Source organism: Hyla sarda, chromosome 4 (assembly GCF_029499605.1).
Source record: "Hyla sarda isolate aHylSar1 chromosome 4, aHylSar1.hap1, whole genome shotgun sequence".
Lineage (NCBI taxonomy): Eukaryota > Metazoa > Chordata > Amphibia > Anura > Hylidae > Hyla > Hyla sarda.
The window spans coordinates 152,391,104-152,679,461 of NC_079192.1; the positions used below are offsets into that span (position 1 = coordinate 152,391,104).

Sequence of the window (288,358 nt, forward strand, 5' to 3'; positions counted from 1 at the left end):
AACAAAACCATATCACATTATATTATTATCTATACACACACACACACTATTTTGTCCTTTTTTGAGAGCAGTAAAATATTTTCAGTCACATACAATGGTTAATATACTCTTTCCTGAATGTAAGTTTTTCCTTGGAGACTAGAAACCATTTTGGTATTTTTCCTCTTTGACACCAGATATGGAATCTCCATGTTTTAAAAGCAGTGTAGGTCATAGATTTTCCATAAATATTGTGTGAAACTTTTGTCAAAACTTTAGATTGCAGCAAGCATCAGTCTCGAGACCTGCTGCAAACACAAGTTATAAGCTGGTGAAGTGTGACAGCCCTCTTAAAAGGGGTACTCCAGCCATAGACATGTTATCCCCTATCCAAAAGGCTAGGGGATAAGATGTCAGATCGTGGGGGGCTAGCCGCTGGGACCCCCTGCGATCTCCGTGCAGCACCGACATTTTCTGCCAGGCTGCTGCTACAGTCTCAAAAACCTCCGTGTTTGGAGGAGTGACTGGAGACGTGACATGCCACCACCCCCTTGTAATCTCTCGCCCCTCCCATAGACATGAATTGAGGGGGCATGGTGTGAAGTCACGTCTCCAGTCCCAGAAACACAGAGGTTTCTAAGACTGGAGTAGCAGCCTGGCACAGAATTTGGGTGCTGCATGGAGATCATGAGGGGGGGGGGGTCCCCAGCGGCTGCCCCCCCTGCCATCTTATCCCCTATCCATTGGATAGGGGATAGGATCTCTATAGCTAGAATACCCCTTAAACTGCCCAGCTATCCAATTCAATTCCGATTCAGCTGGGGAGTAAAGCATACAACATGCCGCACACGTCATCAGCTGATAACTTGCAATTGCAGCAGCAAACTATAGTAACTCTTTAATTTTATATTGGCTAGTAAAAATTCAATATACGAATACAATCAACTGGTGGAAAAAAAAAAGAAATTTTAATGAAAAAAAATATAGAAAATATTAAATTCCTTTACATTTCAAACAGTAGTATATACATGAGACCTAAAACATGCAAGTAGATTTTTTTTTAGCTTAAGCCACACACAATACTTTGTGTTTTTTTATTAACTTAAAAAACATCAAGCCATATTGTGACTTCCATATACACATTAGTTCATGTTTTACCTCCATACATTAAGACTAGCCTTCTATAAATATCAGACTCTGTGGCACTGGTCCACAGAATTATGCTTTCTAAAGACAGTAGGAAGGAAAAATAATAAAAATTAAAATAAAAAAAAACAGCTAAAATGATGGAAGTTTTTAGGGCTACTAAGGTATTGCAACATGGGTGACGGGAAAAGTAGCCAATTTCTAGGGAGAACATTTTAATACAAAATTTAAGTGATTACAATAAAGTCACTATGCACTTTTCTGTAGTACAGAATTGAGTGAAATCAACAACCACCGCCACCACCACCCATCGGAACAACCAAAGCACTTTGAGTTGGGTGTATATAGTATCCACTTATAGAGCACAATCACCTATGTACATTATCATAGGGAAGATTCCGCCATTACAAGTCTGCTACAACTAAGTGGATTGGCAATATGGAATTAAAGTAAAGCACTATTCCCAAAAATGTTTTATTGTGTGTGATTATGGAAAGACATGGATATACTTTTTGCCAGGAAAAAGGCATAGTTTACGGGACCAATCTTGTTTACAAGGATCTAGCATACATATAGTAATAGAGGTTTCTGGACTATGACATTTGGCCTTTGTCTAGATAAACTTCATTTTAGAGACAATACTAGAGATCATAGCAACCACAACGCATGCTATTACATTGCTGGATAGAAAATATTCACAGTAATGTGAAGCAGGTTACAACATGAGAAAGTCAGAAACAGAGAATACATATATTGACACATACATGCAGTATGTGAGCAGACAATAGTTACCATATAATAAGCAATGGCAAGTTTAACCCTGTTCTAATGAAAAATTTAAATATATACAAAGGTAGGTATCTAGCCCACCAACCTATAAAACAGTGTCAATGAAAGGGAAGGCATTAAAACAGTATACAGTATCATTTCATATGTATTGCAGTTTTAGGAACTCTTACAAGACTATAAAATGGACATACTTAAAAGGCAGAGCTCTTCCACATTTTACTAGTCATTTCATGTAAACATTTAAAAATGTCCAAAAGAAAAAAAAAAATGAAACATCTGCTTGAATTATCTAGTGTCCATTTTATTGAGCAATAAAGCCAGTAATGGAAGCTTTAATATATCATTTAGAATGTTGAGGCTGAACTTCCTGTTCTTTATTACTATGAAAGCTGGATCTACTAGAAGAAGAAAAAAAAAACCCTTTCCCTCCCACTCCTTGTCATCTTAAGGGCCATCATCAGTAATAAAACCTTATAATTAAAATCCAATTTAAAAACATTAGTTAGATTACAAGAAATTAAAGTCTTGTTATAAATAGGATGTTATCTAGCCCAAGTTCAATTATAAGAGGACATTTTTTTCTTGAAGAGTGAAATCTAGAATATTTACAAAAAAGAAAAAAGAAAAAGAAACGTCTAAGTTTTCTCTATACAAGCAAGTGGCTTGTAAGAGTCGGAAGAGCTTGAAACTTCAGTACCTCAAAAGACAAAGTCTCCTACTAAGCATTAAATGTGGGCAAATCTCATTATAATCTACTGTATGTATAATAAAGAGCAGTACAATCCACAATCTTATATGTAAAAGTGTTATGGAGACCTAAGATTAATAATTCTTTCCAGGTTCCTGTGTTGGTAGTTACAGAAATTGCTTAAATAGGTTATTGATCAATGCATTCTTTTCCTGAGTAGTGGTCTGAATACATTTTAGAGAGGTGGCAGCAGACCAAATGTCCAACAAAAAAAGCTCAGTCCAAGTACATCTTAACAATTCACTTATAATGACCAAAATGCAGATTGAGAATTGCCAACACTTAAATGCTTTCAAGCAATGGTCATATGCAGATTTCAATGTTGCTCAGTCTCAAGCCTTAGGAATTCTTCTGTGGGATCTTTATGGTCACAGTTTTTGCTTCTGTGTATTCCCGCAGACCATACTCTCCCCTGCAGGTAAAAATAATAAAATACAATTCACATTTCAGAGATAATCCTGTTTGGTTCTACAATTGTACTTGGACATTTTTTATTATTTATTTAATTTAATTTATTTAAAAAAAAAAAACAAAAAAAAAAACCACCTTTGTTTCAGGGCACTTTACATTTGATAAGGTTTAAAGGGGTTATCCAGGAATCTGAGCCAGTTTCTTTCAAAAACCACTCCCCATCTGTCTCCAGGTTGGGTGTGGTTCTGCAGCTCAGTTCCACTGAAGTAAATGGAGCCAAGTTGTAATACCACACCCAACCTGGAGACAGACATGGAGTGGTTTTTAAAAGAAATGATTTCTTTCAATTCCTGGATAACCCATTTAAAATACATAATACAAAAGCAGGAACAGGACACAGATTCAACTGCAGACCGATAGTAAGGCAAGGGCCTTGCCATTTTTACAAGGGTTGCTCTAGGCAGGGATGTTTTTTGACAAGTTGCTATGGCTGCAAGAAAAAGTACTATACTACCAGGCCCAACTCCCTACCACTGCCGCCCCCCCCCCCCCTCCCTCCCTAGTCCCCACTGTGGTAATCTTCCTGTTGACTGTGACCTTTTAGTGTGGTTAAGAACTACCCTATCCAATCACTGTGCTAAGCAGGTAGTTCCTGCCTGCATGAAACATCACAGTAACAGTAAAAGGAATGTATATAATTTTTTTATTTTGTTATTTTATTCATTACTTTCACTGCCACTGTAAACCTTTAAATGACTGACTCAAGTTGTCAGAGTACCATATCTACAAATGGTACAAAAAGGAGAGACAATTCATTTACCAACACAGAAAAGTGAAGGATTCAAAATCACTCTACAGCCTTATGAGCAGGTTAAAAAAAAAATCTGAAAATAATAAAATTAACTTTAATTGTTAATTTAATGAATTATGCTCCTTCACAGCTGCCTACCCTTTGTTTTAGTCCTGAGCTATGAACATGCCAAAAGCTGTATGTGCAAACTATACACACACACACACACACACATCAGTACAAAGAGTCCATAAAATTGTACAGTTAATACTTTTCTATTAGCAGACATATAAAGAATCAAAAATACTACTTACATTTCTCTTCCATTTCCAGACATTTTATATCCTCCAAATGGACTTTGGGCATTTAAGGCATTGTAGCAGTTTATCCTGTAAAATTAGCATCAAAAGGACAAGCGATTAGGTAAACTACTACTTTTCTGTATTAACCTCTTAATGACTGCTGAAACGCCTTTTTTTGTGCTTGGTGGTCTTTGAATAAAGAGTGGGCTAGAGGGGAGTGACGGCAAAAAGAAGTTAAAAGGAGGAGTACTGTGGTGAAGTAAAATGTATCCCCTATCCAAAAGCATAGAAGAGAAGTGTCAGATGTCAGGGGTCCAGATCTGGTATCTCTGTCTCTCCCATAGAGATATGGAGGGGGCATGTCAGCTGCTGCTTCATGCGAGGGTCAACACGCTCCCATTTTGGGGAGAGTCAGGGTGGCGTGCAGAAGATCACAGGGGTCCCAGTGGTCAGACCTCCCTGCGATCTGACACTTATACCCCATCTTTTATATAGGGCATGTTTTACTGCACCATAGTACTCCTTTAAAGTTTCTAAAAATAATGTAACATTTCGGATCCAGATTTGGGTTTTTTATTCATCCCGCCAAAAAGTATTGATGGGGAAAGGGGTTAACTTAGACACATGAATAGGAGAAAAAGGCCCCTTGCCTCAGTGATTTAGTATAAATTCTAAATCCCTCATAGCTCCAGATTCCTGATTCTTTGGATTAGCAATTCTCAATTTAGCATTCTGGTGAAGCTCATTGCACCAATTTAATAGTAAAATTCTCTAAACAGCTCCTTGGGCTAGAAACTGGAGAAATTGTACAACTTCTAATTACCGAAAACTGATGTAATATGTCTTTTAATTAGGATTCTTCGCCAATAAATATTTCCATGAACGAGCTAATTTTGACTCTGCACTAACAAAAAAATAAAAAAAAAAGCCTAAAGGCAAAAAATACCAGCTTTGCTTACTTAGCAAATAACTAAATAGAGGGACTGAAAAAAATGCAAGTTAATGAATGTTTAATTAAAGGAGGCTACAGAATACTTTGAGTAACCTAATTATTGAAGTGCCATAGTTTGTAATACCTTGTATAATACGTTTTTAAAATCAGCAAAGCTCTGGGTCAGGTGGGACAAGTAGGACTGTGCAAAATTTAAGGGAGTAAAGTGGTATCACAGCAGAAAGTTAAAGTATATGTACTCATTGTAAGTGTCTAGAGCCTTTATAAAAGTTTAAAGGTATGTTCTTACCATACAGTCCCAGCCTGCATCGCTGATGACACTGTAAGGGCCTTGTTGATATCATTTGTAAATACAGCTGCAACTAGGCCAAAGTCAGAGTTGTTGGCTCGCTCTATAACGTCTTCCATGGTTTTAAACTTTAGTATTTGTTGTACTGGTCCAAATATCTACAAAGAGAAATTCTGTGTTAAAAACAAGTCATTGAATGATGGAGAAAAAAAACACCATAAAATTATAATGATATATGTGTGTACAACACACACACACACACACACACACACACGTTATAGCCCTATAAAAAAAAATGTATGAAAGGAGATTGATAAAAACCTGTGCAGAGGAAAAGTTGACCATAGCAACCAGATAGCTTCTTTTATATTTAATAGGCCTTATTAAAGATTAAAACAGCAATCTGGTCACTATGGGCAACTAGTCCCCTTTTCTTGATTTTGAAAAATCTTCCCCCATGAACTCCACTCCACATGACTTCTGGAGGGTCCCTGTGGGTTTTGACAATAAGACACTCATATCAAGTCCCTTAGGTCCTTTTAGTTGCAAGGTAGGGTTCTCCATGATTTGGACTTGCTTTTTTATTGCACATCACACAGATGCTTACTTAGAGTTCATGGTGTTTGCTTGGCCTCCACATTCCCCAAATCTGTAAAGTACCTTATAATATTCCTGAACATTTTTTTGCAGTTGAGCAGGGTACACATTCTGCTTAAAGAGGTCGATGTGTTTTGCCATGAAGTGTTAAATTTTGCTGGCAGCAATGTTTAAGGCAGGTGGTACATGTTAAAGTAAGACCCCATAAATGCCAGGACCAAAGCTTTCCTAGCAGAACATTACACTCTATGCCAATTTGCTTTCTTCCTATAATACATCCTTGTACAGTAACAGTTTTTAGTAGTGGACAGAAGTCAAAATGGGCACATAAATTGTTAATGTTGTTTCAAATAACTTCCCTTGATACTATAGCCTGTATGCTTTCTAACATATTTGTAAGTCACCTTATTTCCAAAAAGGGATTTCTTACTCCTAAAATAACAGGCAGTGGACATTCCCTTGCAATCTGCTGTCCACTACCTGTCAAGCTCAGTCCCTTTCTCGAAACAGGGACACCAAGACAGAATACAGGAATGTGCGGTGAAACTTAGCTGGTGCTATGCACAAAGAAGTGGGAGAGAGACTACCTGCAATCTGAGTCTGTCTGCCTTCTCCAGAGGACCCAGACTCTACCTGAAAGGTAAATTAAGGCTTCTATCTCCTCTTTCATCACTCAAAGTTCTGGAAGATTTTTCCTTGTATAACCACTATATGTACACAATGCAGCTTCCTGAATGTAATCCCTCCTCGACTTAGTCTTCAGGCTTGTTATCACCATTAGTAGCAGTAGTGCTTAGTGTAACCACTTACTTGCTGTGCTGCCGTTTATTTCCATTCTACTGACAGAGTTCAATGTAAATTCAGAGCAACAGTTCTACCCTTCTCCCGCCACGTCATTTATAGTAGTGTACTGTTACTCATCCACCAGTACACTGCTAGCTTGTGCACTGTACTCCTCTCTACTATACTATGACATTGTGCTGATGTAAGGGCTGTGATTGGCCAGATAAAGGAAAGTACGTGCCCGTGTGGGTACTGCAGGCAAACAGCCTAGCTCTGGTTGTGCTCACTGAAATATGCACCATACAGGAGACTTTCTGGGGATCAATAACAGTAGTAAGAACATTATATCACCTTGTCATCACTCTGTAGGTTTAGGTTATGCAGGTTTTTATAAGTCTTTTGAAATGTGTACCACTGTCACCTTATAAGGCTGGTAATACAAAAAAGGGAAGCTTTGCAGTTAACTGGATTTTGTTAACTGAAAATTAATTATGACAAGTGCAAGGCTACAAAACACTGGCACAACTTTATGCATTAGTAACTAACCAAGAGACCACTGTGCAAAGATTGTACCTCCTCTTTTGCAATCCTCATTTCATCTGTCACATTAGAAAAGACTGTAGGCTCTATGAAGAATCCTTTCCTTCCTAGAGGTTTGCCACCACATTCCAGTTTAGCGCCTTCAGCAATACCAATCTGAATCATATCCAGGATTTTATTATATTGTTTCTTGTCAGTCTGTTACAAGGAAAAAAAAAAAAAAAGAAATTATATATTAAGTAATAAAAATTAGAGCTTACTAGCCCTAACCTATGCATAACACATACCCATACTGCTCCTATAAAAAAATAAAATAAAACACACACACGCACACCACCCAAAACACTTTTATAGGGTTCATTATACCTGTGGGCCTTGTTCTGTAGTTGGATCAAAAGGACTCCCAACTATTCGCCTCTTTGCTCGTTCAACACTCCTCCGAACAAATTCATCATAAATAGAGTCTTCCACAAATGTTCGTGAGCCTGCAGTACAACATTGCCCTTGATTGAAGAAGACTCCTTGGTGTGCCTGTTCCACAGCATAGTCCACTGCAAGAAATGTTAAGGTCATAGATTTAAAAAAAAAATAAAAAAAATTATTGTAAAAAAAATGTTTATAAAAAATTGCGAATATAAAATGACTATATTGAAATAAAGAGATCAATGAGATCAATTGTACTCAATGTAAAGATAACTATTGAGAACTGACTTACAATCTGTATCTGCAAATATAATGTTGGGACTTTTCCCGCCTAATTCAAGGGTCACTCTTTTAAGGTTGCTTTTCCCAGAAGCTTCTTGAATCAGCTTTCCAACCTATGAGAAACAGTGTTAAGTTATGAAACGGAGATACTAAATGAATAAAAAATATATTATATCATATAGACAAGCTAGTATTTACTGTAGAACCTTTTCCTTACAACTGTAGACCCAGAGACATTACTGTCTGTCAATCAACCCTAAAGTTTTCTATGTACTTTGTACAATGATATTCTTCGTATACATTTAGGTTGCTAATATTTTATGTATAGAGTATTAACATGTATACCTCCAACTTCCACTTTAAATTTTCAGTTTTTTTAGAAGTTATTTCTTTATAAAAAAGGATGAGGAAAAGGCTTTGAATTTCAGCAATATGGAAGATTGGCTAAGGAAAAGCAGGGTTTAGGTTACTTTGAGTAAATATACCTTAATCCACAGCATATATCATTGGCAGCCATTTTTCCCTGCTTTACATCAAACTGTAGAAGTGAATATGCAGTATATGAAATTTCACCGGGCACATAAACCTTTACATCCAGCCCAGAGCAAAGATTAATGAGTAATTGTACAAAGAACTGAATTGAAGCCATTTTCCAAGCCCAATAACATGACAATTAAATTGTTTAGAAAAATCTATGATATCCTGGGTTTTATTTTCATCTTTTTCTTTACCCATCTTAATAAAGAATAGATTTATGGCAACTGGCGAAAATTTATGGAAGTTATTACCAAACAATATAAACCAAGGTAAAATGTGGAAGTATGGTATATTAAATCTATGTATATAATGAAGTTTTGGAGGGTCTGAACACATCAATGTAAAACAAGTCAGGAAGAAAAGCCTCATGAAGGTTTAAAGGTAAGTTTAGGCAATCTGCAGCTCTTCAATTTTTAGATCCCACAAAGCTGGACAGCCAAACCTTGTTTATGTCTGGCTTAAGATATACAAGTCGGGCCAGATTTAATGGTTTAATGGCACTACTTGTGCATGTGTTTTGCAATGCAAGAAATATTAGAATCTGCAACAATAAATCCACTGTAAGTAGCAATAATGTTTAGAATAAAGGCTACAGCTAATGTCCTAGCCCCCCTTTAGATCCATATCCTGCTTCTGGCTCATTTGTTTAAAAAAAAAAAAAAAAAAAAAAAACACATTGCAAATGCAAGTTAAAGACTCATTATTTAGGCGGAGGCTGGATGCTCTGTATATACACCATACATGACATTAATCTCACTTAAGAAATAAAAGGGAATCCTGCTGAGTAAATTAGAGTCAGTGGTAATACAGCTGTTTGCTACAAACATTTGTTTGGCATTAAGCCCTTGCAATAGTCCTGTAGTGCGCTTTGATGGCTTCACTTGTATCTTTTCAGCTATGATGAGATCATAGTTTGTATAACGAAAACGCAGAGCCAAGCATAACAGAACATAAAACATGGTTTAATAAATAGTGGCCACAAAAAATAAATAAAAAAAAAAAACACCATCTCTCATGTCTAATTGGCAATTTCTCTTAAGAAAATAAAAAACAAAAAACACACACACCACAAAACCAGTTTTCCTTTAGGTTCTTATTATAGCTGACTATTATACCCGATAAGAGATGTCGTTTACCTAAATGCATAGTTAGCTAAACCCGTGTACACCATTATAATTACATTAAATAGCTAAGACCTAATAGTCATCCCCCATATAGCAGGTGTCAAGTCCTGGGAAAAAAGTGTGGGAACTCACCCAAGATTTCCACACAAATACTGGTCCTGCAGGACTCCTGCTAATGGGAATGGGGTTCCTGCTGTGAAAAAGTGCAGGGACTCCGTTCCCATGAGTTCCTGCAGGACTTGAGCCCTGCCATATAGGTTATTAATGAAGAATTGTAGAAGTGAAAATTGGATCCAACTAGGCTGATATAAAGGAAAGATGAGGACATTGGTATTTCATCCCAATACACATTTAACTAGTAGTCTACAGAAGCCTCCTCATTGCACAAAAATAAAACTAAGCAGCCACGTCTCATGGATAGTAGGTTTGAATAGCTGACCTTGACCACACTCTATAATGCTACCCTTTAGCATTATAAAAGAATTGTGACTTCACAGAATAAGTAAAAGGTAATCTGCCCAAGATCATCATCTCTGCGGGACTCGTTACAACAAAATATAGAGCTGGTTTCATACTGTGTTAGCAATGTCCGCCTGACCTATTTGGGGTGGGGGAGTAGGGTCACCCCAACACATACTGCACATATGCCCATGTCAGATGCCACTGATGAATTTTCTTTTATCCATTTCAAGTATATGCTGGGTTCATTGCATGTGAATGGGCAAAGCTTTCAGCAGCAATCACAACTATAAAGACTTTGCAATAGATGGAGCCGATGCAGCAGAGGTAGGAGAATCCAGTGTTTGTACCATATAAAAATGTATTCAAAACATGGTAATAAAAATCTTTACCAGTGGAATAGAGCCATGGCCACAAAGCTAAAATTATGCTTTTTGAACTTTTTGTAGGCCATATAGTTAGCTATACTGGAACAGCTACCAACATGTAAGCCAGCCTATGTACTAATAACCAAATACTGATAACAAATGACATGAAAGTCTAAAAAGTTATTTTTGTTTATGATTGGTGAATTCCTGTCTCTTAATGACTTTAGCAACCTAAACAAAAAATGCATGTCTTAAACAAAAAAATAATAAAATCTTCTAATAAAAGTGTGAAATCAAAATCAGCCTTTGAGATGGTCTCAATCTTAGTTAATATTCTAGAATATTTACAACAACAACAACAACCACCAGAATCCATTTGCACTTTGCTACTTAGACTTGTCATTATTTTACGCAGCAATAGGAATCAAGTCTCCAAAAGCCAGGTACCGAAAGGAATGGCCAGTATTAGAATTTACAAGCTGTGGTTTTAACATGACAGTCTCTCAGTATGGGAATAAAACTGTCACACTGGGGAGGGGTATGCTTTTCTTTTCATTAATTGAAAGTAAAGCTCTGTGTTTACAAATTGTTTTTACAGTAGGTGTATTTAAGATGTGATAATGTTGACCACTGTTGCCGGAAATCTGGAATATGGAACAGTTTATGTCAGTTTCGTATTTTATAAAAAGATACATGTGTTATTACTTAGCATCTTAAGATACCCCCTTCTCATATTTTTGTTGCTTGCCACTTTCTATTAGAAAGCTTGTTTCAGTGTTGGTTAAAAAGTCTAATTTTAAAAGTATGACATCTTTTGATCTTCAAACCCAGATTTTTTTTTTTACTCTCCCAGAAATGAAAACATTTCTTGTTAAATTTTAATCAATATTCAGAAATATGCTGGAGCAAAACATGAAGCTAGGCCCCACTGCACATCTGTAACATGCCCACAAGTCACCACCTACTACGTGCAATTCATAATAAGGGTGTCTTATGTGCAGAGGGAATAATGGGCACCCCTTACTTGTAACACCCTAATAAATACACATTTGTACATAGAATTTGGGTCACTGAAATTAAGTCATGACCAATGCAATGGAAAATTCTTGGCTTTAAAGCAGAACATTATTTTGGCTACTACATAATAGGAGCAATGGCTAACACATTACACCAATACTTATTCATTGTGAGGGACAGTTTTCTACATGTTTAAAGTAAGCTTTAAACTAAGGGGATCACAAACTTGTTGAGTTTGCGTGTTGGAATTAAAATACATGGAACATAAGCTGCCCTTGTGCAGTGGATTGAAAGACGACGCTGTAAGCTCATGTGACACACATTTCATACTAAAATAATCAGCAAGTAGGATACCCCCCCACCCCCACCCCCCATGCAGGAGACATGACAGACTACTTGGACTTCATGTAAATTACTAATCCATGAAGATTCTCTATTCAGGGAAATCACAGAAAATATACATACCTCTGTAGAGCCAGTGAATGCTACTTTATCTATGCCAGGGTGTGAAGTTATTGCTGCGCCTGCAGTTGGACCATATCCTGGCAAAATATTAACAACTCCTGGTGGAAACCCAGCCTAGTAAAATAAAAATGAAGGGAAAAAATGGTGTGTGAATATAGTCTGCATAAAGTTAATTTTAAAGTTGTTAAATTTAAGTATCTGCAAAAAGCATAATACTCCTAGTGGCTGGCTTTACCTCCTTGATGAGGGCTCCCATGTAGAGTGCAGTGAGTGGCGTCTGTTCAGCTGGCTTTATTACCACAGTGTTCCCACAGCACAAAGCTGGGGCTACCTTCCATGCGAACATCAAGAGGGGAAAGTTCCACTGCAGGAGACAACAGAAAACCCGTCAAGTCTCTGAAAATTCTCCTCTTGCCACCTGTTCATCACATATATACACAGTATGCCAACCTGTCACTTACATCTGCTATAGTAACCTTGTCACAGAAAAGGCTGAGCAGCATCTGGTCATGGTTAAATGTAATCTTAAATTTTAGCCTAAAGATGGATCCATCCCTCCACTTATCAACTTTGAGCATAAAGCGTTGAGATTTCTAGGCTTTCCTCAAACTGTATGGCATTGCTGATGGCTTAACCAATGCATTAAATGACAAATTACTTACAAAATACTCCTAGAAATTATCAGCAGTAGATGAGAAAGGGGCATTTATTTTACGTAGGACTGTAAGGGTCAACTTGGGTATTGAAGGAGTTATGAATTGTCCAAACCTAGTAGTTGATTGACGAAACCTATACCCTCAAGGGGGGGGGGGTCTGTCACAGCACACTACTTTGGATGTTGTACTATACCCACTTTATTATTGAGAGTACTCACTGGTGGATTTGTTACCTGGAGGTCTAGGTTTAGGTCTGTATTTGAGGTATTTAAAAAGGAACCCTACAAAGAGAAAAACACAGACTCCTGTGTTGACAGTTACTGACAGCCGATTAATCTGGACTGGTAATGCCTGGCAACTGGCATGCCAGGAACCACATCATCATAAGTCGGTGATGCCAATAGAAGCAATGACATTGCTGCTGCTTCTGTCCACTATTCAGTGTTCATTGACGGCTATGCAGACAGCAAAAGAGAAGACAGAAGTGGCTACAGGCCTCTCACCACAGCCAAGCCAGATCACCCTGCTTTGTACTGACGAGGGGCAAACACCCCGAAACAGCTGTCTGCAGATGGGTCCTCTTTCCTTCTGGAGAGAGTTCTGGCTTGGCATAAATCCCAATCAGTTCTGAGACTTCTTAAATGGAGGCTGAGCTGTTTTGCAGGACACAATATCAGGGTCCCTAGCTGTCTCTATATGTATGGTGTATGATTATATAGACAGGTTAATGTTTGAGAGCAAACCTTATATCCAGCATAAATTTGTCGCAGGGGTCAAAAAACTTTTTGGGCTAATACAAATACAATGTTATTTGTAAAAGGCAATTTTTATTCTACATGTAATTTTTCTAGCTTTCTATAGACTGGTTTTCGATTTTTGTTTTTTAAACTAGTCAAAACAAGACCCTACACTAAGCTAAACAGATTGATCTGATAAAATTTAGCTGCATTTTTCATTTTAAGTATTTCTTATCTCACAAAAATATACAAAATGCCCACTTTTCACCAAACACTCATTGCACAAATGTTTATAAATCAGATATTAAAAACAATACTTGGAAAAGGAAAATAAAATATATTCTTCAAATGGATGCTGCCCTCATTCTGACTTTCTGGCCAAGGTTTCACAGAACTTTTAAAATGCCAGATATTCAGTAAAAGCATTAGGCACAGACCAAGAACTCTGCCAAGTACTACTGCTGATTTAAAGAGGAACTCCAGTGGAAAACAAATGTTTTCAAATCAACTGGTGCCAGAAAGTTAAAACAGATTTGTAAATTACTTCTATTAAAAAATCTGAAGCCTTCCAGTACTTAGCTTCTGTATACTACAGAGAAATTTGTTAAGTTTAAGTCTGACAATAGTGTTCTCTGCTGACACCTCTGTCCATGTCAACTGTTTAGATTAGAAGCAAATCCCCATTGAAAACCTCTCCTGCTTTGGACAGTTCCTGACATGGCCAGAGGTGTGTGCAGAGAGCACTGTGGTCAGGCAGAAAAGAACGTCACACATTTCTCTTTAGTATATCATCTGTAGTTTACGCAGCTGATAAGTACTGGAAGGGTTGAGATTTAAAATAGAAGTCATTTACAAATCTGTTTAACTTTCTGGAGCTAGTTGATTTGAAAACTTTTTTTTTCCCACCGGAGTTTCCCTTTAAAGGGAAATAAGTAACTTGTGTTAAAGAATGTGGAAAATTTGTTGTGGAAACCAACTGATGGAATGAGGCTAAATAGATAAACCCCAAAGCGGGGGGAGAAAAATGTACCTTTTAGGTAAAAAGGGGGTGATGGTTGGATATTGTGTTAGGCAGGTAAACTTTAAAAAAAAAATTTTTTTTTTTGCTTTTGTTTTTTTGTGATCTTACTTCCAATATTGTACGTGAACCTTTGTAGGCATTTTTGCAGTATTGTTTTGTCTGCCATCATGTTTTTTAGGGCTTAGACCATATTCTGGGTTTAATCATTTACCAGTCATGATTTATGTATGTCTGTCCCACTGCATTTCTATAAACATATAAGGGTGTCTTCCCTATTATTACTTTTCTCATCTTATTCTGCATTTTTATATAGGTTTTTATTTAAATGTAATAAAATTTGATTCCCATTTTTGCATAAGCTTTTGTTGTAGGAACTTATATTTAGGGGTTTCTAACCATGTAGTGTTCTTCATGGTGGAACTCTGTAGTCCTACCAATCATATGTCCACCACTCTCTTGGTCTTGCTGACATACATTCATTAGGTTACAAGTAGATGGCAAAAGTTAGGATGGCGAGAGAGGTCTATACAGGGTTGTGTGAATTTTCAGACAATGAAGCACCATAATGGAGAAAAACATTCAGCTTCTATACCATCTATCGGAAAACATGATTGTTACATTGTTGAGAACCTCAGCATTAACCGGATTTTATAGAGACTAGGGGGGGGGGGGGGGGGAATTGCTTTGGACACAAGGATAATTTAAAAGTGCATGGTCACAATCTTTTGAGCTGTACCAGTATGCACCCAAAGCTATACAAGTTGTAAGATTCTATCCTAAGAACACTGAATGGTCTGTAGAAGGTAAGGAAATTCTTTGACTACTGTTCTGTATCGCAATGTTATTAGTCACAGATGGATAAGATTTGAAGAAGGAAAACTTGCATAATGAAGTTTAGAAAAGTTGGTTCTGACCACCTCTACAGATAAATAAGGACCCTTAACTCTCCATACACTGTGACATCAAAACAAATGTGATGTGTGGAAGATAGCATTTACAGGAAACTACCACATTAAGGAAAAATGTTTCCTATAAAAGCCAGTGTGCATGTTCTCTTTGATATTAAAGCCATACAGTATGCCTGCCACAAGAATTTTCCATGGGTGTGTTATAAGGGAGAATGTATTGGATTTAAGTGTTCCACAAGTTTCAGGCCATAGTAATCCACATGCACTAGAATATGAATGTTTCTGATCATATTTGTTAAGGTAATTGTGTCCAATCTCTCATTTTATAAAACATTATATATATTTGTGTGGGTAATAAACATCCACCCCTATTGCCACTGGTCCTTTACCGCAGTACTTTTTACTAAATATTTCCAAAATAAAAATATTAAGATATCTTGGCATTCTATGCCACACACACACACACTTTAGACTTACACTAACTCTTTAAAATTTACTCTATGGTGAAAATATTTTATTTTCATATTTTTTCTAGAACTAAGAGAAGCCTAGTGCTTGGGAACGTTTTACCAACTTACGCAGTAAAATCCCCATTAACCTGTATAAATAAGCAGCTGTAAAAAGACTGATGAAAACAGAATCTGTTTTTTTTTTTTTCCTCCTCCAAAATTAAAAGAAACACACAGCTGTGACTCATGGTGAGTGCAAGTACAGCAGCCAAACCAAAATAAAACCTGCCAATACTCACTGGAGTGATCTGTCCGCACACTCCGATAGGTTCGTGCCTTGTAAATGTAAAGTAATCTCCATCTAGGACAGATAATAGACAGTAAATTGCAGCACCACAACTAGAAGAGGCATATGTCAGATATGTGAATACTTTATTTAGGAGTACATAGGATTAGTTGAAGAATGAGGACTTAACAGTAAATTGCATTCAACAATCCCAAACCAGCCATAATAGTATGAGGAACTGGGAGGTTTAAAAAAAAAAAAAAAAAAAAAAAAAAAAAAAGGGCAACCTTTTATCAGTATCAAACTTGCCAAATTCTGGGCACCATGAACCAAGGACAAGTTCCTTTATTACTATGATGTAGGATTCACTTTGCAGCATTTCAGAGAAATCTTAGTTCTAACACCAGCCAGGAACAGGGATGCAAGTCACCAGGGTTGCCCCAAGCAGCTTCTCCCTGTCCGCCAACTTAGATTGATAGCTATATTAGTCAAGGCTGGCAGGGCAGGGCAATACTACCTGTGGCCACCACAATGACTCAGATCTCAGTTCCAGCTGGTATTTTCACTATGATTCAACTAAGTCATACAGCACTGAAATGAAAGGGAGCCTGTCCAAGTTTATGCTGTCTGAACCAATAGTCCTCAGGGAGGTCCTTGGTGGTTTTTTGTCTACCCCAACAGCCTTGGTCGATACATCTGTCTTAACCAAAAAGTGAGTGATCACGCAGCCAGGGAACACTCCGATAACTCATAGTTTAGGCAGCATGATAGGAGCAACAGGGTCCCTTTAAGCTATTAAACATGATGCAATGCAAATATAAACAAATTTGACATGTTTTCTTATAGAAGCCTATGTATATGTTAAGCACATCACTCGCAAGGGACTCTGAGGGCCCATTATTTTAGAATGTCAATCTGGCATTTCATCCTCAGTCCATTTTATATTAAATCAATTGTATGAAAGTTGAGAAGTGTAAAAAGGTCACAGACCTTCTAACTAGGCTTGTTGTAAATATGGAAGTATGTTGACTTATTTCTTTGCAGACTAAAAATTACTTTCAACATTTACTGTATGTATGCAACATGAACTCGGTTGATAGGCTATATTACTGAAACAGACAAGAACCATCAATAAGAGAGCCTACCTGCCGGTATGGTCATGCCATGTATTTTGTCTGCCCAGCCAGCATAGTATCGGAATGTTTTAATCACACCTTGGAGATCCACATAAAAAGACTGTAAAAAGGGCTTGCCGCTATTTAGGGATTCAAGTGTCTGAAAAGTAAATGAAAAGGTCAAAATGTCTATTATAAAAGTAGGATATAAGCCAGCAATTATAAAGCTGAAATACAGTACATTAAACTTATATGTAAAGCAATAAAAGTTAGAAAAATAACACTTACTGGAAACCAAATATACAAAATGAGGTCCTTAAATTAATGAGCAAGCATTAAAAGCCAACACCTTGTTTTACATGATGTTATTCCAAAACTGTTGTTAGTCTAGTGGTTACCAACTGTTCTAAAATTATTTGCTTTGTAATACAGTGCTACAGTAGCAGGTGGTATAGTAGGAAAACATAACTTGGCACAAGTATCTAAATACCTCATATATTCAAAATATATAAAATACCACCCTTATAGTCTGGCAAAAAAGCCATAACCATCACTCATCTTACAGTGCAAGTACCAGTGGCCATAACCTTTATATACACAGTGTTTGCAGCTAACACTTCACACAAGTGTTGCTTTAAGCCTAGTTCAACATACAAACTAGTCGAAACTTTTTTGGGATATGGAAACTGATTTTGTTAATGGTTCTAGAAAAAAAAATGAAAAAATAGTTTTAACTCATCACTGGCTTTTAAAAAAATTTTTTTTATTTTTTTGTTTTTTAATTATCTATTAAGCTCTGTCCAAGTTATTCAGACACAACCTTTTCCCACTCATGCAAGATATGCTTCACATTCATAACAAGGAAAAACATCTGTTCATCATTATGGGCACCAAACCCATCTGTAGAATATGGTGAACAAAAGACACATCCGGCAACACAACATGCTTATTCTTAAATAGAGCTTGTGCTAATATTGCCTACAGTATAATGTATCTTACCAGGGGCAGAATAAAAAAAAAAAATTCCATAAAATTGAAGCAAACACTATATCAGAATATACAATGCATAGCATAAATTGAATAGATACATTCAGTAAACACAATATTTATAGGAGCAATATACATGTATAGCATAGCATATATAATGTTATGTCATTTACTTACGGCAAGGATAGCTCTTTCTCTTTCAACCAAATCAGCCAGTTTATCTAGGAGTCTGCCCCTTTCGGATGCATCCATTCTTCTCCATACAGAACCCCAGGAAAAGGCTAAGCGTGCAGCTCTTACTGCTTTGTCCACATCAGCCTTTGAAGAGAACAGAAGAATAATAGTGGAGACTTCCACCAACTGAATTGCATTTGTGTAAAAAAAATAATACAAAATAAAAGTTATTTACTTAGCTACCCGATACCCTGCTTCTGCCATTATTCTGACAAGGGTCCCCTTACTCCATACTTCCTCTGATATGACAAGCCTGCAGGAAGTGTCTGCTCAGACAAACATTGGCACGTCATTTCTGTGATAAGTACCTGGCTAAGCAGGGGCCGCCACCATCGGAATGGCAGCTGCAGGTGATCGGGTAAGAGATTTATTTTTATTTATTTATTTTATTTATTACACACACACACACACACACACACACTTGTTTTTAAGAACCCTGGGTCCTTATAAAAAAAATATATATATATATATATATATATATATATATATATATTTTATAAGGTTATAAGTTAGTATAAGTTTCTATTCAGCTTATGACATGAAGACAATTTATCATGTATTAAAGTGGTTACCTTCTCAGCTTCTTGAACTTCACATATCTCCTCTCCAGTAGCTGGATTATAGACCGGAAACACCTTTCCACTCTCAGAACTCTGCCACTCGTTGTTTATAAAGATCTAAAATTAGAAATATATAATATATATCAGAGAAAGTGAACAGAAGGATTAGGACATGACCATGTGCAGTTAGAACAACCTGTCATCATGTGTAATACCTTAGTTACATAAGTAAAATTGCAGACATAAAAAACCAAGAAAGGGGGGGGGGGGTGCGGGGGTTGGAAAAAAAAAAAAAAAACACATACACACACACACCCACTCTTAAATGTTAGTTATGTAGAAATCATTTCTTTGTAGCATCAGACATTTTTGCTTGGTGCCAGCACGTTTCAACCTTGGGTATATACATGCGTACTGCCTGTGACAATTAAGTGAATTTGGCACACATTGGGTAATTCTGCACCACAATTAAGATTAATTTTGCCATCAAAACATTTTTATGACTGTGGATGGAGCCATCTGTCACAATTCAGGATACTAGTGTTGTACTTTGCCTTTCCTCTCAAAAGCACAAAAAAAAAAAAAAAAAAAGTTTGTAACATTACTTTCTTATTATTAACGCAAGTTGATCACTTTTAAATTGGCTGTAAAACTCCAACCATTTACTCCTGTGTGTGTAAAGTACCTTCAACTAAAATCCTGGAACCGATTCAAGCCTTGAAAAGCACCAGCTGTTGAATTTACAAGCAAAAATCTTACACCTAAATAACTCACTTTTGAAAGTCTTAAGTGTTCTGTGTCAGGTAGTACCAGCCTGCACACATCCATACCACCAAGCCCACATTCTTTTGCAATAAATGTGCATTCACTTGGGGCTTTTATATACATACGTAGAACTCTTCCAGCCATACGGAGTCTGATGGTTGTCGATTAAATGTATATACCTAGTGCATTTAATCTGACTTTCATTATGGCCACTTCATAAAAATGCCATGTAGTGGACAAGTGATGACACATTGCAAGAAAACACAAGGAATCCCTGCAAAGCTTAAATTAGTTTCCCCACCACCACACTTTATAATTTATGGAGAGTGGTCTAAGGGCAGTGTGTAAATCAGATAAACTATGACATGAAATCATCCTATTTGGAGAGTATATTTAGCCATCACTGAGGGCTGCATGACAAAGAAATGAAAACCCTTAGTGAAGCTGGGCTTGTTTCCATGTAAATCACCGCACAGAACCCTGAGAGGCCATTGTTCAAATTCAATAGCAAAAGCCATCCACTATGGCCATTCCCTGAATTCAGCGTTAATTAAGGCCGACTTTTTACCATAAATCAGCGCAGTGTTTTTACAGCTTAATTCCGCATTAAGTACACATATTTAAAGAAAAATAAAAGTAATTGATTAACCACGGCAGGTCTTCTGGAGGTGTAGCGGGTGTTTTCTTAGAGAACCCTTCATAAGATAGCAACTTGGAAGAAAAATTTAAAAAGAAGCAATTAAAGACTTCCCCCCCACCCCATGCATCTGTAATAATTTTAAAATCAGTGAACACCTCACATAAAACTTTCGGTGTAGGCCACATACACCATTCATTTAAAACACATATCAACAGGTGGTGGCAATGTAAGATCCAATTTCCTTTTTTTTTTTTAAAAAGCAGTTGTAAAATGATGTGCCATAGGAACAATGATGATTTATGGTCTTCAATTGATATAGTTGTGTGATGTTGTTATGATTTATAGTCAAACTCCCCAGGTGCATGTTACTACCAATTTCCAGATCTTAAAACTAAACTTCAAATTTTTTTAAAATTTTTTCAGCAATTCCCCCGATTTCCTTAACAGATGCAACTTTATTAAATTAATTTTTTTAAATGGTTAACAGCAATGGTGGAATAAGGATTTCAAGGAACTCGCAAACAAGAGTGGAAATGAGGTTTGCAATATAATAAAGGCATTCTGATGAATATTACATAGTTTATTGCCACTTCACGATTTTTTCCTACAAAGTTCAACAAGAAGGAAAACAGAAAAATGCATGAGTTTTCCAAGGTGTCATCCATTGGCCCTAAAGAGGTTTCCCAGGCAAGATTTATTAATGGCCTATTCTAAGGATAGCTCAACCCTATCAGATCAGTGGGGTGCAGACTACTTGTGCCCCCACTGTTTAGATGTTCAGCACCGCTATACACAGTGAAAGGGCACAAAAGTAGATGGCGCCATGTATTGTGTAGTGGTTGTTCTCAGGAACTGCAGCCTTATTCACAACAGTGGAGCTGTAGGTACCAAGCTTGGCCACTACGTGTATGGAGCAAATAGCCGATTGGCAGTCGTGCCGGTTGTTGGCGCCTCACTGATCTGCTCATAAAGACTTAGGAAACCTCATTATTACAATTTGCCACATATTTTATGCACCTGATTTTGCTACCACTGACTTAAATGGGTAGGAAAATATGCATCAAAATACGGCACAAGTGAACCTACCCTTAGGGTAGGTTCACACTGAGGAATTGGGGCGGAAATCACACTGAAGATTTCCACCCCAAAATACAGTTTTTTTTCCGCTCAGAAATAGCAGCGATTCCGCGTGGAAATGCAGGTTTCATGCGGAGGAGGACACGAGGAGGAGTATCAAGAGTGGGAGGAGTTCCAGTGGCCATTTCCACAGACTGAGAAAAAGCAACATTTTCACCAAAAATTAGTGGAAATGCCCCTGAAAATCAGAGAGAGATTATTCACAGACTCTGAATACAGTCACAGAATCAGAAATGAGAATCTCAAAATGGCTGCTGAATAAAAAGTGGGTGGAGAGTGGGCGTAATATATGTATTTTTTTTTATTCATAAATCCTTTTTTTGCCCATGCGGAAATTCCGCGTGGAAATGCTTCAGACTGAAAAAAAAAAAAAACAACAACATTGATCTCTATGGGAGAACGACGCTGATTCCGCCTGAAAGAAAGAACATGTTCTTTCTTCAAGCGGAACACACTTCCTCGTCAGAATTCTGCTTGAGGAAATTCCTCAGTGTGAACTGAGGGGCAGAAATTCTACACAACTCTATGGGGATTTCACTGCTGAATGATTTGGAGAGGAAAAAGCGAGCAGAATTACTCGTGGAAATTCCTCTCCAATTCCTCAGTGTGAACATACCCTTATGGTGTATTTACACTTACAGTATCCTACACATATTTGATGTGTAGGATTTGAAGCTGTGTTCAGTCTTTTAGTTTACATTGAAATCTGCTACAGCTACTATGTGCAGGCTAGTGTGTGTAAATACAACATTAATATTTAAAAATAATGAATATAAAAATCTATTTGGTTCATTAAAGCAGAGTCAGACCAATAACCTATTTCTAAGTTTTAGAATGTCACAAGAAATTTTTAATAAAAATTCTAAAATCTTTCTTGGGATGACATTTTTGCTAATAAATCACATCTGTTTGCCCCTTAGCAACATCATGTTTTGTTCTATGAATTAAACTGTATACAGTTTGAGTGGCATATATAATCCATTGGTGTGCACAGACATAGTAGGCACCTGTGCATGTACCTTGATTGTGAAGCAGAAAGGGTAGTATGCTTCCTAATATGCATGTTTCCTGTTATGGGAGATGCCAGGAATCTTTGGGAAATAATTACACTGTGCAGGAATGCAAATAAATTGATTTGTTGAGACAAAAATCAGTAAAGGGGCTTGAGGGTGGTTGGGGGATAACTTTAATATGGCTAAATCTGAGCATATCACTTTAAAAAGCAGTTAATAGTTTTATTCTTCATAGTCAGTCAAAATAACTGAACATACCTGGTCCTAAAACTTTACTATAGAGAAGAATCATGTGGACTGCTATGCTTAGCCAACATTTCAATGAAATGTTACTACATCCCTTGAAAATATAAAAAAGGTACATAGAGTTTCCTCTCCTTGCAGGGACGAGAGACCTCTTTAGAGTCCATTCACATGTACAGTATCTGCTGAATATTTCCGGTTGCTGATTTTGACTTCAATGGGTAGCAAAATCAAAATTTGCAGCAGATCCTATACATGTCAATGTATGCTTAGTGGACACTTCTCGGAGACTACTTAGATGTTTATGTCTTATGGTAATAAAAGTTACATGTATATTGCATTGCCCCATGTTAAATAACCCATTTTATTAACTATTTGGGGATTGCGTGCTGCAGTACTTGCCGTCACCATTTGTTATCCAGATGAAGTGGCTGACCACTGGAAGATATCAAATGGGAAGAAACTCCTGCGGAAGACATCAGGCCTGCAGAGAAACAGCACTATAGTAAATTTGTATTAACACATGTGGCCCATCATCATGAGGCAAACCTTAAGGGGTTGTCTAGAAAGGCCGAAAAAAGTGAAAGGGTAAAAGGACAATGGGGAACATTTATCCAAACCTGTGCATTGGAAACATTGATCAGTTGCCCAAAGCAACTAGATGGCTTTTATCTTTCAGAGGCCTTATAGATGCAATCTGATTGGTCGCTATGGGCAACTGGTCAACTTTTCCTCTGCACAAGCCTTGATACATCTTCTCCAATAAGCAGACTTATTGTGTGGGCTGACTTTAGGTTAGGGCTAGTGGGGTCTTCGTCATAGAGGAAAGTAGCTTTCAAGGCTTGGTGAGGGCTGTTGCACAGCATGCTGCCAGGAATATTAGGGTCCAATTCAGTGGGTGTCAGGTTAGAAAATGCCAAGGGTGAGTTGTTTACAACTAGATTAAGCCAGTAGCACTCAGGTAAGAGCTAGCAGCATGTTGGATCCTTAAAGTCTGTGTATGCCTGGTGGTTTAAACCATGCAAGCTTGGTTCAAGAGGAATTGGTGTAGGGAGGGTAAAAGTGCAAGTAACTAGTTTTATGGTAGATGCATGTTGTGTAGTAACCCCTTTTCTATTGAATACGTCTGAACTTGTGCCTAGGTCAGTGGACTGTTACAAATCAAACTGAATCGTAACTTCATAGGAACTCAAAACACAGTCAACTTCTGTTCTAGAAATTTCGACCTCATTCAAATCATAGCATCAGCTAGTGTGATATTTCCATTGGGCTAAATACCATCTGTATAAAAACTAAAATAGCCAAGCTCAAGAGAAAAAAAAAAAAAAAAAATCTTATTCTCTCTGCCTGTATTTGGATCTTTATTTAAATAAGGGAAATACTTGGAGCAGAGCCCTAAAGAGTACCTATCATCAACTAAACTTTCTCTAATCCCCCCTCCTCATTTGTCCCTGACTCTAACTATCTCTATCCCTCTGATTATTTCTAGTTAAAACCCCCTGCAAGTACCTTTTTTCCCCTCTATCTTCGGTAGCTCAGTTTGGAGCTGTGTACGAGGGGAGGAAGTGGGTGCGGCCCGGCAGGCGCAATGTCATCTGATGCCTGCCAGGGCTGGCTTCTGCTCTTCTTCCTGCATGCTGCGCTTCCTCTCGGGAGCGTACATACAGGCGGAGTACAGGGCAGGGACGGCAGCCTCTGACTGTCTCCTTCTCTCTGTTTGGCTATAGACGTGCCATACAGAGAGGAGGAACGTTGCAGGACAGAGCTGCCATGTCCTGCAGGGATCATGCACAGAACTCGCTCCAGAAAGGCGGGGAGCTGTGCAGAGTATGCGATTTCGGACTCAACAGCCAGGCCGGCATGAGTCAGAAATCACTGAAAAAGCTGGAGGACAGGGGCTCCTAGGGAGAAACCCTAGTGGCCAAACTTTCAAAATGAAAATACACATGAAAATTATTATTATTTTTTTTTTAAATAGAATCCAATTACAAAAATTAATCTAATCTATTAATGTAATCCGCACACAAAAAAAATATTCCATTAGTCCAGTGCAAAAAGAGCAACGTTTCTGCGACCTCATGTCACCATTTTCAAGCTCACTTGAAAGTGGCGACGTGAGGTCGCAGAAACAATGCTCTATTTTTTTACTGGACGAATTGAATAAATTCTCACTTTTTATTTATTTATTTTTTTATATATACACACACCATTTTTTGTGTGCTGCTGTTATATTGAAGAGTTGAGCCATTATCAAAGGCTCCCATACACCCTGCACCTACTCCTTGGATATCTTTAATTTGGTTGGGCTGCTCTCCTGGAATACTATAATAAAATATATATTATACACACACACATATACAAAATATATATTATACACACACACACACACGCTATAAAAAATTAAAAAAACTTTTAAAGAGAGGTAAAAGTATATAATCAAAGAGGATGATATTGGGGGAAATTTATCAAAACCAGTGCAAAGGAAAAGTTGCCCATAGCAACCAATCAGATCGCTTCTTTCTTTTTGCAGAGGCCTTGTTAAAAATGAAAGAAGCAATCTGATAGGTTGCTATGGGCAACTTTTCCTCTGGACAGGTTTTGATAAATCTCCCCCATTGTGTCCTAGAATGAATAAACCTATAAGCTTTACTTGCTTATGTATTCTTGGGTTGCATTGAAAATTTTGAAGTCAACATAACCCTTCATGTAGAGGAGAAAAGGATTAAATCATAAAGTTTTTCAGCAACAAAAACACTGGCATATTGTAACCAAGTGTAATAGTCATATCTGGCTAATTGTATCAAATGTGTTAGGAAAGATTTCTTGAATGAATTAAGCAGACATGGTTCTGAAACTTTGAAGACATTGGGTGCAATTTGCAGTCGGCAAGACAGGGGAGGTCAGTACTGTTTGTTTTCATAGCCACAGGGGGGGCAAACATTTAACTAAACAAGTATAATATACGAATGTTTAAGTATGCTTCACTTGGAAATTGATTGATTAATGAAAAACTTTTAAACATACATTTCAAGAGGTTACAAAAGAATGAGGCTTAAGCAAAGGTTCATTAAAATGGGCATAGTCCTCTCAAAGTATAGAATACTGGTTAAAATGTCTAATGAAGTCACCAAGAATGTACAGCACACAGACAAAAGAGAAAAAAAAAAAAGAAAAAAAAAAAGTACACAAAATAAAAGCACATCATTTTTAGTCCAATTACTAGCCCCCAGTATGGCACAGACATCATTCCCCTTCTGATTTATAGTCCACAGCATGGCTCCCCACCTCCTTACTAGTCCACAGCATGGCTAACCTTTTGAATCCTGGTCCTAGCATGGATACACTTATATCCTTGGTCCCCAGTATGGCTCTCCCTCTCATTCCTAGTCCACAGCATGGCTTTCTGTCTCATTCCTGACCTAATGCATGGCTTTCCTTTTTATTCCCAATCTTATTCCTTGTCACTAGGATAGTATCTCTTCCCAGTCTTATGCATAGCTAGCCATCTTACCCCCTGCCTCAGGAATAGCTATCCCATTTTTTTCCCCCAAACATAGCTCCCCATCTAATACCTGTCCCCAACAATGGCTCTCATCTCTTTTCTGCTACCTGGCAGGACTCCTCTCCCCAGTGAAGTTTTGGCAGCGCATCCAGGATGGCACCTCAATGTGAGATGTGGAAAGAAGGTTTACTGTGTCTGTCAATGTAGTGTCCAGAGCATGGAGGCGCTACCAGGAGACAGGCCAGTACATGAGGAAACATGGAGGAGGCTGTAGGAGGGCAACAACCCAGCAGCAGGACCGCTACCTCGACCTTTGACCAAGGATGAACAGGAGGAGCACTGCCAGAGCCCTGCAAAATTTCCTCCAGCAGGCCACAAATGTGCATTTGTCCACTCAAACGGTGAGAAACAGACTCCAAGATTGTGCTCTTCACAGATAAAAGCAGGTTCATACTGAGCACGTGACAGTCTGGAGAAGCAGTGGAGAACGTACTGCTGCCTGTAACATCCTCCAGCATGACCAGTTTGGTGGTGGGTCAGTAACGGTGTGGGGTGGCATTTCTTTCGGGGGGGCGCACAGTCCTCCATGTGCTTGCCAGAGGTAGCCTGACTACCATTAGATACCGAGATGAGATCCTCAGATCCCTTGTGAGACCATATGCTGGTGCGGTTGGCCCTGGGTTGCTCCTAATTCAAGACAATGTTAGAACTCACATGACTGGAGTGTGTCAGCAGTTCCTGCAAGAGGAAGGCATTGATGCAATGGACTGGCCCGCCAGTTCCCCAGACCTGAATCTGATTGAGCACATCTGGGATATCATGTCTCGCTCCATACACCAACGCCACATTGCACCACAGCTTGTCCAGAAGTTGACGGATGCTGTAGTCCAGGTCTGGGAGGACATCCCTCAGGAGACCATTCGCTACCTCATCAGGAGCATGCCCAGACATTGTAGGGAGGTCATACGGGCACGTGGAGGCCACACACACTACTGAGCCTCATTTTGACTTGTTTTAAAAAAGGACAATATCAAAGTTGGATCAGCCTGTAGTGTGGTTTTCCACTTTGATTTTGAGTGTGACTCCTTATTCAGCTCTCCATGGGTTGATAAATTTGATTTCCATTGATAATTTTTGTGTGATTTTGTTGTCAGCACATTCAACTATGTAAAGACAAAAGTATTTCATACAATTTTATTCATTCAGATCTAGGATGTGTTATCTTAGTGTTCCCTTTATTTTTTTTTTTATTTTTTTAGCAATATATGTCTTTAGTAGGATAAGGGGATTGTTTGCTTCTAGAGTGGCATCTTCCACAGACTAATGGGAAGAAAATCACAGTTTAAAAAATAAATAAATAAATAAAAAATGTAAATGGAAGGGAACCTTCTTAAAAGGGGTGGACTTCCTAGGAGGTTTTGCTGTACATTAGCTTTCTGAATAAAACTATTGCTGCATAAAACTGGAAACCATTAAACATATAAAATAAAAATAAGAACATAATTTGTGCAGAATGCCTTAATTACTTTCATTTTCACTTTTATCATCAAATTCTTTATACTTCTGGCTAAGATTTACTGTAGCTACAGGAACATTCTAAAGTGTATGAGTATTTCTTCCCAATAATAATTGGAGTTATTGGATTAAACATGACTGAACCTTTTCCTAGTGAAATAAGCCGAGAAGCCTTTTACCCTAGGAAGCGGGTCACTGCCCACTACCTCTTGACAAAGCCACGGGAAAATGGTAAAACATGTTGAGGGCAGAGTGGAAGTTTCAAATCAGTGCTTACCCTACTAGGCTACAACTGCGGACTGCAGCACAGGAATATACAAAATTTAATATACGTCGGTGTTTCACTCAAATTTTAGGGCGACATGTCACTTGCCACTCACGGTGGCTGCAAGTCTCTTTTTTAACATGAATTATTAAATGTTAAGTTTTATTTGGAAATTTCCTCTACCAGGAGCTGGACCCATCTTTCATATTTTTTCCTATAAAATTTAAATATAGGAGCGGTCAAGCCATATAAAACACCAAGTCAGTTATTCGGATAAGTGGCAAAGCACTGGGTTTTTAACATTTTCATTTTTTGTTTAGATTTAATAAAGATTATTAGGGATACACAAGTATAGTTTATGGTAAATTTAGGGTACTTTTGGATCAACAAGCTAGGTGGTCGATAGGCATAAAATTGAGAATTAACCCTCCATAGACTGGTCTCAAAATCAGAAAGTTAAATGTGACACAGACTTTTCAATTGTATGACTGAATTAGTGAATTCCATAAAACGCTGAAAGCACACTAGTTTTGAGTACACATTGAAGGGTCTACTAAATGGCAAACAGGTGAAATTAAAGATTTTTTAGGATATATTTTTTTTTCTTTTAATGAGGTGTCTTTTTAAAACTTAGATTTTTGGGGGGTTGCAGTTACCACTCTTAATGTCCTACTCTAGCACCCCCCCCCCCACAGTTTTAAAAATCGACAACTTTTTTTTTTGGGGGGGGGGGGGGGTTGTCTTCTATTGAGGTCTGAAGGCTTGGTTCACACTTAAAAAAAACAAAGCAAAAAAAAAATATTCCATTGTAGATTCTCTGTCAGTTCCACTTCTTGTTTTGGTTAAAATTACTAACCAAAATACTGTGTGTTAAAGAATTATGACAGGTATGCAGCAAATGTCTTCTGCAACATGTCTGTCATGTACACCATCAAGACGCATAGCAATAAAAAAAAAAAAAAATGATATATGTATTTTTTTTTATATAGAGGGGTACAATATCTCTAACACTTAATCATATGCAATATTATTTTATGGGTTTGTTGTTCTTAGTGGAAGTATCTAAATTGAGTACAGATTAATTTACATTAAACTAAACTGCACAAATAACCATCTTAATTGAAAACATTCCTAGGCTCTGGCTACCTACCAAGTTTACATGAGCTGACAAATGGATGAGAATCTTTGTCTAAACTAGACAATTATTTTCTGCTATGTACTGAATTTGCGGCACTTTCCTGACACAGCTATATCCTTAAGGCGCTCTTAGAGTTAGTTCACACACAGAAAATGTATTACAGAAAGTTCTGCGACAGTTTCATTCATCAGAATATAAGATAATCCCTGCACATGCAAGAAGCAACCCAGTTCAGATGCATGGGATTCGGTGGCAGAAATTTTAGCAATGTGTGAACTGAATTCAACATGAAATAAAAACATAAAATCAACCGATATTCATTATTATATATTGTGTGTTAATTGCCAGAAAAAAAAAAAATATATATTATATATATATATCTCTCGCTATCTACCTATCTTAAGATCTGCTCAGGATTAATCCCCCCCCCCCCTCCCGCCCCCATGTTTCCCTTATACAACTAGGATCGAAGGAAGTGCAGATAAAATCCTTGTGTAAGACCCAAGCTGGTCCCCCTGCTGTTTATGTGACAGAATTATGTTCAGTATTGCCAACACAAAGACGTATAATTACTGAAGAGTTAAAACCACCATTGTAGCATTAATCTGGGCCATTTTTCACCCAGATGGTAGAAATGCCTATCAGCATGTAGGGGCATGAATGGCCATAATAGTTACAGCTACCCCTTGCAGTGACATAACATTCTTTTTAAGAGTGCAACAATAAATATCCATTGAGGAAGGTTAATTTAATACAATCCTGAGCAGTTGTCATATACTATATATGTCGCCAATTTGATCTATTAACCAAAGTGTAAATTCACCAAAAATGCCAGCTAAAGTCAGATGCCACTATTTGGAAAGCATTGCTTCTGTAGTCCCCAAAAAACATTCTTTCTATCTTATAGCAAGCAAACGCGACAGTTAAGCAAATACATTTAAATATATATATATATATTTTTTTTTTTTTTGTCTTCTATGGAGGAAACCTTACTCCCTTGTAAAACGACAAGTAGTCAATTTTACCAATTCTAGAAATGTTAAATAATCCCACACCAAGAATATAGTAAAAACAACGCCTTATATTGTCTAACAGGTTTGTTTATATTTGTAAAAATAACTGAATCCTAAGATTAAATTTTGAAACCAAAAACATAAAAAATGTTTATTAAAAGTGTGACCTTTTGGTTGGACAGTTTTTGCTCCCCCCCTTTTTACGGCATTTTTTTTAGCTACAGTCAGGAATGAATGCCAAAGGAATAGGAAAAAGTATAGAAAAGGGACTTCTACATCTTTTTGGATCCAATTCCCTCTTTGGCTCAAAAAGCTACATCTAAACCAACAACTTCTGCTGTTTTTGTGTTTGTAGCCTTATTGATCATCATTTCATGGTTCTGTTACCATACATATTATATTTTGATTGTCAGGGATGTTAACACTCACTTTACCACTTACATATACTTGCCATTGAGATCACAAAAAAATTAGCCCACCCAATTTAGCTACCCTCTCTGTGGAGACAAAATAATTCACCTGCTGTATTGATAATAAGGAAATCTTATAGTAATAGATCTGATACATCTAAATACACTTTTGACTATAGTACAATAGCGTTTTACATTAGTACTTGAAAGCCAAAACCAGGGACTGGGTCTTACACAAGACAGAGGTGCAAAACATTCTATAATGTTCCACTACTGATTTTAACTTTAAATACTGAGGCACAATATGGTGCAACCATTGTAAAAAGGGGGATGTTAACTGAAAGTAAATATTATTGAGCACACTACAATGCTTCTGTGACTGCTAGGCTTTTCTTCAATTGTTGTGCATTTTAGGCATTTTGCATAGTATTTTTTAAAACCTTATGTTAAAAATTGCCTGAACAAAAAAACTACGTGTTAAAGAAGCCTTAGGCTTGGTTCACCCATTGTATTTTGGTCAATATTTTTCAGCACACACAATGAGCGGGTTCAAAAACACAGAAGGTAAAACATCTTTCTATTACAGATTTCTCTGTGTGTCAGTTCCACTCCTGTGTGTGGCTAAAAAGTACTGACCAAAATACTGTGTGTGAACACAGTCTTAGGCTACGTTTAAACGATATTTCGGTCAGCATTTATAACCAAAGCCAGGATTGGAACAAACAGAAAAATGTGCATATGTTTCCAGTCTAGTTTTTCTCTGTCTCTGTATTACTCCTGGTTTTGGTTAAAAAATAAAAATACCATGTGTGAAAATAGCCTTAGAAGGTTATCTATGATGAGCAGGGGGGTTTGGTTAAATATATGTCTTTATTGTTTCATTCTTCTTGAGTACATAAAAAGGGAAAGCCTGATATACCAGGATCATACGCTGGCCCTAGGAGCTTACAATCTATAGAATTATTTTTAGAAAAGATTCTACAGAACAATATAGAGAACGGCACTATACCATAGTGATCAGAACAATCTATAATCCTCTTTTCTGTACGTGGATTTTTGTTTTTAATTGTAGAAAGCCTTCAAACCACCTTACACAGTTAAGGAGATAGCATAATACGAATAACACATACACGTTACGCATTCAAGTCATAGTGGAAACTATTACCTTTACATTATTATATAAAATTCATTACATAATCTGGTTCCTATTTTAATAGAAATTATAAATACTATTTGTTGCAAAACATGGATACATTTATCCAGGAAAGCAAATGAAACAATCATGAAGTGAAAAGTGGCACACTCATTTTGGAAGTTATCTATTTTAAAAGGAGGACTATACCAGGTCACCCTCTCAAACCCTTTGAAAGTTGTTCTACTTTAAACTTGGTGGTAGGTTTTATCCACTTCATGATTCAAATTAAACATTTTCAATGTTAACCACATCATATCTATGGCATCAAAGAAAATGATAACTCAGCATATAGTAAAAGCTTCCATAATTGTTGTATGTTCAACAATTGAAAACATAAAAGCATATTGTACATCTAGATAGGGGGCTGCTAGCTACATATGTTTGTGATTGATGGAACTGGTTTCCTTATCTTACACATTATACTAAGAAAATATATCTCCTACATGTGATGTAATGCAGTACTTTGCAACCAGTGGCTTTCTGTGTCTGTTGTGAAACTACAAGTCCCACCATGCCATGGCATTCTGGTACTTGTGCTTCTCAGACAGTTATATAACTATAAGTCCTAGCACACGCTATATAAGAGTTACTGTTGCAGCTTGCTGGGATTTTTAGTTTCAAAACAGCCAAAAAGACTACTGAAGTATGGATTTGGATGTAAATCAAGACAAAAATGCCTAATGCAAGGGATTATTTGCAAAGAAAAGACACATACTTGGAGATCTTTCAAGGATAGAAAGTTATACAATAACAATAAAATTATACTCTTCTGCCAGAACACAAATACACTTACTTTTCAAGTCCCCATCTTTCAAAAGGGACAGTGTCTATTTTTGACCCAATTTATTATTTAAGCCTAAAAAAGGTATCCACTTTTTTGAATGGAGAAATAGATACAATATCTATACACATACTTCTAGGAACTAGTAGTGTTCCTTTGGGATTTGTTAGTCTTTACCTTTTTTTTTATTTTTTAAACTTTTTTGGTGTTTACATTAAAAATAGCTAAAAGGGCCTGGGCATATAGGAAAAAGTAAATCATATACTTCTAGAAGTCTCTTTTTGGCTAGCCAAATTATTGTGAACTATTTACAGGTTAAACAATCGAATCACTACAGAAAAAAGAAACAGAACAACAAAACACTAACAGTGTTGTAAAACAAGTTGCTGCCAAATGGATAAAACAAACAGGATAGTTATCTATAACCAGAGTGGGATAAAAGCGTGTGCACCCTAAAATATAGATGCTGGAATATGCTAGAGAAATATAAGAGAATAGACTGCAGACAAGCGTTCTGAAAAGAAGAAAATCGATTATATTCAGGGTAACTACCTGGAATAAATAGCAAGGTCATAAAGATGGATTATACATTACACAACATGATGGCAAAACTTCTGTTACTAGAAATAGTGAACTTCCCAGTATATGAATAACAAATGTCATTAAAGGAATAAAGGATCATGTTACAGGTTACTTTCTAGGATTGCTCAGTAAAGTTGTGGTGACCCAGCTGCATAGTGGAATGCAGTCAGTAAGAAGGGATAGCAAGGCTCAGAGCCTATCTGTACTATAGCAGCTGTGCCTGTGTGTAGTGGAGGAGATCCAGACACTTTTCACAAGTCACCCAGCAAAAGGTTGCCATACCTTAGTGTGCTTGACCTCCAGGTTTGTGGTGGGTGAAGGCAGAAGATGTAAAGAGGCCATCAGAGCTGCAGGGTCTGTCTTCACTTCTCCAGGCATCTCTATTTTACTGGAAGTCATAGCTGGATGCTGGTAAATGAGGCTTTTGGTTAACCCCCTCTTCCTCTCTGGATCTTTTCAAGTGACCTAATATTTGTTTGTGGTGGAGAAAAGATGAGTGTTCTGGATATTTGCTCCTTTCCTCTGTATATAGGCAGGTGTCAAGCTGGGTCTTTTCTTATTGGACATAGGGGGAGAAGCAGGGGGGCTGGTTCATCCTATGATGATATAATTACAAATGTCTATTTACATAAGCCACTCAACACAAGCCTATTGAGTCACATCAGCAGTCAATAGGACTTCCCTTCTGTGTTAACACATTCAATGCTACAGAGTGTGATGTGGGCTCCCCCAACACCTCAACATCTCTGGCCAGCCTGAGAAGCATTGACTTGCACACACTCTATCCAGGGCTGGTAGTTTGGAGAGTCCTTGCAGGGGATTAACTTGCAGTAATTACAAAATAATTAGCACCTCAGTGTTGTCTTTAATTCATCTGGAAAAGCCAAAAGGGTTTAGGAGCTTTCACAGGTGCCTGTTTGATGCAGTTTTTTTAATGCCGAAAATAGGAGTGGATTAAAAAAAAAAGTCTCTTTCTTATATAATTCCATTTTCTTTACTCCTTGCAAAAAATGTGTGTATATATATATATATATATAAATAATGCATCAAAACTGCAGGTGTGAACGTATCCTTAAATAATCAGAGAAAAGTGCAGTAGCCCATGTGCTCAACAAACAGACCAGCATCTCAGAACCTAATTAGATACAAGCTGCTAACCAGGACCACTGCTGACTGCCCAGCTACATGGGTCAGAGCATGTCACTCCATGTGGGATTATAATCCCTGCTGATGAATTTTTAAGAGCTTTGAAGATTTGGCTTTACTAAACATCATTTAGAGGAACACTTTACTACTAGCTCAGTGCGTTCACTTCCTTTCTATGTGTTGGAGAACTACAATACCCAGCATGGCGTTTCAGCATATTTATCTACTGCTGACAAAACCATAAAACATTTCTTGAAGAAGCTATAGAAGTAAAATGTATCTAACATGCAGTAGTATCAAGATAAGCAAAGAAAAATACTGACTATATAGCAGTTTGCTATATAAATAATGGCAGACACGTTTGTTTCATAATAAATAACAAGGTATTTGACTGATATCAAGTACTGCAACAACAGTTAAAATGACCCTATTCACACAAGGAACAGTTTATCACCCCCTGCTTTATAATCCTAGATCGTACCTATGGCGCTTATCTAAATGTGAGTGTACTACGAATAGTTAATAAAATGAAGATTCTGCAGCAGAGTCCGGGTGATGATCAATTCATGGTCTAATAAAGAGTGCTTTCACCTATAGCAGGCATGGCACAATTCTTCATTAGGGTGGACTCATGCTGCGTTTTTGTCTCCTTTTAATATATACGTTAGGAAACATTTTTATATATTAACAGATGCTGCTGCATACTAGACAGGAAAATCAATTTCCCATAAAAAAAAAAAAAAAAAAGTATTATAACGTGATATTTTTTTTTTTATGTACACAGTAGTGTAGTTGACTATGTTTTTACATACAGGAAAATTAAACTTACTTTAACGGAGACAAAAATGCACCCTTATTTATGTTTTCCCCTTTTTTTTTTTTTACCTATCAGTCAGGAAGCGCAGCCATCTGAGGTCTGGGAGGTTGGGATTTCATGTGCATCAAGCGTTATCTAATTGGATTATTCTTATTATCTAGTGTGATAAAGGTAAGTAAACTGCAAGGTGTGTTTTGTGCTAATGATAGCTGGATGCAGATGTGGAGCAGGAATTGTAATCTAAGGGCATGGTCACATGGTGACATTTCCAGGAAATAGTGTTGCAGCAGAATTCCATTGCTTTCTATGGAATACTGCTGCACTGTGCACATGGTGGAATATCTGCGGCAGAAAAATCTGCAGTGAAAATCTCCATTCTGGCCTCTGTCGAATCCACTCAGAAATGCGTTGCCATCCGAACAGTTTCCGAGCTGTCCTAGTGCTGACAAAACATTCAAATTTGTGGATTTTCTGTCTGTGTTTTCTAGCCAGACATACCCTAGGGCTATGTTCACACAATGGAATTTCCGTGCATTGTTCGGCAGTGGAATTTTGCATAGACATTCTGAAGCAATGGCATTGTGCACACGGTGGAATTTCCGCAGCAGAAACATTGCGCTTACAGAGCCTGCAGAAAGAATACACATGTCTATGAGATGGCGCATTTCCGAGCGGTCCTAGTGCTGGCATGTTCTGCCGACGCTCCACTGTCAGGGAATATTCGCATGGAAATTTCCACTGTCTGAACATAGCCTAAATAATGCAGGAGCACTACTGCATCTACTGCAGTGTTTTCCAACCAGGTTGCCTCCAGCTGTTTTAAAACTACAACTTGCAGCATGCCCAGATAGTCTTTGGCTAGGAGTTGTAGCTTTGCAACAGCTGGAGGCACCCGGGTTGGGGAACCCTGTTCTATTGTAATGTATGGGGCATACTTATATCATTTTCTGCGACTGATTTAGGCTGAATTCACACACACACCATTTTTCTAACAATATTTTTTTTAACTATTTTTTCAGTGGTATTTATCAATATATTTTTCTTCATGCACAGAGGGAAATCTGGAAGGAATTTCCTTGCAGAATCCATGCTGCCCGGAGTTGTTTCTTATTCCATGCATATTTTTACTGCGAAAATAGAGACATCAAAGTAACATTGACCCATGGCTGTGCTTCCCAACCAGAGTGCCTCCAGCTGTTTCAAAACTACAACTCCCAACATGCCCGGACAGCCGTTGGCTGGAGGCACCCTGGTTGGGAAATACAGACTTATAGGGGGATATTTATCAAAGTTGTCTATGTCCCGCATCAATATAGACCAAACTACAGAGGGTTAGTCTGGTCTATTGTGCACCTAATTTATCAAATGGCGCACAGCTCTTGATAAATTCTGTGCACAGACTGCATGATCTATACTTTAGTCTATATTTAAACCTGCTCCAACATGGTCTGACATTTCGGCGTACTTTCAGCCTATGCGACTTGTCGCTGAAAAGTCGCTTTTGATAAATTCAGCACCAATGCATTTTCCAATGCATTTCCATCTAAAATAGACTTGCATGCATCATGTTCTAAAAATCCTCTAGAGCAAAAGTCGCAGAAAAGTCGCACAGATTTAGACTGCGACTTTCTGTGCGACAAATTTAGACAAGAAAAACCAGTCTAAATCCTTTGATAAATCTCCCCCATAGGCTTTTGCAGGTGGATTCTGCCTAAAGAATGAACATGTGCATTGTTTGGGTGGGATTAAAGGGGTATTCCAGGATTTTTTTTTTATTTGACTATGCTACGGGGCTGTAAAGTTAGTGTAGTTCATAATATAGTAGTGTCTGTACCTGTGTGTGATGGTTTTCTCACAATTCTTCTGTGATTTTCACTCCAATATTTATTTTTACCAGCATAAAAAATGGCTGTTGTCTCAGATTTTTCCCAGGTTGCAATGCGGCCAAGACCTGACTCACTAGTCAGCTGATGACAGGGAGCCTGTCTGCTTCAATGGGTGGAGGGATCGTTTGGTGGGAAAGAAATGAATCTGCAGCTAATGCAACAGCTGTAGGCACCCTGATTGAAAACCACAGGTCTTTTGAATGGATGCAGCTCATTTATGTTTCAATGGGTGGGGTGGCTGATGTGTGGGAGGGAGGAAAATGGAATTATGGGATTTGTAGTCAAAAGAAGAAAACTCAAACAGGAAATACCAGTTCACAAAAAGTTAGCCACAGTGTTATGGTAATCTCATGACATAGCCATTTAGCCCCAAGACAAGTGCATATCCTTCCTAAGCATGTCCATTACTGTCTGGCAGGTACATGCTAAAATCATCTTATGGTGGATAATCCCTTTAAATTCCTTGCAATGTGTGAAGTAAGTAGCAGCCTCCCATTGAGACCAATGGAAATCTGCTAAAGGCGGAATCCGCTCGCAATGTCAGTAGTGAGCATCGGCCCTTAGGCTCATTTGGCATTACACCTTGCACACTACCTTCTAGCCCCCATTAATCATATCTCTTGGCATCTTGCCGAAAACAGGATGCTGACATATACTGTTAATGGGAGCAGCGCACCCCATTCACTTCTGCTGCCAAATGGAGTCACCCCCTAGTCACTCTGTTCAGGACATATGCACTTTTTTAAGGAAACTCATGACAGGAGCTGTTGTGCTTTTGAAATAGTGCACATGTCCCGAAAGGAGTGTCTATGTGACTCCTTTCGGCCATAGAATTGAATGGGGTCTGCTGTGCCCGCTAACCGTATACGTCAGAATCCTGTTTTCGATTAATAGGGCCAAAACATAGTATGTTCCTACCCTAAACTGTAGCACTCAATGTATGCCCTTATGCCATTAGATTTCCCATTTACCTCCATAAGAAAAGACTGCATGTAGAGACTGCAGAGGAAAAGGTGCTGAGTTGCCCATAGCACCCAATCAGGTTGCTTCTTTCATTTTGCAGAGGCCTTTTAAAAAATGAAAGAAGCGATCTGATTGGTTGCTATGGGCAACTTTTCCTCTGCACAGGTTTTTATAAATCTCCCCTTATCAAACTATAAAGAGTGCGAACTGAGTCTTAGTAAAACTACAGAACTACAATTAGCTCAAATAAGAGAGAGATTTATTTTTATGGTAAAATTATAGGCAAATAAGAAGTGGTTTTCCCACTAATGAATCCTATCACGGCTTGAAATGTTCTGGCACACATTGAAAAACTTTCCTTATAAATGTATCTCAATGTAAACCTCAAATGTGGAATGAATTATAAGTCAAACTTATTTTTTTTGCTGATCCCAAAATCCTTAATATCCATTATATGCATAGCAGTACATGATTGGTATTGGAGTGTTTATAGGAATGTTTTATTACACACTGCTACATGCTTCAGCATAGTCTTACAGCAGCACACTGCTCCAGCTCAGCGCTGCCTCCTTGTGGTTTACAGACAAACAGCCAAGCATGTCAACAAAATGAACCTTCCCAGCCATTGGAGGGTTAACATGTATTGCTGGCTTGTTGCACAAAAATTGAACAAATTAAATAAATAAAATAAATTCTGTTATTTTGTTTAATGCTGATAATTTTTGACGATTATTGTGCCACGGCATAGTGTAAATACTATGTATAGAATAGAAGTGGTCAACAATAAGTCAAATGACCTAAGTCTAACATTAACAGAACATATATAAGTGTCTGTAGCTACAACCCATAGTTGACATGTTTTTTAGATTTTTTTTAACAATCATTCTGTGACAAGAAATGGACCCTATAATTAAATGAACTGTACATACATATATGATGTTATACACACACACGCACACACACACACACACACACACACACACACACACGTATATACCGTATTTATCGGGGTATACCACGCACCGGCCTATAACACGCACCCTCATTTTACCAAGGATATTTGGGTAAGAAAAGTTTTTTACCCAAATATCCATGGTAAAATGAGGGTGCGTGTGTGCACGTGTATACCCCGATACACCCCCAGGAAAGGCAGGGGGAGAGAGGCCGTCGCTGCCCGCTTCTCTTCCCCTGCCTTTCCTGGGGTCTAGAGCCCTGCTGCCGGCCCTTCTCTCCCCCTGGCTATCTGACAGCCAGGGGGAGAGAAGGGGCAGCGGCACCCATTGCCGGCGCCGCTGCCTCCCCCCATCCCCGATTGCATAATTACCTGTTGCCGGGGTCGGGTCCGCGCTGCTTCAGGCCTCGGGCGTGCGTCCCCTGCGTCATTGCTATGCGCTGCGCGGCGCATGACGTCAGTACGCCGCGCCGTGCAGTGCATAGCAACGACGCAGGGGACACACGCCGGAGGCCTGAAGCAGCGCGGACCCAACCCCGGCAACAGGTAATTATGCAACCGGGGATGGGGGGAGGCAACGGGGCAGCGGTGCCGGCAAAGGGTGCCGCTGCCCCTTCTCTCCCCCTGGCTGTCGGCGCCGCTTCTCTCCCCCTGGCTATCGGCGCCGGCAATGGGGCGCCATCACCGATGGTCAGGGGGACAGAACGGGCAGCGGCGCCGATAGCCAGGGGGAGAGAAGGGCCGGCAGCAGGGCTCTAGACCCCAGGAAAGGCAGGGGGAGAGAAGCGGGCAGCGACGGCCTCTCTCCCCCTGCCTTTCCTGGGGGTGTATCGGCGTATAACACGCACATAGACTTTAGGCTAAAAATTTTAGCCTAAAAAGTGCGTGTTGTACGCCGATAAATACGGTATTTAACATGCATGTTTATCAAAGCCAAGCACACATGTTGCTGGATGAATCAGTTGACTAAAGGTGGTCATACATCTCACTGATGGGTGAATAAAACTATTTTTTGGATTACAATCCCTGGAGTGCCGCTTCTTCCGTATTTTCTTCAATTATCTGGGATCTTGAGTCGGACCCCTGGAGCTTGTGCACCCACTCTGGACTAAAAGTCCTCCACTGTGCCTTACCTTACTTTCCTTTGCTCTTTTGGTGGTCATACATAGTGTTACCCAGCCAAGGTCCCTCCAGCTTTTTCAAAACTCCCAGTATGCTTGGACAGTCTTTGGCTGTCAATAAAAATATATTTTGTCCAGAAACAATCCTTGAATGCTCCAAGAAATTGTCATTGATCATGTATGGCCAATGGTAAGGCCATGTTTACACGGCAGAATTTCTGTGCCAGATTCAGCATTGAATTCAACAGGATTGTGCTGTGCACATGGTGGAATTTCCGCAGTTCGCAGACTTTCCACATGGAGATTCTCTGTACGGACAGTCGGTCGTGTAAACAAAGCTTGATAGCTAATATGGATCAAAATGTGTATGGATATGTCTGCAAAATGGTTGTTCATCTTTTGTTGAATGGATCCTCAACTGTAAGGCTATTGTATAGGAACTGTCTTCACCAGAGCTCACCACAAGGCAGGGTGGGCTTGCTTCGGCAGGCGACACCCAGGTCGCTACCCCCGACACGGCTCGACCACACAGGTAACTGGGCAAGATGAGGTACCAAAGGAGGAGGCTGTAGCGTAGTCAACGTAGCAGAAGGTCAAGGCAGGCGGCAAAGGTTCGTAGTAAAAAAAACATAGCAGGAAGGTCTGGATACACTGGTATGGCAAAACAGGCAATAGGGAACGTTTTCTCACAGGAAATAGGCACTGAAGATCTGGCACCTGGGTGTGAGAGGTGCAACAACTTATAATGTGCTGTCAGGTGCTTTAACTTATAATGGGCTTATTAGCCCTTTAAATTTCAAAGCTCCGGTGCGCGCGCGCCTCCTAAGGGATGGGGACGCGTGTGTCGAGCTGAGAGAGTGAGCGATGCAGGAGCAGGACGAGGTGAGTGACGGGCCGGGATCCGCATGTGGGTGCATCCCGGAAATGGGGACACTGCGCTCACGTAATGTCCGCCTGGAAAATATGAATGGACATTCTGCATATATGACGGATGGACGCTAGGCACTGCTCGGAATTGCGATGTCTCATAGATGGCAATGTATTTCCGAATGGAATTCGCAGAAAGAATATTTTCTGTGGATGCCAGAATCGGAATTTCCGTGGTAGAAAAGTCTGCCACAGAAATTCCGCTGTGTGCAAAGTGCAGCAGAATGTCATTAAAATTAATGGGATTTCCAAGGAATTCTGCTCGAAAATTCCGCCCGGAAATTCCGCCATGTGAACATATCCAAAGTCTACATTTTTTGAGTCATTTTTTTTTTGAGCTATAAAAAATGTCCACTGTCTAATTATTAAACTAAATGGAAAATCGATGTGTGTGATTCCCATTTAGTAAAATTTTGCAGATGTTAAATTAAGTGCAAGGGAAATACAACTTAGTGATCAAAGAAAAAGTGGGGAAGAGGGCAGGGGGTGGTTCTTTTAGAAAAGTCTGCCATTGACATCAAGGACTTGTCCTGATCCTGGTAATGCCATAAATGGTCAGCTAGGCAATGATATAGGTAGAAAATCTAGAGTAGAGTATACTGTATTATGTCAACATCAGGTTTAAAGGGGTACTCCACTGGAAAACATTTTTTTTTATTATTAACTGGTGCCAGAGAGTTAAACAGATTTGTAAATTACTTCTATTTAGAAATCTTAATCCTTCCAGTACTTATCAGCTGCTGTGTTCTCCACAGGATGTTGTTTTCTTTTTAAATTTCCTTTCTGTCTGACCACGGTGCTCTCTGCTGACACCTCTGTCCATTTTAGCAACTATCCTGAGCAGGATAGGGTTGCTATGGGGATTTGTTAAACTTTCTGCCACCAGTTGATTTAAAAAAATTTTTTCCAGTGGAATACCGCTTTAAAGGAAAATGGTCCTCCTGTTCACCAACACTAAAGCCAAAACACTGGGTTATAGTGTTGGTGAGCGGGAGACCGATGAGAGGTCACTGACTAAAATATGTACCTCATTGTTGCTGATCACTAGAGCGTTCAGTCGGCGCATGCAATCACGTGACCAGCGATTCCATATTACTAGGATGTGGAGTAACAGACAATGGCCCTCATTGAGTGAAAATCTCCATATTTACTAATCTGTCGCCCGACAATTTTATTTTTTGGTACACGGATTTGGAAATGTGTCCCACGGGTTTCCTAAAAGTGTCGCATGTTCTCGGAGAGTGCACAGCGCATGTTTATATGCCCCTCACAGCGCAATCATATGCCCCGCACAGCGCAAGCTATATATTCCCCACACAGCGCAAGTTATATATGCCCCGCACAGCTCAAGTTATATATGCCCCGCACAGCGCATGTATATACACATGCCTCTGAAGCGCTATCAATGACTAATGCAGTGGTCTCCAACTTGCAGACCTCCAGCTGTTGCAAAACTACAACTCCCAGCATGCACGGAGCATTCTGGGAGTTGTAGTTTTGCAACATCTGGAGGTCCGCAAGTTGGAGACCACTGGCTAATACTTATCAATGATAGCGCCTCAGAGGCATGTGTATAGAAGCGAAGTGGGGAGCAGACATATAGCGTTATCTGGTCCCCACTTCGCTACAATACACAATCCTCAGCCATCACCGGAGCTGCCCCACCGCCTCCCCCATCTCCGGTGTTATAATTACCTGTTGCCGGGGTCCAAGGTCCGCAATGCTCCTGCCTTCGGCGCTGTTGCTGTGCGCTGTCACTGTGCGCACTGATGGTGACGTCAACCCCTGTACTACTACCCCCAACATGGAACAGACCCTGTTCCATGATGAGGGTAGGATTCACTCGGTTTTCAGTAATTTCCCGACAGCTCAGAGTTGTCGGGTTTTGGTGAAGAAAAATTCACAGGTTTTCCTGTGAGTTTTTCCTCATACTCCGAGTGTTTTTTGTTTTTTGTCAGGAACACGCCCCTTATTGTGACAACCACGCCCATTTTGACGGGTTTAAAAACACTCGGAGTGATGATATCTTTTGTCGGGTTGTGCGGCCAAATTTGTGTCGCATGGGCTACGCGACACAAATTTGGTCGCACAACCCGACAAAAACTGTCGGTTTCACGTTAGTAAATGAGGGCCAATGAGTTTTCAAATTGAGCTGATGGGCTGCCTCCAGCACGCAATTCAGAGAAGGTGGAAGCAGATCTTTGGTAGAACACATCTCCGGACTGAAGGTATGTATTTTAGTCAGTGACCCATCATGGGTCCCCTGATCATCAACACTATACCCCAGTGTATTCGGTTTAGTGTGGGTGAACAAGATGACCGTTTTCCTTTTAATAACAATGTATCTCAATATTATGTTTCCTGGTATAATGCTATCTGTATGTCCCCACTGCATGTAACGGCTGTAAATTTGTTCTACTAAAGCACTTTTTACAAAAGCACTTAGAGCTATACCATGTGAAAATGCACACAGTTTTTGTGGAAATAAACCATTGTGCAAACATTTGTCTAATATAGACTACTCTCCACTAAAAATAAATTCCCCTATCAGATTCTAACAAAAACGATTGTTTAATCAGAATATTTCCTGCAGGACTTAAGGTTCTTCATCCTAATGTGAAGACTCTTTCTGGGGTGTTATTCCTCATATTGACATAATGGGCATAAAGATTATTACTTTGTCCCCATGTGACTATGTATCTAGAAGTAATTTCAAATTGCACAGTTTGCTGCAACTCATAGTTCATAACATAGTAACATAGTAACAGAGTCCATCAAGTTCAACCTATAACCCTAGCGAGTCCCTACTGAGTTGATCCAGAGGAAGGCAAAAAAAACCTCATACTAGAGGTAAAAATTCCTTCCCGACTCTAAATATGGCATCAGAATAAATCCCTGGATCAACCTTCTGTCCCTATAAATCTAGAATCCATAACCTGTAATGTTATTACTCTCCAAAAATGCATCCAGACACCTTTTGAACTCTATTACTGAGTTCACCATGACCACCTCCTCCGGGAGAGAATTCCAGAACCCCCGTCTGTGCTGGTGAAGAAACCTTCTTTCCTCTAAACGTAGAGGATGCCTCCTTGTTATAGATACAGTCCTGGGTACAAATAGATCATGGGAGAGATCTCTGTACAGTCCCCTGATATATTTATACATAGTGATGAGGTCTCGTCTAAGCCTTCTTTTTTCTAAACTAAATAACCCTAATTCTGATAATCTTTCTGGGTACTGTAGTCCTCCCATTCCCCGTATCACTCTGGTTGCCCGTCTTTGAACCCTCTCCAGCTCCACTATATCTTTCTTGTACACTGGTGCCCAGTACTGTACACAGTATTCTATGTGTGGTCTGACTAGTGATTTGTACAGCGGTAGAATTATTTCCTTGTCTTGGGCATCTATGCCCCTATTGATGCACCCCATTATTTTATTTGCCTTGGCAGCAGCTGCCCGACACTGGTCACTACAGCTAAATTTACTGTTAACTAAGACTCCCAAGTCCTTTTCCACGTCAGTGGTCCCAAGTGTGCTCCCATTTAATACATAATCCCAGCCCGGATTTTTCCTCCCCATGTGCATTACCTTACATTTATCAGTGTTGAACCTCATCTGCCACTTCCCAGCCCAAACCTCCAACCTATCCAGAACCATTTGTAACAGTGCACTGTCCTCTATAGTGTTTACCGCTTTACAGAGTTTAGTATCATCTGCAAAGATTTCTACTTTACTATTCAACCTCTCTACAAGGTCATCAATATAAAATCTCAAATAGTTCTATGGTGGGAAGCTTGGGGGTCATCCAAGTAGGATGAGTGCATGAATTTTTACCACAGAAACAATCTTTCACCTGGTCAGCTATTATCCTGTGTTTCCATAGCAGCTGAAGTGGGACCACAGTTTGGACATCACTGCGAGGATCTTCACATGGCAGAATTTACGCTTGTGGAATTCTTCCTAAAATTAAAGCCTTCTTCCTTTCACTGATGTACCCTTTTAAAGCCCATAGACTTCTATGGAATTCCGCACTCCCATTCCCACTTCTGAATTTTGAATTGAAATTCAGAAGTGTGAATAGGAATGTGGAATCCCATAGAAGTCTATGGGCTTTAAAAGGGTACTTCAGTGAAAACTATTTTTTTTTCTAATCAACTGGTGCCTGAAAGTTAAAAAGATTTGTAAATTACTTCTATTTAAAAATATTAATCCTTCCAGTAATTTTCAGCTGCTATATGTTCCACAGGAAGTTCTTTTCTTATTGAATTTCCTTTCTGTCTGACCACAGTGCTCTCTGCTGACACCTCTGTCCATGTCAGGAACTGTCCAGGGCAGGATAGGTTTGCTGTCGGGATTTGCTCGTACTCTGGACAGTTCCTGACATGGACAGAGGTGTCAGCAGAGAGCACTGTGGTCAGACAGAAAAGAAATTAAAAAAGAAAAGAACTTCCTCTGTAGTATACAGCAGCTGATAAGTACTAGGATTACAATTTTTAAATAGAGGTAATTTACAAATCTGTTTAACTTTCTGGCACCATTTGATTTAAACAAAATGTTTTTTCCCACCGGAGTGCCCCTTTAATTTGAAGCTGAATTCCACAAGCGGAAATTCTGCCATGTGAATAGACCCTTTACGATGATGATACATCACTCCTTCATTTGTAATAATGATGTAATGGGGAAGACAATGGGTAATGAAATGCCAAGATTACATCTAATGAAACACTAGGACACTAACAGTCTTATCTTTAATAGATAACAAAAAAAAAGGGGAGGGGGTTCTACTGCGTGTACCAAATAGAAATCCAACAAAACAAAAAGAAGTACACCATATAGCGCACACCCAATCAAGTGCAAGAATCTGTATTAGAAAAAATACAAAAACACATACAACATGTCTACCCAATAGAAACCCCCGAGGGGCCTCCCCCTGTTGTGGGTGGGCATGTTTGTGCATTTTTAAATGTTTTTATGGGGTTTTGTCTGATTAGACATGTATGTGTTTTTGTATTTTTTTCTAATATAGATTCTTGCGCTTGATTGGGTGTGCGCTATATGGTGTACTTCTTTTTGTTTTTGTAAGATTACATCTAATGACTTCTTTGTAGATGCCATTTTTTTCACATTTCACAAATGTCCATTAGTACCAAAGCAAGTTTGTTGAAAATCCAATAAAAACCAAAGCAAGTTGTAACTCGAAGGACCTGTTCACATCACATTTGACTATTCTGTTGAAATGTCCGTTTTGCGTATTTATTAGTTGCAAACAGCTCCATTCACAGATTCATAGATTTTCAATGGGGCATCCATCATGGTTAAAAGTGTCCGTTTGACAAGATTCCGTCAGGATCCCTTTTTTTTATTTTTATTATTTAGCAGGATAGCCAAGTGTCTACTCTTGGGGAGGCTTCCTGCTGTGGCTGAAAATAAGTGTCTTATAACTCAAGTCTAGTGAATGACACAGCAGGACACTGTTCTATAGAAAGTAATATATATGTATAGGAAAACTTAGGGAATCAGCCCAAGCAATATAATATGATATAATTCCCCCCCTCAATATAACCTTGCTATGTGACTGTTTGACATTAGGTGTATTGGTTTTCCTACCCTATGGAGCTTTTTCCATGTTCTAGTCACATAGATCATTTGAGCCCAGCAAAGAATGTTTGCGCTGATCATGTTTTCTATCTATGGTAACAAAGGAATTGTTTTTGCCTAAATTTATTTGACATTCTGAAAAAAATTCCTGGTCTGTGAATGTTTTTGTATCTTTCTTTGGACCAGGCAAGCAACAATTTGGTATGTGACACACTGCAGGGGTTCCCTTCCATTGGAAATAAGCATGACATTGTGAGTGCCGTTTCATGTGTATTTCAATCCAAGAACTAAATGGTTCACATATGTTATTATTTTTTTAATTTTTTATTGCTATTTGGAATTGTATGAGGATTGATACTGATACTACATATTGGCCCTTATTTACTAAGAGTGGAGTGTAGGTTTCTTTGTGGGTTTTAATTCCCTACAATTTATTTTCCACGGTATTTACAAAGGTTTCCCTACATTTTCCACTTTGCTTTTTTTTACACATACTCTGATCTGTCTGGTTTTCCTCAGCTCAAATCCACCACATTTTCAGTTGAAACCTTAGTAAATATGTTGGGTTTTTGTGAAAATGTCGGTAATATGCCCCTTTTTGGAGAACCGCCCCTTTTCCTGACAGCCACGCCCCTTTTCGGTTTTCTTAGCAAAATGGAGAGTTAGTCGGGTTTTTTTCAATTCTGGTGCAAATTCTGGCGCAAAATCTGGCACAGACAGAATTTCTGGCGCAATGGGACAGAATCTGGCGCATAACCCGACAAAACATGTTGGGTTTGTGTCACGATCACACCCTATCGGTCCAGCCAAGACGCTAGAGAGAGTGTGATGGTGCAAGGGTGAAAGCCGCCAGACCTCTGGGTATCCACTACTAGTCCCAGCAAGTCACCAAATTAACCCTGAGATAAACGTGTTTCCACCAGAGCTGCCTTCAGAAAGGTGAGCTCATATATTTGGAGATCAAAGACCAGAGCTGATTAATTAAACATTTAATCTGATAAAAGGTATCACAGTGCTATGCATAAAAAAATACAGAAACAAATGACATACAGGTATAAAAATATATAAAAGAGTTTTGCAAAGCAAGTTCAGAAAACAAAAGATGAAGTTCTTACAGCGTGAGGATATAGCAGTCCTTCAGTGAGTTCCGGCTGTTCTTAGCATGGTCTTGTCAGCTTGTTGCACAGCCTTTAACACCAAACTTTTAGTCTAGCATTGTTTAAATATCATATCTGTTCTCTTGGTAGGGAGACTCCATTCCCCCACTCCCCTCTGATCCTACCAGGGGGTCTTCTCTCTTCCTGACCCCTTATCTCTTTGATTATATGATGAGACCAGAGTGCATGACTTCAAAGGAGATACAAACAAACAGCCAGACCCCCAATAAAATACAATAAACAAAACACATTCATCTGAATGACCCCTCACCCATGTCTTAGTTTATACACAGATATCATTTATAATACACATATAGGATTTTAATAATCAGGCCTTGGGCCTGACACCTCTCCCTTAAGATGGGGACAGAGAGATCTTGCCTTGCCAGGCGGATAGATCTGTCTCCATTAACTGTCTATTTCTCCCTGACGCAATAATCCATCTGCATTTTGATGCAGGCTTCCTTTCCTGTGTTGGACAGTGAAATTATATTGCTGGAGGATAAGACTCCAGCGAAGCAGTTTGCCAATGTTACCTGACACTCTGTCCAACCAATGTAGAGGGTTGTGATTAGTTATGACAGTAAAATCCCTGCCATGCAGGTATGGCTGTAATTTTTGCAAAGCCCAGACCACAGCTAGACATTCCTTCTCTATGACCGCATAGGCCACTTCTCTAGGCAATAGCTTCCTACTAAGGTAGAGTATGGGGTGTTCTTCTCCATTGGAGTTTACTTGGCTAAGGACAGCCCCCAGACCAAAATTGGAAGCATCTGTTTGTACCACAAACCTCCTACTGAAATCTGGGGCCTGGAGGACCGGAGAGTTGGACAATGCAGTCTTGAGGGCAATGAAGGACTTATCACAATCCTCAGTCCAGGTAATTTGCTTGGACACCTTCTTTTTTGTCAAGTCTGTGGGAGGTTTTGCTATCTTACTATAGTCTGGGACAAATCTACGATAATACCCTGCATTCCCAAATAGGACATGACCTGTTTTTTGGTCTTAGGAATTGGCCAAGCCATAATAGACTCCACCTTACAGGGCTCCGGGCGTAGGGACCCTCCTCCTACTCTATGCCCCAGATACTGCACTTCTGTCATGCCCACTTGACACTTTTCGTGTTTTATGGTAAGCCCTGCCTCAGCTATTTGCTTCACCACCTTGCCCAGGTGACTCAGGTGCTCCTCCCAGGTGTTACTGAATATGGCAATATCATCTAAGTATGCCATGGCGTATTCAATGTGACCCTCTAGCAGCTGATCAACCATTCGTTGGAAAGTGGCTGGGGCATTTTTCATCCCAAAAGGCATGACACAGCACTAAAACAACCTAAAGGGAGTGATAAAGGCTGAACGCTCCTGGGCCTCTGGGGTCATAGGGATCTGCCAGTACCCTCGGCTTAAATTCATGATAATCACATATTGGGAACCTGCTAGCTGATCAAGTAGTTCATCTATACTGGGCATAGGGTAAGCATCAAAGGTAGTCACAGCATTTAACCTTCTGTAATCCACACAGAACCTAGTAGATTTGTCTTTTTTAGGCACCAGAACTACTGGGGAGGCACAAGGGCTTTTTGACTTCTTAATTACCCCTAACTTCAACATGTCATCAATCTCCTTGTGTATATGGGACTTTACCTTTGGGGATACCCGGTAGGCTACCTGTCTTAGCGGTGGCTGGTCCGCCGTATCAACATGATGGGTGGCTAGAGTAGTTCGCCCTGGCTTCCCAATAAAGGTGGCACTGAAGTGGCCTAGTACCTGACTTAGCTACCTCTTTCTTTCCTCTGAGAGCTATGGATTGATCTCCACATCCTGAAGGGATCCCTGGCTCTTAGCTTCCTCCACTAGGTCCAGTAGGGGATCACTACCCAGCCCTTCCTCTGGTGCACTGCATACACTGAGTACCACCTCCTCAGGGTCGTAGTATGCCTTTAGCATTTTAATGTGGTACTGTCCCTGCCTCTGACCTTTCTCATCAAGAGAAACTACATATGTGGTGGGTTCTAGGCGCTGCAGATTGGGGAAGGGACCCTCCCAGGTGGCCTGCAACTTATTCTGCCTCATGGGGTTCAGAACCATTACCTTCTGTCCCACTTCATAGACCCAGTCCCTTGCATTGCGATCATACCAGTACTTCTGCCTGGACTGTGCTGCTGTGAGGTTGTCATGTACCAGCCCAGTCAATGCCTGCATCCTGTCCCCGAATTTCAGAACATACTCCACCACAGAAGTCTCAGGGGCATGTAGCCCCCCTTCCTATTCCCCTCTTACTAAATCTAGGGGTCCCCGCACTTTGCGATCATACAATAATTCAAAGGGAGAGAAACCTGTAGACTCTTGGGGTATCTCCCTGTAAGCGAATAACAGATGGGGTAAATACTTCTCCCTGTCCCTGCCCTCTGATTCTACAAAGGTTTTCAGCATTTGTTTAAAGGTCCCATTGAACCTCTCACAAAGACCATTTGTTTGGGGGTGGTATGGGCTTGCTACCAAGTGCTGTACATTCACCTTCTTACAGAGACTTTGCATGAGATTAGACATGAACTGTGTGCCCTGATCAGTGAGCATTTCTCTGGGGAACCCTACCCTGCAGAAAATACTGATCAGAGCATCTGCCACCTTATCTGCTCGGACGGAGGATAAGGCAACAGCCTCAGGGTACCTGGTTGCATAATCTACAACAGTAAGAATAAATTGTTTCCCTGTGCTGCTGGGTATAGCCAGAGGCCCCACAATATCCACTGCCACTCGTTCAAAAGGTACAGATATGACTGGTAGGGGCACTAGGGGAACACGAGTTACATCCCCAGACTTACCCACCCTTTGGCAGACATGACAGGATCTACAGTAATTTGCAACAGCAGTACCCATACCTGGCCAATAGAAATTGTGTGCCAACCTGGACTTTGTCTTGGCCACTCCCAAATGTCCTGCCAGGGGGGTCTCATGGGCTAACCTCAGCAGCTCTTTCCTCTACTGCCTAGGAACCACTAACTGCCTTTCTCTCTCCTGGGCCCCTAGCATGCCTTTGGAAAGGGACTCCCAGTACAAGATATTGTTTTCCCAATATACTCGATGCCCATGTGTGTCAACACCTGTATGTTCAGCACGTTGTCTCAGCCCTTCAAGGGAAGGGTCACTGCGCAGAGCTTCCCGGAAATGCTCATTTCTCTCCCCCCATCTCGTGGTATTATGGAGCACATTTCCCCCAGGTGAACTAGCATATTCACCTTCCTCTGCTATGGCTTGCATGTCACACAGCTTGCCCTTTGCATCACCATCCTCCCTTCTTTTTAAAGCTGCAGCCCTGGCATGCTGCTGACATGTTACCACTGCCACCATTGGTATGCCTCCCTGGGGTTTACCTTCCTCTCTCTCAGTTCCAGACATAACAATACAGGCATCATACACAGGGCTATCACTCCTTCCCTCCTCCTCCTTAGGCTCACAGGATTGGGACATATCACTCACTGCTGGTCCCTCATCCTTACATGTCACCAGCGGCACACCAACCCCTCCTAGCCCTTCTCCACTAGGTTTTGGCATTGGCAATTCATTGTCACCACATTTTACAATACACCCCATTTCACTTTGGAAAACATTACTGGTTCAGTCACAGGTAAACATTTATCAATTCCCTGCACTCCCTCCCAGTTACCACAGTTCACAGTGTCTCCCAAAGTCTCGCACAGTACCTCAGAATGAACAGGGCTCTCTCCTAGCCAATCCGGTGTGCAGGTTGTGTCCTCCGGAGCATAATGACAGAGCATCCGACCCAAATCATTCCCCAGCAGAACATTAACAGGGATGTCCTCAGAGACCCCCACCTCCCGCAAACCTTTGCCTGTACCCCAATCCAGGTACACACGGGCCATGGCCACAGCAGGCCGCACATCTCCAATTCCTTTTAAGGCCATCGTTCTTCCAGGGATGATGTCCTCTGTATCCACCACTTCAGGCCGCACCAAGGTAAACAAGGCTCCAGAATCTCGTAACCCCACTGTCACCCGGTCACCCACAGTTACACTCTGTAGGTTATCCCCTCTTTTCTCCACCGCTCCAGACACCAGAAGAATGGCTGTGTGACCTCCAGCTGCCGGTGGAGAATTCATTTTGTTGGGGCAAGTGGCACTCAGGTGCCCAATATTGTTGCATCTGTAACATCGGCGGGTGTCCCCCTGACCCAATGTGGCTCCTGTTGCTTTTGGGGATGATGGCAAGAATTTCCTGGCTGGCCTGGTGGTGCTTTGTGGTTGTGTGGCTCCCCTCCAGGTACTTGCTCCAGCTTGTGCAGATCCACGCTTTGCTGCTGGCGCCAGGTTGTTGGCAAAGTCATCTCCTAGTTCTGCTGCTTCCATGGCTGTCTTGGGCTTGCGGTCCAAAATCCACTCTCTCGCTTCAAAGCTCTGTGTTTGGAGAAACTGATCCAGGACCATCAAGTCTTCCAGAGCCTCATAGGTAGTGACTTGTAGGCCCCCAGTCCATTGCCTGAATGCAGTGCTTAGCTGACCTGCATGTTCAGTGCAACTTTCTGTGGCGCTTTGTTGCAAAGTCCTAAATCTTTTCCGATAAGCCTCTGGAGTCAGATTAAAACTTTTTAGCAGGGCAGATTTTATTGCCTCATAGTCCTGGTCACTTTCAGAGGGAAGCGAAGCAAACACATCCAGAGCTTTCCCTCGCAGCCGTGGGGTTAGATATCGTCCCCACTGTTCCTTAGGTAGATGGAACTGCCGGCAAATCTTTTCAAATCCCCTCAGGAACACATCCAGATCACCATCTTTCTCCAACATGGGGAAATGTTCCAAGTGGGGTTTGTGGTCTCCTTGATCCTGCACATCACTGCGTGCAGATAAAGCATCCCCTCTCAGCCTCAGAACCTTCAGTTCATGCCTTCGCTGGGCCTCTCTTTCTGCGGCTCGTGCCTGGGCCTCTCTTTCTGCGGCTCGTGCCTGGGCCTCTCTCTCTGCGGCTCGTGCCTGGGCCTATCTCTCTGCAGCTCGTATCTGTGCCTCTCTCTCTGCAGTTTGGTACTGGAGAAGCAGTTGGAGTTTCATATTGGCATCCACATTCCCAAGGTGTTGTAAGGCAGTCCGCATATAAGAGTCCAAGGCCTCATGTGGAGTACTGTCCTGATGGGGAATAATGTTATATTCCCCAGGAGATATCAGTCCTTGGATGGCAGTTCCAGCTGTAGGACTTTGCCTCATGTCACTCAACTCTTCTGCACGGGCATCATACTCCACAAGATCAGCAATAAATTGATCCTTGTTCTTTCCTGCAGTAGGGATGTCCTTTTCTTGGCACATTAGCTCCAGTGCAGGCTTGGACTGCTTGCAATATGCCTCCATATTTCTGAGATGAGACAGAGGATGTAAAACAGGAGATGGGGAGGACAGAACTGTCTTGCACTCTTTTCGTATTTCTTTTTTGGAATTTACACACAAGAACATGTATGCAATTTCTTTTTTAGTGCTAAGATTTCCTTACAGGTAAAATCCAGCAAGCACTAAAAATCTCTAAATATATCCCGATGCTGCCACCAGTTGTCACGATCACACCCTATCGGTCCAGCCAAGATGCTAGAGAGAGTGTAATGGTGCAAGGGTTAAAGCCGCCAGACCTCTGGGTATCCAGTACTAGTCCCAGCAAGTCACCAAATTAACCCTGAGATAAACGTATTTCCACCAGAGCTGCCTTCAGAAAGGTGAGCTCATATACTTAGAGATCAAAGACCAGAGCTGATTAATTAAACATTTAATCTGATAAAAGGTATCACAGTGCTATGCATAAAAAATACAGAAACAAATGACATACAGGTAAAAAAATATATAAAAGAGTTTTGCAAGGCAAGTTCAGAAAACAAAAGATGAAGTTCTTACAGCATGATGATATAGCAGTCCTTCAGTGAGAGTGAGTTCCAGCTGTTCTTAGCATGGTCTTCTCAGCTTGTTGCACAGCCTTTAACACCCAACTTTTAGTTTAGCATTGTTTAAATATCATATCTGCTCTCTTGGGAGGGAGACTCCATTCCCCCACTCCCCTCTGATCCCACCAGGGGGTCTTCTCTCTTCCTGACCCCTTATCTCTTTGATTATATGATGAGACCAGAGTGCATGACTTCAAAGGAGATACAAACAAACAGCCAGACCCCAATAAAATGCAATACACAAAACACAGTCTGAATGACCCCTCACCCATGTCTTAGTTTATACACAGATATAATTTATAGTGTTGAGCGGCATAGGCCATATTCGAATTCGCGAATATTCGCGAATATATGGACGAATATTCGTCATATATTCGCGAATATTCGCATATTCGTTATATTATCGTTTTATTTTCGTATATGCGAAAGATTTGCGTATGCGAAAATTAACATATGTGAATAATAGCATATACAAAATTAGCATATGCGAAAATTCGCATATGCGAAAAGTAGCATATGCTAATTTTCGCATATGCGAATTTTCGCACGCCAGTCTCACACAGTAGTATTACAGCCTTCTTTACACCACACAAGCTGGAAGCAGAGAGGGGTGATCACTGTGATGTGTACTGTGAAGAAAAAAAAAAAAAAAAAAAAAGAATATTCGTAATTACGAATATATAGCGCTATATTTGCGAAATTCACGAATTCGCGAATATGCGATATTCGCGAATAATATTCGAATTGCGAATATTCGCGAGCAACACTAATAATTTATAATACACATATAGGATTTTAATAATCAGGCCTTGGGCCTGACAGTTTGCAATAGTAAATGAGGGCCATTGTGTCATTAATTTCTACTGTATACTGGTCAGTAATGAATATAGTGTACAGCTGTAGAATGGATAAAAGTACACATATTCTTGGCCAGCCATGCATGCACTTCCTATCTGTTGATGCTTTGTGGCCAAAGTAAATCATCAGGCGTCCACTGTGTATATACACATCTGCACCAGGATTGTATTTTGTCCTGTATGAAGGGGAATGGGATAAAAGAACAAGGTAGACAGCCTTCTCGTTAACTAAAGCTATACAGGGCCACTGTGTATTGCTATTACAATTCTTACCCATGGAGCTAGAGCATGTTGGGAGCTATAGTTTTTCAACAGCTGGAGGTCTACAGTTTGGAGACCACTGCTCTACAAGAAGATTGCTCCATGACTGAGCATTGCTAATGGCAGTACACAGTGGCTCTGTATATAGCTTTATATAGTGGACAAGTTGTCTACCTTGTTCATTTATCCTACTATATTTGAAAGCTGGTTATCAGCACCTTTTTTCAATGTATTTTATTTTTTCTCTAACTCCCCTTTCATGCAGATGCCCCTTTACTCGAAAAACTGCAAATAATTGCTCATCTGCAACTAGCTCAGAAATTGTGCAATTATTTGTAGTTTTTACCAGATGGCAAAATAATTGCAAATGATTAATATTTTCTGTATATGTATGTGTGTGTGTGTTTGTCCATATATGTAATATATATTTTATATAATGTACAAGTCACATGCAGATTACAGGTGTCGCTATTAGAATCACTGCTGCAGAGCGCCTGGATGTGACAGCAGGTTCGGGAGACCATATGGCATCACAATTGAAGAGATTAAAGAGATTTTTTTATTTAATTTAATAAAAAAATTTTTATCCTTTTTTGATGACCCATTGGAGGGCAAGTCTGGTGCCAGCAGCTGTGGTTATTCCAGCTCCAAGTAGTGGCAGTGATAAGATTTATCAGTAGAAGAAAAATACAAATCTGGAAAAAATGTTTTGAAACCAACTGGTGGCAACACATTAAAGGGGTATTCCAGGCCAAAACTTTTTTTTTATATATCAACTGACTTTGGAAAGTTAAACAGATTTGTAAATTGCTTCTATTAAAAATCTTAATCCTTCCAATAGTTATTAGCTTCTGAAGTTGAGTTGTTGTTTTCTGTCTAACTGCTCTCTGATGACTCACGTCCCGAGAGCTGTGCAGTTCCTATGGGGATATTCTCCCATCATGCACAGCTCCCGGGACGTGACATCTTCATTGAGCAGTTAGAAAACTTCAGAAGCTAATAACTATTGGAAGGATTAAGATTTTTTAATAGAAGTAATTTACAAATCTGTTTAACTTTCCGGAGCCAGTTGATATATATATATATATATATATATATATATATATATATATATATATATATATATATATAAAAAGGTTTTGCCTGGAATACCCCTTTAATCTCAGAGTTCCCCTCACTCAGGTTTATGGAACGGACTGTTGCAGAAATTTCTACAACTTAAACTGCCCCCCTTTTAAATCCACCCTTGATGACCTTGTCACATATGATACTACCTCTTTTTTATAGCACTTTTATCACAGATTTTAGTGTTTTTTGAAGTTTGTATTTTTTGCACTTGCACGTTCTGTAATCAGGGCTGTAGCTCCGATGAGGCCAGTGAACGATTGCCTCAGGTGCGCTGTTGCAAGGGGGCGCAAGGGGAGTCCAGCACACATTACACTAAGGCATTGATTCCCAACCAGGGTGCCAGGACACTCTGGTGGGAAATATGGCACTAACATTTTTTTATTTTTCTGCCCATGCCTGCATACCTGTGAGTCACAGTTGTTCAGGCCAGGCAGAAGGGAAGTCTGTGTGCAGTGCTGGGACGGGGGATGCTGCAGTTCCAATCCTTGTGTATCCTCCCTCTCCTGTGGAGCAGCTCTGGACTCTGGATTCTCCCTGGTCCCTCAGCAGAATGATGTGGATGGAGGGAAGGAGCAGGGACTGCGCTGACAGAGGCCTACTCAGCTTCAGGTAGTGCACCCCCACCCTTCTTTCACTCCTCCACACCTCTGTCACCCCTCGTAACCTCTCTGTAACCCCTGAACACCCCTCTGTTATCCCGTACACCCCTCTGTCACCCCTCTACACCCCTCTGTCCCCCCTGTATGCCACCCTGTCACCCATGTACACCCCTCCCTCTCCTGTGGAGCAGCTCTGGACTCTGGATTCACCCAGTCAGAGGCTATATGCCCAGCAGAGGTGAGTGTTATGAGTGTTAGGCTCAGAATGTGTGTTAGGGTCCCATCCGAAATGAGGCCACCTCCGCGTGGTGGATGGGGGGACATGTATTGATCAAAAAGTGTGCTCCAAAACCTTTTTTTTTTTTGTATACTCTGTATTTGCCACAGCAGTGTGCACCCGTGTATTAGGTCGTTGTGCTGGCTATTTTTCTTTTTGTTTTTTTGTGCAACTTAGGGGGAATGGCACCCTCTGTAGCCATGCACCCCTCCCCTTTTTCACAGGAGGCATTTTAAATTGATAATGGATCCAGCATGTCACCCTGTCAGAGACTATGTGCCCAGCAGAGGTGAGTGTTATGAGTGTTAGGCTAGTTTCAGACTACGGAATCTCCAGGCAGAAAATTTCCGCCAGGAGATTCCGAGTGCGGCCAGCGCCGGCTGAATCAGTCGGCGCTAGGACCTCACGGACACTGCAGTCTCCAATAGACTGCAATGTGTTCCGTGCGGATTTCCGCCTGAAGAAAGAGCACTGCCTTTCTTCAGGTGGAAATTTCTAAGTGGATTTTCTAAGCGGATTTTCCGATTCACAAATTCCGAAGTGTGAATTTGTGAACGGAAACCCATTCACTACACTAGACATTTTAGCAAGCGAAATTTCTGATGGAAATTTTACGACTGAATTTCTCGGAAATTCCGTAGTCTGAACCTAGCCTTAGGCTCAGAATGTGTGTTAGGTCCCATCCGAAATGAGGTCTTCTCCATGTGGTAATGGGGGGGACATGTTTTGATCAAAAAGTGCGCTAAGAGCTTCCATTTTTTGACCAAGAGTGCTGCTGCAACCTTCTTTTTTTGTATACTATGTATTTGCCACAGCAGCGTGTACCCATGTATTAGGTAGTAGTGCTGGCTATTTTTGTTTTTGCTTTTTCTTGTACACCCCTCTACACCCTGTCTCCCATGTACACTTCTCTGTCACTTTGTGGGGTAAGGCTGGAGGCATTGTGTGTTGGTGAGGCAGGAGGCATTGAGTGTGCGTGTGTGTGTGTGTGTGTGGGGGGGGGGGGCTGAAGGAATTTGAGTGAGGCAGTAAACATTGGGGGAGATTTATCAAAACATGTGCAAAGGAAAAGTTGCCCAGTTGCCCGTAGCAACAAATCGGATTTCTTATTTCATTTTTCAAAGGCCTTGTTAAAAATGGAAGAAGTAAACTGGAGTCATTTGTAGGGAAAAGGGGAGGATAATTCTGGAAAAATGCAGAGCTTAATACTAATATGTTTGTATTGCAGGTTCTGAGTTTTGGCTGTGCCAGATGGGGGAAAAAAGAATGACTTTGATCAGTTAATATGTCATTTGTGAGTCTCTGCATAAAACCATACTGTAATCTACATAAGAAACAATTTTCTGTTCTCGCCTCAGGAGCAAAAAGAGCTAGCTACAGCTCTGTCTGTAATTCACATCATATAACAATGTTTAGCACTTATCTGATCGCTGTTATAAGAGCCTTGTAGTTTGCAGACTTTGTTTAAAGATGTTTTATAATTTAGGAAAAGTGACTTGGAAATTTCATAATCATAATTTAACATTCTAATAGGCTATAGATAAATAAACACTTATTTACATAAATAAAAAGCTACAAAGCTGTCTAATTGGAGTGTGAACGTGGGAGATTTGTAGGATAGCTTGGCTATGAAGAGTGCTGTAGAAGTGACACTAATGTGAAGAAATTCTTACAAAAAACATCATAGGTGTCCATAGCCATTAAATCATTTAATTAAAGTGCTGATTTGACTCTAAGTAAGGTTTGTGTTTATAATGTGAAAGTGTCCAAAACATTTCATCAGGCTTCAGTTTTCAGCTTTTGTAGTTTGCAGACTTTGCTTAACCCCTTAACGAAAATGTACTTAAATGTACGTTATGGTGACGTGGCACCATGACGTACATTTATGCGCCGATATGATCGTGAGCACCACCAGAGCGGTGCTCGCGTCATGCCCGGCAGGTCCCGGCTGCTATCAGCAGCCAGGGACCCACCGGTAATGGCGGACAACCGCGATCGTGCGGATGTCCACCATTAACCCCTCCGATGCCGTGATCAATACAGATCACGGCATCTGCGGCAGTGCGGTACTTTGGATGATTGGATCACCCGCAGCACTACCACGGCGATCCAATCATCCAGCATGGCGGCCGGAGGTCCCCTCACCTTACTCCGGCCGTCTCCCGGGGTCTTCTGCTCTGATCTGAGATCAAGCAGACCAGAGCAGAAGATCACCGATAATACTGAGCAGTGCTGTGTCCTATACATAGCACTGCTCAGTATGAGCAATCAGCTGATTGCAATGAATAGTCCCTTATGGGGACATAAAAAGTGTAAAAAAAATGTTAAAAAATGTAAAATAAAAAAAGTAAAAAAATTTGAAAAATCCCCTCCCAATAAAAAAGTAAAACGTCAGTTTTTCCCATTTTACCCCCAAAAAAGCGTTAAAAAAAAAAATCGATACACATATTTGGTATCGCCGCGTGCATAAAAGTCTGAACTACTAAAATATATTGTTAATTATCCCATACGGTGAATGGAGTAAATGTAAAAAAATGTAAAAAAAAGTCAAAAATGGCTGCTTTTTTGTCACATTTTATTAAAAAAAAAATGTATAAAAAATGTATAAAAAGTTAAACTGAAGCAAAAGTCATACTGATAAAAACTACAGATCATGGCGCAAAAAATGAGCACTCATATCGCCACATATACGGAAAAATTAGAAAGTTATAGGTGGTCAAAATAGGGCAATTTCAAACATACTAATTTTGTTAAAATGGTTTGAGATTTCTTTTAAGCGGTACAATTATAGAAAAGAATATAATCATGGGTATCATTTTAATCGTATTGACCCACAGAATAAATTAAACATGTCATTTTTACCGGAAAGTGTAAAACAAAACCTTCCAAAATTTGCTAAATTGCGGTTTTCTTTTCAATTTTCCCACATAAATAATATTTGTTTGGTTGCGCCGTATATTTTATGATAAAATAAGTGATGTAATTACATGTAATTGGTCACGCAATAAACAAGCCCTCATATGGGTCTGTGGATGGAAATATAAGCGAGTTATGATTTTTAGAAGGCGAGGAGGAAAAAACGAAAATGCAAAAATAAAATTGGTCTGGTCCTTAACCCCTTAAGGAACGGGGTTTTTTCCGTTTTTGCATTTTCGTTTTTTGCTCCTTGCCTTTAAAAAATCATAACTCTTTCAATTGTGCACCTACAAATCCATATGATGGCTCATTTTTTGCACCACCAATTTTACTTTGTAATGACGTCAGTCATTGTGCCCAAAAATCTACCGTGAAACGGAAAAAAAATCATTGTGAGACAAAATTGAAAAAAAAACACCATTTTGTAAATTTTGGGGGCTTCCGTTTCTACGTAGTACATTTTTCGGTAAAAATGACACCTTATCTTTATTCTGTAGGTCCATACGATTAAAATGATACCCTACTTATATAGGTTTGATTTTGTCGCACTTCTGGAAAAAATCATAACTTCATGCAGGAAAATTAATACGTTTAAAATTGTCATTTTTGACCCCTATAACTTTTTTATTTTTCCGTGTATGGGGCGGTATGAGGGCTCATTTTTTGCGCTGTGATCTGAAGTTTTTAACGGTACCATTTTTGCATTGATAGGACTTATTGATTTTATTCATTTTTTCATGATATAAAAAGTGACCAAAAATGCACTATTTTGGACTTGGGAATTTTTTTGCGCACGCCATTGTCAGTGCGGTTTAATTAATGATATATTTTTATAATTCGGACATTTCCGCACGCGGCGATACCATATATGTTTATTTTTATTTACACTGTGTTTTTTTTATGGGAAAAGGGGGGTGATTCAGACTTTTAATAAGGAAGGGGTTAAATGATATTTATTCACTTTTTTTTTCACTTTTTTTTTGCAGTGTTATAGCTCCCATAGGGACCTATAACACTGCACACACTGATCTTTCACATTGATCACTGGTTTCTCATAAGAAACCAGTGATCGATGATTCTGCCGCTTGACTGCTCATGCCTGGATCTCAGGCACTGAGCAGTCATTCGGCGATCGGACAGCGAGCAGGCAGGTAGGGACCCTCCGGCTGTCCTGTAAGCTGTTCGGGATGCCGCGATTTCGCCGCAGCTATCCCGAACAGCCCACTGAGCTAACCGGCATGGTTTCAGTTTCACTTTAGAAGCTGCGTTCAACTTTGAACGCTGCGTCTAAAAGGTTAATAGCGCGCGGCACAGCGATCAGTGCCGCGCGCTATTAGCCACGGGCCCGACCCGCTATGATGTTATAGATTGGGAGCGGACACATGACGTTCCAGTACGTCATGTGTCCTTAAGGGGTTAAGGGGTTAAAGGGGTACTCCGGTGAAAAACTTTTTTTTTTTTTAAATCAACTGATGCCAGAAAATTAAACAGATTTGTAAATTACTTCTTTTAAAAAAATCTTAATCTTTCCTGTACTTATTAGCTGCTGAATACTACAGCGGAAATTATCTTCTTTTTGAAACACAGAGCTGTCTGCTGACATCATGAGCACAGTGCACTCTGCTGACATCTCTGTCCATTTTGGGAACTGTCCAGAACAGCATATGTTTACTATGGGGATTTCCTTTTACTCTGGACAGTTCCTAAAATGGACAGAGAGGTCAGCAGAGAGCACTGTGCTCAGGATGTCAGCAGACAGCTCTGTGTTTCAAACAGAAAAGAATTTCCACTGTAGTATTCAGCAGCTAATAAGTACAGGAAGGATTAAGATTTTTTAATAGAAGTAATTTACAAATCTGTAAAATTTTCTGGCACCAGTTGATTTAAAAAAAAAAGTTTTTCACCGGAGTACCCCTTTCACCTTAAAGGGGTACTCCACCCCTAAACATTTTATCCCCTATCCAAAGGATAGGGGATAATGTCAGATCGCCGCAATCCCGCTGCTGGCGACCCCCGGGATCGCCGCTGCGGCACTGTGCTATCATTACTGCACAGAGCGAGTTCACTCTGTGCGTAATGATGGGCGATACAGGGGACAGAGTAATGTGACTTCATGGCTCCGCCCCTCGTGACATCACGGCCTGTCCCCTTAATGCAAGTCTATGACCGGGGGCGTGACGACCGCCATGCCCCCTCCAATAGACTTGTATTGGAAGGGGCGGGCCGTGACATCACGAGGGGCGGAGCCATGATGTAACGATGCTCCGGCCCCTGTATTACCTGTCATTACGTGCAGAGCTAACTCGAAATGTGCAGTAATGATAGCGTGGTGCCGCAGTGGCGATCCTGGGGGTCGCCAGCAGCAGGACCGCGGCGATCTGACATCTTATCCCATATCCTTTGGATAGGGTTAAGATGTCTAGGGGCGGAGTACCCCTTTAAGGACTCAGCGTTTTTCCGTTTTTGCATTTTCATTTTTTCCTCATCACCTTCAATTTTGCACATAAAATTCCATATTATGGCTTATTTTTTGCGCCACCAATTCTACTTTGCAGTGACATTAGTCATTTTACCCAAAAATCCATGGCAAAACGGAAAAAAAATGAATTGTGCGACAAAATTGAAGAAAAAATGGCATTTTGTAACTTTTGGGGGCTTCCGTTTCTACGCAGTGCATTTTTCTGTAAAAATAACACCTTATCTTTATTCTGTAGGTCCATATGGTTAAAATGATACCCTACTTATATAGGTTGGATATTGTCGTACTTCGGAAAAAAATCATAACTAAATGCAGGAAAATTTCTATGTAAAAAATTCTTCTAACCCCTGTAACTTTTTTATTTTTCCGCATACGGGCCGGTATGAGAGCTCATTTTTTGCACTGTGTTCTGAAGTTTTTATTGGTATCATTTTTGTATTGATCTGACTTTTTGATAGCTTTTTATTCATTTTTTCATGATATAAAAAGTGATCAAAAATATGCTATTTTGCACTTTGGAATTTTTTGCGCGTACGTTATTGACCGTGCAATTTCATTAACGATATTCTGACATTTCCGCATGTGGCGATACCACATATGTTTATTTTTTTTATTTTTTTTATGGGAAAAGGGGGCTGATTCAAAGTTTTATTAGGGAAGGGGTTAAATGACCTTTGTTAACTTTTTTTTTTTAACTTTTTTTTTGCAGTGCTATAGCTCCCATGGGGACCTATCACACTGCACACACTGATCTCTTATGCTGATCCCTGCAAAGCCATAGCTTTGCATGGATCAGTGAGATAGGGGCTCGATTGCTCAAGCCTGTAGCTCAGGCTTGGAGCAATCAAACCCCAATCAGACGCTGCGGAGTCAGGTAAGGAGACCTCCGCCTGCATCCCAGCTGATCGGAACATCGCGATTTTATCGCGATGTCCCAATCAGCCCGACTGAGCTGCCGGGAAGCATTTACTTTCACTTTCAGAAGCGGCTGTCAACTTTGACCGCCGCATCTGAAGGGTTAATAGCGCGTGGCACAACGATCGGTGCCGCGCGCTGTTAGCCCAGGGTCCCGGCTATGACTAGCAGCCGTGACCGACCCGGCGTGACCCCGTTTTAAACCCCGGGACCGGGCTCAGGGTGTACAGGTACGCCCTGAGTCCTTAAGGATCGGGGATGCAGGGTATATGCATACGCCCTGCGTCCCCAAGAGGTTAAAGACATTTTATAATTTATGAAAAGTGACTTTTTATAATTTATGAAAAGTAAATTTTTAAATAATATTTAATATAATTTAAATAAATAATTGCTATACATAAAAGCCAGGTAAGAAGTCCAGAATGGAAGGGAACTCCATTCTCATGGCATGAAGGACATTTCCAAAAGAATCTGCATGTCATACTGAATAACAGTATTATTTCATTAACCCATCACACTCCCTATGTATGTTACAGCATGGCAAAGTGTTCTACACCCCTATTAAGGCTCTCTGTAGCCCGAATTTTTCCGGAAAATTTGGTGAATCGGCCAAATCAAATTTTTTAAAAATTCACTCATCTCTAAGTACAATAATAGAAATTGTATGTAACCATGGGGATCATTTTAATCATATTGACCCAGAGAATAAAGAAAACATGTAATTTTTACTGTAAAGTGTACAGTGTGAAAATGACACCCCCCCCCCCAAATATGTATCATTATGATTTTCGTTAAAATTTCCTTACACAAAAAAGAATTTTTAGGGTAAAATGAGTGAGTGATGTCATTACAAAAGAAAGAAGCCCTCATATGGGTCTGTCAGGGCCGCCATCAGGGCATGAATGCTGGGCCTGCAGTCAGGGGCCCGAACAAACCCAAAGATTAGGGGGCCTGGCTGCACTATTTGATGTTTTTTTTTTTTCTTTAATGTTCCTTAAGGGGCCTGGCCACTGCACTTCCTGCAGTAGTCTGTGGTAAAAAGAAGGGGCCCTTTGCAAGACAGCAGGGCCCTTTTTTTTTATTACACTACAATCCCCCCCCCACACTCTCACTTGGTATCTCCCCCTCTACCCTGACTTCTCAGACTGTTACCGACTGAGGAGGAGGGAGGGAGGGAGGGGTGAAGAGAGAGCACAGTGCAGTTGTGAGCAGGGGAAAGGCTCCACAGCATGATGATTGTAAGCAGGGGAGGGCCCAGGAAAGATGGTGACTGAGTGGAGGCCTCAAAATGTAAGTTTCCCTGCATGTATATATGTATGTGTGAATGTTTGTGTGTTTAGATAATGTGCCTATTTGTGTGTGTGTGTTAGTACTGTGGATGAATATATATATATATATATATATATATATATATATATATATATAAAGGGCATGTGTGTGTATATCTGTATAAACTGTGTATTTATGTCAGGTGTGATGCATGTGTGTTGTGTGTATATGATGGAAGAATGTACAGTATATAGTGTACAGTATGTGTGCTGTGTGTGTATATAATGCATGTACAGTATGTAATGTGTACGGTATGTGTGTGTGTGTGTGTATATAACACACGCATGTACAGTATGTATTGTGTACAGTATGTGTTGTGTATGTATATAATGCATGTACAGTATATGTGTATGTGTATATGTATATACATGTGTATGTGTATTTGATCTATATTTAAAGTGAAACTGTCCCCAAGTTTTACCTCATAAGCTCACACAATTCTTCCTACAATGTGTGTGGTATAGCAGACTGTTCATACAATCCACAGAAAAATAAAACACCACATATTCGCTTGCCATATGCTAATTACTCAAGTAATCATTTGGGTAGATTCAAAACTAGTCACCGCTATTTGCTGTGATCACGCTTCCACAGACATGACTGACAGGCTAGGAGCTTTCTACACTGCATAACTGTCTGCAGGCACTGTAATAGACTCCAAAACAGTGTGAAGAAGAGGAGCGCCACTAAACTTTTAGGTTTTTGTTCCAGCGTACATGATATCCATTCTGGCCAAAAGGGTGAAATGCTGTTGTGCTTGGATGATCCCTCGCTCCTGTTAGGTGTTCTGCATTGATCATTTTTTTCACACTGCATTTAGGGTTTTACATTACATTACTTATCCTGTACTGATCCTGAGTTATATCCTGTAGATCTTTTATTAAAAAATATAAAACATTACAAAAAGAACGAACATCACCATAACAATAATACAAACAACATACACCTGTATAATATATACAAAAATGAGTCCATATTAGTCCAAAAATGTCCAACCAAGTATCTTCTGGTCCAGCCTCATTCTCACCAAACACACCGCTATAATAACAACAACTACTAAACACTCTACAATAATAATAATACTTACAGTAATAATAATAACAACAATAATAACTAAAAACTGGTCCGGTTGCATTTCCCCACCCAAAATAATAAATATAATAAATATGTGTCAAACCACCAACAAACACCGCAAACAGAAAAACAGAATATACAAAGTTTTTTTTTTTTTTTTTTTTTTTTTTTTTGGCCCTGAGCTGGTCCCGCATCCCATGCCCCCAGTACATGATAACAGACGTCCATGAACCAGTCCAGGATTTTTTTTTAATTTTTTTTAATAAAAAGGTCCCACACAGAAACCCCCCTCCCCCATCTACCCACCACCCAACCTAACACTAAACCCCAACACAACACAACCCCTAGAAAAAAAACAATATATATATACATATATACACATATACATAAATGTACAAACAAAACAAATATATACAAAATAATACAAACTATACAAACCAAACAACAAACCACATTAAGGCTTTTCAATCACACAAACCCCTAAAGCTCAAGTTCAGTGCCTGCAAGCCCTATATCACCATATATCTACAGCACAAAACAAAAAGACTAATGTGCCAGCATCAGCCCACCACCAGGGGGAGACAACAGGCTAAGGCACTTTAAAGGCAGAGCCCCTCCACAGACGAGAGGCCCTGCCAGCACCCAGCCTCTCGTACTCCAGAGAACACACCTTCACCAGGTCACCAAGAATGTTCCTAACCACCTCACCCACAGGGAGGATTTTACGCTGCGTCGACACTAAACACCGTGCGTTCCACGTGTAATACCTGACCACTGAGCTGACTAGGAATAAAGTGCACTGGTCCCAGCCTCCAAGGTTTCTGAATGCCCCATAGGCCCATTCCGCATAGGAGAGACTGGCCAGCCGAGGCCAACCAATGGAAGCACCCACCCTGTTGTAAACCTCTGTGTTAAAGGGACAATGAAGCAGAAAATGCTCCATGCTTTCCAGCATGCCTCCACACTCTTCGCGGGGACATCCCCGGTCATCAGAGCTCCTGCACTTCAGATTGTCCCTCACACACAGTTTCCCATGGAAGCAGCGCCAAGTCAAGTCCCAAAACTTCAAGGGGATCCTGATAGAATTCAAAAGCTCTAAACCCACCTCCAGATCCCGACTTGGGCAGTCCTTGAGCGTTAATGGCCTCTGGAAATGAGAAGACAGGACCCTCTTGTCAAGGAATTTCCTCGACAGAGTCCTAATCTCCCACATCCCCAGACCCCACCGACGAATAACCTTCAGAGCCGGGGTAGCGTAAGCCGGGAGATGCCCGTGTGGTGTGCGAAGATCCTTCACTTGCCCTCCTGTCTCCCATTCCTGGAAGAAAGGCCGAAACCATCCCCTACAGGAGGATACCCACGGAGGAGCCCTCTCTGACCAGAGGTTTGCTATATTGGTCTTAAGAAAGGTATTCACTAGGAACACCACAGGGTTGACCATACACAACCCCCCTAGTCTCCTCGTACGGTAAGTAACCTCCCTCTTCACTAGGTTCAGTCTATTCCCCCATAACATTTGGAAGAACACACTGTAGACCCGGGTCCAAAGAGGTTCTGGCAACATGCATACACTGCCCAGATATATCAGCAAAGGGAGCAGGAAAGTTTTCATCAGGTTAACCCTTTCCCGGAGGGTCAAAGACCAACCCTTCCACTGATCCACCTTCTGAGCGGCGATCTTAAGCCTGCTGTCCCAGTTTTGTTTGGGGTAATCCCCTTGACCAAATTCGATGCCGAGGACTTTTGCGGATTCCTGGGGCTCTGGAAGGGCGTCCGGGAGATTAAAATCAGGATCTCCCCCTCCCAGCCAGAGACTCTCACACTTATCCTGATTGATCTTGGACCCGGATACCTCCGAGTAGCGGTCCACCTCTGACACCACCCATCTGCCCTCCTCTTGTGAGGAGACAAACACGGTGATATCATCAGCGTACGCTACCACCCTCAGAGCCGAATCCGGCACCGCCAGGTCCATTCTCACCCCCGCCAACGGTCCATAACCAATCCTTCTAAGGAAAGGATCGATTGCAAACACGTACAGCAAAGGGCTCAAAGGACAACCCTGACGGACACCAGACCCAACCTCAAAAGAGCGGCCAATCCAACCATTCACAAGCGGGAAACTCTCTGCCCCTACATACAAGGTCTTAAGCCAATCAACAAACCCCCCCCCCCCCCCCCCCCCCCCGGGCAGGCCATATCTCAGAAGAACAGACCAGAGGTACTTATGGTTAACCCGATCAAACACTTTTGCCAGATCCAAGGACAGCAAGTACCCCTTCCAGTGGCCAGCCCTACCCTGCTCCACAGCCTCCCGGACACTGAGCACAGCACTAAATGTACTGCGGCCTGGAACAGAGCAATGCTGAGCCCCCGAAAGGAGCCGGGGTGCAAACTCCACCACCCGGTTAAACAGCACTTTTGTCAGAATCTTGCTGTCCGCATTGAGAAGTGCTATGGGACGCCAATTCTCAATGTGGGACGGGTCTTTACCCTTTGACAGGATGATCAGCGCTGACCTCCTCATTGACTTTGGCAGAGTGCCCGAGGATAGACACTTATTAAAAACCGCAGTCAAGAGGGGAACCAAAGTGTCCTTAAAGGTCTTATAGAACTCAGATGTTAAGCCATCCTGACCGGGTGACTTCTTGAGGGCAAGCCAATCAATAGCCATCCAGACTTCCTCTTCCCGGATCATCTCTGTCAAAACGTCAAGAGAGGGGTCTACTCCTGGTTCAGGGACGGTTTCAGCCAAGAAAGCTGATACCTTATCTCGATCTAGATCCTTCCTTCCCAAGAGGTGCGAGTAGAAGGATCTGACGACCTCCAGAATCCCTGATCTGGACCTTTTCAAGCATCCTGTACTATCAATCAGTCCTGAGACTATTTTACTATTCACTGACATCTTGCAGTTTCTGTAAGGGTCAGGCGAGCGGTACTTCCCGTAATCCCTCTCAAAAACCAAAGATGCGTGTCTGTCGTACTGGCACTTCATCAACAAGGACTTCACTCTGGAGATATCGTCACGACTACCTCCAGTCGAGACAAGGTGCTCAAGTTTCTTCCTCAGGCCCTGGTACAAACGGTACCTGTTTAGGCTTCTGAGGCCCGAGAGCTGGCGGAAGAATCTCGCAACCCTTTCCTTGAAGATCTCCCACCACTCTGACTTACTGCTACAAAGGCCCAGCAATGGTACCTGGCTCTGAAGAAAATCCTCAAAGGACTGTCTTATCTCCGCTTCTTCCAAGAGAGACGAATTTAGCTTCCAATAGCCTCTGCCCATCCGGGCGGTCTCTGTGACATTCAGAAAACAAAATTGAACAGTGATCGGAGAACTCCACCTCAACAACAGACACTGCTGAAGAGACGGCCTCCTCCTTTAAATAAAACCTATCTATCCTAGACCTACAACTACCCCTATGATAGGTGAATCACGCGTGGCCTGGGGTGTGCCGGATGTGGACATCCACCAGGCGAGCCTCACTTGCTATGCTATTAAGGGCGACGCTATCATAAGTCAGCTTGTCTCTGGCACCTCCCCTGTCTTGGGGCCTCGTGACAGCATTAAAGTCCCCTCCAAAGACCACCTGCCGACTTGTAAAAAGATAGGGCTTGATCCTCAAAAAGAGACACTTCCGGTCCCACTTAGACTGTGGGCCGTAGATGTTAATAAGGCGAAGTTCTTGTCCCTTCATGAGGACATCTTAGATCAGGCACCTCCCCATTTCTAACTCGATAACCCGTCGGCATTCTACCGCTGCGGTAAAAAGGACCGCCACTCCGCTATATGGCTCGGCCCCAAGAGACCAGTAGGAGGGCCCATTCCTCCACTCTCTTTTAGCTTTGTAGATAGATGACATATCTGTTAGCCTGGTCTCTTGCAAAAATAAAATATCAGCATTAATATGGGCAAAAAAAATTATTGGCCGCAAATCAAGCCGTATCTGACTTTATGCTGGCAACATTAATGGATGCCAGAGTCAACGGAGAGGGTGCTGCCATCAAGGGTGATTGAGTTAGACAGCTTTCTTTTTCCCACCATCCACCCCACCACCCTCCTCATCAGATGATGGTTTACCCCTTTTAAGTGAAATAGATGTGTCCATTTTCCCTTTATATACATTTTCCTCGTCCCCTGACTCTGGGCCAGTCTCCCCCCCTGAAGACATAGATTCCCCAGGGAGAGAGGACTCAGCATCTCCTGTGAGCCCCACCGCAACATCCGGAACCTCACCCCCAGCCCCCCCCCTCCTCCGAAGAGGAAATGTCGTGGAGGGCTCGGAACCGGTTGGAGAGACCAATCAGAGGGAGATCAGTTGTACCTTCCTTTGGCATCTGGCGGGTGGGAGAAGATCTTACATCTCTCCTTTTCTTATTCTTCCGAGTACCCCGCTTTGTTTCTGCCCATCCCCCACTGTCCTCATCCGCGCTCCCACCATGGGAGGACAGTGAGGAGACGGCATCCCCCTCTTTGTGGATCTTCCCAATCTCCTCATCCAGTTCACTATCCCCCAGGGCCTCAGCAGTAAGACTGGCCGCAGGGACAGGATCAGGAGTCACCCCAGTTGGTTGATGCTCCTGTGAGTCCTGAATCTCCCTGTCCCTTTGACGCTTCTCGAGACGCCTCAGTTGGGCAGGCGTCTTCTGCTTACTTTTCTTCCCTGGCCCCTGCACCCCTTCATCCCCGACAGCCATCCCCCCAGCAGAATCCACCTCATGGCTTACTCCCACCGGGACAACAACCGCGTTGACAAAGGAACGAGGGCAGCGACTGAATGGGTGACCTAAGTCACCACACAGGTGACACCTAATCTCTGCACAAGATGTAGCGAGATGGCCTATTTCCCCACACAGAGTGCACTTCTGCACAGTGCAATTGGCACTAAAATGTGTGGGGTCACCACATCTGTGACAGAGCTTCGGCTGACCCTGGTAGAAGATCTGGATACGATCCCTTCCGAGGAAGGTCGCAGATGGTATATGGGTAACGGTGTTTCCTGAATGCCTAAGCTTGACCATAAACGTCCAGGCCCCGGACCAGATGCCATATTCATCCCTGTTCTTTTTTGGGACCTCCACCACCTCACCATACCAACCTAGCCACGTCATGATGTCAATACAAGAAAGTGATTCATTACGGGTTAAAACGGTCACTTTCTTGACATTATTTTGGCGAGTCTCGCCAGCCGGGCTCATTCTTTACCAACTCATAATTTGACCAGAAGAGCTCAAGCCCCTCTGGCCGAACAAAGCTGATATCGAACTCAGGGGTACCATAAGGATGTATTAAGGCATAGATGTCAGCTGTCTTAAAGCCCAACTTCAGCAGAAGCTCAACAACTTTAGATCTTGGAGGACATGTATCACTGCCTCTCCACCTCAGCCAGACCACATTCCTTCGGAGACCACCTGACCCGGCTGTTGGGAGGGACCACACAGTATCCCCCCCTCTTTCCTCTCGGAAGGCTGAAAGACCATGTCTTTCTATCCAAAAGGATAGATCAACCTCCCTACCCTCTACATTGATTGATCTCTCCCCTCTCCTTAAGGCCCCCAGAAGACGCTGCTGCAAAATGCTCTCCCCAGAGCCAGAGGACGAGGAAGCTGCCCCCCTTCCCCCAGCGGTGACATTCGCGTAGCTGCGGACGGGTGCTGCCACCGCTGGGGGTGCAACTGGACCAGGCCCTACATTCCCACCACTAATCTGTGCCCCTTCACCACCCTCCTCCATACCCAAACCATTGACCCCTATTTTATGCCCCCCATACCTCCACCTGTGCTACAGCCCAAACCACCATTCAAAGCCCCAGACAGATTTTTAGTAACAGATGAATTATTCCCCTCATTCACACCCTCAGTCACTCCAATATTAACCTCCACATCCATACTGTCTGGACCGGTGCGTTCTGGCGCAGATTTTGTACTGTCAGCATCACTGGGTACCAGGGCTGGAGCCATCACCACAGGACAGGTCACCGGTCCCTTATACAAGGACAAGGAAGCCTGCCTAGCCTGTTTATTAGCGGCCCCAGCCCTGTTTTTACCGGTACCCTCCACCTCATCCATACTCATCAGCGGCGCCAATGCAAAACAAAAGTTTTTTTCTACTTTTGGGAGAATCTATTTTTCCCTTAGCCACCACGACTACCTCCGGCACTGAGTCACCCCTCTCTCCCACAGGGGAGCGAACTACAGCACCGGAGTCTGCCTCTCTGCCCACCGCTGGGCCGCCCTCACTGTACGGCCTTGCGGCCGATGCCTTCTCTGCTCCATCCCTGCTACTGCAAACAGGCATGGAGCTCTGCGCCCTTTAGTATCTGTACTCTCCCCGCTCCTTTGCACCGAGTCCACTACAGAACACGGGCTGGGCTGGGTAACGGGGCTTGCACAATGAGCTGACCCTGCGGCCGACTCAGGGTTTACAGGGAGGGGGGTGTAGATGTAACTCACCACTTCTTGCTGCTTTGGCTTGGTCTTCTTCTTCTTACCCCCAGGTGCCTCATTTGGGAGCTCATCTCCAAACACCAGATTCTGAGGACACACTGGGGATTCCAGCATGCGGATCTGGGCCATTAGCGCCCCTCCCTGGTAGCTGCTGTCACTGTCCTTCCCTGAGTCGGCAGGTGATACTGCTGGTTGCTGTGCAGGGGGCTCACTGTACAGGGCCTGCTGCTGTTGCCGCAGGCCACCAGGTGGATCTGGCTGTTGTTCTTCCTCCATCTCCTCCGCATCATCCACCTGGCTCTCTGGTTGCAGCCCCATCAACCTTTTATTTTCCCTTTCCTCCATTACCTTGAATCTTTCTCCATTTTCCAATTTTTCTTTAAATGGCCCACTCTTCGCCAGTAATTCTGCTCTCCTCTCCTCCAAAGCTTGTATTTCAGCCATAAGTCTCTTTATCTGCCCCTGGATCTCTGTCTTTTTCTTTTTTGGAGTTACCTTAGCCCTGGCACGGGCACAGCGCAGTTCCTCTCGGAGCCTCCTGATGGCCTTACAGGCGTCTTCATACTCACGGAGGTGACTTTTTACCCGGGAGGTATAGGTGGAAATAGACTCCTGGGTCCTCAGCACTCCCCAGCCTTCCTCACTGAGGTCGGCTTCACCTCCGTGCCTTCTTCCTGATGAACCCAGCTTTCCGCTGGAAGCACCCAGCTTTCCCGAGGTGGATCCAGCCTTGGAGCTTCTCACCTCTGTGGGGGGAGTTGGAGCAGCATTGCTGCGACTCCTGGTGGAACGCCTCACCCCCAAATCCTCCGATGTTCCGGCCGCTTGCTGGCTTCTACTGCTCCCCTGCGGCCTATTCCGAGGAGCAGAAGCCTGGGCCTCGCCTCCCTCACTCATGCCTGGAAACCCACTCCCTCCCTGGGGAGGAGGAAGCAGGCCCCAGGTGGAACTCAGGAGACACAGCAGACACACACAGCACAGCTGAAGCACGACCACACCCGCAACTAATTGGTCAGCACTCCAGAGCTGTACTCACTACTCTGCTGGTGAGGTCACTGTGTACATACATTACATTACTTATCCTGTACTGATCCTGAGTTATATCCTGTATTATACTTCAGAGTTTTACTCACTATTCTACTGGTGGAGTCACTATGTACATACATTACATTATTTATCCTGTATTGTACTCCAGAGCGGTTTTCACTATTCTGCTGGTGGGGTCACTGTACATACATTACTTATCCTGTACTGATCCTGTGTTATATCCTGTATTGTTCTCCAGAGCTGTACTTACTGTTCTGCTGGTGAGGTCACTGTACGTACATTACTCATCCTGCACTGATCTTGTGTTATATCCTGTATTAAACTCCAGAACTATACTCACTATTCTGCTGGTGGAGTCACTGTGTACATACATTACATTATTTATCTTGTACTGATCCTGAGTTATATCCTGTATTGTACTCCAGAGCTGTACTCACTATTCTGCTTGTGAGGTCACTGTGTACATACATTACATTACTTATCCTGTATTGTACTCCAGAGCTGTACTCACTATTCTGCTGGTGCGTTCCCCTGCAAACGTGACATCACTGAAGCCTGAAGAGCTGTGCCTTGCTATGCCCCACACGCACTTCCTGAGTTTGGTCTCCTGCCAGGCCGAGAGGAGACCAAACTAACTGTTTGACTTGCGTAGGGATTTTTTTAATCGCATTAAAAACATTTGAAGGTTGAGCATTTTAACAGCAAGTAAGTGGCAAAGTGTCTTATAATAACATAAAGAACAATATATTAAAAGTTTAGTTTGGTGACAGGTATTCTTTAAGGTCAAAATGGGCTGTGTCCTTAAGGGGTTAAACAAAACCCCCGACCCTCACAAATGGGGGTGGGTAAGGGTTAAATGACCTATCCTATGTTTGTTGTTGACATATTAGTAATGTGCACCAAGTTTCATGTTAATATCTTTAGCCGTTTGGAAGTGATGCCGGAACATACACGCATACATACATACACATATTGTCCCTCATTTGCTATTGCAAACCCGACATGTTTTGTCGGGTTGTGCGCCAGATTCTGTCTGCCCCAGAATTTGTGCCAGAATTTGCGCCAGAATAAAAAAAAACCTGACTAACTCTCCATTTTGTTAAGAAAACCAGAAAAGGGGTGTGGCAGTCAGGAAAAAGGGGCATGGTCACCAAAAAGGGGCGTGTTCCCGACATTTTCACAAAAACCCAACATATTTACTAAGGTTTCCACATAAAATGTGGTGGATTTTAGCTGAGGAAACCCCCACAGATCAGAGTATGTGGAGAAAAAGCTAAATGTAGGGAAAGTGTGTGGAAATCTTGTGAAGACTTAAAAAAACGTTTGACCTCTGTCATTGCCAACAAAGGGTATATAACAAAGTAATTAAGGGGTTCTCCGCTGCCCTGCATTTCGGAGCTCCACTCGTAGCGTCCGAGCGTCCGGAAGTTTATTACTCCGAACACTGTGTGTGGGCTTCCGTGTTCGAGGGCGCCCCCTCGTGACATCACGCCCGCCCCCTCAACGAAAGTCTATGGGAAGGGAGAGTGACAGCGGTCGCGCCCTCTTCCCATAGACTTTTGCCCGCCCACAGCGTTCGGAGTAATAAACTTCCAGACGCTGCGAGCGGAGCTCCGGGAGGCAGGGCAGTGGAGAACCCCTTTAAGATGTACTTTTGTTATTGACCAAACACTTATTTTCCACCATAATTTGCAAATAAATTCTTTAAAAATCAGACAATGTGATTTTATAGATTTTTTTTCTCATTATGTCTCTCATAGTTGAGGTATACCTATGATGACAATTACAGGCCTCTCTCATCTTTTTAAGTGGCAGAACTTGCACAATTGGTGGCTGACTAAATATTTTTTGCACCACTGTATATGTAAAATGAGTCCCGTATCGTGTGCTTCCCCACCACTGGTTTTTAATATTTATTTTGTGTGTATGTTTTTAAGGTTATTTTTTTTTATTTTTTTTTTGGGGGGGGGGGTGATTTCTAAGCATTATTAAATATATTTCTCATTACATTTTGTATTTTTTATCACAATTGGAGGGTATCGAACGAGTATATATCAGTTTTGTACCCTTCCATTTAGTGTATCTATATATATATATATATATATATATATATATATATATATATATATACAGTGGGGATCAAAAGTTTGGGCACCCCAGGTAAAAATGTGTATTAATGTGCATAAAGAAGCCAAGGAAAGATGGAAAAATCTCCAAAAGGCATCAAATTACAGATTAGACATCCTTATAATATGTCAACAAAAGTTAGATTTTATTTCCGTCATTTACACTTTCAAAATAACAGAAAACAAAAAAATGCCCTCTGCAAAAATTTGGGCACCCTGCGGAATTTATAGCATGCACTGCCCCCTTTGCAAAGCTGAGACCTGCCAGTGTCATGGATTGTTCTCAAACATCATCTGGGAAGACTAGGTGATGTCAGTCTCAAATGTTTTAAATGCCCAGACTCATCTGACCTTTCCCCAACAATCAGCACCATGGGTTCTTCTAAGCAGTTGTCCAGAAATCTGAAACTGAAAATACTTGACGCTCACAAAGCTGGAGAAGGCTGTAAGAAGATAGCAAAACGTTTTCAGATGTCAATATCCTCTGTTCGGAATGAAATTAAGAAATGGCAGTCATCAGGAACAGTGGAAGTCAAAGGGGTACTCCGGTGAAAACCTTTTTTCTTTTAAATCAACTGGCTCCGGAAAGTTAAACAGATTTGTAAATTACTTCTATTAAAAAATCTTAATCCTTCCTGTAATTATTAGCTGCTGAATACTACAGAGGAAATTCTTTTCTTTTTGGAATGCTCTCTGATGACATCACGAGCACAGTGCTCTCTGCTGACGATATAATAATAATAATAATAAGTCTTTATTTATTTATTGTTGTCCTTAGTGGGATTTGAACCCAAGGCCCCAGAGCTGCAAGGCAGCAGTGCTAACCACTAAGCCACCATGCTGCCCTTAGCTTACATCTGCTATGCACAGTTGCTAAAATGGACAGAGATGTCAGCAGAGAGCACTGTGCTCTTGATGTCATCAGTGTTCAAAAAGGAAAAGTCTTCCTCTGTAGCATTCAGCAGCTAATAAGTACTGGAAGGATTAAGATTTTTTAATAGAAGTAATTTACAAATATGTTTAACTTTCTGGCACCAGTTGATTTAAAAGAAAAAACGTTTTCACCGGAGTATCCCTTTAACCCCTTAAGGACCCAGCCATTTTACACCTCAGGACCCGGCCATTTTTTGCACATCTGACCACTGTCACTTTAAACATTAATAACTCTGGAATGCTTTTAGTTATCATTCTGATTCCGAGATTGTTTCTTTCGTGACATATTCTACTTTAACATAGTGGTAACATTTTGTGGTATCTTGCATCCTTTCTTGGTGAAAAACCCCCAAATTTGATGAAAAATTTTGCATTTTTCTAACTTTGAAGCTCTCTGCTTGTAAGGAAAATGAATATTCCAAATAAATTTTTTTATTCACATATACAATATGTCTCCTTTATGATTGCATCATAAAATTTACGTGTTTTCACTTTTGGAAGACAGCAGAGGGCTTCAAGGTTCAGCAGCAATTTTCCAATTTTTCACAAAATTTCCAAACTCACAATTTTTCAGGGACCAGTTCAGGTTTGAAGTGGATTTGAAGGGTCTTCATATTAGAAATACCCCACAAATGACCCAATTATAAAAACTGTACCCCCAAAGTATTCAAAATGACATTCAGTCAGCGTTTTAACCCTTTAGGTGCTTCACAGGAATAACAGCAAAGTGAAGGAGAAAATTCACAATCTCCATTTTTTACACTCGCATGTTCTTGTAGACCCAATTTTTGAATTTTTACAAGGGGAAAAGGAGAAAATGTATACTTCAATTTGTAGCCCAATTTCTCTCGAGTAAGCACATACCTCATATGTCTATTTAAAGTGTTCGGCGGGCGCAGTAGAGGGCTCAGAAGCGAAGGAGCGACAAGGGGATTTTGGAGAGTACGTTTTTTTGAAATGGTTATTGGGGGGCATGTTGCATTTAGGAAGCCCCTATGGTGCCAGAACAGCAAAAATCCCCCACATGGCATACCATTTTGGAAACTAGACCCCTTGAGGTACGTAACAAGGAATAAAGTGAGCCTTAATACCCCACAGGGGTTTCATGACTTTTGCACATGTAAAAAAAAAAAAAAAATTTCACTAAAATGTGTGTTTCCCCCCAAATTTAGCATTTTTGCAAGGGTTAATAGTAGAAAATATCCCCCAAAATTTGTAACCCCATCTCTTCTGAGTATGAAGGTACCCCATAAGTTGACCTGAGGTGTACTATGGGTGAACTACAATGCTCAGAAGAGAAGGAGTCATATTTGGCTTTTTGAGAGCAAATTTTGCTCGAGGGCATGTCGCATTTAGGAAGCCCCTATGGTGCCAGGACAGCAGAAAAAAAAACACATGGCATACCATTTTGGAAACTAGACCCCTTGTGGAACGTAACAAGAAATAAAGTGAGCCTTAATACCCCATAGGGGTTTCACGACTTTTGCATACATAAAAAAAAAAATCACTAAAAGGTGTGTTTCCCCCCCAAATTTCACATTTTTGCAAGGGTTAATAGCAGAAAATACCCCGCAAAATTTGTAACCACATCTCTTCTGAGTATGGAGGTACCCCATAAGTTGACCTGAAGTGCACTACGGGCGAACTACAATGCTCAGAAGAGAAGGAGTGATATTTGGCTTTTTGAGAGCAAATTTTGCTCGGGGGGCATGTCGCATTTAGGAAGCCCATATGGTGCCAGGACAGCAAACTAACCCCCACATGGCATACCATTTTGGAAACAAGACCCCTTGAGGAATGTAACAAGGCGTAAATTGAGCATTTACCCCCCACTGGTGTCTGTCATATCTTTGGAACAGTGGGCTGTACAACATTTTTAATTTGCACAGCCCACTGTTCCAAAGATCTGTCGGAAACCTGTGGGGTGTAAATTCTCACTGCACCCCTCATTACATTCCGTGAGGGGTGTAGTTTCCGAAATGGGGTCACATGTGGGGTTTTGTTTTTTTTGCGTTTGTCAAAACCGCTGTAACAATCAGCCACCCCTGTGCAAATCACCTCAAATGTACATGGCGCACTCTCCCTTCTGGGCCTTGTTGTGAGCCCCCAGAGCACTTTGCGCCCACATATGTGGTATCTCCGTACTCGGGAGAAATTGCATTACAAATTTTGGGGGGCTTTTTTCCCCTTTACCTCTTGTCAAAATTAAAAGTATAGGCGCTCACCAGCATGTTAGTGTAAAAAGTTAATTTTTTTACACTAACATGATGGTGTAGACCCCAACTTCACCTTTTCATAAGGGGTGAAAGGAGAAAAAGACCCCTAAGATTTGTTAGTCAATTTCTCCCGAGTACGGCGATACCCCATATGTGACCCTATACTGTTGCCTTGAAATACGACAGGGCTCCGAATTGAGAGCGCCATGTGCATTTGAGGCCTGAATTAGGGATTTGCATAGGGGGGGACATAGGGGTATTCTACGCCAGTGATTCCCAAACAGGGTGCCTCCAGCTTTTGGAAAGAGTGGCGTACCAGACGTTTTTCATTTTTATTGGGGAGGGAGGGGGGCTGTGTAGGGGTATGTGTATATGTAGTGTTTTTTACTTTTTATTTTATTTTGTGTTAGTGTAGTGTAGTGTTTTTAGGGTACAGTCACATGGGCAGGGGATTACAGCGAGTTTCCCGCTGCGAGTTTGAGCTGCCGCGCAAAATTTGCTGCATTGCAAACTTGCAGCCCGATACTCACTGTAAGCCCCTGCCCATGTGAATGTACCCTGTACATTCACAGGGGGGGGGGGGGGCCTCCAGCTGTTGCAAAACTACAACTCCCAGCATGCACAGTCTCAGTGCATGCTGGTAGTTATAGTTTTGCAACAGCTGGAGGCACACGGGTTGGGAAACACTGAGTAAGGAACAATGTTTCCCAACCAGTGTGCCTCCAGCTGTTGCAAAACCACAACTCCCAAACATTCTCAGGCATGCTGGGAGTAGTAGTTCGGCAACATCTTTAGAGCCAGATGTTGCCGAACTACAACTCCCAGCATGCTTGGAGTTGTAGTTTTGCAACATCTGGAGGACTACAGTTTGCAGACCACTAATACAGTGGTTCCCAATCTGTGCCCTTCCAGATGTTGCAAAACTACAACTCCCAGTATGCCAAAACTGTCCAGGCATGCTGGGAGTTGTAGTTCTGAAACATCTGAAGGGCCAGATGTTACAGAACTACAACTCCCAGCATGCCTGGACAGTAAGGGCATGCTGAGGATGTGTAGTTTTGCAACATCTGGAAGGGCACAGTGGTCCAAAAACTGTGGACCTCCAGAAGTTGCAAAACTGCAACTCCCAGCATGCCCAGACGCCAAGGGCTGTCTGGGAATGCTGGGAGTTGTAGTTTACAGGGTCCCAATACAGCAATGCATGTCGCTTTACGGCGACGTGCATTGCTGTAAAGGGCCCGACCGCGGCTGAAGATCTACTCACCTGTCGCTGCCGCCATCTTCATCGTCTGGATCCGGGTCTTCAGGGACGAGGTAAGTACCGGGGCCGGTCCCCAGCACTCCCCCGTCCCCCACCGCGTCCTCCGGTCTTCCTCCCATCCTCTCCGGACTTCAAGGGGCCGGGCAGGACGGGAGGAAGTAACCGCCCCCCCCCTCCTGCGATTGGTCGGTTAACTAACCGACGGATCGCAGGGAATAGGAGGAGGTGGCAGGCTTGCCACCTCGCGCCTATTCTTTAGCATGGTCCTGGCTGTCTGTGACAGCCGGGATCATGCGAAATTACCGGGTGGTCGGGTCCCAGAGACCCTATCAGCCCGGTATCGATTTGCGGCGATCGCCGACATGGGGGGCCTACATGGCCCCCCTCGGCGTTTGCCCTGGATGCCTGCTGAAGCATTTCAGCAGGCATCCGATTCCGATCTCTGCCCGGCGAGCGGCAGAGACCGGAAAACGCCAGGACGTACGGGGACGTCCTGGGTCCTTAAAGCCCAGGGTGCGGGGACGTCCCCGTACGTCCTGGGTCCTTAAGAGGTTAAAGCAAGATCTGGAAGACCAAGAAAAATATCAGACAGAATAGCTCACAGGATTGTGAGAAAAACTATTCAAAACCCACGTTTGACTGCACAATCCCTCCAGAAAGATCTGGCAGACACTGGAGTTGTGGTACACTATTCCACTATAAAGAAATACTTGGACAAATATGGTCTTCATGGAAGAGTCATCAGATGAAAACCTCTTCTACGTCCTCACCACAAAAATCAGCGTTTGAACTTTGCAAATGAACATATAGAAAAGCCTGATGCCTGAGGTTAAAATTGATCTTTTTGGCCGGAATGAGCAAAGGTACGTTTGGAGAAGAAGGGGAACAGAATTTAATGAAAAGAACCTCTGTCCAACTGTTAAGCATGGGGGTGGATCAATGATGCTCTGGGGTTGTTTTGCAACCAGTGGCACAGGGAACATCTCACGAGTAGAAGGAAAAATGGATTCAATAAAATTTCAGCAAATTTTGGATGCCAACTTGATGCCATCTGTGAAAAAGCTGAAGTTAAAGAGAGGATGGCTTCTACAAATGGATAATGATCCTAAACACACCTCGAAATCCATGGGGGATTACATCAAGAGGCGTAAACTGAAGGTTTTGCCATGGCCTTCACAATCTCCTGACCTCAACATAATTGAAAGTCTATGCATAGACCTTAAAAGAGCAGTGTGTGACAGACAGCCCAGAAATCTCAAAGAACTGGAAGACTTTTGTAAGGAAGAATGGGCAAAGATACCTCAAACAAGAATTGAAAGACTCTTGGCTGGCTACAAAAAGCATTTACAAGCTGTGATACTTGCCAAAGGGGGCAGTACAAGATATTAACTCTGCAGGACCCCAAACTTTTGCAGATGCCATTTTTTTGTTTTCTGTTATTTTGAAAGTGTAAATGATGGAAATAAAATCTAACTTTTGTTGACATATTATAAGAATGTCTAATCTGTAATTTGATGCCTTTTGGATATTTTTCCATCTTTCCTTGGCTTTTTTTATGCACATTAATACAAATATTTACCTGGGGTGCCCAAACGTTTATATATGTATCTATACACATACACACATATATGGATACACTAAATGGAAGGGTACAAAACTAGTATATACTCGTACGATACCCTCCAATTGTGATAAAAAAATACAAAATGTAATGTGAAATATATTTTAAGAATGCCTAGAACCCCCCCCCCCAAAAAAAATAAAAAAATAAAAAAAATAAAGTAACCATAAAAACATACACATAAAATAAATATTAAAAACAGTGGTGTGGAAGCACACAATATGGGGCTAATTTTACATATGCAGTAGGGTAAAAAAGTATTTAGTCAGCCACCAATTGTGCAAGTTCTGCCACTTAAAAAGATGAGAGAGGCCTGTAATTTTTGATCATAGGTATACCTCAACTATGAGAGACATAATAATAAGAAAAAAATCCATAAAATCACTGTCTGATTTTTAAAGAATTTATTTGCTAATTATGGTGGAAAATAAGTATTTGGTCAATAACAAAAGTTCATCTTAACCTCTTCAGGACATAGGGCGTATGGATACGCCCTGAAACCCGAGTCCTTAAGGACCGAGGGCGTATCCATACGCCCGTGGGAATTCCGGCCACCACCGCTAGCCGGTTGGGGACCGGAGCCGGATGCCTGCTGAAATCGTTCAGCAGGCATCCCGGCATATCGCCCAGGGGGGTCATTATGCCCCCCCATGTCGGCGATCGCCGCAGATCGCTGGACAATTCAGTCCAGCGATCTGCGGCGATTCCGGGTCAATCGGGTCTCCGGTGACCCGGTGACCCGGAATTACTGGCTGTTCGGGGCCGTCTCTGACGGCCCCGAACAGCCAGAGCCTGCAGGGGTGAGGTGGCACTGGTGCCACCTCACGATCGCCCTGATTCGTCGGCCGGATTACCGGCCGACCAATCAGGGCGCCTGCTGCGGGTGTCACTCCCGCACCCGCTCCGCCCCTCTTCCGGAGGACGTGAGCGGGTGCGGGAAGACGACCCCCGGTGCTGGGGACCCCGATCCCCGGCGCCCCTGTTGGGATCGGGGCCCCAGGAGCAGCTGCGGCGGCGGGACTGACCTGCAGCGTCTGGATCGTTGGAGGTGAGTGACAGCCTCCTGCTGTTGCTTAGCAACAGCTCCCAGCATGCAAAAAGGGCATGCTGGGAGCTGTAGTTATGCAACAGCAGGAGGCAGACCACCACAACTCCCAGCATTCCCTTATGGGCATGCTGGGACTTATGGTTTTGCAACAGCTGGAGGCACATTCTTTCTATGGAAAAGTGTACCTTCAGCTGTTGTATAACTACAACTCCCAGCTTGCACAAACAGCTAAAGTGCATGCTGGGAGTTGTAGGGGTGCATCTGCTGGTTGCATAACTACAACTCTCAGCATGCCCGTTGGCTGTCGGTGACTGCTGAGAGTTGTAGTTTTGCAACAGCTGAAGGCACACTGGTTGTGAAACTCAGAGTTTTTTTTTACCTAACTCAGTGTTTCACGACCGGTGTGCCTCCAGCTGTTGCAAACTACAACTCTCAGCAGTCACCGTACACCATGCACCGTACATGCTGGGAGTTGTAGTTTTGCAACAGCTGGAGGCACACTGGTTGTGAAACACTGAGTTAGGTCACAAACTCCGTGATACATAACCAGTGTGCCTACAGTTGTTGCAAAACTGCAACTCTCAGCAGTCACCGACAGCCAACGGGCATGCTGGGAGTTGTAGTTATGCAACAGCTGGATGTCCCCCCCCCCAATGTGAACGTACAGGGTACACTCACATGGGCGGAGGCTTACAGTAAGTATCCGGCTGCAAATTTGAGCTGCCGCAAACTTTCTGCTGCAGCTCAAATTGCCAGCGAGAAACTACTGTGAACCCCCGCCCGTGTGTCTGTACCCTAAAAACACTACACTACACTAACACAAAAAATAAAATAAAAAGTAAAAAACACTACATATACACATACCCCTACACAGCCCCCCTCCCCTCCCCAATAAAAATGAAAAACGTCTGGTACACCACTGTTTCCAGAACGGAGCCTCCAGCTGTTGCAAAACAACTCCCAGTATTGTCGGACAGCCGTTGACTGTCCAGGCATGCTGGGAGTTTTGCAACAGCTGGAGGCACCCTGTTTGGGAATCACTGGCGTAGAATACCCCTATGTCCACCCCTATGCAATCCCTAATTTAGGCCTCAAATGCGCATGGCGCTCTCACTTTGGAGCCCTGTCGTATTTCAAGGCAACAGTTTAGGGTCACATATGGGGTATCGCCGTACTCGGGAGAAATTGTGTTACAATTTTTGGGGGGTATTTTCTGCTTTTACCCTTTTTAAAAATGTAAAATTTTTGGGAAAACAAGCATTTTAGGTAAAAAAAAATTAATTTTTTTTACATATGCAAAAGTCGTGAAACACCTGTGGGGTATAAAGGTTCACTTAACCCCTTGTTACGTTCCCCGAGGGGTCTAGTTTCCAAAATGGTATGCCATGTGGTTTTTTTTTTGCTATCCTGGCACCATAGGGGCTTCCTAAATACGGCATGCCCCCAGAGAAAAATTTGCGTTCAAAAAGCCAAATGTGACTCCTTCTCTTCTGAGACCTGTAGTGCGCCAGCAGAGCACTTTTCACCCCCATATGGGGTGTTTTCTGAATCGGGAGAAATTGGGCTTCAAATTTTTAGGGGTATTTTCTGCTATTACCCTTTTTAAAAATAAATTTTTGGGGGGAAAACAAGCATTTTAGGCAAAATTTTTTATTTATTTTTTACATTTGCAAAAGTCGTGAAACACCTGTGGGGTATTAAGGTTCACTTTATCCCATGTTACATTCCCCGAGGGGTCTAGTTTCCAAAATGGTATGCCATGTGGGGTTTTTTTTGCTGTTCTGGCACCATAAGGGCTTCCTAAAGGTAACATGCCCCCCAAAAACCATTTCAGAAAAACGTACTCTCCAAAATCCCCTTGTCGCTCCTTCCCTTCTGAGCCCTCTACTGCGCCCGCCGAACACTTTACATAGACATATGAGGTATGTGCTTACTCGAGAGAAATTGGGCTACAAATACAAGTAAAAATTTTGTCCTTTTACCCCTTGTAAAAATTCAAAAATTGGGTCTACAAGAACATGCGAGTGTAAAAAATGAAGATTGTGAATTTTCTCCTTCACTTTGCTGCTATTCGTGTGAAACACCTAAAGGGTTAAAACGCTGACTGAATGTCATTTTGAATACTTTGGGGGGTGTAGTTTTTATAATGGGGTCATTTATGGGGTATTTCTAATATGAAGACCCTTAAAATCCACTTCAAACCTGAACTGGTCCCTGAAAAATACTGAGTTTGAAAATTTTGTGAAAAATCGGAAAATTGCTGCTGACCGTTGAAGCCCTCTGGTGTCTTCCAAAAGTAAAAACTCATCAATTTTATGATGCAAATATAAAGTAGACATATTGTATATGTGAACCAAAAAAAAATGTATTCGTAATATCCATTTTCCTTACAAGCAGAAAGCTTCAAAGTTAGAAAAATGCTAAATTTTCAAATTTTTCATCAAATTTACGGATTTTTCACCAAAAAAGGATGCAAGTATCGATAAAAATTTACCACTATGTTAACGTAGAATATGTCACGAAAAAACAATCTCGGAATCAGAATGATAACTAAAAGCATTCCAGAGTTATTAATGTTTAAAGTGACAGTGGTCAGATGTGCAAAAAACGCTCCGGTCCTTAAGGCCAAAATGGGCTCCGTCCTGAAGGGGTTAAAGGACATCTGCAGTGCTGGGCAAAAAAAACTTTTTTACCTTATTTAATAGGTCTTTGAAAGACCTTTCCAACGATGTCTCCCCCATCAAAATTGGCCCAGTCTTTCTCCCGTTATCAGCACACGAATTACGGAGGAGAAGTGAAAATAAAACTACATCTCCCATCATGCCTTGTGCTTACTTCCTGTAAGCTCCTGCCCTCCCCCTGTTCTATCCCCCCGAGCAAATTATTATATTGTAACGCCCACATCTCCCTTCCCTATGCATACACCCTCCCCTTCTGCTCATCTCCCCCTCCCCATGCTGCTCCTGTCCAGTGATGAAGCAGCTGCCTCCGTGCTCTCTGTAGTGTGGGCACTGGAGAGTGGAGAGTGAAAGTAAAAATGGTAAAAAAAAAAACATAATTGTTTGTCTATAAAACTGTCCTGATATTGGTCCCTCCATCTTTTTCACAACTACAACTCCAAGCATGCCCAGTTATTTTATATGCTGTTCGGGCATGCTGGGAATTCCAGTGGTGCCTCCAGCTGTTGCAAAACTACAAATCCCAGCATGCCCTGTCAGCTTTCTGCTGTATGTGCATGCTTGGAGTTGCAGAGGTGACTCCAGCTGTTGTAAGACTATACATCCAAGCATGCCGTGACAGCTTTCTGCTGTTTGAGTGTATAAAGGAGTTGTAGTTCACCAACACCTCTACTGTATCAGGAGACTCCTGGGGGTTGTAGTTCACCAACACCTCTATTGTACCTCTGTAGTCTCCTGGGGGTTGTAGTTCACCAACACCTCTATTGTATCAGGAGTCTCCTGGGAGTTGTAGTTCACCAACACCTCTATTGTATCTCTGTAGTCTCCTGGGAGTTGTAGTTCACCAACACCTCTATTGTATCTCTGTAGTCTCCTGGGAGTTGTAGTTCACCAACACCTATATTGTATCTCTGTAGTCTCCTGGGGGTTGTAGTTCACCAACACCTATATTGTATCTCTGTAGTCTCCTGGGAGTTGTAGTTCACCAACACCTATATTGTATCTCTGTAGTCTCCTGGGAGTTGTAGTTCACCAACACCTATATTGTATCTCTGTAGTCTCCTGGGAGTTGTAGTTCACCAACACCTCTATTGTATCTCAGTAGTCTCCTGGGAGTTGTAGTTCATCAACACCTCTATTGTATCTCTGTAGTCTCCTGGGAGTTGTAGTTCAACAACACCTCTATTGTATCTCTGTAATCTCCTGGGAGTTGTAGTTCATACACCAGTGTTTCCCAACCAGGGTGCCTCCAGATGTTACAAAACTACTACTCCCAGCATTCCCTGGTTGGGAAACACTGGCATACACACACATAACAGGGACTACAACTCCCAGCATGTGTCATTCAGTAGTCCCCCCCCTCACACACAGAATCATCTCCAGTATGATATTTATTCCCTGTAGTCTATACACCACCATCCCCTGCAGTGTAATATGTCTCCTTCACACACACGTCCCCCCCTCCCTGCTCTGTGGTTTGCTCTGTGTTTCCCCCATGAAAACTTGAATCCTCCCGGTGATAAGTGAGGTCCTATGTAGACAGAGCAGGGGAGGGGGGAGGAGCTGTGGACGTCCTCATTCTCCCCCTGCTTGAATCTTACAGATAGGGGCGTTTTTGAGGATGAGCCTATGGCTGCCTCAGAAAGCACCCGCTCATGCATATGCATAAGCAGGGAGGAGCTGACAGAGGCTAGGGGGGGAGCACAAACACTGCTGGGAGGAAGAGATCTCCGTCCCCAAGATGGCGGCTGCAATGTAATGAATAGGGGACGGACGCAGGACTACTGGGCTATGCTGGCAACTCTAATATCTCAGAAACGGCTGCATATAGGTAAATAGGACTAATTGACTGAATTGTATAACTTTTGTTTGGGGAACATTTGGGCAGGGATTTTTGACCACTACAGTTGTCCTTTAATACTTTGTTATATACCCTTTGTTGGCAATGACAGAGGTCAAACGTTTTCTGTAAGTCTTCACAAGGTTTTCACACACTGTTGCTGGTATTTTGGCCCATTCCTCCATGCAGATCTCCTCTAGAGCAGTGATGTTTTGTGGCTGTCGCTGGGCAACACGGACTTTCAACTCTCTCCAAAGGTTTTCTATGGGGTTGAGATCTGGAGACTGGCTAGGCCACTTCAGGACCTTGAAATGCTTCTTACGAAGCAACTCCTTCATTGCCCAAGTGGTGTGTTTGGGATCATTGTCATGCTGAAAAACCTAGCCATGTTTCATCTTCAATGTCCTTGCTGATGGAAGGAGGTTTTCACTCATGGCCCCATTCATTGTTTCCATTACACGGATCAGTCATCCTGGTCCCTTATCAGAAAAACAGCCCCAAAGCATGATGTTTCCACCCCAATGCTTCACAGTAGGTATGGTGTTCTTTTAATGCAAATCAGCATTTTTTCTCCTCCAAACACGACGAGTGGAGTTTTTACCAAAAAGTTCTACTTTGGTTTGATCTAAACATATTCTCCCAATACTCTTCTGGATCATCCAAATGCCCTCTAGCAAACTTCAGACTGGCCCAGACATGTACCGGCTGAAACAGGGGGACACGTCTGGCACTGCATGATTTGAGTCCATGGCGGCATATGATGGTAGCCTTTGTTACTTTGGTCCCAGCTCTCTGCAGATCATTCACTAGGTCCCCCTGTGTGGTTCTGGGATTTTTGATCACCGTTCTTGTGATCAGTTTGACACCACGGGGTGAGATCTTGCGTGGTGCCCCAGATTGAGGGAGATTATCAGTGGTCTTGTATGTCTTCCAATTTCTAAGAATTGCTCCCACAGTTGATTTCTTCACACCAAGCTGCTTGTCTATTGCAGATTCAGTTTTCCTAGCCTTGTGTAGGTCTACAATTTTGTTTCTGGTGTCCTTCGACAGCCATAGTGGAGTTTGGAGTGTGACTGTTTGAGGTTGTGGACAGGTGTCTTTTATACTGATCAGTTCAAACATGTGCCATTGATACAGGTAATGAGTGGAGGACAGAGGATACTCTTAAAGAAGCTGTTACTTGTCAGAACCTATAGGGTTAAAAGGTTCTGACAGGTTCTTTGTTTTTTTGCTACTGGCTTACGCCCGGCTGTCTGACTGGTCAGCTGACCTGGATTGGAGCACCTGTTCTGGCTCCATATAAGCTGGCAGTCTACTCCCAGTCAGTGCTTGCTATAGACAGTTAGCAGTCATCTGTATTTGTTATATCGGCATTTTGAACCTTTGGCTCCTCTCTCTGACTATTCTTTTTTGTCAATTACGTTTTTATTGGTTTAAAACGAGAATACAAACAAGCCTTCGCAGAGGCCAAACAGGAAAACAGAGGTAGTCATGTATTATGAACAGTGCATGTACTCATGATGAAATAATCTTTGCACAAGGCTGAAGATTAAAGGGGACAGAGTAGGGGGGGGGGGAGGTGGTTGAAGAAGGGGCTGCAGTGTCAGAGACTTGCTCATAACCCTTGGTAGACATATCATTAGACATTGTAGGTGTACATTCAGTGTGCAATAAGAGTCCCCACGAACAATGTCATATGGAAACATAGTGGCATCTAGGGCAAAGGGAGAAATACATGTAAAAATACAGATATAAAGAGGTGGGAAGCTTCAGGCACGAGCACTACTTTCATTGTTTTTCAACCATGGTCCCCAAACACGCAGAAAGTTATCATGGGATCTGTCAGCTCTGCTGGACATTACATCAAATCTGCAGAGTTGATGAACTTTGGTTGTACACTCTGCAATAGTTGGGGGGTGGGGGCTAAGCCGTTTTAGTGGAATCAATGATTTAGCCCCCGCTATAAAGTAGGCAAGCAGGGTGGTAATTCTGGGAAGGTCTCCCAAGGAGGACCAATGCAGGGTCAAGGGTAATCTGTTCGGGGAGAAAGGAACTAATGGACAATTCCAGCTCTGTCCAAATACCTGCAATGATAGGACAATTCCACCAGATGTGCGTGAAGGTCCCATTTGAGTCCCCCAACACCAACAGAAGCTAGAGCGGGACAGACCATGGGCATGTAAAAACTCAGGCATCCTGTACCATCTAGACAACAATTTGAAATGGGAATCCCTTAAGAGTATGCATCTTGAGTAGCCCTGAGAGTGAGACAGAATGTTATCAACCTCAGAGTCAGTAAGCTTAATATTTAACTTTCTTTCCCAAGAGGTGATGTAACGAGGTCGGGAAGAGTGTGCAGACGCGGAGCACCATTTTTTAGCGAAAGATAACTTTTATGGAATCCCCGAGAAGGGTTAGCTAAAAGGGCTTTGAAGTCTGTCAGGACTCTCAAGGTGCCCACCTTGTCCAGAAACAGTGAACAACATTGTTGCAAGTGCCGGATGTGTAAAAAAGGACAACCGAATAGTGGGGAAAAGGGAGTGTAGCTGGTCGACCGTCGGGATTCCTTCGCCCTGGAACAACTGACTAACTGGGATAGTGGAGAGCTTAGTCCACATGGGGGCATACGTTGGTGAGACACGATCCATGATCTCGGGAATCAGGGCAGACGGTAGTAAGGGAGAAACAGAAGGAGACAGTAGTGGAGATAAAGATGACCAGACATGGAAAATGTTAGAGAACAATTGAGTGGAGTCCAGGTGGGAGAAATGCCTCGTCCTTGGTAGCCAAAGATGTTGTAGAAAATGAGGACCAAACGGCCACAGAGACCATGCTAGTTCTGAAGTGGAGTTTCCAGAAGCAGGCTCAGAAGCGGAGGACGAGCAAGCAAACCACCTTCGGAGCTGGATTGCTTTATAGATGTGCTGGATATCAGGCAGGCCTAAGCCACCCATATTCACTGGTCTGGCAAGCAATGTATGTGCCATTCTAGGTCTTTTGTGGCGCCACAAGTACTGAGAGAATAGCCATTTTGTGGAAGAAAAGAAGAATGGGGAAGGGCAATCGGAAGCATCTGAAGTTTGTACACTATTTTAGGGACTACATACGTCTGTAAGACATTATGTCTCCCAATCCATGAGATGAGTGGGTTGTCATAGTCTTTAAGGAGAAGTTGAATTTCATTAAATTAGGTCTGGAAATTGGCTGTTTAAAGTGCTGGGATAAAGCTCGTAATATTGACACCCAGGTATTTTATGGATGACTTTGCCCATGGAAATGGAGATAGGAGAGAGAGTTTGGGGATACGGTCTATAGAAAGGGTGATATTAGGTAATTCTGATTTGGATATGTTTACTTTGAAGTTGGAAAGAAGGCTAAACTCCTCAAACAACGACACCAGGCAGGGCAGACCCGACTCAGGATTGGTAAGCAAAAAGAGCAAATCGTCCGCAAATGCTAAGACTATCAGTTCTCCAGAAGGGGCTTGAATCCCACTTACAGAAGAGTGCTGTCTCACCCTCTGAAGTAGTGTTTCCATCACAGAGACAAAAAGGGTTATAGAGAGAGGGCAGCCCTGCCTGGTGCTGTTAGTGATATGGAATGATGGGGAAATGGAGTCATTGATCAGTAAGGAGGCGTAGGGGCGGGAATATAGGGAGAAGATAGCAGTAATGAACTGGGTCGGGAAACCAAATTTTCTGAGAACTGCCCACGTGAATGACCATTTGACTCTATTAAAGGCCTTCTCGGCATCAATGCCGAGAAGAACCAATGGAGAGTGGGTTTGGTGAGCTCTATGAAAAGAAGCTAGAAGTCTAAAGGTGTTGGCTTTACCTTCCCTATCCGGAACAAATCCTGATTGTTCTGTAGCGATTAAATGAGGGAGAAACTTCTTGATCCTATTGGAAAGAAGCTTGGCCCAGATCTTCAGGTCTAGATTCAGTAACAATATGGGTCTGTAGCTACCACATGCAGACTGGTCTTTCCCTTCTTTAGCGATGAGTGGGATGTGATCCTCAAGCAACTGTGGGGGGAGCGGAGTTCCCTGCATTAGTGAGGAGCAGGAGTTTTTGAGATGTGGGAGGAGAGTCTCTGAGAATGTCTTGTAGTAAATCAACGGGAGTCCGTCAGGGCCCGGGCTTCTCCCGGGCAGGAAGGATGACACCACCTCTCAAACCTCATTAGGAGAAACAGGAGGGAGCAGTTATTGTCCCATGGAAGGAGCCAAGGAAGGTAAGTCAAGGCCATCCAGGAAGCTGTCCTGTAAGGCATCCAGAGGGGTGCCGCCTCCCACCTCAGTGTCAGGTTGAAGGTTATAAAGATTAGAATAAAAACGCTGAAATTGTTGGGCTATGTCAGTGGTGGACGTTTATTTGGTGCCACCCTCATCACAGATCTCATGTATGTGTTGTTTCGCTCTAGCTTTTTTAAGAAGTGACGACATGAGCCTTCCCCCCTTATCTCCATGTGCGTATATCCTGTGCTTGTAATGTAAATAGGCCTTGGAGGATTTGACATGTAGGTGGGTGAGCAGTTGTTCCCAGAAAGATTTAAGTTCTGTCAGGGTCTCAAGTAATCTCGAGCGTTTGTGGGATCTCTCTAGGATGGATATTTCAGTCAATAGGTTGTCTATAATTTTTCTGGAATCTCTCTTCAGCTTCGTGCCCCATGAAATGAAAAGCCCCCTAATGTAGGCCTTGTGAGCCTCCCAAACCATGGGAGGTGAGGGGCCAGAGTCCTTATTAGTAGAGAAGTACAATTCTAGGTGGTGCGTTAAGTCTGCAAGAGCTAGTGGGTTCTCAAAGATCTTTTCATTCAGTCTCCAGGAGAAAAAGGAGGAGTAGCCGGGTAAGAGAGAGAGAGTGAGAGATATAGGTGCATGATCCGAGACCGTGATCGTGTCAATATCTGTGGAACGCAGAACTGGTAGCAGGGATGAATGGATCAGTAAGTAGTCCAGCCTTTGGTATGTACTCTCTGACTATTCTCTCTGGTATTAGCGATTTTATACTGTGGCATCTCCTGGCTTCAGACGTGGATAGTTGACATTGGACTTATTGTGTTTATCCTTTCTTTGTTAGTCTGTCTGTTATCCTACTGTCCCTGGACCCAAGTCTGTGTCATTGTAGTTTATTATTTTGACAAATACGCCCTTCACGTATATAGTAAGGGACTGTCTTCGTGGTTGTGGACCTTTTATTTAGGACAGGTATGCAAGTAGGCAGGGACAGGGGGGAGTGGGCTAGAATAGTGTGCACTCCTTCCCTGTCCATTCCTGACATTACTGGTCTGTGAGAGCCAGAAATCTTGTTTGTTTGTAGGTGACCAAATACTTATTTTCCACCATAATTTGCAAAGAAATTCTTTAAAAGTCAGACAATGTGATTTTATGGATTTTTTTTCTCACTACGTCTCTCAAAGTTGAGATATTCCTATTAAGAAAATTACAGGCCTCTCATCTTTTTAAGTGGGAGAACTTGCACAATTGGTGGCTGACTAAATACTTTTTTGCCTCACTATATGTATATAGTCCTAGCCGTAAATGTTGGCACCTCTGACATTTTTCAAGAAAATTAAGTATTTCTCACAGCAGAGGATTGCAGTAACACATGTTTATTCCCTTTGTGTGTATTGGAACTAAACCAAAAAAGGCAGGGAAAAAAGCAAATTGGACATAATGTCACATCAAACCAAAATTGGCACCCTTAACATAATATTTGGTTGCACACCCTTTTGGAAAAAATAACTGAAATCAGTCGCTTCCTATAACCATCAATAAGTTTACACCTCTCAGCCAGAATGTTGGACCACTCTTCCTTTGCAAACTGCTCCAGGTCTCTTATTGGAAGGGTGCCTTTTCCCAACAGCAATTTTAAGATCTCTCCACAGGTGATCAATGGGATTTAGATCTGGACTCATTGCTGGCCACTTCAGAACTCTCCAGCACTTTGTTGCCATCCATTTCATGGTGCTTTTTGACGTATGTTTGGGGTCATTGTCCTGCTGGAAGACCCAATGTTTCGGATGCAAACCCAGCTTTCTGACACTGGGCTGTACAGTGCGACCCAAAATCCATTGGTAATCCTCAGATTTCATGATGCCTCGCACACATTCAAGGCACCTGGTGCCAGAGGCAACAAAACAACCTCAAAACCTCTTTGAACCTCCACCATACTTCACTGTAGGTACTGTATTATTTTCTTTGTAGGCCTCATTCTGTTTTCGATAAACAGTAGAGTAATGTGCTTTACCAGAAAGCTCTATCTTGGTCTCAGCTGTCCAAAAGACGTTTTCCCAGAAGGATTTTGGCTTACTCAAGTTAATTTTGGCAAAATGTAGTCTTGCTTTTTTATGTCTGTGTCAGCAGTGGGGTCCTCCCGGCTCTCTTGCCATAGCGTTTCATTTCATTTAAATGTTGACAGATAGTTCACGCTGACACTGATGCTCCCTGAGCCTGTAGGACAGCTTGAACATCTTTGGAACTTGTTTGGGGCTGCTTATCCACCATCCGGACTATCCTGCGTTGACACCATTCATACATTTTTCTCTTCCGTACACTCCCAGGGAGATCAGCTACAGTGCCATGGGTTGCAAATTTCTTGATAATGTTGCGCACTGTGGACAAAGGCAGATGGAGATGGACTTGTAACCTTGAGATTCTTGATATTTTTCCACAATTTTGGTTCTCAAGTCCTCACAGTTCTCTGCTCCTTCTGTTGTCCATGCTTAGTGTGGCACACACAGACACACAATGCAAAGACTAAGTGAACGTCTCTCCTTTTTATCTGCTTTCAGGTGTGATTTTTGTATTGCCCACATCTGTTACTTTCCCCAGGTGAGTTTAATGGAGCATCACATGCTCGAAACAATTTTATTTTTCCACAATCTTGAAAGGGTGCCAATAATTTTGTCCAGACCATTTTTGGAGTTTGGTGTGACATTATGTCCAATTTTCTTTTTTCCCTTCATTTTTTGGTTTAGTTCCAATACACACAAAGGGAATAAACATGTGTTACTGCAATCCTTTTCTGTGAGAAATACTTCATTTTCTAGAAAAATTTCTGGGGTGCCAACATTTACGTCCATGACTTTATATGCAAACAGTATAAGAAGTAATTCATTAATATTATTGCACTGGGCCTATAAATAAATAATTACTGCTATAGATATTTACCAATAAATATAACAATGGAGTACAATATAATACCAGTGAATAACCATTGACTGCTCCATGCATAGTGCAAACAACTGATGTGGCCATATAATGACAATGATCAGAAAAATATTTTTATACATAATGCCAACAATTCATATGGTCATATCACATGGATATTATACATTCAGCAATGCGGGCTTAATGTAAGGCTAAGTCGTCTCATGTCCCACCACCTCATCCTCCAACATGTTTTTCTCTGCTGGGAGCGGTGAGGAGGGGTAACAGGGTGGCTATAAATACCCAGGTAATAGATGTGTTATACATTTTTCATACAATATGAATAGTAGTCAAGAGAAGCAGTGAAATCCAGCTCACCCCTGCACAGGCGTCTGGACTGGACTTGGACTCGGACTCATCCACATAACATAGAAAAGAAGGAGAATGTCCAACTGGTGAATAAGGAAATTCTTTATTCAGTTGCCATAGGAAACATCACAAGGACTCAAGTAACGTGACGTGTTTCGGCCTGTTTCCTAAGGCAACCGAATAAAGAAGTTCCTTATTCACGAGTTGGTGCTGGACATTCTTCTTTTCAATATGAATAGTAAGGCCACCAATGACCATTTTTTCTCTGTAAGACCTACACATGCATGGTAATAAAAATATTATGCATGCTCCTCAATATTGAAAGACGGCATTATTGTAGGGTATAATATCCAAAGTCAACATTAGTGTAAAAACTGAACAATGTAAACCTGAAAAAAACAGATGGATGAGAAGATCTACATGACCTGTATTCAAAACATGTCTCACCCAAATCCACCCCCAAGCTAAAAAACTAAATTTAAAGGAGTACTCCGCCCCTAGACTTCTTTTCCCCTATCCTAAGGATAGGGGATAAGATGTCTGATCATGGGGTCCCGCCAATGGGGACCCCCGCGATCTCGGCTGAGGCCCCCCAGAAATCCTGTGCATGGAGCGAACTTCGCTCCATGTCAGATGACTGGCGATGCGGAGGCTTGTGACGTCACGGTCATTCCCCGCTCGTGATGTCATGGCCATGCCTCTTCAATGTGTCTGTGGGAGAGGGCGTGACTGCCATCACGCACCCTCCCATAGACTTGAATTGAGGGGGCATGGCCGTGACATCACAAGTCTATGGCGCTGCACCCAATGCTATAAACAAATGAACGGGTGAAGCAGGGAGATCGCAGGGGTCCTTTGGATAGGGGATAAGATGTGTAGGGGCTGAGTACCCCATTAAGAATAGTGAACCACACATGCATGTTTATGCAAGTTTCCTGATTCTGAAGGCATAGGTGACCACGCAGTCATTAGATTGCTAAAGAGAAATGGAGTCCTAGGTTTGGGCACATACTTCCTGTTTTTGAGCCCTTTATAGTAATCCCATGCTGTAAGGATATTTGGCCCATGCATGGGTCCTAAATGTCATTTGCGATATAAATCTAACATTGCCATTCTTATGTAAGTTGACTATACCAGGGTGAAGGGATGAAATCTTTGCAAGGTCTTGGGTGGGTCTGTCAGCTACCAGTAAATACACAGTCTAGACTCAAGTTTGCTTTGCAACTACAGTGTCTTGTCTCACTTAGAGGCAACTGGCTTGGCAGTTACAATATACCCCCAGTTCATAAGCTTGTAGTGAGACAGATTATTAAGTGGCTGGTGGTTGCGGCCCTGCTTATTACACTTTTCAGTCTGCTCCCATAGCTGACACTTAGCACCCAAGAGTATCCAGGTATGGTTTACTGATGCTGCTGGGCCTGGGCCTAAACATTTTTATGGTAGCACTAGCTACCATAAATCTTCAATTTAAACTTCAAAATTCATCTTTTAATCTTAGGGTAGTTAAGTGTTAAATTAACTATCCTATATTTTAAGTGGACATATAAGTAACATGTGACCAAGCTTTATTGAAAAATCTCCAGCCGTTTGGAAGTTATACGGTAATATATATTTCCCATAGACTTGTATTGGACTTTAAACAAAAACCCCGCCCCTGTCAAATGGGGGGTGAGTAATGGTTAAATCACGTATCCTATGTTTGTTGTTGACATATATGTAACATGTGTGCCAAGTTTCATGTTAATATCTTTAGCCGTTTGGAAGTTTTTGTGGAACATACACACATACATACATACACACACACACACACATACGTTTAGTTTTATATTTATAGATTCATCGTGAACAAATTCGTACCAAAACATTTTTTTTCTGAAAAATTCGGCGAATCGTCCGAATCAAATTATTTAAAAATTTGCTCATCTCTAGTTCTAACCACACACATGCTTTTTGTCAGCAATGTCTAATAAATCTTTTCTGCAGCAGAATATGAATGAAAAAAAGGGGTGGGGGATGGGAGACAGACGAATTGTGCTACTATGTGCCGTTACCAGGGCCGTTTGAAGGAATTTGGGGGCCCCAAGCAAAATGGACATGGAGGTCCCCCCCTCTTGATGTTCACGCACGTCACGCTCTACGGCCGGCGTCAGGACGTAGCAACGCCGGCCCTTGAATTCTGGGAGCGTGACGTGAGCGAACGTCGATATGAGGCCCCGACATTAGGTGCAGCACAGTTCCCCCCCACGTTAGTTACAGCACAGTTCCCCCCCACGTTAGTTACAGCACGGTTCCCCCCCCCCCCACGTTAGGTGCAGCACAGTTCCCCCATGTTAGGTGCGGCAGAGTTCCCCCCAGGTTAGGTGCGGCAGAGTTCTCCCCAGGTTAGGTGCAGCAGAGTTCTCCCCACATTAGGTGCAGCAGAGGTCTCCCCACTTTAGGTGCAACAGAGTTCCCCCCCCCCCACATTAGGTGCAGCAGAGTCCCCCCCCACATTAGGTGCAGCAGAGTCCCCCCCCCCCCACACATTAGGTGCAGCAGAGTTCCCCCCCCCCACATTAGGTGCAGCAGAGTTCCCCCCCCACATTAGGTGCAGCAGAGTTCCCCCCCCCACATTAGGTGCAGCAGAGTTTCCCCCCACATTAGGTGCAGCAGAGTTCCCCCCACATTAGGTGCAGCAGAGTTCCCCCCACATTAGGTGCAGCAGAGTTCCCCCCACATTAGGTGCAGCAGAGTTCCCCCCACATTAGGTGCAGCAGAGTTCTCCCCACATTAGGTAGGTAGTGTCCCCCCCCCATTAGATGCAGCAGAGTTCTTCCCACATTAGGTAGGCAGAGTTCTCCCCACATTAGGTAGGCAGTGTTCCCCCCACATTAGGTGCAGCAGAGTTCCCCCCACATTAGGCTAGCAGTGTTCCCCCACATTAGGCTGGCAGTGTTCCCCCACATTAGGCTGGCAGTGTTCCCCCACATTAGGCTGGCAGTGTTCCTCCAAATTAGGCAGGCAGTGTTCCCCCACATTAAGTAGGCAGTGTTATGGCTGGAGGCTGTATGCCTGTGTACTTCCCCACTTCAGTACTCCGACCACCACTCCTCCAGTACGGCCATAGCATTAGTTCCCAGGAGTGGGGTAGCAGTGGTCGGAACACCGAAGATGACGTCCCGCTGGTCACTTACCATGCTGGCCAGCGCACGTCTTCGTCCTCCTCGATACTCTGGTCTTCTGCGCCTTCGTTGCTATGGGCACACGGGACGCCAGTGACGTCCCGGTGTGATCTCTCTCCCGGTGGCCCCTGCGTTTTTAAACTTAACGTGGGGCCACAGAAAATTTACGGGGGCATCCCTGTGTCCCAAAAACATCTTTAGGGACACAGGGATGTCCTTAATAGTGATGGGGGGAATTGCCCCGTCGCTACAGGACGAGCAAGCACTGGCTCTGCTCGGGGCCACCCAGCCATCTCGGGGCCCCAAGCAATTGCTTGGTTTACCTGTCCTGTAGGGATGGGCCTGGCTGTTACTCCAGCAATGTATAGTCGAGAGCAGTTAATATGGTTATGCCAACCTTTTGATGTTGTACTGAGAGAGCACAACATCTAGTGGAGCATGTAGCCCAACCCAGTGGGCAAATAGCAGGTGGTCAGGAGAAGCTTGGTAGGATTCCACAAAAGTAGGTATGAAAATGTACTCCTAGTGGCGCTCGCCCATAGTGGTAAGGTTCTCAGTGAAGAACTGCATCAATGGAGATGGACCGATGCGAACAATTAAAACAATTAAAAAAAAGAATTAATTTGATAAAAGCCCTAGGACTACGTGTTTCAAGGGGTAGGACTCCCTCTTCCTCAAATCCAAGATTGGACCTGAGGAAGAGGGGGTCTTACCCCTTGAAACGCGTAGTCCTGGCGCTTTTATTGACTAAATCTTTTTTTATTTATTATTTTAATTGTCCGCATCGGTCCTTCTCCATTGATGCAGTTCTCCCCTAAGAACCTTACCACTACTGGCGAGCGCCACTAGGAGTACATTTTCATACCTACTTTCGTGGGATCTTTCCAAAATTTTCTGCAGCAGAGCCATCTGGTGTCCACAGCAAAACAATGCAACACAGCTCAGTATAACATACCTTGCATAAGTTACTATGAAATCAGTGCAAGCAGTGCTGCACACAAGTTGACAAGTCCTCATCATTTATCTTGCAAAGCATACATGGTTGTACACCAAAATGTAACATGTACGTACCCTTACAAAATTCATTAAGATACTAATTAATCCTTCAATTAGGGTTCCATGGGGAGGCAATACTATCCATTACAGATCAGAAACATAAGAACATATAGAGTATTACATTTCTTCTGTTTAAATCCACATATATAGGTGTAATCTTGGAATATTTTATATTAGTTCTAGCTGCTTTATCTTACTCCAATAGTATCAATTTCCCAGGTTGTGGCTCTTAAGTTGTAGCAAAACTACAACTCCCAGCATGCACATACATCTGAAGACCATGCTAGCAGTTGTAGTGCTGCAGCAGCTGGAAAAACGCAGGCTGGAGATCACTGAGTTAAAGTAGTATGCCTACAGGGCAGTAAACACTTTGGAGCTTTTCTGGTATAGCACAAATTATGTACGTGTTGCAGCTATGATGATGATCATATCAGCATTTACTGCAAATTATAGACATATGCCTGTAGTCTTATATTGTATCAGAATGATGTGTGATATGCTGTCACCTTCTCGGTAACTAAGGAAAGATTATATTTTTATAAAAATAATGATAAGTTATCATGGCCATTAAGATAATTGATTTCTGTCTTTAACAACTTCTTATAATTCTGTATTGTTTAAACTTTCCATTGAGAAAATAGTGACCAGTAAAAATAACTGCACAAATGAATTATCTCCAATTACTGCTATTCTTGTATTTGCTGCCCCCTGGTGGAAAGTAAAATTATAATTTACCTGTGACTTGTTCTGTATTTCAAAGGTGTCTTCGTTGTCTAAGATACGCAAATGTATAAGATATCTTGTGCTTAAATTCTTTTCACTGTTCAAGAAAAAACATTCTTATTTACATACAGAGTAAAGTAGCACAGACATTTCTCCAATGGCCCTTTTACTTGCCATCACAATGGCCCTCTATAAATTTCCATTGGCAATGCCTTGTGTGACCCCATGTGGTCAAATGCAGGGTATACAGGGAGTATACATACATAGTATTGCTGCTTAAGGGGGCAAAAATGGTATTCAACTGCAAAAAAAAAATAATAATTTACAGATGATATAAGGTTTAGTGTCCTATGAATTTAAAAGGGTAATACATATATATAAATATATATATATATATATATATATATATATATATATATATATATATATATATATAATCTACATCTACAAACGCTAGCTGAGAAATTTAAACAAAAAGGTTACAAACCAAGGACCATCCATAAGAAAATCCACTCTGCTCTTCAAACACCACGTGAACACCTGCTGCAATACAGAGAGAAACAAACCTCATCACGCGTACCACTGGTAACCACATACAATCCCACCCTTGAGGAAATACGCAAAATCATCAAGGACCTGCAGCCAATACTAGCAGAAGATGAGGTGTTAAAGCAAATCTTTCCTGAACCACCCATCTTGGCCTTCAGACTACCACCCAACTTAAAACAAAAGCTGGTCAATAGGAAACTACCCACAGAAACATCAGATACAGACAATGGGACCAAACCCTGCACCAAACCGCGCTGTAAACTCTGTCAACACATCTGCACAAATTCTGAGGCCTCCAACAACAATAAGACATATAACATTAAGGGACAATACTCCTGCACCACTGAGAATGTAGTCTACATGATACAATGCACCAAGTGTGACCTGGGATGTTACATTCGTGAGACCAGTCAGCCACTCAATAAAAGGATGAACCTCCACAGATCGTCCATCAACAACCATAGAGAAAAGGACTATTGCACCCCAGTTGGACACCACTTCTCTCAAACAGGTCACTCCCTACAGGACCTCAAAATCAAGATCCTGAAAGGAAACTTCAAGAACACCCAGGAAAGAAAGACATTTGAAGCTAAAATGATAGTTTTTAACGACTCCAAGAATAGAGGACTTAATGTGGATTTAAGCTTCTTGTCCCATTATCAAAATTTCCTATAACCTTTGCTAAACTGTCTTCCCTCTCCCTGCTCTATCACCATTACACCCCTGCTCTCCCTCCCCTGTCTAAGTCTTATCTTCAGTCTATGGTTCTGTAGTAAAATTGTCCTTTCTCCTCTGTCCAGCGTAACCACCATTCTCACCTCTGCTCTCCAGCCCCCCCCCATCCTTATCTGTAGTCTATCGTCCTATAGCTATACAATTCATGACCCAACTTAATGTCCATTCTCCACATATGTTGTTTTAACCCCTGCATATTTTGTGAGATAGAACGTGTGTTTTCCCCTTGTGAGCTCAGGAATGCTTATGACTTGATAAAGGGAGGAATCCCGAAAGCTTGTCTCTACAAAATCTTGTTAGTCCAATAAAAAAGGTATTACAAGATACTACAACTACAGATGATTTTGCATTTTGCATCACTGGACTAATACGGCTACTCCTAACTACTCTATATATAAAATCTTGCAGCATCAAGTGTGTTTCCACCATGTCTGATACATTTTCCAGTAGAAACGTTGTAATTCCATCCATATGAGCTCTTTTTCTTCTGTTATGTTTTTTGTTTTGTTTGTATTTGTTAGTGCTGTGCATCCATTCACATGAATGAGATGATTTCCATCTAACGGGACAATAGTTTTGTGAATCAATAAAAAAAAATTTGTATTCACAAGTGCTATTTCCCTTTTTTAACAACAAGCAACTATTTGGCCTATTACCCACCTGGTTTGGGTGTTTGTGTTTACATTTTCCTTTTTTTGAAGCAAAATTCTGTTTTGTAGCATTTGCGCCATTCTCCTCACAAGAAAAGCCACCAGAACAGCACACACGAATCCCCAGCCTTCATCTCTGTAACATATAGTTCCCTATCATCAGATGCTGAATAGTTCATGGAGATGGCCCACTTTTTCCTTTTCAGCCTCATGTTAAATCATTTTATCATAGGCATTTTAGCACACAATGGGGTTTTAGCATTTGGGCCAGTTTGGTTTCATTACCCTTATTTCTTACATTATGCACATAATGCTTTATTCTGTAAATCAGATTTTCTTTATTGCCTTTTCTTGTAAGCACCTGTCTACTACATGTACTACATACAGACACTACATGTCTGGTGGCTAAATTTGTTAGTGAAGTAGCTCCCTTTTGTTATTGTGAAGGTTTTAATTTATTGATATGTGTTATTTTTTTCTGCAGGATGTTTGAGTTTTTATTACCTGTATCTTGGGCCGGATGTGCTATAGTTTTTCAATGAATCCGTGACTGTTGTCCGCACTGGAAGCCATGTTCGCTTCATGTTGTGGACAACGCGTAGCTGTTTTTTTTTCTTTTCTTTGCCCACCTCAGAGAGTGGGTGTTCTTTCACACGCCCTCCTTTTGACTATGTATGTTGTTTGTTCACCTGGGCTGCCTTGATTGGTGTTCCGTTTTGCTGGGCCGGTTAACCTAAAATGTATGCCCCCATGCATATTAAAGGGGTACTCCGCCCCTAGACATCTTATCCCCTATCCAAAGGATAGGGGATAAGATGTCATATCGCTGGGGTCCTGCTGCTGGGGACCCCGGGGATCGCTGCTGCAGCACCGCGTTATCATTACTGCACAGAGCGAGATCGCTCTGCACGTAATGACGGGCAATACAGGGGCCGGAGCCTCGTTATGTCATGGCCCCGCCCCTCGTGATGTCACGGGCCGCCCCCGTTAATACAAGTCTACGGGAAGGGGGCGTGGCGGTCGTCACGCCCCCTGCCATAGACTTGCATTAAGGGGACGGGTCGTGATGTCATGAGGGGCGGAGCCATGACGTCCCGCTGCTCCGGCCCCTGTATCGCCCGTCATTACGCACAGAGCGAACTCGCTCTGTGCAGTAATGATAGCGGGGTGCTGCAGCGGCAATCCCGGGGGTCCCCAGCAGCGGGACTGCGGCGATCTAACATCTTATCCTCTATCCTTTGGATAGGGGATAAGATGCCAGGGGCGGAGTACCCCTTTAATAATAAATTACTGGCCCCAGTGTGCAAAATAAGTTTACCCCCCCCCCCCCCCAGTGTCTTTATGCCCCCATTTACTCCCCCCTCCATCCATATCTGGAGCAGGGAAGCAACGGGGACATGTCGGGAACCGGCGGCGGTAGCGAATGAAGCCGACATTTCCTGCATGTAGGCTCCATTCATACCTGACGGAGATGAGCAGCGGAGAATAGAAAGGTCCCAACGGCGCGCTCTGATTGATAGGAGCACGGCAATAGTGGGGACATGGGCGGCGGCAAATGAATGGAGGACATGTCGGCTTCATTAGCTGCCGCCACCGCTGGTTTCCGACATGTCCCCACTGCTGCCCTGCTCCAAAAAGATGAGGAGCATCAGGCAGCGGGGGATAAGGATAATTATATGGATACGGTGTGCTCTGGTCCTGGCAGTGAGCTATCACATATAAGGCCGGGGGGGGGGGGGGGGGGGGAATAAACTTATTTTGCACACTCGGGCCAGTGATTTATTATAAATATGCAGGGGGGGGGGGGGCATACATTTTGGGTTAATACAGCAGTAGTTTAAAAAACACCGCCAGAAGCCCTGAATGGTTCCTTGGTGCCGGCCAGCCATCCGCTCCCCTGCTTTATAACTGCTGATGGTGTCGGGTCTCAGAAGTGAGACCTGGTATGATCAATCCCGTATGCCCTGTACTACTACCTCCACCATGGAACAGACTCTGTTCCATGATGGGGGTAGTAGTACAAACACTAATCTAGCCTCCCAGCCCCCTCCCACAGCCAGGGAACTACTACTCTCATCATGGAAAGGAGTCTGTTCCAGCTCCGGGAGTCTGCAGACAGCTGATACTAATGGATGAAAAATTGATGTGTGCGTGCATGTGTGTGTGTTTGTGTACGTCACGTGCAACAGACACTCCTGATTGGCCAATACCCCATAAACATAAGCAAACACTGACAGAGCAACATAGCAACCAAACACCTAACCACATGAGAGACAGAATGCTAAACAGATAAGCGGGAACTAGGCGTCACCAAAAATCAAAGGGTAAGTACTGGGTCGGACAAACAGTAACCTGGGCGGAACCCAAACGAAAGCAAAGTACATGACCCAAACGAAAAAAAAAAACAGGGCATGTGGCCTGCTGGGATTTATAGTTTGGAGCCCAGCAACAAAAAAGAAACAGGAAAAGCTAAAAAACATCAACTTGCAGACAAAAAAAAACCGACCAGAGAACCGAAAAATAGCAATTCGCATACATTTGCATAAAAACAAAAAAACGAATATTTGTCATTACAAATATATATCACAATATTCTAAATAGTTGCAAAATCGCGAAGTGCAAATATTCACGGTAAAATTCGCATTTTGAATGTTCGTGCTCAACACTATATGTAAGCATGTAAACTGCACAGTCCAGGAGACAAATGGTGTTCTGGATCTGTAGAGCAGCACTGCCCTCTTCTGGACAATGCTGGATCTATGTAAATGCTAGTGTTTTATAAAATATGGGACAATGATAGTGATATGTTTGTACACAGTGCACCAAATATTGTATTATACACCAGCAATAACATTACAAACACCTAATATTCTGTAGGTCCCACTTGTGATACCAAACTAGCTATGAGCCAATGAGATATGATGGCATAGTGACAGCAGACTTTTAGATGTTCCTATAGGCATACTCTCCTGCCCATATGACATTGGACAAGTAGAGATGCTGCTGCATGCTGGCTAGCACAGTTGTGGAGGAAAACATACAATGCCCAGCAAATGGCCATGTACAACACTTTTGAGCATTATGTGGTTCCCTTAAAAACTGAAACATACAAATGGAGAACAGAACGTGGCCGCACATCCACAACTTGTACCATTATTTAATTGCTTCTCACCATAATTTCAAAAACCAACAGGTTGTTACTTAACTTTTTCATCAAAATTTGCAAGCCCACTCGCCATGTGAAGGCCACCTGATTATAGTGGGTCCCTGAACTAAAACTTGTGTAGCACCGGGCAGCGACTGCCGCCGTTGTGACACCAAGCCCACAGGGGGAATGACCCAGTGGCCAGGCTGCCCAACTAGGCCCTTGGCTCTGGGCCACCCCACCCCACCCCACAGACAAAGCACCACAGCAACAATGGTTGCCACAGAGCACCACACCAGTGTAACTGCCTACCATGTGCTCCCTGCCAGAGGGCTAGAAAATGCTAGAAGAAAACCCTTATGCAGTCTCCTGCTCATTAAAAACGCCTGGGCCAAATGGGTGAGGTGAAGTATTAGCCATGAAGGAGGTGACAGACTACAAATGTGACTCACAAATAGAAAACAGAAACATGGCTGCACACCACACCCACAACTTGTACAAAAAAAAATTGCTTCTCAGCCTAATTAAAAAATTAACAAGTTTTTAGTGTACCTTTTGAGCAAAATGTGCACGCTCACTCGCCACATTCAGGGCCGGTGTTAAGTGGGGAAAACTGGGCAATTGCCCAGGACCCCCATCCCCCAGGGGGCCCCCTGCAGGCTGCTACAGTGTTTGCGGCTCGGGAAATGTGTGGAAGTACAGCCAGCACCATTAAGAAGTGAGCATCGATGCTTCTTTAAAGCTCTCAGCAGAGGCCATTCATGTAGTGATGGCAGGGAGAGACCGATCTCCTTTAACCCCCCCACCAGCTCCTCCTATACCTCCTGCTACTGGTAGATTGGCACAGTGTATCTGCCCGTCGGCTAATGGGTGAGGTAGCCTGCAGGCTCCAGGAACCACAAAATCCTACCATCAACACTTAGCTGCTAGGGCAGTGATTCCCAACCGGGGTGCTGTGGCGTGGGACTTTGCCATTGTGGTAGCCCTTGGGGGGTGTATGGTGGTGGTGGTATGGTATTGGTATATTAGGGGTTAATATTAACCCTGTCACTCGTGACGCCAGGGTGGGGGCTGGAATTACTGAGGTATAGCTTCGACCTATCGCCGCCCTTCCCAGAAACGACAGGCGTATGCAAGTAATGACTGAAGGTCCACACTGGAGTTAAACTTGAACTGAAGTAAACTTTACTCTTGAACTTGCGGTACATTCAGAATACAGTAACAGTCTCTGCAATACACTTCTATAGACTTCAATGACTGACAGTTGCTGCGGACCTTGCGTCTTTTGCAGGTTAATAGAATCAAGGTAATTGGTGCGTGGATCTGTCCGGATTTAGGGGTAGATTAGGTCCGGTGGTCCCGCAGAGTGTTAGGAGATTGATACACTCTATATTTGCTAAGGATCGGCCGTTGCTGCGAGGCTTGGGCCTAACTCACGGTTTTTAGCAGCGCATGTTCTATAGAGAGATGTTGCTCGCTTGGCAACCCAGGAACAAAGAGAACTAAAATGGCTGCCGCGTCCCTTATATGGACAGGGGGCGGAGCCTAATTTGATAGGTCCAAGGTCAGCTGTCACTCACCGTCACACAGGCTTCTGGGTGATCATCTGACTTCCTATACAGGTCCTATACACATAATAAAACCAAAACGAGGCTAGAAATACCAAAGTGAGGCCTGGAACGCATCCAGAGTAAGGCTTGGAACGCATCACATGACCCGAAGGCCCTGCGACGCCATGGAAACAAGTAATTAACCATTTATGTACATATACTATCCTATTTATATTAACCTATGCATAAATTAGAGATTTATTCACTAGAATAGAGGCGACTAGGGGTAGCCTGGCTAAGAGGGATCCCTAAGTCCTAGGGACTCTGGCTATGGGGACCCATAAATAAACAAGTACCGTATAGAATGCGGTACTGGGAAAACACACGATCAAAATTATTATTTATTTTTTATTTTAAATTTACTGCCCCGGCCTGCCGCACCTGTGACTCACGGCACTGCAGGGGGGAATTGAAGTATGTGTGCGCTTTGCTGAGAGCGTCCCTCTGCAGCCCAGTGAGTGAGTGCCCCGGCGGTGTAGGGACCCGTGCCCCCTGGTAGTGCTCTGCCGGATTCCCATGCCGGTGAAATGACCCGTGCCCCGCGTCCCCCTCCTTTCAGCAGTGCAGTGAATGTGTGCCCTGAGGAATGTGGAGGCTGCGTCGGATTCCAGAAAAATGGCTTGCTTAACGTACTTTACTCTTTCCCCCCCTCTGTTACCCCTTCTTAACCCTGTCCACCCCCTCCTGTCACCCATGTGCACCCCCCGTCACCCATGTCCAACACTCGCCCGTCACCCATGTCCACCCTCCCCTCACCCATGTCACCCATGTCCACTCCTGTCATCCTTGGCCACCCCTCTGTCACCCCTGTCCATTACCCTGTAACACATATTCATCCCCCCTCGTCCACCCCACTGACCCCCCCCCAGTCTACACCTGTCACCCATGTCCACCCCCTATTCACCCCTTTTTCACTCCTGTCCACCCCTCTTTTAACCGCTTGTCAACCCTCCTGTCATCCATGTCCACCCCTCTAACCCCGTCTCCCATTACACCTTGGCCACCCCCCTATCCACCCCTCTGTCATCCCTGTGTCACCCATGTTCACCCCCCATTGTCCACCCCTCTGACCACATCCTTGACACCCATGTTCACCCCTCTGTCCCTTTGTCACCCCTGTCCACCCCTGTTACTACCTTGTCACTCCTGTCCACCTCTGTCACCCTTGACGCCCCCCTGTCACCCATGGACACTCTTCTACACCCCTGTCACCCATTTACACCCCTCTGTCACCCATGTACACCCCTCTGCCACCCATGTACACTCCTGTACACCCCTATCTTCCATGTACACCCCTCTGTCTCCCATGTACACTCCTCTGTCTCCCATGTACACGCCTGTCTCCCATGTACACCCCTGTCACCCATGTACACTCCTCTACACCCCTCTGTCACCCATGTACACCCTTCTGTCACCCATGTACACCCCTCTACACCCCTCTGTCACCCATGTACACCCCTCTGTCACCCATGTACACCCCTCTACACCCCTCTGTCACTCATGTATACCACTCTGTCTCCCATGTACACTCCTCCACAACCCTCTGTCTCCCATGTACACCTCTGTCACCCATGTACATGCCTCTACACCCCTCTGTCTCCCAAGTACACTTCTGTTTCTCCCATGTACACCCCTGTCACCCATGTACACTCCTCTACACTCCTCTGTCTCCCATGTACACTCTTCTATACCCATCTGTCACCCATGTACACTCCTCTACACCCCCTTTCACCCATGTACACTTCTCTACACCCCTCTGCCACCCATGTACACTCCTCTACACCCCCTTTCACCCATGTACACTTCTCTACACCCCTCTGCCACCCATGTACACTCCTCTACACCCCCTGTCACCCATGCACACTTCTCTACACCCCTCTGCCACCCATGTACACTCCTCTACACCCATGTATACCCCTCTACACTCCTGTCACCCATGTACACTCCTGTCCCCCATGTACACTCCTGTCCACCCATGTATACCCCTCTACACTCCTGTCACCCATGTACACTCCTGTCACCCATGTACACTCCTGTCCCCCAACACCCCTTTGTCAACAATGTACACCCCTCTATCACCCCCTTTGCCCCCTGTTACCCATTTACATTCTTCTACTCTTCTACACTCCTCTGCCACCGATGTACACTCTTCTACACCCCTCTGCCACCCATGTACACTCCTCTACACCCCTCTGCCACCCATGTACACTCTTCTACACCCCTCTGCCACCCATGTACACTCCTCTACACCCCTCTGCCACCCATGTACACTCCTCTGCACTCTTAAGCCACCCATGTACACTCTTCTACACCCCTCTGCCACCCATGTACACTCCTCTACACCCTTCTGTCACCCATGTACACTCTTCTACACCCCTCTGTCACCCATGTACACTCCTCTATTCCCCTCTGTCACCCATGTACACCCCTCAACACTCCTGTCACCCATGTACACTCTTGTCCACCCCCAGCACCCCTTAGTCAACAATGTACACCCCTCTATCACCCCCTTTGCCCCGTTACCCATTTACATTCTTCTACTCTTCTATACCCCTCTGCCACCATTGTACACTCTTCTACACCCCTCTGCCACCCATGTACACTCTTCTACACCCCTCTGTTACCCATGTACACTCTTCCACACCACTCTGCCACCCATGTACACTCTTCTGCACTCCTAAGCCACCCATGTACACTCTTCTACACCCCTCTGTCACCCATGTAAAAAATAAGTGCGGAGCCTAATAGGATTGTTTGCAGGTTTAACGGTGAAGAATTGTGGCTGGAAGAAATTGTCATGATGGCCCGGACCAGATGGAGAAGAAAAGGGAACAACGCTGATTAGTGAAGACGTAATTTGTGAGTTGATGTCTAAAAGTGTCTGCAACGCTTTTCCCTTTTTTTTTCTTTTCTTTTGGTCGTCAGCTTCGGTCATGGTGCCCCGTAAATTTTTTTTTTACGGAGGGGTGCCCTGAGCTGAAAAAGGTTGGGAAACACTGTGCTAGGGAATTGTAGCTTTGCAACAGCTGGAGGCACCCAGGTTGGAAAACACTGATCTAGTGTGTGAACATGTATGATGTGAACTATTTCTCTTACATGCATTTATAGTGTGTTGTGTGTGTACAGCATGTATATAAACATGATATATATATATATATATATATATATATATATGTTTGTGTGTGTGTGTGTATTTGTGATTATACATGTGTGTGTGTATAACCGTTATATGTATGACCGTTAATGTAATCAGAAAAAAAAGAGACTTTATGGGACGTTTTCAATTGGTAGCAATGGCAGTGTGTAAGGGGCCTTAGTGTGAGGATGGTGGGAGTGAGAAAACTGGCAGGATGATGGAAGTCAGGAAGGTGGGAGGATCAGAGGTCACAGCAGCACACACGCAGTAGCCAGTAATACAGAGCGAGAAGGCAGAGGCAAAAAATGTATATTGTAGAGCCGGTTTGGAAAAGTCCAGAGACCTGAGGGGAGGAGCGGATGCAAATTTGTCTGGGGTGCATGGAACTCCATTACATCACCCTCACCAACTTAGGATCAGGCGCAATGGTGGTTGTACCCTCTGTCACAAAGAGCAATGGCTGCTTGTAGTGGTGATGGGTAGCAGGCATGCCGTGTCATACCACGCACTGGTTCAGAACCTCAATTTTACAATGCCATTTTGTAAATGTTGGGGGCATCTGTTTCTACGCAGTGCACCTTTCGGTAAAAACGACACACTATCTCTATTTTTTAGGTCCATACGGTTACAACAATACCCAATTTATATAGTTTTTTTTTTACTACTATAGTTTTTGTACAAAAATTAGTATGCTTAAAATTATACTATTCTGATCCCTATAACTCTTATTTTTCTGTATATGAGGATGTATGAGGGTCCTTTTTGTGCTGTGATTTGTAGTTTTTATCGGTACCATTTTTGTTTTGATGGGACTTTTTAATTGCTTTTTAGATGTTTTTTATGGTATTTGAAGTGACCAAAAATTAGCAAATCTGGTTAGTGCACTATTCCGACTTTTGAGGCCCCACTTTTACTTTTGCCCAGGGCCACGCTAAACCTAAAACTGGCCCTGGCCATATCAAGGCCACCTGATGAGAGAGGATCCTTAAACTAACAATGACATAGTGCCAGGCAGACACTGCCACACCAAGCCCACAGGGGGAGTGACCCAGTGGCTAGACAGCCACACTGTTCCCTGCACCAAGTCCCTGGCTCTGGGCCCCACCACCCTACAGACACAGCACCACAGAAACAATGGCCACCGCAGAGCACCACACCAGTCTAAACACCTACCATGTGCTCCCTGCCAGATGGCTGGGAGAATGCTAGGAGGAAACCCTTATGCAGTCTCCTGCTACCTAAAAATGCCTGGGCTGAAAGAGTGGAGTACAGTGCTGGCCATGGAAAAATAAAATAAATGCAGGGACAGAAAGCAAATATAACCCAAAAAAAGAAGAAACAGAACATAGCAGCACATCCACAACTTGTACTATGATCTACTTGCTTCTCAGCATAAGTTTAAAAACTAACAGGTTGTTACTGTAACCTTTTGATCAAAAGGTGCAAGGCCACATCAAGGCCACCTGATAACAGTGGGTCCCTAAACTAACAGTGGCATAGCACCGGTTGGAAACCACTGCCGCCGTGACACCAAGCCCAAAGGGGGAATTACCTTAAAAATTATGCTTTACAGAATGCAGTTGCACCTCTCTATCCCTGGTGTTAGATGGGACACGAGAAGAGGTTGTGCCTCAATGATTTGGAATTGTTTTTTCACTTAGACCCCACAGATGCCAGATCAGATTGAGATTTGGGGAATTTGCAGCACCTTGAACTATTTGTTATGTTCCTAAAACCATTCCTGACAATTTGTGGAAGGGAACATTGGGGGAGATTTATCAAAACCAGGCCAGATGAAAAGTTGCGGAGATGTCCATAGCAACCAATCAGATCGCTCCTTTCATTTTTCAGAGGCCTTTTCAAAAATGAAGCTATCTGATTGGTTGCTATGGGCAACTCTAGAAAGGTTTTGATAAATCTCCCCCCATTGTCCTGATGAAAGAGGCCACTGCCATTAACCTGTTAAGGACTCAGGGCGTATCTGTACGCCCTGAGTCCGCTCCCACTCTATAATGCGGGGCCATGGCGTGGCCCCGCGTCATAGCGGGTTGGGCATGGCCTTTAACAATGGCCGGGACCAGTGGCTAATAGCGCACGGCATTGATGGTGCTGCTGCACGCTATTAACCCTTTAGACGCGGCGTTCAAAGTTGAACACTCCGTCTAAAATGAAAGTGAAACCATGCCGGTTAGCTCAGGGAGCTGTTCGGGATAGCCGCGGTGAAATCACGGCATCCCAAACAGCTTACAGGACAGCTGGAGGGTCCCTACCTGCCTCCTCGCTGTCCAATTGCCGAATGACTGCTCAGTGCCTGAGATCCAGGCATGAGCAGTCAAGCGGCAGAATCATCGATCACTGGTTTCTTATGAGAAACCAGTGATCAATGTGAAAGATCAGTGTGTGCAGTGTTATAGGTCCCTATGGGAGCTATAACACTGCAAAAAAAAAGTGAAAAAAAAAGTGAATAAAGATAATTTAACCATGCCGGTTAGCTCAGGGAGCTGTTCGGTATAGCCGTGGTGAAATTGCGGCATCCCGAACAGCTTACAGGACAGCTGGAGGGTCCCTACCTGCCTCCTCGCTGTCCGATCTCCGAATGATTGCTCAGTGCCTGAGATCCAGGCATGAGCAGTAAAGCGGCAGAATCATCGATCATTGGTTTCTTATGAGAAACCAGTGATCAATGTAATAGATCAGTGTGTGCAGTGTTATAGGTCCCTATGGGAGCTATAACACTGCAAAAAAAAAGTAAAAAAAAAAAAAGTGAATAAAGATCATTTAACCCCTCCCCTATTAAAAGTTTGAATCACCCCCCTTTTCGCATAAAAAAAAAACTGTGTAAATAAAAATAAAAATAAACATATGTGGTATCGCCGCGTGTGGAAATGTCCGAATTATAAAAATATATAATTAATTAATGGCGTGCACGCAAACAAATTCCAAAGTCCAAAATAGTGCATTTTTGGTCTCTTTTTATATCATGAAAAAATTTATAAAAAGCGATCAATAAGTCCTATCAATGCAAAAATAGTACCGCTAAATACTTCAGATCACGGCGCAAAAAATGAGCCCTCATACCGCCCCATACACGGAAAAATAAAAAGTTATAGGGGTCAGAAGATGACAATTTTAAACGTATAAATTTTCCTGCATGTAGTTTAGATTTTTTCCAGAAGTACGACAAAATCAAACCTACATAAGTAGGATATCATTTTAACCATATGGACCTACAGAATAAAAGAAGGTGTCATTTTTACCGAAAAATGTACTGTGCAGAAACGGAAGCCCCCAAAATTACAAAATGGTGTTTTTTTTTTTCAATTTTGTCTCAATTTGATTCTTTTTTCCGTTTTGCCGTAGATTTTTGGGTAAAATGACTGACGTCATTACAAAGTAGAATTGTTGTCTCAAAAAATAAGCCATCATATGGATTTTTAGGTGAAAGATTGAAAGAGTTATGATTTTTTAAAGGTAAGGAGGAAAAAACGAAAATACAAAAACTGAAAAACCCTGGGTCCTTAAGGGGTTAAAGAATACTGTTGCCATGGAGGGGTATACTTTGTCTGCAACAATGTTTAGGTAGATGGTACGTGTAAAAGTAACATAAACATGAAATGAAAGACCCAGGGTTTCCCAAAAGAACATTGCCCAGAGCATGGCACTGCATCTCTAAGCTTGCATTCTTCTCCTAGTACATCCTATTCCCACATGCACTTTTGTTGGTTGCTATGGAACCTGCTCCACTGTTCCTCTGAACAAGGTTTCATGAATCTTACATTTTTCAATCAAAGCCTGTATTAACTTCTTCTTGTGCTACAGGAGTTCTTCTATGAGTTTGGACCTGCTAGTTTGTAAAAAATTAAGACCTTACACAAATACAGTATGCATTTATTTTAAATAAAAAAAGTGTTTCTACTGGTCCAAACTAGTAAAAATAAAAACAAAAATAAAAATTTGGTATTGCTGTATGACTACTTTACTATAAGGCGAATTGCGTATATTTAAAATGCTAAATAATTAAGCCTAAATGACATTTGCTACAATGAAAACATGAAGAAACTGGGCAATATCAATGACTTGGTACCTAAGGGATTCATTGTTTGTATTTAAATATAATAGAAAGCAACTTTATGCCTATCTTTCTTTTTGGATATGCAGTTGAAGATGCTGCACCCTTTAATATTTACAATGGAGATGTTAGTTTGATCTATTATGGCTTATTTTTCTTATCAGTCACATGCTTTCCGACCTTTTCTTAAATATTCATGTGCTAAAGGAGCAGCCACTATTAGAGGAGATTTATTTTGAGGCGCTGTGCTTCTAGAGTCCCATCCATCACCTCTGTGTGCTATGAACTGGTCTTCCAGTTTACATATTGTATCATTGCCCTTTACAACAAGAGAAATACATCTCTGATCTAATTAACCCAACCTGCTCCCCCAATTATCACTTTCATTATTTCCTAATGGATATGAAACAGATGTGATCATTTTTCATGCTATATGGAAACTAAAGGAAAAACAATATCTAGAAGAAATTTTATATTTATTAAAAATATACTGTATACTACTAAAGAGTTTAAAAAAATAAAATAAATAAATAAATAAATAAACTCCCTTTCTTGAGATGATAGGATGTATATTGTACATGCACTCAAAGACAGGACAAACCTGTGTTTGTTGGGGGGCTCACAGGCCTTTTTAAGGGCAGTCCTGTTACCTCCCATTCCTGATGGCCAGGACACGTATTAGGTACACCTTGATAAAGTTGGGTGTAGAGGGGCTATCCAAACTTTAAAAATAAGGGTGATAAAATAACATAAAACTATTTACTTAAAGGGTACTCTGCCCCTAGACATCTTATCCCCTATCCAAAGGATAGAGCATAAGATGTGTGATTGCTGGGGTCCCCCTGCGATCTCGGCTGTGGCACCCCAGACATCCGGTGCACGGAGCAAACTTTGCTCCGTGCCAAATGACTGGCGATGCGGGGGTGAGGTTCGTGACGTCACGGCCATGCTCCCTCAATGCAAGTCTAAGTCCCATCCCATAGACTTGCATTAAGGGGTTGTGGCCGTGATGTCACGAGCCTCCGGCGCAGCACCCGACGCTCTAAACGAATGCCGGGTGCAGCAGGGAGATTGCGGGGGGCCCCAGCAGAGGGATCCCCTCCACCCAATCAGACATCTTATGCCCTATCCTTTGGTTAGGGCATAAGATGTCTAGGGGCGGAGTACCCCTTTAACTGTCCTGCAGTTGATCCTTCAGTGATCCAGCACCAAACCTGCATGGATGCTCATTCTCTGCTTACAAGCGGCCAACAAGTGACTGCTGCAGCCATTCAGTGGCCTCAGTGGTCATGTGTTGCGCTACTGGCATTATGACTTGCAACGCTCAGCGGTGATACTACAACTGTAACATGACTGCTGAGGCCACTAGCTGTGGGATTCACTTGTCAGTTGAAGTTAACAGAGATTAAGGTGCAGACCGGGGATTGCTGCGGGGGATTTGACAGGTGACTAAAGGTCTTTATGTTATCTTATGACATTTTTGGGCCGCATTGGTCTGCTGAAATAGATACTCTTGAAAAGGGTGAGTAGAATTAGTCAATGGCACATGCTGGTTGCCCAGTGAAGCCACGTTGTTGGCAAAGGCTCTTTGATTGTGGAAACTGTATCTATTGGTTATATTGTTTAAAAGACTTCATTTGTAGAAGAATCTGTTGCTTTTAATAAAGAAAAGTGGGGAACTACAAGTTGCAGCTGTGGTGTCCCGGTACCATATTGCATACCGTACCTTGTATGGTGGTCCCCAAAGTCAGAGTTACTACGTTCAGGTGGGGTCCCCCAGGTGGGACAGCCCCTAGGCGCGTCCTCCTTCTCTAATTTCATAATGTTTATGTGTATATATTTAATAATGTGTATATTTAATATAATGCATATTAATGTGCTTATCTTGTTAGCATCGCAGGACCTTCGGTCATGTGACTGTGTTAATTCCTCTATGGTATGTTGGAGGACCTTTACCCATAACCCTTTGTAAGGATGATTGACAGAAGTATTGGACCAATTAGCTCTAGTCCAGCCCCTGCCCATAAAAGGGAGCTGTAGACAATTATCGCTCTCTTGGATTGCTGCTCTCGTGGATGCCGGACTAGCATGACGGATCTGCAAAACTTTCAAAGACAAGCTAGGCCAGAAAACCTGCCGGCCTCAGTCTAAACTAAACCTTGAGTTCTAAACTAAATCCCCGCTAAAGCTAGCGTGACTACTGGACCGAAACTAAAACCCCTAAATCCAGTGGAACAGCGCATATCAGTCTACAGACTCTCAAACGCTTAAGGTACCAACCACTGTCAATTTCTAAGAGACTTTGCCTGTAAAGAGACTGTTCCGGTTATGAAGCTTGCATAAAATCTTCAGTAAAGTTCCAACTATTTTCAGCAAACTCTCCGGTTGTGGACATTCAATTATTCTATACCTCCCTATCACTCTTGGGAAGGGTGGCGGTAGGACAAGCATTACAGAGGACCCCTCACCCTAGCATCACAAATGGAAAGGGTTAACCAGACACCCTTTAGTCACCTCACAGCTACACCCCCTATACCCTACACTCCCAGGCTATAACACAGCCATTTACTGGCACCCTTCCTTGAAGTACTGTGACTGTTTCTAGAGTCACCCTGCCCCTTCGTTATTGTTGTCCGGGCTCCCAGAGGTCTCTGGCTGCAAGAGTGACTGAGCGGAACTCGGTCTAGCTTCAGGGGCGGGCATGAGTGAGACTGGGATTTTGATAGACTTTATGACATTACTATTCCCACAGTTTGTGCCCCTCAGTTAATTTTCTCCAGTGACATAAAGATCCTTATTGGATATCTTATTAAGATATCTTTTATTTGCTGTTTTCATGACACATTCTGCACAAGGCACTATATAGGAAGAGCTTATTACCTTTATTGGATTATTTACCAGACTTCGTGTTATCTGTATTGTCTCTAGTTCCTCCCTCCTGTGATGTTCCTTCCTATAAATGGAGACACTTGTTCCTCAATAAAGAGAGATTTGACTTTTATACCTGAAGACTGATGTTGCCTGGTTCTTTGAGTACAAGGATATGATAATCTCTAGTTCTGCCTAGGGATATTGTCTGTGGTATGCTGGGGCTTGTCGTCTGGAAGGAGAAGTTGCTCTTGGCGGAGGGGGACACAGAGATGTCTCTGGTCAGTCCGTCACATGTACCATCTGCACTCCTTCTTTGCTACCAGTAAGGATATGTTCACACGGCAGAATATCCAGGCAGAATTCTCTTTTAATATTCCGCTTGATTTCAATGGGATTCTGCTGCACTGTTCACATGGCAGAATTTTCACACCAGATGTTTCTTGCACGTAAATTCAGATTCCATCATCGGCAGAAAGAATAGTCATATCTATTCTTTCTGCAGAGTACACAAGCAAATGCATTGCCGTCTATGAAACGGTGCATTTCCAAGCGGTCCAAACGTCTTCCGGTTAGTCAATTGTGCAGAATCTCCACACTTGTTTTTCGTGTGGACATTCTGCCAATTTTTTGCCCCCCATGTGAACACAGCCTAAGTTTCTGAAGCCAGAAGAGCTAACCAGTTGTATGCTACTCACTGCCTAGGTTATGACCCAAATTGAGGCCTGATCCATTCCAAATGTCAGTACTCTTTAATTTAAAGACCAGCTCTAAAATGCAATGTACAAAAAAAAACAGGCTGGTGGCATTATATGATCCAGGCACACTATGATCGGAACACACAGCTAGGTCAGGTAGGTGGGGTCAGGGATAGGAGTGACCACCCTCCTGTTTATGAACAGAAAGCTATGTGATGTTGAGAGTTATTGTTGAAGTGTGTTCTATATCCAGCTGTAGTATGTATAAATGTTGCACTATAAAAGGGTGTGCATGTGTGTGTTAGGTTTCAGAATGTTCAAGTACCCTTATCCTCTAGTCTAGAATGATCAGTAAGGCTGGGTTCACTATGCATTATGAGGGAGATTTATCAAAACCTGTGCAAAGGAAAAGTTGCCCAGTTGCCCATAGCAACCAATCCAATTTCTTCTTTCAATTTGCAGAGGCCTTCCTAAATATGAATAAGGAAACAAAAAACAGAGATACATGCCCCTAGTGTAGTATGTTAAATATGGTATAGGAGGTGGAAAGTGAAATTACACTTACCAAGTAGGGTTGCGCTCAGAGCACAACACTTCAGAAGACATCTAAAATTAATCCAGGACTGGCAGCCGTAGCTTATCCGGTGAAGGATCCACTAGAACAATGGGAAAACACTTTGATAGCAGTAGAAAAATTTTGCTTACTTATATTAAAGTATTACACTGCTTACATGTCTTAAAATACACTTTATTAGCACTACAGCAATGAGTTTCTGGTCCAGACTGGACCCTTCGTCAGGCTAGGTGCATACATGAGAAAGAAAGCGCTGACAATAAATATCCTGAGTACGTCATGGTGAAGGTCACGTTAATTAGGGTATTCACAGTGTATGGAATTAAATACACACATACAAAATTTACATCAATTTAAGATAATTATTACATTCTCCCATAGCCTTTTTAGTTTAACCCTAGAGATGAGCGAATTTACAGTAAATTCGATTCGTCACGAACTTCTCGGCTCGGCAGTTGATGACTTTTCCTGCATAAATGAGTTCAGCGTTCAGGCGCTCCGGTGGGCTGGAAAAGGTGGATACAGTCCTAGGAGACTCTTTCCTAGGACTGTATCCACCTTTTCCAGCCCACCGGAGCACCGGATTTTTTGCAGGATTTATGCAGGAAAAGTCAGCAACCGCCGAACCGAGAAGTTCGTGAGGAATCAAATTTACTGTAAGTTCGCTCATCTCTATTAACCACTTAAGGACTCAGGGTTTTTCCATTTTTGCATTTTAATTTTTTCCTCATCGCCTTCTAAAAATCATAACGCTTTACATTTTGCACATAAAATTCCATATGATGGCTTATTTTTTGTGCCACCAATTCTAATTTGCAGTGACATTAGTCATTTTACCAAAAAATCCACGACGAAACAGAAAAAAAATCATTGTGCGACAAAATTGAAGAAAAAATTTCATTTTGTAACTTATGGGGGCTTCCGTTTCTACGCAGTGCATTTTGGGGTAAAATTAACACCTGTAGGTCCATACGGTCCATATTCTGTAGGTCCATACGGTTAAAATTATACCCTACTTTATATAGGTTTGATTTTGTCGTACTTCTGAAAATAATCATAACTACATGCAGGAAAATTTATACGTTAAAAATTCTCATCTTCTGACCCCTATAACTTTTTTATTTTTCCACGTATGGGCCGGTATGCGGACTAATTTTTTGCACCGTGAACTGAAGTTTGTATCAGTACCATTTTTGTATTGATCGGACTTTTTGATCGCTTTTTATTCATTTTTTAATGGTATAAAAAGTGACCAAAAACACGCTATTTTGGACTTTGGAATTTTTTTTGCGGGTACGCCATTGATGATATATTTTTATAGTTCGAACATTTCCGCACACGGCGATACTGCATGTTTATTTTTATTTACACAGGTTTTTTTTCATGGGAAAAGGGGGGTGATTCAAACTTTTATTAGGGAAGCGGTTAAATGACTGTTACGCCGAGCGCTCCGGGTCCCTGCTCCTCCCCGGAGCGCTCGCGGCGTTCTCCTTTCTGCAGCGCCCCGGTCAGACCCGCTGACCGGGAGCACTGCACTGACATTCATGATGGGGATGCGATTCGCATAGCAGGACGCGCCCGCTCGCGAATCGCATCCCAAGCCACTTACCCGTCCCGGTCCCCGGCTGTCATGTTCTGGAGCGCGCGGCTCCGCTCTCTAGGGCGCGCGCGTGCCAGCTCTCTAAGATTTAAAGGGGCAGTGCACCAGTGATTGGTGCCTGGCCCAATCAGTATAATTAGCTTCCACCTGCTCCCTGTGTATATAACCTCACTCCCCCTTTCCTTCCTTGCCGGATCTTGTTGCCTTGTGCCAGAGAAAGCGTTTAGTGTTGTCCAAAGCCTGTGTTTCCAGACCTTCTGCTATTGCCATTGACTACGAACCTTGCCGCCTGCCCCGACCTTCTGCTACGTCTGACCTTGCCTCTGCCTAGTCCTTCTGTCCCACGCCTTCTCAGCAGTCAGCGAGGTTGAGCCGTTGCCGGTGGATACGACCTGGTTGCTACCGCCGCAGCAAGACCATCCCACTTTGCGGGGGGCTCTAGTGAAAACCAGTAGCAACCTAGAACTGGTCCACCGACACGGTCCACGCCAATCCCTCGCTGGTACAGAGGATCCACATCCAACTAGCCGAATCCTAAAAGTAGATCCGGCCATGGATCCCGCTGAGGTGCCGCTGCCAAGTCTCGCTGACCTATCCACGGTGGTCGCCCAGCAATCGCAGCAAATTGCCCAACAAGTACAGCAGCTGTCGCAGTTGACTGCCACGTTACAGCAACTTCTGCCACTGCTACAGCAGCAACCATCTCGTCCGCCAGCTCCTGCACCTCCTCCGCAGCGAGTGGCCGCTCCTAGCCTCCGCTTGTCCCTGCCGGACAAATTTGATGGGGACTCTAGACTCTGCCGTGGGTTCATGTCTCAATGTTCCCTACATATGGAGATGTTGTCGGACCAATTTCCTACAGAACGGTCTAAGGTGGCGTTCGTAGTGAGTCTTCTGTCTGGAAAGGCCTTGTCTTGGGCCACACCGCTCTGGGACCGCAATGATCCTGCCACAGCCACAGTCCAGTCCTTCTTCGCTGAAGTCCGTAGTGTCTTCAAGGAACCAGCCCTAGCTTCTTCTGCCGAGACTGCCCTGCTGAACCTGGTACAGGGTAATTCTTCAGTAGGCGAGTACGCCATCCAATTTCGTACTCTCGCCTCCGAATTATCTTGGAATAACGAGGCCCTCTGCGCGACCTTTAAAAAAGGCCTATCCAGTAACATCAAGGATGTGCTGGCCGCACGAGAGATTCCTGCCAACCTGCAAGAACTTATCCATTTGGCCACCCGCATTGACATGCGTTTTTCTGAAAGACATCAGGAGCTCCGCCAGGAAAAAGACCTTTATCTCTGGGCACCTCTCTCACAGTATCCTTTGCAATCTACCCCTGTGCCTCCCGCCGAGGAGGCTATGCAAGTGGATCGGTCTCGCCTGACCCATGAAGAGAGTGGGTCGGTCCCTGCTCCTCCCCAGAGCGCTCGCGGCGTTCTCCTGTCTGCAGCGCCCCGGTCAGACCCGCTGACTGGGAGCGCTGCACTGACATTCACGATGAGGATGCGATTCGCATAGCGGGACGCGCCCGCTCGCGAATCACATCCCAAGCCACTTACCCGTCCCGGTCCCCGGCTGTCATGTTCTGGAGCACACGGCTCCGCCCTCTAGGGCGTGCGCGCGCCAGCTCTCTAAGATTTAAAGGGCCAGTGCACCAGTGATTGGTGCCTGGCCCAATCAGTATAGTTAGCTTCCACCTGCTCCCTGTGTATATAACCTCATTCCCCCTTTCCTTCCTTGCCGGATCTTGTTGTCTTGTGCCAGAGAAAGCGTTTAGTGTTGTCCAAAGCCTGTGTTTCCAGACCTTCTGCTATTGCCATTGATACGAACCTTGCCGCCTGCCCCAACCTTCTGCTATGTCTGACCTTGCCTCTGCCTAGTCCTTCTGTCCCACGCCTTCTCAGCAGTCAGCGAGGTTGAGCCATTGCCGGAGGATACGACCTGGTTGCTACCGCCGCAGCAAGACCATCCCGCTTTGCGGCGGGCTCTGGTGAAAACCAGTAGCAACCTAGAACCGGTCCACCGACACGGTCCACGCCAATCCCTCGCTGACACAGAGGATCCACATCCAGCTAGCCGAATCATAACAATGACCTTTATTAACTTTTTTTTCACTATTTTTTGCAGTGTTATAGCCCCCATAGGTGGTTATAACACTGCACACACTAATCTTTTACACTGATCCCTGCAAAGCCATAGCTTTGCATGGATCAGCATTATAGGGGGTTGATTGCTCAAGCCTGTAGCTCAGGCTTGGAGCAATCAAATGCTGATTGGACACGACAGAGCAAGGTAAGGGCACCTCCGCTCGCGTCCTAGCTGATTGGGACATCGCGATTTTATCGCGATAGTCCTGATCAGCCCGACTGAGCTGCTTTTACTTTCGTTTTAGACGCGGCGATCAACTTTGATTGCTGCGTCTAAAGGGTTAATAGCGTGCGGCACAACAATCGGTACCACATGCTATTAGCCCAGGGTCCCGGCTATCATTAGCCACTGGGACCGACCCGGTATGATGCGGCGTGACCCTGTTTTAAATACCGGGACCGGGCGCAGGGCGTACAGGTACGACCTGCGTCCTTAAGAGGTTATAACATTATTCAGTATGTAAACATCCATTATTCTTGATATAAAACATAATTGACTCCATCGGGGAAGTGATGTGTGTGAAAACGCGCATCACAGTGGTAGGAACATAATTGTCTCACCGGAGGAGCAGCCTATTAGCTGCACTGAGAGCGATATATACAGAAGCGTAGTTGAAACATGGTGGGACAGACTGAACGGGATAACATTGTTCTTATATTCTTCCTATGTTAGCGAAATTCGCATATTCGCTATGTTCTTTTTTTTTTCATGTGAAAATTCATAATGAAATTCATATAGTGCGCATGCGCAATTATATCTTTCACCTAAAAGAAGGGAGGGATCAGTGTTTAGTCTGGAAGTGCAGATATTCCCATAAATTTGCATAAAAAAAAAAAAAAAAAAGAATATTCGTCATTACGAATATATATAACTATATTCTAAATATTCGAAGTGCCGATATTCACGGAAAAAAATTGAAATTTGAATATTTGCGCTCAACACTAGTTTAAGTCTGCATTCTCTTTCTTAAAAGGTAAGTGTTATGCAGTAGACTCTTAGTAGGAAGGGAGCGGGCCCATATTTAACATAAAGGAGGTAGTGCTCCACTACTCGCTATGCTCAGGGCAATATAAGCCGGAGCATAGTTCAAAAGGGGCGGGCTTTGCTGGATGTGATGTTCCTCGCTGTAATAGGCTAAGCAATGTAACTTCTAGGTTTTGGTAAGAAGTACTCAAATAGCATGTAATTAAAAGGGACAATCAACATCAAATCCAGCTAACCCCGCCACTTTTGAACTATGCTCTCCATTTGAACTCCATGTATAACTCAAAGACCACATTACAATTGAAAGCCATTAGGCCAGATGATGATAATGATGATGAAGATGATTATTATTATTGTTATTATTTTAATATGCTAATGTTAAATGACAAAATGTTAGCTTTCACAACTACACAACTTGTTCACATATTTTTGAGGCTGTAAAGATTAGTTCAGGACATTCTGAAAAATGATAGGTATGTATCAGACACATATGTAGTATATGTTTTAGAAAACCAGTATGACTATACTTGCACCTATGTTAAAACCAATCCACCCATGTTGTCCTGCCAACTATTGCATTAATGATATATTGATCTTTTTGTTTTCAATAATTGTGAACACCTGATACTTGCCTTATCATTTTGGTTTCCAAGCCCTACAATTCACCAAAACTGCTTTCCAATGACCTTTTGGCTGTTCTAAGGTGTGTGTGGGGTGTGGTTGGCAATGATACTTCACAGGTCTCACAAGTTCAAACTTGGCTTTGCTAAATCCAAAAATAAACAGTGGCAGCAACGTTTTGCAAGCCTTTTTCAGAATATAACACAAGCTACAAAACAAAATAAATACCTGCCTGTTTGGGCTCTAGTTTGTCATAAGAAGATTACCTCACCTATGCATACACGCAAATTGTACAGCATCCAAAAAGACTTCCCACCCCAGGCTTAGATTCTTTCTGGTCTCTGCACAAGTAATAATGTCTATGGGGGAGATTTATCAAAACCTGTGTAGAGGAAGAGTGGTGCAGTTGCCCATAGCAACCAATCAGATCGCTTCTTTCATTTTTAAAGAGGCCTGTGAAAACTGAAAGAAGCGATCTGATTGGTTGCTATGGGCAACTGCACCACTCTTTTTCTACACAGGTTTTGATAAATCTCCCCCTATATGATTCGCTACTGAGCTTTGCAACTGCCCTTTTTTCTGGACTGGGGACTCCTTATTGAAATGGCACAGTGAAAGGGTTACTGCACTGCTATCTAAGCACTGTTCTTCACTTCCAAGCACAGTTCCATACATTCAGTAGCAGCTGAATCTGATATTAAGGCTCATCCCTTTAAGGTAGGAACACATGTCTTAGATATGTTAAAGATTTTCTGCAGCAGAAAATGTGCCAAACGAAGAAGTGGATCCAGTTCGGAGGGGGAAGAAGAACACATTCCTTGCTATTTTACCTTACAGTTGGATCCACTTCTCCCATTGGCACCTTTTCTGCTGCAGATAACCTGTAGCATATTTGCAATATGTGTTCCTTCCCCTAAAGTGAAGGGGATGCAGTGTCCTACTATGTACCTTGAGAGGCCTGTTGGTTGGGTTGGGATTTGATTTTGCCATGTCTTATGTGTGAATTTGCACTTTTGTAATGTTTTTGCATTCTATATTATTTTGTATTGCAGTAATTACATGTCAGTGGGTCAATGTACTACACACATTCCCATATACCTACATCAGGAAAATTTTAGAATAGGAAAATCTCACTTTAAACCCAGTGTTAGTCAAAGCCAGTGATGGTTGAAGCCAGCCTCCTCGGCAGGGAGAATGTGTGAAGTCATATGCAGCCTCTTGTGGTGCCACGGGGGTGCTAGGAAAATAACTTCTCACTTTGTGACGCCAGGGCACCGTTAACCTATACACAGTCCGGGGTTGAATACAGCTTCTGCTGGGCCAGACACAGGGAGTATAGGAACACACCGATATCAGGTTACACATAACTGTCTTTACTGAACAGGGTGCAGATGGTATTACACTGGAAGCCCTGTTGCCTTGCTGGGACTTGTGGTGCTTTCACCCAATAAATTGATACTGAATTCAGAGACTCGAAGATTGATCCTGGTAGCTTGGGTTCTGTCAAGGTCTTGTAGCTTCCTCGGCCAGAGCATGAAATTCAGCCTTGCGGGGGATACTTGCAAAAAGACCATATAAAGTAGATTTGATCAGGGCCTTCCCTTGAGGCTTCTGCACACACAACACACCTTAAAGTACTCTTTACTCTGGTGGAATTTTTTTTTTCAATCAACTGGTACCAGAAAGTTAAACAGATTAGTAAGTTATTTCTATTTAAAAATCTTAATCCTTCCAGTACTTATCAGCTGCTGTATGCTCCAGAGGAAGTTATTTTTTTAAAATGTATTTTCTGTCTTACCAGAGTGCTCTCTGCTGACACCTCTGTCCATGTCAAGAACTTTCCAGAGTAGGAGCAAATCCCCATAGCAAACCTCTCCTGCTCTGGACAGTTCCTGACGTGGACAGAGGTGTCAGCAGAGAGCACTGTGGTCAGGCAGAAAAGAAATTCAATAAGAAAAGAACTTCATTTGGAGCATACAGCAGCTGATAAGTACGGGAAGGATTAAGATTTTTTAATAGAAGTGAATTACAAATCTATTTAACTTTTTGCCACCAGTTGATTAAAAAAAATAACAATAATTGTTTTCCACCAGAGTACTTAACCAGACTTGTGCTCGACCCCCCCCCCCCCTGCAATCTCAGGCTCAGCACCCCAGTGATCAGCACACACAGAGCAATTTCTGCTCCATGCCGGCTGTCATGGCCCCTCCCATAGACATTAATGTTCATGGCGCTGGGGTGCCGGGCCAGAGATCACTAGATCTCCCGTGAACAGACATCTTAACCCCTATCCTTTATCTGGGGATAAGGGGGGAGATTCAGCAAAACTTGTACAGAGGAAAAGCCCACCAGTTGTCCATAGCAACCAATCAGATCGCTTATTTCATTTTTGAAAAGGCCTCTGAAAAATGAAAGAAGCAATCTGATTGGTTGCTATAAGCGACTGGTCGACTTTTCCTCAGCACAGGTCTTGATGAATCTCCCCTAAGAGGTCTAAGAGCAGAGAACTCCTTTAAAGAGGTAAAGAGGTGGGACTGATGTGCACAGAGATAGAGCCTGGAAAGAAAAATTGGATACATGCTCCATAACTATCCAAGGAACCAAGTGGATGCCTCAAATTTCTTAAGGGAACCTGCACCCCAGAGTGGGTATTGCAGGATATGAGTAAGTAAGGACTTGGTTTGGACTCCCTGGGAGCCAACCAGTTGCAGCATACCTCTCAGGGAAGAGAACTTGGGACTACAGTCAAGTCTAAAGTGTGGGCTACAGTCTAAAGTCTAAAAGTCTAAGGGGAAGATTTCTCAACAACTGTCCAGAGGAAAATTTGCTGAGTTGCCCAGAGCAACCAATCAGATCACTACTTTCATTTTTGAAAAGGCCTCTGAAAAATGAAAGAATCGACCTGATTGATTGCTATGGGCAACTTTTCCTCTGAACAGGTTTTGATAAATCTCCCCCTAAGACTCTAGAATTCCATCTCATCTCAAAAAAGGGTACTCCCTGCCCCAGCCATACTTACAGCTTAAGGGTACGTTCACACGAGCGGATCCACAGCATACCTCACGCAGCGGATCCGCCGCTTAAGGACCCTCTGTATTCTGCCTTCACATGTGCCTGCTCGTAGTCGCAATACGCCACTATGTGCAGACACACTGAAACGATGTGCGAGTCGCCGCGCATGCGCGGTGTACCCACACACATCGTGGCCGCTCTCCCTGCTCAATGAGCCAGGCTGAGAGCTGCCACGATGTGCGAGTATACTGCGCATGCGCAAGGCTACTCGTACATCGCACTGTGTCTTCTCGTAGCCGTGTATTGCCGCTACGAGCAGGCACATGTGAAGGCAGAATACAGAGGATCCTTCATCGGCGGATCCACAGCGAAATCCGCTGCAAAAATCCGCTTCTGTGAATGTACCTTAAAGGAGTACTGCAGGATAGAAAAACATATCCTGTACCCTAATCATAGGGGATAAGTGTCATTTCGTAGGGGGTCTGCCTTCATATTGTGAAATAATTATTTTTCTCAAGTCCAGTTTTGTACCATTTTTGTGTTTGACTTTCTTTCTATATTATAATAGGCACTGCACATAGCATCAGGCCAGACAGTGAACAAAGGAACCATCGCCAGCAGTATTTTACCAGTCAATGAAATGTGGAACAATGCTGTGAAAGCCCTCATGCCAGCATGGCCACACTTCCCAGCCTGCCCACAGACATTCTCATACTCAGCAGGATCTATATTCCCTCTGGACTGCCGCAGGATAAGCTGCAGTACCAGGTACAGCCCCTACCAAGGGTGCCTTGTGCCTGGGAGGGAGTGAAGGAGCTGCAGTGCTTGCAGTTACAGAAGGAAGTCCAGCTCGTTGGTGTGATTAAAACAAGAAAACATTTTTCTTATTCATACAGCAACATGCAATACAGTACAAATAACACCAACGCATTTTGGGCTAATGTGGCCCTTACTCATGGCGTTATTGCATGCTGCTCTATTAATAAAAAAATTAAGTTTCCTGTTTTTAAGCGCACCAAAAAGCTGCACTTCCTTCTACCAATAAAAAAAAGTCTGGGGAACAGGCGGGCCAGTCCAAAATTCATAGTGTGAAAGGAGCCTAAGAGTGACAAGTGACAGGAGTGTGGATAGAGGAACCACAGTACTATACAGGAGAAGAAATAAATGAATTGTATGTTGGCGAGGTGTCTATAAAGGGTGGGCACACGGCGGCCCCATTAACTTTTATTTTCTGGGAGCCCCATGAAGTGTCAGGTCCCCCCTGTCCCTAAAAAAGGAATTTTTTTTTTCATATAAGGGATTATTTCATTCTTCATACGAACCCTTTGTCTTCTTTACACCAATCCTGTTGCAACTCCCAAAAGAGAATTTTTAAAGCGCTTGGAAAATCCATGGTGTCTTCACTTGCAAGACTCAAAACCTGTTGCTACTTGCAAAAAGGGATAATTTTTGACACGCTTGGAAAAAGATATTGTATGCATGTTAACACCAGCAGGCATCTGCCAACAACCAAGGATATTTAATGCAGCTATATTTTAGTGTTAAAAAGCATGTATATTATTGTCTCTATATGAGGACGATAATCATTATAAACTTGCCAGACAATGTGCTCCCTGAATATAACTATGCCAGATATCAGGCCCCCAAATACTATTTCTTTGCAGCTTAGCAGAATCCATCAAACCCTTCTGTTCTCCCCAGACCACTTTTCTCCCCCCAGACCCCTTAGTCTTCTTCCATACCAATATTTCCCCTCCTCCTTCATACTCCTCTGCTCCTCACAGACTCCTCCTTCAGACCCTCTGCCCTCCTCTGGACCCCTCTATCCACCCAGACCCTTTAGTCCTCCTTCAGACCCCTAAGACCCAGCAGACCCCTCTTTCCTCCTCCAGACCTCTCAGTTCTCCTTAAGACCCCCAAGTTCTCCTTCACCCGCCTCTGTAACCCCAGACCACTCTGAGCTCCTCCAGACTTCTAAGTCCCCCAGACTACTCTGTCCATGTTCAGATACCTCTGGCCTCCTCCAGACTTCTAAGTTCACCAAGACCGCTCTGTCCTCCTCCTCCTGACCCCTAAGTTCCCCCAAACCCCTCTGTGTCCTCCAGACCCTAACTCCTCCAAGACCCCTTTTACTATTCTCCTCCTCACTTCTCTGCCCTGTTCAGACCCCTGTATTCCTCCTCCAGAAGTCTAAAGTCTTTCCAGACCCTTCTGTCCTCCACCTCCACAACGTTAAGTTTTCCCAGGCCCCTCGTCTCCTTCAGACTGCTAAGTTGCCCCAGATCCTTCTGTCTCCTCCAGACCCCTAAGTTACCCTAGACCCCTCTGTCTACTCCAGACCCTAAGTTCATCAAGATCCCTCTTTCTCCTCCAAACCCATAAGTCTCCCCAGACCCTCTGTCCTTGTGGAAAAACAAAGCTTCTTATCCAGAGGACGTCCAGCACTCAAGAATCTATGAAAACACCTAAAAAGAAACAAAGAAAAGATATACCAAATACTCCTAATGCACTTTTCATCCAGGCCAGCAGAAGTTTAAGCAAGAAATATTGGAAATTCCACGAAGCGGTTTCAAATAATGTGCCAATGGGTCAATTAACAACAACTCCCAGGAAAGCAATGAGTGGCAATTCAGCAACGCCCAATGTATCTTTAGACCTAATTGATTTTTAAATATAGGTACATGAGACTTCTTTATCTTCAGATATTTCCTTCACCATAATACCAAAAGAATTGGTATTGAGAATAATGAAGATCAAGGTTTCACCCTAGTAGATGACACCATCAATAAAGGCTCATTAGCCCGCTTTTTTAAATCGAAAGATCACATTTAGAAAGATACAGACCATCGGGAAGGAAATTCCTCAATAATTTGTGAAGTGAGTAAAAATATTGCAGAAACACCATCTACTTCACATAATTTTTTAGTGGAGGGGAACCCCTAAAAAAAATCCAAAAGTTCCAGCAATTTTTCAGAGGAACAAAAGAATATTGGAAGAAGACGTAGAAAGCGGGGAGGACAACAGAAAGGAAGGAGAAAAAGAGAAGATTACTTGGATTGGAAGTAGAGGAACAGAATAAAAATACAAGCAAGACAGCTCCTGGGTTTATAAAAACCTTTAACTTATCAAAACATGTATTAAATCCGTATGAAACAAGAAAAAGGGTTTGTAATTTTGTCCGACACACAATATAGATCCATTCCAGTTATTTTTGGACTTTAGCAGATTTATAAGGAAACTTATACTCCAACGTTTTTTTTTGTTTTTTTTATCATGAAGGCAAATTGTAAACAGGATGGACCAACTGTAGCACCTCCTGAAATTGAAGATGACATCATACATCAACTGGTGAAATTACCTTCTGTCATCTATCCCACGCAAGCAAGGGGGCCTCATACTGAGGTGTTTGAAGAAAAAGTACTTCAGGAATTCAATTAACTAATAAAAAAAAAAAAAAAAAGTCAAAAATGTAACCTCACTGGAAAGGAATGAAAAGCCATCAAAAACGTCCAAACAAAATCAGGAGATCGTCATTCGAGCAGCTGATAAGGGGGGAGGCTTGGTGATGTTGGGTCATGATTATTATGAAAAAGAAGCATCCAACATTCTGTCTGATACGGAATTCTACACTGAAGTAAAAGGAGACCCATTTCTACAGGTTGAAATTTATTTTCATATAATGATAGACAGAGCATTTGAAAATGGTATTCTTAATAAGGATGACTACAAATATCTCAGAAGTACTAATGTGCCTAAAAAATCACCAGGGACGTCCCATAATTTCCAACACTAACTCCAATACCAGTTTTTTGGCCCACTATATAGATCTTTTCCTCCAAAAGTATGTAATAAATCTGCCTAGCTTTCTGTGCAATTTAACACATGTAATCAAAAGTTTGTTTGACATCCCATGGGAGCCTGGATTCCAACTTGTAACATGCAACATTTTGTCCCTATACACACATATAAAGCATGATCTGGGATTTGAATGTGTCTGGAAATACCTAATAAACGACCCACAGCTGAATCACACTTAAAAATAATTTTTACAACAAGGGTTACATTTAATTCTGTATAATAACTACTTCATTTAAAATAAAGAAGTTTTTTTCAAGCGGAGAGGTACTGCGATGGGGTCAAAAGTCATCCCATCGTACGCTAACCTCTACATGGGAATATTTGAGGCAATCTATCAGCCCATATAGTGTACTACCATCATTATACAGATGATTTGTTCTGCTTGTGGAAAGGAGACCCCAAAGCTGTCCAAATACTATCTAAAACTTTAAACAACAACAACCCCTGGGGGATAAAGTTCACAGTAGAATCCAGTGAAAGTATGGTTCATTTTTTGGATCTAAACATTTCCCACAATGGGTCAAAGTTTATCATGTCCACATATTTCAAAACCGTAGACGTTAAAGGGGTACTCCGGTGAAAAACTTTTTTTATTTTAAATCAACTGGTGCCAGAAAGTTAAACAGATTTGTAAATTACTTCTGTAAAAAAAATCTTAATCCTTCCTGTACTTATTAGCTGCTGAATACTACAGTGGAAATTCTTTTCCGCTTGAAACACAGAGCTGTCTGCTGACATCACGAGCACAGTGCTCTCTGCTGACATCTCTGTCCATTTTAGGAACTGTCCAGAGTAAAAGGAAATCCCCATAGCAAACATATGCTGTTCTAGACAGTTCCTAAAATGAGAGATTTCAGCAGAGAGCACTGTGCTCATGATTAGAGATGAGCGAACTTACAGTAAATTCAATTCGTCACGAACTTCTTGACTCGGCAGTTGATGCTTTTCCTGCATAAATTAGTTCAGCTTTCAGGTGCTCCGGTGGGCTGGAAAAAGTGCATACAGTCCTAGGAGAGAGTCTCCTAGGACTGTATCCACCTTTTCCAGCCCACTGGAGCACCTGAAAGCTGAACTAATTTATGCAGGAAATTCATAAACTGCCGAGCTGAGAAGTTTGTGACGAATCGAATTTACTGTAAGTTCGCTCATCTCTACTCATGATGTCAGCAGACAGCTCTGTGTTTAAAAAAGAAAATAATTTCTGCTAATTCAGCAACTAATAAGTACAAGAAGGATTATGATTTTTTAATATAAGTAATTTACAAATCTGTATAACTTTCTGGCACCAGTTGAATTAAAAAAAAAAAAAAAAGTTTTTCACCGGAGTACCCCTTTAACAGTTATTTGGAATTTGACAGTGGCCATTTTAAACAGTGGCTGAAGAACGTCAATTTAAAAAAGTGTGGAAAAACTGTACAGAAGATAAGACATTTAGAATTCAAGCAAAAGTCTTGGAGAAAAGGTTTAAGGAGAAAAAAAATATCCGAAAAAAATCATAAAATCATTATTAAACAAAGTGAGAATTAAAATCCAACACGAATGTCTAAAAACAGACAACAAAAAAAAGGAGACAAAGTACAAAATGGGGAAAAATACAGAAAAACTAACTTCATCACTACATTCAGCAGTGAAGCTTCACAAATAAAAATTATTCTAAAAAACAACTGGCATATCCTCAAAAGTGATGTATATTTGAAAGATAAAATAAAAGGAATAACCGCAAATAACATATCGAAGAGCTCCTACATTAAAAAATATTCTGGCTCCTTGACAGGTTAGACAGCATAGGCAGAGCAAGAAGAACTCTGAATTACCGGCAGGCAGCTATAGCTGTAACACTAAACGCTACCTATGCTGCAATGAAATCAAACACAAAACAAATGAAATAACTTTAAAAGAGAACTGGCAGAACATCAAAAAGAAATTTCTTCCACACGGCGTGTCCTGACACTGCACCATACTTGCCCTGAAAATGAATCCAGTCAAGATTATCCCCCTAGAACAAATAAAATAATATCACTGCTTTTGAAAAAGAGATCCAGCCGATCTCGAAACGCGTCTAGCCACAATACCCACTGTATACAGCAATCTACAAACAGCTGCAGCACTTCACAGCCTCCAGGTGCGCGCAGCGCACAAACCGGACTACAAGACACCTTCCTGGTGCGCATAGCGCATGATACATAACATCACTACGCCAGCAAGAAGACCTCTCCCTCCCCTGGCTCACCGGCGCTGATGACTCGCCACTTCAGGAAGCGACCAGGCGTTCGGTTCGGAAGCCACAGCGGGTAAGTAGTGAGAGCACCGTGGGACCACGTCAGGACAGGTGAGCAACACTGTCGTGCAACCACCAATCATTGTACATTCTTACAACTACTGCATAAGACTTTCAAATCTCCCTGAGCCACACGGATTAAATAATTCACGGACCCGAGCCACTGAACTACAGAGTGTATAATATTGCACTCACAACGGCTGTCTAATATCAAGATTGCACAATACAGACTTTCTTTAAGCTATCTATGCTAGTTTTATTGTATTTTATTTTCATTGGATTTTATTAATTAATTCATTTTTATAAATTTTATATATCATGAATCTACTGGCACTGCTGCAAGGGCCCTGCAGGCAGATGTCATAGACATTATAAATAAATATATAATTGTTTAATTTGTATTGCATCCTACTTCTGTACACAACTGTGCACAAAATATACAAGATCCACATATGCTTTTATCCATAAGCACATAAAAGACCAGATTCGAGGAAAGTGCTTCCACCCTTTTATTCATACAATTGTTTTTCAGGCCACATAGGGTACGCGACCTTACACATTAGTACTCATCTGGCTACCTCTGATTTTGTATTGCTTCAAATAAAATAATATGTTTCTAATCGCTTTGAAATTCTAAAGAAAAGGGAAGAATATTGGTTATATTAATTATCTACAATTACTCCCAGAGGTCTAAATGAAATCACTGAAACCATAATATTACGTACCAATCCAAATATAGCAACATCTGTACCTTCACAACGATCAGTGTTTTTGCGCATGCGTAAAAAAAAGAAAAAAAAACACTTTCATAATTAACCATGAGTTTATACAAACAAGTACATTTTATCAAAAAATACTCTCTATATGTTAGAAGCTATTTAAGTATTTTAAATCTGTGTAATATATGTTTCATTACGTAACATATATTTTAATTACGTAATATTGTGACCCGGAAAAACCGGAAGTGAATCAAAAATGTGTTTTAAATTGTTGCACTTGCACTAGTAATGTATCTGTTTGCCTAACCAAGAACCCGGGTCAGGTTTGAAACTTATGTTGCACTGACTAATAAACCTGTGAATACTTGTTCTGAAAGTCTTTCATTGAGGACAGAGCTACGTATCCACGTTTTTTTGGGGGATTCAGTGGCATTTGATCCCTCCACCCACTAGAAGATTTCTTACCGTTGCCTCTGCATGTATCGAGTTCACGTGGAAGCTGCCACCACTTCAGCCTCATGTATCCCCAACGACCTAGTGAGTCTACACGCAAGTACAGTTGTTGTGCTCTCAGCACAACATGATTCGGTAAGCTGGGTTGCTAAATAGGGGATCCTTGCTTAATCAACCATATTGCACTAGGATTGCCCTTTTTTCCTAATTTTTCTCTTCATAATCGCCTATCTGGATCGCTAACTCCAGGATTTAACAAATCCACACCTACGGACCTATCTGTACATGCTCCTTAAAAGAGATATCAGATGCCAACCAACACCATTCCTCGTACTAGTGCAAGAGTTTGTCCACATCAACGACAGTGTGGGAGACTGCCTGATCCATCGGTGGACATGCCACACTCACTGTGGTAGACGGCTGCACTGAACATTGGCAGTTACATCCCCCAGCTGCAGCCCAAATTCCGGACAGCCATCCCGGATAGAGAGGCAACTTACAGCGGCAGAAGTCTGACAGTGAGCAGTACAGTGTACCATCCTACATTTACAGGTGAAAATAGACTTGGACAAATGCTAAGGACAAATACTGCATATATTTTGTCCTGTATAAAACAGCTCTGCAAAACACCAGGAAGCAGAATACCAACATTTATTTATACAGGAATTGGAACATATTCCTTTTGACAATTAGGAGGGAATATAATATTCACCAAGGCATAGGACAAGTCATGGTGGTGGAGAATTGTCTGATGGTGCTCAATATTTTATATTTTTTATATTTTTATTGTATTTCACATAGGTGTTTATCCACAAGGGCCCTGTGCCATAACACCATTATTGTAAATCGTATTTTATTGTATTAAACGGATATTTTTATAGTCATTCTATCTCCCAATCTTGTCAAAATAATTATAACTAGCATTACTATTTGGGACCTGGTGGACATTGTGCACACAGTCTTATGACAGTGTGATAGTCTGAGGACTGACTTTTGAATTGCGACAACATTTTTGTTGTAACACTCTAGGTATAAGTGATGGTACAGTTAACCTCGACTATTCAATTGTGAGCTGCACTTTTTTTTGTATAGTAACATACCTCACGATAAAGCCATTCATGCAGTGAACCATCACTTAGGTAGATACAGTAACTACTCTCAAAATTAGCAACAAGATATTTTGAATGTTACAAATTTTTTGTTAACCCATAATTATTTTGTTTTTGATGTGTCTTTCTTCCTCCAGGTCAGGGGTTGTCTGATGGGGGGCTAAATTCTCGCCCTTATTGGCCAACCTCTATATGGCCTGGTGGGAGCAAAAACGCATATTCCCCTCAAGGAATTCCTTCCTACACCACATCGCCTGGTATGCTTGTTACATAGACAACGTCCTGATGATGTGGTGCGAGTACTGGACCTCTGGGGGGGAAACACTTTATTTTGAGTTTCTTAAATGACAGTGATGACAATTTGAAATTAACTTTGGTAATAGGCAAACCTGCAATTCATATTTTTAGATACAGAACTTACGGGGGATGCCCAGTTGGGAAAAATACTAAACTGTATAGGAAGAGCATCTCAGGCAACACCATTTTACATGTGAAAAGTGCCCATGAAAGACACATTACTAGAAATCTTCCGAAGGGTGAATTCGTCAGGGCCAGACGTATATGTTTAGAAGAGGTTTTTTTTCAGGAGGAATGTAAACGGGTTGAAAAAGATTACTTAATAGAGGACAAGCCCAGGGTCTTATAGATGATGCCAAACAGATAGTTTTCTCCAAACCCAGGTCGGCCTATTTGTATAAGGGTAAGGAGACGCATTACGCAAACTCCAAAAGTCCTAAAGAAAGTCATAATATAGTCTTTTCTACTACATTCAGTAAAGAATATCCACTGGTAAAAAAGATAATTAAAAGATACCCACCGATTTTAAAACAGGACATCCGTCTAGAACGTATTCTTGAACAAGGTTGAACATATGTGGCCAAGCAAAATTGTACCTTAGGTAACCAGCTATCTCAAATTAATTTCCAAGAAGATGTTAGAAATAAAAATATAAGAACAAAAGATAATGTTCCATGTGGGAGGTCACGGTGTAGCATTTGTAAGTATATGGTGCAGACATCCAGTTTCAAATCAGAGGTTACACAACAAACATATGCTCTACATACTTACCTGTCATATGAATCATCATTTTTGTAGTTTATTGTTAATTGTGTAAAGTACAATATGTGGGGTGCACATCCAGAAAAAGTGAAAAAAAAAAAAATCTTCAACTGCAGTTCACACTAGAGCTATGTAGGGGGCTTCGAGACATTTTAAGGATTGTCCCGATGACTCCATTACAGGAATGAAAGTATGTGTTCTGGAACATGTCAGTAAGCCCATACGTGGGGGTGACTGGTTGAAAAAAATGGATACAAGGAATACGAAAGGTTTGTATTATAGAACAGACATTATGTACTTTTATTGACCTCCTCTCGTGTAGGTGAGTGTATGTGTGTTTTTCCATACCCGAGAATATGCATATAATGAGGTTTTTTCATATACACCTTTTTCATATATACTTTTTCTATAGTATGCACATTATTCATTTACATGTATGTAAGGAGAAGTTATTGACTCCAACCAGAAAAGACTGTGAGTCACTGAATGTAACTCCACTGTAATCACTTATACAGTCTGTAGAGCCTGTGTAGAGCTGGTTTCTATTCCTTGATAATCACTGTATAGGGAAAACAAATATTGGTCTGTGTATAGTGGTTTATGTTCTGTAGCAGTATGGTGTATTATTCAGTCACAATGTTACCACGTGTAACATGGTTAGAATGTGTGGATATTATTTTCCCTTGTATACTGATATTATTGTTAATATTGGTGTTGGTATTCTTGTTTATTTGCTGGGATAATTATGATATAATATATGATTTTTAGCTATGATGCCTTTGAGATCCCTTATTAATAAAAATGATTTGCTCTGAATTGCTATTGTGTTTTAAAGAAATCCTAGTTTTAAAATCATCTGGGGACGGGGCTTCAAGTCACCAGGGAGGCCCATTTCCACAGACCCATGCACAAGAGATCTATCAAGGAAACCAGGTAGATGAGGGAAAGCCGGCAGGGATGTCCCTGATGATTCGAAGCCCCATTCCTGGACAGTTTTAAAACCATAATTTTTCTGAAACATAGACTTTTGTAATAAGGGAGCCTGTCCCTGTCCCCTACCTGAACCACAAAACTAATGATAGGTCCCTTTTACAGAAGTGCCTATTTGAAGCCACTATGCAGCAGAGGTGGTATATGACTAAAGAAGCATTTGCATGTGTCAATGTTGTAAATAGTATATGATTATTTTAAAGTAAAGGGATATATTAATACATGATTAAATATACCACGCACAATGTGTCCACCTTTTGTGCTAGTAATTATTTGTGTCATTTTGACACACATCAATTAAAGTGAGGGAATATAATGCATTATATGTCACAATTATTTGATAATAGATTTATACATCGGCTGTTTCAAATAATCATTAGAACCAGATGGAAGAAGTGTGCTGCTGTGCACTGTTTATCCACAATGTCTGAGGCTTACTGAAAATGAGCTCTGCAATAAAGAAGAGGTAGTAGTGCTCAAAGTTAGAAATGGAAATATGTACACCATAAATTAAGATTAAAAAACATTTATTCTATAAAGTTCATACAGCATGTAAAAAATGGGACACCCACAGGGCCCTTGCGGGTGACCAAAAGATAATAATAGTAAAGGGGTACTCTGGTGGAAAACAATTCTTTTCAAATCAACTGGTGCCAAAAAGTTAAACAGATTTGTAAATGACAAATCTTAATCCTTCCAGTACTTATCAGCTGCTGTATGCTGTATGCTGTATACTACTTTAAGTTGGGCGTTCCACTGCACGATATAGGAATGGGTCACCTACTATACCATAATAACTTGCAATTTTCTTACCGTGGGCAAAAAAGTATTTAGTCAGCCTCCAATTGTGCAAGTTCTCCCACTTAAAAAGATGAGAGAAGCCTGTAATTGTCATCATAGGTATACCTCAACAATGAGAGACATAATGGGAAAAAAAATCCATAAAATCCCATTGTCTGATTTTTAAAGAATTTATTTGCAAATTATGGTGGAAAATACGTATTTGGTCACCTACAAACAAGCAAGATTTCTGGCTCTCACAGACCTGTAACTTCTTCTTTAAGAGTCTCCTCTGTCCTCCACTCATTACCTGTATTAATGGCACCTGTTTGAACTTGTTATCAGTATAAAAGACACCTGTCCACAACCTCAAACCGTCTCACTCCAAACTCCCCTATGGCCAAGACCAAAGAGCTGTCGAAGGACACCAGAGACAAAATTGTAGACCTGCACCAGGCTGGGAAGACTTAATCTGCAATAGGCAAGCAGCTTGGTGTGAAGAAATCAACTGTGGGAGCAATTATTAGAAAATGGAAGACATAAAAGACCACTGATAATTTCCCTCGATCTGGGGCTCCATGCAAGATCTCACCCCATGGTGTCAAAATGATCACAAGAACGGTGAGATAAAATCCCAGAACCACATGGGGGACCTAGTGAATGACCTGTAGAGAGCTGGGACCAAAGTAACAAAGGCTGTCATCAGTAACACACTACGCTGCCAGGGACTCAAATCATGCATACTCAAATCATGCAGTGCCCCCTGGTTAAACCAGTACATGTCTGAGCCCGTCTGAAGTTTGTTAGAGAGAATTTGGATGATCCAGAAGAGTATAGGGAGAATGTCATATGGTCAGATGAAACCAAAGTAGAACTTTTTGGTAAAAACTCAACTCGTCGTGTCTGGAGCAGAAAGAATGCTGAGTTGCATCCAAAGAACACCATACCTACTGTGAAGCATGGGATTGTAAACATCATGCTTTGGGGCTGTTTTTCTGCTAAGGGACCATGACGACTGATCCATGTAAAGGAAAGAATGAATGAGGCCATGTATCGTGAGATTTTGAGTGAAAACCTCCTTCCATCAGCAACGGCATTGAAGATGAAACATTGCTGGGTCTTTCAGCATGACAATGATCCCAAAGACACCACCCGGGAAACAAAGGAGTGGCTTCGTAAGAAGCATTATAAGGTCCTGGAGTGGTCTAGCCAGTCTCCAGATCTCAACCCCATAGAAAACCTTTGGAGGGAGTTGAAAGTCCATGTTGCCCAGCAACAGCCCCAAAACATCACTGCTCTAGACGAAATCTGCATGGAGGAATGGGCCAAGATACCAGCAACAGTGTGTGTTTAAAAACATTGTGAAGACTTACAGAAAACGTTTGACCTCTGTCATTGCCAACAAACGGTATATAACAAAGTATTGAGATAAACTTTTGTTATTGACCAAATACACTGAGACCTAAAGGTGTGCAGAAACGCAATCCTGACTAAAATATATGATAACCCCAAATGTGAATAGGTAAAAAATGAGATAAGAATACAGGTAAAATACACTAAAAAAATCGTGGTTAAAAATATTCTTTCCCTTACGTCCTAACCAGCATACACAAGTGGGGGTGTTCTGCCCCTCTGAAGCTGGCAGGACGGTGGAATTTTTAATTCCGCCCAGGTAATTAAAGATTTAATTAGCCCTCCCTATATAAGGCCTCCTCCCTTAGGCCACATTGCTTTTTTTCTGTCCTGTGCAGGACAGCAGGACGGTGCAGGCTCCGATTTTTTATTCAGAGCCTGCAGGAATTTCCTCCCCTCTCCCTTTGAGAAAGGGAGGTTGTTTTTTCTATTAGGAGCTGCAGCTTGCTGCCCTCCAGTTTTGTTGTAGCCTGGGCGCCGTTTTTTTCGCCCGGGCTGAGACTTTTTACTCCTCCATGATCCAGGACTTCTGTCTAGGATCGTGGAGGCAGTTACTTTTCCGGCGAACAGTGCTGTGCGCCACTTTTCTTGTTCCGGGGACCCAGTGATTCCCCTCTGTTACGGGCAGACTGCCTTTACCTTGTATCGGCGTAAAGCAACGCTGCGGGATGTAACTCCGGTCCTCTCTCCGTACGGGGCTGCCGACCGGAAGTGCGTCATCTGACGACTTCCGGTCCGGCATCAGCGTTTTCCTACGCTGACTTTTTGCATTTCTATTTAGAATTTCTATAAGTAAATTTTGTTGTGTGCCCCTTCCAGGGATTGGAAGGGTCTCAAAGTAAAACTTTTAAGTTTTAAGACGGATTTTAAAAATTCGTCTTTTCAGGTGCTTTAGCTTCCTGGCGGCAGGGCTTAAATTGAAATTGGCGCCCTCTCCCCTATTTAAGGCAACATTTGCCTTTATTTGGCCTCTTGCTGCCTAGCTAGACTGACTACACATTGTGTGGCTCTTGCGTATCTGGTTATATAGTAAAGAGCGTGTCTATTTTACAATAGTTACTTCTTTCCAGTTGCGCTGAAGCTATAGCGGATTAAATGTTTTCTCTAACACTATTATTTCTAATTCCAGAATTATGTCTACTCCTCCAAGTGATCCGCATTCTGGTACTCGCAAGTCCATTTCTAAAAAGCGCCATCTGACTTGCGCTGACTGTGGTACTCCGCTGCCTGATTCGTATGAGTACAACAGATGCCCTGGATGTTGCCCGCCTGCTAATCCAGCTGAACCTACAGTCCAGGACATGTTCATCTGGATGAAAGAGTTCATGGGAAATTCCATGAATGAAATAAAAAAATTCCCTGGCTCCTAAAAGACCTAGGACCGAATTGGGTCCTCCTTCGGTTATTGAAGATTCCGATATGTCCGTGGGGGATCAATCGGAACAATCAGTTGAAGAAGTTTTTTCTCTGCCTCTTTTTCCTGCGGAAAAGACGCAAAGATTGCTTAGATCCATCCGATCAAGGGATCAGGATGTTGATCAAGGGGAAGCCTCAACATCCACCTCTGGAGGACCATGGGTTTTCAAAGTGGATGATACACTAAAAAAAACTGATGAAAGCCGAGTGGAAACACCCAGACAAGCCTGCTGTTGTTACCTGGAGATTCAAGTTGATGTATCCGCTCTCACAAGCTGAATCGGACTCCTGGCTTCCACCGCCAAAAGTGGATATGGTGGTTAACAAGCTGTCAAAGAGAGTTCTAGTTCCGGCGGACGATGGCAGTAACCTCCAGGACCCCCTTGACAGGAAGTGGACTCCCTACTAAGATGCAACTATTCTGCGGCCTCAGTGTCTGCTTCGGTGGCTGTAGCCTCATGCGAGGTTGCGGACTTTGTCAAAGAACACGTGCTACGCATTCAGTCCGAAATCGAAAACAACGTTGCTAGGGGGGATATCCTGGACAGCTTCAAAACACTACTTCTTGGGATGGACTTCTTATGCGAATCAGCCCAACAGCACCTTAAACTTGCTGCCAAGTTCATGGCGCCCTCTTCGGCAAGCAGGCGCCCCCTGTGGTTGCGTCCCTGGGTAGCAGCAACACTTCGAAATTCAATCTTTGTGGGATGCCCTTTGAGCCTAATTGGCTCTTTGGATCAGAGTTAGATCTAATTATGGAGGGTTTTGCGGACAAAAAGGGTAAATGTTTACCTGTACAGTCCTTTCGTGGCAAGGGTAGAGCCAGGGGGGGGGGAGTTCCAGGGCCCTTCCAGATCCCAGAAACGCCAGTCTACTCAAAAGCCTGGTGGGGGATGTGGCCGAGGTAAAGACCGTAAGGCCGAGCTATGACTCTCCTCTAAGGTCCACCAATGTTTCCCCTCTCCCTTCCCCTCCAGAAGTTCAGGTAGAGAAGCTATCTACCAATCCCCCTCCGGTCAGAGGACGCTTAAGTTTTTTTTTTTTTTCTGTCAACCTGGATGCAAGAAATCCAGGATCCTTGTTACGCCGAGTGCTCCGTGTCCCTGCTCCTCCCCGGAGCGCTTGCGGCGTTTTCCTCTCTGCAGCACCCTGGTTAGACCCGCTGATCGGGAGCGTTGGACTGACACTGCCGGCGGGGATGCGATTCGCATAGCGAGACGCGCCCGCTCGCGAGTCACATCCCAAGCTACTCACCTGTCCCGGTCCCCGGCTGTCACGTTCTGGCACGCGTGGCTCCGCTCTCTAGGGCACGCGCGCGCCAGCTCTCTAAGATTTAAAGGGCCAGTGCACCACTGATTGGTGCCTGGCCCAATCACTGTAATTAGCTCCCATCTGCTCCACGCCTATATAACCTCACTTCCCCTTCCCAGTATTGCCGGATCTTGTTGCCTTGTGCCAGTGAAAGCGTTTAGTGTATCTCCCAAGCCTGTGTTCCAGACCTTCTGCTACTACCATTGACTACGAACCTTGCCGCCTCCCCCGACCTTCTGCTACGTCTGACCTCGCCTCTGTCTAGTCCTCCTGTCCCACGCCTTCTCAGCAGTCGGCGAGGTTGAGCCGTTACCGGTGGATACGACCTGGTTGCTACCGCCGCAGCAAGACATCCCGCTTTGCGGCGGGCTCTGGTGAATACCAGTAGCAACCTAGAACCGGTCCACCGGTACGGTCCACGCCAATCCCTCGCTGACACAGAGGATCCACATCCAGCCTGCCGAATCCTAACAATCCTTGGGTTCTAGATGTTATTCAGGTGGGGTACAAAATAGATTTTATTTCCCCTCCTCCAAGGAAATTTGTTTTAACAAAGCTACTCCCTCAGCCAAGACAGGCTATTCTAGAGGACTCTGTCCTCCAGTACCTAGAAAAACATGCTCTAGAAGAAGTTCCCCCAGATCAAAGAGGATCAGGGGTGTATTCCCCAATATTTCTGGTACCGAAACCATCAGGCGACTGGTGCATTATCATAGATCTGCGCTTCCTGAACCGGTTTATAAGAAAAAGACGGTTCAGGATGGAGACCATTCGCTCAGTAGTCAGTATCCTGGACCCTCAAGACCTCATGGACCTGAAGGATGCCTACCTTCATGTTCCCATTTTTCTTTCTCACATGAAATTTTTGAGGGTTGCTGTCACCATAAAGGGTATGGTAAGGCACTTCAAGTTTGCTGTTCTGCCTTTCGGCATCACTTCTGCTTCCCACACCTTTACAAAGGTGGTGGCTCCGGTGGTCTCTGCTCTCAGACTAAAGGGTCTGGAGATTGTTCCGTATCTAGACGACTGGCTTCTAAAAGCCGCTACTCTAGACGTTCTACAGTCTCACCAGCTTGGGCTGGCTTATAAATTGGGAAAAATCCGAGATCCACCCATCCACCTCAAGGAAGTTTCTGGGGTTTGTTCTCAACTCCTCTCAGATGACTCTGTCTCTCACTCCAGTGAGGAAAGATCGAGTCATAAGAGCCTAACAGATTTCCCTTAGTCCTAACAGCAGCACACAAATTTCCCGCCCGTAATTTTTTGTCATTTTACTTGTTATTAAGCAATGTGGCCTAAGGGAGGAGGCCGTATATAGGAAGGGCTAATTAAATCTTTAATTACTTGGGCGGAATTAAAAATTCCACCGTCCTGCCAGCTTCACAGGGGCAGAACACCCCCACTTGTGCTGCTGTTAGGACTAAGGGAAAACAAATTTACGTTAAAAATTTACGCTTATTGCACATAAGATATAATAGACACAGAATTAATTCATGTGGGCATAAAAAAGGATAACTATCCTGAGAATATACTGGGATACAGAGTCCTGTATAGTAAAATGTATAATAATACCACATACAATGTAAACGCATAGGGGGAGATGTATCAATGTTGTTTTTGGTAGACGTTTTTTGTAGATCATTTTGTTTGGTCTAAATTTGGAGCAATTTCTCCAAATTTATCAAACTTGTGCAAGCCCCATGATAAATTTCGTGCAATGGTCTAAATCTCCACAAAGTTCTATTTGTAGACCTGTTCTACACCTCACAGGAATAGTGGTGTATCCTGGACGCTGGGATTTTGTTCTATTGTTTTTCAGGATTCCACTGAGGTTTTTTTTTTGTCCACCAGCAAAAACGCCTGAAAAACGGTCCCGGCTTTTCCTGCATTTTGGTAATTTTTCTTGGGGGAGATTTATCAAAAACTGTACAGAGGAAGAGTAGTGCAGTTGCCCATGGCAACCAATCAGATTGCTTCTTTACAAAAATGAAAGGAGCAATCTGATAGGTTGCTATGGGCAACTGCACCGCTCTTCCTCTACATAGGTTTTGATTAATCTCCCCCCTTGTGTTTTTTCTTGCATTTTTGCTGGTGTGCGGAAACAAACATTTTTGTACCCTGTGTGCATTTTTTTCACTGCAGGTACTACTCCATGGGTCGGATGCAGAGCGCCCGCCCCACGGAGTGTAAGGAGGTAAGGAGTGATGTATAGCATATACATATACAGGATGCAGAGCATCACTACTTACCTCCGCCCGCTGTATAGTATACAGGGGGCATAGTGTATCCATGTATACTATACAGGAGCCCAGCAAGGAAAGAGTTAACCCACACTGCAGTTCTGAGTTAAATCTTTGTGCGCTCTCCTGTATATACAGCCATCTATAGATGACTGTATATACAGGATACAGTAGGCAGACAAGAACAATTGGAGGCTCCCTGTTACACACTGCAGTATGGGCGCACTCACCAGGCGAGATCGCAAATGATGTCCTAACCTTTTTTTTTTTCTCATTTCAGATACGTGAATGGGGAGGAGTACGTCAGATTCAGTGTATTGCGATGATTACCAGCTTTTTTTTATGTCAATAAAAGGTTTAATGAGGGCTGTGTGGGGAGTGTTTTTTTTTTTTTTAAATACATTTTTTTTTCAATGCCGGGCTTAGCGTTAGCCACAAAAACAGCTAGCGCTAACCCCCAATTATTACCCCGTTACCCACCGCCACAGGGTTGCCGGGAAGAGCCAGTACCAACAGGCCTGGAGTGTCAAAAATAGCGCTCCTGGCTGGGGTTATTTAGGTTGGGGAGAGCCAGTAACAATGGTCCTCGCCCACCCTGGTAACGTCAGGCTGTTGCTGATTGGTTGGTGTCTGACTGACACTGAAAATATGGGGAACCACACACTTTTTTTTATTACAAAAAAAAACAACACATAGGCTTCCCCCTATTTTCAGTGTCAATCAGACACCAACCAATCAGCAACAGCCTGACATTACCAGGATGGGCGAGGACCATTGTTACTGGCCCTCCCCAGCCTAAATAACCCCAGCCTGTTACCGCCTAGGCCAAGGAGCGCTATTTTTGATGCTCCGGGCCTGTTGGTAACGGCTCTTCCCGGCACCCCTGTGGCGGTTAGTACCGGGGTAATAATTGGGGGTTAGCGCTAGCTGTTTTCGGGGCTAACGCTAAGCCCAGCTTAGTAATAGAGTCCGTCTACAAGACGGCTTCCACTACTAAGCCTGAAATTTCAATGATAAAAAACACAACACATGAAATAAAAAATGGATTTAAAAAAACACTCCCCCACAGCCCTCGTTAACCCTTTTATTGACATTAAAAAAATGCTAGTCATCGTCACACTCCACCGAATCTCAGGTAGTCCTCTGCATTCACTTATCTGAAATGACATTTTTGGCGCTCTCCCCTGGGTAGAGCGCACATAATGCAGTGTGTTCCTAAAGAGGGAGCCTCCAATTGTTGCTAAACTACAACTCCCATCATGGGGGCTGTAGGTAAACAACAGCTGGAGTCTCCCTGTTTGGGAACACACTGCCAAAAAGGCTCTGTTCCCATTATGCAAAACGCATAATGAGAACAGAGCCATACTTACCACCCTGGCTTCAGGCCTGGACTGTGAAGCTCCGCCCCCTAATGATGTCATCACTAGGGGGCAGGGGCGGAGAAGTTGCAAGGGGTCTCAAGAGTGAGACCCCTGAGATCCGTCAGTCTGCCCTTGGACTACTACTCCCATCATGGGAAATTTTGTGTCCCATGATGGGAGTAGTTGTAGTACCGCAGTGCTGAGGGATGGCTCTTACACATCCCCCAGCTGCGAAACTGTATTGTGACTGTTAGGACTACTACTCCCATCATGGCAAGACTCTGTCCATGATGGGAGTTGTAGTCCTCGGGCTGAAGGACAGATCGCAGCAGGTCATTCTCCAGAGACCCGCTGCGATCTGCATTTATTAACTTAAAAAGCCAGCGGCAACGCTGCACTCCCCTCCCCCCTCCTCCTGTATACAGATGTCACGATTCATAATCCCCGCCACCGGGAGAGGGGAGCTCTGATTGGTGGAAAGCTATTCACCACTATACACCAATTACAGCTCCTGTCTTCTGGCGGGGATTATGAATTGTGACAGGTCTATACAGGGGAGCGAGTGGAGCCGCTTCTACAGTACTGTATATAATTGTTATGTGTATTGTACCCCCCCCCCCAGACTAATACTGACCCCTTCTATAGTGAGCGCTGGGACCGCTGTGTGATTGACAGGTCCCCAGCGCAAGTGTCCGGCCCCACTGACCTTTACATGTTATAAATCTTTATGACACACACTGCCCGTCCTCCTCTTCATTCTGCTCATACCGGAGTCGCGCGGCTTCTGTTTCATAGTCTATAGACAGAGCGCCCCCTCCCGGCCTCCACACTGCACGGGGCTGGGGTCAGACAACGGCAGGGGGCGCTCTGACTATAGTGAAAGCAGAAGCCGCGCGTCTCCGGTATGAGAAGAATGAAGAGGAGGACGGGCAGTGTGTATCATAAAGATTTATAACAAGGTCAGTGGGGCCGGACACTAGCGCTGGGGACCTGTCAATCACACAGCGGTCCCAGCGCTCACTATAGAAGGGGTCAGTATTAGTCTGGGGGGGGGGGGTACAGTACACATAACAATTATATACTGTAGAAGGGGTCACTATTAGTCTGGGGGGGGGGGGGGCAGTACACATAACAATTGTATGCAGTACTGTAGAAGCGGCTCCACTCGCTCCCCTGTATAGACCTGTCACAATTCATAATCCCCGCCAGAACACAGGAGCTCTGATTGGCTAATAGTGGTGAATAGCTTTCCACCAATCAGAGCTCCCCTCTCCCGGAGGCGGGGATTATGAATCGTGACATCTGTATACGGGAGCCGGCGGCAGCGCAGTGGAGCCGCATATACCGCCGGGTTTTTAAGTTAATAAATGCAGATCGCAGCGGGTCTCTGGAGAATGACCTGCTGCGATCTGTCCTTCAGTCCCAGGACTACAACTCCCATCATGGACAGAGTCTGTCCATGATGGGAGTAGTAGTCCTAACAGTCACAATAGAGTCCCGCAGACAGGGGATGTGCGTCTCTCAGCGCTCCGGTACTACAACTACTCCCATTATGGGACAGATTCTGTCCCATGATGGGAGTAGTTGTAGTACTGCAGTGCTGAGAGACGGCTCCTGCATCCCCCACCTGCATCTTCCACCATCTGCCATTTTCTACGAGTCCTTGCTAGCACTCTTAGGTTTAGACTACTTTTCTTGCAAAAAAGCGCAATTGCGCAAAAAAAACCATCTCCTTTTTTTTTGCGCAATTGATAAATACCAGTCCACTGGATTAGTTGGTGTACTGTAGACCAAACTGGTGACAACTTTAGAAAACTGTCCACCAAAAAAAACGCAGCTCTATGCAAAAAAAGCGCAATTGCGCAAAATTTGTAGACGGGAAAAATGGTCTAAATGCAATGATACATGTCCCCCATAGAGCCTAAGATGGAAGATAAAGTGCTGGTGCAAGGAAAAGGAGATAATAATGCAAAGAATTCATATCACTGGTACAGGGAAAAAGTGGTAATAAAGTGCAAAACTATGTGCAAAACTGCATAGTGAGTGTAAAGTAGGCAAAAGATGATGGCAAAAAATAATAAGAATAAAAGTACAGCACAAAATGTAATAAACGATTAATGTGTGCAAAAATATACAAAGTGAAGCTGTGAGTCGCAAGTGAATAAAACATGCATATAGCTACAAACAGAAGAAAGGGGGAGGGTGGAAGTTAACCAGTCTAATAGCAGCAATGATGATAAGGAATATCTAACAGCAGCAGAAAAAATAGGCTCAATATGGCGCAAACAGGACTCACTCACACCCCACCACCACTGCTCCGACGCGTTTCGCCTGGAGCGGCTTTGTCTAGGAGTGGAGGGGACTAGGATGGCCATGGTATATATCAGGGAGCTGTGCCAATAGGGAAGCAGGAGACACATCTGAGAGAGATGAAGTCCAGGTGAATGTGGGCGCATGTGATTTATATATTTTTTCTTCACCATATCCACCCACGTCTCTCTTACCCTCTCATCATATCTATCAACATTCACATTCATATCCATAATACCATGTGCCCTCTCCTATCATTCATAATACAACTACAGTAACCCATCGACATGCGATGGCCCCGACATATGGTCAAATCGACATACGATGGCCTCTCAGAGGCCCTCGCATGTCGATGTCAGCATCGACATACGATGCTTTTATATGTCGGGGCCATCGCATTAACTGCTATCCGACAGCGCAAAATGCTTAAGCTGCTGTCGGATAGCAGTTTAAGCATCCCGGACAGGTTCACCTACCTATCCCCGCTGCTCCGGGTCCACTTCGCGATCCTCCGGCGTTTTCTGCATGTTCTCCAGGGTCCGGGCCTCACTTTCCGGCGTCGTTATTACGTCGCTGCACACGTCATCCCGGCGCCGCAGCGTAATAACGTCACCAGAAAGCGAGGCCCGGACACCGGAGAAGATGCGAAAAAAGCCGGCGGATCCCGAAGAAGACGCCGGAGCAGCGCGACAGCATCGGGAGCCCCTGGGACAGTATGGGGAGCGGTGAGGACGCGGTCCGGAATGGCGGGGACAGGTGACTATAACTTCCTATACTTTATATTGCACGAATCCCTCAACATACGATGGATTCGAAAAACGATGGGTCGTTTGGAATGAATTACCATCGTATGTTGAGGGACCACTGTATTCTTACATCCCCATTTCATTTCATTTAATTTTTATTTATTTGCCTCTCTTTTTTGCATCCTCTATTTCCCTAAACATAGTTGTTCTATACAAAGACACCACACAGCATTATCCCGTTTCCAGAAGCCTTCATTATTATTTTCCCATTATGCCCTGTTGTCTTCCATCTATGCCTTTTTACCATCCATTAGTTTGAATCGGCCATTTTGGTGTAGTTACCAGCTCTTTGGCCTCTTGTACCCGACAGTTGCGCGCATGCGCAGACACCTTACTGTCGACCATCTTCCTGTAGCCGCTTTACACTCCTTTCCCATTGGCCGCGTTGTGACCTCTCACTCGCGTCTCTCCCGATATCCAGTTCCCGGGATCACGGGCGACGCGAGTGACGCATCACATGCGCCCACATTCACCTGGACTTCATCTCTCTCAGGTGCGTCTCCTGCTTCCCTATTGGCACAGCTCCCTGATATATACCATGGCCATCCTAGTCCCCTCCACTCCTAGACAAAGCCGCTCCAGACGAAACGCGTCAGAGCAGTGGTGGTGGGGTGTGGGTGAGTCCTGTATGCGCCATATTGAGCCTATTTTTTCTGCTGCTGTTAGATATTCTTAATCATCATTGCACTGCTATTGCACTGGTTAACTTCCACCCTCCCCCTTTCTTCTGTTTGTTGCTATATGCGACTCACAGCTTCACTTTGTGTATTTTTGCACACATTAATCGTTTATTACATTTTGTGCTGTACTTTTATTCTTATTATTTTTTGCCATCCTCTTTTGCCTACTCTGCACTCACTATGCAGTTTTTTACATAGTTTTGCACTTTATTACCACTTTTTTCCCTGTACCAGTGATATGAATTCTTAGCATTATTATCTCCTTTTCCTTGCACCAGCACTTTATCTTCCATCTTAGGCTCTATGCGTTTACATTGTATGTGGTATTATTATACATTTTACTATACAGGACTCTGTATCCCAGTACCTCCACCCCCCTTTTTTGTACGTTTTTAAAATATTCTCAGGATAGTTATCCTTTTTTATGCCCGCATGAATTAATTCTGTGTATATTATATCTTATGTGCAATAAAGAATATTTTTAACCACAATTTTTTTTAGTGTATTTTACCTGTATTCTTATCTAATTTTTTACCTATTCACATTTGGGGTTATCACATATTTTAGTCAGGTGTGCGTTTCTGCACACCTTTAGGTCTTTTCGGTTCTTGTGCATTTTCGGTTCTTGTGAACCCCTCCCACCATTCTCTTAGTGATCCAGGGATTAGGAAAGGTTTTTTTGGTGTGTGACCAAATACACTGCTCAAAAAAAATAAATAAAAAAAAACCACTTAAACAACACAATGTAACTCCAAGTCAATCACACTTCTGTGAGATCACACTGTCCACTCAGGAAGCAATACTGATTGACAATCAGTTTCACATACTGTTGTGCAAATGGAACAGACAACAGGTGAAAATTATAGGCAATTAGTAAGACACCCCCAATAAAGGAGTGGTTCTTCAGGTGGTGACCAAAGACCACTTCTCAGTTCCTATGCTTCCTGGCTGATGTTTTGCTTACTTCTGAATGCTGGCAGTGCTTTCACTCTAGTGATAGCATGAGACTGAGTCCACAACCCACACAAGTGGCCCAGGTAGTGCACCTCATCCAGGATGGCCCATCAATGCGAGCTGTGGCAAAAAGGTTTGTTGTGTCTGTCAGCATTGTGTCCAAAGCATGGAGGCGCTACCAGGAGACACGCCAGTACATCAGGAGACATGGAGGAGGCTGCAGGAGGGCAACAACCCAGCAGCAGGACTGCTACCTCCTCCTTTTTGCAAGGAGGAGCAGGAGGAGCACTGCCAGAGCCCTGCAAAATGACCAGCAGGCCACAAATGTGCATGTGTCCACCCAAACGATCAGAAACAGGTTCCATGAGAGTGGTATGAGGGCCGGATGTCCACAGGTGGGGGTTGTGCTTACAGCAGGACATTTGGTATTTGCCAGAGAACACCAAGATTGGCAAATTCGCCACTAGCACCTTGTGTTCTTCACAATATGAAAGCAGGTTCACACTGAGCATATGTGACAGACGTGACCGAGTCTAGAGACGCCATGGATAATATTCTGCAGCCTGCAACATCCTCCAGCATGACCAGTTTGGGGGGCTGCACAGCCCTCCATGTGCTTGCCAGAGGTAGCCTGACTGCCATTAGGTACCAAGATGAGATCTTTTAGACCCCCTGTGAGGCCATATGCTGGTGCGGTTGGCCCTGGGTTCCTCCTAATGCAAGACAATGCTAGACCTCATGTGGCTGGAGTGTTTCATCAGTTCCTGCAAGAGGAAGGCATTGATGCTATGGACCCACCCGTTCCCCAGACCTGAATCTGATGGAGCACATCTGGGACATCATGTCTCGATCCATCCACCAACGCCACGTTGCACAACAGACCGTCCAGGAATTGGTGAATGCTTTAATCCAGGTCTGAGAGGAAATCCCTCAGGAGACCCTGCGTCACCTGATCAGGAGCATGTCCAGGCATTGTAGGGAGGTCATACGGGTACGTGGAGGCCACACACACTACTGAACCTCATTTTGACTTGTTTTAAGGACATTACATCTGTCAGGATCCGGGCTGGTAAGCGGGGAGGACACGGGTGGTGGATCCTCTGTGTCAGTGAGGTGATGACGTGGGCCGTACCAGGGGAACGGAATCTAAGGGGTTACTGGTTTTCACCAGAGCCCGCCGCAAAGTGGGATGGACTTGCAGCGGTAGGTAACCCCCAGGTCGTTACAACCGATAGCGACTCAACCTCACTGACAGCTGAGACAGGTGCGGTACAGAAGGACAAGGCAAGAGCATGGTCGGGTGTAGCAGAAGGTCTGGGCAGGCAGCAACGGTTCATAGTCAGGGGCAACGGCAAGGGTCTGGATACACAGGCAATGGAACACACAGAAATGCTTTCTCAGGGCACAAGGCAACAAGATCCGGCAAGGACAGGAAGGGGAAGTGGGTTTAAATAGTGTAGGGAGTGCTTGGAACTAATTGGGCCAGGCACCAATTAATGGTGCACTGGCCCTTTAAATCTGAGAGACCCGGCGCTCGCGTGCCCTAGAGAGCGGGGCCGTGCTTGCCGGGACTGAGCGAAAGGACGGGACCGGTGAATGATACGGGATGCGATCCGCGGGCGGGCACGTCCCGCCACTGGGATCGCATCCCCGCCGAGGGACACAGACAGTGGCGTCTCCAGCATTCATATTTAGGGGGGGCACATGGGGGGCCAGTGACAAAAGTGGGGGGGCAATTTTAAAACGTGTGTGTATGTGTATATATATATATATATATATATATATATATATATATATACACACACATATACACACACACACACACACACACCATGCAGAACATGTTTAATTTACCTTACCTTACCACAATACAGACCCCTGAATCATCACCACTTACCATAAAACAGACCCCATAATCAGACCCCACTATAATACAGACCCCAGAATCAGATCCCTGCATAATAGACCCCATCCCCCGGCATAATACAGACCCCAGTCGTGTTGCGCAATAATATACATACAGTTACATTAACTGACTCACAATTCACATCTTTTATGGTCGGCGTCATCCTCTTTCCTTCTGTTCTCCATCTGGCTCAGACCGTCATGACGACTTCTTCCAGCCAAAACCCATCACTGCAGCATCTGCAAGACAAACATCTTAGTTTCTGCATTTTTTCCAGTGCCCTCCCCAGAAGTGCAGAATTCAGTGGAGTTTATTCCATTCCAAACAGTGTTACAGAGCAAGCAACGTTTCAGCGACCTGTCTTCACCTTTGCCAATCACTAGAAGCGACGTAGCCTGCTCTGTAACTCTGTTTAGAATGGAATAAACTCCACTGAACTGCACTTTATACTTTGGTGTGCTGAGATTGTCCTTGGATATAGGTGGCTAGCTAGGTTGGTAGGAAGCCAATTAGGTAGATAGGTAGTGATGTAGATATGGAGGTTCATAGGTAGGTAGCAAGGTAGCTAAGTAGGTAGCCAGGTAGGTAAGTGGGTAGCTATGTATGTAGGTAGGTAGCTGGGTAGCTAGCTAGCTAGGTAATTAGGTTGCTATGTAGGTAAGTAGTTATGTAGTTAAGTAACCAGGAGGCTAAGTAGGTGGGTAGGTAGCCAGTAATAAGGTTGGAAGCCAGATAGGGAACTAGCCAGGCAGGTAATTAGGTAGGTTTCAAGGTAGGGAAATAGCCAGGCAGTTAACTAGGTAGGTTGCCAGGTAGGGAAGTAGCCAAGCAGGTAATTGGGTAGGTAGCCAGGTAGGGAAGTAGCTAGTGCTCCTTCACATCATCACCCCCCTCTCACCTACACCCCCCGCACCTCCTCCACATCATCACCCCCCTCTCCTCCTCCACATCATCACCCCCCCTCTCCTCCTCCACATCATCACCCCCCCTCTCCTCCTCCACATCATCACCCCCCTCTCCTCCTCCACATCATCACCCCCCCCTCCTCCTCCACATCATCACCCCCCTCTCCTCCTCCACATCATCACCCCCCCTCTCCTCCTCCACATCATCACCCCCCCTCACCTCCTCCACATCATCACCCTCCTCACCTCCTCCACATCATGACCCCCCCTCACCTCCTCCACATCATCACCCCCCTCACCTCCTCCACATCATCACCCCCCTTACCTCCTCCACATCATCACCCCCCCTCACCTCCTCCACATCATCACCCCCCCTCTCCTCCTCCACATCATCACCCCCCTCACCTCCTCCACATCATCACCCCCCCTCACCTCCTCCACATCATCACCCCCCTCACCTCCTCCACATCATCACCCCCCTTACCTCCTCCACATCATCACCCCCCCTCACCTCCTCCACATCATCACCCCCCTCTCCTCCTCCACATCATCACCCCCCTCACCATCACCCCCCTCACCTCCTCCACATCATCACCCCCCCTCACCTCCTCCACATCATCACCCCCTCTCCTCCTCCACATCATCGACCCCCCCTCACCACCTCCACATCATCGACCCCCCCCTCACCTCCTCCACATCATCGACCCCCCCTCACCTCCTCCACATCATCGACCCCCCCCCTCACCTCCTCCACATCATCGACCCCCCCCTCACCTCCTCCACATCATCAACCCACCCCCCCCCCTCCTCCACATCATCAACCCCCCCCCCCCCCTCCTCCACATCATCAAACCCCCCCCCCATGATGATTAAAAAATTAAAAATAAACCTTTTACTCACCTATATGCAGGCTCTCCTCAGCAGCACAGGGGGCTGCGTTCTTCTCCCGCTATAGTGCAGGCGCCGATGAGTGACGTCATCGGCGCCTGCACTGCGTGGGGGCAGAGTTCACAGGTCTCCTCTCAGTGAAGCGGCAGGTCCTGCGGCTCACACTGAGAGGAGGCTTAGCTGTGTGTGCACACAGCTGAAAGCGGCGCTGGCTCGCCTGGGGATCCGGGACAAGTATCCTGGATCCCCATTAGCGGAGTGAGCACCTCTCCGCCCGGAGCCCCGCGTGCCATGAGTGGTTGCCGACCCGACTATTTTAAATTGGGGGGGCACAAGAGGGGGCACGGCCTGATCTAGGGGGGGCCATGGCCCCCTCTGGCTCCCCCCTAGCGACGCCACTGGACACAGAGCGTCTAAACCAGAAAAAGCCATCACTGATAAATGGTAGCACACCCAGTATAATTAATTGAAAATGTTTATTGATACAAAAAATACATTAGAACATGCAGTTGCACACAGAAAAGAAATTAAAAGCAATAAAATCTCTGGCTAACTAAAGCCAGCACACAACTAGGGGAGGGGCCATGAACCCCCTCTCCTACCTGACACCCGTCCTCAGTAATACAATAAACGACCTACGTGTCAGGTCTGCAGATTATATACAAAGAACAGTAATGCAGAAAGCAATGATATCAATAGGGGGTATGTATCACAATAATAATATAACCAACCATACACTAACTGACTGCAACATTGCACTGTGCTAGGTTACCACACAGACCAGACATCAAGGGCCAAATGAAGATGGAAGAGTGAAGGAGGACGGGGTCACCAGATCCCCACGCATTCTGTTGCCACACAGGGGCAACTTCCCCTATACGCTTTAACTGTATAGTGGAAGTTCATAAAGTGGGTCAGAGCTAGACAGTAGAGATGAGCGAATTGAAGTTGACGAACCCGAATTCGTTACACATTTCATGAAAAATTCGATTTGCAACGAATGTGAATATCGCTGCGATTCGATTGCTCGAATCACTTCATTAACCCCTTAAGGACACATAACGTACCGGTACGTCATGTGTCCGCTCCCGATCTATAACGGGGCCTCTAACAACGGCCGGGACCAGTGGCTAATAGCGCGCGGCATTGATCGCGGTGCCGCGTGCTATTAACCGTTTAGACGCGGCATTCAAAGTTGAACACCGCGTCTAAAGTGAAAGTGAAAGCATGCCGGTTAGCTCAGTGGGCTGTTCTGGATAGCCGCGGCAAAATCGTGGCATCCTGAACAGCTTACAGGACAGCTGGAGGGTCCCTACTAGTGTTGAGCGGCATAGGCCATATTCGAATTCGCGAATATTCGCGAATATATGGACGAATATTCGTCATATATTCGCGAATATTCGCATAATCATTATATTCTCGTTTTATTTTCGCGTATGCGAAAATACGCGTATGCGAAAATTAACATATCTGCAAATTCGCATATGCGAAAATTAGCATATGCGAATTTTCGCACGCCGGTCTCACACAGTAGTATTACAGCCTTCTTTACACCACACAAGCTGGAAGCAGAGAGGGATGATCACTGTGATGTGTACTGTGAAGAAAAAAAAAAAAAAAAAAAACGAATATTCGTAATTACGAATATATAGCGCTATATTCGCGAAATTCGCGAATTCGCGAATATCCGATATTCGAGAATAATATTCGAATTGCGAATATTCGCGAGCAACACTAGTCCCTACCTGCCTCTTTGCTGTCCGATCCCCGAATGACTGCTCAGTGCCTGAGATCCAGGCATGAGCAGTCAAGAGGCAGAATCATCGAACACTGGTTTCCTATGAGAAACCAGTGATCAATGTGAAAGATCAGTGTGTGCAGTGTGTGCAGGTCCCTATGGGAGCTATAACACTGCAAAAAAAAAGTGGTAAAAAGTGAATAAAGATCATTTAACCCCTTCCCTATTAAAAGTTTGAATCCCCCCCCCCATTTTCCCATAAAAAAAACACAGTGTAAATAAAAATAAACCTATATGGTATCGCCACGTGCGAAAATGTCCGAATTATAAAAATATATTGTTAATTAAACTGCACGGTCAATGGCGTACGCGCAAAAAAAATTCCAAAGTCCAAAATAGTGCATTTTTGGTCACTTTTTATATCATGAAAAAATAAATAAAAAGCGATCAATAAGTGTTATCAATGCAAAAATGGTAACGCTAAAAACTTCAGATCATGACGCAAAAAATGAGCCCACATATCGCCCCATACGCGCAAAAATAAAAAAAGTTATAGGGGTCAGAAGATGACAATTTTAAACGTATTAATTTTCCTCCATGTAGTTATGATTTTTTCCAGAAGTACGACAAAATCAAACCTATATAAGTAGGATATCATTTTAATCGTATGGACCTACAGAATAAAGATAAGGTGTCATTTTTACCGAAAAATTTACTATGTAGAAACGGAAGCCCCCAAAATTTACAAAACAGTGGTTTTTTTTAAAATTTTGTCTCACAATGATTTTTTTTCCGTTTCGACGTAGATTTTTGGGCAAAATGACTGAAGTCATTACAAAGTAGAATTGGTGGCGCAAAAAATAAGCCATCATATGGATTTTTAGGTGCAAAATTGAAAGAGTTATGATTTTTTAAAGGAAAGGAGGAAAAAAACGAAAATGCAAAAACGGAAAAACCCCCGGTCCTTAAGGAGTTAAACTCCATTTTACAGCGTTCCAGGCTATTGGAGACCTAAGATGGCGGATCCACATGTGAGTACATGGGGCAGGGAATTATTGGAGGGCGGGAAACAGCGACGGGAATGAAGGTAGGCGGGCTGACCCCCGCCTACCTTCACTGACCCCTGTGATGTCACAGGCCCTATATAATCGGCGGCCATCTTGCCTCTCTTCATTTCATCTATGCACTCAGATAGAGAAGACGGGACTGTGTGTGTGTGAATAGCTCATACCACAGCGTTACACTGCAACTGCTAGTCACATCAGCATTAGGGAAAGGCAGGAGTGCAGAGTGCTTTGCTGTTACACTGAGAAGGATCATTGATAGCTAAACCTCCTATTCACGTTATTGAGCATTGCAGCAGAGAGGGGCAGATAGCTGTCAGCTGCCTCATACAGATCTCCAAGCTGCCTGAACTTTCTGAAGCATCTTATCTCCTCATTTTTCAGCTCTATTGAGTTTTTTATTTTGCTCCACAAATCTTCTGCTGCTCAGAATTGTGTGACAGAGTGCAATTTAGGGTTTAATCCTTGTATTTTTAGTTTTTTTGGGGTGCTGCACTGTTGGGTCCTGCTGCTGTTCAGAAATACGTGATTGTTCAGTGGACTGTAGTGCATTTGTACCATTTTGTTTACCTGTTAATCTGTCAAGGGGCTACATACTGTGCAAGTCCAAACAATAGTATTCACCGGCTGTTTTTTTTTTTTTTAAATACAGAGTTTTTTCTGCATATAGTTACGCATATTATGGCCCTCATCATTGAATACCGCATAGGTACATCCAAGTATTGTACCATTTAGTACCTGTTAATCTGTCCAGGTGCTCCATACCGTCAAAGTCCAAACAATAGTATTCACCGGCTTGTGTTTTACAAAAATACAGAGTTTTTTCTTCGTATAGTCACGCATATTACTGCCCTCATCAATGCATACCGCATAGGTACATCCAAGTATAGTACCATTTAGTACCAGTTAATCTGTCAAGGTGCTTCATACCGTCAAAGTACAAACAATAGTATTCACCGGCTGGTGTTTTAAAAAAATACAGAGTTTTTTCTGTGTAAAGTTACACATATTACTGCCCTCATCAGTGCATACCGCATAGGTACATCCAAGTATTGTACCATTTAGTACCTGTTAAGCTGTCAAGGTGCTCCATACCGTCAAAGTACAAACAATAGTATTCACTGGCTGGTGTTTTTAAAAAATACTGCGTTTTTTCTGTCTATAGTTGTGCATCTTACTGCCCTCATCAGTGCATATGTACATCCAAGTAGTGTACCATCCTGCACCTGTTAATCTGAAAAGGGCCTACATACTGTGAAAGGACAGCCGTAAGTGATCACCTGCTGCTGTTCTAAACAAATACTGTTTAAAGAGTAGTGTAGCGTATTGTAATACCCTCATAAACGCACTAAGTATGTCAGGCAGAGAAGTGCCAGGACGTGCACAGAGGAGTGGCAGAGGCCTAAATACTTCAGGCAGAGTTGGCAGCAGACATGGGGCGCATGGCAGCAGGAGTTGCAGTGAGAGGCCTGAGCTCCCGTTATCAGCCAGCGGTCGTGTCTCCACCAGCAACCCATCTGCCATCGTCGATTGGTTAACATGCTCATCCACATCATCACAAATGATATCTGACACCCCCAGTCAACAGTCGGTGGGTTCCTTGTCCTATGCTGTTCCCTCTCCTAAAGAAGTATCTTATGCTGTGTGTTCAGCTCCACTATTTACTGAGGACGATCTAATAGAGGACAGTCAGCAGCTACTGGAAAGCCAAGAAGGGGAGGAGACATGCACCGCTTGCTCCGCTAGGCGGCCAAGTAGTGATGCGGAGAGTGACGTGGGAGGCGGTGTTGCAAGTGTTCATGGTCCTGAAGCAGACACTGTTGGGGAACCTGAGGAGGACATCAGTGACGTGCACACACCTGTTGATGATGATGAAGCCGATTGCAATTGGGAGCCGTGTGCAGAAGGGGCTTCATCATCATCAGGAGAAGAGAGTTGCAGGTTGCCCTTGAGGCAGCAAGGCGGTAGCAAGGTTGGCAGTCAGCGAGGTGGCAGGAGTGGAAATTTAGGAGCCAAACGTGCCCAGGGGAGACCACCTGCTTAGCGGCAGCCTACCTTTGCGGGAGGTAGTGGAACAGGGGTTCCTGTAGACGGCGCCAGTAGCAGTCAGTTATTGCGGACTGCGGGTGGGAAAATCAGCTACTCGGCGATGTGGAAGTTTTTCATAAGGCATCCGGAGGAGGTTCACGTAGCCACATGCAAGATCTGTCGGCAGAAAGTGAAGCGTGGCCAGAGTCCCAATGTCGGCACCACAGCCCTGCGTCAACACATGCTTCGCCACCATAAAGCGGCCTGGGAGAACCATAGCTTCGATGTAGTGGTCCAGCCTGCTGCATCACCCAGTGGCCATCCGCTCCCTCCTTCATCCAGCCAAGGCTCCACCACCTCAGCCGAAGGGAGCTGTGTGTCAAACCCTCCTTCTGTCGCTCCTGCTTCTCCCGCTTTTAGTCAGCCATTCCGCCAACAATCCATTGGCAGAGCCATGTCCAAGAGACAACAGCATGCGCCCACTCATCTAACGGCACAGAAGTTGAATGTGCTCCTTTTCGAGTTGCTGGTGTTGAAGTCCCTCCCTTTTCAAGTGATGGACTCTGCACCTTTCAGAGAATTGATGGCTTGTGCCGAGCCGAGGTGGAGAGTCCCAAGCCGTCATTTCTTTGTGAAAAAGGCAGTACCAACCCTGCATAAGTTTGTACAAGAGAAGGTGGGCCAGTCCTTGAGCCTGTTGGTGTGTTCAAAAGTGCACGGCAGCGCCGACGTGTGGAGCTGTAACTACGGGCAGGGACAATACTTGTCTTTTACGGCCCACTGGGTAAATGTGGTTCCTGCACAGCCACAACAGCAACTTGGACAGGTCATACCGCTTCCTCCTCCACGCTCTCGCTCCCAGGCAGTTGGTCCTGTTAAAGTGTGCGACGACGCCTCCTCATCCTCCATCGTGTCCTCGGCCTCCACAGCACGTCCAAATCTCGGTGGCCCTTCATCGTACCGTGTGTGTAGGGCACGGCGGTGTCAAGCTGTTCTTCACATGGTTTGTGTCAGGATCTGCGTTGGCGGAGGGTGAGGACACTGGAAGTGGATCCTCTGTACCAGAGAGGTGATGGCGTGGGCCGTACGAGGGGAACGGAGTCTAAGGGGTTACTGGTATTCACCAGAGCCCACCTGAAAGCGGGATGGACTTGCTGCGGCAGGTAACCCCCAGGTCTTTCCACCCAGTAGCGACTCAACCTCTCAGGCCTGGACAGAACAGGTGCAGAAGCGAAGGCAGCCTTGAGCAGATTAAAGGCCTCCTCCGCCATAGATGGCCAGGACCTCGGGTTCACGTCTTTTTTGGTCAATGCTACAATAGGTGCAACGATGGTGGAGAAGTGGGGAATAAATTGACAATAGTAATTAGCGAACCGAGGAAGCGTTGGATAGCTCGCAATCCAGAGGGGCGAGGCCAATCCAGAACCGCAGAGAGTTTGTCAGGATCCATTTGAAGGCCTTGGCTGAACACAATGTAACCCAAGAAAGGTAGACTACTGCGTTCAAAGAGACACTTTTCAATCTTAGCATAAAGGTGATTTTTGCTTAGGCGCTGTAACACCTGACGGACATGGATGCGATGTTCCTCAGGGTTAGAAGAAAAAATAAGAATGTCATCCAGGTAGACCACTACACAGGTATATAGCATGTCACGAAAAATTTCATTGACAAAGTCCTGGAAAACTGCTGGGGCGTTGCAAAGACCGAAAGGCATGACAAGATACTCAAAATGTCCGTCACAGGTGTTGAATGCAGTTTTCCACTCGTCTCCTTCACGTATACGGATAAGATTATAAGCCCCTCTTAGATCGAGTTTGGTAAAAATTTTCGCTCCCCGCAGACGGTCAAACAGTTCAGAGATAAGGGGGAGTGGATAACGGTTCTTAACGGTAATTTTATTTAAACCGCGGTAATCGATGCATGGGCGTTCCCTCTTTCTTAGCAACGAAGAAGAATCCTGCTCCAGCAGGAGACAAAGATTTTCTGATAAATCCTTTTTTTAGATTTTCTTGAACATACTCGGACATGGCTTGGGTCTCTGGGGCAGAGAGCGAATAAATCCTGCCACACGGTGGAGAAGTACCAGAAAGCAAGTCAATAGGGCAGTCCAGGGTCTGTGTGGTGGTAAGACCTCTGCTTGCTTTTTACAAAAAACATCGGAAAAGTCCTGGTAGGCCTTAGACAGGCCTGGCAGAGAAAAAGCGACGGTTACTTGACTGATGGGTAAGGTCTTAAAGCATCCCTGGTGACAGGTAGGACCCCAACTTCTAATGTCCCCAGAAGACCAGTCGAGAGTAGAAGAGTGGAGCTGGAGCCAAGGCAAGCCTAGTAGAACTTCAGAAGTACAGTTGGGAAGCACAAATATTCAATCTCCTCATGATGGAGGACACCTACGTTCATGCGCAAGGGCACTGTGCGATAGCACACGGTACAGTCCAGATTCTGTCCGCTCACAGAAGAAATGAAGAGAGGCTTGTCGAGACGGGTCACAGGGATGTTGAATCTGTTGACTAATGAGGCCTCAATGAAGTTACCTGTTAAACCAGAGTCCAGAAAGGCCACGGCAGAAAAGGCAGATTTAGCCGGCAAAGAAATCCGTACAGGAATAGTTAAGCGTGGAGAGGTAGAATCCACACCCAGTAACGACACTCCCACGTTTACTAGGTGCGTGCGTCTTCCCAGACGCGGAGGATGAATAGGACAGTCCTTCAGGAAATGCTCGGAGCTCGCACAGTAAAGGCAAAGGTTCTCATTCCTGCGGTGAGTCCTCTCAAGTTGGGTCAGGCGAGACCGATCCACTTGCATAGCCTCCTTGGCGGAAGGCACAGTCACAGGTTGCAGTGGATGTTGGAAGAGAGGCGGGGAAACCGCCTAGTGTGAACGAGATCCTTTTCTTGGTGTAGCTCCTGTCGCCTTTCTGAAAAACGCAAAATGGATTAGTTCAGACAGGGTTGAGGGTATCTCTCGTGCGGCCAGAACATCTTTGATGTGGCTGGATAAACCTTTCTTGAAGGTCGCGCAGAGAGCCTCATTATTCCAGGCTAATTCTGAGGCAAGAGTCCGGAACTGAATGGCGTAATCGCCCACTGTAGAGTTTCCTTGAACAAGATTCAACAAGGCCGTCTCGGCTGAAGAAACCCGGGCTGGTTCCTCAAAGACAGAGCGTATTTCTGAGAAGAAGGTCTGGACTGAAGCGATGGCAGGATCGTTGCGGTCCCAAAGCGGAGTAGCCCAAGACAATGCCTTTCCAGAGAAGAAGCTGACCACGAATGCCACCTTAGACCGTTCCGTGGGAAATTGGTCAGCCAACAGCTCCAAGTGCAGAGAACATAGGGTCAGGAAGCCAGGGCACAACTTAGAGTCCCCATCAAACTTATCCGGAAGAGAAAGACGGACTCTGGTGCTGGAAGCGGCAGCTTGCAGTTGAGGAACTGGCGGAGAAGATGGCTGTAGAGGCCGAAGTTTCTGAACCATTGCAGTCAGTTGTGACAACTGATGTCCTTGTTGGACTACCTGTTGAGACTGTTGGGCCACAACGGAGGTAAGGTCTCCAAGGCTAGGTAACGGCACCTCAGCGGAATCCATGGCCGGATCTACTGTCAGGATCCAGGTTGGCGGAGGGTGAGGACACTGGAAGTGGATCCTCTGTACCAGAGAGGTGATGGCGTGGGCCGTACCAGGGTAACGGAGTCTAAGGGGTTACTGGTATTCACCAGAGCCCGCCGCAAAGCGGGATAAACTTGCTGCGGCAGGTAACCTCCCAGGTCGTTCCACCCAGTAGCGACTCAACCTCTCTGGCGGCTGCGATGGCGCGGTACGAAAGGACAAGGCAAAAAACCTCTCTGGCGGCTGAGATGGCGCGGTACAAAAGGACAAGGCAAGGCAAGGTCAGACGTAGCAGAAAGGTCAGGGCAGGCGGCAAGGTTCGTAGTCAGGGGCAACAGCAGAGATTCTGGAAACACAGGCAAGGACACACTGGAACGCTTTCACTAGGCACTAGGCAACAAGATCTGGCAGGGACAGGAAGGGGAAGTGATGTTTTATAGGGAAAACATTGATTGGACTATATTGGGCCAGGCACCAATTAGTGGTGCACTGGCCCTTTAAATTTCAGAGAGCCTGCGCACGCGCGCCCTAGAGAGTGGGGCCGTGCGCGCCGGGCTGGGACAGAGGAAGAACGGAGCAGGTGAGAAGAGACATGGGATGCGATCCGTGAGCGGGCACGTCCCGTCCCACGGTTCGCATCCCCTCCGGTGACAGGGTAGCAGCGCTCTCGGTCAGCAGCGCAGACCGGAGCGCTGCAAGCAGAGTAACGCCGCGAGCGCTCCGGGGAAGCAGCGGGACCTGGAGCGCTCGGCGTTACAGTTTGCCTTGCCGAACGGGGTCACACATGGTAGGAACTGCTAAAGTTCATTCGTAAAGAAATCTGAGTATGGCTTACTCCACAAAATTTGGAAATGGGAACCATGGTGACCGACAATGGGAAGAACATTGTGTCCGCGCTGCGACAAGGAAGTGTGAAACATGCGCCCTGCATGGCACATGTGTTGAATCTGGTTGTCAAGCACTTCCTCAAGTCTTCACCCCATTTGCAAAACATCCTAAAAATGGCAAGGAAACTGTGCATGCACTTCAGCCACTCGTACACCGCCAAGCACCCCTTCCTTGAGCTGCAGCATCAGAACGGTATCCCACAACATAGTCTTATTTGTGACGTTGCCACACGTTGGAATTCCACCCTCCATATGTTGGACAGACTATACGAACAAAGAAAAGCCATCACCGATTTCTTGATGATCCAAGCAGATAGGAGTACTCCCCTGTGTAACTTCAATGTGAACCAGTGGCAGCTCATACGTGACACCTGCCGTTTGCTGAGGCCCTTTGAGGAAGCCACATTATTTGTAAGTCGCTTGGATTACGCCATGAATGACGTAATTCCACTCCTACATTTCCTACAACAAATGATTGAAGCTATGACTGGTCACGGCAATGGAGACGTTGTGCCTACATCTCAAGGCTACATGAGCCCTGTGGGGGCTGAACTGGAGGAGGAGGATGATGAGGGGCAGAGCGGATCACAGTTTAGGTTGGATGAGATGGCCGGTGTTTCTAGTCATCAGACAGGAGAGGAGGAGCAGGAGCAGCCAGAGGAGCTGGAGGGTTATGAGGAAGGCGAGACAGAGGACCCAGACACACCGTGGCAGTATGCAGTGGAGATGGAGGCAGGTAGTCCCTCCGAGTCACTGGTGCAAATGGCACGATGCATGCTCAGTTGCTTGCGTAGTGACCTCCGAATTGTCAAAATTCGTCAGCGGGATGACTTCTGGATCTCAACCTTATTAGACCCTCACTACCGTCCCAGAATGGGGGCCTTTTTTACACCCACTGAGAGGGAGGACAAACTGACCTACTACAGAGAGATTCTACATAGTCAGTTGGCCGAAGTCGGCCACATGGTCCATCCACTCGCAGGGGGGGCCCTCTGCGCTCACCTTCCACTGCCATGGCTGCTGGGAGGGGTGGCAGGAGCAGTACCAGCTCCATCAGTAGCAGCCTGAGTCTACAGATGCTGATGAGTAGCTTTCTTCACCCGCATAGTGAAGCAACTCATCAGCAGCAGGTAGACATGGAGCAGGACCTGAACCAGCAGGTGGTGGCATACCTTAACATGGCCATGCCAACAACCATTGAAGATCCGCTGGACTTCTGGGAAGCCAAACTTGATTTATGGCCGCAACTAGCAGAGTGTGCAATGGAAAAGCTGTCCTGCCCGGCCAGTAGTGTGCCATCAGAGCGGGTGTTAGTGCGCCCGGGGCCATAGTCACCCCAAGGCAAACTCGTCTGTCCACTAAAAATGTAGAAAGACTGACGTTTGTCAAGATGAATCAGGGATGGATCAACTAGGATTTCCAGCCACCAATGCCAGATGCCTCAGAGTAGATTGACCATGCTGCTACACCAACATTTCCCAATTATGGTTGGTTATGAAACCCTCTTGGGTTATCAATTAGGGTTATGAAACCCTCTTTGGTACTGCCATTGCCTGCTCCTGGCTCATCCTGTGTCTTTCAGGAACGACTTGCCTCACTGATGCTTCTGGCCTTGGGCCTTTAATTTTTGGAAGTTTAGCAGTAGCTAAATACATGCTTAATGCAAATTTCAACATTGATCTTTAAATGTAAGGGGTTATGAAACCCTCTTGGGTACTGCAAATGCCTGCTCCTGACTCATCCTGTGTCTTTCAGGAACTACTTGCCTCCCTGATGCCTCAGGCCTTGGGCCTTCAATTTTTGGATGTTTAGCAGTAGCTAATACATGCTTAATGCAAATTTCAACATTGATCTTTAACCCCTTAAGGACCGGGGTTTTTTCCGTTTTTGCATTTTCGTTTTTTGCTCCTTGCCTTTAAAAAATCATAACTCTTTCAATTTTGCACCTAAAAATCCATATGATGGCTTATTTTTTGCGCCACCAATTCTAATTTGTAATGACGTCAGTCATTTTGCCCAAAAATCTACGGTGAAACGGAAAAAAAAATCATTGTGCGACAAAATTGAAAAAAAAACGCAGTTTTGTAACTTTTGGGGGCTTCCGTTTCTACGTAGTACATTTTTCGGTAAAAATGACACCTTATCTTTATTCTGTAGGTCCATACGATTAAAATGATACCCTACTTATATAGATTTGATTTTTTAAGACTTCTGGAAAAAATCATAACTACATGCAGGAAAATTAATACGTTTAAAATTGTCATCTTCTGACCCCTATAACTTTTTTATTTTTCCGTGTATGGGGTGGTATGAGGGCTCATTTTTTGCGCCGTGATCTGAAGTTTTTAACGGTACAATTTTTGCATTGATAGGACTTATTGATCGCTTTTTATTCATTTTTAAATGATATAAAAAGTGACCAAAAAAGCACTATTTTGGACTTTGGAATTTTTTTGCGCGCACGCCATTGACCGAGCGGTTTAATTAATGATATATTTTTATAATTCGGACATTTCCGCACGCGGTGATACCATATATGTTCATTTTTCTTTTTATTTACACTGTGTTTTTTTTTTTATTGGAAAAGGGGGGTGATTCAAACTTTTAATAGGGGAGGAGTTAAATGATATTTATTCACTTTTTTTTTCACTTTTTTTTTGCAGTGTTATAGGTCCCATAGGGACCTATAACGCTGCACACACTGATCTTCTATGCTGATCACTGGTTTCTCATAAGAAACCAGTGATCAACGATTCTGCCGCATGACTGCTCATGCCTGGATCTCAGGCACTGAGCAGTCATTCGGCGATCGGACAGCGAGGAGGCAGGTAGGGGCCCTCCCGCTGTCCTGTCAGCTGTTCGGGATGCCGCGATTAGCCGCGGCTATCCCGAACAGCCCGACTGAGCTAGCCGGCCACTTTCGGTTTCACTTTTAGCCGCGCGGCTCAGCTCTGAGCGCGCGGCTAAAGGGTTAATAGCGCGCGGTGCCGCGATCGGCACTGCGCGCTATTAGAGGCGGGTCCCGGCTTCACTATGACGCCGGGCCCGCCGCGATATGACGCGGGGTTACTGTGTAACCCCGCGTTATATCAGGAGAGCAGGACCAAGGGCGTACCTGTACGCCCTTGGTCCTTAAGGGGTTAAATGTAAGGGTTTATGAAACCCACTTGGGTACTGTGAATGCCTGCTCCTGACTCATCCTGTGTGTTTCAGGATCTGCTTGCCTCACTGACACTTCTGGCCTTGGGCCTTTAATTTTTGGAAGTTTGGCAGTAGCTAATACATGCTTAATGCAAATTTCAACAATGATCTTTAAATTCTCGGCGCTCTGCCAGGGCCTTCTCCTACCCCGCTGGGGACGATCCGAGGACCTCACTAAACCATCCAATCGGTAGTAGAGACATGCGGTGTGTACAGAGGGCAGGGACTTAATGAACCCGAGCTTATGACCCACACTTAGTTGTGATTCTTCTTTCCTGGCAAATAATTGCAATCCCTATCTCGAATGGGGTTCAGCGGGTTTCCCGCTGTCGGTGAAAGATAGACACATGCTGGTCCGTTCAGTTTAGCGCGCGTGCAGCCCCGGACATCCGAGGGCATAACACATCTGTTATTGCTCGATCTCGCGATTGATCGTGCAATGTAAGAGGTTATTAAAGCATCTTGGGTACTGCTGATGCCTACTCCTGACTGCTCCTGTGTCTTTCAGGAACTACTTGACTTCATGATGCTTCTGGGCTTGGGCCTTTAATTTTAGGATTTTTTAAATACATACATACATGCTTAATTTAAATTTCAACATTTATGGTGCAATGTATGGGGTTATTAAACACTCTTGGGTAGTGTTTTTTTCAAAGTTTCTGATAATTATTACTGTAATAAACTTGAATTTTCCAGAATAATAACCATTACACTTTAAAAGAAAATACGGACAGGGATGAACTCTGCTTCTTTATTTCATAAAAAATTATTTTATAGAAGAATGTCTTTTGGTGAACCACCGTCCTGCATTATAGAGTCTTCTGGACTCTTGGATATGCACTTGTTCTTAAACAAAGGTACAAAAACAAAAAACGGCCAGTCAGGGCTATGGAGACGTTGCGCCTACATCTTACGGCCACATGAGCCCTGTGGGTGCTTGTGAGATTAGGTCCTTTCTACTAGGGATGTAAGAAAAAATTGATTCTCGCGATAATCGCGATTTTTTCATTTGCCGATACTGAATCGATTCAAAATATTTTTGAATCGATTCTTTTAGGGGTGTGGAATTTTTATCTCCTGACGCCCGGAACAGCATGTCCTGGGCATCAGGAGATAAAAGTTCCACATTTGTGGAGCCGGGCAGGCCGGATCTGACTCAGCGTCGCTCTGGGTGTATGGAGCGGGCTCTGACTCGTGCCCGCTCCGTACTATGCGACCCCCGGCTGATTTCAGTAGCCGGGGGCCGCCGCTAATAGCCAGCATGCGGCGATCGCCGCGGCTGGCTATTAAAGGAGTATTCCGGTGCACACTTTTCTCATGTTATGCAAAATAAAAGAAAACGCACTTTATCTTACCTGCCAACGAGCCCCCGGAGCTCCGGTACAGGTGTTCGGTCCCCGGGCTGTATTCTTCTTACTTCCTGTTAGCCCAGCACGTCACACGGAGCTTCAGCCTATCACTGGCCGAGGCGGGACATCGCTGCGGCCGGTGATAGGCTGAAGCTCCATGTGACGTGCCGGGCTAACAGGAAGTAAGAAGAATACAGCCCGGGGACCCAACACCTGTACCGGAGCTCCGGGGGCTCGTTGGCAGGTAAGATAAAGTGCGTTTTCTTTTATTTTGCAGCCCGGATGTGATAACATGAGAAAAGTGAGCACCGGAGTACTAGATCGCCGCTGTCAAAGCTGACAGCAGCGTCTATTGGGATCTATGAATGCTCCCAGGTGGGCGATGTATCGGGATATATCGCGATGTATCGTCACCTAGACGGTATTGCGATATATCGGGATATATCGAATCGCCACACTGGTATCGCGATTCGAATCGAATCGCCAAATTCTTGGCGATTCACACCCCTACTTTCTACCCACACGGCGGGGTCCGGGACACAAATTTTGATTTAAATTTCAAATTAAAAAATCACACATTTCAATGGTCTCCTCATGCTGCAGCCAACTTTAGGCTGCTTCATTCTGGTAATATATAGAGAGCACTCGCTGTCCTAAATTTTCGTTAAAATTTTTCGTCAAAAATGTTTGTCTTTTTTATTAGGGATTGTGAAGCTTTGGTGAGTACTCATGCATCAGCAAACTCCAGCCTGTGTCATATGGTTTACTGATGGCGCTGCTGGGCCTGGGTCTGGGAATTTCAAATTTTCTCATAGGTAGCACCCGCTATCCAAAAGTCTTCTTCAGAAATTTCTACAATTGTTGTGTTTTTTGGGGGGGATTGTGAAGCCCTAGTGTAGTGTGTACTCATGCATCAGCCATCTACAGGCTGTGTCATTCAGGAAATATATAGGTAGCACCCGCTGTCCTAAATATTCTTAAAATAAAAAAAAATTAAAAAAAATTCTTTGGGATTCTGAAGCCCTGGTGTGTACTCAATGCTGCTTCCTGCTACACTCTGTCAGCCCGTTGGTCCTGTGACAGTGTGCTACTCCGCCTCCACATCCTCCACTGTGTCTTAAGCCTCCACTGCCCGGAAAAGTCTCAGTGGCCCTTCAGCATACCATGTGTGCAGGTCACGGCGATGTCACGCTGCTCTTCACATGGTTTGCCTTGGCGAGAAGTCTTGGGAACAATGGCCGGTCAGGGCAATGGAGACGTTGCGCCTACACCTCACGGCCACATGAGCCCCGTGGGGGCTTGTTGGATTTGGTCCTTCGTACCTACACGCTGGGGTCCGGGACACGCAAAGGTTGTTTTAAATTTCAAATAAAAAAATGATGGTGCTGCTGGGCCTGGATCTGGGAATTTCAAATTTTCTCATAGTAGCACCCACTATCCAAAATCTTTTTCAAAAATTTCTAAAATTGTGGTGTTTTTTGGGGGGAATTGTGAAGCCCTGCTGTGTAATCATGAATCAGCCAACTCCAGGCTGTGTCATTCAGGCAATATATGGTTTACTGATGTCGCTATGGGGCCTGGGTCTGGGAATTTCAAATTTTCTCATAGGTAGCACCCGCTATCCAAAATCTTTTTCAAAAATTTATAAAATTGTTGTGTTTTTTTGGGGGGATTGTGAAGCCCTGCTGTGTAGTAGAGATGTCGCGAATTGTTTGCCCGCGAACAGTTCCCGGCGAATTTAACATGCTCGCATTCGCATCGCCGGGCGAACATATGTGAAGTTCGATCCACCTCCTATACTTTAACATTGCAGTAAACTTTGACCCTGTGAGTCAAAGTCAGCAGACACATTACAGCCAATCAGCAGCAGTCCCTCCCTTCCAGACCCTCCTACCTCTTGCACGGACGCCATTTTAGCCTCATTCAGCATGCTGCAGGCTTAGGAAGTGGAGGGTCAGAGAATCTGCTCCTACTGTATAGGGAAAGCGATAGCTAGGTTGCTGCTAGGTGGTGTATTCAGGGTCCAGTTTACTTCTAAAGCACTAGCGTAACATCTGCTTTAAGGACAGCACCCAAAAAAGACCTTTTTAGGGCTGAAAGATATCAGTCCTGGTTGGGAGGGAACCGCTGGTTAAAAGGGGTACTCCAGAATCAAACTTAAGTTCCTTCAAGCAACTAACTACTACAGTATTCAGAGGGCTGAAAGATATCAGTCCGTGTGTCTTGCAAGTTGCAACAGCTGGAGACACCCTGGTTGGGAGGGAACCACTGGTTAAAAGGGGTACTCCAGTATAAAACTTAAGTTCCTTCAAGCACCTAACTACTACAGTATTCAAAGGGCTGAAATATATCAGTCCGTGTGTTTTGCAACAGCTGGAGGCACCCTGGTTGGGGACCACTGCATAAAAGGGGAACTCCGCTAGCAAGCTTTTTTGCTCATGTTCACACTAGTGCAAATCCCATTAGGTGTGATAGTTGTGCGAATAAAAAAAAACAAAAAACTTTTTTTGCCTGTTAAATAAAATCAGTCGTCACTGTCAGTTCACATCACAGTTGCCATTTTTTTTTGCCTGCAGGGCAAATTGTGTCACCCTAGTGCAAATAACATTAGGTGTGACAGTTGTGCAAATTAAAAAAAAAATACCTTTTTTGGCTGTTAAATAAAATCAGTCGTCATTGTCAGTTCACGTCACAGTTGCCAGTTTTTTTTGCCTGCAGGGCAAATTGTGTCACCCTAGTGCAAATCACATTAGGTGTGACAGTCGTGCAAATTAAAAAAAACAAAAAACCTTTTTTGGCTGTTAAATAAAATCAGTTGTCACTGTCAGTTCACGTCACAGTTGCCATTTTTTTTGCCTGCAGGGCAAATTGTGTCACCCTAGTGCAAATCACATTAGGTGTGACAGTTGTGCAAATTTAGCCAAAAAAATGACAGGCAAAGGAAGGCCACCCCGCCGTAGTGGTGCTGGGATTCTCTTTGGCCCTAGAATGGCCAGTGTTCAGAGGCCACATATCCTGAACCCCCAAAGTCTCAAAGTCACCCCCTAGCCCGGCATCTGACAGCTGGCTTGTCGGAACTGCTAGCCTGCCAGCTTTTACCATACAAGCTGGTGGAGTCTGAGGCCTTTAAAAAATTTGTAGCCATTGGGACACCGCAGTGGAAGGTACCCGGCCGAAATTATTTTGCACAAAAGGCAATCCCCAACCTTTACTCCATTGCGCAAAAGGAAATTATGGCATGTCTGGCACACAGTGTAGGGGCAAGGTTCCATCTGACCACTGATACCTGGTCTGCAAAGCATGGTCAGGGCAGGTATATCACCTACACTGCGAATTGGGTAAACCTTGTGACGGCTGCCAAACATGCAATGCGTGGCTCTGCAGAGGAATTTGTGACACCGCCACGACTTGCAGGCAGGCCTGCTGCCACCTCCTCTACTCCTCCTACTCCATTCTCTTCCATAACATCCTCGGCCGAGTCCTCTTCCACTGCTGCGTCTTGCTCCACATCACCCGCACCCCCCCAGCTCCCCAGGTGCTATTCCACATCCCGGATATGGCAATGTCACGCCATCTTGGGGTTGACTTGCCTCAAAGCGGAGAGTCACACCGCACCAGAGCTCCTGTCGGCCCTGAACGCACAGGTGGACCAGTGGCTGACTCACCAACTGGAGATCGGTAAGGTGGTTTGTGACAACGGAACAAATTTGTTGGCGGCATTGAGGTTGGGCAAGTTGACACATGTGCCGTGCATGGCACATGTATGTAATCTGATTGTACAACGCTTTGTGCTCAAGTACCCAGGCTTACAGGATGTCCTGAAGCAGTCCAGTAAGGTGTGTGGACATTTCAGGCGTTCCTACACGGCCATGGCGCACTTGTCAGATATCCAGCGGCGAAACAACATGCCAGTGAGGCGCTTGATTTGTGACAGCCCGACACGTTGGAATTCAACACTCCTAATGTTCGACTGCCTGCTCCAACAAGAAAAAGCCGTCAACGAATATTTGTATGACCGGGGTGCTAGGACATCATCTGCGGAGCTGGGAATTTTTTTTTGCCACGTTACTGGAGGCTCATGCACAATGCCTGTAGGCTCATGCGTCCTTTTGAGGAGGTGACAAACCTGGTCAGTCGCACCGAAGGCATCATCATTGACATCATACCATTTGTCTTCTTCCTGGAGCGTGCCCTGCGAAGAGTGCTGGATCAGGCAGTAGATGAGCGTGAAGAGGAAGAGTTGTGGACACCATCACCACCAGAAACAGCCTTATCAGCATCGCTTGCTGGACCTGCGGCAACGCTGGAAGAGGATTGTGAGGAAGAGGAGTCAGAGGAGGAATGTGGCTTTGAAGAGGAGGAGGAAGACCAACCACAGCAGGCATCCCAGGGTGCTCCTTGTCACCTATCTGGTTCCCGTGGTGTTGTACGTGGCTGGGGAGAAGAAGATTATACCTTCCCTGACATCACTGAGGACGAGGAACGGGACATGAGTAGCTCGGCATCCGTCCTTGTGCAAATGGGGTCTTTCATGCTGTCGCGCCTGTTGAGGGACCCTCGTATAAAAAGGATGAAGGAGAAGACCTGTACTGGGTGTCCACGCTACTAAACCCCCGGTATAAACATAAAGTGCCTGACATGTTACCGCATTACAGCAAGGCGGAAAGGATTCAGCAGGTCCAGAATAAATTAAGAAGTATGCTGTACACAGCGTATAAGGGTCATGTCACAGCACAACAGGGATCTAACAGGGGAAGAGGTGAAAGTAATCCTCCTCCTCCTCCCACGAACACGCCGGCAAGGACAGGTTGCTGTATAGACATGCTGTTGATGGAGGACATGCAGAGCTTTTTAAGTCCTACGCATCGCCACAGCCCTTCGGGGTCCACCATCAGAGAACGACTTGACCGACAGGTAGCAGACTACCTGGCCTTAACCGCAAATATTGACACTCTGAGGAGCGATGAACCCCTTGACTACTGGGAGTGCCGGCTTGACATGTGGCCTGAGCTATCCCAATTTGCGCTCAAACTTCTGGCCTGTCCCGCTTCAAGTGTCCTGTCAGAAAGGACCTTCAGTGCAGCAGGAGGTATTGTCACTGAGAAGAGGAGTCGCCTTGGTCAAAAAAGTCTGGATTACCTCACCTTTCTTAAGAGGAATGAGGGATGGATCCCGAAGGGACTGACACTGGGTGATACATTTGACTGAACAAGGCCTGATCAGATGAGCTGCCTTGGGCTAAAAATGGTCCACACGCTTCTGTATTTGAACTCTGAATGCCGGATGACTTGCGTGACTTATCCGCCACCAACTAGGGTTCAAGCCGCAATGTTTTAGGGCACTTTCTGCCTGGCGAAACAAACAGAAATATTTCTGGCCGCTGCTAAAGCAGCGCCTGCGACAATACCCAATTTTTCATCCATGTGTACATGCCTAATTTTTCTGGCCTCTGCTGCTGCACTTGTTATGGTGCTGCAATTTTTATGGCCGCTGCTACAGAAGCGGCTGCAACAATACCAAATTTTTCATCCATGTGTACATGCCTAATTTTTCTGGCCTCTGCTGCTGCACTTGTTATGGTGCTGCAATTTTTCTGGCCGTTGCTACAGAAGCGGCTGCAACAATACCAAATTTTTCAGGCATGTGTAAATGCTTAATTTTTCTGGTACTCTCTGCTGACATCTCTGTCCATTTTTGCAACCGTGGATATTAGATGTATGCTAAGGGTAGCATGGTGGCTCAGAGGTTAGCACTGCTGCCTTGCAGCGCTGGGACCTTGGGTTCAAATCCCACTATGTGCTGCCTCAAGGGGGGCTCTAACTATGTGCTGCCTAATATGGGGGAATCTTATGTGCTGCCTAAAGGGGAGCTCTAACTATGTGCTGCCTAACATGGGGGAATCTATGTGCTGCCTAAAGGGGGAATCTAACTATGTGATGCCTAAAGAGGGCTCTATGTGCTGCCTAAAGGGAGGCTCTAACTATGAGCTGCCTAATAAGGGGGAATCTATGTGCTGTCTAAAGGGGGGAATCTAACTATGTGATGCCTAAAGGGGCCTAAAGCACGTTATTCCGAACCATTTAGGAATAATAGGTGATTTATGCCCTTTATGGATTAAAACCAGACTCTGCATCAACTATTTAATCTTCCATGGGAGTTCTGCCATGGATCCCACTCCGGCGCGCCACAGTCTAGGTGTTAGTCCCCTTGAAACATCTTTTAAATCACTATTGTGGCCAGAAAGAGTCCCTGTGGGTTTTAAAATTCACCTGCCCATTGAAGTAAATGGCGGTTCGCCGGTTCGCGAACTTTTGCGGAAGTTCGCGGTTCGCGAACCGAAAATTTTATGTTCGCGACATCACTACTGTGTACTCGTGCATCAGCCAACTCCAGGCTGTGTCATTCAGGCAATAAATGGTTTACTGATGCCGCTGTGGGGCCTGGGTCTGGGAATTTTAAATTTTCTCATAGGTAGCACCCGCTATCCAAAACCTTTTTCAAAAATTTATAAAATTGTTGTGTTTTTTTTGGGGGGGGGGGGATTGTGAAGCCCTGGTGTGTACTCGTGCATCAGCCAACTCCAGGCTGTGTCATTCAGGCAATATATGGTTTACTGATGCCGCTGTGGGGCCTGGGTCTGGGAATTTCACATTTTCTCATAGGTAGCACCCGCTATCCAAAATCTTTTTCAAAAATTTATAAAATTGTTGTGTTTTTTGGGGGGGATTGTGAAGCCCTGCTGTGTACTCGTGCATCAGCCAACTCCAGGCTGTGTCATTCAGGCAATATATGGGTTACTGATGCCGCTGTGGGGCCTGGGTTTGGGAATTTCAAATTTTCTCATAGGTAGCCCCGCTATCCAAAATCTTTGGTTTACATTTCTTAATTCATCTTTTAATCTTAGAGATTGTGAAGGCCTAGTGCCTACTCATGCTGCTGGCAACTCCGGGCTGTGCCGTTCATCCACTATGTGGTCTCCTCATGCTGCCAACACCTCCAACGCTGTGCCATTCAGCCACTATATGGTCTCCTCATGCTGCCAACACCTCCATGCTGTGTCATTCCGCCACTATATGGTCTCCTCATGCTGCCAATATGTCCATGCTGTGTCATTAAGCCACTATATGGTGTCCTCATGTTGCCAACACCTCCACGCTGTGTCATTCAGCCACTATATGGTCTCCTTATGCTGCCAACACCTCCACGTTGTGTCATTCAGCCACTATATGGTGTCCACATGCTTCAGCCTCATCCAAGCTGTGTCATTCAGCCACTATATGGTGTCCTCATGCTGCCAACACCTCCACGCTGTGCCATTCAGCCGCTATATGGTCTTCTCATGCTGCCAACACCTCCACGCTATGTCATTCAGTCACTATATGGTCTCCTGACACTGATGCCACCACCAGGCTCTGTCATTGTGCTGCTGTGCAGTGATTCTAAAAGCGATGCTGGTAATCTGCATGTTATTCTGAATAACAGTATTATTTCACTACCCCAGCACACTCCATATGTGTTTTAGAACACAGCAAAGTGTTCTATACCCCTATAGAGGCTGTATGTAGGCTAGAAATAGCCTTTTTTCATATAGATTCGCCGCAAAAAAAATTGGATCGAAACAAACTTTTTCGGCAAATTCGGCAAATCGGCCGAATCGAATTTTTGAAAAGTTCGCTCATCTCTACTAGACAGTGCTGGAACAGGTGTTAGCCAAACTAACTAAGTAATAGTACCATAGGCCACTATAACATACTCTCACCAAAAACAATGAGGCCAAATATGGAAAAAATTCATATACTTTATTGAAAGAACAATAAAAACTTATGTTAAAAAATTACATAACAATAATGAATCGGTGGTCATACAACACACACTGCAAAAGAATGATGAGAATGTCCCGTACGACTAAACAAAATGTACAAAATACAAAAGGTCTCATTCAAAATGGTGGCGTACCATATGGAATATGTCAATATGCAAATACATAACATGTATAAGAAATGAGACTATGAGAACCAAGAATCGAATACAAAGAAAGGAAGGGCAGGGTAAACAAAGAATGGAAAAAGCAAACAAATTCTGGTCATGCACCCTATCCTGGGACAGCTCACCTACCCCGAACGCGTTTTTGCTTGCCGCTTCGTCAGGGGGCGTGTCTCAGGTCAGAGGAAGTGATGTATAAATAGATAGAGGGAGCCAATCCGTAGCGCCATAACAAAAAAGGAGGCCAGGATACAGGTGAAAATTATTAGTGTCACAGTCATGCGTTCTACTATATATCCTATGCGATACCTTATTGGTTGGTCATACTCCGTCAGTGCCGCGCGCATAGTAAGAGTCCTGGTCAATAGGATCCGGAAATGGGGAAGAGGATCACAACGAGGTCTGGAGGTATCACGTGACACTAAGTCACGTGATCCCCCAGCGCCGGATCAAAAAGAGATAGAAAGGAATGCTGCATCAGAACGAGGTCTGGAGATGTCACATGACATCAGGGAATCAGAATAGGACCAGGGGATCAGATCGAGACTGAGCTTGGTCACATGATCGCAAGTAATGCGATGCGATCAAGTCCCGCCCCTTAGTGATCGATATAAACATAAGAATAAAAAGCCCATGACACACTCGGGCAGCACAAGCCGGCACAAAATTACATATAGGACAGACATACAAAACATACAACATAACACACCACAGTGATAAACCGTGCAAACAGGAAACTTACCCTCCACCACAAAAAAGTGAAAGCGTGATTGAAAACTGTGGAAAAAAGTGAAAAAAGAAGAATAATACATGGTGGTAATAAATCCGTAATGTACAATTCATAATAAATATTATTATATATGGACATAGTGACAAAAATTAATAATAATAAGCTAAAATCAACGTGAGTATCAGTGGAGATTTATGACAAAATGTGAGTGAAATATATAAAAAGAATATGTTAATGGTGATAAAACCTAATAATATTTGATCAATGTGATCAAAAAAAGTGTAGAAAAAGTGTATAAAATAAGAGTGATAGAACGTAACTATACTAGTAAAAACAATTCATTAAACACTATTATTAAAAAAATGTATAATTAGATACATAATATTATAAAAATGATCATGAACAATTAAATATTTTAAAGTGCATGTGTGTTAATTATACAATTAAAAGGTGCAAGTATGACCCCAGGCGACAGGGTAGGACTGTCCCCAGATAAGGTGCATGAACAATGACCTAATACATTAAAGTACAACTTTAAATTGGCATATAGACGCGGAATAGCTCCCAAACCTAAAAAGACAAAGAAAAAAAGAGAAAGAAGAAAGAAAGAAGAGAGAAAGAAAAATGTGATTAAAATCAATTAAAAGAACCAATGATAAAATCAACTAACCAAAAAGAGACACCTAACCAAGAACTAACACGAAATCCAAACTATAAAAATGGTGCAAAGCTAACATAATCGTTAAGGCCGTGGGGGTAGATGGTTTTGAGGCGGTGAATCCATCTCATTTCTAGTTGGGCTAATTTGATCTTCCAATTGCCTCCTCTACTCCCAATAAAAATGTGATCAATGCCCCTTACCATCAGACCTCGAGGGTCACAATTGTGGTGGAGCTTGAAATGTCGTGGAACTGTTGTGAGCCTTCGTAGATCCGATTCTTCGTTTGCCGCCAATATACTCAAGACGTGTTCCCTTGTTCTTTTCTTCAACTCTCTCGTCGTCATCCCTATATAGATAGAACCACAGGGGCAGGTAGCATGATAGATCACACCGATCGTATTACATGAGATGTGATGGGTAATTTTAAAACTCCTAGTTCCATCTGAATTCCGAAACTCTGTATCTCTACAAATGTTGGGGCATGCCACACAGTTGCCACATGGATAACACCCCCACTTTTGTTTCTTAGCAGTAAATGGTGAGGGCGTCTTCTGCCTATAATGACTAGTCACCAAAATATCCTTCAAATTCGGGGACCTACGAAAAGTAAGGGATGGATTCTCAGAAATATATAATTGTAAAACCGGATCCAATGTAAGGATTTGCCAATACTTGGCCAAAATGTCCCGTACTTGTGGTATCTGGCTATGATAGGTTGTGATGAGCCTCACCTGGTTATCACCATCTTTCTTAGGTTTTGATTGCAGAAGACTCTCGCGTTTAGTATGTTTGGCCCTTAAATATGCCCTCAAGATCCAATTTTCCTGGTACCCCCGTTCTCGGAATCGCTCCCAGAGTTCACATGCCCTTGCTTCGAATCCCTCATCTGTTGAACAGATTCTCCTTAGTCTCAAAAATTGTCCCATAGGGATCCCTCTGATGAGACTACGAGGGTGTGATGATTCTGCGTGAAGGAGAGAATTGGTAGCAGTTGATTTCCTAAAAAGGTCCGACTGAACCAATCCGTCCTCATCAACTGAAAACGAGACATCCAAGAAGTCCATCTTGTGGCGACCTACCTTGTATGTCAACTTGATGTTTAAGTCATTTGAGTTAAGGTGGCTCATGAATGTTCTCAATTCATCCTCGGTTCCTTTCCAGATGAAGATCACGTCATCAATATATCTGGCCCATGCTTCGACCCTATGGATAAAAGGGGGTGGATCGGTAAGAAATATGCTCCTTTCCCATGCTCCGAGAAACAAGTTGGCATAGGCGGGCGCACAGGCCGCGCCCATAGCGGTGCCACGCATTTGTAGGTAGAACTTCTCTTTAAATAAGAAGAAGTTGTGGGTCAGGGCAAATCTTAGTAACTTCAATAGGAACTCACCTTGATTTTCATCCATTCCGGACATGAGCAGGAACGCCTGTGTAGCTCTGAGGCCATCCTCGTGATGTATAGATGTATACAGGGATTCCACGTCGCAGGTAACGATCCACATATCAGAATCCAGATGTAATAATTCCATCCTGCGAAGAGCATCTGTTGTGTCCTTCAAAAAAGAAGGTAAGGTCTCAACAATATTTTTTAAATTGTAATCCAGTAGTTTACAGATGGGTTCGCACAGGCTATTACAGCCCGAGACAATGGGCCTACCTGGTGGTGTGGAGGCTTGTTTGTGAACTTTAGGAAGTAAGTAAAATGTTGAAATAGTGGGATTCTCAATAAGTAAACAATTCTTTTCTTTTGTTGAGATGATGCCGTCAGAGACCGCCTGGGAAAGTAAAGATAATAGTTCACCTTTAAATTTAGTCAGAGGGTTGAAGGTTAGACGTTGGTAACAGCTAGTATCTCTCAGTTGTCTATAAGCCTCCTTTTCATATAATGCGGATGGCCAGATGACAATATTGCCCCCCTTATCGGAGGGCTTGATTACAACATCTTTAATATTTCTCAATTGTTCAATAGCTAGCCGTTCAGCTCTAGGGCAGTTATTAAAGCCCCCTTTAGGGGATAATGTCTCCAAATCTCTTGAAACCAATTGCACGAACAAATCCACATTGGGTGATGTAGAGATGGGGGGGAACTTATGTGATTTTGGGAGAAGTGACTTAGGAAACCAATCCTTAATAGTTGGAGCCACTTCCTCCGTTAGTTCCTCAAGTGCCTGTAATGCCATCATCTCGTCTCTAGTCGTACAGAAAGATGCGTCGGTTTGGTGATGAAAAATCTTCTTATAGTTCAATTTTCTTGCAAATAAATGTATGTCCTTAATGATCTCGAACTGGTCGGCGCTGGAAGTAGGTGAGAATGAAAGGCCACGACTAAGTACATTAGTCTGTGTATCAGTAAGAATGACATTAGATAAATTAATTACCTTAAGAGCATGACGTTGATTATCTTGCTGATGAGATCTATTCATGCGTCTCCTGGTCGCAGGCCCTTGGTATGGTTCATGATTCCATTTCTGGAATCGAGGTCTAGATACAGAGGGACCCGATCTCACCGATGAATTATCAGATGCTGCCTCCGATGATGCCCTTGAGGAAACAGAGGTGCTTCTGGATCTTCCACCCTGGATGGTATCTGTACGTTTAGTAAATTTCCATCTGTAAACACGCTGGCTTTGGTAATCGTTAACATCCCTCTGAAATTTTTTTTTTGGATTTAACCTCCTGTATTTGTTTCTCCCATGTTATCAAACTCTCGTTCATTTCATTCTGGAAATTTTCGCTATCCTGAGGGTTTAACAAATCGGTAAGTTGTTTCAATTGAGTCTCTATCTCACCTCTAATGATGTCCAAACTCCGCGTGTTCAATTCGAGGATCAATTGAATAAATGTAGTTGAACTCTTATGACAAGTTTCCTCCCATTGTTGGGTGAACAGTGTGTCCTCAAGACCATAAGAGGGAAAAGTATGTATCCTTAGACCTCGAGGAACAAGTCCGTTTACCAAATACTGTTGTAATGAGGCCCGGTTCCACCAGATCTTAGTTTTTCGATGTAATAAAGCCTTAATAGATTTCTTTAGATTTCGTGTAGTTTCTTGGTCAGAATTGCCAGTGGGTGCAGTAGACACACCGAATAAATTCTCCGCCTGGGACTGCCAGGTGGATTCCCGACTCATAAAATCCATTGTGGAGAATGGAACAAAAATACTCTGCAATACACAGGAAGCATATGTTAGCCAAACTAACTAAGTAATAGTACCATAGGCCACTATAACATACTCTCACCAAAAACAATGAGGCCAAATATGGAAAAAATTCATATACTTTATTGAAAGAACAATAAAAACTTATGTTAAAAAATTACATAACAATAATGAATCGGTGGTCATACAACACACACTGCAAAAGAATGATGAGAATGTCCCGTACGACTAAACAAAATGTACAAAATACAAAAGGTCTCATTCAAAATGGTGGCGTACCATATGGAATATGTCAATATGCAAATACATAACATGTATAAGAAATGAGACTATGAGAACCAAGAATCGAATACAAAGAAAGGAAGGGCAGGGTAAACAAAGAATGGAAAAAGCAAACAAATTCTGGTCATGCACCCTATCCTGGGACAGCTCACCTACCCCGAACGCGTTTTCGCTTGCCGCTTCGTCAGGGGGCGTGTCTCAGGTCAGAGGAAGTGATGTATAAATAGATAGAGGGAGCCAATCCGTAGCGCCATAACAAAAAAGGAGGCCAGGATACAGGTGAAAATTATTAGTGTCACAGTCATGCGTTCTACTATATATCCTATGCGATACCTTATTGGTTGGTCATACTCCGTCAGTGCCGCGCGCATGGTAAGAGTCCTGGTCAATAGGATCCGGAAATGGGGAAGAGGATCACAACGAGGTCTGGAGGTATCACGTGACACTAAGTCACGTGATCCCCCAGCGCCGGATCAAAAAGAGATAGAAAGGAATGCTGCATCAGAACGAGGTCTGGAGATGTCACATGACATCAGGGAATCAGAATAGGACCAGGGGATCAGATCGAGACTGAGCTTGGTCACATGATCGCAAGTAATGCGATGCGATCAAGTCCCGCCCCTTAGTGATCGATATAAACATAAGAATAAAAAGCCCATGACACACTCGGGCAGCACAAGCCGGCACAAAATTACATATAGGACAGACATACAAAACATACAACATAACACACCACAGTGATAAACCGTGCAAACAGGAAACTTACCCTCCACCACAAAAAAAAGAAAGCGTGATTGAAAACTGTGGAAAAAAGTGAACAAAGAAGAATAATACATGGTGGTAATAAATCCGTAATGTACAATTCATAATAAATATTATTATATATGGACATAGTGACAAAAATTAATAATAATAAGCTAAAATCAACGTGAGTATCAGTGGAGATTTATGACAAAATGTGAGTGAAATATATAAAAAGAATATGTTAATGGTGATAAAACCTAATAATATTTGATCAATGTGATCAAAAAAAGTGTAGAAAAAGTGTATAAAATAAGAGTGATAGAACGTAACTATACTAGTAAAAACAATTCATTAAACACTATTATTAAAAAAATGTATAATTAGATACATAATATTATAAAAATGATCATGAACAATTAAATATTTTAAAGTGCATGTGTGTTAATTATACAATTAAAAGGTGCAAGTATGACCCCAGGCGACAGGGTAGGACTGTCCCCAGATAAGGTGCATGAACAATGACCTAATACATTAAAGTACAACTTTAAATTGGCATATAGACGCGGAATAGCTCCCAAACCTAAAAAGACAAAGAAAAAAAGAGAAAGAAGAAAGAAAGAAGAGAGAAAGAAAAATGTGATTAAAATCAATTAAAAGAACCAATGATAAAATCAACTAACCAAAAAGAGACACCTAACCAAGAACTAACACGAAATCCAAACTATAAAAATGGTGCAAAGCTAACATAATCGTTAAGGCCGTGGGGGTAGATGGTTTTGAGGCGGTGAATCCATCTCATTTCTAGTTGGGCTAATTTGATCTTCCAATTGCCTCCTCTACTCCCAATAAAAATGTGATCAATGCCCCTTACCATCAGACCTCGAGGGTCACAATTGTGGTGGAGTTTGAAATGTCGTGGAACTGTTGTGAGCCTTCGTAGATCCGATTCTTCGTTTGCCGCCAATATACTCAAGACGTGTTCCCTTGTTCTTTTCTTCAACTCTCTCGTCGTCATCCCTATATAGATAGAACCACAGGGGCAGGTAGCATGATAGATCACACCGATCGTATTACATGAGATGTGATGGGTAATTTTAAAACTCCTAGTTCCATCTGAATTCCGAAACTATAGAGGCTGTATGTAGGCTAGAAATAGCCTTTTTTCATATAGATTCGCCGCAAAAAAAATTGGATCGAAACAAACTTTTTCGGCAAATTCGGCAAATCGGCCGAATCGAATTTTTGAAAAGTTCGCTCATCTCTACTAGACAGTGCTGGAACAGGACAGCTTGCCCAAGTGTGTAGCCAGCATCCTTCATTTCTGAGGGTACAGGTTTAAGGCCCAATAAAGAAGTCTAAAGGCACAAGGAGCTCTGAGCAACAGGCTACTAGCTATTGAAATTATCTGACACTATAGTAGAAACAGAGCCATCCAGATACCATTGTTATTTAACACTGGTATCTGTAAGAAGAAAGGATCTATCCCCATCAATAAACTAGTGTTCAAGAGACTGTGCCTCTATGTCACGGATGTGTAGTCATAATGCTTTATGCACAAGTACAAAGGGGCAAAAAAGTATTTAGTCAGCCACCAATTATGCAAATTCTCCCAATTAAAAAGGTTAGAGAAGCATGTAATTTTCATCATACAAGAAAAAAGAAAGATAGCCGGCACAACAGCCTAATACACGGGTGCACACTGCCATGGCATCAGAGTATACAAAAAAAGAGGATTGCAGCAGCACACATTGGTCAAAAAAATTGAGGCTCTTAGCGCACTTTTTGATCAAAACGTGTCCCCCATCCACCACGGGGAGGTGGCCTCATTTAGGATGGGAACCTAGCACAAATTCTGAGCCTAACACTCAACTATCCACTCACCTCTGCTGGGCATATAGCCTCTGACTGGGTGACATGCTGGATCCATTTAAAACTCCACCTGTGAGAAAGGGGGAGGGGTGCACAGCTAAACAGGGTGCCATTACCCCCTGAATTGTACACACAAGAAAAAAGAAAGATAGCCGGCACAACAGCCTAATACACGGGTGCACACTGCCATGGCATCAGAGTATACAAAAAAAGAGGATTGCAGCAGCACACATTGGTCAAAAAAAAAAAAAAAAGTGCGCTAAGAGCCTCAATTTTTTTGACCAATGTGTGCTGCTGCAATCCTCTTTTTTTGTATACTCTGATGCCATGGCAGTGTGCACCCGTGTATTAGGCTGTTGTGACGGCTATCTTTCTTTTTTCTTGTGTGTACAATTCAGGGGGTAATGGCACCCTGTTTAGCTGTGCACCCCTCCCCCTTTCTCACAGGTGGAGTTTTAAATGGATCCAGCATGTCACCCAGTCAGAGGCTATATGCCCAGCAGAGGTGAGTGGATAGTTGAGTGTTAGGCTCAGAATTTGTGCTAGGTTCCCATCCTAAATGAGGCCACCTCCCCGTGGTGGATGGGGGACACGTTTTGATCAAAAAGTGCGCTAAGAGCCTCAATTTTTTTGACCAATGTGTGCTGCTGCAATCCTCTTTTTTTGTATACTCTGATGCCATGGCAGTGTGCACCCGTGTATTAGGCTGTTGTGCCGGCTATCTTTCTTTTTTCTTGTGTGTACAATTCAGGGGGTAATGGCACCCTGTTTAGCTGTGCACCCCTCCCCCTTTCTCACAGGTGGAGTTTTAAATGGATCCAGCATGTCACCCAGTCAGAGGCTATATGCCCAGCAGAGGTGAGTGGATAGTTGAGTGTTAGGCTCAGAATTTGTGCTAGGTTCCCATCCTAAATGAGGCCACCTCCCCGTGGTGGATGGGGGACACGTTTTGATCAAAAAGTGCGCTAAGAGCCTCAATTTTTTTGACCAATGTGTGCTGCTGCAATCCTCTTTTTTTGTATACTCTGATGCCATGGCAGTGTGCACCCGTGTATTAGGCTGTTGTGCCGGCTATCTTTCTTTTTTCTTGTGTGTACAATTCAGGGGGTAATGGCACCCTGATTAGCTGTGCACCCCTCCCCCTTTCTCACAGGTGGAGTTTTAAATGGATCCAGCATGTCACCCAGTCAGAGGCTATATGCCCAGCAGAGGTGAGTGGATAGTTGAGTGTTAGGCTCAGAATTTGTGCTAGGTTCCCATCCTAAATGAGGCCACCTCCCCGTGGTGGATGGGGGACACGTTTTGATCAAAAAGTGCGCTAAGAGCCTCAATTTTTTTGACCAATGTGTGCTGCTGCAATCCTCTTTTTTTGTATACTCTGATGCCATGGCAGTGTGCACCCGTGTATTAGGCTGTTGTGCCGGCTATCTTTCTTTTTTCTTGTGTGTACAATTCAGGGGGTAATGGCACCCTGTTTAGCTGTGCACCCCTCCCCCTTTCTCATAGGTGGAGTTTTAAATGGATCCAGCATGTCACCCAGTCAGAGGCTATATGCCCAGCAGAGGTGAGTGGATAGTTGAGTGTTAGGCTCAGAATTTGTGCTAGGTTCCCATCCTAAATGAGGCCACCTCCCCGTGGTGGATGGGGGACACGTTTTGATCAAAAAGTGCGCTAAGAGCCTCAATTTTTTTGACCAATGTGTGCTGCTGCAATCCTCTTTTTTTGTATACTCTGATGCCATGGCAGTGTGCACCCGTGTATTAGGCTGTTGTGACGGCTATCTTTCTTTTTTCTTGTGTGTACAATTCAGGGGGTAATGGCACCCTGTTTAGCTGTGCACCCCTCCCCCTTTCTCACAGGTGGAGTTTTAAATGGATCCAGCATGTCACCCAGTCAGAGGCTATATGCCCAGCAGAGGTGAGTGGATAGTTGAGTGTTAGGCTCAGAATTTGTGCTAGGTTCCCATCCTAAATGAGGCCACCTCCCCGTGGTGGATGGGGGACACGTTTTGATCAAAAAGTGCGCTAAGAGCCTCAATTTTTTTGACCAATGTGTGCTGCTGCAATCCTCTTTTTTTGTATACTCTGATGCCATGGCAGTGTGCACCCGTGTATTAGGCTGTTGTGCCGGCTATCTTTCTTTTTTCTTGTGTGTACAATTCAGGGGGTAATGGCACCCTGTTTAGCTGTGCACCCCTCCCCCTTTCTCACAGGTGGAGTTTTAAATGGATCCAGCATGTCACCCAGTCAGAGGCTATATGCCCAGCAGAGGTGAGTGGATAGTTGAGTGTTAGGCTCAGAATTTGTGCTAGGTTCCCATCCTAAATGAGGCCACCTCCCCGTGGTGGATGGGGGACACGTTTTGATCAAAAAGTGCGCTAAGAGCCTCAATTTTTTTGACCAATGTGTGCTGCTGCAATCCTCTTTTTTTGTATACTCTGATGCCATGGCAGTGTGCACCCGTGTATTAGGCTGTTGTGCCGGCTATCTTTCTTTTTTCTTGTGTGTACAATTCAGGGGGTAATGGCACCCTGTTTAGCTGTGCACCCCTCCCCCTTTCTCACAGGTGGAGTTTTAAATGGATCCAGCATGTCACCCAGTCAGAGGCTATATGCCCAGCAGAGGTGAGTGGATAGTTGAGTGTTAGGCTCAGAATTTGTGCTAGGTTCCCATCCTAAATGAGGCCACCTCCCCGTGGTGGATGGGGGACACGTTTTGATCAAAAAGAGCGCTAAGAGCCTCAATTTTTTTGACCAATGTGTGCTGCTGCAATCCTCTTTTTTTGTATACTCTGATGCCATGGCAGTGTGCACCCGTGTATTAGGCTGTTGTGCCGGCTATCTTTCTTTTTTCTTGTGTGTACAATTCAGGGGGTAATGGCACCCTGTTTAGCTGTGCACCCCTCCCCCTTTCTCACAGGTGGAGTTTTAAATGGATCCAGCATGTCACCCAGTCAGAGGCTATATGCCCAGCAGAGGTGAGTGGATAGTTGAGTGTTAGGCTCAGAATTTGTGCTAGGTTCCCATCCTAAATGAGGCCACCTCCCCGTGGTGGATGGGGGACACGTTTTGATCAAAAAGTGCGCTAAGAGCCTCAATTTTTTTGACCAATGTGTGCTGCTGCAATCCTCTTTTTTTGTATACTCTGATGCCATGGCAGTGTGCACCCGTGTATTAGGCTGTTGTGCCGGCTATCTTTCTTTTTTCTTGTGTGTACAATTCAGGGGGTAATGGCACCCTGTTTAGCTGTGCACCCCTCCCCCTTTCTCACAGATGGAGTTTTAAATGGATCCAGCATGTCACCCAGTCAGAGGCTATATGCCCAGCAGAGGTGAGTGGATAGTTGAGTGTTAGGCTCAGAATTTGTGCTAGGTTCCCATCCTAAATGAGGCCACCTCCCCGTGGTGGATGGGGGACACGTTTTGATCAAAAAGTGCGCTAAGAGCCTCAATTTTTTTGACCAATGTGTGCTGCTGCAATCCTCTTTTTTTTTATTTTCATCATAGGTATACCTCAACTATGAGAGACGTAATGAGAAAAAAATCCATAAAATCACATTGTTTGATTTTTATTTTTTTTTGCAAATTATGGTGAAAAATAAGTATTTGGTCAATAAGAAAAGTTCATCTCAATATTCTTGTTATATACCCTTTGTTGGCAATGACAGAGGTCAAACGTTTTCTGTAAGTCTTCACAAGGTTTTCACACACTGTTGCTGGTATTTTGGCCCATTCCTCCATGCAGATCTCTTCTAGAGCAGTGATGTTTTACGGCTGTCACTGGGGCAACACAGACTTTTAACTCTCTCCATGGGGTTGAGATATGGAGACTGACTAGGCCCCTCCAAGACCTTGAAATGCTTCTTACGAAGCCACTCCTTTGTTGCCCAAGCAGTGTGTTTGTAGATTGTCTTGCTGAAGGACCCAGCCACGTTTCATCTTCAATGCCTTTTCTGATGGAGGGAGGTTTTCACTCAAAATCTCACGGTACAAGGCCCCATTCATTCTTTCTTTTACACGGATCAGTCGTCCTGGTCCCTTAGCAGAAAAAACGCCCCAAAGCATGATGTTTCCACCCCCATGCTTCAGAGTAGATATGGTGTTCTTTGGATGTAACTCAGCATTCTTTCTTCTCCAAACACTACAAGTTGAGCTTTTACCAAAAAGTTCTACTTTGGTTTCATCTGACCATATGACATTCTCCCAATCCTCTTCTTGATCATCCAAATGCTCTCTAGCAAACTTCAGATGGGCCCAGACATGTACTAGCTTAACCAGGGGAAAATTCTGGCACTACATGATTTGAGTCCCCGGCGGCATAGTGTGTTACTGATGGTAGCCTTTGTTACTTTGGTCCCAGCTCTCTGCAGGTCATTCACTAGGCTTTCTCATGTGGTTCTGGGATTTTTGCTCATTGTTCTTGTGATCATTTTGACACCACGGGGTGAGATCTTGCTTGGAGCTTCAGATCGAGAGAGTTTATCATCGGTCTTGTATGTATTCCATTTTCTAATTGCTGTTGAGGTATACCTATGATGAAAATTACAGGCCTCTCTGATCTTTTTAAGTGGGAGAACTTGCACAATTCATGGCTGACTAAATTCTTTTTTGCCCCACTGTACATGTGAGTGCAAACTTGTTTAAAATATCCCCTCTCTTTGGGCTAATTTCTTTATTGTGCACCACACTACAACACAAGATTAACTATGGAACAGAAGAGTCGGATGTGCAACATATTCATGGTTTCCATGGTTGGAATAAGAATGTTTGTGGTCATTACAGGTGGAGGAAACCCTGCCTATCTGCATCACCTGTCCAATCCTGGGTCCAATATTATGAACATACTTTGGCTGCAATTTTACCCTTAGGTAACTTTTACCTACGTTGCCCTCAACGTAGAACCAAGGTCAAAGACAGACCCATAAATCCCTAATAAATATAATTAAGAATCAATATTTAGTGAATGACATGGCAGACAATGTAGGAAGTTCTTCACGGGAGGTATTATTTTATAGAAATGACACATAATTACTAGGTATCTACACATAGAAATATTGATCCTTATAATTATAATGCAATGCCTTCTAGGCAAATATATTAATAGAATAAGAAAGCCAAAGAAAGTGGAAAAAGTGGTAGTTTTTTTTGTTGTTTTTTAAAGGGAAGGAGGAGAAATTAATGATTTCAGTAGGGGATCAAAAGAAGACGAAAAGGCATAGATGTATATATTCTAGGGTATCTTAAAGGGGTATTCCAGGAATTTTTTTAATTTCACTATGCTACAAGGCTGTAAAGTTAGTGTAGTTCATAAAATAGTGTCTGTACCTGTGTGTGACGGTTTTCTCACAATTCTTCTGTGATTTTCACCCCAATATTTATTTTTAACAGCATGCAATGCGGCCGAGACCTGACTCACTAGTCAGCTGATGACAGGGAGCCTGTCTGCTTCAATGGGTGGAGGGATCCCTTGGTGGGAGAGAGATCAATCTGCAACAGCTGTAGGCACCGATTGAAAACCACATTGATTTGAATGGATGCAGCTAATTTATGTTTCAATGGGTGGAGTGGCTGATGTGTGGGAGGGAGGAAGATGGAATTGTGGGATTTGTAGTCAAAAAAAGAAAAGTCAAACAGGAAATACCCAGTTCACAAACAGCTAGCCACAGTGTTATGGTAATCTCACAACATAGCCATTTAGCCCCAAGACAAGACCCTTCCTAAGCATGTCCATTACTATCTGCCAGGTACGTACTAAAATCACCTTATGGTGGATAACACCTTTAAAATAAAACCATTTTTATCATATCTTGAGGAGTTTAATATTGATCTTCTTTTAGGGTTGCTTTGAGTTCCTTCATTTATATCATGTCCTGTACTTCCTGAAGCTTCATGAATCCAGGGCCAGGGTGGCTTCAACTACAGAGCAAACAGTGAACATGGATATATTTGAAAATTGGGTAGAGCTGTCATCCAAGGTGGGTTACTCTTGACAATGATATACTCTCACCCTATTCTCTGTCCACTCTTATGTGGACTTTGTCGCCCATTAGGAAGTTGTTGCTTCCACACTGTTCTGCCCATAAAGCCAAAACACTCTTTGGCTTCATGGTGTTTAGTGAGATTCAAATGGAACCGTCAGTTACATTTGGTATGGCCTTTGCTGTCCATAGTAAACACCCCTGACTTCTCTTTAGCCCTGTCCTAAAGGAAATTAGGTCCATACGTTTCTAGCTTTCTCTCCAGGACCCATCTTATGATTTTCGCTTAATTTAAGTATTCTTTAAGTATTCTTCTATTATTCTATTCACCACCATAATCTGAATCATTTAGAATTGCTCAGGTTTTCTTTTTCTTTGCACTCATTGCAATTCATCCATTGTTTTCAGATATTCTCCTTTTGAAATGGTAGCCCTTTTTTGCCTCAGAAAAAAAGATCATTGTCACACCTATCTGCAATGCTGAACTCCCCCACATCTGGTATAATACTTCCCTTCATGATTCAATGGGAAAGAGATATTCATGCCACTCTTACACCATAACAATGGAAGGAATCTTGTACTCTTTTGAGCATTGGCAAGTTTTTTTTGACTAGGACTGCCCCCAAGGTTCTACACAGAGCATACTATGTACCAAATTTGCTCCATGAAATTTAACTGTCAGTGTCAACCCTGTGTTTCCATGGTTGTACATCAAAACCAATTCTGACACAGAAACCACTATTCATATTTGGTGGTCCAGTTGTTTCACAATTTAGGTCAGATATAGTGGGCATCCTGAATTCAGTTTTGGGTTATTCCTTCCCTTTTCTACCTGAAAATTGTTTCTTTGGGGTTTGTCCTCATAATGCGCTCAACTCAATGGTCAGACAGAAACAATATATTCTTCTTGCTGCTATGATCTATTGCACAGATGGCACCTAACAGTCCAGAACATAAGAGGAGCAAAAGAGAGCACTTTGGATTGAACAGTAAATCAGCTCTGTTAGATTCACATTGCTGCCATTTTTGTGAGGGATTTTGGTAAGATTTGTATTTGCTAAGGAAGCTGTATTAAGAATTAAGATAATTTAAGATTAATAAGAAGGTTGTGCGGATGTATGTGTAGAAGCAAGTGATAGCTGGAATGTCACTGGCTTTTTTTCTGCTCTGCAAAAAAAAAAAACACACACACACAATGTTGACCAGTTTCTATAGTTGACATTACAAATGGCCCCTAGCCCTATCGAAGCACCAGTTCCTCCTTTAACCACCACCGCTAACATCCAGTTTTGAGTCCTCTCTTGCTTTGATTTGGACACAGCAAAACACACTGTAGCCTTTGGGTTTCCAACCTGTTATTAACAATACCTGCTGAGGACACTATGAAAAATGTATGTGTAATGGTACCCTGCAGAATAATTATTAAATGAAGGTTCATAAGGAAATATGATGCAATGTGATACTTCGGAATATCGCTGATTACTATATATTTAAAACACAGAGCTGTAATCCTGTTACAGTTACTTTCCTATTTATCATATAAATTGTCTACGGTGTACATCCTTTCTAATGAGAGGTGACGGCTTCACTTCAGCCATCACCTTTTCCTGACCTCATGGAGCAGTATTTTCAAGTTTTTCCCTCTCTATTTTAGGGTAGCCTTTTCCCAATTTCTCTACAATAGCAAAAAATACTAAATGCATCACAGATCATACAATATATGTTAACACAATGTTACGGCTTTGGTGAGGTGAGGATGACAGCATTGGAAGTACCAAGGAATGGAGTCTAAGGTGCCACTGGTTTTCACCAGAGCCCGCCGCAAAGCGGGATGGACTTGCTGTGGCAGGCGGCACCCTGATATCAATTGTCCCCACAGGCAGCCGAGGTATAACGTGGCACAGGAAGGAAGAGGCACAAAGTCAGGACAGGAAGGAGGTCACGGCTGGCAGCAATGATGCAAGGTCAGGTCACATAGCAAGAGGTCAGAAGGCAGGCAGCACAGGAGCAAGGTCAGGAGACATAGCAAGGCAAGATACAAGGAAACACTTTCTCTTAGGCAATAAAGGTACAAGATCTAGCAAGGATAAAAGGAAGTGGGGGTTATATAGGGTCAAAAGAGACTAGCACCAATCAATGGTTTTAAAGAGCTGGAGCGCGTGCGCCCTAGGAGGTGGGGACTCATGCACTGGCAGACACAGAGAGTGGAGGAGACAGAGCCACGAGGAGGTGAGGAGAGACCCAGCGCGGGATGCGAACCGCAGCAGCACCGGCAGCAGACACAGGGATGCGCTTGCAGTCAGCAAATCTGACCACAGCGCTGACTGTAACACACAATATGTAATGTAAATGAAGGCATATTATAATAGAAAAGGAGAATTTAGATAATCAAACAACATTCAGTGGAACATACAACCATTTTTATATGGACCACTGACACAAGGTCCATATGTGGATTTCTATGAATTTGGGGTTGGGGTAAACAAAGATTTAAAGTCTACTGTACTGTCCGTCACCCTTTACTCCCTCTCTCAGGCACACACAAAAATTCTGCCCAAAGTGAATAAAACTCCTCACATAACCAGTACTAGAAATAATGAAATCATGTTGTTGCACCCAATTCACTCATTTTTCAAGCTGGTCACCTACAATTTTTTTTCTTCAAAATTTAGGAAAAGTTTCAAACCCAACAAATCGACACACTGATGCATTTTAAAGGAGTAGTCCAGTGGTGACTCAGTGGTGAACAAATTATCCCCTATCCTAAGGATAGGGGATAAGTTGCAGATCGCGGGGGGTCCGACCACTGGGGCCCCCCGCGATCTCCTGTACTGAGCCCCGACAGCCCGCAGGAAGGGGGCGTGTCGACCTCCGCACGAAGTGGCGGCCAACACGCCCCCTCAATACAACTCTATGGCAGAGGGGGCGTGTCGGCCGCCGATTCGTGCGGGGGTCGACACCCGCTATCTGGCCGGAGAGCCTGGCCCCCGTTCAGAGAGATCGCAGGGGGCCCCAGCGGTCGGACCCCCCGCGATCTCAAACTTATCCCCTATCCTTAGGATAGGGGATACGTTTTTCCCCACTGGACTAACCCTTTAATGTCTAGCTGACCACACACTGAATTATGTATCAATAAAACTACAGTCTTTATTCAAGACTAATTGGCCCTCATTTATGACTAATTCACATTTTTTTTTTTCCATCAAATTTTTGTTGAGTTTTCCCTCATATCATGGAATGTGGTTTCGAATTTCAGGAACTTTTGGCACATGGGGCATGCCTCAAAGTGGGCACAAGTGACCAAACAAAAAGGCATATATTTATGGGATTTATTTTATGAGTGAGTGATCACAGGGGGGAAAGGAACCAAAGAAAGGGAACATAATTTAATAAATCACTTGGATTATAAAAAATGAGAAAACCACATGTACATGTTTGTGCACAACATTAATAAATGGAGTGAAATGCATTTCCCTATATATATATATATATATATATATATATATATATATATTTTTTTTTTTTTTTTTTTTTTTTTTACCACAATAACTATAGAACTGCAATAGTAGATGATGGCCATAGTCACATTTGTCATACAGAATTGTGTTGGCTTATGGGTTAGGCTGGGATTTATCAAGGCAGGGGTATCACACGCTGGTCTAAATTAATTCCCACCCAGCACACAGCCTTGCTGTATTTATTAAGAGATGTACAGAGGCGGTCTGTGTACCCTAGTTGAAATGTCTGCTAGGTCTAAGGGAAGATTTCAACTGTAGTTTTCGCTTATTAGCAAGTGTAACCCATAACAAATTTGGTGAGCAGGGGAGACCACACCCCCTTTGGGCTAAACCACACCCCTTTGATTTAGCGAGTGTGGTGAAAAACTGAGAACATTTGCATCAATTTTGCTCACAGCTGGAGCTATCAGTTTTGTAAATTTTCTCAGTTTTTCACCAAATGCACAATGATAAATGTCCCATATTTTTGGTCACTACATTGTTCTCCATTTGGAACTCATTTTGCCCAGTATTTTTAGCCAAAACCAGGAGTGGAACTAACACAGAGAAAAACTATAATAGAAATACTTTTTTTCGTGATTTGAAGCCACTCCTGATTTTGGCTAAAATTATGATTAAAATAGGGACCAAACACTGACCAAAACACTACATGTGAATGTAGCCTTATGGCTCCACTAAGAGAGTATGTTCACACTGCGGAATTCCTGCAGAAATTTGTGAGTGGAATTCCGCGCATTGAATAGTGCCATCAGTGTGAATGGGTCTTCCGCAGCGGACAATTCTGGCACTGAAATTATTCCACACAGAGAATGAACATGTAAATTTTTTGTGCGGAATTCCCCGAGCACTGCATAGCCATCAATAGTGATGGCGCAGTGCCGTGCAGTCCTACCACTGAAGTATTTACAGCAGTGGCCAGACTGAATCTCCGCTCGCGGAATTCCGCAGTGTGATGGTACCCACATAGTAACCTGTGTAAGTTTGAGGCTGGTTGTGACTATAGAAAGTAATGAAATTCTGGTTGTTACCCCTTCTGCAAAATCATAATATTGGTGGATATTTCCTGCATTCTAAAGTAAATGTATGACAGGGTGATAGCACGGGACATAGTAGCTTGGGCTACTAAGCTGCAAACTGAAAGACCGTTGTGATTGACATCAATACATTTGCAAAAAATTGCTATAATTTGATTAATTGTTCCTGGATATTTAACCATTGTTTTTACTATATTTGTCAGCTGTATATCATGCTCAGAGCTGCAGACATGAGCAGACACCTGATAGCGAGATAAAATAAATAACACCTGGTTCCTAGATGATGGCTGTTTGCAAAGTTAAAATCATGTTTTCCTTCTAAGCTCAAGAGACATGTCGCATGCCCACCTCCTTCCTCCCCCACCCCTCTCAGCTCTGCATGATTAATGTCCAGCACACAGTGCTGAAAGCTAAACTCTGTGCATCAATTATTTAGAGCAGGAAGGGAAGGAGGAGGGAGGAGACATGTATATTGCAGCTCAGCACTGCATCTACGATTCTTGAGCTTAGAATTTAAACATGATTTTACAACTTTGCAAGCAGCCATCAGCTATCTAACCATGTCTGCAGTTTCAAGCATGACATTAAGTTGAAAGATTCTCTTTAGTTATGGTAATGCTGACTAAAAATTGAATTTTTACATGACACAGGGCTGATCTGTATAAATGGGTAACTATGAATGTGATTTTTATTCTTTCTTCCTTTCTACAATGTTCTTCCCAGAGTGTGATGCAACCACATGTGAACCTCCCTACAAGAATGTTGTACTGTACATCCACATGACTATGGCTCAGCTGCTGTTTGCTCAGACTGCAAATGGACACTGATGCCCTGTGGACATAGCATTACGCTTGCACAATATACTGGTTATTGGGTTTTCTGAATCTGTACAAAATTATATCATGATAACATTCTTCTTTTTTTGTTAAATCATATATACTGTAGTAATGCATATATATTTCTTGCTATATTTTACCAGAATCAATCCCATAGTATTTACTGAAACAGAATCCCATATAAAGGGTGTATAAAGTCCCTGCATGTTGAGAGCCATGAATACAATCACTCATAGTTATTGTGGTCATTACTGGCCACAATTTTCATAACATTTCTCTTTTTAAAATAAACTTTTCAATGATACAGAGAAAGGTCAATTAAAATAGGCAGTAGCTATGTTTTTAGGGTTTAGTCTGCTGTGTGGATGTTAAATACAGTATAATAAACAGCATTTCTTGTTACAAAAGCAGCTGTTCACATCACTTTTTGCTTCTTGTTTAAAGGGGAACTCCAGTGGAAAACAAATGTTTTCAAATCAACTGGTGCCAGAAAGGTAAGCAGATTTGTAAATTACTTTTATTAAAAAAAATCTTAATCTTTCTAGTACTTATCAGCTGCTGTATGCTCCAGAGAAATTTGTGAAGTTCTTTCCATTCTGACTAAAGTACTCTCTGCCGACACCTCTGTCTGTGTCAGAAACCGTCCAGATTAGAAGAAAATCCCCATAGAACAGTGGTTCTTAACCTTTTTTTGCCTGAGTACCCCTTGACAGCCCATTCCCAAAAAAATGTACCCCCCTATTAGAGACATTCTGTAATGGTTATAGTATAATTCATATGCTTTACTTTCCTCTATAACAGGCCCCCTGTTCCTCTCCCTATCTCCCCAGTCCCCCGATTTACAGGTGACGACTTATCTAACCACCTGGATCTGTGGAGTAGACCACCATTAAGATTTCTCCCATACAGGACCTCTCCACAGAACCAGCCAAATAAACATTTTAGGCTCCTTTTTGCAGTACAATACCCACCTATTTACAAACTCCCCATGTTTATTGTCACACACAGTAATCATACCCGCTTTGTGTCCCCATAAAGTTGTTAGGTACCCTCTGTTCCCCCCAATATAGCTGTATGCCCCCAAACTGCCCTCATATATAGTTGCAGGCCACCATACTGTCCTGCTTTGTTGCTCCACTTCTCCTCTGGTCTGGAGACCTATTGCTATGGCTCATAAGAGTAGGTCTCCAGTCTGCAGGGGCAGTGGAGCAACAAAGCTGATGGTAGTTACTGCCCACAGCAGCCCAGTGCCCGCTCTTCCCCTTTGCTGTCCTCCTGCTCTGCTCCTCGGTGCAGTGACGTCAGCCTACTATTTCTTTCAAAGTGGTCCAGACCAGTAACCAGTGGCTGTGGCTGCCATTACTGATTTATTTTCAAGTACCCCCTGGAGAACTGCTAAGTACCCCTGGGGGTACTTGTGCCCCAGGTTGAGAATCACTGCCATAGAAAACCTCTCTTGCTCTGGACAGTTCCTGACACGGAGAGAGGTGTCAGCAGAGAGCACTGTGGTCAGACTGGAAAGGACTTCACAAATGTATCTGTAGTATATCTGGGCTATACAGCAGCTGATAAGTACTGGAAGGGTTAAGATGTTTAAATAGAAGTAATTTACAAATCTGTTTAACTTTCTGGCACCAGTTTATTTGAAAACATTTGTTTTCCACTGGAGTTTCCCTTTAAAGGTATTCCTTCACTGGCCCAATGTAAAAATAATAATATAAAATAATATAAAATGATAAAACCATAATGTAGACTCTTTTTTTCTGCCCTGTTGAAGAACAGGATCCAGGCGGGTTTTGTGTACATCAAGGGGATATCCATGTAGCAGGATAGCCAGCCTACTCTAACCTGGTGTAAATTGACTTTTATGCTACTCTTAAAAAAACAGTACAGGGCCTTTAAGGAAAAAGTTAATTCACTAGTATTTGAGGGGTAACTAACATTGCCATGGTGACATGTTAGGTTTGTGCCAGATAATAATTCACCTCTGGTGTTAGCATTCCTGGACAGAAATATGTTGGCAAATAAGATCTCCTCCAGAAGGAAAAGACGTGGCTCTCCAGTACCAGCTAATGGAGGGAGCCACCTTATAAGTCAATAAAAAAAAAAATTAAAAAAACATTTGTAGCACATCCAACACAAATATTATAGATACAGTAAGTACACAGTTGCACGCTGTGGTGGATAAAATAAAGATGCAAATAGAAAAATTCCAGCAGCACACTGCTATTGCTTAGATATATGTATAATATGGCACCTTTTAAACTGCAATACTGCTAGAGAGAACTGGAGAGAATATGGAGCATACCATTTAGCCATGTAGTGTGTACCATCCCACCATGGTAAGGTGAACTCATTTTGGGACATAATAGCTGAGAATAGCTGGATCCTACATGCCCAGGAAAATATAGGCTTATTGCTGGCCCCCGAAATGGTACGCCTATAGTGTAGGGTCTGGACCAATGAGGTCACTGTTACGCCGAGCGCTCCGGGTCCCTGCTCCTCCCCGGAGCGCTCGCGGCGTCTCCCTCTCTGCAGCGCCCCGGTCAGGCCCGCTGACCGGGAGCGCTGCACTGACATTGCCGGCGGGGATGCAATTCCCATAGCGGGACGCGCCCGCTCGCGAATCGCATCCCAAGTCACTTACCCGTCCCGGTCCCCGGCTGTCATGTTCTGGCACGCGCGGCTCCGCTCCTTAGGGCGCGTGCGCGCCAGCTCTCTAAGATTTAAAGGGCCAGTGCACCAATGATTGGTGCCTGGCCCAATCAGCCTAATTAGCTTCCACCTGCTCCCTGTGCATATTACCTCACTTCCCCTGCACTTCCTTGCCGGATCTTGTTGCCTTGTGCCAGTGAAAGCGTTTAGTGTTGTCCAAAGCCTGTGTTCCAGATCATCTGCTATCCTCATTGACTATGAACCTTGCCGCCTGCCCTGACCTTCTGCTACGTCTGACCTTGCCTCTGCCTAGTCCTTCTGTCCCACGCCTTCTCAGCAGTCAGCAAGGTTGAGCCGTTGCCAGTGGATACGACCTGGTTGCTACCGCCGCAGCAGGACCATCCCGCTTTGCGGCGGGCTCTGGTGAAAACCAGTAGCAACCCTAGAACCGGTCCACCGACACGGTCCACGCCAATCCCTCGCTGACACAGAGGATCCACATCCAGCCTGCCGAATCGTAACAGTCACCTTACTATGGTGGAATGGTACACACTATTTGCCTGAATGATATGCTGAGAACCTCTATCTCTTCTCTGTAGCAGTATTGCAGATTAAAATGCTTAATATTATACATATAGTTTAGAATTAACAGTATGCTGCTGTCATTTTTCTATTTGCACCTTGTAAGTCAATGTAATTCTTGGTTTGGCAAAACGTTCTGACCAAAATACTGTTTGTGAACACAGCCGTAAAGGCAACCTGGTACCATAAAAATACTATCTCAACTATAAGCATAATGTTATAGAGCATTGTATGCATAGAAAGAATCATGACAGTAATAAATAACAGCAAAGATATATGTGTAATAATAACTTCATTTGTACAATAGGTTCAAATGATACCTTTCCATTAGAACATTGCTATTCATGTGACATGCAATTTCCTAAATGCTCATTAAAAACGTGTGCATTTAGGAAATTTTAATCTGAGCCATGTTTTTTTAAAATATTATTTACGTACTTTAATCCAGCCAATGGCAGTGCAGGAAACAGAATGTCTTGGCACTATATGAATCGAGCCATTCAGAGCAGCTGCTGCACACAGAACAAACATTCCCACGTGGGTTAATAGTTAAATTGGAACCCAAAATCTGCAGAAGAGGATGTCTGAAGCTGACACTACCAAGGGCGACAGGCGGAGCAGCAAGTATAGCACTTTAGACATGAAGGAAAGAAGAAGCTGTTTAGAAAAACTTGTTCTGAGGAACAGCCTGGCAAGGGAAACCCTGTCTGAGTTTTTTGGGACATGCCTGTTAGTAGTAAGTGGCAGCTGTTTTCCTGTTTCTTTATGTACAACTTTGCTGATGTGTGTATTTATTTGACTTGACGCCTGCTTAGTATATGCCTTACAGTATACAGAACTAAGACAGCACAGTACATGTTTATGTATAACTATGTAACTTGTGTATAGCTATGTTACACTGCAGAGCCTTTTATTTGCTTCAAAAATGTTTAGCATTTCTCCAATGTTTAAACTGTTGTTTTCTTTCTTATACTTTTTAATACACCTAATGCTGAGTCTAAGTAGATAAAAATACACCGGTGACATGTATAATACTGTTATCTAGATAATCATATCATTTTATCTACTTATGAACATGTTCTCATAATTATTATGTATAAATAAATAGATGATATTAATGTGTATGTTCAACTCTGGTGAACCTAGAGACGTTGTAAATACACAGCCATTCCTCAATTTCATAATCAATGCCAATAGGAACCATCAGATAATATACTCACCGGGTTGCGAGGAATCCTAATTAACTAATTCCCTGACACTAACCCATGACTTCATCAAGTTCAATTAGCCAGTGAAAAAAGACACATATAATATATATATATATATATATATATATATATATATATATATTTTATTATTTTTTTTTTTTTTTTATGGCTCCAATAAGAAACTGCTTAGTGTAAAATGTTACATGACAGTTATTTACAGTGAACCTGCACTTTAAGTTTAAATACCTACGTGGTTTTGTCACGTTAAACCCTTCAGACTTATGGCAAGGTAATTTTGGGGCCTTCACTACTGTTACTGAGTTTCCAAGAACCCCCTCCATGGTGCATAGCTATTTTTCGTTCTCTCTATTTCAGGGTGCGGGGTTAGAGATGTTTTGTTTGTTAGCAGTACTTACACCTAGATTTCCTTTCCCCTACTGCCTTGACCAATCCAATGTATGCCATTAGTGCTGGAGAAAGTGCACTGGACCGATCAAGCTGGCACTGGCACAGATTATTTACAGTACAATACTGTAGATGCATATAGGGGGAACAAGAAGGGTATTGGTTCACTGGCTTTGCAAGGTGCTTGGTCAGCAGAAAGGAAAACAACAACAGCAACTCACTGAGACAAGGGTTACATCACAAAAGCAGCCCTGGTCTGAGCAATGAACCGATGTTGTTGCAGCTGATGATGATGATAAGAGACACAAGAAACTGTTTCTCTGTACTTTATGGGTGTTCATAGATGAGAGGGAAGACTTAACTTTCTTTTTTAGACATAGTGTAGACCCTCTGGAGAACAGTGTGAACTCTCTGGAGGAGGCAGACAGATTGCTTACAAACAGTACTGGCTTTATTCCCTTCATAATACTATGTAGATACTGCTGTCACTTTCTTTGTACTGTGTTGGTCTCTCTTCTGCTGAATACAGGACAACAGAAAGTGGATAGCAATTTGCAGGGAAGTGAGATACCTACGCCAAGACTTTAGGGCCTTTTTCTGGGGTAAGGAGTCATTTTTGTTAAATGAATATATTTACAAATATGTTAAAAATCAAACACACCATCACATAGAGAAAATGTGGACAACAGTATTTATTTATGGTACTAAAAGTTGCAGAAATGTCTTTGTTGCGCAAAATGTGTGCAACTTTTTGCAGCAGTCCTTTTGACTAAATTGACTTGGCTACACACTTTTGCACTTAAACTTTGCAGCGGTAGCTGATTTATGAAATGTGGCTTTCTATAAAAATAAAAAAAAAAAGGTTGCAGTTTTGTCGCAATGACCTCATTTACACTACAAACCTACCCAGACATGGCTTACAAAACTTCCCGTGGACAGCATCTTAGAGAAAAAAGTTGCACAGTTTTTGCGCAAACAGGAAAAAGGTTGCAGAGGAAGAACCATTTCCAAAAAATGTGTGCTAGCACCAGATTTACCACATGCCATTCAACCATTTAATACATTTGGCACACATACAAAAAAAAATGGTGTGGAAAAATCGTTCCCCTACACCACCCTCAATAAACATCTCAATTTGTATTTTATATTGGCGTTTTTTTTTTTCTGCCATTTTCTTCCACCCAATTCTTCAAATAACATGATGAAATAACCACATGCCTTGTAATGAAACATTGCAAGGGCTTAAACACCAAAGTAATACAAACAAACAAACTAAAAAAAAGCACATTTATGAAAAAAAATCACAAAAACTGCATCTTGGGATGCCATTTTTGCTGCATTTTTTTCTTTTCAAATAAATGAAATAATAATAATGCCACGCTAAATTTCTGTGTAGTCCAAGCCTGACAGCTATGTGCATGGGTGGGTTCTATTTGTAATGCTACCTCTTCATTGTTGAGAACAGATACAGAATAACGCATTTTAGGAACATAGGACTTTTAAATATGTTTTTTTATTTTTAAAATTGGCATCCAAGGAGACTTTACCTTAATGGTTAACAATTATGGATTACCGTTCTGTCCCTACAGGACTATTATTTGCTTTGAATCCTTTTTATCAACATTATGTATTTGCTCACTTGAACGCTGCCCATTTCTGCTGCTCTGCTATTTTCAGTCATGTGAATATTCTGTTTTGTAACTTCCTTTATTTTTTTAGAGTGCCAGAACAGCACTTCATACATAAAAAAAAAAAAAAAAACATCATATAGTCCAAAAGGTCGAATGCAGTAATCTTTATGGGACACGTACTAACAGAGACAGATGTAAAAACTTCTAAAATAGTGTTTCCCAACCACTATTTTAGAAGTTTTTACATCTGTCTCTGTTAGTACGTGTCCCATAAAAAAAACTTCTAAGCTTCTAAAATAGTGTTTCCCAACCACTGAGCATCCAGCTTTTTGCACAACTACAACTCCCAGCATGGCCGGACAGCCTATGGCCGTCCGGGCATGCTGGAAGTTGCAGTTTTGCCACAGCTGGAGTTACCCTGGTTAAGAAAAACTACTTTAAACACACATTTTAGCATTTGTTTTATTCTGTATAGTTGTTTTTACAGTAAAGTGACTCATGTATTGCTGGCACAAAAGTAAACCTTATTCAGAAACATGTTCAATTGTGCCCGAATGCCCATCCTCATGGCAAGTTATAACAGGTTCATTTCTTTAGACAGAGTAGTGTTTTTTTTTACTTCTCAGATGTTAGGGTCATATGAACAGACCAAAGGACTCATGGGCCCTATCCCTGAACTTTTGTTGCTTTTGTCCTGAGCTTTATTTACCGATACTAAGCCACAGTTTACCCAGCCTTACAAATACAGGGCATTGAACTATGCGGGTATTATGCCAATAGGAACAATAATATATAGGGAGTATAAAAAGATACTGCCATATCATGTACTTTACCTCTTAATCCTGTTGCTGGCCCTTGTCACAGTTTTAACCCCTTAAGGACCGGGGTTTTTCCCGTTTTTTGCTCCTTGCCTTTAAAAAAGTCATAACTCTTTCAATTTTGCACCTAAAAATCCCATATGATTGCTTATTTTTTGCGCCACCAATTCTACTTTGTAATGACGTCAGTAATTTTGCCCAAAAATCTACGGTGAAACAGGAAAAAAATTATTGTGCAACAAAATTGAAAAAAAACACAGTTTTGTAAATTTTGGGGGCTTCCGTTTCTACGTAGTACATTTTTCAGTAAAAATTACACCTGATATTTATTCTGTAGGTCCATACGATTAAAATGATATCCTACTTAAATAGGTTTGATTTTGTGGGACTTCTGGAAAAAATTATAACTTCATGCAGGAAAATTAATACGTTTAAAATCGTCATCTTCTGACCCCTATAACTTTTTTATTTTTCCACGTATGGGGCAGTATGAGGGCTCATTTTTTGCGCCGTGATCTGAAGTTTTTAACGGTGCCAGATTTGCATTGATAGGATTTATTGATCTATTTATTGGTTTATTTATATAAAAAGTGACCAAAAATGCACTATTTTGGACTTTGGAATTTTTTTGTGCGCACGCCATTGACCGTGCGGTTTAATTAATGATATATTTTTATAATTCGGACATTTCCGCACGCGGTGATATATGTTTATTTTTATTTACACTGTGTTTTTTTTTTATGGGAAAAGGGGGGTGATTCAAACTTTTAATAGGGGAGGGGTTAAATGATCTTTATTCACTTTTTTTTTTTGCAGTGTTATAGCTCCCATGGGGACCTATAACACTGCACACACTGATCTTTTGCATTGATCACTGGTTTCTCATAGGAAACCAGTGATCGATGATTCTGCCGCTTCACTGCACTGCTCATGCCTGGATCTCAGGCACTGAGCAGTCATTCGGCGATCGGACAGCGAGAAGGCAGGTAGGGACCCTCCGGCTGTCCTGTAAGCTGTTCGGGATGCCCCGATTTCGCCGCGGCTATCCCGAACAGCCCACTGAGCTAACCGGCAGTTTTTACTTTCACTTTTAGCCGTGTGGCTCAGCTTTGAGCGCGCGGCTAAAGGGTTAATAGCGCACGGCACCGCTATTAGCAGCGGGTCCCGGCTTCACTATGACGCCGGGCCCGCCGTGATATGATGCCGGGTCACCGTGGGACCCCGCGTTATATCACGGGAGCGGGACCAAGGACGTACTCGCTCTTGCAGACAGGTGCGGTTGCAGTATAGAGGCACGGAAACAGGACTATTCAACTCTAAGATCAGTGTTTTATTCACACTTGGCACACAGCAAACAGTCTTTAAATGCAGAACAAAGGAAAACATAACAAAAGTCCACTTGTATTCCTTAGGTGTTTGTTCACACCTGAGTCCATGCCATGCGGCATCAAGCAAGTCTTTTCCAAGCCCCCAAGCAGTCTGCTGACCAGCTTCCAAACTCTCAGGGAAGAACTCCACACTTAGCTCTCTCTGGCAGTGTGAGCTGAAACTAACAAATCCCCCTCAGCTGGTGAGGCAGCCTAGCTTTAAGGCCAACAAAAGATGGCCTGGATTGTGGGGAATGGCCCCCACCCTACATTTGACCATTCCCACTAAGAGCCATCCCAGATTGGCCTTCCAGCCATACTACGGCCACAGTGTCAGTCTGCATAGCAGCACGGACACTGAATTAATACCGGCTCTTACTTCACCAAGGCCAGGAGCCTTGGTGACACATATCGACCGTCCACTATTAACCCTTCCACCTTCTCACAATATATATATATATATATATATATATATAATTTCACAGGGGTCCAGTCCCAGGGGAAAAAAAGTGTGTAAACTCTTCCATGGGAATGTTGTTCCTGATGTGAAAAAAGGCGCAGGAACACAGTTTCCATGCATTCCTGCAGGACTTGAGTGCTGGTACCTCACATAAGTGAGTCCACCCCTCAGATTTGTAAATATTTTTTTATTTATTTTCATAGGACACTCTAGTCCAATGTAAAGTAGTGAGTGCACAACCTGTATAACAGTGGTTTATGTTGTGTCCCCTCAAAATAACTCAACACTGCCATAAATGTCTAAACTTGTGTCAACAAGAGTGAGTACACCCCTAAGTGGAAATGTCCAAATTGGACCCAAAGTGTCAATATTTTGTGTGTCCACCATTATTTTCCAGCACTGCCTTAAGCTTCTTCTTCATGAGGTTCAACAGAGCTTCACAGACTGTCGCTGGACTCCTCTTCCACTTCTCCATGACAACATTACGGAGCTGGGAATGCTCCACAGATGCTCAATAGGGTTTAATTCTGGAGACATGCTTGGCCAGTCCATCACCTTTACCCTCAGCTTCTTTAACAAGGCAGTGGTGGTCTTGGAGGTGTGTTTGGGCTGTTATCATGTTGAAGCACTGCCCTGTGGCCCAGTCTCCGAAGAAAGGGAATCAAACTCTGCTTCAGTATATCTGAATACATGTTAGCATTTATGGTTCCCTTAATGAACTGTAGCTCCCCAGTGCCAGCAGCACTCATGCATGCCAAGACCATGAAACTCCCACCACTATACTTGACTCTAGATAACACACACTTGTGTTTGTACTCCTCACGTGGTTGCTGCCACTCACGCACACCATCTAAACCAAATACGTTTATCTTGGTTTAATCGGACTTAAGACATGGTTCCAGTAATCCATGTCCTTTGTCTGTTTAAACTGTTTGCAGGCTTTCTTGTGCTTCATCTTTAGAAGAGGCTTCCTTCTGAGACGACAACCATGCAGACAAATGTGATGCAGTGTACGGTATATGTTCTGAGCACTGACAGGCTGACCCCTCACCCCTTCAACCTCCGCAGCAATTCTGCCAGCACACATATATTTTTTATGTTTCTATGGGTATGTTATTGCACAGTGAGGCCATATTCCGATACATATTTTTTCATCTAAAACATTCCCAGTGAAGTACAGGGCAGAAAGCTGCAGATTTTGATATGGAATTGCCCTCCATGGGGCTAATCACTGTACTGTCAACCCAATGTGTTTTCTGTTCAGAATAACTTACATGAGTATAACATATATTTCCTAATATATCAAAAATATTCTAAACATCATTGGACAGTATGGCCAAAGACATAGTAGGTGACCAATTTTTGTCCATCTTTATTTTGTGTAGTGCTATGTGTATGTGCGCCAATCTTACTAAATGGTCTCCAGACATTTCATAAATTTTGTGCAGGTAAACATTTCCTGAAATTTCACTTCAGTACTACATGTGCACAAAATTGCACAACATTTTGCGACTTTTTACCACAAAACAAAAAAAAACTGTGCAAAATGAATAATACATTGGTTCCTAAGTATCTTGGTGACAGGAGCAGAAGTTATCATTTTTAGTATCTTGGATGTAACAATTATTAAGCAGAGTATAATTGGTTGGATCTATAATGTTACTTATATAGCAAGTTTTTTTGTAGGAATTGTGCAATCGTAGTAGTATTTTGTACAGTTAATCTGAGGTGTTATTTTTGTAAAAACAAATAGTACAAATTGATCCACAATTTATTTACAGAAAAATTTACCAACAGACTGCCAGCCTGCAATTTGCTATGATATGTGGAATTCTGTTTTTATTCTGATTGTACAACAATAACTACAGCATGTATCTTCAAGTGTTCAGTGGAAGCAGCCATAAATGATGAAAATATGTATCATTATTCTCATTGCATTGCAAGTGACTTTAGTAATAATTAAATCAATTAGACGCAACTAGAGAGCCAAGTACAAGACCTCTAAATGCCTTCATAGAGTTATGTTACTCTGTTCCTAAGAACACACTTGTGAATTTATAAGATGGACATTTGTAAACTATCTACAGCATAGGGGGATACAAACATCTGTTTGTTGGGGGGCCACTTCTTGGACTCCTGCTTCTGCACTTTCTCTGAGCTACATGACAATAATGAGATAGTCAATAGTGTTACTCGGGAATATTCGCAATTTGAATTTTATTCGCGAATACAGCATGTTCACAAATTTGAGAATATTCGCAAATATAGCACTATATATTTGAAATTACGAATATTTGCTTTTTTTTTCACAGTACATATCACAGTGATCATCCCTCTCTGCTTCCAGCTTGTGTGGTCTAAAGAAGGCTCTAATACTACTGTGTGAGACTGGCGTGAAATATTGTGAATTCAAATATGGCCTATGCCGCTCAACACTCAATAGTCAAACATGCATAGTGACACTCAAAGTCTATGGGACAGTAGAAGACAGCCAAGTACTGTTACTGTTAGCTCCATCAACAATAAATGGAGAAGAATAACACCTGCCTAACTGTGATGACCAATAAAAGTGATAGTAGGGGACCATCCATGGAGCAGGATATGTGATAAATGACCATTGTAGGAAAACCCCTTTTAAAGTATCTTGACCAAAAATAACCCTAGATAAAAGACTCCATTACCATAGGTACTGGAGTGAGCTAATATGCTGGTTGTATGTAATCCATCTATAATAAATACATTTGTGCATTGAAAGTCTGGGATCAGTTTAATTTCCTTAGGATTTATCCCTTATGGACCTAACAGACAATTAAAATTCTCATACTTTATGGGGAAAATACAAATAAGGCTGGGTTCACACCTAAAACAAAAAGAAAAAAAAATGATAATAATTTAAATTGATTGTGGATTCAGCATGTCACCCAGTCAGAGGCCATATGCCCAGCAGAGGTGAGTGAAATGAGTGTTCGGGTCCCATCTGAAATGAGGCCACCTCCGCGTGGTGGATGGGGGACATGTTTTGATCAAAGAGTGCGCTAAGAGCCTCCATTTTTTGACCAAGAGTGCTGCTGCAACCTTCTTTTTTGTATACTCTGTATTTGCCACAGCAGCGTGCACAGCTGTAGGCCCCCTGATTAAAAAACACTTATCTTTTGAGCTTATTTGTGCTGCAATGGATGGGGTGGCTGATGTGTGGGAGGGAGGAATGTAACTTCACACTTACAAGCATGGAACTATGGGATGTGTAGTTTAAGAGATCAAACTCCAACAGGAAATACCCAGATAGCCTGGCAGGTTTGTACTAAAATCACCTTATGGTGGATAACCCCTGTATCTCCATGTTCATATGCCATTATTCTGAAAAGTAGCTCTAAAATTAGGTCAATTGTAGTTTAAAGAGAAGTATACAAATATGATAAAGCAAAAATATAAAAAAAAAATTGACTTGTAATTTTTCTTTTGAATTTAGATTTTCACATGTTGTAGTATTGCTACAGCTGTTCTCAACTATGGATCTTCTGGAGGAATCCTGGGTGCTACTGTTGGCTGTTCATTGGCAGTCACTATGGCAATCTACGCAAGTGGAGGAGTGTCAGGTAATCAAATGTCATAATGTAACACCCTTTATGAAATGTTAAAATAAAATCAGTTTTATACCTATAGTACATAATAACTCCAAGGGACAGCTTTTAGTAAGCATTCATAGTGCCTAAAGATTAGAAGATTATTATTTATCAACAGGTTATCGAAATGGCTTTCACAGTATGGTAACTGGTCAACTATACCAAAGAGGAATATAAGCTATCTCATATATATGAAAATGCCCTTTAACCTTTTCACTACCATGAAAATACTGGTGCTCTATGTCTCTATGCATGGCTGCGGGGGACCGATGAATGGAAGCCCAAATGTGTTAAAGAGTAGCTCCCAACCCCCTCCCTGCTTTAATTTTTTTCTTTTTACTATATAAAAAATGCCTTTTTGTCTTCCTGGTAGTGTGCTCACTACCAGGCAGACTTTCCGAGCAGGCACGAAGTCACTGATGCTTGCTGGGGGGGCCGACTTCCGCCCTTGGTTCATCTACACAGGGTGCCTCCAGCTGTTTCACCACTATAACTCCCAGCTTGCCGTGACATCTATTGGCTGTCAGGGCATGCTGGGAGTTGTAGTTGTGAAACACCTGGAGGCACCCTGTGTTGAAAACTATAGGTCAATATGTTAGGGACGCGCTGCCCCGCTACCCCCCCCCCCCCTGGTATTAAAACCCCGAACCCCGCTCTGTATGTAGCAAGGAATGGAAGGGAGAAGGTGGTGCTAGCTGACAGTTTGGTGTGATGAAGCACCTGGAGGGTTAACTCCTGTTTGGCTTGGGACTTCATGACACAAGGTCTGCTGGGAGGGGCCCTCTTTGCAGGTCACTTCAGCGCTAGGAGAATACTGCAAACACAGATAAGCTGATCAGATTCAAGAAATTGACAGGCTGGAGCAAATGAACAACTGAATGCATTGGAATCTCTCAGAACTCTTTTGGCTGAATTTCAGATCTAATAATACAGTGTTCTCTGAAAGTGCTGAAAATGGAGATATTGCAACTTCTGATAGATCCATTTCCTTCCTAGAATTGTAAGAAAGTGTAGTATAAGTGGAGTCACCAAGACCTGTGGAATTATTTTCCCTACTAAAGCAAACCATAGAAATGTAAACATTTCTGAAGCTTTCTCCAATTGGTGTTAAAACATAAAAACATAGACTGAAATCCTCCTGCCCAGGAAAGGTCCTTTTAAATATGGTTACACCTAAATATGGTAACCCTGGAGGAGCAGGAGGTGGAACAAACCCCTATTGATTCACAAGTAGTGCAGTCAATCCAATCTGGGGTTGAATCTAAGGTCATTGGTGATCTATCATACCACATGGGGAGTCTTGCCACAGACATTTCGTTATTAAGAGCTGATTTTCATAAAATCCTAGACACAATGGGATCATTGGAAGTCCTGGTCCCCAGCATTAAGTAGGAAGTTGTGACAAGAGCTACTATCCCAGAACTACTTTAATTCAAATGATATGCTCTAGTGATAGAGATATTCTTTTAAAGTGGTATTCCAGGCCAAAACCTTTTTTTTTTATATATCAACTGGCTCCGGAAAGTTAAACAAATTTGTAAATTACTTCTATTAAAAAAATCTTAATCCTTCCAATAGTTATTAGCTTCTGAAGTTGAGTTTTTGTTTGCTGTCTAACTGCTCTGTGATGACTCACGTCCCTGGAGCTGTGCAGTTCCTATGGGGATATTCTCCCATCATGCACAGCTCCCGGGACGTGACATCATCATTGAGCGGTTATACAGAAAACTTCAGAAGCTAATAACTATTGGAAGGATTAAGATTTTTTAATAGAAGTAATTTACAAATCTGTTTAACTTTCCAGAGCCAGTTGATATATATAAAAAAAGGTTTTGCCTGGAATACCCCTTTAAGGAAAGTGAGAGAACTGGGAAATGAGGACATTAAGAATACAGTTTGTATACCCAGAGAGACAACGGTTTTCTTTTCTGACCTTTAGGAAATGCTCAGTTGGTTGGACAGTAGCTTAAACTGTCATAAATTATTTATACATATATTAATTGGGTGCTTAATGGGGTACTCCGGTGGAAAACTTTTTTTTTTTTTTTTAAATCAACTGGTGCCAGAAAGTTAAACAGATTAGTAAATTACTTCTATTATCAAAAACCTTAATCCTACCAGTACTTATTAGCTGCTGAATACTACAGAGGAAATTCTTTTCTTTTTGGAACACAGAGCTCTCTGCTGACATCATGAGCACAGTGCTCTCTGTTGACATCTTTGTCCATTTTAAGAACTGTCCAGAGTAGGAGAAAATCCCCACAGAAAACATATGCTGCTCTGGTCAGTTCCTAAAATGGACAGAGATGTCAGCAGAGAGCACTGTTTTCAAAAAATAAACACATTTCCTCTGTGGTATTCAGCAGCTAATAAGTACTGAAAGGATTAAGATTTTTTAATAGAAGTAATTTTACAAATCTGTTTAACTTTCTGGCACCAGTAAATTAAAAATTAAAAAAAGTTTTCCACCGCAGTACCCCTTTAACAGAAAGCTTCTCTCCGCGCCTATTCTAGTTATCAATCGGGGTCTGAACTCTCAGACCCCAAGCGCTAAAAACTTTTGACATGTCCCCAGTTTTTGAGTCAAAGCCAGAAATGGATCCAGTAGGAAGAGGAAGTATAAGTCCTTCCTTGAGATTTCCCAATTCTTTTGAATACACTTCTGGCCTAAGTTTATAGACTGCAGCGGCAGTTTTCCAAAAAACATGATTATAAAAAAAACCTGTGTGGAGATGTGGTGTCCCGGTACCATATTGTATACATTATCTGTATAGAGGTCCCCATAGTCAGAGTCCCTAAGACGTCGGGGTCCCTCTTTTGTAGTTTTCCCCTTGTCACCCCTCCGTTAGTCAATGACTATATAGCAGTACTTACCAATATAAATATAAGTATAGATATGTATATATTTAGTTATCTACCTGTTCCGAGAGTAGCAGGACCTGCGGGTCACGTGATTAGGTTAGAACTCTATGGTTTTGCTACAGGACCTTTGGAGGTTCCCGTGACGTGTTCACCCACAATGCACTGTAACGGTGAGTGACAGTTGTTATGGACCAATCCAAAACAGCCAGCCCCTGCCCATATAAGGGAGCTGCAGCCATTAATCTCTCTCTTGTTCCTGTGCTGCCAAGCAAGCAGCATCTCTCTTCTCTCTTGGGTTGCTGACTCTGGAAGAGTTAGGACCTCCGCAGCTTACAAGACGATTTGCTAGGCCAAAGGCTTGCGGCCTAGGCCTTTAACATAGCGGATAGATTAAGCAATTCCTTGCTACTCATCGCAAGATCACTGGACCTAAATACTCCCCTAAATACAGCGGATCTCTGCTATACAATCCTTAAGAAGCTAAATTGGGCTTATCTGATCCCAACCGACTGTCAATCGCTGCTCAAGCTATATGCATAGAGACTCTGCTATCTGGACTGTTACTATTGCTGCATGTACAGAAATTCTTCAGTAAAAGTTCCAGCAAGTTTTCAGTTAACAGTGGTTGTGGACAATCCTTTATTTCTGCATCACCTATTGCTCTTGGGAAGGGTGGCAATAGGCCTATCAAGAACACAGCATTTAACCCTCACCCTGGCGTCACGAGTGTCAAGGGTTAACAGCGCCCTTTATTATCCTGAACAGAAACACCCTAACTACCCTACACTATCCTACACTTTCTCCTCTCATCCGCCACCACGGATACATACAATTTTTTTTCTATTCAGCTCTTGTGCTAAATTAAGACCAAACCCCACACCCCGACATGATGTTTTTTTAAACTGTTTTTATTTCGTCATAGTATTATAGCAGATATCTGTGTATTCAAAAATACCTTACTTTTGCTATATCATTCTAGATTTGCATAAAAAAAAAAAAAAAACCCTGTTGAGTAATGATAACTAATATACTTCCTATTTAACTTGACCACATTATTTGTCATTGGTGATTTTAATGGTATTTTCAAAATGTATACCGATGTACTAGATAACAAAAAAGGTTAGAAACCGTTTTGTTAATAAATAGCAACTAACTTACTGATTCTGCACTACATGTTTCTGTGCCCGCTGTCTAGTGACTGGACAGCAAACAACTGATTTATTTTAGTGACCTTTATTACAGTTCAATGGCCCATCTACTGGAATGTAAATTTTTATGTAAAGATATTTCACGTATCACATAGGTGACAGAATAATGAAAGTCAAGTATACACTAACCTCAGCAGCTGGTGTTCAATAATAAAGACCAGAGATCAATGGTGGTCAAAAATCTAATTGTATTTGTGAATGGAGATGGTCACATTTTAAAGCCCCTGTATCACTTAGATGCATATAAATTGGATTTGCAATAATGTGAAAGCACTTGGTTATATAACAGGCAGTTAAGCAGTAATAATTCACACGCTGAGAGACAATCTTACCATAAATCTATGGCAATAAAATGGAAAATACAACCCTAAAGACCGGTGGCTACAAACATGCTGAAGATTGCTTAATATTGTTAATGTGTGGATACAAACATTGACATATTATCAAGATAAGATTATGCATTAGACAATTAGCTAATTTAGACTAAAATGTAGCGTCTATTTAAGAGAACACATTAAAGGGGTACTCCGCTGCTCAGGACGACCCGCCTCCTCAATGCAAGTCTGTGGGAGGGGGCGTAACAGCCGCTAAGTCTCTCCCATAGACTTGTATTGAGGGGGCGGGATGTAATGTCATGAGGGGCGGGGCTATGATGCCATGAGCTCCCATCTCCGGCTCCAGCATTCGGAACAGTTTGTTCCAAACGCTGAGCAGTGGAGTACCCCTTTAACATTAGAGATGAGCGAATTTTTTAAAAATTTGATTTGCCCTATTCGCATTTTTTTCTGCAAAAATTTGTTTCATTCCTAATTTATTTGCGGCAAATGGCTATTAAAAATTGCTATTTCTGACCTTTGCCTTGTCCTAACACGCATAGGGAGTGTGCTGTGTTAGTGAAATAATACTGTTGTAGGATCAGAATAGCAGGATCAGAATAGTAACTGAGGCAGGTAGGCAGAAGAAAACCATCTCTTTTGTAAAGGTGTTAGTGTGCACAAGTAAGTATTGAGGATATGCGTAAAACTTAACTTTTAATAATATGCTTAGGATAAAATATATGGCCCCAATTAATTTTTTTTTTATCAAACCAAAGGAAAGGTGAGCAAAAAACACCATGTGCCACCTACACCACCAAGTATTGATGTGATGCAAAGATCTCTAAAAGGTGAAAGGGAACAATGTATGGTCCATTGTAAACACTTCCCTTGTAAGGCCCTACTCTCGCATTATTAATTCCCTACTTAGCAAGTGTTACTCGCCCTAAAAAGGGGGGCCCCACACAGGAACCTCTCCCTATTTCCACCTACAAACACTGCCAGGGTTTTTAGGTGGAAATAGGGATTGGATTCTATGTGGTGCCACCTTTTTTAAGACAAGTAACACTTTCCTCGAAAAGGTGGATGGGAACAACGCATTGTCCATTGTAGCAGGTGGGGGTATAAACTTCCCCTGTAAGGCGATACTCTTGCCCTATTAATTTCATTCTCACCGTAAAAATGGCAGCCCCACACAGGAAACTCTCCCTATTTCCACCTAAAAATCCTGGGAAAAGTGTTTGTAGGGGGGAATAGGGAGAGGTTCTTGTGAGGTTCCTTTTTAGGGGGAGAAACACTTGCAAAGTAGGGAATTAATAATGCGGGAGTGGGGCCTTACAGGGAAAGTTTTTACCCCCACCCGTTACAATGAACCAAATGTTGTTCCACCTTTTAGAGGTCTTTGCATCACATCAATACTTGGTAGTGTAGGAGGCATATGGTGTTTTTTTGCACACCTTTCCTTTTCGTTTTATTTCCAAAAAATTTTAGCACGTTTATTTTATCCTAAGAAAAGTTAACTTTTAGCTAATGCATATCCTCAATACTTACTTGTGTTCTGATGGCAAGGAATGTCTGTAACTATCACAAGACCAACATCCTGAGAGTGCGGAGGCAGAAGCAGTGTGATCAGTCCAAGTTGCTGTGGCTGTGTAGGAACCCCATTCACCCAGTGGGCTGGAAAGGACATGTATTGTCCCTGACCTTAGTGACAGCTCCACAAGTCGGTTCTGCCATGCACTTTGGTACACACCAACAGGCTCAAGGACTGGCCCACCTTCTGTTCCACAAAATTGTGCAGGGCTGGTACTACATTCTTCGCAAAGAAATGACGGCCTGGAACTCTCCACCTCGGCTCGGCAAAAGCCATCAGTTCTCTGAAAGCTGCAGAGTCCATCACTTGAAAAGGGAGAGACTGCAGCACCAGCAACTTGGACAGGAGCACATGCAGCTTCTGCGCTGTTGGATGATTGGGCGCATATTGTTATCTCTTGGACATGGCTTCGCCGATGGATTGCTGGCGGAATGAATGACTCAAATTAGGAAGAGCAGGAGCATCTGGAGTGACATAAGATGGCTATGACACAAAGCTCCCTTCGGCTGAGGTGGTGGAGCCTTGGCTGGCTGAAACAGGGAGCAGCGTGCCATTGGGTGATGCAGCAGGCTGGACCACCACATTATAGCCACGGTTCTCCAAGGCCGCTTTATGGTGACGCTGCATGTGTTGATGCAGGGCCATGGTGCCAACATTGGGACCCTTGCCACGCTTCCCCTTCTGCCGACACATCTTGCATATTGCCAGGTTAACCTCCTCCGGATGCTTGATAAAAAACTGCCACACCGTCGAGTAGCTGATTTTCCCACCAACAGTCCGTACTGATTGACTGCAACTGCAACCGACTCCAGGAACACCTGTTTCACTTACTCCCGGGAAGGTAGGCTGCTGCAAACCAGGTGGTCTCCCCCCAGCCATGTTTGGCTCCAGACTTTCCCCTTCTGCCACCATGCTGACTGCCAACCCTGCTACCACCTTGCTGGTTCAGCTGCTGCCTCACAAGCAACCTGCAACCCTCTTCTTCTGATGATGATGAAGCCCCTTCTGCACCCGGCTCCCAAGTCGATTGGCTTCATCATCATCATCGAGTTGTGTCTGCATGTCACTGATGTCCTCAGGCTCCGCAACAGTGTCTGCTTCAGGACCCTGAATACACACAACACCACCTTCCACGCCACTCTCCTCATCACTACTTGCCCGCCTAGCGGAGGAAGTGGCGGATGTCTCCTCCAATTCTTGGATGGGCAGTGACTGCTGGCTGTTATCTAGATCATCCTCATTAAATAGTGGAGCTGAACCCTCAGCATAAGATACTTCTGTTGGGGGAGAGAACAGCATAGGACACAGGCAATGGGAGGACAGGGTGTGCTCGTGGGTCATGCAAACTGAGGGTGGTGTCTGAGCAACCCACTAACTGTTGACTGGGGGTGTCAGATGTCACTTGTGATGAAGTGGATGACCGTGCAAACCAATCGATGACGGTAGATGGGTTGCTGGTTGAGACACGACCGGTAGCTGATACCGGGAGCTCAGGCCTCTCGCTGCAACTCCTGCTGCCACTTGCCCCTAGTCTGCTGCGACCTCTACCTGATGAATTTAGGCTCTGTGCATGCCTGTCACTTCTCTGCCTGACATAATGAATGCGTATATGAAGGAGGTACAATACACTCCACTACGCTTAAATAAGTATTTGTGTACAACACCAGCCGGTGAGTACTTTTGTCTGGCCTTTCACAGTATCTAGGCCCTTGAGACTTTAACAGGAACAAATTAGTACACTACTTAGATGTACGTATGTGGTATGCACTTATGAGGGGAGAAAAATGCGTTTAAAAAAGTATTTGTGCACAACAACAGCAGTGCACACCATTGCTGCACCACACAGTCACGGTGTACCACACCCAAAATTGCACTTTCTCTCTCAATCTCACTCCCTTCCCTACCAGCGCTTCTAGGCAGGATTTGTGCTTGAGCTGAATCACTGCTGTTCTGTGTAACACACTGCTCTCTGTCCCTCTCTGTAATAGAACGCTGTAGACAGTGACAGGGAGGTGAATCGCTGCAGTAAGAATGCTTTTCTGTGAAACACGCACTGCTCTGCACACACAACGCTGACTTGACTAGGAGGTGAATCGCTGCTGGAAAAAGTCTTTTCCGTGTAACACACTGCTCTGTCTGTACCTATCTCTGCAGTGAAAGGATGTAGTGACTGGCTGCAATATGGCTATGACATCCCAGGAGTGACTGGCTGCTGATAGGCTGCATCCTGCATGAGATTCAGGGTAATTCCACCCACCCTTGTTCCCACCTTCTCAGGATTCCGTGCCCCATGTCCTCACATGTGGATCGGCCATTTTAGATGCCCTGGAGCCTGGACCACACTAAATGGAGTTTAATTAAGCAATTCGCGCAATAGAATCGTGGCGATATTTGCATTCGTTGCAAATAAAAATTTTCCTGAAATTCGTAATGAATTCGGATTTGTCAGATTTGATTCGCTCATCCCTAATTAACATGTGTGCTGTGCCCATACGTTATATACTAAACCCATGTAATGTTTACACTTATCACTAGCTTTCTGTTTATACTAAAAAAAACTGTCCTGGGACCAATTTACAGTGTATCCAAACCATAGCAGACAGACATTGACTTATAACCTAGTTTGAGTAGGGTTTCTGTCGAAGGGACAGCAAGACTAGCACAAATTCATTACACAGGCTAAGGGTATGTCCATGTGTCATATAAAAATATAATATGTCTAACTGTGGCAAAAAACATGGTTGAACTTTAGATTTTTGCCACACACGTGCCACGGTTGTGTAGTCTGCAGTGCTGCAGATCCGAACAAGGATTAGCCCCAGCGTCATTAGGGTTAATCATTTGAGTTTCCCCATGGAAAGAATACATAGAAGAATACTCATATAGCATGTGTTTCCTTCAGTGTATTCACATTACTTTTACATTTATAATATTTTGCCTTTGCCCTAGAAACCCAAATCTCAGTTGTGCATAGTTCATTACATAACCAGCAATAATAATTCTAATAATAATGAGACACTTCTAGGAAGAAAGTCAAAGACCTTCAACAAGATACATAATCATGTTACAATGTTCAAGGGAATAGTGACCTTAGCAAACAGACAGAAACTTAGGACACTTAGGGCATCAAGACTTTTATTAGCATCTTAAAGATTTTATATATCTATAGCTGGAATTTCGTATATTCCTTATTTAGAATACTGTGTAGAGTGAAGTTGGTGTTTCATCCACCTGTTCTCTTTTCATAGTACAAAGAGTTAAATGACGTCAGTAAAAAGTGCAGCTCCACCACACTCATACAGACCTATCATACAGCTGATATCAGGTTCCTATGGTATCAGCCCTATGTCGGCCATCAGTACTTGACAAGAAATATAACTAATTCCATACAATTATAAAACAAGGCCTAGCCAGACAATGCAGGTTATAGTCCAGTATAAACCAGTTCCAATGCTAAATACCTGGCATACTAAATAATGAACCTCTAAGTGTACATGTCCTGTTATTCTCATTGTATGCTGTCATAATTTACAACACTGATGACAACTTATACCTAGAATTAAAATGTATTCTGCTATAATTATAATCTTAGTAGCCAAATACCTGATGGCATCAAAACTGTATGAACTGTATGCATAGTAATCTCTAATGTATGTTCCTACAAGAGTACATCGAATATTGGGATAACTATCAATGTAAATCAATGTAGAGCAAACATCAATATATCACACTTTCTTATTGGAAACTTGTAAGTGAAACTCCTTTTTTTAACTGAGGTAACTAAGGCAAATATAATGCATCAGAAGATACTTATGTTAGCTATTGCTGGGCTATTATTATTACTTACTCATTACTATCCGGAAAGACCATTAGAATAATATTCAACATTAGTATGGTGTTTCTATAATGTTATTGATATATATGCGTGTATATATATATACATATATTCTTTCTTATTTCAGGAGGCCACGTCAATCCAGCAGTTTCTTTTGCGATGAGTATGACTGGAAAGCTGCCATGGGTCAAACTTCCTTTCTACATAACGGCACAATTCCTGGGAGCTATCACTGGATCTGCCGCTGTTTTTGGTGTTTATTATGGTATGTTCACATTAACCCCTTAAGGACCCTTGACATACGCGTACGTCATGACACCCTGGTACTTAAGGACCCATGACGTGCGCGTACGTCATGGAGAATTCCGGTCCCCACCAGGCGGGGATCGGACCGGGATGCCTGCTGAAATCATTCAGCAGGCATCCTGTACAAACGCCCAGGGGGGTCATTAGACGGGTCTATGGTGACCCGGTGACCCGGAATATAAGGGGGATTGCGGTTGACTAAGACACCCACGATCCCCTTGAAGGGATAGGAGTGAGGTGGCAGGGGTGCCACCCCTCCTATCCCTGCTATTGGTGGTCTAGAAACGACCACCAATAGCAGATCGGGGGCGGGGGGGTTAACTTTTGTTTTCCCCGTCCTGCCCACCCACAATAGGCGGGGCAGAACGGGGAAACGACAGAGGACCGGCGCCAAAGATCCACTTACCGATCCGGGCGGGCGACGGAGATCGGCGGGAGGCGATGACGTGCGGCTGGATCTGACGTAAGCAGGTGAGTTGCCTAGCAACATCTGGAGGGTACAGTTTCAGACCAATATACAGTGGTCTCTAACTGTAGCCCTCCAGATGTTGCACAACTCCCAGCATGCCCAGACAGCTGTTTGGGCATGCTGGAATATGTAGTTTTGCAACAGCTGGAGGGCTACAGTTAGAGACCACTATACAGTGATCTCTAAACTGTATTCCTCCAGATCTTGTAAAACTATAATTCCTAGCATGCCCAAACAGCTGTTTGCTGTCTGGGCATGCTCGGATTTATAGTTTTGCAACAGCTGGAGGACCACAGTTTGGAGATCCCTTTGCAGTGTTCTCTAAAACTGTAGCCCTCCAGATGTTGCAAAACTGCAAATCCCAGCATGCACAGACAGCTGTCTCGGCATGCTGGGAGTTGTAGTTGCATACCTCCAGCTATTGCATAACTACATCTCCCAGCATGCCCTTCGGCGATCAGTACATGCTGGGAGTTGTAGTTTTGAAACAGTTGGAGGTTTGCCCCCCCCCCCAGGTGAACGTACAGGGTACATTCACACAGGCAGGTTTACAGTAAGTTTCCTGCTTCAAGTTTGGGCTGCGGCAAATTTTTCGCCGCAGCGCAAACTCCTAGCGGGAAACTCACCGTAACACGCCAGTGCGAATGTACCCAAAAAACACTACTCTACACTAACACATAATAAAGGGTAAAACACTACATATACACCCCTCGTACACTGTCCCCCCAAATAAAAATTAAAAACATATTGTATGGCAGTGTTTCCAAAACGGAGCCTCCAGCTGTTGCAAAACAACAACTCCCAGCATTTCCGGACAGCCACTGAGTGTCCAGGCATGATGGAAATTTAGCAACAGCTGGAGGCACTCTGTTTGGGAATCACTGGCATAGAATATCCCTATGTCCACCCCTATGCAATCCCTAATTTAGTCCTCAAATGAGCATGGCGCTCTCTCACTTCGGAGACCTGTCGTATTACAAGGAAACAGTTTGGGGCCACATATGGGGTATTTCCGTACTCGGGAGAAATTGCACTACAAATTTTGGGGGGCTTTTTTCCTTTTACCCCTTATGAAAAGGAAAAGTTGGGGGCTACACCAGCTTGTTAGTGTAAAAAAAATTAAAAATGTTACACTAACATGCTGGTGTTGCCCTATACTTTTAATTTTCACAAGCGGTAAAAGGAAAAAAAGACCCCCAAAATTTGTAACACAATTTCTCCTGAATACGGAAATACCCCATATGTGGGCGTAAAATGCTCGGCGGGCGCACAACAAGGCTCAGGAGTGAGAGCGCATCATGTACATTTGAGGCCTAAATTGGTGATTTGCACAGGGGTGGCTGATTTTACAGCGGTTCTGACAAAAAAGCAAAAAAAAAAATACCCACATGTGACCCCATTTTGGAAACTACACCCCTCATGTAATGTAATAAGGGGTACAGTGAGCATTTACGCCCCACAGGTGTCTGACAGATTTTTGGAACAGTGGTTCGTAAAAATGAAAAATTTAATTTTTCATTTGCACAGCCCACTGTTCCAAAGATCTGTCAAATGCCAGTGGGGTGTAAATACTCACTGCACCCCTTATTAAATTCTGTGAGGGGTGTAGTTTCCAAAATGGGGTCACATGTGGGGGGTCCACTGTTCTGGCACCACGGGGGGCTTTGTAAACGCACATGGTCCCTGACTTCCATTCCAAACAATTTTTTTTCCCAAAATCTCAATGGCGCTCCTTCTCTTCTGAGCATTGTAGTGTGCCAGCAGAGCACTTGATGTCCACACATGGGGTATTTCCATACTCAGAAGAGATGGGGTCACAAATTTTGGGGGGCATTTTGTCCTATTACCCCTTGTAAAAAAAATTATTTTGGGGAAAACCAGCATTTTAGTGAAAAAAAATATATAATTTACATATTCAAATTTAACAAAAAGTCATCAAACACCTGTGGGGTGTTAAGGCTCACTGGCCCCCTTGTTACGTCCCTGGAGGGGTGTAGTTTCCAAAATAGTATGCCATGCAGGTTTTTTTTTTTTTTTTTTTTTTTTGCTTTTCTGGCACCATAGTGGCTTTTTAAATGGGACATGCCCCCAAAAAAACATTTCAGCAAAATTTGCTTTTCAAAAGCCAAATGTGACTCCTTCCTTCTCTTCTGAGCATTGCAGTTCGCCTGCAAAGCATTTTACGTCATAACATGGGGTATCTCCATACTCAAAAGAGATGGGGTTACAAATTTTGGGGGGCATTTTGTCCTATTATCCCTTGCAAAAAATTTTTATTTGAGGGAAAACTATAATTTTATTGAAAAAAAATAAAATCATTTACACATCCAACTTTAACGCAAAGTCGTCAAGCACCTGTGGGGTGTTAAGGCTCACTGGACCCCTTGTTAGGTGTCTTGAGGGGTGTAGTTTCCAAAATAGTATGCCATGTGTTCTTTTTTTTTTTTTTTTTGCTGTTCTTGCACCATAGGGGCTTCCTAAATGTGACATGCCCCCCGAAAACCATTTCAGAAAAACTCCTTCCCTTCTGAGCCCTCTACTGCGCCCGCCGAACACTTGACATACACATATGAGGTATTTTCTTACTCAAGAGAAATTGGGTTACACATTTTAGGAAGATTTTTCTCCTTTTACCCCTTGTAAAAATTCAATAACTGGGTCTGTAAAAAATGAATATTTTGAATTTTTTCCTTCAATTTGCTGCTATTCCTGTGAAACATCTAAAGGGTTAACAAACCTTTTGAATGTCATTTTGAATACTTTGAGGGGTGAAGTTTTTTTTATAATGGTGTCATTTGTGGGATATTTCTAATAAGAAGGCCCTTCAAATTATGTGTCATATTCCAAAATAATATGGCCTGGCCATTAGGCATAAATCTAAGCTGAGATGTCATGTTCTGTGTGTGAGGATAAGGTGGATGCTGCTGGAGAGGTATCTGTACAGCTTTATGGTGAAATTTGATACCAGTAGATAAATAGGTAAAAAAAAAAAAAAAACAATACATGTTCACAGATCAGCCTGTGGAATGACTTCTTAAAAGGTCACAGAGTATACCCAGAAACCTTTTGCATTCATGTCATTGGGTATGCCCATGGGGCTTGATGATGTAATGCATAACTATAAATGCTGTTAAAAACAGCTCTGGCTGTCCCCATATTAACAGATAGCTGCCACAGAATAATGGAAAATCCACAGTAAAGCTATCAGACTTAGGTATAGCAGGGTGGAGCTCTATTTTCAATAGGGAAAGCAATTCAAATGTGCATAGTAAAAGAGGCAGAATGACACTCATCTAAATTATTGAAGCAATCTTGATATTTTATTTAAAGGGGTTAAACAGGAAAAAAAATTGTAAATCAACTGGCCCCAGAAAGTTAAACATATTTATAAATGACTTCTATTAAAAAATCTTAATCCTTCCAATAATTATCAGCTGCTGAATTTGAGTTGTTATTTCCTGTCTGGCAACAGTGCTCTCTTCTGAAATCTCTGCTTGTCTCGGGAACTGCACAGAGTAGAAGAAGTTTGCTATCAGGATTTTCTTCTACTCTGGACAGTTCCCGAGACAGGTGTCATCAGAGAGCACTTAGACAGAAAAGAACAACTGAACTTCAGCAGCTCATAAGTACTAAAAGGATTAACTTTCTGGAGCCAGTTGATATATATAAAAAAAAAAAAGGTTTCTCCTGGATAACCCCCTTAAACCATCAAAGTACAAAAAGTGCAGGACAGTGCAGTTCGACGCCACAGGAGAAATGGTAGATGTAAAGGCAGAATTGCAGTTCAGGAATCTAGGTAAGATGAGTGATGACCAATTTTTGTTCACATATTTGCAGCTCCCTCTTTTTTCCATTTATTAAAAACAGCTCAGACAAGATGGCTGTCCCTATAATAATATACAAATATTTAATTAAAAAAATACAAATAAAAAAAAGAATGTTTTAGTATCTGCTTCTAATCATTTAAAAAATGTTGATATATTCCATTTAATATATAGCATTAACAGATAATACTAAACACATGTACTTTGTTACTGCTTCTCCTTCTGAGGATTGCACACATAGATGTTGAGGCTCTGCGGGTCCCTTGAGATACACATTGTTCATATGGGATCTAAATGTCCTTGAAGAACATTCTAGTGTTAAAGCTCATAAAATCACATTAACTCAGGTAGGTTTCTATTAGTCGTAAAAGGGGTTCAGTAAAATAGAACATTAACCCTTAGCCATAAATGAGAAGCAGTAAAGGGTTTTACATCTATATGGTGTACAGTATACACTCTGTGTGGTTTCCTACAGAAGATCTATGGGTTTAAAAGATAATAAAATCAAAACAGTGACTCTAAGTTGTTATTAAAATAAAAATTGTAAATATAAAAAACAAATATTTTATAAAAAATGATTTCCTAAATTCATAATTTAAAAAATAAAAAGCTAACCTCTATTTTATTTATCTACTCTATCTATCTATCTATCTAGATAAAAATAACTGCAGTACCAATAGGTCGAGGTGAAAATAAATATATTCTATCAACAGTGTTTCACAAGGCAACCTTTAGCCACATCCCGCAGGCATTTTCCTGTATGAGAATGGCTACAGGAGGCAACTGAAATGTTGCTCTTTAAAACAATCTTTGACTACGTATTTTGTAAACCTGTGACCTGGATTTCTATACCTGCAAGCACCATTATCTTGCTTAGGCCAGGTTCATACAGTTGGAAAATGTGCCAAATGTCCGCATGGAAAACAAATGCGGACATTCCGAACATTTGACTACCTGGCAGGCACTATCTATCTATCTATCAAATCTATCTATCTATCAAATCTATCTATCTATTAAATCTATCAATCAAATCTATCTATCTCATATCTATCTATCAAATCTATCTATCTATCAAATATATCTATCTATCTATCTCATATCTATCTAACTCATATCTATCTATCTAATATCTATCTCATAATCTCATATCCATCTATCAAATCTATCTATCTATCAAATCTATCTATCTATCTATGTCATATCTATCTATCTCATATCTATCTATCTCATATCTATCTATCTATCTATCTATCTCATATCTATCTATCTATCTATCTTTCATATCTATCTATCTATCTATCTATCTATCTATTCTTTTGATTTATTGGTGAAGCACAGCTGCTTCTGTATATTTCAGTTTTGTAGTCTTTAGCAAGTGTTACAGGTTATATCCAGTTTTACCCGGGTGTATTGCAGCCGCATTTTTACGCCTATATTTCATTCACAAGTCGTAGCCTGACCTTGGCCAGACCCATATTCAGGTCAGAACTTGCAGTTGTAATTCGAATGCAAACAATGTTTCCATGATATACCATGTAAATCCGACATAACACTATATACAGATGGGTTGAGAAAGCTATAGAATGTATTTGACATTAATTGTAAACCTTTGACGTGTTTTACAGATGCATTAATGGCATACTCCGGAGGAGTGCTTAGAGTAACTGGGCCAAATGCTACAGCTCAAATTTTTGCAACATATCCATCTCCATATCTGTCAACATTGAATGGACTTGTAGATCAAGTAAGCTCAAATCTGTTCTCACTTCAAATCCTTCCAATATCTACATTGACTTTTACCTATACCTAAAAAAAAATGGCCCCCCCTTGGCTGCTCAGCACTACAGCAGGTTGTATACCCAGTATACTGGTAGTTACACCCATGGCTGCACCTAAAACCTGCTTTTTCTGTAGCATAGCTAAGTCTCTAGTATAGCCTTCGAAATAGTAGAAACAGCTGGCACAGCATTACATGCAATAAAAAACCAGAAGAGTGGAGCCCTATTCTTCATAGGGCGAGTAATTCAGATGTTCATGGTGAGAAGAGACAGCATGGCACTCATCCAAATTCTTGAAGCAGTCTTGATGCTTTATTTAAGCCATCAAAGTACAAAGAAAGGGCAGGACAGTGCAGCCCAACGTTGTTGTATAGGCCGATTTGAAGGTCATGATGACATGATCGCTCAATTTCACAAAACTGCAAAATCTAAATTTTAGTGTGCCCCTAGTCGGGGCAGGTTTCAGGTTTATTTGGGCCCTTAGGTGGTAGAGCCTTAGTTGGTCTCTGTGTAAATAATAACCCCTTAAGGACGCAGGGTTTTTCCGTTTTTGCATTTTCATTTTTTCCTCATCACCTTTTAAAAATCATACCCAAAAATCCACAGCGAAACAGAAAAAAATTAATTGTGCGACAAAATTGAAGAAAAAATGTCATTTTGTAAATTTTTGGGGCTTCCGTTTCTACGCAGTGCATATTTCAGTAAAAATAACACCTTATCTTTATTCCGTAGATCCATACGGTTAAAATGATACCCTACTTATATAGGTTTGATATTGTCGTACTTCGGAAAAAAATCATAACTACATGCAGGAAAGTTTCTGTTAAAAATTCTAATTTTCTAACTCCTATAACTTTTTTATTTTTCCGCGTACGGGCCAATATGGGATTCATTTTTTGCGCAGTGTTCTGAAGTTTTTATCGGTACCATTCTTGTATTGATCAGACTTTTTGATCGCTTTTTATTCATTTTTTCATGATATAAAAAGGTGACCAAAAATACGCTATTTTGGACTTTGGAATTTTTTTGCGCGTACACCATTGATGTGCAGTTTAATTAATGATATATTTTTAATAGTTCCGACATTTCCGCACGCGGCGATACCACATATGTTTATTTTTATTTACACAGTTATTTTTTTATGGGAAAAGGGGGTGATTCAAACTTTTATTAGGGAAGGGGTTAAATGACCTTTGTTAACTTTTTTTTTCACTTTTTTTTGCAGTGCTATAGCTCCCATAGGGGACTAGAACACTGCACACAATGATATTTTACCCTGATCCCTGCAAAGCCATAGCTTTGCATGGATCAGCGAGATAGGGGCTCGATTGCTCAAGCCTGTAGCTCAGGCTTGGAGCAATCAAACACCGATCGGATGTGACGGAGCAAGGTAATGGGGTCTCCGCTTACGTCCTAGCTGATCGGAACATTGCGATCGGAACATCAGCCCGGGAAGCGTTTACTTTCATTTTTAGACGCAGCGATCAACTTTGATCGCCACGTCTAAAGGGTTAATAGTGCGCGGCACAACGATTGGTTCCGCATGCTATTAGCCCAGGGTCCCAGCTATCGTTGGCAGCCAGGACCAACCCGGTGTGATACGAGGTCATGGCGTGGCTCCGTTTTAAACAGCGGGACCGTGCGAGGGGCGTACAGGTACGCCCTTCGTCCTGAAGGAGATAAGTGTACCTGTATATTTGTACCTTGTATATTTATTTTATTTTACATAAAATTATGATTTCTCCCCTTGCACAGATGATGTCTACGGCTCTGCTTCTCATGCTGATCTTTGCAATATTTGACAAAAAGAACATGCCAGCACCAAAGGGACTAGAGCCAGTTGCTGTTGGGCTCCTCATTCTAACATTAGCGCTGTCTCTGGGATGCAACTGTGGAGCCGCTATGAACCCAGCCAGAGACTTAGGCCCAAGAATCTTTACAGCTCTGGCTGGCTGGGGCCCTGAAGTTTTCACGTAAGTTACCATGAAAAACGTAAACACATTTATGTTTTCTGTATATTACATTGGAAAACCTTATAGTTCAAGCTTTTTAACCCCTTAAGGACCGGTTTTTTTTCCGTTTTTGCATTTTCGTTTTTTGCTCCTTGCCTTTAAAAAATCATAACTCTTTCAAATTTACACCTAAAAATCCATATGATGGCTTATTTTTTGCGCCACCAATTCTACTTTGTAATGACAAATTCATTTTGCCCAAAAATCTATGGTGAAGCGGGAAAAAAAATCATTGTGCGACAAAATTGAAAAAAAAACGCTGTTTTGTAACTTTTGGGGGCTTCCGTTTCTACGTAGTACATTTTTCGGTAAAAATGACACCTGATATGTATTCTATAGGTCCATACGATTAAAATGATACCCTACTTATATAGGTTTGATTTTGTCGGACTTCTGGAAAAAATCATAACTACATGCAGGAAAATGAATACGTTTAAAATTGTCATCTTCTGACCCCTATAACTTTTTTATTTTTCCGTGTATGGGGTGGTATGAGGGCTAATTTTTTGCGCCGTGATCTGAAGTTTTTAACGGTACCATTTTTGCATTGATAGGACTTATTGATCACTTTTTATTCATTTTTAAATGATATAAAAAGTGACCAAAAATGCACTATTTTGGACTTTGGAATTTTTTTGCGCGCACGCCATTGACCGAGCGGTTTAATTAATGATATATTTTTATAATTCGGACATTTCCGCACGCGGTGATACCACAAATGTTTATTTTTATTTTTATTTACACTGTGTTTTTTTTTTATTGGAAAAGGGGGGTGATTCAAACTTTTAATAGGGGAGGAGTTAAATGATCTTTATTCACTTTTTTTTTTCACTTTTTTTTTGCAGTGTTATAGGTCCCATAGGGACCTATAACACTGCACACACTGATCTTCTATGTTGATCACTGGTTTCTCATAAGAAACCAGTGATCAACGATTCTGCCGCATGACTGCTCATGCCTGGATCTCAGGCACTGAGCAGTCATTCGGCGATCGGACAGCGAGGAGGCAGGAAGGGGCCCTCCCGCTGTCCTGTCAGCTGTTCGGGATGCCGCGATTAGCCAGCTCGAAACTTTCACTTTCACTTTTAGCCGCGCGGCTCAGCTCTGAGCGCGCTGCTAAAGGGTTAATAGCGCGCGGCGCCGCGAACGGCGCGGCGCGCAATTAGAGGCGGGTCCCGGCTTCACTATGTAACCCCGCGTTATATCAGAAGAGCAGGACCAAGGACGTAACCTCTTAAGGACCCATGACGTATGCATACGTCATGGGTCCCGGTCCTGGGATATAACGCGGGGTCACACGGTGACCCCGCATCATATCGCGGTGGGCCCGGCATCATAGTGAAGCCGGGACCCGCCTCTAATAGCGCGTGGCACTGATCGCTGAAAGCTGAGCCGCGTGGCTAAAAACGAAAGTAAAAGTGCCCGGCTAGCTCAGGGAGCTGTTCGGGATCGCCGCGGTATAATCGCGGCATCCCGAACAGCTGTAGCACAGGAGGAAGGTCTCTTACCTTCTCCTGTGCTGTCCGATCGCCGAATGAATGCTTCAAGCCTGAGATCCAGGCTTGAGCATTCAATCGCCGAAAACACTGATTGATCCATTCCTATGGAGATGGATCAATCAGTGTAAAAGATCAGTAAATGCAATGTTATAGCCCCTTATGGGAGCTATAATGTTGCATAAGAAAAGTGTAAAAAAATCATTAACCCTTTCAATTATCCCTTCCCCTAATAAAAGTTTAAATCACCCGGCATTTCCAAAAATAAAAAAAAACATTATGTAGATAATAATAAAAATAAACATATGTGGTATCGCCGCGTGCAGAAATGTCCGATTTATAAAAATATACCGCTTTTTAAACCGCTCGTTTAATGGCGTACGCGCAAAAAAATTCCAAAGTCCAAAATAGCGCATTTTTGATCACTTTTTATACCACAAAAAAGTGAATAAAAAGTGATCAAAAAGTCTGATCAGAACAAAAATGGTACCGCTAAAAACTTCAGATGACGGCGCAAAAAATGAGTCCTCAAAGCGCCCTGAACACAGAAAAATAAAAAAGTTATAGGGGTCAAAAGATGACCATTTTAAACGTATAAATTTTCCTGCATGTATTCATGATTTTTTTCTGAAGTGATACAAAATCAAACCTATACAAGTAGGGTATCATTTTAACCGTATGGACCTACAGAATAAAGATAAGGTATAATTTTTGACAAAAAATGTACTGCGTAAAAATAGAAGCCCCCAAAACTTACAAAATAGTGTTTTTTCATCAATTTTGTCGCACATTGATTTTTTTTCCCGTTTCACCGAAGATTTTTGGGTAAAATGACTAATGTCATTACAAAGTAGAATTAGTGACGCAAAAATTAAGCCATTATATATAATTTTAGGTGAAAATTTTTAAGAGTTATGATTTTTTAAAGTTAAGGAGGAAAAATTGAAAATGAAAAAACGGAAAAAGCCCGGGTCCTTAAGGGGTTAAGGGGTTAAAATACTAATCGGAGACAGATTTTCAACAATTTTGTTATTTTCATAGTTTATCAATTCTATTCATGTCATGAGTATTATGAATCTTTTTTATTAAGTTGTATTTGTGTCTATCTTACAAAAGCTTAAAGTGCATAGGGGGAGATTTATCAAAACCTGTGCAAAGGAAAAGTTGTCCAGTTGCCCATAGCAACCAATCAGCTTGCTTCTTTCATTTTCAACAAGGCCTCTGCAAAATGAAAGAAGGGATCTGATTGGTTGCTATGGGCAACTGGGCAACTTTTCCTTTGCACAGGTTGTGATAAATCTCCCCCATAATCCCTACACTAGGGGGAACTTGTACTACTACCAGATCATTATTATTTTTTTTATCAGCACATGCCACAGTGTACACATTGGTCCAGATTTATTCATCTGTTAAAGACACACAGAAATGCTGGTGTTATTTGTCCATAACAACCAATCACAGCTCAGCTTTCATATGTTAAAGGGGTTTCTATTCATGTCTATAGAAAGGGGCATGACAGCTAGTACACAGCTGTCACGCCCCCTCCCATAGACATGAATGGATTGGGCATAGCGGCTGTGGTTGCAGAGGTAGAAGTCGCACCGGGGCCCTGGTGCCTAAGGGGGCCCCAAAGCACATCTGCCCCATAAGAGAGCAGTACAATAATTGGCATATGGGGCCCTGTGGCAAATTTTGCATCTGTGCCACGAAACTACAAGCTACGCCTTATGGGCACGGGGCAGAGTTTACTCTGTGAAGTAGATTTATTGGTGATCATAGGGAAAAAGATGTTTTGGGGTGGAGTACTCCTTTAACGAGATTTAGTAAAGTAAACGCTGAACTGTGATTGGTTTCTGTGTGAAAACCATCCCAGATGCCTCTCTAGATGTTCTTTGTTATTGTTTCATGGCAATAACCTTTCCCATTTTTTTTTCTCATTTACAGTGCTGGTCATAGCTTTTGGTGGATCCCTGTGGTCGGTCCAATGTTAGGAGCTGTTATCGGGTCCTACATATACATTCTATGCATTGACATTCATCACAAGAAAGATCCAGATCATGACCTGGATCCTGATCACTATGAAAAACATGAACTTGCCAACATGACTGAAAAGCCTAAAAACCGTTGCTGAACTGTGCTCTGACATCCATGGGCTACGTGCTTTTGTGTGCATAGGCCAACTTGCCTTTCTTATGTGAACATGGACCTTCTATGATTGGTTTATGATGATGTAACTGGGAGCCATGACTTAACTAATTACCTACAAAATTAGAAGTTAAAAATTAAAACAAAATTCAAGTTTTTTTTAAAGGTTCTCATTAGTATTTTATTCCTAGCCTTCAATCTCAGACATAAAAGTATCAGTGGATAATCATAATGCCCCTTAATTGCTCGGCCATAAATTATCCTTCTTAATGAAGCACTAATGGACCATAGACTGGGTCACAAAGGTATATGCAGGTAATTGGTCTTGTCATGCATTAATGTGTAATAACTGTGATCCATCATCAATACCATTAAAATTTGCTGTGTGTTAAAATGATTTTACTGTCAAAGGCCAAGAACTTCACTTCAGTAAGATGCTGTTTCCCATCTATGAGAAAATGTATGATGCACTGCTATCAATTATTCTGCTAGTGAGGTCAATTTGTAAAGCCATAAACATTCAGTGTCTCACAGCCACTCAAACCCACTGGGCTGGAAAAAAGAGCTTTTAGAAACCTGCAAGATTTTCTGTAACTTCTCAAATATTATTGCTTCTAGGGTGACCTCTATACACTGTTCATTTACCCTCAATTATAAAAAAAAAAATACCAAGGAAATAAATGTTATATTATTGTATATTTCTAATTCTAATTGTTAAAGAACAATTCCTTGCATTGTTTTAAATTCACAATAAACGTTTTAAACCACAAGGTGGGACTTATTAACCCCTTAAGGACTCAGGGTTTTTCCATTTTTGCACTTTCGTTTTTTCCTCCTTACCTTTTAAAAATCATAACCCTTAAAATTTTCCACCTAAAAATCCATATTATGGCTTATTGTTTGCGTCGCCAATTCTACTTTGCAGTGACATTAGTCATTTTACCCAAAAATGCACGGCAAAAAGGAAAAAAAAATAATTGTGCGACAAAATCGGAAAAAAAACGCCCTTTTGTAACTTTTGGGGGCTTCCGTTTCTACGCAGTGCATATTTCGGTAAAAATTACACCTTATCATTATTCTGTAGGTCCATACGGTTAAAATGATACCCTACTTTTATAGGTTTGATTTTGTCGCACTTCTGGAAAAAAATCATAACTACATGCAGGAAAATTTATACGTTTAAAAATGTAATCTTCTGACCCCTATAACCTTTTTATTTTTCCATGTACAGGGCGGTATGAGGACTCATTTTTTGCTCTAAAGTTCTGAAGTTTTTATCGGTAGGATTTTTGTTTTGATCGGACTTTTTGATCACTTTTTATTCATTTTTTTAATGGTATAAAAAGTGACCAAAATACGCTTTTTTGGACTTTGGAATTTTTTTGCGCGTACGCAATTGACCGTGCGGTTTAGTAAATGATATATTTTTATAGTTCGGACATTTACGAACGCGGCGATACCACATATGTTTATTTATTTATTTTTTTACACTGTTTTATTTTTTTTATGGGAAAAGGGGGTGATTCAAACTTTTATTAGGGAAGGGGTTGACCTTTATTAACACTTTTTTTTTTAACTTTTTTTTTGCAGTGTTATAGGTCCCATAGGGACCTATAACACTGCACATACTGATCTTCTACACAGATCACAGGCGTGTATTAACACGCCTGTGATCAGTGTTATCGGCTCTTGACTGCTCCTGCCTGGATCTCAGGCACGGAGCAGTCATTCGTCGATCGGACACCGAGGAGGCAGGTAAGGGCCCTCCCGGTGTCCGGTCAGCTGTTCGTGACACCGCGATTTCACCGCGGCGGTCCCGAACAGCCCGACTGAGCAGCTTTGACCACTGCTTCTAAAGGGTTAATACCGCACATCGCCGCGATCGGCGACGTGTGGTATTAGCCGCGGGTCCCGGCCATTGATGAGCGCCGGGACCGACGCGATATGATGCAGGATCGCGGCGCGATCCCGCTTCATATCGCGGGAGCCGGCGCAGGAAGTAAATATACATCCTGCGTCGTTAAGGGGTTAAGGACTCAGCGTTTTTCCTTTTTGCATTTTCATTTTTTCCTCATCACCTTCTAAAAATCATAACTCTTTCAATTTTGCACATTAAATTCCATGTGATTGCTTAGTTTTTGCGCCACCAATTCTCCTTTGCAGTGACATTAGTCATTTTACCCAAAAATCCACAGCGAAACGGAAAAAAAATTCATTGTGCGACAAAATTGAAGAAAAAAATTCATTTTGTAACTTTTGGGGGCTTCCATTTCTACGCAGTACATTTTTCTGTAAAAATTACACCTTCTCTTTATTCTGTAGGTCCATACGGTTAAAATGATACCCTACTTTTATACCGTATATACTCGAGTATAAGCCGACCCGAGTATAAGCCGAGGCCCCTAATTTCAACCCAAAATCCCAGGAAAAGTTATTGACTCGAGTATAAGCCTAGGGTGGGAAATACATCATCCCCCCCTGTCATCATCCAGACCCCCGGCATTAACATCCTCATCATCATCACCGCCTGTCATCATCCAGACCCTCATCATCATCACCTGTCATCATCCCCTTGTCATCATCCCACACACCCCCTTCATCATCCCCTTGTCATCATCCCCACCCCCCTTCATCATCCCCTTGTAATCATCCCACACACCCCCTTCATCATCGCCTTGTCATCATCCCCACCCCCCTTCATCATCCCCTTGTAATCATCCCACACACCCCCCCTTCATCATCCCCTTGTCATCATCCCCACCCCCCTTCATCATCCCACACCCCCCCCCCCCCTTCATCAGACTCTTGTCATCATCCGCCCTCAGTGGTTTTCAACCTGCGGACCTCCAGAGGTTTCAAAACTACAACTCCCAGCAAACCCGGGCAGCCATCGGCTGTCCGGGCTTGCTGGGAGTTGTAGTTTTGAAACCTCCGTTGGTCCGCAGGTTGAAGACCACTGCGGCCTTCGACATCATCCAGCCCCCTCTCACCCCCTTTAGTTCTGAACAGTACTCGCCTCCGCTCGGCGCTGGTCCGGTGCTGCAGGGCTGTCCGGTGAGTAGGTCGTCCGGTGGGATAGTGGTTCAGGGCTGCTATCTTCACTGGGGGCGCCTCTTCTCCGCGCTGCGGGCCCGGAATAGAGGCGTTGCCTGGACGATGACGTAGAAGTACGTTGGTAATGAACGTACCTCTGCATCGTCGTCAAGGCAACGTGACTATTCTGGGGCCGGGCCCGAAGCGCTTAGAAGAGGCCTCCCCAGTGAAGATAGCAGCCCGGAACCACTATCCCACCGGACGACCTCCTCTCCGGACAGTCCTGCAGCACCGGACCAGCGCCGAGCGGAGGCGAGTATTGTACAGAACTAAAAGGGGTGAGAGGGGGCTGGATGATGTCGAAGGCCGCAGTGGTCTTCAACCTGCGGACCTCCGGAGGTTTCAAAACTACAACTCCCAGCAAGCCCGGACAGCCGATGGCTGCCCGGGCTTGCTGGGAGTTGTAGTTTTGAAACCTCTGGAGGTCCGCAGGTTGAAGACCACTGCGGGTGGAGAGTTCACTCGAGTATAAGCCGAGGGGGGTGTTTTCAGCACGAAAAATCATGCTGAAAAACTCGGCTTATACTCGAGTATATACGGTAGGTTTGATTTTGTCGTACTTCTGATAAAAATCATAACTACATGCAGGAAAATTTATACATTAAAAATTCTCATCTTCTGACCCCTATAACTTTTTTATTTTTCCTCGTATGGGGCGGTATGAGGGCATGACATTTAATGTGGATAAGTGCAAGATGATGCACCTGGGGCGTAAAAACCCTTGTGCAGAATATAGAATATTTGACACAGCCCTGACCTCAGTATCTGAGGAGAGGGATTTAGGAATAATTATTTCAGAAGACTTAAAGGTAGGAAGACAATGTAATAGAGCAGCAGGAAACGCTAGCAGAATGCTTGGGTGTATAGGGAGAGGTATAAGCAGTAGAAAGAGAGAAGTGCTCATGCCACTGTACAGAACACTGGTGAGACCTCATTTGGAGTATTGTGTGCAGTACTGGAGGTTATATCTCCAGAAGGATATAAATACTCTAGAGAGAGTTCAGAGAAGAGCTAGTAAACTAGTACATGGATTGCAGGATAAAACTTACCAGGAAAGGTTAAAGGACCTTAACGTGTATAGCTTGGAAGAAAGAAGAGACAGAGGGGATATGAGAGAGACTTTTAAATACATAAAGGGAATCAACATGGTAAAGGAGGAGAGCATATTTAAAAGAAGAAAAACTACCACAAGAGGACATAGATTTAAATTAGAGGGGCAAAGGTTTAAAAGTAATATCAGGAAGTATTACTTTACTGAGAGAGTAGTGGATGCATGGAATAGCCTTCCTGCAGAAGTGGTCGATGCAAATACAGTAAAGGAGTTTAAACATGCATTGGATTAGCATAAGGCTATCCTTCATATAAGATAGGGCCAGGGACTATTGATAGGATTCAGATTATTGGGCAGACTAGATGGGCCAAATGGTTCTTATCTGCCGACACATTCTATGTTTCTATGTTTCTCATTTTTGCGCCGTCTTCTGAAGTTTTTATCAGTACCATTTTTGTATTGATTGGATGTTTTGATTGAATTTCATTGTTTCATGATATAACAAGTGATGAAAAAATATGCAATTTTGGACTGTGGAATTTTTTTTGCGCATACGCCATTGACCGTGCGGTTTAATTAACTATATAGTTTTATAGTTCGGACATTTCTGCACGCGGTGATACCACATATGTTTATTTTTATTTACACAGATTTTTTTTATGGGAAAAGGGGGGTCATTCAAACTTTTATTAGGGAAGGGGTTAAATGACCTTTATAAAATTTTTTTTTTTCACTTTTTTTTTTAAATGTTATAGCTCCCATAGGGGGCTATAACACTGCTCACACTGATCTTTTACCCTGATCCCTTCAAAGCCATAGCTTTGCATGGATCAGCATAATAGGGGGTTGATTGCTCAAGCCTGTAGCTCAGGCTTGGAGCAATCAAACGCCGATCGGACGCGATGGAGCAAGGTAAGGGGACCTCCGCCCGCATCCTAGCTGATTGGGACATCGCGATTTTATTGCGATAGTCCCGATCAGCCTGACTGAGCTGCCGGGAAGCTTTTAGCTTCATTTTAGACGCGACGATCAACTTTGATCACTGCGTCTGAAGAGTTAATAGTGCGCGCAGGGCCGGCCTTAGGGGTGTGCGAGCTGTGCGGCCGCACAGGGCGCCATAGCAACAGGGGCGCCAGGCGGCCGACACAGCTCGCACCAGGAAAATGTAATTTGTATTGCCCGACGTCCAGTTCCGGTGTGAGGTGCCGGGCAGGTAACTTCTTCAGACATTCAGCGCTGCTTCGGGCAAGCAGCGCTAAATGCTGGTGTAATGAAAAAAACTGTGCCCTGTACCGGAATGTGACCCTCCGCACAGGGACACAGTTTTCTGCTTTGCAGGCCGCTCCCTCTCATTCCATTCCCACTAACCTCCCTCAACTGTGTCCCTATGCGGAGGGTCACATTCCACTTCAGGGCACAGTTTTCTTCATTACACAGGGAGGTTTCACTTACCCCGCCCTCCTCCGCGTCTCTGGTTGGCTGGCCGGCCCGATTCTGTAGAGGGACGTCGCACATGTGACGTCCCTCCGCAGACCCGCACAGGAGGACGTCAGTGACGTCACTCATCAGGCCGACGCCGGAGAGAAGAATGCAGCGCAGGACAGGTAAGTGTGTATATGTTTGTGTGCGTGTGTGTATGCATGTGTGGGTGTCTGTCTGTGTGTGTGTGGGTGTCTGTCTGTGTGTGTGCATGTGTGTGTCTGTCTGTGTGTGTGAGAGTCCGGGGGGGGGGGGGGGAGGGACCTGCTTCTACCTAATGTGGGGAACCTGCTTCTACATAATGTGGGGAGCCTGCTACTACCTAATGTGGGGAACCTGCTTCTACCTAATGTGGGGAACCTGCTTCTACCTAATGTGGGGAACCTGCTTCTACCTAATGTGGGGAACCTGCTACTACCTAATGTGGGGAACCTGCTACTACCTAATTTTGGGAACTATACTGCACCTAATGTGGGGGAACTATACTGCCAACCTAATGTGGGGGAACTATACTGCACCTAATGTGGGAGAACTATACTGCCAACCTAATGTGGGGGAACTATACTGCACCTAATGTGGGAGAACTATACTGCCAACCTAATGTGGGGGAACTATACTGCACCTAATGTGGGGAACTATACTGCAACTTATGTTGGGGAACTATACAGCACCTAAGGTGGGGGAACTATACTGCACCTAATGTGGGGAGCTATACTGCACCTAATGTGGGGAAACTATACTGCACCTAATGGGGAGAGCTATGCTGCACCTAATGTGGGGGAACTATACTGCATCAGATTAAGGGGGGCAGGGGACTGGTGAAGGGGTACATGGGACTGATTAAGGGGGCAGGGGACTGATTAAATATAAAAATATATATATATTTGTCACAAAGATTTTTTTCCTCTTTGTGTACATTTATGGGGGGGGGGGGGGGCACAAGGCTAGCTCGCACAGGGCGCCTGAACACCTAAGGCCGGCCCTGAGTGCGCGGCACAACAAACGGTGCCGCGCGCTATTAGACCAGGGTCCCGGCTATCATAAGCCGCCGGGACCGCCCCAGTATAACCCCGTTTTAAATACCGGGACCGGGCGTACGGAGGGAGGGTACTCTGGTGGAAAACATTTTTTTTTTTTTAATCAACTGGTGCCACAAAGTAAAACAGATTTGGAAATTATCTCTATTAAAAAATATGAAACCTTCCAGTACTTATCAGCTGCTGTATACTACAGAGGAAGTTGAGTTCTTTTCTGTCTGACCACAGTGCTCTATGCTGACACCAATGTTCATGTCAGGCACTGTCCGGAGCAAGATAGGTTTTCTATGGGGATCTGCTCCTACTCTGGACAGTTCCTGATATGGACAGAAGTGTCAGCAGAAAGCACTGTGGTCAGATAGAAAAGAAATTGAAAAAGAAAAGAACTTCCACTGTAGCATACAGTAGCTGATAACAACTGGAAGGTAAAAGATTTTTTAATAGAAGTAATAAAAATCTGTTTAACTTTTTGGAACCAGTTGATATGAAAAAAAAAAAGTTTTCCACTGGAGTACCCCTTTAATAGAAAAAAAACTCATACACCTCTAAATTGCATGCTGGCTAATGCTAGAAGTCAGACCAATAAAATAAGCAAACTGGACCTGATAATGTTTGAGGAACAATATGATATAGTAAGAATAATGGCGACATGGCTGGACGATAAGTATGACTGAGTGGTTAACTTACAGGGTTAGGCTGGGTCCACACTACGTTTTGTCCCATACGGGAGCGCATACGGCAGGAGGGAGCTAAAACCTCGCGCTCCCGTATGTGACCGTATGCGCTCCCGTATGTCATTCATTTCAATGAGCCGACCGGAGTGAAACGTTCGGTCCGGTCGGCTCATTTTTGCGCCGTATGCGCTTTTACAACCGGACCTAAAACCGTGGTCAACCACGGTTTTAGGTCCGGTTGTAAAAGCGCATACGGCGCAAAAATGAGCCGACCGGACCGAACGTTTCACTCCGGTCGGCTCATTGAAATGAATGGCATACGGGAGCGCATACGGTCACATACGGGAGCGCGAGGTTTTAGCTCCCTCCTGCCGTATGCGCTCCCGTATGGGACAAAACGTAGTGTGGACCCAGCCTTAGGCTGGAACTCCACTGAGGTTTTTTTTTGCAAAAAAACTTTAAAAACGCCAATTTTCCCGCACAGCGTTTTTTTCTGGGAAAAAACGCCGCGGCCAGATGTTAGCTGCAAGTCAATGGTAAACTGCAAAATGCCAGATTCACTTGCCGTTTTTCAGTTTGGCATTTTTTAATCCTTTTGGCGTTTTTCAGCAATTTCAGGCTCAGAGGCTGGATTTTCTAAACGCCCGACGAAACCCTGTTTGGCATTTTTTGCCCTGAAATCGTGGCGTTTTCCTCCCATAGAAGTCTATGAGAGCAAAAACGCCAAGAAAAACGCCATGTTGGTTTTAAGTTTTGCGTTTTTGCAGGCGGTTTTTATTCTTTTTTGGACTTTAGCGATCCAAAAAAATTATGGAGATACCTTTTTTTTTTTTTATTTCGTAGGGTACCATACATTTTTTTTATAAAAAAGATACAGTAGTGATGGAAAAAATTGTACCTAACGAAATGTATCTTTTTTATTACAAAATGTTTATTAATTTTTAAACAGGGATCAATTTATGTGAACGGGTAAAGCGCTAAAAATGTAGCCGACAATAATAAAAATGTAGTGTGTGTGTGTCTTTCACTTTTGTAAAAATTTTTTTTTAGGTACTACTACTACTCCCAGCATGGAACACACTGTTCCATGATGGGAGTAGTAGTTACCTGTACTTATTGACAGATCACCCGTTGCGATCCTCTTGTATAATGTATTGATGCGGCGGACGCTCTTCTCTGGTCCCCTGCACTGACATATATATACACATATTCATATTTCCCGCAGAGAACTGGGATTGGTCAGATGTTTCCCCTCCTCACACCAGCTAAAAGTACTGCCTAAAACCATGACCTCCTTTGCTGCTGCCATCGCTGCCTGAGAAGAGACCCAGGGAGACCCCCCCCCCCCCCCGAACTCCCACCATCCCTCTCACTCTGTCTCCTCAATCCAGCAAACAGCTGCTTATACCTCTAATGTCACTTCACCTGCCCCAGTTCAGGGCCCCGGCCAAAGATGGGACTGACTGGTCAGCAGAAATGGACTCTGACTCTCCTAGGGGTTCCCCGGACTCCACTGCAGATAGTGACCCCCCCCCCCCCCCCGACTACTGGGGAGCTAGCCCTCCTGCTAAGAAGATCCTGTTTAAAACCCCCGCAAGTTGACCTCCTCTCACCTCTCTAGAATTGGGCATTATTCCTCTGATGAAACCCCGACGGAGAATAAGAGGCCGCAACGTCACCCTTGCAACAAGGCACCCAATGTAAGCCCCAAAAACTCAGGTTCCAAATCCCCCCCTCTTTTCCTTTATTTGCCTTCTGTTGCCTTATTTCCTATACTTGGCTTGAAGCACACCAGTGTATCTAACTCGGGTTAAAGGGGTTATCCAGGTAAAAACTTTTTTTTATATATATATCAATTGGCTCCAGAAAGTTAAGCAGATTTGTAAATTACTTCTCTTAAAAAATCTTATTCCTTTCAGTACTTATGAGCTGCTGAAGTTGAGTTGTTCTTTACTGTCTAAGTGCTCTCTGATAAAATGTGTCTCGGGAACCACCCAGTTTAGAAGCAAATCCCCATAGCAAACTTCTTCTATTCTGTGCAGTTCCCGAGACAAGCAGAGATGTCAGCAGAGAGCACTGTTGCCAGACAGAAAACAACAGCTTAACTTCAGCAGCTGATAATTATGGAAAGGATTAAGATTTTTTAATAGAAGTAATTTGCAAATCTGTTCGACTTTCTGGAGCCAGTTGATATAAAAAATAAAGTTTTTCCTGGATAACCCCTTTAAAGTTATTGTCACCTACCGCAGATATGCCTTCTAGGATGCCTATATAGACAAGAACCACTCAGCCGTTTTTTTAAGCTTGATGGGGTGAAGTACTCCAGGGGGATCTACCTCCCTCCGTTTGATGAGTTCTGCCGTATGTTAATGCCCCATGATCGTACCTCGGCCAAGGGACCCGATTGTGACTAGGACATCAAGGCACTGCCTGGATTACCTTGTTGCATGTTGTTACTGATTCCCAACTTTGAATTTGAAAACAAAAAATATATATATTTTAAACAGACAAATCACATGACTATTCACACTGCACTTTTAGGCCCCTTTCACACTGCTGTTGTGCCCCATTTGCAAACATCCATCAGGCACTTATTTTTTTTCATGCCTTAACGGATGTAATTTTTGATGGTGCACAACGGGAAACAACGGGTCCCAACAGATCCCATTTACTTTAAATGTTTTCTGACGGGAGTAGCAGGAGGAAAACACGTTGCATGATGTATTATTCCTCCTGCTATTCTCCTCTCGTTTCTTGACAGATGTCACACTGCCATGTCACAATGGCAGTGTGAAAGAGGCCTTAGGGAGTTAAGTAACGTGATAGAAAAACAACTATTTCTAATATTTAAGGACTGTTTAGTTTAGGATCTATTCCCCAGGACAACAGGGTCAAATAGTGTCATTTTTAAAGGAGATCTGTCGTGCTCTGAACTTTATCCCCTATCCGAAGGATAGGGGATACGTTTTAGATCGCGGTGGTCCGAGCGCTAGGCCCCCCCGCGATCTCCTGTAGAGGGCCACGGCAATGTACAGGAAAGGGGGCGTTCCGTCCCCACATGACGTAGCAGCCGGCATGCCCCTCCATGAATTCGATAGAGATAGATGGAGGGGCAGGGATACATGGAGCACTACAGATCTCCTTTAATGGGCATATATACTTGATAGAGAACAATCAGATAACATGGAGTAGAATGAGGGTAAGAGAATCACCTTATTATGTACAAGAATAATATAATGACATAAGGCGAAGCCTCCTCACTAATCGCTAGACATATTAAACATGATCTTTCTAATCTGTGTAGAAATATGTCTAACATCCTGTAATCATACACTAAGCAATTTACATCACATGTAGCTACAAGCTTCACTGGAAAGTAATGGCAGAATAATAGGCAGGCATCCTACATAGTTGTTGGCATGATGTAATAAAAAGTTACATAAGACGGAACCAACCTTCTAGATCATCTCATTGTCCTTATTTCACATGCTGGCATTAACAACCACAAACAATAGGAACAAAAAAAAAAAAAAAAACACTGTACCAGCCAAGTCAATAAAAAATCTTCAAACTTTTATTTCACGCCATTAAAACAAGAACAGACATGAATACACGTGTGAACAGTTTACACATAGCTTGGGTTGATAAAGTACACCTTTTCTGCTCTAAAGCATATAAATGCCCCATACAGTATGTCAAAAAGGCCCAAAGTTTTAGGGAATTTTGTTTTAGCAATTTCTACTTTTTCAACCCTTAGAGCTATGCCACTGGACTTTTTATGGTATAACAGGCCATTAATTCCACTGTATGTACAGTCATGGCCGTAAATGTTGGCACTACTGAAAGTTTTCTAGAAATTGAAGTATTTCTCACAGAAAAGGATTGCAGTAACACATGATTTGCTACACACATGTTTATTCCCTTTGTGTGTATTAGAACTAAACCAAAAAAGGGATGAAAAAAAGCAAATTGGACATAATGTCACACCAAACTCCAAAAATGGGCTGGACAATATTATTGGCACCCTTTCAAAATTGTGGAAAAATAAGATTGTTTCAAGCATGTGATGCTCCTTTAAACTCACCCGGAGCAACTAACAGGTGTGGGCAATATAAAAATCACACCTGAAAGCAGATAAAAAGGAGCAAAGTTCACTTAGTCATTGCATTGTGTGTCTGTGTGTGCCACACTAAGCATGGACAACAGAAAGAGGAGAAGAAAAACTGTCTGAGGACTTGAGAACCAAAATTGTGGAAAAAATATCAACAATCTCAAGGTTACAAGTCCATCTCCAGAGATATAGATTTGCCTTTGTCCACAGTACGCAACATTATCAAGAAGTTTGCAACCCATGGCACTGTAGCTAATCTCCCTGGGTGTAGACAGAAGAGAAAAATTGATGAAAGGTGTCAATGCAGGATAGTCCGGATGGTGGATAAGCAGCCCCAAACAAGTTCCAAAGATATTCAAGCTGTCCTGCAGGCTCAGGGAGCATCAGTGTCAGCGCAAACTATTCGTCAACATTTAAATGAAATGAAATACATAATAAAGCAAGACTACATTTTGCCAAAATGAACTTGAGCAAGCCAAAATCCTTCTGGGAAAACGTCTTGTGGACAGATGAGACCCAGATAGAGCTTTTTGGTAAAGCACACCATTCTACTGTTTACCGTAAAGGGAATAAGGCCTACAAAGAAAAGAACACAGTGCCTACAGTGAATTATGGTGGAGGTTTAATGATATTTTGGGGTTGTTTTGCTGCCTCTGTGAATGTGTGCAAGGCATCATGAAATCTGAGGATTACCAACGGATTTTGGGTCACACTGTACAGCCCAGTGTCAGAAAGCTGGGTTTGCATCCGAGATCTTAAGTCTTCCAACAGGACAATGACCCCAAACATAAGTCAAAAAGCACCCAGAAATGGATGGCAACAAAGCGCTGGAGAGTTCTGAAGTGGCCAGCAATGAGCCCTGATCTAAATCCCATTTAAAATCTGTGGAGAGATCTTAAAATTGCTGTTGGGAAAAGGCACCCTTCCAATAAGAGACCTGGAGCAGTTTGCAAAGGAAGAGTGGTCCAACATTCTGGCTGAGAGGTGTAAGAAGCTTATTGATGGTTACAGGAAGCGACTGATTTCAGTTATTTTTTCCAAAGGGTGTGCAACCAAATATTAAGTTAAGGGTGCCAATCATTTTGTCCAGCCCATTTTTGGAGTTTGGTGTGACATTATGTCCAATTTACTTTTTTTTCCTCCCTTTTTTGATTTAGTTCCAATACACACGAAGGGAATAAATATGTGTATACAAAACATGTGTTATTGCAATCTTTTTCTGTGAGAAATACTTCATTTTCTAGAAAAATTTCAGGGGTGCCAACATTTACGGCCATGACTGTATACCAGATAATAAATATTTACAATGTCTTACCTTTCCTTGAGTATTTGATATGTTTCCTTTACCACTTATGACAGAATAACTTTAGTCCACATAGGATTGACAGGTTATATAATCAATAGAGAGAAAGGACCATTCTCCTGCACTGTAATATGACTAAGCAGTAAATGATATTCATTTACAAACTTAAAGGGGTAGTCCAGTGGTGAAAAACTTATCCCCTATCCTAAGGATAGGGGATAAGTTTGAGATCGCGGGGGGTCCGACCGCTGGGGCCCCCTGCGATCTCTCTGTACGGGGCCCCGGCTCTCCGCCGAGATAGCGGGTGTCGACCCCCGCACGAGGCGGCGGCCGACACGCCCCCTCAATACATCTCTATGGCAGAGCCGGAGATTGCCGAAGGCAGCCATTCGGCTCTGCCATAGAGTTGTATTGAGGGGGCGTGTCGGCCGCCGCCTCGTGCGGAGGTCGACACGCCCCCTTCCCGCGGGCTGTCGGGGCTCCGTACAGGAGATCGCAGGGGGCCCCAGCGGTCGGACCCCCCGTGATCTGCAACTTATCCCCTATCCTTAGGATAGGGGATAAGTTGCTCACCACTGAATCACCACTGGACTACTCCTTTAAAGCTTGTACAATCTGCAACTCATTGAATATAAGCAAGTACTGTATAGTAAAAAAAAATATATAAAAATATATATATATATATATATATATATTGTAATGTTTGTTCCTATGGTGATCATTAGAGATGAGCGAATTTTCCCAAAAAATTTGGTCCGATCCAAATTTATTTGCGGCAAATCGCCTCATAGTGGTGTAGAACACTTTGCCTTGCCTAGCAATTATTTATTTAAATCATATTTAATAATATTTAAAAATGTACAAGTCACTTTTCATAAATTTTAAAACGTCTTTAACCCCTTAAGGACCAGGCCATTTTATACCTTAAGGACCGGAGCGTTTTTTGCAATTCTGACCACTGTCACTTTAAACATTAATAACTCTGGAATGCTTTTAGTTATCATTCTGATTCCGAGATTGTTTTTTCGTGACATATTCTACTTTAACTTAGTGGTAACATTTTATGGTAACTTGCATCCTTTCTTGGTGAAAAATCTCAAAATTTGATGAAAAAAATGAAAATTTTGTATTTTTCTAACTTTGAAGCTCTCTGCTTGTAAGGAAAATGGATATTCAAAATAAAACATTTTTGGGTTCACATATACAATATGGCTATATGTTTGCATCATAAAATTTATGAGTTTTTACTTTTGGAAGACACCAGAGGGCTTCAAAGTTCAGCAGCAATTTGGAAATTTTTCACAAAATTTTCAAACTTGCTATTTTTCATGGACCAGTTCAGGTTTGAAGTGGATTTGAAGGGTCTTCATATTAGAAATACCCCATAAATGACCCCATTATAAAAACTACACCCCCAAAGTATTCAAAATGACATTCAATAAGTGTATTAACCCTTTAGGTGTTTCACAGGAATAGCAGAAAAGTGAAGGAGAAAATTCACAATCTTCATTTTTTACACTCGCATGTTCTTGTAGACCCAATTTTTGAATTTTTGCAAGGGGTAAAAAGGAGAAAATTTTTACTTGTATTTGAAACCCAATTTCTCTCGAGTAAGCACATACCTCATATGTCTATGTTAATTGTTCGGCGGGCGCAGTAGAGGGCTCAGAAGGGAAGGAGCGTCAAATGGTTTTTGGGGGGCATGTCACCTTTAGGAAGCCCCTATGGTGCCAGGACAGCAAAAAAAAAAACACATGGCATACCATTTTGGAAACTCGACCCCTTGAGGGAACGTAACAAGGGGTAAAGTGAACCTTAATACCCCCCAGGTGATTCACATTTGCATATGTAAAAAAAAATAAAAATGTTTTACCTAAAATGATTGGTTTCCCGAAAATGTTACATTTTTAAAAAGGATAATAGCAGAAAATACCCCGCAAAATTTGAAGCCCAATTTCTCCCGATTCCGAAAACACCCCATATGGGGGTGAAAAGTGCTCTGCTGGCGCACTACAGGTCTCAGAAGAGAAGGAGTCACATTTGGCTTTTTGAAAGCAAATTTTGCTCTGGGGGAATGCCGCATTTAGGAAGCCCCTATGGTGCCAGAACCGCAAAAAAAAACCACATGGCATACCATTTTGGAAACCAGACCCCTCGGGGAACGTAAAAAGGGGTAAAGTGAACCTTAATACCCTACAGGTGTTTCACGACTTTTGCATATGTTAAAAAAAAAAAAAAATTTTACCTAAAATGCTTGGTTTCCCAAAATTTTTACATTTTTAAAAAGGGTAATAGCAGAAAATACCCCCCAAAATTTGAAGCCCAATTTCTTCCGATTCAGAAAACACCCCATATGGGGGTGAGAAGTGCTCTGCTGGCGCACTACAGGTCTCAGAAGAGAAGGAGTCACATTTGGCTTTTTGAAAGCAAATTTTGCTCTGGGGGCATGCCGCATTTAGGAAGCCCCTATGGTGACAGGACAGCAAAAAAAAAAAAACACATGACATACCATTTTGGAAACTAGACCCCTCGGGGAACGTAACAAGGGGTAATGTGAACCTTAATACCCCACAGGTGATTCACAACTTTTGCATATGTAAAAAAAAAAAAAATAATTTTTACCTAAAATGTTGGTTTCCCAAAAATTTTAAAAAGGGTAATAGCAGAAAATACCCCCCATAATTTGTAACACAATTTCTCCCGAGTACGGCGATACCCCATATGTGACCCTAAACTGTTGCCTTGAAATACGACAGGGCTCCAAAGTGAGAGCGCCATGCGCATTTGAGGCCTAAATTAGGGATTGCATAGGGGTGGACATAGGGGTATTCTACGCCAGTGATTCCCAAATAGGGTGCCTCCAGCTGTTGTAAAAGTCCCAGCATGCCTGGACAGTCAGTGGCTATCTGGTAATACTGGGAGTAGTTGTTTTGCAACAGCTGGAGGCTCCGTTTTGGAAACAGTGGCGTACCAGACGTTTTTCATTTTTATTGGGGAGGGGAGGGGGGCTGTGTAGGGGTATGTGTATATGTAGTGTTTTTACTTTTTATTTTATTTTGTGTTAGTGTAGTGTAGTGTTTTTAGGGTACAGTCACACGGGCGGGGGTTCACAGTAGTTTCTCGCTGGCAGTTTGAGCAGCGGCAGAAAATTTGCCTCAGCTCAAACTTGCAGTCGGATACTTACTGTAATCCTCCGCCCATGTGAGTGCACCCTGTACATTCACATTGGGGGGGGGGGGGACATCCAGCTGTTGCAAAGCTACAACTCCCAGCATGTACGGTCTATCAGTGCATGCTGGGAGTTGTAGTTTTGCAACAGCTGGAGGCTCCGTTTTGGAAACGGTGGCGTACCAGACGTTTTTCAATTTTATTGTAGGGGTATGTGTATATGTAGTGTTTTTTTACTTTTTATTTTATTTTGTGTTAGTGTAGTGTAGTGTTTTTAGGGTACAGTCACATGGGCAGGGGGGTTCACAGTAGTTTCTCGCTGGCAGCTTGAGCTGCAGCAGAAAATTTGCTGCAGCTCAAACTTGCAGCCGGATACTTACTGTAATCCTCCGCCCATGTGAGTGTACCCTGTACATTCACATTGGGGGGGGGGGGGGGGAACATCCAGCTGTTGCAAAACTACAACTCCCAGCATGTACGGTCTATCAGTGCATGCTGGGAGTTGTAGTTTTGCAACAGCTGGAGACACACAGGTTGTGAAACACCGAGTTTGGCAACAAACTCAGTGTTTTGCAACCAGTGTGCCTTCAGCTGTTGCAAAAGCTACAACCCCCAGCATGTACGGACAGCGGAAGGGCATGCTGGGTGTTGTAGTTATGCAACAGCGGGAGGCATACTACTTTGGCTGGGGATGCTGGGGATTGTAGTTATGCAACAGCTGGAGACACACTGGTTTGCTACTTAACTCAGTGTGCCTTCAGCTGTTGCAAAACTACAACTCTCAGCAGTCACCGACAGCCAACGGGCATGCTGGGAGTTGTAGTTATGCAACCAGCAGATGCACCACTACAACTCCCAGCATGCACTTAAGCTGTTTGTGCAAGCTGGGAGTTGTAGTTACACAACAGCTGAAGGTACACTTTTCCATAGAAAGAATGTGCCTCCAGCTGTTGCAAAACCATAAGTCCCAGCATGCCCATAAGTGCATGCTGGGAGTTGTGGTGGTCTGCCTCCTCCTGTTGCATAACTACAGCTCCCAGCATGCCCTTTTTGCATGCTGGGAGCTGTTGCTAAGCAACAGCAGGAGGCTGTCACTCACCTCCTGCTGCTGCTTGATCGCCGCACAGGTCAGTCCCGCCGCAGCCGCTCCTGGGGCCCCGATCCCAACATTAACGCCGGGGATCGGGGTCCCCAGCACCAGGGGTGCACGTCCCGCACCCGCTCACGTCCTCCGGAAGAGGGGCGGAGCGGGTGCGGGAGTGACACCCGCAGCAGGCGCCCTGATTGGTCGGCCGGTAATCCGGCCGACGAATCAGGGCGATCGTGAGGTGGCACCAGTGCCACCTCACCCCTGCAGGCTCTGGCTGTTCGGGGCCGTCTCTGACTGCCCCGATCAGCCAGTTTTTCCGGGTCACCGGGTCACTGGAGACCCGATTGACCCGGAATCGCCGCAGATCGCTGGACTGAATTGTCCAGCGATCTGCGGCCATCGCCGACATGGGGGGGGCATAATGACCCCCCTGGGCGATATGCCGCGATGCCTGCTGAACGATTTCAGCAGGCATCGGGCACCGGCTCCCCTCCGGCTAGCGGCAGGGGGCCGGGAAAGGACAGGACGTAGTCCTACGTCCTCGGTCCTTAAGGACTCGGAAATGGGGGCGTAGGAGTACGTCCATTGTCCTTAAGGGGTTAAACAAAGTCTGTAAACTACAAATGTTCTTGAAAACTGAAGCCTGAACAAAACAGGATAAAATGTTTTGGACACTTTCACATTATAAACACAAACCTTACTTAGAGTCAAATCAGCACTTTAACCCCTTAAGGACCACGGGCGTGCAGGTACGCCTTGATGGTACTTAAGGACCAAGGACCTACCTGTATGCCCATGGGAATTTTGGTCCCTACATACAGTGGTCTCTAAACTTTAGCCCTCCAGATGTTGCAAAACTACAGCTCCCAGCATGCCCAGACAGCTGTGTGCTGTTTTGGCATGCTGGGATTTGTAGTTTTGCAACAGCTGGAGGGCTACAGTTTGAAGATCACTGTGCAGTGATCTCTAAGCTTTGGCCCTCTAGATCTTGCAAAACCAAAACTTCTAGCATGCCCACACAGCAGTTTGCTGCCTGGGCATGCTGGGATTTGTAGTTTTGCAACATCTGGAGGGCCACAGTTTGGAGATCACTGTGCAGTTGTCTCTAAACTGTAGCCCTCCAGATGTTGCAAACTAAAAATCCCAGCATGCCCAAACAGGAAACAGCTGTCTTGGCATGCTGTGAGTTGTAGTTGCGTACCTCCAGCTGTTGCATAACTACATCTCCCAGCATGCCCTTTGGTGATCAGTACATGCTAGGAGTTGTAGTTTTGCAACAGCTGGAGGCAGAACAGAACAGAACCTAACTGAAGGTTTTCCAACCAGTGTGCCTCCAGCTGTTGCAAAAGTACAACTCCCAGCATGCACGGTCTGTCAGTACATGCTGGGAGTTGTAATTTTGCAACAGCTGGGGGTTTGCACCCCATGTGAATGTACAGGGTCCATTCCCACGGGCCGGTTTACAGTCAGTATCCTGCTTCAAGTTTGAGCTGCGGCAAATTTTTCTCCACAGCACAAACTCCTAGCGGGAAAACACTACACTACACTAACACATAATAAAGGGTAAAACACTACATATACACCCCCTTACACTGCCCCCCCCCAATAGAAATGAAAAACATATCGTACGGCAGTGTTTCCAAAACAGAGCCTCCAGCTGTTGCAAAACAACAACTCCCGGCATTTCTGGACAGCCACTGACTGTCCAGGCATGCTGGGAGTTTTGCAACAGCTGGAGGCACCCTGTTTGGGAATCACTGGCGTGGAATACCCCTATGTCCACCCCTATGCAATCCGTAATTTAGTCCTCAAATGCGCATGTCGCTCTCTCACTTTGGACCCCTGTCGTATTTCAAGGAAACAGTTTAGGGCCACATATGGGGTATTTCCGTACTCAGGAGAAATTGCACAACAAATTTTGGGGGACTTTTTTTTCTTTTACCCCTTATGAAAAGGAAAAGTTGGGGTAACATGCTGGTGTTACCCCATACTTTTTATTTTCTCAAGTGATAAAAGGAAAAAAAGACCCCCAAAATTTGTAATGCAATTTCACCCGAGTACGGCAATACCTCATATATGGACGTAAAATTCTTTACATAAATGCAAAAACATAAATACTCACATGTGACCCCATTTTGGAAACTACACCCCTCACGGAATGTAAAAAGGGGTAGTGAGCCTTAACACCCCACAGGTGTTTGAAGAATTTTCATTAAAGTTTAATGGGAAAATAAAAAACCCTACATTTACCCTACATTTTTATTTTCAAAAAGGAAAATAGGAAAACAGCCCCCCTCCCAAATTTGTAACCCCATTTCTTCTGAGTAAGAACATACCCCATAAGTGGATGTAAAGTGCTCTGCTGGCATACTATGATGCTCAGAAGAGAAGGAGCACCATTGGGTTTTTGAAAAGAAAATTTGTCCAGAATTGAAGGCCACATGTGTTTACAAATCCCCCATAGTGCCAAAACAATGGAGCCCTCCCCCCCCCCCACATGTGACCCCATTTTGGACACTACACCCCTCATGTAATGTAATAAGGGTTACAGTGAGCATTTACGGCCCACATGTGTCTGACACATTTTTGGAACAGTGGTCCGTGAAAATGTAATTTTTCATTTGTAAAGCTTTTTCTCTTATTACCCTTTGTAAAAATTCAAAAACTGGGTCTACAAGAACATGCGAGTGTAAAAAATGAAGATTTTGAATTTTCTCCTTCACTTTGCTGCTATTCCTGTGAAACACCTAAAGGGTTAACGCACTTACTGAATGTCATTTTGAATACTTTGAGGGGTGGAGTTTTTATAATGGGGTCATTTATGGGTATTTCTAATATGAAGGCCCTTCAAATCCACTTCAAAACTGGACTGAACTAGTCCCTGAAAAATTCTGATTTTGAAAAATTGGAAAATTGATGCTATACTTTGAAGCCCTCTGATGTCTTCCAAAAGTAAAAACATGTCAACTTTATGATGCAAGCATAAAGTAGACATATTGTATATATCCAAAAAAGAAATACACAAGTGGCACCGATACCTTATCAACGCAGCACCTCGAGATGGACAAAGTCGATATTAGGGCAGTAACCAGAAACTTCAGATGCGCTGGTGCTAGGACAAATATGCAGCAATGAAAGTAATAACCAAGAAAGACATAAAACAGGTGTCCTGCACTCACTGCTTCAGTTCTGTTCAAATGGCTCCCATCTCGGGCTGCTCCTCCGGAACCGGGGCTGGCGGACGCGTGGGGCGCTCAGAGGCGACTGCCGGCAGTTTCGCGCACAGGTATGCGCTTCTTCCGGCCTCAGACATATTGTATATGTGAATCAATATATAATTTATTTGGGATGTCCATTTTTATAAGCAGAAAGTTTCAAAGTAAAAAAAAAAATGCATTTTCATCAAATTTTCGAATTTTTCACCAAGAAATGATGCAAGTATCGACGAAAATTTTCCACTAACATAAAGTAGAATATGTCACGAAAAAACTATCTCGCAATCGGAATAAAAAGTAAAAGCATCCCAGAGTTATTTATGCTTAAAACGACAGTGGTCGGATGTGCAAAAAACGCTCTGGTCCTTAAAGTGAAATTGGGCTTGGTCCTTAAGGGGTTAATTAAATGATTTTATGGCTATGGACACCTATGATGTTTTTGTAAGAATTTCTTCACATTAATGTCACTTCTACAGCACTCTTCATATCCGAATCTCTCACATTCACACTCCAATCAGAAAGCTGTGTAGCTTTTTATTTATGTAAATAAGTGTTTATGTATCTATAGCCTATTATAATGTTAGATTATGATTATTTATGAAATTTACAAGTCACTTTTCATAATTTATAAAACATCTTTAAACAAAGTCTGCAAACTACAAGGCTCTTATAACAGCGATCAGATAAGTGCTAAGATGTGTTTCATGATGTGCATAACAGACAGAGCTGTAGCTAGTAGGGATCGACCGATATCTGTTTTTTAGGGCCGATAGCGATAATCGGTGCAGGTTAGGGCCGATAGCCGATAACTTATACCGATGTTCCGGTATAAGTTATCGGCTATTTAACCCCCTGCGACACCGCTGCAGATCATTGATTTAAAGAGGGCGCTTTAAATCAATGATCTACAGTGGCTTTTGCGGGGCCATAGACCGCCGCCGCCACCACCCGCTTCTCTCCCCTACCTGTCAGGGTGGTCCGGGCCATTCATCCATCGTTCATGTAGTGTCCGGGGGCGTTCCGGGTGGAGGGTGGTCCGGGCTGTCCTTCTTCTCCGGCGGTCATCTTCTCCACTCCGGGCAGGCTCCGGCCTAGTACGCTGCATAGACGTCGCTGCGCAGTGACGCCCGTGCGCAGCGACGCACCTGACGTCACGGCGTAGCGGCGTCTATGCAGCGTACTAGGCCGGAGCCTGCCCGGAGTGGAGAAGAAGACCGTGGGAGAAGAAGGACAGCCCGGACCGGACCACCCTCCACCCGGAAAGCCCCCGGACACTACATGAAGGAAGGATGGCCTGGACCACCCGCATTACGGGTAAGTTTAATTTTTTTATTGACTCGGAGGGTGGGGGAGGGGCCCGACCCGTATAGCGGTATGGGAAAAAATCCATACCGGTATACCGCCTAGCATCACGGTGGGTCGGGGGTGCGGTGCGGCGGGTCGAGGGGGTGGCGTCGCGGTGCGGTGGGGGCGGTGCAGGGGGCAGGGCATTATCAGCTTATTGGCAAGATAATTGCCGATACCGATAATGCCCAAAATCGTGATTATCGGCCGATAATATCGGCCATACCGATAATCGGTCGATCCCTAGTAGCTAGCTCTTTTTGCTCCTGAGGCGAGAACAGAAAATTGTGCCCCCCTCCCCCCATTTTGGCTTGGGGCACCCCTTGGAAAAACAAATTAGCAAGACACCTTTACTGAATACTTTTTTAAATATGTTTCTTATGTAGATTACAGTACGGTTTTATGCAGCGACTCACAAATGACATATTCACTGATCAGAGTCATTCTCCTTTTCTTTCTTCCCCATCTGGCACAGGATATCATGATAATCTGTTCCAGCCAAAACTCTTGGGCAGAACCTGCAGCACAAACATATTAGTATTAGGTTCTACACTTTTCCAGCATTATCCTCCCCTTTTCCCTACAAATGACTCAGCCTCCTCCAAACACAATGCCACCAGCCTTCCCACAATGCACAAGGGGGGAGATTTATCAAAACTGTTCAGAGGAAAAGTTGCCCATAGCAACCAATCAGCTTGCGTCTTTCATTTTTAACAAGGTATTTGCAAAATGAAATAACAAATCTGATTGGTAGCTATGGACAACCGGACAACTTTTCCTTAGCACAGGTTTTGATAAATCTCCCCCAATGTTTCCAGCCTCACTCAAATGCCTCCAGCCCCCCACAAGCACATACAATGCCTCCTGCCTTACCCATATTCCTCCAGCCTTCCCCACACACAATGCCTCCTGCCTCACCCACACACAATGCCTCCAGCCTTAACCCACACAGTGACAGAGGGGTGTACATGGGAGACAGGGGTGTAGAGGGGTGTACATGGGTGACAGAGGGGAACACAGGGTGACAGAGGGGTGTAGATGGGTGACAGGGGGGTGTACGGGATAACAGAGGGGTATCCAGGGGTTACAGAGAGGCTATGAGGGGTGACAGAGAGGTATAGAGGAGTGAAAGAAGGGTGGGGGTGCACTACCTGAAGATGAGTAGGTCTCTGTCAGCGCTGCCCCTGCTCCTTCTTTCTATCCACATCATTCTGATGAGGGACCAGGGAGAATCCAGAATCAAGAGGAGAGGGAAGATGCACGAGGATTGGAGCTGCAGCATCCCCCGTCCCGGCACTGCACACAGACTTCACTCCCGCCAGGCCTGCACGCCTGTGACTCACAGGTGTGCACACTGGGCAGAAAAAAAATATATGTTAGCGCCAAATTTCCCACCAGAGTGTCCTGGCACCCCGGTTGGGAATCAATGCCTCAGTGTAATGTGTGCTGGACCTCCCCCCTTGCACCCCCTTGCAACAGCGCACCTGAGGAAATCGCCTCACTCAACTCATCGGAGCTACAGCCCTGATTACTGAACATACAAGGGCAAAAAACACAAACTTCAAAAAACACTAAAATCTGTGATAAAAGTGCTATAAAAAAAGAGGTAGTATCATATGTGACAAGGTCATCAAGGGTGGATTTAAAATGGGTAAGTTTAAGTTGTAGAAATATCTGCAACAGTCTGTTCCTTGAACCTGAGTGAGGGGAACTCTGAGATTAATGTTTTGCCACCAGTTGTCTTCAAAAAATTTTTTTCCAGATTTGTAATTTTTTTCTACTTAAAAATCTTAGCACTTTCACTGGAATAACAGAGGCTGCTGGCACCAGACTTGCACCAGACTTGCCCTCCAATGGGTCCTCAAAAAAAGATTAAAAAAATTTCAATTAAATAAAAACATCTCTTTAATCTCTTCAATTGTGACGCCATGTGGTCTCCTGACCCTGCTGCCACATCCAGACGCTCTGCAGCAGTGATTCTAATAGCGACACCTGTAATCTGCATGTGACTTTTTTTAAATTTTCAAATAATATTTAATATAAATTAAACAAATAATTGCTATACAACCCACTGACTGTTGACTGGGGTTGTCAGATGTCACATGTGATGAAGTAGATGACCAAGATAACCAATTAATGACCGCAGATGGGTTGCTGGTCAAGACACAACCGTTAGCTGATACCGGGAGCTCAGGTCTCTCACTACGACTCCTGCTGCCACTCACCCCTAGTCTGCTGCGACCTCTGCCTGATGAATTTAGGCCTCTGCCACTCCTCTGTGCACGTCCTGGCACTTTTCTGCCTGACATACTTAGTGCATATATGAGGGGAGGATAATGCGCTCCACTACGCGTAAAACAGTTTTTGTCTACAACACCAGCAGGTATGTACTTTTTGCTGGCCTTTCACAGTATCTAGGCCCTTTTGACTTTAACAGGAACAAAATGGTACACCACTTAGATGTGCATTTGTGGTATCCACTTATGAGGGGAGGACAATGCGCTGCAGTACGCTTAAAACAGTATTTGTCTACAACACCAGCAGGTGTGTACTTTTGGCTGGCCAGTATCTAGGCCCTTAAAACTTTAACAGGAACAAAATGGTACACCACTTACAGTCATGGCCGTAAATGTTGGCACCCCTGGCATTTTTCAAGAAAATGAAGTATTTATCACAGAAAAGGATTGCAGTAGCACATGTTTTGCTATACACATGTTTATTCCCTCTGTGTGTATTGGAACTAAACCAAAAAAGGGAGGTAAAAAGGAGATTTTTCTTGTACTCACCGTAAAATCTCTTTCTCGTAGCCTTCATTGGGGGACACCTAACTGATGGGTATATGCTCTTGCCACTAGGAGGCGCTGACACTAGGAAAAAGAAAAGTCGGCTCCTCCCTGGCAGGATATACCCGCCCTCCTTCAGTGAGGTAACCAGTTTTGTCACAAAGCAGTAGGAGAAGCCAACGAGGAAATGCGTCCGAATTACCCTAGAAAGGAATCCCGGAGAACCAGGAAAAAGGAAGAAATGGGTGGGTGTGGTGTCCCCCAATAAAGGCTATGAGAAAGAGATTTTACGGTGAGTACAAAAAAATCTCCGTTTCTCGGTCGCTCTCCATTGGGGGACACCTAACTGATGGGACGTACCAAAGCAGTACCCTAGGGTGGGAAAAAACAACCACCAGCGAAAAGGAGACAGTCCCAAGACCGCAAAGTCCACATGTCCGCAAAGATAGCGGACGAGCCCCTAGGTCAGAGACACACTGGGCCCAGAAAATGACCTCCCGGAAAATCTCCCGACCAAGGAGATGGACCAGGACCCAAGGAAAGGTCCGTCCTCTGTAGAGATCCAAGGCACCGGGTCATATAGAGAGACAGGAGAAAAAGGAAGCAGATGTCCGCGAACAACATTCTCCTGGCAAAAAAAAACTGCCATAATAAGAGAAGGAGTGCAGAACAGAAATATCACCCCGATGAACGAAACGCGGAGGAGTTGGGGGCCGGGCCGCTACAAATGTCCAAGACCTGAACCATTACTAAGGCTCAAGGAAACGGAAAGCCGCCTGAAAAGAAGGCACACCGCAGCATCGTAGGACAGAGTCCCAAACAAGGGGACCAACAGCGATAGATCAGGATTGTCCGAGGGGACCAGAGCAGCCTTAGGAACATCCCGTCAGAACGGGAATGAAGGGAGAACCAATGAGAACCCGGCTTGGACTCCCAGGGTCTGGGCATAGGAAGGATTACTCCAGAAGACTGTGGTGTCAATGCAGCACGACTGACACAGGCAAAAGGGTAAGAAGGACACACCCTTTCCAGGGAGAGCACTAGGCTGAAATAGTGGACAGAAAGCACACCAGCCTAGGCAGGAAAAATCACTGTGGAATGTACTTCAGCAAAAAAACAAAACAGTACAGACCCACGACAAGCACCCTGATCCCCGCACCCCCTGTGAAAAAGGGGATAGGCAAGCGCGCTAGATGCAGAAGGAGCAGGGAAATGCAAGTACTGGGTGGACGAAGCCCCCAGGCTCCAGTTGCAACCCTTGCCGTCTGGAGGAGCCACCGCGTTTCCCAAGAGGGACCGGAACCCCGAACACTGAAGCTGGGCAACAAAACAAGACACGTTGCCATTCCAGATAGTGACGAGTAGGCACCCGAGTAACCCTAGACAGGGACCCCGGAAAGGGACACCCGGAAGTACAGGGAGGGGCTGAACGGACAGGCTACCCAGCAGGCCCCATGTCGGAACAGAGGTGCATAACCGCCTTGGAACCACGGGGACGAATCACCGTAAACCCCTGGGCGCACCCCACCGAGCCAAAGGAAGGTGGGCTCTACTCCTACAAAGCGGTGCTAGCATATGTAAGAACACAGACATGGGGACCCCATGACAACAGTGGCGTACCAAGACTGCAGACACTAAAGAAACCGCAGACATCCAAGGGACCAGCCGTAAGGGAGGTATGCCCCCAGTAGACCAACAGTGCAACCCAAGAAAGGAGAACAGAGTGATGTCGCTGTTGCTGTAAAAGTCCCCAGGACCTACAGATAAAAAACCTCCACCCCATCTCCTAATGGCGTCAAACACCAAGGCTGCAGCCGCAGACTCAGGAGATGAAGAATGAATGTGGAGCAGGAAAAATGCCGACACAGTGGGAACATACAGGAAGAATGGTCCCAAGAACGCACATGTCCACACTCTGCGGAAATAGAGACACCGAACTACAGCTGCAGTAGCAGCAGAATGGGGGAGGGTTACCAGGTAGATTAGAACACCGAGCGGACAGTCTGGCCACGTCGGGTCCCGCACACGGAAACACACAGTGGAGAGAGATCCCAGCCTGTAGATCGGGTAGCAGGCATGCAGAGAGGGACCTGGATAAGCAGGTGACCCTGTAAAGCAGTATGTGATGCTGTCACGATGCCGGCTGGCAGGTAGTGGACCCTCTGTGCCAGAGAGGGATGGCGTGGACCGTGCTAGTGGACCGGTTCTAAGCCACTACTGGTTTTCACCAGAGCCCGCCGCAAAGCGGGATGGTCTTGCTGCGGCGGTAGTGACCAGGTCGTATCCACTAGCAACGGCTCACCTCTCTGGCTGCTGAAGATAGGCGCGGTACAAGGGAGTAGGCAGAAGCAAGGTCGGACGTAGCAGAAGGTCGGGGCAGGCAGCAAGGATCGTAGTCAGGGGCAACGGCAGAAGGTCTGGAAACACTGGCAAGGAACACACAAGGAACGCTTTCACTGGCACTAAGGCAACAAGATCCGGCAAGGGAGTGCAAGGGAAGTGAGGTAATATAGGGAAGTGCACAGGTGATAATCCTAATTGGAACCACTGCGCCAATCAGCGGCGCAGTGGCCCTTTAAATCGCAGAGACCCGGCGCGCGCGCGCCCTAGGGAGCGGGGCCGCGCGCGCCGGGACAGAACAGACGGGGAGCGAGTCAGGTAGGGGAGCCGGGGTGCGCATCGCGAGCGGGCGCTACCCGCATCGCGAATCGCATCCCGGCTGGCAGCAGGATCGCAGCGCCCCGGGTCAGAGGACGTGACCGGAGCGCTGCAGCGGAGGGGGAGAAGCGAGCGCTCCGGGGAGGAGCGGGAACCCGGAGCGCTCGGCGTAACAGTACCCCCCCCCTTGGGTCTCCCCCTCTTCTTGGAGCCTGAGAACCTGAGGAGCAGACTTTTGTCAAGGATGTTGTCCTCAGGTTCCCAGGATCTCTCTTCAGGACCACAACCCTCCCAGTCTACTAAAAAAAAATTTTTTCCTCTGACCTTTTTGGCAGCCAAAATCTCCTTGACCGAGAAGACGTCCGAGGAGCCGGAAACAGGAGTGGGAGGAACAGATTTGGGAGAAAAACGGTTGAGGATGAGTGGTTTGAGAAGAGAGACGTGAAAGGCATTAGGGATACGAAGAGAAGGAGGAAGAAGAAGTTTATAAGAGACAGGATTAATTTGACACAAAATTTTGAAAGGACCAAGATAGCGTGGTCCCAACTTGTAGCTAGGGACACGGAAGCGGACATATTTAGCGGAGAGCCATACCTTGTCTCCAGGGGAAAAAACGGGGGGAGCTCTTCTTTTCTTATCCGCGAATCTCTTCATGCGTGAAGAAGCCTGTAAGAGAGAATTTTGGGTCTCTCTCCATATAATGGAAAGGTCACGAGAAATTTCATCCACAGCGGGCAGACCAGAGGGCAAGGGGGTAGGGAGGGGGGGAAGAGGGTGACGGCCGTACACCACGAAAAATGGGGATTTGGAGGAAGATTCAGAGACCCTGAAGTTATACGAGAATTCGGCCCATGGAAGGAGATCTGCCCAGTCATCCTGGCGGGAGGAAACAAAATGTCGCAAATAATCACCCAGGATCTGGTTAATTCTTTCTACTTGTCCATTGGACTGGGGATGATATGCAGAGGAAAAATTTAATTTAATCTTGAGTTGTTTACAGAGAGCTCTCCAGAATTTAGACACGAATTGGACCCCTCTATCCGAGACAATCTGCGTAGGCAACCCGTGAAGACGAAAAATGTGTACAAAAAATTGTTTAGCCAACTGAGGCGCAGAAGGAAGACCAGGAAGAGGGATGAAATGTGCCATTTTGGAGAATCGATCAACGACCACCCAAATAACGGTGTTGCCACGGGAAGGGGGTAAATCAGTAATAAAATCCATACCAATCAGAGACCAAGGCTGTTCGGGGACAGGCAGAGGATGAAGAAGACCAGCGGGCTTCTGGCGGGGAGTCTTATCCCGGGCACAGATAGTGCAGGCTCGCACAAAGTCCCCAACATCCGTCTCCAGAGTCGGCCACCAATAGAAGCGGGAGATGAGTTGCACAGATTTCTTGATGCCCGCATGACCTGCGAGATGGGAGGAGTGACCCCATTTGAGGATTCCGAGGCGTTGGCGTGGAGAAACAAAGGTCTTTCCTGGAGGAGTCTGCCTGATGGAGGCAGGAGAAGTGGAGATCAGGCAGTCAGGTGGAATGATGTGTTGCGGAGGGAGATCAACTTCTGAGGCATCCGAGGAACGAGAGAGAGCATCGGCCCTAATGTTCTTATCGGCAGGACGAAAGTGAATCTCAAAATTAAATCGGGCAAAGAACAGAGACCACCGGGCCTGGCGAGGATTCAGCCGTTGGGCCGACTGGAGGTAGGAGAGGTTCTTGTGGTCGGTGTAGATGATAACAGGAAATCTTGATCCCTCCAGCAGATGCCTCCATTCCTCAAGTGCTAATTTAATGGCTAGAAGCTCTCGATCCCCGATGGAGTAGTTCCTCTCCGCTGGAGAGAAGGTCCTAGAGAAAAAACCACAAGTGACAGCATGCCCGGAAGAATTTTTTTGTAGAAGAACAGCTCCAGCTCCTACTGAGGAGGCATCAACCTCCAATAGGAAGGGTTTGGAAGGGTCAGGTCTGGAGAGCACGGGAGCCGAAGAAAAGGCAGACTTGAGTCGTTTAAAGGAGTCTTCTGCTTGAGGAGGCCAGGACTTGGGATCAGCATTTTTTTTGGTTAAAGCCACGATAGGAGCCACAATGGTAGAAAAATGTGGAATAAATTGCCTGTAATAATTGGCGAACCCCAAAAAGCGTTGGATAGCACGGAGTCCGGAGGGGCGTGGCCAATTTAAGACGGCAGAGAGTTTGTCAGGATCCATCTGTAGTCCCTGGCCAGAGACCAAATATCCTAGAAAAGGAAGAGATTGGCATTCGAACAGACATTTCTCAATTTTGGCATAGAGTTGGTTGTCACGAAGTCTCTGAAGAACCATACGGACATGCTGGCGGTGTTCTTCTAGATTGGCAGAAAAAATTAGGATATCGTCCAGATATACCACAACACAGGAGTATAACAGATCACGAAAAATTTCATTGACAAAGTCTTGGAAGACGGCAGGAGCATTGCACAGTCCAAAGGGCATGACCAGATATTCAAAGTGTCCATCTCTGGTGTTAAATGCCGTTTTCCACTCGTCCCCCTCTCTGATGCGGATGAGGTTATAGGCGCCTCTTAAGTCCAATTTAGTGAAGATGTGGGCACCTTGGAGGCGATCAAAGAGTTCAGAGATGAGGGGTAAGGGGTAGCGGTTCTTAACCGTGATTTTATTAAGACCGCGGTAGTCAATGCAAGGACGTAGGGAGCCATCTTTTTTGGACACGAAGAAAAATCCGGCTCCGGCAGGAGAGGAAGATTTACGGATAAAGCCCTTTTTTAGATTCTCCTGGACGTATTCGGACATGGCAAGAGTCTCTGGGGCAGAGAGAGGATAAATTCTGCCCCGGGGTGGAGTAGTACCCGGGAGGAGGTCGATAGGGCAATCATAAGGCCTGTGAGGAGGTAGAGTCTCAGCTTGCTTTTTGCAGAAAACATCCGCGAAGTCCATATAGGCCTTAGGGAGACCGGTTACTGGAGGAACCACAGAGTTACGGCAAGGGTTACTGGGAACCGGTTTTAGACAGTTCTTGGAACAAGAGGACCCCCAACTCTTGATCTCCCCAGTGGACCAATCCAGGGTTGGGGAATGAAGTTGAAGCCAGGGTAGTCCAAGGAGAATCTCCGAGGTGCAATTGGGGAGGACCAAAAGTTCAATCCTCTCATGATGAGATCCGATGCTCATAAGAAGGGGCTCCGTACGGAAACGTATGGTACAGTCCAATCTTTCATTATTTACACAATTGATGTAGAGGGGTCTGGCGAGACTGGTCACTGGGATGTTGAACCTGTTGACGAGAGAGGCCAAAATAAAATTTCCTGCAGATCCAGAGTCCAAGAAGGCCACTGTAGAGAAGGAGGAGGCAGAGGCAGACATCCGCACAGGCACAGTAAGACGTGGAGAAGCAGAGTAGACATCAAGGACTGTCTCACCTTTGTGCGGAGTCAGCGTACGTCTTTCCAGGCGAGGAGGACGGATAGGACAATCCCTCAGGAAGTGTTCGGTACTAGCACAGTACAGGCAGAGGTTCTCCATACGGCGTCGTGTCCTCTCTTGAGGTGTCAGGCGAGACCGGTCGACCTGCATAGCCTCCACGGCGGGAGGCACAGGAACAGATTGCAGGGGACCAGAGGAGAGAGGAGCCGAGGAGACGAAACGCCTCGTGCGAACAGAGTCCATATCTTGGCGGAGTTCCTGACGCCTTTCAGAAAAACGCATGTCAATGCGAGTGGCTAGGTGAATAAGTTCATGTAGATTAGCAGGAATTTCTCGTGCGGCCAGAACATCTTTAATGTTGCTGGATAGGCCTTTTTTGAAGGTCGCGCAGAGGGCCTCATTATTCCAGGACAGTTCTGAAGCAAGTGTACGGAATTGTACGGCATACTCGCCAACGGAAGAATTACCCTGGACCAGGTTCAACAGGGCAGTCTCAGCAGAAGAGGCTCGGGCAGGTTCCTCAAAGACACTTCGGATTTCCGAGAAGAAGGAGTGTACAGAGGCAGTGACGGGGTCATTGCGGTCCCAGAGCGGTGTGGCCCATGACAGGGCTTTTCCGGACAGAAGACTGACTACGAAAGCCACCTTAGACCTTTCAGTGGGAAACAGGTCCGACATCATCTCCAGATGCAGGGAACATTGGGAAAGAAAGCCACGGCAAAACTTAGAGTCCCCATCAAATTTATCCGGCAAGGATAAACGTATCCCAGGAGCGGCCACTCGCTGCGGAGGAGGTGCAGGAGCTGGCGGAGGAGATGACTGCTGAAGCTGTGGTAGCAACTGTTGTAGCATAACGGTCAGTTGAGACAGCTGTTGGCCTTGTTGCGCAATCTGTTGTGACTGCTGGGCGACCACCGTGGTGAGGTCAGCGACAACTGGCAGAGGAACTTCAGCGGGATCCATGGCCGGATCTACTGTCACGATGCCGGCTGGCAGGTAGTGGACCCTCTGTGCCAGAGAGGGATGGCGTGGACCGTGCTAGTGGACCGGTTCTAAGCCACTACTGGTTTTCACCAGAGCCCGCCGCAAAGCGGGATGGTCTTGCTGCGGCGGTAGTGACCAGGTCGTATCCACTAGCAACGGCTCACCTCTCTGGCTGCTGAAGATAGGCGCGGTACAAGGGAGTAGGCAGAAGCAAGGTCGGACGTAGCAGAAGGTCGGGGCAGGCAGCAAGGATCGTAGTCAGGGGCAACGGCAGAAGGTCTGGAAACACTGGCAAGGAACACACAAGGAACGCTTTCACTGGCACTAAGGCAACAAGATCCGGCAAGGGAGTGCAAGGGAAGTGAGGTAATATAGGGAAGTGCACAGGTGATAATCCTAATTGGAACCACTGCGCCAATCAGCGGCGCAGTGGCCCTTTAAATCGCAGAGACCCGGCGCGCGCGCGCCCTAGGGAGCGGGGCCGCGCGCGCCGGGACAGAACAGACGGGGAGCGAGTCAGGTAGGGGAGCCGGGGTGCGCATCGCGAGCGGGCGCTACCCGCATCGCGAATCGCATCCCGGCTGGCAGCAGGATCGCAGCGCCCCGGGTCAGAGGACGTGACCGGAGCGCTGCAGCGGAGGGGGAGAAGCGAGCGCTCCGGGGAGGAGCGGGAACCCGGAGCGCTCGGCGTAACAGATGCATTGCAAAAGGCACATGGGGCAACTCTGAGAGACTAACCTGAAGACTACCACACCAGGTGACAATGCATGGTAGATGACCCGAAGGTGGAAGGGCGGGGAGGTCACGAAACCCTGCCACCTGGAGAGAGGGAGGAAAACAGAGGGACTGTGGAATGTATCCTTGACATCCAGTATAGTGTCCGTGGGACGCGCTGGATCAGTTCCAAGTATACCACGCACAGAAGGGGGAACTGGAACTCCAGCCGCAAAAAACATCTGCAGTGTGACAGTCGGCAGAAGAAAATAAGCAGACAACTGACTGGCTTGCTGGTATGGGTCCCTAGGGGACAGCGAGTGATCCCATCGGAAACCTCATACACTAATGAGGAACTGGAAATCCAGTCGCAGATACACCAGCCATGGGATGTGTAACAGGTGGTGCAGGAACCCTGTAGATCACTACCTGGCTGATAGGTACAGGACCATGAAGACGAGTCACTTCAGTGGCCCCTTGCTCAGCAGTTAGGTACCAGAACTCCAGCTGCAGAGACATCAGTCGCTTGATGTATGACAGGCGGAGTAGGTAACCATACAGACCACTGTCTGGCTTACTGGTATGGGTCCATAGAGATAATGGAACACTCCGACGGACGCCTCACCCAGTAGTGAGGAACCGAAACTGCAGAAGCAGATACACCCGCTGTTTGATGGAGGACAGGCGGTGTAGAGAACCATGCAGATGTAGGCAACACTGGCTCACTGGCATGGATCCACGGAAGACAACTATGCATACCAACGGCACTGCGCTGAGAAGTGAGGAACCGGTACCCCAGGCGCAGATACATCAGCCATTTGATGTATGATAGGCGGTGTACGCAACCACGCAGACCACTGTCTGGCTTACTGGCAGGGATTCACAGAAAACAACTATTCATCCATCGGTACTTCCATGTGATGTGTGACAGGTGGCATAGGGAACCATGCAGACCGCAGCCTAGCTAACCGGGACGGGTCCAGAAAGACAACGAGCCAGACCGTCGGCACCCCACAAAACAGTGGGGTACCGAGGCTCCCGTCACAGACACATCAGCCGGTTGATGTATGCCAGGCGGCGTAGGTCAGTACTGGAGACTCTCCGACGAACACCTCACAGAGTAGTGAGGTACCGGAAACTCCAAACGCAGGAACAGCAGCCAAGTGAGGGGTGACAGGCAGACATAGGGGACCACGCAGACAACCGACTGACTAACTGATAAAGTTATATTCCGTCAGCACCACACAGAAAAGCGGAGTACCTAGCCACCCAGTGTACCTCCGCTGTTTGATGTAGGACATGCGGTATAGACCAACATGCAGACCCCTGTCAGGCTCACTAGCATGGGCCCATAGGAGGAAATGAGACACTCCGTCGGGCCCCTCACATAGGAGGGAGATACCTGAATTTCAACCGTAGATTCGTCAGCCATATAATGGGTGACCATAGGAGTAGGAAACCATGCAGACCGCTGTCTGGCTTACTGGTATGGTCCGTAAAGACAGGGAGTCGGTCCGTCAGTACCGTACACAGTAGAGAGGTACCAGAACTCCAACTGCAGACATGCCAGCCGTGTTACGGTTGACAGACGGTTGCGGGGAACCATGCAGACAGCTGTCTGGCTAACTGGTATGGGTCCAGAGAAGACAACGAGCCATTCCGTCGGCACCACGCAGCGCATTGAGGTACCGGAATTCCCACCGCAGAGACGTCAGCCGGGTGGTGGTTGACAGGCGGTGTAGGAAAACATGCCGACAACTGTCCGGCTGATTGGTAGGGGTCCACAGTAGGCAAGTAGTCGGTCTGTCTGCACCTTACACAGTGGAGAGGAACCGGGACTCCAACCGCAGTATAACAGCCGTGGGATGGTGAGAGACGGTTGCAGGGGAACCATGTGGACAACTGTCCGGCTTACAGGAATAGGTCCATAGTAGATAATGGAACGTTCCGTCAGACACCTCACACAGCAGAGAGGTTCTGGAACGCAAGATGTGGATGCACCAGCTGTTTGTGTAGGACCGGCGGCGTAGGCCACCATGCAGACCAACGTCCGGCTTAATGGTATGGGCCCATAGAAGACAACGGATTATCCCATCTGCACCTCACCCAGTAGTGAGGTACTGGAACTCCAGCCGCAGATATATGACAGGCGTATGACAGGCGATGTAGTAAAACACGCAGACCACTGTTTGGGTTACGGGAATAATAGACAATGGAACACTCCGTTGGACACCTCCAACAGTAGTGAGGTATCGGAATTGCCGTCACCTATACAGGAGCTGATGAATGCATAAGGCATCTCGGTCCAATAGCGGGGTACCAAGAGTGAGCCGCGGCAGCAACCTGCTAAATAAATTCAGGTCTAATTCATGCCCACCGGAAAATTCCCCTGAGGACCGTGCGCCGGATGAGGGAGTCCGCATCACTAGTCACGTAAGGGAACTGGAACATGACCCCTGATTCCAAGGGAACCTGAGTCCCCGGGAACAGCCAGCCACGGTGGATTTCTCATGAAGGGAGCAATAGAATCAAACTGCAATTCAGGTGTTGGCCACAAGAGGGTGGAAACACCAACAAATGGTCTGAGTGACCAAGAATAAATGTGCATATACATATATATATATACATACACACACATTTACACAAACATATATGTATATATACACACACATCCATTATATTTATGTATGTATTTATTTATTTTTTTACACAGTAAAGCACGGACTCCGGCCCTACACAGGGGAGGGGGCAGTGGGCACAGGGCACTTAGCAGGAGCTGCCCATAGGCGCAGGACTGTCCTCCGGAGGGGCGACAGCTCACAGTGAGCTATAATAGCCTGTCAAGTCGCCGCTCCGGAGGGGTTAATAGAGGACCGCGAGCTCCCGCCGGGCAGCTGCCGCGGGAGCCAAAACAGTGTCCTACACCGGCCCTCGCAACGCAGCTCGCGAGCTGCGGAGGAGGAGCTCAGATCTCCCCCGGCTCGCGCGCTAAACAGGGAAGGAGAAGGGCGGAGCCAGCCGCAGGAGGAAATACTGAGAGGCGGCCATGCGCTGCCAGGGACATGGACCCCGGCGGCGGAATCAGCAGCACCCGCTGCACACCGCCGTCAGACATCCCACAGTGCCGACCGCACCTCTCTCTGCGGTCGGCATCAGTACAGAAAGTGGCCGGCGAAAAGGAGGTGAGCCGCATTAACTCCTGTGGAGGGAGCCGCTGCAAGATGCCGGCGGCTGACCTCCACAGGACCTAGAATGTATGAAACACAGTCCCTCAGGGGACCCGAGGGACCCCCCAACATGAGACCCCCCATAAAGACAAAATCCCAAGGTAGAAGGAGATGCAGCAGAAGCTGCAGAATAAAAGAGAGAGGGTTAACCCCTCGTGTCCCGGACCCCAAAAAACCCGCCCCAGTAGTCGGGACTCGTGGTCGCGCCCTGGGGGGCTAGCACTGGGGTGTGTTGGATACTCATTCGCCGTGGGGGGGGGGGATACTCACCTCAACCGCCACATACTCACCCTCGAAGTCTTCGACCAGCTAGTGCCACCTGCCTTTTGCCGACATGGCGAACATGGGCGAATGGGGGACCTGGACCCAAGGTACACCACCAGGCGCTGGTTGTTGGCGAGAAGGGGTTAACGGTTTATTCTCATACAATGCGCCGTGCCCCTAGCTCGCATGTGAGGGATCAGGCAGCGCCATGCTCCTGTCGCCCCACGCTAAAAAAAAATAAAAAAAGGAGAGAAAAACTAAACTTTAAGCCTTAAGCTAGGAAAATAACAAAGAAAAAAGACAAGGTCTGGGGAGCTCCCCAAAACCATGTCTGGCCTCCTATGACACTAGATAAAACTGGTTACCTCACTGCAGGAGGGCGGGTATATCCTGCCAGGGAGGAGCCGACTTTGCTTTTTCCTAGTGTCAGCGCCTCCTAGTGGCAAGAGCATATACCCATCAGTTAGGTGTCCCCCAATGAAGAGCAACCGAGAAAAAGCAAATTGGACATAATGTCACACCAAACTCCAAAAATGGTCTGGACAAAATTATTGGCACCCTTAACTTAATATTTGGTTGCACACCCTTTGGAAAAAATAACTGAAATCAGTGGCTTTCTATAACCATCAATAAGCTTCTTACACCTGAATGTTGGACTGCTCTTCCTTTGCAAACTGCTCCAGGTCTCTCTTATTGGAAGGGCGCATTTTCCCAACAGCAATTTTAAGATCTCTCCACAGGGGTTCAATGGGATTTAGATCTTCTGTCCATGCCCAGGGAGATTAGCTACAGTGCCATAGGTTGCAAACTTCTTGATAATGTTGCACACTGTGGACAAAGGCAAATCTAAATCTCTGGAGATGGACTTGTAACCTTGAGATTGTTGATATTTTTGCACAATTTTGGTTCTCAAGTCCTCGGACAGTTCTCTTTTCCTTTTTTTTGTTGTCCATGCTTAGTGCGGCAGACACACACTGCAAAGACTAAGTGAACTTCTCTCCTTTTTATCTGCTTTCAGGTGTGATTTTTATATTGTCCACACCTGTTACTTATCCCAGGTGAGTTTAAAGGAGCACCACTTGCTTGAAACAAACTTATTTTTCCATAGTTTTGAAAGGGTGCCAATCATTTTGTCCAGCCCATTGTTGGAGTTTGGTGTGAAATTAGGTCCAATTTGCTTTCTTTCATCCCTTTTTTGGTTTATTTCCAATACATACAAAGGGAATAAACATGTGTTACTGCAATCCTTTTCTGTTAGAAATTTCTGTTAGAAAATGCAATCATTTTCCTGAAAAATTTCAGGGGATCCAACATTTATTGCCATGACTGTAGATGTACACACAGGTTACACTTAATAGAGAACAATATGCTTTTCGTGCTCTGCTCACCCTATCTGGCTGGCTACTATTAGATTTTCAGTTATTGTACACACCAATACTGCTGCACACAGTCGCTGTGTACTAAACCCAAAATTGCACTCTCTCTCTCTCCTTCTCTCTCTCTTTTCTCTCACTCTCTCACTCAATCTCATTCCCTTCTCTATCAGTGCTTCTCGGCTGGATTTTGGCTTGAGGTGAATCGCTGCTGTAAAAAAGCTTTACACTGATGTGACTGGGAGGTGAATCGCTGCTGTAAAAATGATTTTCTGTGCAACACACACTGCTGACTGTTCCCTCTCTCCCCCTCTCTCTCTCTCTCTCTCTCTCTCTCTCTCTCTCTCTCTCTCTCTCTCTCTCTCTCTCTCTCTCTCTCTCTCTCTCTCTCTCTCTCTCTCTCTCTCTCCCTCTCTCCCTCTCTCCCTCTCTCCCTCCCTCCCTCCCTCTCTCTCTCCCTCTCTCTCCCATAAAAGGCTGAAGTGACTGGCTGCAAGATGGCTGCTGATTATATAGGGCTGTGACATCACAGGGGTGGCTGGCTGCTGATAGGCTGCATGCTGCATGTGATTAAGGGTCATCCTGCCTACCCACCTTCCCAGGATTCATTGCCCCATGTCCTCACTTCTGGATCTGCCATTTTAGATGCCCTGGAGCAAAGACTGCACTAAATGGAGTTTAATTAAGCGATTATCGCAATCGAATCGCGGCAATATCCGCATTCGTTGCAAATCTGATTTTTCCTGAAATTCATAACGAATTCGGATTCGTCAGATTCGATTTGCTCATCCCTAGTGATCATAATGCTAACATTGTATTAGGAAAGATTGGCACGCTGCTGCCTGGTATGTATTAAATAATTTCTAAAACTGTTAAGAAGCCCTTGTAAAAACTACAAAATGATGAACACTACAGCTCACCAACAAGAGTTTTCAGTCTAACAGAATGTGGTAGATGCAATAAAAATGACAAAGTGGGCAACAATGGAATGACCAATACAATGCAATGTTGATGCTATATATTTTTACAGTCAAATTATCACATGATCATTGAAAGTTTTAAAAAATTCATTAAGGCTGGAATTCCACTGAGGTTTTTTTTTTTTTGCAAAAACGCCATTAAAAACGCCAATTTTCCCACACGGCGTTCTTTCAGTGAAAAAACGCTGTGTCCAGATGTTATCTGCAAGTCAATAGTAAAATGCAAAATGCCGGATTCACTTGGCGTTTTTCAGTTTGGTGTTTATTTAATCCTTTTGGCGTTTTTCAGCAATTTCGGGCTCAGAGGCTGGATTTTCAAATCGCCCGACAAAACCTAGTTTGGCATTTTTTGCCCTGAAATCGTGGCCTTTTCATCCCATAGAAGTCTATGGGAGAGCAAAAACGCCAAGAAAAATGCCATGTTGGTTTAAAATTTCGCGTTTTTTCGGGGGGGGTGGGGGGGGGGGGGGTTATTCTTTTTTGGACTTTAGCGATCCCAAAAAATTATGGAGATACCTTTTTTTACTAAAATTTCATAGGGTACCATAAAAAAATAAAAAAAGGTACAGTAGTGATGGAAAAATTGTACCTAACAAAATTTTTCTTTTTATTATGAAATGTTTATAAATTTTTAAACAGGGATCAATTTATGTGAGCGGGTAAAGCACTAAAAATGTAGCCGACAATAATAAAAATGTAGAGTGTGCGTGTTTTTCCCTTTTTTTTAAAATTTTTTTTAGGTAGTACTACTACTCCCAGCATGGAACACACTGTTCCATGATGGGAGTAGTAGTACCTGTACTAATTGACAGATCGCCGGGGTACCTTGCGATCCCCTTGTATAATGTCTAGATGCGCCGGCCGCTCTTCTATGGTCCCCTGCACTCACGTATATATATGCACATATTCATATTTCCCGCAGAGCTGTGATTGGCCAGATGGTTCCAGCCAATTACAGCTCTCTGTGAGAAATAGGAATATGTGTATATATACGGCAGTGCAGGGGACCATAGGATAGCGGCCGCCGCATCCATGCATTATACCGGAGGATCGCAGCGGGTGTCAGGAGTGATACCCGCAGTGATCTTTCCTTAACTACAAGTACTATTACTCCCAACATGGAGTACACTCTGCTCCATGCTGGGAGCTGTAGTACCTGCATTAATAGACAGATCGCAGTGGGTGTCAGAAGTTACTCTCGCTGCGATATGTCTATTAATGCAGGTACTACAGCTCCCAGCATGGAGCAAAGTGTGCTCCATGTTGGGAGTAGTAGTACCTGCAGTAAGGGACAGATTACAGCGGATGTCACTCCACCTGACACCCGCTGCAATCCTCCAGATGTCACTGTCGGGATCAGCTGTTCTTAAGGCTACAGAGTCAGGAGAACAGCTGATGCTGAGCTGTAGGTATACATCGTGTATCTACTGCCCAGCAAGAACTTACAGTGAGCCTGCAATGTGTATACAGTGTACACATTGCTGGGTCACTTAACCCCTTGCTGAGCTGTGTGCTATGTGCAAGCCCAGCAAGGAAAGAGTTAACTTACACTGCTGGACAGTGTAGGTTAACCCTTTGGGCGGTATACACTATATATACAGCTATCCATAGATAGCTGTATATAGTGTATACAGAAGACGAAGTCCGCTTACTTCCCTCGAGTCCCGGGCAGGTCTGTGTAGCTCCGCCCCTAGTGATGGCGTCATTAGGGGGCGGAGCTACAGACAGGATCCAGGCTAGTCTGAAGCTCTGTTCACATTGTCCATTTAGGATAATGGGAACAGACCCTTCTGCCAGTGTCTACCCAGACAGGGAGACTCCAGCTTGTTACGCCGAGCGCTCCGGGTCCCCGCTTCTCCCCGGAGCGCTCGCTACACTCTCTCCGCTGCAGCGCTCCGGTCAGATCCACTGACCCGGGGCGCTGCGATTCTGCCTCCAGCCGGGATGCGATTCGCGATGCGGGTAGCGCCCGCTCGCGATGCGCACCCCGGCTCCCGTACCTGACTCGCTCTCCCTCGGTCCTGTCCCGGCGCGCGCGGCCCCGCTCCCTAGGGCGCGCGCGCGCCGGGTCTTTGCGATTTAAAGGGCCACTGCGCCGCTGATTGGCGCAGTGATTCCAATCAGTGTCTTCACCTGTGCACTTCCCTATATCACCTCACTTCCCCTGCACTTCCCTGCCGGATCTTGTTGCCATTGTGCCAGTGAAAGCGTTTCCTTGTGTGTTCCTAGCCTGTGTTCCAGACCTCCTGCCGTTGCCCCTGACTACGATCCTTGCTGCCTGCCCCGACCTTCTGCTACGTCCGACCTTGCTTCTGTCTACTCCCTTGTACCGCGCCTATCTTCAGCAGCCAGAGAGGTGAGCCGTTGCTAGTGGATACGACCTGGTCACTACCGCCGCAGCAAGACCATCCCGCTTTGCGGCGGGCTCTGGTGAAAACCAGTAGTGACTTAGAACCGGTCCACTAGCACGGTCCACGCCAATCCCTCTCTGGCACAGAGGATCCACTACCTGCCAGCCGGCATCGTGACAGTAGATCCGGCCATGGATCCCGCTGAAGTTCCTCTGCCAGTTGTCGCTGACCTCACCACGGTGGTCGCCCAGCAGTCACAACAGATAGCGCAACAAGGCCAACAGCTGTCTCAACTGACCGTTATGCTACAGCAGTTACTACCACAGCTTCAGCAGTCATCTCCTCCGCCAGCTCCTGCACCTCCTCCGCAGCGAGTGGCCGCTCCTGGTCTACGCCTATCCTTGCCGGATAAATTTGATGGGGACTCTAAGTTTTGCCGTGGCTTTCTTTCCCAATGTTCCCTGCATCTGGAGATGATGTCGGACCTGTTTCCCACTGAAAGGTCTAAGGTGGCTTTCGTAGTCAGCCTTCTGTCCGGAAAAGCCCTGTCATGGGCCACACCGCTCTGGGACCGCAATGACCCCGTCACTGCCTCTGTACACTCCTTCTTCTCGGAAATCCGAAGTGTCTTTGAGGAACCTGCCCGAGCCTCTTCTGCTGAGACTGCCCTGTTGAACCTGGTCCAGGGTAATTCTTCCGTTGGCGAGTATGCCGTACAATTCCGTACTCTTGCTTCAGAATTATCCTGGAATAATGAGGCCCTCTGCGCGACCTTTAAAAAAGGCCTATCCAGCAACATTAAAGATGTTCTGGCCGCACGAGAAATTCCTGCTAATCTACATGAACTTATTCACCTAGCCACTCGCATTGACATGCGTTTTTCCGAAAGGCGTCAGGAGTTCCGCCAAGATATGGACTCTGTTCGCACGAGGCGTTTCTTCTCCTCGGCTCCTCTCTCCTCTGGTCCCCTGCAATCTGTTCCTGTGCCTCCCGCCGTGGAGGCTATGCAGGTCGACCGGTCTCGCCTGACACCTCAAGAGAGGACACGACGCCGCATGGGGAACCTCTGCCTGTACTGTGCTAGTACCGAACACTTCCTGAGGGATTGTCCTATCCGTCCTCCCCGCCTGGAAAGACGTACGCTGACTCCGCACAAAGGTGAGACAATCCTTGATGTCTACTCTGCTTCTCCACGTCTTACTGTGCCTGTGCGGATGTCTGCCTCTGCCTTCTCCTTCTCTACTGTGGCCTTCTTGGACTCTGGATCTGCAGGAAATTTTATTTTGGCCTCTCTCGTCAACAAGTTCAACATCCCAGTGACCAGTCTCGCCAGACCCCTTTATATCAATTGTGTAAACAATGAAAGATTGGACTGTACCATACGTTTCCGCACGGAGCCCCTTCTAATGAGCATCGGATCTCATCACGAGAGGATTGAACTTTTGGTCCTCCCCAATTGCACCTCGGAAATTCTCCTTGGACTTCCCTGGCTTCAACTTCATTCCCCAACCCTGGATTGGTCCACTGGGGAGATCAAGAGTTGGGGGCCCTCTTGTTCCAAGGACTGTCTAAAACCGGTTCCCAGTAACCCTTGCCGTGACTCTGTGGTTCCTCCAGTAACCGGTCTCCCTAAGGCCTATATGGACTTCGCGGATGTTTTCTGCAAAAAACAAGCGGAGACTCTACCTCCTCACAGGCCTTATGATTGTCCTATCGACCTCCTCCCGGGCACTACTCCACCCCGGGGCAGAATTTATCCTCTCTCTGCCCCAGAGACTCTTGCCATGTCTGAATACGTCCAGGAAAATTTAAAAAAGGGCTTTATCCGTAAATCCTCTTCTCCTGCCGGAGCCGGATTTTTCTTTGTGTCCAAAAAAGATGGCTCCCTACGTCCTTGCATTGACTACCGCGGTCTTAATAAAATCACGGTTAAGAACCGCTACCCCCTACCCCTCATCTCTGAACTCTTTGATCGCCTCCAAGGTGCCCACATCTTTACTAAATTGGACTTAAGAGGCGCCTATAACCTCATCCGCATCAGAGAGGGGGATGAGTGGAAAACAGCATTTAACACCAGAGATGGACACTTTGAGTATCTGGTCATGCCCTTTGGCCTGTGCAACGCCCCTGCTGTCTTCCAAGACTTTGTTAATGAAATTTTTCGTGATCTGTTATACTCCTGTGTTGTTGTATATCTGGATGATATCCTAATTTTTTCTGCCAATCTAGAAGAACACCGCCAGCATGTCCGTATGGTTCTTCAGAGACTTCGTGACAATCAACTCTATGCTAAAATTGAGAAATGTCTGTTTGAATGCCAATCTCTTCCTTTTCTAGGATATTTGGTCTCTGGCCAGGGACTACAAATGGATCCAGACAAACTCTCTGCCGTCTTAGATTGGCCACGCCCCTCCGGACTCCGTGCTATCCAACGCTTTTTGGGGTTCGCCAATTATTACAGGCAATTTATTCCACATTTTTCTACCCTTGTGGCTCCTATCGTGGCTTTAACCAAAAAAAATGCCAATCCCAAGTCCTGGCCTCCTCAAGCGGAAGACGCCTTTAAACGACTCAAGTCTGCCTTTTCTTCGGCTCCCGTGCTCTCCAGACCTGACCCTTCCAAACCCTTCCTACTGGAGGTTGATGCCTCCTCAGTGGGAGCCGGAGCTGTTCTTCTACAGAAAAATTCTTCCGGGCATGCTGTCACTTGTGGTTTTTTTTCTAGGACCTTCTCTCCGGCGGAGAGGAACTACTCCATCGGGGATCGAGAGCTTCTAGCCATTAAATTAGCACTTGAGGAATGGAGGCATCTGTTGGAGGGATCAAGATTCCCAGTTATTATTTACACCGACCACAAGAACCTCTCCTACCTCCAGTCTGCCCAACGGCTGAATCCTCGCCAGGCCCGGTGGTCTCTGTTCTTTGCCCGGTTTAATTTTGAGATTCACTTTCGTCCTGCCGATAAGAACATTAGGGCCGATGCTCTCTCTCGTTCCTCGGATGCTTCAGAAGTTGAACTCTCTCCGCAACACATCATTCCACCTGACTGCCTGATCTCCTCTTCTCCAGCCTCCATCAGGCAAACTCCTCCAGGAAAGACCTTTGTTTCTCCACGCCAACGCCTCGGAATCCTCAAATGGGGTCACTCCTCCCATCTCGCTGGTCATGTGGGCATCAAGAAATCTGTGCAACTCATCTCCCGCTTCTATTGGTGGCCGACTCTGGAGACGGATGTTGTGGACTTTGTGCGAGCCTGCACTATCTGTGCCCGGGATAAGACTCCTCGCCAGAAGCCCGCTGGTTTTCTTCATCCCCTGCCTGTCCCCGAACAGCCTTGGTCTCTGATTGGTATGGATTTTATTACTGATTTACCCTCTTCCCGTGGCAACAATGTTATTTGGGTGGTCGTTGATCGATTCTCCAAAATGGCACATTTCATCCCTCTTCCTGGTCTTCCTTCAGCGCCTCAGTTGGCTAAACAATTTTTTGTACACATTTTTCGTCTTCACGGGTTGCCTACGCAGATCGTCTCGGATAGAGGCGTCCAATTCGTGTCTAAATTCTGGAGGGCTCTCTGTAAACAACTCAAAATTAAATTAAATTTTTCTTCTGCATATCATCCCCAGTCCAATGGACAAGTAGAAAGAATTAACCAAGTCTTGGGTGATTATTTGCGACATTTTGTTTCCTCCCGCCAGGATGACTGGGCAGATCTCCTTCCATGGGCCGAATTCTCGTATAACTTCAGAGTCTCTGAATCTTCCTCCAAATCCCCATTTTTCGTGGTGTACGGCCGTCACCCTCTTCCCCCCCTCCCTACCCCCTTGCCCTCTGGTCTGCCCGCTGTGGATGAAATTTCTCGTGACCTTTCCATTATATGGAGAGAGACCCAAAATTCTCTCTTACAGGCTTCATCACGCATGAAGAAGTTCGCGGATAAGAAAAGAAGAGCTCCTCCCGTTTTTTCCCCTGGAGACAAGGTATGGCTCTCCGCTAAATATGTCCGCTTCCGTGTCCCTAGCTACAAGTTGGGACCACGCTATCTTGGTCCTTTCAAAATTTTGTGTCAAATTAATCCTGTCTCTTACAAACTTCTTCTTCCTCCTTCTCTTCGTATCCCTAATGCCTTTCACGTCTCTCTTCTTAAACCACTCATCCTCAACCGTTTTTCTCCCAAATCTGTTCCTCCCACTCCTGTTTCCGGCTCCTCGGACATCTTCTCTGTCAAAGAGATCTTAGCCTCTAAAAAGGTCAGAGGGAAAACTTTTTTTTTAGTGGACTGGGAGGGTTGTGGTCCTGAAGAGAGATCCTGGGAACCTGAGGACAACATCCTAGATAAAAGTCTGCTCCTCAGGTTCTCAGGCCCTAAGAAGAGGGGGAGACCCAAGGGGGGGGGTACTGTTACGCCGAGCGCTCCGGGTCCCCGCTTCTCCCCGGAGCGCTCGCTACACTCTCTCCGCTGCAGCGCTCCGGTCAGATCCACTGACCCGGGGCGCTGCGATTCTGCCTCCAGCCGGGATGCGATTCGCGATGCGGGTAGCGCCCGCTCGCGATGCGCACCCCGGCTCCCGTACCTGACTCGCTCTCCCTCGGTCCTGTCCCGGCGCGCGCGGCCCCGCTCCCTAGGGCGCGCGCGCGCCGGGTCTTTGCGATTTAAAGGGCCACTGCGCCGCTGATTGGCGCAGTGATTCCAATCAGTGTCTTCACCTGTGCACTTCCCTATATCACCTCACTTCCCCTGCACTTCCCTGCCGGATCTTGTTGCCATTGTGCCAGTGAAAGCGTTTCCTTGTGTGTTCCTAGCCTGTGTTCCAGACCTCCTGCCGTTGCCCCTGACTACGATCCTTGCTGCCTGCCCCGACCTTCTGCTACGTCCGACCTTGCTTCTGTCTACTCCCTTGTACCGCGCCTATCTTCAGCAGCCAGAGAGGTGAGCCGTTGCTAGTGGATACGACCTGGTCACTACCGCCGCAGCAAGACCATCCCGCTTTGCGGCGGGCTCTGGTGAAAACCAGTAGTGACTTAGAACCGGTCCACTAGCACGGTCCACGCCAATCCCTCTCTGGCACAGAGGATCCACTACCTGCCAGCCGGCATCGTGACACAGCTGTTGCTAAACTACAACTCTCAGCATGGCCAGACAGCCAAAGGCTGTCTGGGCATGCTGGGAGTTGTAGTTTTGCACAAATTGGTGGCTCCTTGTTTGGGTAGACATTGCATCATGGGTGCTCTCCCCAGCAGACAGCGCCAAAAATGTCATAACCAATTTTTGTATTTTTTTTCTTCTTATTTCAGATTCGTGTATGCAGATGATTGCGGCGGATTCGATGGATTATGGCGGATTAATTTTTTTTTTCTTTCAATAAAATGGTTAACGAGGGCTGTGGGGGAGTGTTTTTTTAAAATAAAACAATTTTTCCAATGTGTTGTGTTTTTTTTTTAAATTTAATTTTCAGGCTTAGTAGTGGAAGCCGGTCTTATTGACGGAATCCATTACTAAGCCAGGGCTTAGCGCTAGCCCCAAAAACAGCTTGCGCTAACCCCCACTTATTACCCTGGTACCTACCGCCACAGGGGTGCCGGGAAGAGCCGGTACCAGCAGGCCCGGAGTGTCAAAAATGGCACTCCTGGGCCTAGGCGGTAACAGGTTGGCGTTATTTAGGCTGGGGAGGGCCAGTAAATACGGGGAACCCTATACGTTTTTTTTTTTTTTTTAATTTAAATACATTTTTTTTTTAAACGCATAGGGTTCCCCGTATTTTCATTCTCATCACAATACCAACCAAACAGCAACAGCCTGACGTTACCAGGGTGGGCGAGGACCATTGTTACTGGCCCTCCCCAGCCTAAATAAAGCCAGCCTGTTACCGCCTAGGCCCAGGAGCGCCATTTTTGATGCTCAAGGGCTGTTGGTACCGGCTCTTCCTGGCACCCCTGTGGCGGTGGTTACCAGGGTAATAATTGGGGGTTATTGCTAGCTGTTTTTGGGGCTAGCGCTAAGCCCTGGCTTAGTAATGGATTCCGTCCATAAGACCGGCTTCCACTACTAAGCCTGAAAATTCAATAAAAAAAAACACAACACATTGGAAAAATTATTTTATTTAAAAAAAAAACTCCCCCACAGCCCTTGTCAACCATTTTATTAAAATAGAAAAAAATTATCCGCCGTAATCCATCGAATCTGCCGTAATCCTCTGCATACACTGATCTGAAACGAGAAGAAAAAAACAAAAAATTGGTTATGACATTTTTGGCGCTGTCCGCTGGGGAGAGCACCCATGATGCAATGTCTACCCAAACAGGGAGCCACCAATTGGTGCAAAACTACAACTCTGGGAATGCTGGGAGTTGTAGTTAAGCAACATCTGGAGTCTCTCTGTCTGGCAGAAGGGTCTGTTCCCATTATCTAAAATGGACAATGTGAACAGAGCTTCAGACTAGCCTGAATCCCGTATGTAGCTCCGCCCCCTAATGATGGCATCACTAGGGGGCGGAGCTATATGGCCCCACGGTGACAGAAATGAGGGAGGTAAGTGGACCGCCTGTTCTGTATACACTATATACAGCTATCTATAGATAGCTGTATGTATTGTATACCGCCCAAAGGGGCTATAGGAGCAGGGAGTCCTGTCAGTCTGGTGACAAGATTCCCTGCTCCTGTATAGTATACACGGGTACACTATGCCCCCTGTATACTATACGGCCGGGGGAGGTGAGTAGTGATGCTATACATCACTCCTCATCTCCTTACACTCTGTGCACCGGGCGCTCAGCATCCGACCCATAGAGTGGCACCTGAAGACAGTGAGAAAACTGCCACAAGGTACAAAACTGGCTATTTCCACACACCAGGGAAAACGCTGGTGGGAAAAAATCTCAGTGGAATCCTAGCCTAAACCTTGTATTGAAGCACCAGTCAGTGTGCAGGTGTATTTCAAACATTGTCTGTAAAATGTATGCAAGCTCTTCACTTGAACACTTGTATGGCTTTATGTGTCAAAGGTTTGCAGGCCGTAGAGTGTAAAAGATTGAACTGATTCCGAGAAAATTTTCAGCACCGAGGTGTATTTGTATGCACACATTTTGGGTAGATTTATCAAAAACTGTTTAGAGGAAGAGTGATGCAGCTGTTCATAGCAACCAATCAAATCGCTTTTTTTATTTAAAAGAATTTAAAAAAAACGGCCTTTGAAAAATGAAAGCCGTAATCTGATCGTTTGCGATGGGCAACAGTGCCCTCTTACTCTACACAGGTTTTGATAAAATCAAGTCTGAACAATCACCATTATAGAAATAGATAATGTAGCTGCCTGTCTTGGCAAAAAAAATAAAAATGTCCAAAAAAGTTATATATGTATTATACAAATGTGTCCTTTCTTACCTTATCCCTTGGCATGAGATACCCTGAGATGAGTGACGCAATATAATAGGGCTATATTTACAGCCGTCCTGTTTACATTCACCAATGATTTGCAATAGGTTTATTATATTCAGGAGTACAGTGTGTGTCAGTATTAAATTTAGAGGCACAGTGTTAGGCAGTATTGTATTCAGTGGTACAGAGTGTAGCAGTATTATATTCAGGGGCACAGTGTGTTGCAGTATTCAGCAGAACAGTGTGTGGTAGTATTATATTGAGTATAGTGTGTGGAACTATTATATTTAGGGGACAGTCTGTTGCAGGGTTATATTCAGAGGGTACAGTGTGTGTCAGGGTTATTCAGATGTACAGTGTGTGGCAGTATAACATACAGAAGCACAATGTGTGACAGTAGTATAGAGGGGCAAAGTGTGTGGCAGTATTATTTACAGGTGAACAACATGTGGCATGTTAGGATTCGGCTAGCTGGATGTGGATCCTCTGTGTCAGCGAGGGATTGGCGTGGACCGTGTCGGTGGACCGGTTCTAGGTTGCTACTGGTTTTCACCAGAGCCCGCCGCAAAGCGGGATGGTCTTGCTGCGGCAGTAGCAACCAGGTCGTATCCACCGGCAATGGCTCAACCTCGCTGACTGCTGAGAAGGCGTGGGACAGAAGGACTAGGCAGAGGCAAGGTCAGACGTAGCAGAAGGTCGGGGCAGGCGGCAAGGTTCGTAGTCAATAGCAATAGCAGAAGGTCTGGAACACAGGCTTTGGACAACACTAAACGCTTTCTCTGGCACAAGGCAACAAGATCCGGCAAGGAAGTGCAGGGGAAGTGAGGTTAAATAGACAGGGAGCAGGTGGAGGCTAATTAGACTGATTGGGCCATGCACCAATCATTGGTGCACTGACCCTTTAAATCTTAGAGAGCCGCGCGCGCCAGAACGTGACAGCCGGGGATCGGGACGGGTAAGTGGCTTGGGATGCGATTCGCGAGCGGGCGCGTCCCGCTATGCGAATCGCATCCCCATCGTGAATGTCAGTGCAGCGCTCCCGGTCAGCGGGTCAGACCGGGGCGCTGCAGAGAGGAGAACGCCGCGAGTGCTCCGGGGAGGAGCAGGGACCCGGAGCGCTCGGCCTAACAGTACCCCCCCCCCTTAGGTCTCCCCCTCTTTTTGTCTCCTTGTCCCTTCAAATGAGAAGAGAACATAGGGGGCGCCTCTTGAGTTTCCTTCCGGAACAAAAAAAAGTCCTGGGTAGCTACATCAGCGGCCGGTAATCCAGAAGAAGTGAGAATGGGGAGGGGGGGCAGAGGGTGAAGCTTGTCACGGGGCAGAGTGTCACCAGGACGGGGGCTATGAGGAGGCACGGCACAGTCCTGATAGGCCTTGGGGAGACCAGGCACAGGAGGAGACACTGAGGCCCGACAGACGGGACTGGGAGCAGACGTGAGGCATTTCTTGCGGCAAGCAGGGCCATAATTCTTGATCTCCCCGGTGGTCCAGTCAAGGGTGGGAGAATGATGCTGGAGCCATGGCAGGCCGAGGAGGACTTCAGAGGTTGGGCAGGACGAAAAATTTTATTTTCTCGTGATGCAGTCCAATGCTCATAAGCAAGGGCTCTGTGCGGTAACGCACAGTGCAGTACACCTTCACTCCATTGACCGAAGAAATGTAGAGCGGCTTGACGAGATGGGTCACCGGGATGCAGAACCTATTAACCAAAGTTTCCAGAAGAACCAGAGTCCAAGAAGGCCACGGCTGAGAAGGAGGAGTTGGCAGAAGGAGAAATCCGCACGGGCACAGTGAGATGTGGAGAAGCAGACTTCGTACCAAGAGACGCCACACCCACGTGAGCTGGGTGCGTGCGTTTCCCAGACGTGGAGGACGAATAGGGCAATCCACCAAGAAATGTTCGGTACTAGCGCAGTACAGACATAAATTTTTATCCCTACGGCGAGTCCTCTCTTCATGGGTCAGGCGAGACCGATCCACTTGCATAGCCTCCTCGGCGGGAGGCACAGGGGTAGATTGCAAAGGATACTGTGAGAGAGGTGCCCAGAGATCAAGGTCTTTTTCCTGGCGGAGCTCCTGGTGTCTTTCAGAAAAACGCATGTCAATGCGGGTGGCCAAATGGATAAGTTCATGCAGGTTGGCAGGAATTTCTCGTGCGGCCAGCACATCCTTGATGTTACTGGATAGGCCTTTTTTAAAGGTCGCGCAGAGAGCCTCGTTATTCCAAGATAATTCGGAGGCAAGAGTACGAAATTGGATGGCGTACTCGCCTACTGAAGAATTACCCTGGTCCAGGTTCAGCAGGGCAGTCTCGGCAGAAGAAGCTCGGGCTGGTTCCTCGAAGACACTACGGACTTCAGCGAAGAAGGACTGGACCGTGGCTGTGGCAGGATCATTGCGGTCCCAGAGCGGTGTGGCCCAAGACAAGGCCTTTCCAGACAGAAGACTAACTACGATCGCCACCTTAGACCGTTCTGTAGGAAATTGGTCCGACAACATCTCCATATGTAGGGAACATTGAGACAGGAAACCACGGCAGAGTCTAGAGTCCCCATCAAATTTGTCCGGCAGGGACAAGCGGAGGCTAGGAGCGGCCACTCGCTGCGGAAGAGGTGCAGGAGCTGGCAGAGGAGATGGTTGCTGCTGTAGCAGTGGCAGAAGTTGCTGTAACATGGCGGTCAACTGCGACAGCTGCTGTCCTTGTTGGGCAATTTGCTGAGATTGCTGGGCGACCACCGTGGGTAGGTCAGCGAGACTTGGCAGCGGCACCTCAGCAGGATCCATGGCCGGATCTACTGTTAGGATTCGGCTAGCTGGATGTGGATCCTCTGTGTCAGCGAGGGTTTGGCATGGACCGTGTCGGTGGACCGGTTCTAGGTTGCTACTGGTTTTCACCAGAGCCCGCCGCAAAGCGGGATGGTCTTGCTGCGGCGGTAGAAACCAGGTCGTATCCACCGGCAACGGCTCAACCTCGCTGACTGCTGAGAAGGCGTGGGACAGAAGGACTAGGCAGAGGCAAGGTCAGACGTAGCAGAAGGTCGGGGCAGGCGGCAAGGTTCGTAGTCAATAGCAATAGCAGAAGGTCTGGAACACAGGCTTTGGGCAACACTAAACGCTTTCTCTGGCACAAGGCAACAAGATCCGGCAAGGAAGTGCAGGGGAAGTGAGGTTAAATAGACAGGGAGCAGGAGGAGGCTAATTAGACTGATTGGGCCAGGCACCAATCATTGGTGCACTGGCCCTTTAAATCTTAGAGAGCTGGCGCGCGCGTGCCCTAGAGAGCGGAGCCGCGCGCGCCAGAACGTGACAGCCGGGGACCGGGACGTGTAAGTGGCTTGGGATGCGATTCGCGAGCGGGCGCGTCCCGCTATGCGAATCGCATCCCCATCGTGAATGTCAGTGCAGCGCTCCCGGTCAGCGGGTCTGACCGGGGTGCTGCAGAGAGGAGAATGCTGCGAGCGCTCCGGGGAGGAGCAGGGACCCGGAGCGCTCGGCGTAACATGGCAGTTTTGGATTTAGGGATATAGGGGGAGATTTATCAAAACCTGTCCAGAGGAAAAGTTGCTGAGTTGCCCATAACAACCAATCAGATTGCTTCTTTCATTTTTGAAAAGGCCTCTGAAAAATGAAAGAAGTGATCTGATTGGTTGCTATGGGCAACTCAGCAACTTTTCCTCTGGACAGGTTTTGATGAATCTCCCCAATAGTGTGTGACACTATTATATTGAGCACTTCGTCTATAGCAGTATTATATTCGGGGGCACAGTGTGTGGCAGTATTATTTTCAGCAGTACACAGTGTAGCATTATTATATTCAGGGGCACACTCTGTGACAGGGTTATATGTTGGGCACAGTATATGGCAGCGCATAATATTGAGGGGCACAGTGTGTGGCAGTATTATATTCAGGGGCACAGTGCGTTGCAGTATTCAGCAGAACAGTATGTGTTAGGCTGCATTCACATCTCGTTTTTACATTAAGGGTGCCGTATCTGGCTGGGGGAGGGGCAAACGGGGCTCTCCCGTACCCCAGCCGGACAAGCGCTGAACTCCATTCCCTTTAATGAGCCGACCGGAGTCAAACAGTGACTCCGGTCGGCTCATTTTTGACCCTTATCCAGTTTTGTGACCGGACCTAAAACCGTAGTATACTACAGTTTTAGGTCCGGTCAGGAAACCGCATACGGGTCAAAAATGAGCCGATCGGAGTCACCATTTGACTCCGGTCCTCGTCCGCTGCGGCAAATACGGTCATACGGGTTACATGTGACCGATGACCTGGAATTAGAAGGTGATCGGCGGTGTACTATACACTGCCAATTACCTCCTGTTGCTGGGGGGAGGTGGCGGTCCCATCACCTCCCCAGGAGCGCTGCTATTGGTCGGATGACCGTCCGACCAATAGCAGCCGTCAGAGGACGGCTTAATGTCCCCTTCTCTCAGCTCTGCTCGCCCACCTAGCTCAGTCAGAGAGCAGAGCCTAGAGAAAGAGCCAGGGATCCCCCCTCTGTGAAGATCTGTGCCCCTCAGGGCTGAAGAAAAGTTGTGTAGTGCAGAGTGAGCTTCAGTTTACAGGGACAGGTAGGAGGTTTAAAAAAAAAAAAAGTTAAAAAAAAATTCCTACCCCTAATTGGTCCTCAAGGGTCTGCCTCAGATTTTGCAATGCAACCCAGGCCCTATTAGGGTTTCAGGGTGCTGTACTTGGCCCCCCTTTTTTTTTTGCCTCAGTGTTTTTTGTTTTTTTTTATAACGGTGTGTGAATTCTAATCACACACCGTTATATATAAGTTACATCAAGGATATACACTACACACGTCCACCAAAATGGTGATGGCCCACCGGGCATTTTCGGCAGAGGAGGCATATTCTTTACTTGCCTCCGACTCCGAATCTGCCAGTGAGGAAGATCCTACTTTTCTGTGTTCTTCCTTGTCCTCCTCCTCATCTAACAGTGATGATGAGTTCCCCAGAAGGCGGCGGAGACGGTGCCCATGATAGTGACCCAGTTGTCCGTGCCGCTCATAATAGGAGTCCGACCCCCCCAGACAAGCATACCAGAGGTTTGGTAACCCTGCCTGGAGACCCTCAGAAAGATATGGAACAGTCTACCTCAGGAACTGGTCACAGCAGGAACAATTAACAGCTTTAAAACAGGATTAGATACATTCCTGGAACAAAATAAGATTAATGCTTATGAAGAAATATAAAATCTCATCCCTTCCCCAATATCGCGCCACACCCCTACCCCTTAATTCCCTGGTTGAACTTGATGGACATATGTATTTTTTCGACCGTACTAACTATGTAACTATGTAACTATATCAGCCACAGATTCTGAGTTTGTTGTCGACTGAGGAATCTGGATTGACACGGCCGGATACACTGAAATAGACTATTTTAGTTATTTTTTCAGTGATGACTTTGTCAATCATATGGTGGTGCAAACAAACTTGTACACCCAACAGTTCTTTGCCCACCCTGATTCGTTTCTGGCGAGGACCAATGAATGGTATGGCGTTAATGCAGACAAAATGAGGACATTTTGGGGCCTCGTGCTGCATATAAGCCTAGTCAAAAAAACAAGTGTCAGGCAATACTGGAGCAGGGACATCCTCTACCAGACCCTACAGTATGACCATGACATGGAAGCGGTTCAAGGCCCTTCGGAAATGCCTGCATTACACTGATGAAGAGGCATGTCCTAACCCCCCCCCCCCCCCCAAAGTGACCCCTTCTATGACCGGCTTTACAAAGTGAGGCCGGTCATAGATCACTTTGGGGACACATTTTTGGAGGCCTACGCACTGCTCAGGGAGCTCTCTGTAGATGATTATATTCCTTTGAAGCAGGTGTGGAATGGCATTAAACTCTACAAACTTTGTACACTTATAAGTTTAGAGTATATGAGGGATGGGATTCCCGTATTGAACCTCCAGAATGTCCCTCCACTCTGGGTGCTAGCGGGAAACTCGTTCGGGACCTTGTGCACCCATTGCTGGATAAGGGTTACCATGTGTATGTGTATAACTTTTGTACCAGCATCCCTTTGTTCACATCCCTTGACACCAGATCCACGTCCGCTTGAGGGACCGTGCAGAAGAACCAGAGAGGCCTCCCTCTAAATTTGATGAAAATCTGTTGCTGGTCAGGTATAAGGATAAGAGGGATGTCCTTATGCTGACCACAATTCATGGTGATGGCAGCTCACCTGTCCCTGTGTGAGGTACCACAACAATGGTCCTCAAGCCTGATTGTATTCTGGACTACAATCAGTATGTGGGGGGAGTTGATCTCTCTGGTCATGTCCTCAAGCCATTGCCATGCAGAAAACACGGGTATGGTACAAAAAAAAGTTGTGGTCTACTTGGTACAGGTTGCCATGTACAACTCTATTGCACTGTCCCAGTACGCTGGCAACACTGGGACATTCCTACAGTTCCAAGAAGAAGTCCTAAAGGCCCTGATCTTTGGCGACCGGGAGTTCCCAAGGAACTGAAGTTATAGGTGCCCAGGCCAGTACTTTCCGGGTGAGGTCCCCACACTGGAAAGAAGGGCCGATCTCAGAAAAACATGCAGAGTGTGTCAAAAGAGGGGGATACAAAAGGACACCACTCAATGTGACACTTGTCCCGATCATCCGGGCCTCTGCATTAAAAACTGCTTCAGAGTATCACTCTTCCATGCAGTACTAAATTTTCCCTATTCATTTTAATTTCCCATAATTTTACCTCAATGTACCAAGTCCAGAGTACATTCCAAATTTTAACCCCATAAACCATTAAATTGCCCCCAAAAAATCTTTCATAATGAAAAAAAAAAATAAAAAACTGATAAGACCTCTGAGGGTATTTTTTCCAAAAATGGGTCATGGGTCACTATCATCGGGGATTTTTTTATGTTGCCTCAAATGTGCAGCGCTCTCGCCCCCTGAGCGGGGTGCGCATTTGAGGCAACAGGTTAGGGATGGCCACACACAACACATTCCCAGAACGATGATTCAGAGCATAGGGTTTAGGCTGGCCATATTTTTTTGTTTTGGCTACGCTGTGGCTCATCATTCTGGGAACATAACCTATTTTATCATTTTTACGGCCCACTGTACACCACTTTAGTAACTTAGAGTACCCCATGTAACGTTCCTTGTAGGGGGGGGGGGGGGTGTCTCACTGTTCTGGCTCCATGTAAATGCTCAAGGCCCCTGACTGCGCTCCTGCTCATCTGAGACCTGGTTTGCACCCGCAGAGCTGTTTATGTCCAGATATGAGATGTGTCCTCACTCCAAATAAATGTATTTACACATTTACGGTGACATTTTCTCCTGTTACCATTTGAGAAAATGAAAAATTTGGGTAACCCCAGCATTTTAGTGTAAAAGTTCAAATTTTTCCTTTTTACATCCCAATTTAATGAACATTTATCAAACACCTGTCGGGTGTTAAGGCTCACTGTACCCCTTGTTACGTGCCTAGAGGGGTGTAGTTTCCAAATTAGTATGCCATGTGTTTTTTTTTAGCTGTTCTAGCACCATAGGGGCTTCCAAAATGTGACATGCCCCCCCCCCCCCCATTTCAGCAAAATTTGCAAATGTGACTCCTTCTCTTCTGAGCATTATAATGCGCCCGCAGTGCACTTGACGTCCAAACATGGGGTATTTCCATACTCAGAAGAGATGAGGTTACAAATTTTGCGGGACATTTTATCCTATTACCCCTTGTAAAAATTTAAAATTTGGAGAAAAAAATGCATTTTTGTGAAAAAAATAATTCATGTACACATCCAAAGTCGTCAAATAACTGTGGAGTGTTAAGGCTCACTGTACCCCTTGTTAAGTTCCTTGAGGGGTGCTGTTTCCAAAATAGTATGCCATGTGTTTTTTTTTGTAAGGTTCTGACACCATAGGGGCTTCCTAAATGCGACATGCCCCTCAAAAACCATTTCAGCAAAAATTTGCATTCTAAAAGCCAAATGTCACTCCTTCTCTTCTGAGCATTGTAGTGTGCCCGCAGTGCACTTGATGTCCACACATGGGGTATTTTCATAATCAGAAGAGATGGGGTTACAAATTTTTTTGGGGGGGGCATTTTCTCCTATTACCCCTTGTAAAAATGTAAAATTTGAGGGAAAAACAGCATTTTAGTGAAAAGAAATACATTTCCACATCCAACATTAACGAAAAGTCGTCAAACATCTGTGGGGTGGCTCACTGTACCCCTTGCTACATTCTTTGAGGGGTGTAGTTTCCAAAATTGTATGTCATGTGTTTTTTGCTGTTCTGGCACCATATGGGCTTCCTAAATGTGACATTCCCCCCAAAAACCATTTCAGAAAAACTCACTCTCCAAAATCCCATTGTCGCTTCTTCCCTTCTGAGCCCTCTACTGTGCCCGCCGAACATTTTACATACACATACACGTATTTCCTTACTCGAGAGAAATTGGTTTACATATTTACTCATTGTAAAAATTTAAAAACTGGGTCCACAAGAACATGCAAGTGTAAAAAAATGAAGATTTTAAATGTTCTCCTTCACTTTGCTGCTATTCTTTTGAAACACCTAAATGGTTAACACACTTACTGAATGTCATTTTGAATACTTTAAGAGGTGCAGTTTTTATAATGGGGTCATTTATGGGGTATTTATAATATGAAGGCCCTTCAAATCCACTTCAAAACAGAACATGTCCCTGAAAAATTCCAATTTTGAAAATTTTGTGAAAAATTGGAAAATTGCTGTGGTACTTTGAAGCCCTCTGATGTCTTCCAAAAGTAAAACATGTCAACTTTATGATGCAGCATAAAGTAGACATATTGTATATGTGAATCAATATATAATTTATTTTGGATGTCCATTTTCCTTATCACCAGAGAGTTTCAAAGTTAAAAACAATTGCTGAATTTCCAAATTTTTCATCAAATTTTTGATTTTTTCACCAAGAAATGATGCAAGTATTGGCGAACATTTATCAACAACATAAAGTAGAACATTTCACGAAAAATCAATCTCTGAATCGGAATGAAAAGTAAAAGCATCCCAGAGTTATTAATGCTTAAATTGACAGTGGTCAGATGTGTAAAAAATACTCGGGTCCTTAAGGTGAAAAGGGGCTGGGTCCTTAAGGGGTTAAGGGGCACAGTGTGTGCTAGTATTCAGCAGAACAGTGTGTGGCAGTATTGCATTCAGTGGTGCAGTGTGTGTAACTGTTATTTTCGGGGAGAACAGTGTGAGCTACTATGAGAAGTTTTTCTTGGTATAGAGGATGAGGATCTTCAGAGGTGAATAACTAAAGATGCCAAGGCATAAAACATTACAAAGAAGAAAAACAAATATTACAGAGAAGACATCTCTTGTAAGTCACTATCATTGTGTATTCTGTGTCCACTCAGGGCTTTAGTCACTTGTAAGGTCTTTAGCACTGATAGGTGTAATAACAACTTCCAGAATAGCCTTGCCATTGCTTATGTCTGTGAAAAACCCCAGCACGCCCTAACCTGACTTGGAAGTTGGAACAATTAATTATTAGATTAGAAGTCATTTTCTGTGGCGCACTACACCCTGGGTGTCGATCACATCAGGTAAGAAACCTGTTGAAAATTTTAATCCAACTACTGATTCCTACATAACGTGCATAGGAAGATTCTATAATTGCGGTCAGGGAAGCAGAGACCTTTGAGGGAGCTGTGGTGGTGTTTAAAGGGGAACTCCGGCCCTAATACATCTTATCCCCTATCCAAAGGATAGGGGGATAAGATGCCTGATTGTGGTGGTCCCACTGCTGGGGACCCATGCAATCTTTCATGCAGCACCCCACTATCATTAGTCTCCGGAGCGAACATCGGTCCCGGTCTGATGAATCACGATCACGGGGTCCGAGTATCGGGAAGTAACAGCTCCGCCCTCGTGTGTGATGTCACGCTCCGCCCCCTCAAAGCAAGACTACGGAAGGGGGTGTAACAGCTGTTTTAGGGCCGGAGTACCCCTTTAAATCCACAATGCTCAAGTTCTTACGCATGTTGTGATCTGTGTGTGTAGGAAAATCATGCAAATCTTCAACATGACCGCTGCTCCCTCAGTAAGCTTCTTCAGTGTTATATGGGAATAAACAGCTTGTAAATCAACTGTAGATAAATTCTGCCCCAAAATCAGGCCCTGACTGGCCACCGGGTACATCAAGGTTTGTACTCCTACCCCTAACATCAGACTTTTTATAAATTAAACACCTGGGCAGGGCCAGATTAAGGCTGCCTGGAAGATGGAGTACTTCAGTATGATGGGGCCCCCAAACAACAACCCCAAAACAGTCCCCCCTCCCCTCTGACTAAGACTTGTTGCCGGCTAGCAGGGGTGGACTGACAACTCATGGGGCCCACCATGCACCCACACCCATATAGATGCCCTGCCTACATGCAATAAACACATTTTTCAATTCATAAAGAAGATATATCAAAATAACGCAATTTCGCAAAGTTTTTGGGGGTGTGGGTTCGTTTCTACGCAATATATTTTACTGTTAAAATTACACATTATCTTCATTCTGTAGGTCCTTATGATTACAACGATACCCAATTAATGTGGGTTTTGTTATATTTTACTACTTTTTGTGAAAAAATTAACATGCATAAAATGTTCCCATTCTGAACCTAATGACACTTTTATTTTTTTGTATACCTGGCTATATGAGGGATCATTTTTTATGCTATGATCTGTAGTTTTTATCGGTATCATTTTTGTTTAGATGGGAATCTTTGATCGCTTTACATTAATTTTTTATGGCATATTATGTGACCAAAAGGCAGCAACTCTAGAATTTTTTTTTACAATCATGCCATTCACTGTCCTCTACTAATCTCACCACTGAGTGCTGACTGACATTGACCCCCCCCCCGACATCACCACAGAGTGCTGACTGACATCAAACATGGGGACAATTCAAAACTTTTTGTGGACGGTCTGTGAACTGGTCAGAGACACAGGCACTTTTTTGTAGGCAAGACACTCCAAGAGGTGGTGGTTGTAGTGGTTTATATAGAGAAGTTCTTACATAGCAGTTATTATATTGTGCTTGTTCATAGGTGGAATATGTGACATCTGGGCCATCTACATCTTATGACTAGTATTAGGAGTATGAGCCATTTATCTGGTTAAATGGCATCTATCCATTTTTCGAGGGAACATCTACATATCTGGACACCTTTTTTTGAATTATAAGCGTGTGTCCTTTTATTATTTGGAGGGAGTTATGGTATTGTTATTGTTTTATTTTGGTAATGTATTTTGGTATTTATTTTATATCACATAGGAATACTGTTTATCTGGCCTCTATGGTGGGACTCTGCCTTTTTTGACTCCTCCTATGATATCCTTCAATAGTCCATTGATTGCTGGGAAGTAAATCCAAAATAACTATAGTATACTCTCTATTTATTTATTTATCTATTTATTTAATTATATATTATTATTTATTATTATTTTATTTACTCTCTCTCTCTCTTGGCTCTTTATTTTGTGTTTTGCTTTTTGTGCATATCTGTGCTCTATCCTTTTGCATCGGTCTCTGTATGCTACATGTCCGCTACTAACCTCTGTATATATGTATCTAGGAACTCTTATGTATGTTATTACTTACATTTGTTGCTTTTTGTGTGGTATGTCTTGATTTTTTGTTACAGGATCAGCAGTTGTCCACTTCAAGACACTTCAACCAATATGTCCAGCTAAGTACATGTGATTTGTGGTCTGTTAAGTGTCATTTTGACATTTGTCCTGTGCTGATACCCTGTTGTTGCTTTTGTATTGTTTATTATTCCATGTATGTATTGCTGCTTTTCAATGTATTTCCCCCCCCCTCCTGTATATTTATTCTGTTTGTGATCCCCTGATGAACTGCTATATAACATAAGATACACAGGGGAAACACGTTGGGATATACAGGTGTTCATTTCAGGAGAACTGCTGGTTTATTTATTTGAAGAGTCATTTTTCTATGTATTTGATACTTGATGTAATAGGGTTTTAATGATGCTAATAAAGTGATGTGTTTTAGCTCAATGTGGATAGTGTTTTGGTCTAAGTAGCTAACTGACACTAGTGCGTCAATTTTGTCAGTGATAGTTAAGCAGAGGGTACCAAACTGTATATGCTATGCAAATGTCAAATAAAAAGATAGAAACATAGAATGTGTCATCAGATAAGAACCATTTTGCCCATCTAGTCTGCCCAATATTCTGAATGAATAGTCCCTGACATTCTCTTATATAAAGGATAGCCTTATGTCTATCCCATGCATGCTTAAACTCCTTCACTGTATTTGCAGCGACCAGTTCTGCAGTAAGGCTATTCCATGCATCCACTACTCTCTCAGTAAAGGTCCATAGGGTTGGATGTCACATCGCGGTCAGGCGGCAGAAGGACGGGGAGGCTGA

At 43.8% G+C, this 288,358-nt stretch overlaps 2 protein-coding genes across 5 annotated transcripts; one reads left to right on the plus strand and one right to left on the minus strand.

The window, feature by feature from the left end:
* Positions 1-937: 937 nt before the first annotated feature.
* Positions 938-122,884, minus strand: ALDH1A2 (aldehyde dehydrogenase 1 family member A2). 4 transcript variants are annotated; one of them, XM_056572422.1, is made up of 13 exons: positions 122,815-122,884; positions 18,967-19,071; positions 18,338-18,478; positions 17,204-17,333; positions 16,072-16,133; positions 12,237-12,365; positions 12,002-12,115; positions 8,042-8,144; positions 7,693-7,877; positions 7,360-7,524; positions 5,407-5,564; positions 4,178-4,252; positions 938-3,074 (listed from the first exon to the last, which is right to left on the minus strand). In XM_056572422.1, exons 3-13 carry the CDS (start codon positions 18,410-18,412, stop codon positions 3,002-3,004), a joined length of 1,269 nt encoding a protein of 422 aa, XP_056428397.1. In that variant the 5' UTR covers positions 18,413-18,478; positions 18,967-19,071; positions 122,815-122,884; the 3' UTR covers positions 938-3,001. The 4 variants fall into 4 exon arrangements, with proteins under 4 accessions (XP_056428397.1, XP_056428395.1, XP_056428394.1 ...); XM_056572420.1 differs by lacking the exon at positions 122,815-122,884 and adding an exon at positions 84,879-84,921; XM_056572419.1 differs by lacking the exon at positions 122,815-122,884 and adding an exon at positions 33,436-33,865.
* A 74,540-nt stretch (positions 122,885-197,424) lies between these two features.
* On the plus strand, positions 197,425-229,014 carry AQP9 (aquaporin 9). Its single transcript, XM_056572423.1, has 6 exons — positions 197,425-197,625; positions 206,248-206,374; positions 216,342-216,479; positions 222,439-222,557; positions 224,347-224,564; positions 228,044-229,014. The coding sequence occupies exons 1-6, from the start codon at positions 197,470-197,472 to the stop codon at positions 228,228-228,230; spliced, it is 945 nt and encodes a 314-aa protein (XP_056428398.1). The 5' UTR covers positions 197,425-197,469; the 3' UTR covers positions 228,231-229,014.
* The last annotated feature ends 59,344 nt before the right edge of the window (positions 229,015-288,358 follow it).

Coding starts and splice junctions, on each gene's coding strand:
- ALDH1A2 (XM_056572419.1), bottom strand. CDS start 33,552: ATGACTTCCAGTAAAATAGAGATGCCTGGAGAAGTGAAGACAGACCCT. Junction 17,334..18,337: donor GAGAAAGAGCTATCCTTGCC/GTAAGTAAATGA, acceptor TTTACTTTTCAG/ACACTTGAATCCCTAAATAG. Junction 5,565..7,359: donor TGAGGATTGCAAAAGAGGAG/GTACAATCTTTG, acceptor TTCTCTTTGTAG/ATATTTGGACCAGTACAACA.
- AQP9 (XM_056572423.1), top strand. CDS start 197,470: ATGTCTGAAGCTGACACTACCAAGGGCGACAGGCGGAGCAGCAAGTAT. Junction 197,626..206,247: donor TTGGGACATGCCTGTTAGTA/GTAAGTGGCAGC, acceptor TTTTGAATTTAG/ATTTTCACATGTTGTAGTAT. Junction 224,565..228,043: donor TGGGGCCCTGAAGTTTTCAC/GTAAGTTACCAT, acceptor TCTCATTTACAG/TGCTGGTCATAGCTTTTGGT.